Consider the following 282,153-nt stretch of genomic DNA (forward strand, 5'->3'; position numbering starts at 1 on the left):
TCTTGTCTGTGCCTGGCTAGGTGTAGCACCTCGCTTCTGTTCCTGGGGGTTCCAGCTACCCGCCTGCATGGTGTCACCTGTTTTGTCATTGTTCATCTGTACCTGTTCTGTTATGGTGTTTAATGTCATGTCCTGTTCCGATCTGTACCTGCCCTGTATTGTGTTCTGTTATGTTCCTGTTCTGTGTTCACCTAGCAGTGCGTAACTGCATCCGATCGCCTGGCAGTGCGTAACTGCATCCGATCGCCTGGCAGTGCGTAACTGCATCCGATCGCCTGGCAGTGCGTAAGGCCTCATGCACATGACCGTTGTTGTGTTCCGTGTCCGTTGTTCCATTTTCCGTGATTTTCTGCGGACCCATTGACTTTCAATGGGTCCGTTGAAAACTCGGATAATGCACCGTTTGTCATCCACGTCCGTGATCCGTGTTTCCAGTCCGTCAAAAAAATATGACCTGTCCTATTTTTTTCACGGGCAACGGTTCGCGGACCCATTCAAGTCAATGGGTCCGTGAAAAAACACGGAGGCACAAGAGATTGTTATCCGCGTCCGCGTCCGTTTTTTTCCTATCATTTGCAAGGCAAACTTGACTTAGATTTTTTTTTCTTTTTTCATGTCTGGTGATCCTCCAAAAATCAAGGAAAACACACGGAAACGGAAAACAGAACAGCTTTTTGCGGACCGCAAAAAAATACTGTCGTGTGCATGAGGCCTAACTGCTTCCGTTTGTTGTATGTCCTGCCTTCGGAAGAGGGCCCCCGGCATGTTACAGTCAGTCACATAACAAGATGAGAAAAAGCATTTAGCAAAGCAATGGTGGGTTAGCATGATTAACAACTGGAGGACGACCCAAGGACATCTTTAGAGGTTGTCCCATCCGGATATGCCCTTGGTAGATCCTAGCTTCAACTCTCATTGACATGTAAATGCAGCTTCTCTCATTTTTAGCAATCAGCTGTTAACACCAGGGGAATGTTTGTGGGGCTGATGAGTTTCCCAGGAGTGACTATAGCAGAAAAAACCCAAATATTTTCAAACTACTTATTTTATTGAAAATATAATTAGTCATTAAAATAACACAGACAATTTAAATCAACTCCGGCTACTTTCACACTAGTGTTTTTTGCGGATCGGTCATGGATCTGCAAAATGCTCCCATTATCATAATACAACCGCATGCATCCGTCATGAACACCATTGAAAGTCAATGGGGGACGGATCAGTTTTCTATTGTGTCTTGCTCCGCACCACATCGCAGACAGAAGAACGCTGCTTGCATGATGGATCTCAATAGCGCAATTGAAAACACTAATGTGAAAGTAGCCTTACTAAATTATATAGTCTTTAACAAAGTTCAGTGAAAGGCCACAATATATTTCAGGTGTGTGCTTCAGTGATGCCTTCTGTAGACTTCAACAAGACTTTGCTGTTTGCTTATAAGTGACTTTTCCATCTGACACTTGGTGACTCTTCTTGTACTGCAGTGAAATGAATATACAAATAATTCAATCTCCTATTGGAAATACAGATAGCTATAAAAACAGATGCAAAATCGCCTTGATTTATCATACCTTCACTCCAGAATTCTGGAGTCAAAAAGTTGAAAAAATAGGGCTTTTTTGACTTTTTGCACTCGCTTGCGCAAAATATGAATTTTTTTTTGCACTTGCGCAAAATTTTGCTAATTTTTACACCACTTCAGTTTTGTAACTTGGGTGGGAAAGTGGGTGTGATTAGCTATGTTAATTAGCTTTACTCCAGATTTATCATTGAGACTTTTTTTTTTTTTTTTAAAGTCACAAAGAAGTTGCACTCCAGGAGGAGGGGGAGGAAGAAAACTGGAGAAGCTTCTCTAGACAAAAGTGTTAGGTTTAAGGATAAGACAAATTTATCAAGTAACATGGGACATTTGATAAATGTGGCATAAAGTATTTCAACACAGACTCAAGCAAAACTGACTTCAAATTTTCCCCTCAAGATAAATTCCCCCCTATAACTTTTGAGATTCATTTTCCCAAGGAGACAACTTCAAACATAAAGGCTGAAATGGTCTAAAAAAAAAAAAAAGGGGTTGTCCCATTATAGCAACTTATCCTCTATCCACAGGATAGGGAATAAGTGTCTGAACAGCGGGGGTCCGACCCTGGAGTCCTGACAGTTATGAGGGGCAGTTTTACCCCTTTCAAATGGAGCAGCAGACATGCATGTGTGTCCACTGCCCAGTTCAGCTCTATGGGACTGCTGAACATAGCAGAGTTCAAGCGCTCCTCTATCTCCAGTAGTCCTATAGCGTTTAATGGAGCAGCAGCATGTGTATGTGTCTGCCCACTGTCTCGTGATTGGTAGGGGTCCGCTGGGGGCAGTATTCCCCAATTTTAATGAAGCTGCTGCTCCATTCAACTCTATGGGGCTGCCGTAGATAACAGAGGGCTTGAACTCTGCTACCTTCAGCAGTCCCATACAGCTAAATTGTGGTGGACACACATGCGTGTCTGCTGCTCCATTTGAATGGAGGAAAATAGCCCTCGTTCTCATAAACACAGGGTAGGAGATTAGCTGTTGTAAATGGACAACCACTTTAACCCCTTCATGCCCAATGACATGTAGGTCATCGGTCCGGTCTTTAAACATGGTGCCCGATCGCGTGCGCTGCGGGCACCATAGCCGCGGGTGGCCGCCTGCTTCTTCTAGCAGACACCCGCGGCTCATATCCGCAAACGGCAGTAATGCCGATCGCGGACATTTAACCACTCAGATGCCGTAGTCAGTCCTGACAACAGCATCTGAGTGTGCTGAAAACCAAAAGTGCGTGCTTTCGGTTATGCTCCGGCTCCCCCGTGTGGCGATCGGAGGAGCTGGAGCTTGTGTGCATTGTGTGCAGCAGCCCCCGTCTTTGTGAATGACAGGAGGCTGCTGCATATTATTTCCTATGGAGCCCTTGCCTGTAATTAGGCTCCATAGGAAAGTAGTAAAATCATCATAGATTCCAATGCAAGTGCATTGGGGTCTATGATAATAGGAATCAAATGTTTGATTGTTATAGTTCCCTATGGGAACCATAAAAAAAAGTGTAAAAAATAAATAAATATATTTTTAAAAAAACTAACATAAAAAAACCCCATAAAAATGCAAATCACCCCCCCTTTTCCAAAATAAAAATAAAAAAATTTAACAAAATACACATCATGGGTGTCGCAATGTGCGAAAATACCCATTATATAAAAATATATTCCCCATACGGCAAACAGCAAAACGGAAAAAAGCGTCCAAATGGGCGATTCATTTTTGTTTGCAATTTCACCCATTTGGATTTTTTTCCCCGCTTCCTACTACATCATATGCAATATTAAATGGTGTCCCGCAAAAAACAACCCCTCATATGGCTATGTGAACAGACAAATAAAAAAAAATAAAGTTATGGCTCTGGGAAGGCAGGGAGCGCAAAACGAAAACGCAAAAAAAAAAGAAAAACCACACAAAAACCTCCGGGGCTGAAAGGGTTAATATCCGAAAGTAGTCAAATCAAAGACCAGGCTTCAATACACTTAAAAAAATATTATAATAATAATGAAAACCTACTTATTTTTCCTTCCTTCTTCAGTTTGTGTAGATGATGGGTTAGGTTGAATTCTGCAGCCACATGTAACTGCTCCGGTGTATCCTGTAGGAATATGATCAATATGAAAACATAAAAATATACAAAATGTTATGTGAAAGAACATTTAGAGACATCCAGTCAGTACAGAGCCTGCATGCACGTCTCAGATAATATCATAATTGTTAAAAATACTTGGACAAATACTACTACTTATCTTTTACATATTTCTTTACAATCAACTGCCAATTGGCCCCCCCTAGTGGTTGTAATTAGATACCACACTTTCCTGTAAAATCACACTAAATCACACTACATCTGCCAAAAACCTGCGTGTTATACATTCTAGGTATGCCCGTTCACAGCCAGCGCTCCCTACAGGTTGCTGCAGCATATAGGGAAAGCCTGCTCAGGAGAGGCCCAAGGACAGAGGTACAGCACCTGACACGGAGCGCGGTGTCCTATTATACAGGGGGGATACATGCACCCAAAAAACAGCCCTCACACTTTTGAACAGATGAAATTGAGAGCATGAGAATCCACCACTCAAATCAAACTCCTCTGCACTGTGCTTGTGCAGTGAGAAGGAAGGGGGGGTCTCGAGACCCCTATTCTGGTGATTGGTGAGGGTTCCAGTGGTGGGGTCACTAGTGAACATACATTTATTACCTATCCTGTGGATGGGTCATAAATGATATTTTGTGGAATAACCTTTTACCCAAATGACTCCATTACTGTGTGAGAAAAGTAAGCCGAGAACCTACATAAACACCAAACCAGAATATTCATCGGCAGAACTATTATGCAGCCGAGAAGTTTCAGGATATAGCAGACAGGAGGTCATTTACCTTGTAAACTATTTTAACAAGCTCCATGGCGGTCAGAGATTTCCCAGAATTCTCTTGCAAAACTTGAAGAATTTGCTGTTCTCGAGCCTGTCTATGCAAAATATATTCCTGAATTTTGGCTCTTGCACCTTCAACAACAGGACCATGACCTGCAAGGTAAAAAGAGGATAAATATCTGAAATGTAATACCTTATCATAATAAGGGACGTAACAAAGGAGTAAAAACCATTGTCCAGAATGTGAGATACTGATAAATGTTTAACGAGAGGATTGTAGAATAGCGATGCATAAAATCAAAAGTAGAAGTTACAATACTTTATGGTCTCTGATAAATTCTGCTTCATCTTTGCAGAAAATGAGCAAGAAAGTGAGGGGAGAAAAATTAACACCTTAATAGGGTATCAGCACGTGACCCACGAATGGAATAAAAGTTTGGTAAATGGCTCAAATACAGCTTAAAAGGGTTGTGTCACGTCAGCATATGGCATTTACCATGTAGAGAAAGTTAATAATAGACACTTTCTAATGTATTGCGATTGTCCATATTGCCTCCTTCGCTGGCTTGATTCATTTTTATATGGCATTATACACTTCTCATTGCCATGGGTTACGGCTGCAGCACAAATACGAGGTGGACGAGGCGAGAGCTGCTGCACATGCGTACCTATGCCCTCTCCCACCGTACTGGTCCACAGCGCATGTTCCTACAGTGTGCAAGCACGTCCACCGCTGCTGGATAGCAGGGTGATCCTAACCCCTGGATACAAGCAGTGTATAATGTGATGGAAAAATGAATCCAGCCAGCAAAGGAAGCAATATGGATAATAACAGTACATTAGTAACTGCCTTGTATTAACTTTCTCTACATGATAAATGCCATTTTCTGAAGTGGGACAACCCCTTTAACTTTCTGCTTCATCTTTTGCATATACGAGGCAAGAATGGATGACAAAAATAAATAAAAACTTGGGTGAGATTTCACGTCTCACAGAAGAATTGATAAGGATGTCTGCTACTGTACTAGGTTACAAATGATATGGCTTTATCTACAAAAGTTTGACTTATAGCTACACAGTATGAATAAAAAGTAGCAACGCCAAAAATGTCAGCAGTGGAGAAAGAGGTTAGGTTTGTAGCGAAAACTATAAAAGAACACTATCCTGTGGAATTACTGATAAAAACGCAGAAGACACAGGGGATACATTCCTGGTGATCTGTTCCATTTGTGACTGGTGAACAATTTAGGCCTCTTTCACACTTGCGTTGTTGGGATCCGGCGTGCACTTCCGTTGCCGGAGGTGCCCGCTGGATCCGGAAAAACGCAAGTGTAGTACTGAAAGCATTTGAAGACGGAGCCGTCTTCAAAATGCTTTCAGTGTTACTATGGCACCCAGGACGCTATTATAGTCCTGGTTGCCATAGTAGGAGCGGGGAAGCGGTATACTTACAGTCCGTGCGGCTCCCGGGGCGCTCCAGAATGACGTCAGAGCGCCCCATGCGCATGGATGACGTGATCCATGTGATCACATGATCCATGCGCTTGGGGCGACCTGACGTCACTCTGGAGCGCCCCAGGAGCCGCACGGACGGTAAGTATGCTGCTCCCCCGCTCCCCACTACACTTTACCATGGCTGCCAGGACTTTAGCGTCCCGGCAGCCATGGTAACCACTCTGAAAAAGCTAAATGTCGGGTCCGGCAATGCGCCGAAACGACGTTTAGCTTAAGGCCGGATCCGGATCAATGCCTTTCAATGGGCATTAATCCTGGATCCGGCCTTGCGGCAAGTCTTCAGGATTTTTGGCCGGAGCAAAAAGCGCAGCATGCTGCGGTATTTTCTACGGCCAAAAAACGTTCCGGTCCGGAACTGAAGACATCCTGATGCATCCTGAACGGTTTTCTCTCCATTCAGAATGCATTGGGATAATCCTGATCAGGATTCTTCCGGCATAGAGCCCCGACGACGGAACTCTATGCCGGAAGAAAAGAACGCAGGTGTGAAAGAGCCCTAAGGAGAGTGGATTAGTTATCTTTTGGTCGTAGTGCAGACATATTAGAGGGAGGAGGATCCTGCTGCAGTCACTTGTCTTAAAAGTGGTTTTCCAACTAGTTACGGGATCGTACCTAAATAAAAAAAATAAATATATATATATATATATATATATATATTTATTCATCTGCCCTGTTTCGCTCCGTTCCCCAACCTGTAAACTTCTGGACGGGGTCACATGCGTCACTGCAGACAGTGATTAGCTGGAGGTCAGTCAGCGGCACATGTGACCCCATCTGGAGGTTTACAAGAACTGGAAGACTGTGGAATGGACCAGCGGAGTGAATAGAAGGCAAGTGAATATGATTTTTTTTCATTAGGCACAACAAATTCCTGGGGCTAGTTAAAAATACCCATAAGGCTAGAAAACCCCTTTAAAGGCTATGTACACCTTCTGGGGCAATTTTGTATGATTGCATTTTACTCATTTTGGGCTAAAATTCTTTTTTTTAATTGGTCTTTATTAGACATAGTCAGCCATTCTGTTACAAAGGGTTAACTGTTTGTCTAGCTGTGTGAATTGTACTTTCACTTTGTGCAGGTCAGCTAATAAACCTCATCTCTAAATTACTAATAGCTCAAAAACACTTATTTAAGGGTACTTTCACACTTGCGTTAAAGTTTTCCGGTATTGAGTTCTGTCACAGGGGCTCAATACCGGAAAAAAACGCTTCAGTTCTATCCTATTGCATTCTGAATGGAAAGCTGTCTGTTAAGTATGCATCAGGATGTCTTCAGTTCAGTCACTCTGAGGTATTTTCTCCGGCCAAAATTTCCGGAACACCGCATTCAGCATTAATTTCTATTGAAATGTATTAATGGCGGATCCGGTTTCCTGATCTGCGCATGTGCAGACCTTTAAAAATGTGAAAAAAAAAATACCAGATCCGTTTTTCCGGATGACACCGTAGAGACTGATCCGGTGTTTCAATGCATTTGTCAGACGGATCCGCATCCGGAAACAAATGCTATGCGTTTGCATACGGATATCCGGAATCCAACAACGCAAGTGTGAAAGTACCCTAAGCCACATTCTTATCAGTAAGATATGAGTTATCATGAGTGTTTAGCAGGATTAGAGATAAAGAGCCATCAGCTGAGCTGCCTGATGGAACAGAGTAAGGCTACTTTCACACTACCGTTCAGAGCGGGTCCGTCTGGTGTCTGCTCAGATGGATCCGCTCCTATAATGCAGACGTTTGTATCCGTTCAGAACGGATCCGTCTGCATTATAACTTAGAAAAAATTCTAAGTGTGAAAGTAGCCTGAACGGATCCGTCCAGACTTTACATTGAAAGTCAATGGGGGCGGATCCGTTTAAAGATTGAGCCATATTGTGTCATCTTCAAACGGATCCGTCCCCATTGACTTACATTGTAAGTCTGGACGGATCCGCTTGCCTCCGCACGGCCAGGCGGACACCCGAACGCTGCAAGCAGCGTTCAGGTGTCCGCTTGCTGAGCGGAGCGGAGGCTGAACGCTGCCAGACTGATGCATTCTGAGCGGATCCGCGTCCACTCAGAATGCATTAGGGCTGGACGGATGCATTCGGGGCCGCTTGTGAGAGCCTTCAAACGGAGCTCACGAGCGGACACCCGAACGCAGGTGTGAAAGTAGCCTAAAAACACACAGCTTGCTACTAGAAAAATCTCAAGGCTATGCAGAGAACAGGGCTCAACATTATTATTAATAAAGACCAATTGAAAAAAAAATAAAAAGATTTTTTTTTAGCTCACAATGAGGACAATGCAATAATAAAAAATTGCCCCCAAAAGGTGTACATAGCCTTTAAGGTGCCCATACACATTAGAGGAAAGTTGGTTAACCGATTTTAGCAGGAAAGGCCAACTATCTTGAGTATATGTGGTGTCCCAACTCTCCCCCTACAGCAGCTGCTATTGAGGGGGGGGGGGAGGGGGAAGGATTGGACATTTTTTTTTATTTCAACAGGCCTGATCCTTTGTTTCCACAAGACAAACTACTGCCAGAGGTGTCCGCTAGGAGCTTTTCTCTTCTTCCCCATGAGCAGCCATATATATGATGGAAATGGGAGGGAAATATTGACCGTCTGAATGAGCGTTCAGCTATTGGAGGTGTGTGGGCATGTTTGCAGCCAGACAAGATTGCGAGGAGGGGGAAATGGCTGATCTCCTGAGACATAAAGAGAAGTTAAAGATCAACTCTCCAGGAATAAAATACTAATATAGTGACCTGGGTAAATTTTGTCAGCCTTCACCTCCAGCAGCTTTTCTAAAGACTTCATGTAATCATACAACTCCTCAAACACAGCTGTTCCTTCTCCAAGTATGCAGTCCCCAGAGAAAATGGCATTTTCTTCCAATAAAACCAGAGCCATGTGATCGTCCGTGTGTCCAGGTGTGAACAGAACTCTGAATACAACACAGAAACTCAACAATTAGTGAATGGCATTCCTTCCTCTACCCATCCTGTGGATTATGGGACAACCATGGGACAATTGAATTAGGTTTAGGGATTTGCAGTTATGGATTAGGGTTCACATACAAGGACTGGAAATTATATACAATTCCCCAAATTTAGTTTACATGCAGCCTCACAATTGAGGCTGGGTTCACACTTGAGCGTTTTACAGCGCGTTCAAACGCGCTGTAAAACGCTCAACACATGAAAACCAATGCTTCCCTATGGGCCTGGTTCTCACTTGAGCGTTTTACAGCGCGTTTGAACGCGCTGAAAAACGCCCTACGCTCAAACAAGTTCTTGAGCTTCTTTGGGGCGTTTTGACGCGCGTTTGTGGCCATAGGACACTGCAGTCAATCACACAAACGCGCGTTTACTATTGCAAAAAACGCGCATAAAAACGCGCGACAAAAACGCGCGTTAAACGCGCATATCAAATACGCTCAGGTCTGAACCCAGCCTTAGGGTACGTTCACACAAAATAATACAAAAAAATCCTCACATGTATTTGCTGCAGAATCTGCAGCAAAAATCTGAGGCTGACCCTCGGATTACTGCTGCAGACTTTTAGTTTGCCAGGTTACAGATCTGCATTCAGTGGGGCTAGTCCGCATGCAGACATTTGCATTTTCCATCCTACATGGTTCAATAAACCACACATGGAAAACTCTGTGTCAAATAGACTTAGGTGCACATTTCCCATTGAAAACAATGAGAGGCAGCTTGAGTGGGAAAAAAAATGCCATGTGAACATATCCTAAGGCTAGTTTCAGACGAGCGTATTCAATCCGGTAAACATGCCCTGTCTGTGAGCAGTACTTCCTGGCCTTAACGCTGCTCCAGTGAAGTTGCAACATTAGGCCTCTTTCACACGACCGTATGGCTATTTCAGTGTTTTGCGGTCCGTTTTTCACTGATCCGTTGTTCCGTTTTTTTGTTTCCGTTGTTTTTCCGTATGGCATATACAGTAATTACATAGAAAAAATTGGGCTGGGCATAACTTTTCAATAGATGGTTCCGCAAAAACGGATACGGAAGACATACGGATGCATTTTCGTATGTGTTCCATTTTTTTTGTGAACCCATTGACTTGAATGGAGCCACGGAACGTGATTTGCGGGCAATAATAGGACATGCTCTATCTTTCAATGGAACGGAAAAACGGAAACGGAATGCATACGGAGTACATTCCGTTTTTTTTGCGGAACCATTGAAATGAATGGTTCCGTATACGGAGCCCAAAAACGGCCCGCAAAACGGGAAAAAAAAACGGTAGTGTGAAAGAGGCCTTATAATGATTTGGGATGTTGTGAATTCCAGTCTCACTGCCGATCAGCTGAACTGTAGTCATTGCATTATGTGATAACAGTTCAGTAGATCGGCAGTGAGACTGGGATCCACAACATCATAAATCATTATAATACTACAAGATCAATTCACAGGAGCAGCGTTCAGGCCGGGAAATACTGCGCACACACGGAGAGTGTTTCATGGAACTAACACTCTCCTCTGAAACTAGCCTTACAGTTTTTAAGAGTACTTTATTTTTTTGCATAAGGGGTCTTCTTGAGTGAGCGTTTCAGTCACTGATGAACTTAAAAATTTCCATGTAATTTTTGTTGAACATTTAATTCAAGTTGTCTAAAAGTTATGTGTATAAACTAGCATTTTTATACACTTTGATGGACATTTATTAAATGTTTTATGCCACAAGTGGCATAGAAAAAACCGTAAGTTATGGATTTTCACTTCTCTAGACACTTTTCAAAAGAGTAACAGTAAGTGGGACTTAGCAGGATTGGGACTTAGCAGGATTGAGGAGTATTTGAATTTCTGGCACACAGAATGCCTGAAGATGTGCCAAAATGTATAAAGAGTCTGTGCTTCTTAAAGGGGTAGGCCAGAATCAATTACTAGCTGCACATGTGCGAGAGACATCACATGCATGCAGCTAGTAAGAATGGTTATTAAACTATCGGCACTGTTGTCTAAAAGTTTAATATGAATAATTCATGTTTACATATAGGTTCACTCACCTGCTTGCCAACTCTGCGCCCAGAAAAATGGCCGCTGATAGAGGGTCCCGTTAACTTAGTAGTCTCCATCCCCTTAGGACACAGTCAGTATTTGATCAGAGATTTCCATTAGTGATTTTAAGTCAAATCCAGGAGTGGAGGCTACACAGAGGTAGATTACACAAAGATTTCCCCCTGTTCTGCATTTTTGACCCGCACCTAGTTTTGGCTCACAATCACTGATGGAAATTACTGACTGTGTGAAAGCAGCCTTAGGCCTTTTTCACACGGGCGCTTGCGGAAAATGGTGCGGGTGCGTTGCGGGAACATGCACGATTTTTCTGCGCGAGTGCAAAACATTGCAATGCGTTTTGCACGCGCGTGAGAAAAGTTGACATGTTTGGTACCCAAACCCGAACTTCTTCACAGAAGTTCGGGCTTGGGATCAGTGTTCTGTAGATTGTATTATTTTCACTTAGAACATGGTTATAAGGGAAAATAATAGCATTCTGTATACAGAATGCATAGTAAAATAGCGCTGGAGGGGTTAAAAATAAAAATACAAAAATTAAACTCACCTTAATCCACTTGCTCGCGCAGCCCGGCTTCTCTTCTGTCTTCTTTGCTGTGTGCAGGAAAAGGACCTGTGGTGACGTCACTCTGGTCATCACATGGTCCGTCACATGATCTTTTACCATGGTGATGGATCATGTGATGACCGGAGTGACGTGACCACAGGTCCTTTTCCTGCACACAGCAAAGAGGAAGACAGAAGAGATGCCGGGCTGCGCGATCAAGTGGATTAAGGCGAGTTAAATTATTTTTATTTATTTTTTTAACCCCTCCAGCGCTATTGTACTATGCATTCTGTATTCAGAATGCTATTATTTTCCCTTATAACCATGTTATAAGGGAAAATAATAATGATCGGGTCTCCATCCTGATCTCTTCTAGCAACCGTGCGTGAAAATCGCACCGCATCCGCACTTGCTTGCGGATGCTTGCGATTTTCACGCAGCCCCATTCATTTCTATGAGGCCTGTGTTACGTGAAAAACGCACAAAGAGGAGCATGCTGCGATTTTGACACAACGCACAAGTGATGCGTGAAAATCACCGCTCGTGTGAACAGCCCCATAGAATTGAATGGGTCAGGATTCAGTGCGGGTGCAATGCGTTCAACTCACGCATCGCATCCGCGCGGAATACTCGCCCGTGTGAAAGGGGCCTTAGGGCTCATGCACACGACCGTGGTTTTGGTCCTCATTCGATCCGCATTTTTTGCGGGTTGGATGTGGACATCCTTATATCCGTTCCCTGGCATCCACAAAAATATAGAACATGTCCCTTTCATGTTCGCATTATGGCCCGAACGTTCCATTTCGCAAAATGCGGAACGCACATGGCCAGTATTTGTGTTTTGCGGATCTGCAATTTGCGGACTGCCAAGGCAGCAATGGACATGTGCATGAGCCCTTACACTGGGGGCAGACGGTGAACTCGCGGAAGTGCAGTCCATCCCCAGTATAAATGAAAGGAGGCCGCTGATGGACGGAACCCTTCATCAGAGGCCATTTTCAGAAGGCAGCACCGACAAGCAGGGGAGTGAACCTGCATGTAACATAAGTGCCATCAGTGCCGACAGTTTAATAATGCTTATTACTAGCTGCATGTACAAGTATGTGCCGTATTCAGCATATCTGAAGCTAGTAATATTTAGTGGCCAAACCTATTCATGAATTGAGTTGGACTTTATACTACGAATGGCATTTGTAACGTTATGTTGTGTGCTCACTCTAAAATGTAGATTAAGGTAGCAAAGCAGCGTTTTCTGATATTCAGTATATATTTTTAACGCATTTGTGGGGGACTGCCAGTTTCTGAGAGCACCAAGTTCTTGTTAATATTAAAAACCCACAAACCCTAAAAATATATAGGACTTGTAGATGCACTCAGTATGAAAGGTGTATGTATTAGGGTGGGTCCTATAGAGTTTTAGTTAAAAAATAAATAAATGTGGCCTTTTTTTTACCATTATAAAAAAAAAGAAGAGTATCCTTTTTTTTAACCGGACTGTGCAGGATACAAGAACGTGGTTTGCTGCGTTTTTGTATCCTTTTTTTTTGTTACGTATACGTCAAACGGAGGCATTAAATGTGATGTGAACCCACCTTAAAGGAAATCGGTCATCAACTTTATGCAAACCTCACTAAGGGTGGCATGAAGTAGTTAAAGAAACTGATTTCAGCGGTGTGTGTTATTCGTGCTAAAAGTAAGGCTACTTTCACACTAGCGTCTTTTGCGGATCCGTCATGGATCTGCAAAAAACACTTCCGTTACAATAATACAACCGTATGCATCCGTCATGAACGGATCTGGTTGTATTATGTCTTATATAGCAATGACGGATCCGTCATGAACACCATTGAAAGTCAGTGGGGGACGGATCCTTTTTCTATTGTCAGAAAAAACGCTGCTTGCAGAGTTATTCTGTCTGCGATGTGGACGCAACCAAACGGAACGGAATGCACTTTGGTACATTCCGTTTCGTTCAGTTTTGCCCCCATTGACAATGAATGGGGACAAAACTGAAGTGTTTTCTTCTGCTACTGAGATCCTATGACCGATCTCAATAGCGGAATTGAAAACGCTAGTGTGAAAGTAACTCAGGTGATTGCCAAGACCCAACATCAGAATCATCGCAGGCTGAACCTGGAAAAGTGTCATGGATGCCCCAGAAGAGTCATTGTTTTTCATGAGTCCCTGCTCTCCCCGCCACCTGCCGATTATTGGCAGTCCCCTGCTAAGGAGAAAACTAAGGCCCCTTTCACACAAGCGAGTTTTCTGCGCGGGTGCAATGCATGGCGTGAACGCATAGCACTGAATCCTGACCCATTCATTTTAATGGGTCTGTGCATATGGCCTCATGCACACGACCGTTGTGTGCATCCGTGTCCGTTGTTCAGTTTTCCGAGATTTTCTGCGGACCCATTGACTTTCAATGGGTCCGTTGAAAACTCGGAAAATGCACCGTTGTTCATCCGCGTCCGTGATCCGTGTTTCCTGTCCGTCAAAAAAATATGACCTGTCCTATTTTTTTGACGGACAACGGTTCACGGACCCATTCAAGTCAATGGGTCCGTGAAAAAACACGGATGCACACAAGATTGTCATCCGCGTCCGTGATCCGTGGCTACTTTCACACAGACGGATCCGCAGATCCGTCTGCATAAAAGCTTTTTGATCCGACAGTATATTCTAACACAGAGGCGTTCCCATAGTGATGGGGACGCTTCAAGTTAGAATATACTACGAACTGTGTACATGACTGCCCCCTGCTGCCTGGCTGCACACTATCTCTTACAGGGGGCTGTGATCAGCACAATTAACCCCTCAGGTGCGGCACCTGAGGGGTTAATTGTGCGTATCATAGCCCCCTGTAAGAGATCAGGTGCTGCCAGGCAGGAGGGGGCAGACCCCCCTCCCTCCCCAGTTTTAAATTCATTGGTGGCCAGTGCGGCCCCCCTCCCTCCCCAGTATTTAATTCATTGGTGGCCAGTGCGGCCCCCTTCCCTCCCTCCCCAGTATTTAATTCATTGGTGGCCAGTGTGGCCCCCCCTCCCTCCCTCCCCTGTATTTAATTCATTGGTGGCCAGTGCGGCCCCCCTCCCTCCCCAGTATTTAATTCATTGGTGGCCAGTGCGGCCTCCCCTCCCCCCCTCCTAATTAAAATCCCCCCCCCCATCATTGGTGGCAGCGGAGAGGTCCGATCGGAGTCCCAGTTTAATCGCTGGGACTCCTATCGGTAACCATGGCAACCAGGACGCTACTGCAGTCCTGGCTGCCATGGTTACTTAGCAATTTTAGAAGCATTATACTTACCTGCGATGTCTGCGACCGGCCGAGGCGCTCCTCCTACTGGTAAGTGACAGGTCTGTGCTATAAGCAATGCGCCGCACAGACCTTTCACTTACCAGTAGGAGGAGCGCCCGGCCGGTCACAGACAGCGCAGGTAAGTATAATGCTTCTAAAATTGCTCAGTAACCATGGCAGCCAGGACTGCAGTAGCGTCCTGGTTGCCAAGGTTACCGATCGGAGTCCCAGCGATTAAACTGGGACTCCGATTGGAACTCTCCGCTGCCACCAATGATGATGGGGGGGGGTTAATTAGGAGGGGGGGGGGAGGCCGCACTGGCCACCAATGAGTTAAATACAGGGAAGGGAGGGAGGTGGGGCCGCACTGGCCACCAATGAGTTAAATACAGGGCAGGGAGGGAGTGGGGGCCTCACTGGCCACCAATGAGTTAAATACAGGAGAGGGAGGGAGGGGGGGCCGCACTGGCCACCAATGAGTTAAATACAGGGGAGGGAGGGGGGGCCGCACTAGACACCAAGGAGTTAAATACAGGGGAGGGAGGGGGGGTCTGCCCCCTCCTGCCTGGCAGCACCCGAACTCTTACAGGGGGCTATGATACGCACAATTAACCCCTCAGGTGCCGCACCTGAGGGGTTAATTGTGCGGATCACAGCCCCCTGTAAGAGTTCGGGTGCTGCCAGGCAGCAGGGGGCAGTCATGTACACAGTTCTTAGTATATTCTAACTTGAAGCGTCCCCATAACTATCAAGGAAGACCCACGGAAGAAAAAACGGACACGGATCACTGAACTACGGAACCCGTTTTTGCGGACCGCAAAAAAAAAAACGATCGTGTGCATGAGGCCTATGAGTTGTTTTTCATGCATAATTTCTGCGTTGCGTGAGAATTGCAGAATGTTCTATATTCAGTGTTTTTCACGCAGCCCTGGCCCCATAGGAGTGAATGGGGCTTCAGTGAAAAACGCATTGCATCTGGATGTAACCCGGATGCAATGTGTTTTTCACTAATGGTTGCTAGATTTTGTTTGTAAACCTTCAGTTTTTTACCACACGCGTAAAAAACTCATCAAAACGCATTGCACCTGCGCGGAAAAAACTGAACGCAATCGCACACAAAACTGACTGAACTTGCTTGCAAAATTGTGAAAGTTTCACTGAAGGCACCCTGAACGCATCTGGAGCCAATCCGTATAGTTCATGTGGAGGCCGAAGTAGAACACTGTTCATCATCAGCAGGTGGCAGGGAGAGCAGTAGCTCTTGAATAACCAGGACTCTTCTCAGGCTGTCGTGACTCTTTTCCCGTATCGTGCTGAAATGATTATGATGCTGGTTCTCGGCAACCACTTATTTTAAAGGGAACCTGTCATGCACTTTATGCTGACCTCACTGAGGGCCGCATAATATAGTGACAGTAATGCTGATGTCAGCGGTGTGTCACTCATGAGCCCAAAGTAAGTGGTTGCCGAGAACCAGCATCATAATCATTGCAGCCCAGGCCTGGAAAAGAGTCAAATCTACTTCAGAAGAGTCCTGGTTATCCATAATCTCCTGCACTCTCGCCCATCTGCTGATGATTGGCAGTTCTGTCCTAGAGAGAAAGGCCTCTTTCACACTACCGTTTTTTTTTCTGCTTTGCAGGCCGTTTTTACGGTCCGTATACGGAACCATTCATTTCAATGGTTCCGCAAAAAAAACCTGAATGTACTCCGTATGCATTCCGTTTCCGTATTTCAGTTTTTCCGTTCAAAGATAAAACATGTCCTATTATTGCCCGCAAATCACGTTTCGTGGCTCTATTCAAGTTAATGGGTTCGCAAAAAAAACAGAACACATACGGAAATGCATCCGTATGTCTTCCGTATCCATTCCATTTTTGTGGAACCATCTATTGAAAATGTTATGCCCAGCCCAATTTTTTCTATGTAATTACTGTATATGCCATACGGAAAAACGGAACGGAAAGACAACGGTAACAAAAAAACGGAACAACGGATCCGTGAAAAACGGACCGCAAAACACTGAAATAGCCTTACGGTAGTGTGAAAGAGGCCAAAGGGAGAAAACTAGGTAGAAGACTGTCAGTCATCAGCAGGTGGGGGGGGAGAGCGGGAATTCATGAATAACCAGGACTCTTCTCAGGTGGCCGGGACTCTTTTCCAGGCCCAGTCTGCAATGATTGTGATGTTGGTTCTCGGCAACCACTTACTTTTAACTTAAAAATGACAGACCGCTGAAATCAACTCGCCTGTCTCTACTTTATTCTGCCGTTAGTATGGGCGGCATAAAGGTGACGACAGGTTCCCTTTAAGCTCATGAGTAACACACCGCTGAAATCAGCAGGTCTGTCTCTACTTTATGCTGCTTTCAGTGAGGGAAGCATAAAGTTGATGACAGGTTCCCTTTAATCCCCATGTTTTGTAAGTTGTTATTTTATTATTTTTTTCTAAATTTCCAACCATTTTTTCCCATCTTTTTTGGCTCTTCTGTTCTGGTGATTTAATCAAGATATGTGCAAAGACAAAAGTGGAATGTATGAGATTGTCCTGATTACCAGAGGTGCACACCATCCTAAGGCCTCTGGCATCAATATAGTTAAATGCGCTGGACCTTGGACAACATTTTTTACCTATCCAAAGGATAGGTGATAAATGTATGATCACTGGGGGTCAGACTGTTGGGACCCCCACTGGTCACAAGAATAAAGATCCCCAAGTCCTCTGTGTGAATGGATCTGTGATATGTATGACCACCTCTCCATACATTGTATATAGGACTGGCGGAGATAGAAGAGCGCTGCACTCCGCTATCTCCATCAGTCCCATAGACAGTGAATGGAGCGGTGATCATGCAGAAGACCCGACAACATGGACAATACGGCATCCACAGCATCCTTGATTCTATGCTCTATTCGCTCTTCCCAACAGATCCGCTTTCTGAGGTTTGTATTTGCTTTGTCTGTGTACTTACCTTAGGGTTGCTCCCTCGGTCGTTATCAGATCTCCATCTTTCAGATATTTGTACTTTTGCTCTCCTGCCCCAATGACCTCCTCGTTACGTGGATGGCGGGGAAGCTTGCTGACAGAGCAGTCGGAACCTGTCGTAGGGTAAAAATAGTCACCCATGTAAAAGGGGTTTCCGGTTTTATGTAAAGAACACATATTCATTTTGTAGTAAGTTACATACTTTGTATATCAGCCCCTGACTATTTTCACATTTCTCTCCTTGCTTGCTGAAAACCGGTCATTTTCACACAACTTTAGGACTTGTTAAAAATGGGGGTCCAATACTCTAAACAAAAAATGGACCGGTATGTGCAGCACATATAGGAATAGGTTTCAGCTTCTGAATGCAAATAATGAATGTTGCCCCCCTCCCACTGACAACAAGCAGATATTAAATTAAAAGGGGTATTCTAGAACTATCAAATTGATTATCTATCCCCAGGACTAATGATTAACGGGGTATTCCTATCTGGTACATTGATGGCATATCGCTAGGATGTGTCAGATAGATCCGGGTCCTACCTCTGCAGAACAGGACCCCCAAAGTGAACAGAGAGTAGCTGCGCATGCATGGCCACTCTCTGTTCACTGCCACGGGAGTTCCAAAAATTGCAGAGCGCTGGCTTGGCTATTTACGGAAGCCCCATAGCAGTGAATGGAGGGGCTATTTTCGGAACTCCCATAGTGATTAATGGAGGGCCCACCACACATGCACAATGTGCTCTCCTTCACTTCGGGGGCCTCGTTCTCTAGACAGGAGTGGGTCCTAGAAGTGGAATCTGCACCTATCTGACACTGATGGCATATGCCATCAATGTCCCAGATGGGCCAACCCCTTAATGATCAGGTTAGTGAGGGTCCGACTCCCAGGACCCTCACTGATCAGCTGTTTGCGGAATTAGCACAGATCTGTACCTTGTGTGGCTGGGAAATGTACTGCTAACTCTGTCCCATTCAAGTGACTGGAACTGAGCCTGCATACATATTTACTGAAAATAAGAAATATTACTCTGAATCTCCCCAAAGCTGTGGTGGGACCCTGTGAGAATATGCTACACGTGTATTACTTCCATCAGTAATGAAAGCTCCTGGCCCTAACAGAATGCTATGATAGCCTACCATTCATGATATCTCTGCAGATATCGGTTATGCCCCCGGAATGGTCATGGTGCCAGTGAGTGACGATTATTTCTTGGATTGCGGTGCTGGATTCATGTAGGGCTTGCTTCAGATTGGCGATATATTCTGGTACTGCTGGCTCTCCCGTGTCGATCAGTATCCTCCTGGATAAATAACATTTATAACGCAAATTAACTGCAAAGAAATGTCCATTTCATAAAAACTGTATATAACTGTGCTGTTACCTATGTAACTCTACCGGTACACAAGGCGGATTATGTGTGTTTTTTTCATGCAGATTCTTATGCGGTATAACCGCATCGTAAAACAGGACCAGTCAAGTGCGTGAGATTTCACAAATCTCACGGACACTTTGCTTTTTTTGTGCGGTGCGGAATTTGACCTGCCATGTGGATTTTGAAATCTCCAGCATGTCAATTCTTTGTACTGTTTTTGGTGCGGATTTCGCTCTTTTCAATGCAAGGATGAGATCCGCGGCAAAACGGCATCAAATCCGTACCAAAAACCGCAAGTAACACATGTGATTTTTGGTGTGGAAACGTACAGAAATCCGGATGGAAATTAGTGGAAGATAGCCTGTACCCATGTACAGGTAGCCTAAGGGTGAATTCCCACACAGCAGATTTTTTGAGGAAATTTCTGATACTACTCCAGTCATCTAAAAAAAAGCTTGCAAGAAATCCATGGGTATGCTGCAAAAAGGAATGGATGGTCAGAAATTTCTGCAACAAATCTGCCACATGAGAATTCACCCTAGAAGCGCCTTCATCAAGTCAAATGGCAGCCAGTCCAGATGGAACCTCTAAGGCCTCTTTCAGACGGGCGTTGCGGGAAAATGTGCGGGTGCGTTACGGGAACACCCGCGATTTTTCAGCGCGAGTGCAAAACATTGTAATGCGTTTTGCACTCGCGTGAGAAAAATCGCGCATGTTTGGTACCCAAACTTCTTCACAGAAGTTCGGGCTTGGGATCGGTGTTCTGTAGATTGAATTATTTTCCCTTATAACATGGTTATAAGGGAAAATAATAGCATCCTGAATACAGAATGCATAGTAAAACATCGCTGGAGGGGTTAAAAATAAATAAAAATAATTTAACTCACCTTAGTCCACTTGATCGCGTAGCCCGGCATCTCCTTCTGTCTTCATCTGATCTCTGTGCAGCAACAGGACCTGTGGTGACGTCATTCCGGTCATCACATGATCCATCACCATGGTAAAAGATCATGTGATGGATCATGTGATGACTGAAGTGACGTCACCACAGGTCCTGTTGCTGCACAGAGATCAGATGAAGACAGAAGGAGATGCCGGGCTACGCGATCAAGTGGACTAAGGTGAGTTAAATTATTTATATTTTTTTTTAACCCCTCCAGCGCTGTTTTACTATGCATTCTGTATTCAGGGTGCTATTATTTTTCCTTATAACCATGTTATAAGGGAAAATAATAATGATCGGGTCTCCATCCCGATCGTCTCCTAGCAACCGTGCGTGAAAATCGCACCGCATCCGAACTTGCTTGCGATTTTCACGCAACCCTATTCACTTCTATGGGACCTGCGTTGTGTGAAAAACGCAGAATATAGAACATGCTGCGATTTTCACGCAACGCACAAGTGATGCGTGAAAATCACCGCTCATGTGAACAGCCCCATAGAAATGAATGGGTCGGTATTCAGTGCGGGTGCAATGCGTTCAACTCACGCATCGCATCCACGCGGAATACTCGCCCGTGTGAAAGGGGCCCAAGGGTACTTTCACACTAGCGTTAAAGTTTTCCGGTATTGAGTTCTGTCCTAGGGGCTCTATACCGGAAAAGAACTGATCAGTTATATCCCCATGCATTCTGAATGGAGAGAAATCCGTTCAGGATGCATCAGGATGTCTTCAGTTCAGTATTTTTGACTTTTCAGGATGGAGATAATACCGCAGCATGCTATGGTTTTATCTCCGTCCAAAATCCGTTCAGTATGCAACAGGATGTCTTCAGTTCAGTCACTTATACAGTATTTGGATGGGGAAAATACCTGCAGCATGCTGCGATATTTTCTCCGGTCGAAATTCCGGAACACTTACCTGAATGCCGATTCCGGCATTAATTTCTATTGAAATGTATTAATGCCGGATCTGGTATCAAGTGTACCGGTGAAATGGGTCCGGTTTCCAGGTCTGCGCATGCGCAGACCTTTAAAAATGTGGAAAATAATAAATACCGGATCTGTTTTTCCGGATGAAATATTGCAATGTATTTGTCAGACAGATCAGAATCCTGATTAGTCGGCAAATGACATGCGTTTGCATACAGTTTTCCTGATCAGGCCGGCAGTTCAGGCAACTGAACTGCCTGCCGGAATCACACAACCCAAGTGTGAAAGTACCCTAATCCTGGCTGATTAACCTCTTAAATGCTGCAGTCAGCAGTATTCAGAGCACACAGGTGGTTTACAAAGGGAGACGGCTCCCTCTTTAAAAGCAGTTGTCACTACAGATGAGCGAATTTCATATTTAGAAATTTGGTCACGCTTCGCTTGGTGGTAAAAGCAGAATTGCGTTATGGATTCCATTACCACGGACCATAATGCAATTCTATGACGGAAGGCCTTTAGAGGCATTTCGTTATTCATTCCGTCATAAAAGAAGTCTATGGGCTGCAAAACGGATCCGTCCTGTTTCCATTATGCAGGGGAGTCGTCTCCATCCTTAACGGAAACGGGGCGGATCCGTTATGCAGCCCATAGACTTCTATTATGACGGAATGAATAACGGAATGCCTCTAAAGGCCTTCCGTCATAGAATTGCATTATGGTCCGTGGTAACGGAATCCATAACGCAATTCTGCTTTTACCACCAAACGAAGCGTGAACGAATTTCATAAGTGGAAATTCGCTCATCTCTAATGATGACTTTAGACATAACACGTTACACAACCAAAGACTGTAGCGCAGGACTGCCAGCATCCCAACTAACTGGAGTGAGGTCGCGCTGCGGAACGCAATTTATTGCAATCAGTAGAAAATCCATCCTACTGTGCCATGTAGCTGTAACCTAAAAAGTAATCAAAAAGTTACCTGTACCCCAAAAGATGCCAAAGAAAATGTCAACTCATCGTCTAAAAATGAACTTGACACAGTTGCATCAATGGGGGGGGGGGGGGGGATGTTACAGAATGGGGTGACACAAAAACAAAAGTGTTTTTACTGTGCAAAAGTAGCAATACATGTAAAAAAAAATATATAAAAACTATAAAAAATGGTATCATCTTAATCCCACTGACTTTATGTTATTTAGCAATGCCAAACAAAACCCACAGAAGCAATGGCGGAATTGCTTCTTTTTTTTTCATCCAACCCGTGAAAAATATTTTATAAGGATTAGTTCACATCACTCACGGTTTTGTTTTCTGTTCTTCTGATCAGTCAAAAAAAACAAAAAAAAACAGATCCTTTATTTTCAGCATCCGTTGTGCTTATTTTGCATCCGCTCGTGATCTGTTATTTTTGACAGGATAAAAAATAAAGAATCTGGTTTTTCTTTTCCTGTTCTTCGAACAGAAAACAAGACAGAGAATAACATTTATACATTATATGTACTGGAAAACGATGGCATATATTAAAAGATAGAACATAACCGGTCTTGCAAAAAATAAAAAATATAAAAAAACTTTATGGCTCTCTGAATACAATGGGGAAAAAAAAGAAAGAAAAATCCTGCTTTGTCATCAAGGCCCAGAATGAGCCGTGTCCCTAAGGCGGTTAGTTCACGTTACCTGTGTACTCTGAGCTCTGCATAATCAGTCATGTGGAGGGGGAGACCTGGAGGGCTCAGCCTCTGTACAGAGACGGAGGTTGGGGATGACTCCGCTCTAGAATACTCATCCGCCACTGTGAGGTGTAAAATAAATGACAATGATTTACCTATTAGCGCGATGCGCCATTTATCACCAGCACACGGCGCAGGATAGCCCGGCTGTCCTCCCTGCACACCGGGGGCTACTTCATAAGGGTGCATTCTGCATAGACCCAACCAAACAAGGCTGATGGCCGCAGAGGGGGCCCCGCTTCACAGCCCCCACCCCGATAAAAATTATATTAGGCTTTTTTTTTATGTTACGGCAATAAAATAGGAATTAGTGTCCTTTTACTATATGGAATATGGTGCACAGCCCTAAACTGCAGCATCAAGAGGCCATGAGGACACATAATGGCGTCCCCAAACTCCTGCATAGCGATACCATTTTGGCCCTAGGTAACATGTAGGCAGCAGCACTGTAAGTCCCAGCATGCCCTGCCTGTCACACACAGCACTGTAAGTCCCAGCATGCCCTGCCTGTCACACACAGCACTGTAAGTCCCAGCATGCCCTGCCTGTCAGACACAGGACTGTAAGTCCCAGCATGCCCTGCCTGTCAGACACAGCACTGTAAGTCCCAGCATGCCCTGCCTGTCAGACACAGCACTGTAAGTCCCAGCATGCCCTGCCTGTCAGACACAGGACTGTAAGTCCCAGCATGCCCTGCCCCTCATGCAGCACTGTAAGTCCCAGCATGCCCTGCCTGTCATATAGCACTGCAGCTCTGTAAGTCCCAGCATGCCCTGCCTGTCACACACAGGACCGCAGCACTGTAAGTCCCAGCATGCCCTGCCTGTCATATAGCACTGCAGCACTGTAAGTCCCAGAATGTCCTGCCCATCATACAGCACTGTAAGTCCCAGCATGCCCTGCCTGTCACACACAGGACTGCAGCACTGTAAGTCCCAGCATGCCCTGCCTGTCACACACAGGACCGCAGCACTGTAAGTCCCAGCATGCCCTGCCTGTCATATAGCACTGCAGCACTGTAAGTCCCAGCATGCCCTGCCTGTCACACGGGACATAAGTTCTAAACAGAAATGCAGCTGCACAGGCAATCAGGTGTTGCCTTACTAAAGACCACCGCTAGAGGCGCTGTCAGCGCTGCGAAAGCCGATACCTACTGACCTCTGGCCGGTGCCCACCAGGTACGTGTTGGTGCCCTGTAATGTCATGGGCCCCGGGTTACAGCCCAGCACACGGATCACCCGGGACGATAGCTGTTCTACGCGGGGCAGGAATGACAGCGCCATCCTGGATTCCAATATGGTAGCTGCAAATTCCTTTTCTTGATAAGGACCTTCCGACGTCAGCACATCACATGACATGTGAAGTCACGTGGTAAATGATGCGGGAGTTGCTTGTTTTTGGTCCCGTGCTGTGTGGTGACACAGGAACAGACGTTTGGTTCTTACTTTTTAAAAGTTTTTTTTCTAGCAATAAGTTTATCTCAAAGTGTCCCCCTGCCCATCCCCCTAGCCATCAGCTGTAATCTGGGAGTATAGTGTTTAATTCCCCTGCAGCGCCTCCATAGGGGAAAGCAAGCATTACACAGTGCCTATTTAGCGCATCAACAGGGTGTTTATGTTTTGCAGGATATAAACGTGGGTGTCCCAGACTGGACGATTTTTGCTTTGTCACAGTCCAAGAGCCATAACTTTCTGTCATTGTAGCAGTGTGAAAGCTTGTGAAGACAGGCGGTAGTTTATGGTACTTTTTTTTGTACCGTATGGCTGCTAGTCTGCCTGCTCACCCTTACCAAGGTTTTGCTATCGCCACCGCCGCTGTCTGCCTGCTCACTTTACCAAGCTTCTGTCGCCACCACCGCTGTCTGCCTGCTCACCCTTACCAAGCTTCTGTTGTCGCCACCGCCGCTGTCTGCCTGCTCACCCTTACCAAGCTTCTGTTGTCGCCACCGCCGCTGTCTGCCTGCTCAACCTTACCAAGCTTCTGTTGTCGCCACCGCCGCTGTCTGCCTGCTCACCCTTACCAAGCTTCTGTCACCACCGCCGCTGTCTGCCTGCTCACCCTTACCAAGCTTCTGCTGTCTCCATCACCGCTGTCTGCCTGCTCACCCTTACCAAGCTTCTGCTATCGCCACCGCCACTGTCTGCCTGCTCACCCTTACCAAGCTTCTGTTGCCGCCACTGTCTACCTGCTCACCATTACCAAGCTTCTGTTGTCGCCACCGCCGCTGTCTGCCTGCTCACCCTTACCAAGCTTCTGTTGTCGCCACCGCCGCTGTCTGCCTGCTCACCCTTACCAAGCTTCTGTTGTCGCCACCGCCGCTGTCTGCCTGCTCAACCTTACCAAGCTTCTGTTGTCGCCACCGCCGCTGTCTGCCTGCTCACCCTTACCAAGCTTCTGTCACCACCGCCGCTGTCTGCCTGCTCACCCTTACCAAGCTTCTGCTGTCTCCATCACCGCTGTCTGCCTGCTCACCCTTACCAAGCTTCTGCTATCGCCACCGCCACTGTCTGCCTGCTCACCCTTACCAAGCTTCTGTTGCCGCCACTGTCTACCTGCTCACCATTACCAAGCTTCTACTGCCACCACAGCTGCTATCTGCCTGCTCACCCTTACCAAGCGTCTGCTGCTGCCGCCACCGCCGCTGTCTACCTGCTCACCCTTATCAAGCTTCTGCTGCTGCCACTGTCTGCCTGCTCATCCTTACCAAGTTTCTGTTAACGCCACCACCGCTGTCTGCCTGCTCACCCTTACCAAGCTTCTGCTGCCACCACTGCTGCTGTCTAGACAAGGGGCGTGCTGTAAAATGTGACAATATGTGCAAAAAGAAGCACCATGTAGCACAAATATTCGGTGTAATAGTCCAAAAAGCATCCAAAGATGTGACAGACATCATACAGCGTAAAGCCCTATCGCCACCGTGAATGGAGAGGTGACTTTATACATGGCTCACTCCAGTCACTTCTAGCTGAGTATGCATACTCAACTATTTTCAGTACTCTCATAGAAGTGAATGGAGAGAGCTGCACAGCAGTTGGACCTGCACCTATCAGGCATTTATGGCTGATTCTGCGGGTATGCCATAAGGTCTCGTTCACATCTCCATGTCCTACCAGGGGTCAGTAAGAAAAACAGACCAAACACGGATGCCCTCCGTGTTATGTGCATGTTTTTTCATGGACCCATAGACTATAATGGGCATCTGAGGTCCGCATCACGGAGCAAAGTAGTGCATGTCTCCCATGATTTTTTGCACGGGCCCATAATCATTAAAAATACTGATGTGTGAACAAACATTTTAAATGTAATGGGTACTTGTGCTGTCTGTGGAAAATGCGGACTGCGTATGTAAGTGAAAAGCGAAAATGTGTCTAATGTAATGTACACTTTGCTTTTTTCTTAGGTGCACATATTGACCTGCTGTGTGGATTTTGAAATCTGCAGCATGTCAATTTTTTATGGGGTTTTTTTGTGTGCACATTTCACCCTTTTCTATGCATTAACACCGCATCAAATCCGCACAAAAAAAGTGCACCAAAACCACAATAAATAGTGCAAATTTATGTGTGTTTTTTTGCATTCACGAGTGCTGGTGAACGCACATGAGATCCGCACAAATCTCTTTCCGGATTTCTGTGCATTTCTGCACAGAAATTTCTAATGGCAGTTTTTAATGCCGTTTTGCCGCCGATCTCAACCTTCATTGGAAAAAAGTGAAATTCGGAGCTAAAACCGCAAACATAATAGACATGCTGAGGATTTGGATATCCGCAATGCGGGTCAATATCCACACAGAAAAAATCTGCAAAGTGTACATGAGCTTTGTGTAATCTCATACACTTTACTGGTACTGTACTACGGAGCGGGTTTTCTGCACAGAAATATCGTACGCGAGTGGCCTAAATGTCCAGATGGGAACAACACTTTAACTTACTGAAATGTGAACAGCACAAACTTTATAAGAAAAAAATATCTCAGGTGCATTTTTTTTCCCGATTTCCACAAAATGAATTAAAGGGATTATCCAAAGACTTGCCTGTAAGGGACAATCTGGTCCACGTCAAGCCCTCATCTCTGCCACATCCAGGGGGGGGGGCTGGAAGCGGCAGGAGGTGGGATCCCGGACCTGGGGTACTTGTGACAGGCGAGTCTTTTGCTTTTTTTCTCTTTTTTTTGTTGCTTTTGCACCCTGCCCAGCTTCCTGACCATGAGTTTCTGGTCTCAAAGAACCTGTTTAATAAAAGGTAATCAATAAAATAAAAGTTTTGGCTCCAATTACACCACAGCAGTGACGCAGCTCTGTTAGGCCCCTTGCAGACGAGCATGTCCGGATGCGTTGCGTCTGTGATCATGGAAAATCGTGCGAGTAGGTACGCAATTGCAGTAAGTTTTGACTGCAATTGCGTTCCAATGTTCAGTTTTTATCGCGCGGGTGCAATACGTTTTGCACGCGCATGATGACTGTGGTACCCAGACCTGAACTCAGACTTCTTCACTGAAGTTCGGGTTTGGGTTAGGTGTTCTGTATATTTTATTATTTTCCCTTATAACATGGTTATAATGGAAAATAATAGCATTCTTTATACAGAATGTTTAGTAAAATGTAGATTGAGGGGTTAAAAAATATAAGAAATTAACTTACCTGTTCCTAATTGATCGCGCAGCGGACATCGTCTGCTTGCTTCTTCTTTCAGGACCTGCAAAAGGACCTTTGGTGACCTAATTGCGCTCACCACGTGGTGAGCCGATGACGTCATCGAAGGTCCTTTTCCAGCCAGGTCCTGCAAGAAGAAGAAGAAAGAAGACGAGCCTGGCTGCGCAATCAAGTGAGTTACATATTTATTTTATTTTTTTAACCCCACAGTGGACCTTTCACTAAGCATTCTGAATTAAAGAATGCTATTATTTTCCATTATAACCATGTTACAATGAAAATAATAAAGTAAATGGGGTCCCGGTTAACTCACCCATCGTCTCCTTAGCAACCATGCGTGAAAATCACATTGCATCCGCACTTGCTTGCGGATGCTTGCGATTTTCACGCATCCCCATTCATGGGGCCTGCGTTGCGAGAAAAACGCAGAATATAGAACATGCTGCGATTTTCACGCAATGCACAAGTGATGCGTGAAAATCACCGCTCATCTGAACAGCCCCATTGAAGTAAGCGGGTCCGGGTGCAATGCGTTCACCTCACTCATTGCACCTGCGCGGAATTTTTGCCCATGTGAAAGGGGCCTTAGTGAATGGCGCTTGTGAAGTATGCAGCATGGACATACTAACGTATGCTATCTACTCGTCACAGCGTGCACAATGAGATCCTCAGACATCTGAGATGTGGGTTTTCCCAGTTACGGTAATCTTAAAGGTGTAGCCTTTGACATACTTTGTTACCAGAGAAACCCTGAATGCATAATGAAACCTGGGCATGGCCACAGAGCACTTCCTTCATTGTGGTCGCTGCTTCCTCCTAAGTGTCAGACCTCTTCAGGCATTCATTACCTTCTCACCTACACTTCTCTGCAAAATAAGATTATCTGCGAGGTAAGAGCGACTCTAGATGCTTCATTTCAGATATATACTGTATGTGCTGGAACCTCACCAGTAACAATGAACTCCACTTATGTAATAGGAGGTCAGGAACCTCAGGCACAGGGATGGTGTCTGTAATGCAAGACACAGGTAAGGTGCCTTCACATGGCGGAAAAATCCCCAAGGAAATGTGCAGCGTTTTTAAGTAGTAGGAGAGAATTTGTTCTAGTAAAAATTCTGTTTTTGTATGAAAATCCATATTGTGCTGGGTTTTTATTCCTGTTATTATGGATTGCTGTGATAATAGAGGGGTCCTCTCCAAGATACACTAAATCCAAGAACCACACCCACCATAGGCACATCAAAGCGCAAAAGGGGAATTTGCAGTTATACCGTTTTTCTTTCAAACATTATGGGCTTTACTTGGTAGCTAGACACCTTTTGGCACCTCTTCTATCTTCCAGTCATGGCCGTCGAGACTGACACATTTTGGTTTTCACAAAGTTGCCTGCTTCAGTTTTTATGATGGAAATGGGCATTAAGGCCTCCTGCACACAAACTTATGTACTGCAATTTGCAGTCCCCAATGTACGGAGAACGTTTGTGCGGCCTCCGGGACGGATCCAGACCCATTCAACTTGAATGGGACCACGATCCACCCATTCCGCAAAAAGATAGAGCAAGTTCTATCTTTTTGCGGAATGGAACCCCACAGAAGCACTCCGTAGTGCTTCCATAGGGTTCCGTTCCGTGCTTCCGTTCCGCATGTGAATGGGTCCGCATCCGTGATGCGGAATGCACACGGAACGGTGTCCGTTTATTGCGGATCCGCATATGCGGTCTGCAATACGGCAACGGGACACCTACATTCGTGTGCAGGAGGCCTAACTCTAGATTGTTATAAAGAGTGAGCAGATAAATTGCAGTTAATTGCAAAGACATTCCTTGCCATGATAATTATTTAATCACACATACCCCTAACACAAAATGACCTGATATTTCAGTGATCTTCTCGTTGGCTTTTTTTTGCGGACCGTATACGGAACCATTAATTTCAATAGGTCCACAAAAAAAAACGGAAGGTACTCCGTGTGCATTCCGTTTCCGTATTCACGTTCCGCACAAAAATAGAATATGTCCTATTATTGTCCGCATGGTGCCATACTCGACAATTTAAACCTTACAATTATAATAAATACAACAGACTACTAATGTGGATAAAAATGGCCGCGGTCTTTATTAAACTGGGGGGGGGGGGGGGTAACCATAAATATAAAAATTCCATAAATTATTAAACCATTAAAATTTCCACCAATATTAACTCAAGTCCATTAGTTCACTACTCATCAAGAGTCCACCCAGTAAGGCTGAGCGACTAACCCCCCCACCCCCCTTATTAAAAGACCGTGACTAAAGCCATGGGAGGGCGGGACACGTTCTTCTTTCTTCTATCTTCAGCCGCTGACAGAGCTTCTAATGGTGAGTGACCTCTATAAATACTCGTGCTTCCCGCCGAAACTTTCCCTTGACCAATCCATTGTCCAGCTAAAAATAGTCCTTTGCCCAGCAACTGGCCCGCAACCCTTTCTGCCAATCACCTTTTACTTCAGTTGCCGGCTAACATTCCAGGTTTACCTGAGGAGAAATAAATGGCGGGAAAAGGAGAGAAAGAGGGGGGCGGGGGGGAAGAGACACATGGCCACCAAAAGGACACAACATATGTCTCAATGACACCATGAGGGGCAAATGCCGAATTACTGGCACTGCCCCTTTCATGGTGCCATACTCGACAATTTAAACCTTACAATTATAATAAATACAACAGACTACTAATGTGGATAAATACAAACTGAAAAGAATGGCGTGGCATTAACCAAGCAGGAAATGCTCAAACCCACATGCAGTTGTGCATATATATAGGGGAGCAAATCCTGCACTTGTGGCCCGTTGCTAATGATGATCCCCGGCAAAAATGCATACGGTGGAGGATTCCCGCAGTGAACCACAAGTACCACAATAGACATCCTACACAAGAAAGCAATTATGTGGATGTGGTAATCAATATAGAAATATAACAAAATAATAGCAAAGACAGGTGCACTCTGCGGTCTTACTAAACCCTTAAACTGATGTTAAAATTGAGAGATTAGCCAACATATCCTACGGTGTAGGACAGGTCTGAGCCCGAGCAACGCGCCAAGGTTTCTCAAGTAGCTCGGGGACCTAACACTCTCCTACCTGCGCCGTATGGGCACTACCAGGAGCCAGTGGGCAAATTACAGGAGCATGAGGCCGACTCACAAACAACTCACCAGTTACCCCCCCCATGTAGCCATGCTTGCAATGGGAGGAGGGAGGAGTCTGCGAGTCCCACTCAAGACTGGCTGACAAGGCCCAGGCCTCACAGGTGCACCTAAATGTGGCCTGTAGATGGAAAACAGGCACATTTAACCACCTCAGCCCCCAGTGCTTAAACACCCTGAAAGACCAGGCCACTTTTTACACTTCTGACCTACACTACTTTCACCGTTTATTGATCGGTCATGCAACTTACCACCCAAATGAATTTTACCTCCTTTTCTTCTCACTAATAGAGCTTTCATTTGGTGGTATTTCATTGCTGCTGACATTTTTACTTTTTTTGTTATTAATCGAAATTTAACGATTTTTTTGCAAAAAAATGACATTTTTCACTTTCAGTTGTAAAATTTTGCAAAAAAAACGAGATCCATATATAAATTTTGCTCTAAATTTATTGTTCTACATGTCTTTGATAAAAAAAAATGTTTGGGTAAAAAAAAAATGGTTTGGGTAAAAGTTATAGCGTTTACAAACTATGGTACAAAAATGTGAATTTCCGCTTTTTGAAGCAGCTCTGACTTTCTGAGCACCTGTCATGTTTCCTGAGGTTCTACAATGCCCAGACAGTACAAACACCCCACAAATGACCCCATTTCGGAAAGTACACACCCTAAGGTATTCGCTGATGGGCATAGTGAGTTCATAGAACTTTTTATTTTTTGTCACAAGTTAGCGGAAAATGATGATTTTTTTTTTTTTTTTCTTACAAAGTCTCATATTCCACTAACTTGTGACAAAAAATAAAAAGTTCTATGAACTCACTATGCCCATCACGAAATACCTTGGGGTCTCTTCTTTCCAAAATGGGGTCACTTGTGGGGTAGTTATACTGCCCTGGCATTCTAGGGGCCCAAATGTGTGGTAAGGAGTTTGAAATCAAATTCTGTAAAAAATGACGAGTGAAATCCGAAAGGTGCTCTTTGGAATATGGGCCCCTTTGCCCACCTAGGCTGCAAAAAAGTGTCACACATCTGGTATCTCTGTATTCAGGAGAAGTTGAGGAATGTGTTTTGGGGTGTCTTTTTACATATACCCATGCTGGGTGAGATAAATATCTTGGTCAAATGCCAACTTTGTATAAAAAAATGGGAAAAGTTGTCTTTTGCCAAGATATTTCTCTCACCCAGCATGGGTATATGTAAAATGACACCCCAAAACACATTCCCCAACTTCTCCCGAGTACGGAAATACCACATGTGTGGCACTTTTTTGCAGCCTAGGTGGGCAAAGGGGCCCACATTCCAAAGAGCACCTTTCGGATTTCACAGGTCATTTACCTACTTACCACACATTAGGGCCCCTGGAAAATGCCAGGGCAGTATAACTACCCCACAAGTGACCCCATTTTGGAAAGAAGACACCCCAAGGTATTCCGTGAGGGGCATGGCGAGTTCCTAGAATTTTTTATTTTTTGTCACAAGTTAGTGGAAAATGATGATTTTTTTTTAATTTATTTTTTTCTTACAAAGTCTCATATTCCACTAACTTGTGACAAAAAATAAAAACTTCCATGAACTCACTATGCCCATAAACGAACACCTTGGGGTGTCTTCTTTCCAAAATGGGGTCACTTGTGGGGTAGTTATACTGCCCTGGCATTCTAGGGGCCCAAATGTGTGGTAAGGAGTTTGAAATCAAATTCTGTAAAAAATGACCAGTGAAATCCGAAAGGTGCTCTTTGGAATATGGGCCCCTTTGCCCACCTAGGCTGCAAAAAAGTGTCACACATCTGGTATCTCCGTACTCAGGAGAAGTTGGGGAATGTGTTTTGGGGTGTCATTTTACATATACCCATGCTGGGTGAGAGAAATATCTTGGCAAAAGACAACTTTTCCCATTTTTTTATACAAAGTTGGCATTTGACCAAGATATTTATCTCACCCAGCATGGGTATATGTAAAAAGACACCCCAAAACACATTCCTCAACTTCTCCTGAATACAGAGATACCAGATGTGTGACACTTTTTTGCAGCCTAGGTGGGCAAAGGGGCCCATATTCCAAAGAGCACCTTTCGGATTTCACTGGTCATTTTTTACAGAATTTGATTTCAAACTCCTTACCACACATTTGGGCCCCTAGAATGCCAGGGCAGTATAACTACCCCACAAGTGACCCCATTTTGGAAAGAAGACACCCCAAGGTATTCGCTGATGGGCATAGTGAGTTCATGGAAGTTTTTATTTTTTGTCACAAGTTAGTGGAATATGAGACTTTGTAAGAAAAAAATAAATAAAAAAAAAATCATCATTTTCCACTAACTTGTGACAAAAAATAAAAAATTCTAGGAACTCGCCATGCCCCTCACGGAATACCTTGGGGTGTCTTCTTTCCAAAATGGGGTCACTTGTGGGGTTATACTGCCCTGGCATTTTCCAGGGGCCCTAATGTTTGGTAAGTAGGTAAATGACCTGTGAAATCCGAAAGGTGCTCTTTGTAAAGTGGGCCCCTTTGCCCACCTAGGCTGCAAAAAAGTGCCACACATGTGGTATCTCCGTACTCGGGAGAAGTTGGGGAATGTGTTTTGGGGTGTCATTTTACATATACCCATGCTGGGTGAGATAAATATCTTGGTCAAATGCCAACTTTGTATAAAAAAAATGGGAAAAGTTGTCTTTTGCCAAGATATTTCTCTCACCCAGCATGGGTATATGTAAAATGACACCCCAAAACACATTCCCCAACTTCTCCTGAGTACGGCGATACCAGATGTGTGACACTTTTTTGGAGCCTAAATGCGCAAAGGGGCCCACATTCCTTTTATGAGGGCATTTTTAGACATTTGGATCCCAGACTTCTTTTCACGCTTTAGGGCCCCTAGAATGCCAGGGCAGTATAAATACCCCACATGTGACCCCATTTTGGAAAGAAGACACCCCAAGGTATTCAATGAGGGGCATGGCGAGTTCATAGAAATTATTTTTTTTTGGCACAAGTTAGCGGAAATTGATTTTATTTATTTTTTTCTCACAAAGTCTCCCTTACCGCTAACTTGGGACAAAAATTTCAATCTTTCATGGACTCAATATGCCCCTCACGGAATACCTGGGGGTGTCTTCTTTCCGAAATGGGGTCACATGTGGGGTATTTATACTGCCCTGGCATTCTAGGGGCCCTAAAGCGTGAGAAGAAGTCTGGAATATAAATGTCTAAAAATTTTTACGCATTTGGATTCCGTGAGGGGTATGGTGAGTTCATGTGAGATTTAATTTTTTGACGCAAGTTAGTGGAATATGAGACTTTGTAAGAAAAAAAAAAAAAATTCCGCTAACTTGGGCCAAAAAATGTCTGAATGGAGCCTTACAGAGGGGTGATCAATGACAGGGGGGGTGATCAATGACAGGGGGGTAATCAGTGACAGGGGGGTAATCAGTGACAGGGGGGTGATCAGGGAGTCTATATGGGGTGATCACCACAGTCATTGATCATGCCCCTGTAAGGCTCCATTCAGACGTCCGTGTGCGTTTTGCGGATCCGATCCATCTATCAGTGGATCCGTAAAAATCATGCGGACGTCTGAATGGGGCTTTACAGGGGTGTGATCAATGACAGGGGGGGTAATCAATGACAGGGGGGTGATCAGGGAGTCTATATGGGGTGATCACCACAGTCATTGATCATGCCCCTGTAAGGCTCCATTCAGACGTCCGTGTGCGTTTTGCGGATCCGATCCATCTATCAGTGGATCCGTAAAAATCATGCGGACGTCTGAATAGAGCTTTACAGGGGGTTGATCAATGACAGGGGGGTGATCAGGGAGTCTATATGGGGTGATCACCACAGTCATTGATCATGCCCCTGTAAGGTTCCATTCAGACGTCCGTGTGCGTTTTGCGGATCCGATCCATCTATCAGTGGATCCGTAAAAATCATGCGGACGTCTGAATGGAGCTTTACAGGGGTGTGATCAATGACAGGGGGGTAATCAATGACAGGGGGGTGATCAGGGAGTCTATATGGGGTGATCACCACAGTCATTGATCATGCCCCTGTAAGGCTCCATTCAGACGTCCGTGTGCGTTTTGCGGATCCGATCCATCTATCAGTGGATCCGTAAAAATCATGCGGACGTCTAAATGGAGCTTTACAGGGGTGTGATCAATGACAGGGGGGTAATCAATGACAGGGGGGTGATCAGGGAGTCTATATGGGGTGATCAGGGAGTCTATATGGGGTGATCAGGGGTGATCAAGGGTGAATAAGGGGTTAATAAGTGACAGGGGGGGGGTGTAGTGTAGTGTGGTGCTTGGTGCAACATATTACTGAGCTACCTGTGTCCTCTGGTGGTCGATCCAAACAAAGGGGACCACCAGAGGACCAGGTAGCAGGTATATTAGACGCTGTTATCAAAACAGCGTCTAATATACCTGTTAGGGGTTAAAAAAATCACATCTCCAGCCTGCCAGCGAACGATCGCTGCTGGCAGGCTGGAGATCCACTTTCTTACCTTCCGTTCCTGTGAGCGCGCGCGCCTGTGTGCGCGCGTTCACAGGAAATCTCGGCCATCGCGAGAGGACGCGCCGGCGCGTCCACTCGGAATCAATCAACCACCTCCAGGACGCGTCTGTGCGTACAGCGGTCCGGAGGTGGTTAAATTGGAGTTTATACACCTCCAGACATCTCTATAAATATAAACTAAAAAGAAACCACCCAGTAAGGCTGAGCGACTAACCCCCCCCCCCCCCCCCCCCCCCTTATTAAAAGACCGCGACTAAAGCCATGGGAGGGCGGGACACGTTCTTCTTTCTTCTATCTTCAGCCGCTGACAGAGCTTCTAACGGTGAGTGACCTCTATAAATACTCGTGCTTCCCGCCGAAACTTTCCCTTGACCAATCCATTGTCCAGCTAAAAATAGTCCTTTGCCCAGCAACTGGACCGCAACCCTTTCTGCCAATCACCTTTTACTTCAGTTGCCGGCTAACATTTCAGGTTTACCTGAGGAGAAATAAATGGCGGGAAAAGGAGAGAAAGAGGGGGGCGGGGGGGAAGAAACATAGAAACATAGAATGTGTTGGCAGATAAGAACCATTTGGCCCATCTAGTCTGCCCAATATACTGAATACTATGAATAGCCCCTGGCCCTATCTTATATGAATGATGGCCTTATGCCTATCCCATGCATGCTTAAACTCCTTCACTGTATTTGCAGCTACCACTTCTGCAGTAAGGCTATTCCATGCATCCACTACTCTCTCAGTAAAGTAATACTTCCTGATATTACTTTTAAACCTTTGCCCCTCTAATTTAAAACTATGTCCTCTTGTAGCAGTTTTTCTTCTTTTAAATATTCTCTCCTCTTTTACCTTGTTGATTCCCTTTATGTATTTAAAAGTTTCTATCATATCCCCTCTGTCTCGTCTTTCTTCCAAGCTATACATGTTAAGGTCCTTTAATCTTTCCTGGTAAGTTTTATCCTGCAATCCATGTACTAGTTTAGTAGCTCTTCTCTGAACTCTCTCCAAAGTATCAATATCCTTCTGGAGATATGGTCTCCAGTACTGAGCACAATACTCCAAATGAGGTCTCACTAGTGCTCTGTAGAGCGGCATGAGCACCTCCCTCTTTCTACTGGTAATGCCTCTCCCTATACACCCAAGCATTCTGCTAGCATTTCCTGCTGCTCTATGACATTGTCTGCCTACCTTTAAGTCTTCTGAAATAATGACCCCTAAATCCCTTTCCTCCGATACTGAGGTTAGGACTGTATCACTGATTTTATATTCTGCTCCTGGATTTTTACACCCCAGGTGCATTATTTTGCACTTATCCACATTAAATTTTAGTTGCCAGATTTTTGACCATTCCTCTAGTTTTCCTAAATCCTTTTCCATTTGGTGTATCCCTCCAGGAACATCAACCCTGTTACAAATCTTTGTGTCATCAGCAAAAAGACACACCTTACCATCGAGGCCTTCTGCAATTTCGCTGATAAAGATATTAAACAATATGGGTCCCAGAACAGATCCCTGAGGTACCCCACTGGTAACAAGACCTTGGTCTGAATATACTCCATTCACTACAACCCTCTGTTGCCTGTCCCTCAGCCACACATGGCCACCAAAGAGACACATGGCCACCAAAAGGACACAACATATGTCTCAATAACACCATGAGGGGCAAATGCCGAATTACTGGCACTGCCTCTTTCATGGTGCCATACTCGACAATTTAAACCTTACAATTATAATAAATACAACAGACTACTAATGTGGATAAAAATGTCCGCGGTCTTTATTAAACCATTAAAATTCCCACCAATATTAACTCAAGTCCATTAGTGCAATACTCATCTCTGCTAAAAACTCTAATGTTTTCTTTTTTCCCAAATCATTACCTCCTGCGTGGAAAATAATGACCTGGGGAGGAAGCCGAGCATATAACTCACCTTTAATAATCTGAATTACTTGATTCCACTTCAACCCTCTAAATCCTAACAAATAAATATTAACTGATGGGATATCAAAAAACAATTGCTGACCATAGTTACGAGTTGAAGCCCTCTTCTCTGCCCAAAAAACAAAGGAATGCCCGAAAATCCAAACATTGATCTGTTCGGAACCTGAAAGAAAATTAAATTACAGTAAAACTAAATTAGGCCTGATATATGACTTATATCGGTCAGAATCCCATCTTCCAATTTTTTTAATTAAAGCATTATCCAAACCCATCCTAGACTCTTCAGTTGCTGCGCCAATCCGAAAGGAATGAGATGAATAATGCTCACCTTCAAGCCCTAACAATGACAAACATTTTCTAAAAACTGCATTAGGCCTCATGCACACGTCCGTTTTTTGGGTTCGCATCCGAGCCGCCGTTTGGGGACCCATTCACTTCAATGGGGCCTCAAAAGATGCGGACAGCACTCCGTGTGCTGTCCGCATCCGTTGCTCCGTTCCGCGGCCCCGCAAAAAAAAACCCAACATGTCCTATTCTTGTCCGCAAAACGGACAAGAATAGGCAGTTATATCAATGGCCTTCCGTTCCGCAAATTGCGGAAGGCACGCGGGCGGCTTCCGTTTTTTACGGATCCGCGGTTTGTGGACCGCAAAAAACGGCACGGTCGTGTGCATGTAGCCTTAAACTGAAACCATTGAGTGCTGGATCTACAGGATCGTTTATAACCAGTGAATGAATGTTTCTACCATACTCTAAAAGCAAATCATAGACTAATGATCAATTGTCCAATTACTTTTAGCCCCAAATACTCCATAGCGTGCATATTTGGCTACCTCATCAGGAATGTCATTTATCCCAATGAAATAATTCAGAAGGTCAACATGCAAAAATACGTAACTTTCAACCTTTTCGCTACCGGCAATAATGCCGATTGCAGTAATTAAAGCCTTTAGATTCCATAATCAAGTGATCTAAATGGTCACAAACCCGGACGCTCGCGCTTCCGGGGGTGTTACGGGCATCCTCCGTGGCCAGTGAGGATGCCGGTAATTGATTTGAAGGTGCTCAGCCTCGCAGGAGGCTGAGAGCATTCGAACTTCAACTCTTATTTTGGCCACCAGGTGGCAGGCCAACAAAAGAAAGGAGCAATAGACAGTAACAAATTCATTTTAAAAATACATGATTGTTCAAAATTTAAAATTAAACAATATATAGGGGGGCACATAAGATACCACAGTCAAAAATGAGGGGGCAGTAATAATTTTTATCACTTAATCATACTACTGAAAAAAATTAAATAAGTATATAAAAATAAGATTACAAAATATGAGAGTATTGCGGTATGCAGGGATACCTTTTTATTGTACTAACCTAATACTTAAAAGACCAGCTTTCAAGAGTTTTCCTTTCTTCCTCGGTATTGCTTCATACCTGAGAAAGAGAAACACTCTCGAAAACTTTTCTTTATAGTTTAAAGCAGTTTCAGCAAACACCAGGGCTGTGTAAATAATCCCATATGTTAAACATGTCACTAAAAAAGACCAATGAACAGACGCCCACAGGCTTATTCACAAAAGGGTTAAGAGTTTGGAGAAGGGAACAATCTAGGACAACATAACTGAATAGGAAAGTGAGCTGAATTGGAGAATTTTTTTCAAATCAGCTATGTTCGCCTATCCTTGTTCACTTCTCCTGACTTTTCCAAACTCTTCAACTGTTGTAATTCCTACACCGTTCACCTGATTTGGATGTAAATACCCTCAAATTAAAGCTGACAGTCTGCAGTTAAAGCACATCTTGTTTGTTTCATTTTAAATCCATTGTGGTGGTGTATAGAGGCAAAAATTTTAGAATTGTGTCAATGTCCCAATATTTATGGACCTGACTGTATAGTATTTTGCACATTACTTATTTTATTTTTTTACAATGTGCAGATAGTACTGTACTACTAACCCCTCCATCCACCCCTCCATACAGGGTAATACAGAGCCACACACCTCTTACATCCAGTGACATCTCTTTGATGTAAATGTTCTCTTTCCTCATCTTCTCCCTTCAGACCAGACCACCATTTTCAGCCATTTCTCGTCTCTGCAGTTTGACAAACAACATCTTAGTTTACTACTTTTCCATCATCCTCCTATCTTCTGGATAAATCATTCTGCTACCCCGAATACTGTGTCGCTGTGCTCCCCAATACTAAACTGCAGAAACAGATAAACCCCCTGATAATAGTAGTACTCCGCAGATAGTGCCCTTCAATAATTATTGGCACACAGTGCCCTAAAATAACTGCGCCCAGCAAATAGTGCCCCTGACACTAAGTGTAAACACAACGTCCCCTAAAACTTATTGTGGTAAGCCCCCACAGTAATAGTGCTCCCAAAAGTCGCACCAATAGGAATAATTCTCTGCTAGAGCACACATGGTAGTCATAGTGCTCCTACAGTCCCCCCAACATGTCCCCACTGTGCCCCAGAAGTAATAATGCTCCCATAGTGCCCATACTAGTAATCATATTCCCCATAGACCCCCAGTAGTAATAAAGCCCATCATAATGCCCCCCAGTAGTAATAATTCTCCTTATAATGTGCCAGTGCAAAAAATACCCCCTTGTAATGCCCCCAGTTGAGCTAATGTCCCCATAGTCCCCCCATAATGTGATAGTATAAAATACCCCTATATAGTGCCCCAGTAGATGCCCCCAGTGTCCCCCATAATTGGCAAGTATAAAATACCCCTTCTTAGTGCCCCCCATAGATAAGCCCAAAGTACTCCTCTCTCCCCTTCCCCATAGTACCCATCATAATGTGCCCCATATAGTGTTCCTCAGTAGAAGCCCCCATAGTGTTCCTCTCCCCTCTTCCCCCATATAAAATGCCCCTTCTTTGTGGCCTCAGTAGATGCCCCCATAGTGCCCCCAATAATGTGCCAGTAAGAAGTGCCCCCATAGTGCCACCCAATAATGTGCCAGTAAAAAGTGCCACCAATGTGCCAGTAAGTGCCCCCAATAAAGTGCCAGTAAGATGTGCCCCCATAGATGCCCCCCAATAATGTGCCAGTAACAAGTGCCCCCATAGATGCCCCCCAATCATGTGCCAGTAACAAGTTCCCCCATAGATGTACCCCAATCATGTGCTAGTAACAAGTGCCCCATAGATGCCTCCTAATCATGTGCCAGTAAATGGTGCCCCCACAGATGCCCCCCAATTATGTGCCAGTAGTAGCACCATATAAAAAAAATATAAACACTTATACTTACCTCCATCAGGCTGGCAGCGATGCGATGCAGGCCTGTGTCCTGCGCTGTACGGCTCAGGCAGCACGATGACGTCATCGCGCAGCCTGCATCGGCCTCTGATAGACTGCAGGCCTAGTGCCTGCAGCCTATCAGAGGAACAGGGAAGGGAGATGCCTTTCTCTCCCCTGCCCCATCGCAGCACTTCCATCTGTCCTGAGGACGGCGATACAGATGACTATGGAGATAAGCGCTCATCTCCCTGTGCCCTGCTGCCGCCCCCATGTCACCAGTGGCCAGCAGAGCTCAAGAGGCAGCTGCCTTGGGCCCCCCAGGAGCAACTGGGCCCGGGGCAGCTGCCCCTTTTGCCCCGCCCATCTGTTTTCTCTCCCCCTCAGCGAGATGCCGCGCCTACGCGCTGACTTCCTTGGCCGGGGCATGCACACTGCGATGCCCATTGCTGGTACGGCATCGCAGTAGCTTATGCGCATGCGCCGGCTAACGGATCATACAGATAAATTTACCTCTCTGTATGATCCGTTAGCCTGCGCATGCGCATAAGCTACTGCGATGTCGTGTCAGCAATGGGCATCGCAGTGCGCATGCCCCGGCCAAGGAAGTCAGCGCACAGGCGCGGGATCTCGCTGAGGGGGAGAGAAAACAGATGGGCGGGCAGAGGAAGAGGCTGGGCGGGGATAAGAGCCGAAGAGGCAGAGATGCCTGGGCACCAACGCGGTGGATGCCGCCCCTGGGCACTTGCGAGCCCTCATTTACATATGCATCAAAGTTCGTTTTTGGCAGTTTTACAAGTCCAGAAAAGCATATAAATGTACCGTTTTAAATCATCTGTGTTGCGGCTACAGCGCTATGGGAACTGTTAAAAAGGGGTAAATGTGCTGACAGACTCCCTTTAAAGACGGCCCTGGACAGATCGCCACTGTACTAACGGCGGCGGCCAGCGTTTTAAAGGGGAATCAGCGGGGGGCACGGGCAATTGCCCCCTGTAACGACGCCTATGATTTGTAGGCTCAAATACAAGCTTCAAAATCATTCCAAAAAAGTTTAAAATATATAAAAATAAATATAAAAGTTTAAATCTCCCCCTTTCCATATAATAAAAAAATAAATACCTAAATAACAAAAAATATAAACATCATGGGTATCACCACGACCAAAAACGCCCGTACTATTAAAATATAAAAATATTTTTCCAATACGGCGAATGGCATAACGGAAAAAAGGGTCAAAATGGCAAATTTGGCATTTTTCATTGCTTTTACCCAAAAAATGTAACAAAATGGTATCAATAAAAACTAACTATTGTCCTGCAAAACGTGAGCCCCCACACAGCTCAGTAGATATAACTATAAAAAAAAGTTATGGGGGTCAGAATATGATGATGTAAAAAAAACGTTTTTTTTTTTCAAAGTTTAAATTTATTTTTACACTATTTATACATATGGGGTAACGTTGTAATCATACTGACCCAGAGAATGAAGGGCATGGGTCAGTTTTGCCTCAAACAGAACGCCGGAGAACGCCGAACAAAAGCCATAAAACGGTGGAGGACAACTTGTCCCGCAAAAAATAAGCCCTCATACAGCTATGTGAACGGAAATATAAAAATGTTATTGGTCAAGGAAGATAGGGAAGAAAAATGAAAACGAAAAAATCTCTGGTATCCTACGGGTTAATTATGCTATCAAATGAAGCAAGACAATCAAAAAAACAGCAGTTGCCCCCTGAACCTTCTGTTGCTGAATGAGAGGAATAAACAGACACCAAAAATTTACAAAATTAAGACCAGAGGACACAGCAGAACCCACCAACCTGCAACATAGGAAAGAGTGCCCCAGGCATCTACATGAGTGTTGTTGGGTCAGCGTTGGGGGACTAGGCACCACACCTACCATTAATATTACCAGGGATACTTCCTCCATCTCCTGGCTCCCACAGCTTCATCGATGCAGAGCGATGAGTTCATTCTGTCCGGCATGTGGAAGGAGGCAGTGACAAGCATGGGACAGGTAAGCAGCTACTGCCATATGCAGCAGACTTACACTGCTCCTACCTGTGCTGGAGTGAGCATTAAAGGGGTTTTCCAGACTTCTGATTTTGCTATCAAATTGCTGTCCTATTCAAATGAATGGGAGCCAAGCTGCTGTAACCCAGCACGGCCACTGCATTTTGAACAGAACTGTGCTTCCGGCTCCATTCAGGGAACAGCTGATTGGATCAGATATTGACTGTACCTAAGAATAGGTCATCGCCATCATGAACCTTGAAAACCCCTTTAACTTACCAGTCCAGCTTTCTATAGCACGGCCCTCTGTCCCATATACGCTGATGAGCACTTTGGAGCAACACGGTAGGTCAGGATAATGGGCTTGGGTTACTATAGGTTTCCCAATAGGGGTTGACCCTGTAAGAGCCATTGTAGTCACAAGTTGGTGGACACCACCGTGTATCCTGGTCTTAACTTTATGTATTTTTGGTATCTTTTTATGCATCTCATTCAGAGGCCCTGTGCAAGAGTTCAGCTTGGGCCCCCCTTCCCTCAGTGCTTTGTGGCCAGGGGCAGGAAAGCACATGGCCTTCGTGTTGCCTGAGGCAAAAATTGAAACGTGCCCCCCATGCCAAATTCTTGACATAACCCCTTCTATAAAGCCTCGTTCACACGTCAGTGTTTCACGGACGTGTGCTGTACGTGTTCTCCACGGACAGCACACGTCCCCATTCATTTAAATCTTTGTATTCAGACATCAGTGTTTTAGCACGGTCCGTGGGTCAGTGTTTTGAGCACGGATGCATGCTCTATTTTGTCCGTGTTCACGGATCCATCACGTCCATTATAGTCTATGGGTCCGTGAAAACCACGGATGCAACACGGAGGCCATCCGTGTTGCATTGAGGCCATCCGTGTTGCATTGAGGCCATCCGTGTTGCATCCGTGTTTCACGGATCATTAGGAAGAGATGCCTTGAAAATTATTTTTCAGCTGTTCAGAAACAGACCCACGGACCCATCTGTCACGGGAGAAAACACGGATTGAACACGGTCCTTGTTACCACTGATCCAAAACTGACACGGACGTCTGCATGAGGCATAATACTGATGTCTTTTTATGTGGCACAAGGGTCTTTGAGCCCCCTCAGGCTCCTGGGCCCGGTAACGACTGCTTCCTCTGCCCCCCCTATAGCTACGCCCCTGGTTTACACCTTAGAGTACAACTATTATTTTACTGGAGATCTTGTTTCATTGACAGCATAATTAAAAGTAACACTGCATGTTCACCCAGTAGATTATGGTGATATTGCTGGTGAATTGACCCCTGTTAGCTCTGGCAGTGGTTGGATACACTATTTAATCCAACTCAAAGTAATTTGCAAATGAAAATCTAACAAAAAGTATTTGTGGTTGAGAACTGCCACAACTGGTGTATGTGCCCAAAGTAACCAATCTGAACTCAGTTTCGATTGATTCAGGGGCATTTAAGAAATTTAAGCTGAGTTCTGATTAGTTGTTATTAGGGATGAGCGAATCGACTTCGGAAGAAACATCCAAAGTCGATTCGCATAAAATTTGGTTCTAATACTGAACGGAGCAGGAGCTCCATACAGTATTAGAATGTATTGGCTCCGATGAGCCGGAGTTATTGCTTCGCAAAGTCTTGCAAGACTTCACCCAATAACTTCATAAATTAATTTGTACTGTAAAAAAACATTTCCCGAACTCGGGTTCGGTTTCAAGGTACCACTTGGAACCAAACCTGAGTTCGGGAAATGTTTTTTTTACAGTAAAAATTAATTTATAAAGTTATTGCGAAGTCTCGCGAGACTTCGCAAAGCAATAACTTCGACTCATCGGAGCCAATACATTCTAATACTGTACGGAGCTCCTGCTCCGTTCACTATTAGAACAAAATTTTCTGAGAATCGTCTTCGGATGTTTCATCCGAAGTCGATTAGCTCATCCATAGTTATTATGGGCAAAAAGATACATTTTTTGCTATACAGCTTTGATAAATGAAACCCATGAATGTGTGAGGTTTAGTTATTTCTTACTATAATAAGTTTTTTCTTATATTTCAGGAATGTCGATTTATCAACGGCTGCAAAAATTCAAGAACTGAGAATGATGAATTATCACCAGAACATTCTTTACCTACTTCTAGTATAAAAACATGAACTACTAATAAAATACAAATATATATTTTACCAAACATTAACTTTTTAAAATTATGAATAATGACTGTAAAATTTTATGACGTCTGTGATGTGAAGATTAGAAATCATTGATGTAGTACACAATCCCATCAGGACTCTGGAGGATGAGCTTCACAAAATGGAATTTTATTATGACTGTCTTTGGGATTTTCTCCTTCCTCTTTGACATTGGAGTAGATTTGTGGATTTCAGTCAAATACTTTCAGCAAGAGCTTTATCTTTTTGGACTGTTAACCTTATTTTTTGTTCTTTTGTCCACACTAATAGTACAAGCATTTAGTTACTCATGGTTTGAAGATGATTGTGCTGAGGACAGTCATGGAAGTATGAAACTTGTCATTATTATTCATCTTTTTCTGGCAGGAACCTTGCTCAGGTAAGTCCAGCCTCTGTAAAGGAGGAATGGTTTTACATTAGTGCCTATGCTCATTGTATAACAGCAGTATATATATATATATATATATATATATATACACATATACATATACACTCACCTAAAGAATTATTAGGAACACCATACTAATACGGTGTTGGACCCCCTTTTGCCTTCAGAACTGCCTTAATTCTACGTGGCATTGATTCAACAAGGTGCTCATAGCATTCTTTAGAAATGTTGGCCCATATTGATAGGATAGCATCTTGCAGTTGATGGAGATTTGAGGGATGCACATCCAGGGCACGAAGCTCCCGTTCCACCACATCCCAAAGATGCTCTATTGGGTTGAGATCTGGTGACTGTGGGGGCCATTTTAGTACAGTGAACTCATTGTCATGTTCAAGAAACCAATTTGAAATGATTCGAGCTTTGTGACATGGTGCATTATCCTGCTGGAAGTAGCCATCAGAGGATGGATACATGTTCTCATTCTGTTTACGCCAAATTCAGACTCTACCATTTGAATGTCTCAACAGAAATCGAGACTCATCAGACCAGGCAACATTTTTCCAGTCTTCAACAGTCCAATTTTGGTGAGCTCGTGCAAATTGTAGCCTCTTTTTCCTATTTGTAGTGGAGATGAGTGGTACCCGTGGGGTCTTCTGCCCATCCGCATCAAGGTTATGCGTGTTGTGGCTTCACAAATGCTTTGCTGCATACCTCGGTTGTAACGAGTGGTTATTTCAGTCAACGTTGCTCTTCTATCAGCTTGAATCAATCGGCCCATTCTCCTCTGACCTCTAGCATCCACAAGGCATTTTTGCCCACAGGACTGCCGCATACTGGATGTTTTTCCCTTTTCACACAATTCTTTGTAAACCCTAGAAATGGTTGTGCGTGAAAATCCCAGTAACTGAGCAGATTGTGAAATACTCAGACCGGCCCGTCTGGCACCAACAACCATGCCACGCTCAAAATTGCTTAAATCACCTTTCTTTCCCATTCTGACATTCAGTTTGGAGTTCAGGAGATTGTCTTGACCAGGACCACATCCCTAAATGCATTGAAGCAACTGCCATGTGATTGGTTGACTAGATAATTGCATTAATGAGAAACAGAACAGGTGTTCCTAATAATTCTTTAGGTGAATGTATATATATATATATATATAATATATATATATATATATAGTCAGGATCTTTGTGGCTGGGGTTGACGATGACAGATTTCACAGGTTCCAGCAGTTAAAAAGTACTCGCCCATCTAGGCGCTAACTAAACTAAGCGGGTTTTTTCACCTATCTCTCCATATGAACACAGGATTGGGCTTTGCACAGAAAACATACAGTACAGACCAAAAGTTTGGACACACCTTCTCATTCAAAGAGTTTTCTTTATTTTCATGACTATGAAGGCATCACAACTATGAATTAACACATGTGGAATTATATACATAACAAACAAGTGTGAAACAACTGAAAATATGTCATATTCTAGGTTCTTCAAAGTAGCCACCTTTTGCTTTGATTACTGCTTTGCACACTCTTGGCATTCTCTTGATGAGCTTCAAGAGGTAGTCACCTGAAATGGTCTTCCAACAGTCTTGAAGGAGTTCCCAGAGATGCTTAGCACTTGTTGGCCCTTTTGCCTTCACTCTGCAGTCCAGCTCACCCCAAACCATCTCGATTGGGTTCAGGTCCGGTGATTGTGGAGGCCAGGTCATCTGGCGCAGCACCCCATCACTCTCCTTCATGGTCAAATAGCCCTTACTTTCAAAGTTTTCCCAATTTTTCGGCTGACTGACTGACCTTCATTTCTTAAAGTAATGATGGCCACTCGTTTTTCTTTACTTAGCTGCTTTTTTCTTGCCATAATACAAATTCTAACAGTCTATTCAGTAAGACTATCAGCTGTATATCCACCTGACTTCTCCTCAACGCAACTGATGGTCCCAACCCCATTTATAAGGCAAGAAATCCCACTTATTAAACCTGACAGGGCACACCTGTGAAGTGAAAACCATTTCAGGGGACTACCTCTTGAAGCTCATCAAGAGAATGCCAAGAGTGTGCAAAGCAGTAATAAAAGCAAAAGGTGGCTACTTTGAAGAACCTAGAATATGACATATTTTCAGTTGTTTCACACTTGTTTGTTATAATATAATTTCACATGTGTTAATTCATAGTTTTGATGCCTTCAGTGTGAATCTACAATTTTCATAGTCAAGAAAATAAAGAAAACTCTTTGAATGAGAAGGTGTGTCCAAACTTTTGGTCTGTACTGTATGTAGCAGCTTCCAGACTCTGACACTGAATTCGCTTTTCAGCCCTGGATTTATTCTCAGCCCATAAAACACTGTAAAGAAACGTGCTTCAAAAAACTACACTTTGCTGAAACAACCCAGCTTTCCTGGATTCTTTTTACCTTACCCATCTGAGCATTCTAGGTGAGAGAGATACACCCATCCAGTAGTTTTCCAGACACTGTGTTACATATCCCTATTTTTCTCTGTTATACAGGCGCTTGCACCTCAATCACTAATGCTGCGGTACCGCCACCGCTGCTATTCACAAGTGACACGTATATTTTGTACTATGGTACTGCACGATGCACTCCCTGTCCACCTTCACTATCTGTCAGTGCCCTGAAAACACAATATACAATAGCTATACAACTCCAGATTGGTAATTCTGTTTCTGGGTTCTTGTTTATTCGACTGTATGTTCGTGCTTTTTCTCTCACTCTCACATCAACATGAAGGGGATTCGGGAGGCTAGACCCTATTACTTTCACTGAGCTTGCCCCGACCGGCGGCACAGCTCTAATTCAAAAGTTTGCTCGCTCGCGCTCACACGGAGTGCTGTGTGATGTCACAATTTGAGCTACGGATAGTTAGGAGGACCAAAGGTACTCCAACGCGTTTCGAATAAAACTTTATTCTTCCCTGCTGAAGAATAACGTTTTATTCGAAATGCGTTGGAGTAACTTTGGTCCTCCTAACTATCCGTAGCTCAAATTGTGACATCACACAGCGATCCGTGTCTGGAATTGTATAGCTATTGTATATTGTGTTTTCAGGGCACTGACAGATAGTAAGGGTGGACAGGGAGTGCATCGCGCAGTACCATAGTACAAAATATACGTGTTACATATCCCCAACCTTCTTTAGACTGGAGGTCTGGGCACTTTTAGCTATCTAACAGTGAACTCTGGACAATGCCTCGGCGTTCCCTGATAATTTTCCAGGCCTATATTCCACAGTAAAATTAAAATTCTGCAAAGACAGAAGCACTGGCTTTTGACACGGGGCAGACTTAAAGGAGTAGTTCCATTACATTAAGTTATCCTCTGTCACAAAAATGGGGGCCCCATACCTCCCTGCAGCCCTCTGAAATGAACGGAGAGGCCGGTCGGGCGTGCTTGCAGCCACTTCATTTCTATGGGAGTTCCGTAGATATCCCAGCAGTATATGTAAGCACAAGTAGAGAGCAGTACAGAAGGTGCACCAATCCATGTATGCACTATTACAGTAACCACTGATGTATTAACCCCCAATATGGTGCACTGATTCGGTGTTCACTTTGACTAATCAGAGCTGCTGGATTTTCCAGCCAATTGCATGTTCCATAGATTGCCTGCCTGACACTGTAAACTGAATGTGGTGCCACTGTGAGTCGGGAAATGCCTTGTAAAACTAAGATTTTGTCTTACCGGTAAATGGTTTTCCAGGAGTCCGACATGACAGCACCCACTGGAGGATGTCCTATTGGATCTCTGTAGGGACAGGAAGCGTAAGAGGTTAAAAGGCCCCTCCCCACCCATCCTACCAGTGTTTTTCCAAATTACTACACCAGATAGGATCCAAAAAATTTATTTGAACTTCCATGTTATCCTCACATTGGAAATTATATACGGATCCAAAGAAATAACAAAACAAGGGGGGGTATTAACGGGTGCTGTCATGTCGGACTCCTGAAAAACCATTTACCGGTAAGACAATCTTAGTTTCCAGGACGTCCCTCCATGACAGCACCCACTGGAGAACTACCAGCTTACTACTTAGGGGGGGACCACTGCCTGGAGGACCTTACGACCAAACCCTAGGTCCTGGTTGGCAAGAGAATCTAGTCTGTAATGTCTAACAAAGGTAGAAAAACTGGACCATGTAGCGGCCCTGCATATTTGTTCAATTGAGGCTTCCGCTTTTTCTGCCCATGAAGTCGCCACGGCCCTGGTGGAATGGGCTTTTATGGATAAAGGGCAAGACACCAAAAGAGAGAGAGGCTAGCACAAATAGTAATGGATATAAACTTTATTATAGTCTCAGTACGAGACAGAAAATCCAATAAAATACAAGTAGGGGACAGTACAATGGTGAATGGAGAACACACAGGAAAAAATAGGACACCACTAGGCAATCAACATATCAAGGCTGGTAAGATCATATAAGTACAGCATTAAAAAGTACATGGATAATGCATACTGAACTGTTTACTAAGGAGCCATAGAGTAAGTACCTGAGTGGTGAACCAGAGAGCCCCGACGCACGTTTCGCGTAAGCTTCTTCAGGGGGAGGAGTGTGTATACATCTATGTACTGTACTTGACTTCAATTCTGTCCTGATAGCCTTGGCTGGTTATATATACCAGACACCCAGTTTGGGTTACTTATATATTATGCTGTACTTATTTGATCTTACCAGCCTTGATATGTTGATTGCCTAGTGGTGTCCTATTTTTTCCTGTGTGTTCTCCATTCACCATTGTACTGTCCCCTACTTGTATTTTATTGGATTTTCTGTCTCGTACTGAGACTATAATAAAGTTTATATCCATTACTATTTGTGCTAGCCTCTCTCTCTTTTGGTGTTTTACTTTGCGTGCAGGCTTGGCACGGGTACTCACGTCCGTGAGTCATTTATTATTGGTGTATATGGATAAAGGGCAAGTTAGTCCCTTCAGCACATAAGACTGCCGAACCGTGTCTCTGATCCATCGAGCTAAAGTCTGTTTTGAGGCCCTGTTGCCTCTGTTCTTTCCTCCAAACAAAATAAAGAGGTTTGATGATCCAAGAAGCGGTTCTTTGTAAGTAGGCTAGAACCGATCTTCTTACATCCAAACAGTGAAATTTTTTATCCTGTACATGTTTGGGGGAGGCACAAAAGGAAGGAAGAATTATTTCTTGATTTTTATGGAATGGAGATTAAACTTTTGGTAAAAAGTATGGATCCAACTTTAATATAACCCGATCGTCCAAAATTTTTAGATATGGTTCCCTGATGGAAAGGGCCTGAATTTCTCCTATTCTGCGTGCTGTGGTTATCGCTAGAAGAAAAATTGTCTTAAGGCCTCATGCACACGAACGTTTTTTTTTCACGGTCCGCAAAAACAGGGTCCGTAGGTCCGTGATCCGTGACCGTTTTTTCGTCCGTGGGTCTTCCTTGATTTTTGGCGGATCCACGGACATGAAAAAAAAAAGTCATTTTGGTGTCCGCCTGGCCGTGCGGAGCCAAACGGATCCGTCCTGAATTACAATGCAAGTCAATGGGGACGGATCCGTTTGAGGTTGACACAATATGGTGCCATTTCAAACGGATCCGTCCCCATTGACTTTCAATGTAAAGTCCGGAGTCCCTTTTATACCATCAGATCGGAGTTTTCTCCAATCCGATGGTATATTTTAACTTGAAGCGTCCCCATCACCATGGGAACGCCTCTATGTTAGAATATACTGTCGGATATGAGTTAGATCGTGAAACCTCATTTCCGACAGTATATTCTAACACAGAGGCGTTCCCATGGTGATGGGGACGCTTCTAGTTAGAATATACTACAAACTGTGTACATGACTGCCCCCTGCTGCCTAGCAGCATCCGATCTCTTACAGGGGGCCGTGATCAGCACAATTAACCCCTCAGGTGCCGCACCTGAAGGGGTTAATTGTACTATCATATCCCCCTGTAAGAGATCAGGGCTGCCAGGCAGCAGGGGGCAGACCCCCCCCCTCCCCAGTTTGAATATCATTGGTGGCCAGTGCGGCCCCCCCCCCCCCCCCTTCCTCCCTCCATTGTAATAAATCGTTGGTGGCACAGTGTGCGCCCCCCCCCCTTCCTCCCTCTATTGTAATAATTCGTTGGTGGCACAGTGTGCCCCCCCCCGCCCCCCCCCTTCCTCCCTCTATTGTAATAATTCGTTGGTGGCACAGTGTGCGCCCCCCCCCCCTTCCTCCCTCTATTGTAATAAATCGTTGGTGGCAATTATTGGCCCCCCTCCCTCTATAGCATTAACAACATTGGTGGCCAGTGTGCGGCCTCCCATCTTGCGCCCCCCCCCCCCCCCCCCCCGATCATTGGTGGCAGCGGGTTACTAGCAATAGTACAAGATTCATACTTACCTGGGAGCTGTGATGTTCGTGTCCGGTCGGGAGCTCCTCCTACTGGTAAGTGACGGTTCATTTAGCAATGCGCCGCACAGACCTGTCACTGTCACTTACCAGTAGGTGGAGCTCCCGGCCGGACAAGAACATCGCAGCAGCAGGTAAGTATGACTCTTCAACTATTGTACTATTGCTAAGTAACCATGGCAACGAGGACTGTAGTAGCGTCCTGGTTGCCATGGTTACCGATCGGAGCCCCAGCGATTAAACTGGGACTCCGATCGGAACTCCGCTGCCACCAATGATGGGGGGGGGGGGGGGATGGGAGGCCGCACACTGGCCACCAACGTTGTTAATGCTATAGAGGGAGGGGGGGGGCAATGGGGGGCGCACACTGTGCCACCAACGATTTATTACAATAGAGGGAGGAAGGGGGGGGGCGCACACTGTGCCACCAACGAATTATTACAATGGAGGGAGGGAGGGGGGGGGGGGCGCACACTGTGCCACCAACGAATTATTACAATAGAGGGAGGGGGGGGGGCCGCACTGTGCCACCAATGATATTCAAACTGGGGAGGGGGGGGAGGGTCTGCCCCCTGCTGCCTGGCAGCCCTGATCTCTTACAGGGGGATATGATAGTACAATTAACCCTTTCAGGTGCCGCACCTGAAGGGGTTAATTGTGCTGATCACGGCCCCCTGTAAGAGATCGGGTGCTGCCAGGCAGCAGGGGGCAGTCTTGTACACAGTTTGTAGTGTATTCTAACTAGAAGCGTCCCCATCACCATGGGAACGCTTCTGTGTTAGAATATACTGTCGGTTCTGAGATTTCACGAAGTGAAAACTCAGCTTTGAAAAAGCTTTATGCAGACGGATCTTCGGATCCGTCTGTATAAAAACTAAACTACGGCCACGGATCACGGACACGGATGCCAATCTTGTGTGCATCCGTGTTCTTTCACGGACCCATTGACTTGAATGGGTCCGTGAACCGTTGGCCGTGAAAAAAATAGGACAGGTCATATTTTTTTCACGGCCAGGAAACACGGATCACGGATGCGGCTGCAAAACGGTGCATTTTCCGATTTTTCCACGGACCCATTGAAAGTCAATGGGTCCGCGAAAAAAAACGGAAAACGGCACAACGGCCACGGATGCACACAACGGTCGTGTGCATGAGGCCTAAGAGAAAGCATCTTATCTGATAACTGTTCAATTGGTTCAAAACGGGGGGTTACATAGACCCTCTAAAACTATATTTAGGTCCCATGGTGGTACTGTCTGCCTAATAGTGGGTCTCATTCTGGAAACAGATTTTATAAATCTCCTAACCCATCTGTGGTCTGCTAAGGAAGTCTCCAAAAAGCAACTCAAAGCTGAAATTTGGACCTTAAGGGTACTTGGTTTTAGGCCCAAATCGAACCCCACCTGTAAAAAATCCAGAATGCAGCCTATAGATGGGTCTGAGACCCCTGGATGTGAGTGTGACAGCCATGAAGTAAATCTTTTCCATATTTTTAAGTATATGGCCGAGGCTATGGGCTTCCGGCTTTGTTGTAAGGTTGATATTACCTTATCTGACAGACCCTTTCTTTTTAGGGTCTGCCTTTCAGGATCCAAGCTGTTAACCTCAGTTTCTCGAGGTTCGGATGTTCTAGGGGTCCCTGTAGGAGAAGGTCTCTCCTTCCCGGAACGGTTATTGGATCCCCTATAATCATTTCCTTCAACAGAGGAAACCAGGCTCTCTTCGGCCAGGCAGGAGCTATGAGAATTAGGGTCATTGTGCATGTTCTCAGCTTCTTTAGGACCGATGGAATCAGGGGAAATGAAGGAAAGGCGTACCCCAGTTCCATGTCCCAATCCTGGGACAAGGCTTCCACTCCTAGCGGGTTGTCTCTCGGATTTAGAGAGTAGAACCAGTTCAACTGGGTGTTCTCTCTTGACGCAAATACAGTTGCAAGAAAAAGTATGTGAACCCTTTGGAATGATATGGATTTCTGCACAAATTGGTCATAAAATGTGATCTGATCTTCATCTAAGTCACAACGATAGACAATCACAGCCTACTTAAAATAATAACACATAAAGAATTAAATGTTACCATGTTTTTATTGAACACACCATGTAAACATTCACAGTGCAGGTGGAAAAAGTATGTGAACCCCTAGACTAACGACATCTCCAAGAGCTAATTGGAGTGAGGTGTCAGCCAACTGGAGTTCAATCAATGAGATGAGATTGGAGGTGTTGGTTACAGCTGCCCTGCCCTATAAAAAACACACACCAGTTCTGGGTTTTCTTTTCACAAGAAGCATTGCCTGATGTAAATGATGCCTCGCACAAAAGAGCTCTCAGAAGACCTACGATTAAGAATTGTTGACTTGCATAAAGCTGGAAAGGGTTATAAAAGTATCTCCAAAAGCCTTGCTGTTCATCAGTCCACGGTAAGACAAATTGTCTATAAATGGAGAAAGTTCAGCACTGCTGCTACTCTACATAGGAGTGGCCGTCCTGCAAAGATGACTGCAAGAGCACAGTGCAGACTGCTAAATGAGGTGAAGAAGAATTCTAGAGTGTCAGCTAAAGACTTACAAAAGTCTCTGGCCTATGCTAACATCCCTGTTAGCGAATCTACGATACGTAAAACACTAACCAAGAATGGATTTCATGGGAGGATACCACAGAGGAAGCCACTGCTTTTCAAAAAAAAACATTACTGCACATTTTCTAGTTTGCACAAGAGCACAAGATGTTCCACAGCAGTACTGGCAAAATATTCTGGGGACAGATGAAACCAAAGTTGAGTTGTTTGGAAGAAACACACAACACTATGTGTGGAGAAAAAGAGGCACAGCACACCAACATCAAAACCTCATCCCAACTGTGTAGTATGGTGGTGGCGGCATCATGGTTTGGGGCTGCTTTGCTGCGTCAGGGCGTGGACGGATTGCTATCATCGAAGGAAAAATGAATTTCCAAGTTTATAAAGACATTTTGCAGGAGAACTTAAGGTCATCTGTCCACCAGCTGAAGCTCAACAGAAGATGAGTGTTGCAACAGTACAACAACCCAAAGCATAGAAGTAAATCAACAACAGAATGGCTTAAAGAGAATAAAATACGCCTTCTGGAGTGGCTCAGTCAGAGTCCTGACCTCAACCCAATCGAGATGCTGTGGCATGACCTCAAGAAAGAGATTCACACCAGACATCCCAAGAATATTGCTGAACTGAAACAGTTCTGTAAAGAGGAATGGTCAAGAATTACTCCTGACCGTTGTGCACGTCTGATCTGCAACTACAGGAAACGTTTGTTTGAAATTATTGCTGCCAAAGGAGGTTCAACCAGTAATTAAATCCAAGGGTCACATACTTTTTCCACCTGCACTGTGAATGTTTACATGGTGTGTTCAATAAAAACATGGTAACATTTAATTCTTTGTGTGTTATTAGTTGAAGCAGATTGTGATTGTCTATTGTTGTGACTTAGATGAAGATCAGATGACATTTTATGACCAATTTGTGCAGAAATCCATATAATTCCAAAGGGTTCACATACTTTTTCTTGCAACTGTAGGTCTATTTGTGGGCACCCCAATGGCGGCAGATCTGTAGAAAGACTTCCCTGTTTAGAGACCATTCGCCTGAGTTGAGACTGTGTCTGCTTAGGAAGTCTGCCGTGGAGTTTTCTACTCCTTTTAGGTGGACTGCTGATACTGAGAGGACTTTCTTCTCTTCCCACCAAAATATTTGGTTTGTCAATCCTTGTAGATGAGGGTTTCTGGTTCCACCTTGACGTTTTAGGTAACAGACCGTCGTCACATTGTCCGATAGGACCTTGATATGGTGGTTGGAGAGTATCTGCTCTGCCTTCTTCAGAGTCTCCCATACTGCCTTCAGTTCTCGGAAGTTGGAGGATCTGCGACTGTCCAGACTGGACCATCTTCCCTGAAAGTAATGATGTTTCAAATGAGCTCCCCAATCCCTCTGGCTTGCGTCCGTGGTGATGGCTATGGACGGTAAAAGATTCCAGGCGACTCCTTTCCTTAGGTTTTCTGGGTTGGTCCACCAGGATAGAGAATCTAAACTTTGCCTTGATAGAATTATTTTTGAGTTCAAGGATTGATGATCTCTGTCCCATGCTGCCAGGATTAAGTTCTGTAGGATCCTGGAATGGTACTGTGCCCAAGGTATGACTGAGATACAGGATGTCATTAGGCCTAGAACCTGCATAGCTTCTCTTAGTGTATGGACCCTTTTCTTTTGAAAGGTTTTTATCCTCTTCCTTTTTTTTTTTCCTGTTTTATCTGTGGAAGAAAGGAATGTTGTTTCTCTGAATCTAAGAGGACTCCCAGGAACTGTTTCCTGGTACTAGGTCCGATTTGGCGTAGTTTATTATCCAGCCCAAATCTTTGAAAAGGGCGAGGGTCTGTTGGACATTGCTCTCTAGACTCTGCTTTGTCTCTGCAATCAGAGGGAAATCGTCTAGGTACGGAATAATTTTTATCTGTTGCTGTCTTAGGTATGCCACCACTTCTGTGATTACCTTCTTGAAAATGCGAGGTGCCGAGTATATTCCAAAGGGTAGACACTGGAACTGGTAGTGAAGAATCGTTCCACCCTGGTTGATCGCAAACCTGAGATACTGTTGGTATTGTGGATGTATTGGGATGTGATAATAGGCATCCTTTAAGTCCATGGTACATAAGAGATTAGTGGGATTGATGATTTTATGGATTCCATCTTGAATTTGTGGTATACCAACGATCTGTTCAGGGATTTCAGGTTGATAATCGTCCTGAAGGTTCAGTCTGTTTTTTTTAATTAGGAATAGCCTTGAATAATGGCCCAAGCATTTCTGATCGTGTGGGACCTGTACTATTGCGTTTAGCTTTATCAGCTTCTGTAAATCCAGACTTAGTTGATTCTGTTGACCCGTTGATTTAAACTCTGTAATCAGGAAATTCTATTTTCACTCCTTCCCGGATGGTGTAGAGCGCATCATTCCTTGCTGCGAACCGTATTGATTTTGCAGAGGCATCTGCCATAAAGGAAGCCGCCATTTTCAATAAGGGTAAGGATTCCAAAATTTCTTCTCTGGATGTCTTCATCCTAAGATGATTTTCTAATTGATCCAGCCATAAACACATGGCTTGGGACACCGAGGTAGCTGCAATATTCGTATTTATGGTGACCGCAGATGATTCCCAGGCCTTTTTTAGAAGCCCATCCATTTTTCGATCCATTGGATCCTTCCATTGTGAGGAATCCTCAAATGGTATGGAAGTTTTCTTTACCACCTTGGCCACCTGAATGTCCACCTTCGGTATCTCGTCCCAAAGCTTTGTTTCTTCTGGGTTAAAGATCAGCCTGCTCTTAAATTCCCGTGGCACATAAAGCTTCTTGTCACCCTCTTCCCATTCATCTTTGATTAGATCTCTCAGGTTAGAATTGACGGGAAAGAGTTTTCTTCTTTCTAGCTCTTAAACCGCCGAACATCTCGTCCTGTACGGTGCGCGTCTGTTCTTCTTCTTCTACCGCCATAGTCTGTCTAACCGCTGTTAGAAGCAGATCCAAATTTTCTGCTGAAAATAGATATCTTCTTGGTTCATCCGCTAAAGAGGGGGGGCGGTCATCCTCCAACTCGTCCAAATAGTACGCTGGTTCCTCCTCGGAATCCGAGTCCAACTGTACTCTGGATCGTTTGGAAGGTGGGGAAGAGGGGGCCGGAAGGGAAGGGGGCTGACTCATTCCTGCCGTCTGTACTTCTTCCCTCACTATGGCTCTGAGCTCTGCCAGAAAGGAAGGTTGCTCCTCTTTTAGGATTTTCGCTAAACAATCCGTGCACAGAGGTTTCTTGTATGACTCCGCAAGTTTTTTAGTGCAGGTTCCGCACTTTTTAGTTTTTTTTTCTGGAGTCTCCATGTGGTTTGTGTCCAGCCTCCTTCTCCACCTTAAGGAAGACAAGGGGGAGAGGGAGATATAGAACAGGGCACGCAGGTGCTAATCCTAAGTATATGGACATTACTTACATTACCCTGGATGAGGGGGTCTGCAGTAGCATCCTGCTTTACAGATACCTGGGCCTCCATGATGTATCCTGCATGCAGCTAACATCACACTTTTTAAATGGACTTACCATCCTGGCCCTGCCCTCGTCGCCGCTCGGTTCCGCCTCCTCTTCCGGGGGACTCATTCAGAGAAGAGTCGACCCCTCAGTCGACCCCTCCAGCATGCGATGCGCGCTGCCATTAACTTCCGCCTTCTCCGCGTCACTTCCAGTCACATGGGAAGTCACGCGGTCCGCGTCATCAGAGGAGCGCCCGGAGCCGTCGCTGTGCCCAGAGCTCCATCGCAGGAGAAGCGGCGTCAGCGTCCCGATACCGCGGCTCTACATGGATAAGGTACTGGGACATGCTAGGGGACCCCTTCCCAGAGGGGTGCTAGCTTAGGCCGCATCTGAGGCTGCAGAGGAGAGGCATAAGCCGCCCGACCAGCCTCGGCCTTAGTGTTCCTCCCCACTTTCTATAGCAGGGATACTCCTCTCTGCTCCTATCTCCGTAGGGACAGGAAGAACACTGGTAGGAGGGGTGGGGAGGGGCCTTTTAACCTCTCACGCTTCCTGTCCCTACAGAGATCCAATAGGACATCCTCCAGTGGGTGCTGTCATGGAGGGACGTCCTGGAAAATGAAAATATTGGAGGAGATTTATCAAAACCAGTGTGACTAATACCACGCCTCGTGCCCGCTTGACGTCACCTACGTCGAGCTCACGAGATGCGGTATGGTCACAGGTTACCAAAGCGCGATGTTATGCCCGCCAGAGGAGCAGGTAAGGTCAGCTTGGTACAGTTCACACAGACACCTCCTGTCCACTCGGGCACAGAGAGGCGACAAGCTTAGAGAGCCTTCTCACTGCCGCAGTGAAAACAGCGCTGTCTCAGCCCGGGTAACTGCCACCAGCTTCTCGTTTGATATAAGCCCGGTCCGCTAACGGGCGGAAACCAACCCGGGGTAGCTTATAACTAGGCCAAAACACGGACGTAGGGATTTGTGATCGAGATACAAGATAGCACAAGATTAAATTATATATTTAATCGCCATAAGGGCACACTAGATATAACACAATATACACAGAGAATATATACAGTGGTCTGAGGTTACAGATACAGGTTATATGGGTACAACAGGGTTAAGCAGAGTAAAAGTCAGTTACCGGGTAAGATGAAAGTTCCTTTGGGTTGTGAGGTGTTCTTTGCTGCAGTAACATGAAGGGCCGTGATCTCAGCTAGTTTCTGAGTCCCCCTGAACACATTACACGATGTGACCCTTCTTCAGAGAAAGATCCGCCTGCTTGCTGGCACAAGCCTTTTAACCTGTAGCCGGCCCGTCCCCTTCCTGCCTTTGGGAGGGGTCCACCCCCCCTCTGCTGGAATGGCTGCAAATGACCCACAAAACACTTTAGTGTTTATAGCTCCAGTCCAGAAGGTCACACGGAGATGATTCTGGGATCAACGGATCCGCCTGGGTTTCCGGCTACAACTAGAGTCCAAACATGGTGCTGCTATTGGGTTTCTGTGGGGAGATATGGATATCTCCCTTCCCTCGCATGCCACCATCAAACAAAGCCTATAGGCATGTTTATTGTGGCCACCGGGACACAAATATGTGTCCGGTTTGCGTCTACGATGGCCGGGCGATTCATAATTCCTTATGAAATGTAGGTGCCAACATGTCTGGTAGGTATCATTGATCTTGGGCAAGAGCTGAGACCCCCTGCTGGGGGTTTTCCTGCAGATTTGGTTGCCTCCAAATTGGCTGGTTGAGGTGTGACATTATCCACCTGGGGCCTCCTTGAAGCCTGGACCCCTTGGGCTTTCTCCCTTGCTAGCTGACAATCAGATGGCTGGGGGGTGGGAACATATTTTGCATGTACACTGACTGTGTACAAGCCAAAAGGTGAATCAACTGACAATCAGGGCTGCCAGTAAATAATAATCCATATTCCTCACAACCGGTGTAAAGGAAAACTGACTTACCCATAGCAACCAATCTCCGAAAAATGAAATGGTATGGGCATCTAAACCAGATTTTCTTTACACTCGTTTTGATAAATCTCAGCTGTTGTAAAGGATCCAGGGGACCATTAAATCAAATCATGCCCTATTTTGTGTTAAAAGCATTATTTGTGTAATTTATAGAATTTGTCTTCCTCTTTATGTTTCTCTCATTCTAACCCAGAGTACTGATTTGTAAAATGTTTAGTTATTTACTGACACTACATCTCTTTAAATCCTGTATTCACATCTAGATACTGGTATGCTGTAAAATATGGATATCAGGCGACGTATGACCACAGAAAACAGAAACCTGAGGATACCAAGAAGAAAGCAGTGTGCGCTATGACGGACCTCAGCATGCTCAGGTGCTTTAAAACCTATTTGGAAAATACACCCCAGTTCATACTTCAGCTTTACATACTCATAGAGCATGGTGAGATCACCATAATCCAATGTAAGTGGACAATATGTCATTTACACTGTAACAAATCCTCTGATATAAATGTTTAGTTTCACCTTTGAGCATTTAAAAAAAATGCATATTTTCTTAAAGGATAAGGACTCTTTTGCACAGATTTTTTTCATTGTTCATTTGCTTCCTAAAGGCAAAATTAAAGGGGTTTCCCATGTGTTGAATTGGACTGAACTGCGCCTAGGCCATGTGACCAATGATCTTGACGTCGCTGGCCGAGGAAGAGGCCACAGTGCTCACCACAGCCTCTTTAAATAGCTGATTGGTGAGGGTGAAGGGAGTCTGACACTTTTTTGTGATTTAGCTCACGTGGTGCTTTAACAGTTCTAAGTGGTTTATTGGTTCGACTTCCAAAATTTATTTTACTCACTTATAATAATTTTTTGCAACTTTTTTTTATGTGACACCTAGGGCTTTGTGTTTTTAGAGATTCTTTTCCTTTCTTAAAGGGGTTATCCGAGTTATGGAAAAAAAAATAAACATTATAAAACTTATCAGGACTTACATATACAGTTGTGGCCAAAAGTTTTGAGAATTACACAAATATTAGTTTTTACAAAGTTTGCTGCTAAACTGCTTTTAGATCTTTGTTTCAGTTGTTTCTGTGATTTAGTGAAATATAATTACATGCACTTCATACGTTTCATAGGCTTTTATCGACAATTACATGACACTTATGCAAAGAGTCAGTATTTGCAGTGTTGGCCCTTCTTTTTCAGGACCTCTGCAATTCGACTGGGCATGCTCTCAATCAACTTCTGGGCCAATTCCTGACTGATAGCAACCCATTCTTTCATAATCACTTCTTGGAGTTTGTCAGAATTAGTGGGTTTTTGTTTGTCCGCCCGCCTCTTGAGGATTGACCACAAGTTCTCAATGGGATTAAGATCTGGGGAGTTTCCAGGCCATGGACCCAAAATGTAAACGTTTTGGTCCCCGAGCCACTTAGTTATCACTTTTGCCTTATGGCACGGTGCTCCATCGTGCTGGAAAATGCATTGTTCTTCACCAAACTGTTGTTGGATTTTTGGAAGAAGTTGCTGTTGGAGGGGGTTTTGGTACTATTCTTTATTCATGGCTGTGTTTTTGGGCAAAATTGTGAGTGAGCCCACTCCCTTGGATGAGAAGCAACCCCACACATGAATGGTCTCAGGATGCTTTACTGTTGGCATGACACAGGACTGATGGTAGCGCTCACCTTTTCTTCTTCGGACAAGCCTTTTTCCTGATGCCCCAAACAATCGGAAAGAGGCTTCATCGGAGAATATGACTTTGCCCCAGTCCTCAGCAGTCCATTCACCATATTTTCTGCAGAAGATCAATCTGTCCCTGATGTTTTTTTTGGAGAGAAGTGGCTTCTTTGCTGCCCTTCTTGACACCAGGCCATCTTCCAAAAGTCTTCGCCTCACTGTGCGTGCAGATGCGCTCACACCTGCCTGCTGCCATTCCTGAGCAAGCTCTGCACTGGTGGCACTCCGATCCCGCAGCTGAATCCTCTTTAGGAGACGATCCTGGCGCTTGCTGGACTTTCTTGGACGCCCTGAAGCCTTCTTAACAAGAATTGAACCTCTTCCCTTGAAGTTCTTGATGATCCTATAAATTGTTGATTGAGGTGCAATCTTAGTAGCCACAATATCCTTGCCTGTGAAGCCATTTTTATGCAACGCAATGATGGCTGCACGCGTTTCTTTGCAGGTCACCATGGTTAACAATGGAAGAACAATAATTTCAAGCATCACCCTCCTTTTAACAGGTCAAGTCTGCCATTTTAACCCAATCAGCCTGACATAATGATCTCCAGCCTTGTGCTCGTCAACATTCTCACCTGAGTTAACAAGACTATTACTGAAATGATCTCAGCAGGTCCTTTAATGACAGCAATGAAATGCAGTGGAAAGTTTTTTTTGGGATTAAGTTAATTTTCATGGCAAAAAAGGACTATGCAATTCATCTGATCACTCTTCATAACATTCTGGAGTATATGCAAATTGCTATTATAAAAACTTAAGCAGCAACTTTTCCAATATCCAATATTTATGTAATTCTCAAAACTTTTGGCCACGACTGTACATTAGTTAAGCTTGATTTCATGAAAAAAAAAAATCTGTGGATGACACTGCTATGGGATGGGGGGGGGGGGGGGGGGGGGGGGGGGGGGGGGGGGGGGGGGGGGGGGGGGGGGGATCTGTGGATGACACATACCGTATATAGCATCTTATGCTATATGTGTCATCCACAGATCCACCCCATGACAGTGTCATCCCCATTTCCCCCTCTATAACAGTGTCATCCACAGATCCCCCTCTCCGCCTCTCACAGGAGTGTACATTTGACATTTCTAAACTGTAATCCATATCCTGCAGTAACTTTAACTTTAAATCCGGATTCAGCGGCCGCTCATCTCTACTAGTACCTTAACCTTACACCACTCGGCTAGCTTCGGTAACAGGGCCAGGCTACAGCCTTCAGGTACTGCCTGTTAGTTGTTACCGAGCGAGCGCTGATTTCTGCAAGTCAGAGGATACGGATTACAGTTTAGAAGAAATGTACACTCCTGTGAGCGGTCCAGACCAGTGACGGATCCAGAGCCTGGTCTTGGGAGGGGCACTTCCAGATTATTTTCTGTCCGCCGCCACAGAACAAGGGTGCTTATAGAACAGACTTCACAGTGTAGCGGTATACTGTACATTGTGTGGCACAGTGTAGAGGTATACTGTATATTGTGTGGCACAGTGTAGCGTTATACTGTATATTGTTTGGCACAGTGTAGCGGTATACTGTACATTGTATGGCGCAGTGTAGCGTTATACTGTACATTGTGTGGCACAGTGTAGCGATATACTGTATATTGTGTGGCACAGTGTAGAGGTATATTGTGTGGCACAGTGTAGAGGTATACTGTATATTGTGTGGCACAGTGTAGCGATATACTGTACATTGTGTGGCACAGTGTATGCTATATGTGTAGAACATAAACATATTTCACATGAAAACTTACAATTACTTGGCTTGGCCCTTGGGGATCTCGGACGCCACTTCAACACTTTGACCGGGGGGCTCGGTGGAGCGGATGTTGTGTTTCATCCTAATGAGAATGATTTCATAGTAAGGATTTGAAGGGCAGAGGGATAGGAGAGCAGGGAGAGGCTGGTGCTGCTACTAGGGGGTCATACCATGGGGGAGTAATAAAGCCCACCATAATGCCCCCCCAGTAGAAATAATTCTCCTTATAATGTGACAGTGAAAAAAATACCCCCTTGTAATGCCCCTAGTTGAGCTAATGTCCCCCATAATGTGCCAGTATAAAATACCCCTATATAGTGCCCCCAGTAAATGCCCCCATAGTGCTCCTCTCCCCCCTTCCTCCTAGTGCCCCCCATAATGTACCAGTATAAAATGCCCCATATATCGTGCCCCAGTAGATGCTCTCAGTGTCCCCCATAATTTGCAAGTATAAAATACCCCTTCTTAGTGCCCCCCGTAGATGACTCCATAGTACTCCTCTCCCCCATAGTACCCACCATGTGTCCCAGTATAAAATGCTACTGTACAGAGCCCCCCATAAAAAATACCCCTTCTTTGTGGCCTCAGTAGATGCCCCTATAGTGCCCCCAATAACAAGTGCCCCCCATCACATGCCAGTAACAAGAGCCCCCATCACGTGCCAGTAACAAGAGCCCCCCATCATGTGCCAGTAATAATCCCCCTCCAATGTGCCAGTAATAAGCAGCCACCCCCCCCAATGTGCCAGTAATAAGCAGCCACCCCCCCCAATGTGCCAGTAATAAGCAGCCACCCACCCAATGTGCCAGCAATAAGCAGCCACCCACCCAATGTGCCAGTTTTAAGCAGCCACCCCCCCCAATGTGCCAGTAATAAGCAGCCCCCCCCAATGTGCCAGTAATAAGCAGCCACCCCCCCCAATGTGCCAGTAAAAAGCAGCCACCCCCCCCAATGTGCCAGTAATAAGCAGCCACCCCCCCAATGTGCCAGTAATAAGCAGCCACCCCCCCAATGTGCCAGTAATAAGCAGCCACCCCCCCAATGTGCCAGTAATAAGCAGCCACCCCCCCCCCAATGTGCCAGTAATAAGCAGCCACCCCCCCCAATGTGCCAGTAATAAGCAGCCACCCCCCCAATGTGCCAGTAATAAGCAGCCACCCCCCCCAATGTGCCAGTAATAAGCAGCCACCCCCCCAATGTGCCAGTAATGTGGCCTCAGTAGATGCCCCTATAGTGCCCCCAATAACAAGAGCCCCCCATCACGTGCCAGTAACAAGAGCCCCCCATCACGTGCCAGTAACAAGAGCCCCCCATCATGTGCCAGTAATAAGCCCCCATCACATGCCAGTAATAATACCCCTCCAATGTGCCAGTAATAAGCAGCCACCCCCCCCAATGTGCCAGTAATAAGCAGCCACCCCCCCAATGTGCCAGTAATAAGCAGCCACCCCCCCCAATGTGCCAGTAATAAGCAGCCACCCCCCCCAATGTGCCAGTAATAAGCAGCCACCCCCCCAATGTGCCAGTAATAAGCAGCCACCCCCCCCAATGTGCCAGTAATAAGCAGCCACCCCCCCCCCCAATGTGCCAGTAATAAGCAGCCACCCCCCCAATGTGCCAGTAATAAGCAGCCACCCCCCCCATGTGCCAGTAATAAGCAGCCACCCCCCCAATGTGCCAGTAATAAGCAGCCCCCCCCCCCCCATGTGCCAGTAATAAGCAGCCACCCCCCCAATGTGCCAGTAATAAGCAGCCACCCCCCCAATGTGCCAGTAATAAGCAGCCACCCCCCCCAATGTGCCAGTAATAAGCAGCCACCCCCCCCAATGTGCCAGTAATAAGCAGCCACCCCCCAATGTGCCAGTAATAAGCAGCCACCCCCCAATGTGCCAGTAATAAGCAGCCACGCCCCCCAATGTGCCAGTAATAAGCAGCCACGCCCCCCAATGTGCCAGTAATAAGCAGCCACCCCCCCCCAATGTGCCAGTAATAAGCAGCCACCCCCCCCCAATGTGCCAGTAATAAGCAGCCATCCCCCCAATGTGCCAGTAATAAGCAGCCACCCCCCAATGTGCCAGTAATAAGCAGCCACCCCCCCAATGTGGCAGTAATACTATTGTAAAAAAAAACTCATACTTACCTCCATGTCAGCGATGCGATGCAGGCCTTTTCCGGCCTGTGTCCCGCGCTGTATGGCTTAGGCGGCGCTTAGGAGGCTTAGGCAGCGCTCATCTCCCTGTACCCGGCTGCGGCGGATCACTTGTCTTGTGGGGGGCATTGTAGTTGGGGGGGCACAGCAAGATGTAGGGGGGGCCGTGGCCCCCTCTGGCTCCCCCCTGGTGACGCCACTGGTGTGAACAATCTGCCCTTCCCCGCCCCCTGCACTGCACATCCTAACTTTGCATAAAAAAAAACAGTCACATGATCATCTCCTAGTTCATACAGGCAGGAGCTCTGCATTACATACATTGCACACATGTATACATCACGCGCTGCACTACACACATCACACGCATGTATGTGGTGCAGTATGTAGTGAATGCAGACAAGCTATTATAGCCAACCAGCTCACCTACACTTCATTTGATAAATTCAGCTGTAAAACTCATTTAACAAACACAGCTCTCATACATCTGAGCTTTCTTACATCTGACAAACCCAGCTCTACTGCATATCAATCTCCTACATTGGAAGAACTAATTTTACTACAGGTGACAAATTTTGCTCCGCTACTCTGAAATAAAACTCCAGCATTGTCCCATTTGAGGGTCTCTGCCACACCTGACAAACCAAGCACTGCTACATGTGTAGAACTCAGCACTATGTGTAAAGAACTGAATACCACTACATTTGACTAACTCAGGTCTGCTACATCTCCACTACATCTCAGCTCTCCTACATTACATTTGACAAGCTCAGCTGACAAACTCATTTGACAAAGTCCACTCTACTACATCCCTGCACCACATGTAAAGATCCGAAAGCCACTACATTTGACAAACTTAGCACTGCTACATTTCATCTGTCCTACATATAACATAACACAGCTCTACTGCTTATCATTTTCCTACATTGGAACAACTCGGTGTACTACAGGTGACACATTTAGCTCTGCTAAACAAACCTCGGTCACATTTGAAGGCTTGTGCCTTTGATCTTTGTCAGCTTCAAGCATTGGCAAGGCTTAGTTGTATGTGGTTGTCCAGGGGGAGGGGGCTTTGAGGCCCTGAGTGGGTCAGGGCTCTGGTGTTTACACACGCTGTCTGCACTGATAGCAGGAGCCGGTGTTCTGTCAGAAAACCTTAAATCGTCAGATTCCCTTACCCCACGTGACTTCCGGGGGGTGCGCCTCTGCGCAAGTGCAGTACCACGGCACGGCGCCTCCGCGCAAGCGCAGTACCAGGGCATGGGTAATTTAAAATTACAGTGAGGGTTGATAAATGTACGCGCGCACGGACACCTCGCGTGTGCCCTCAAGGTTAAGGAGATCTGACGGTCTTTTGTCTTGGTAAATCTCCTTACCCTCACACTGCGCACGCGCGGATTGTAAAATCTCCTTACCCTTACTACACAGCGCACTTCAGATTCATTTCTGGCTGGCTTCAATCCACACATGCGCAGTGTAAGGGTAAGGAGATTTAATGAGACAAAAGACCATCAGATCTCCTTACCCCTGAGAGCGCGCTCGCTTCCATGAGTCATTGCTCATTGTAAATTTTACCTTACCCATGCCCTGGCACTGCGCTTGTGCGGAGGCGCACACCCCTGGAAGTCAAGTGGGGTAAGGGAATCTGACGATTTAAGGTTTTCTGACAGAACACAGGGCCCCTCCCTAAGGCAGGGAGAAGCCCGTACACGAGACGTCACCACCGGAGCCTTGTGGATGACGTCACTGGTCACGTGACCCGCATCGGCCCTGCAGAATCCAGGTATTATAGAAATAAAATGTAAATTACAAAAGTATTATTAGATAGGTTATAAGTCACATGAGCATATATTTATATAACTAGGACAACCCCTTTAAGTTTTGTTTGAGAAAACTGCAAATAATTTTGAAAAAGTTTTATTCTTAAACTATAGTTTTTTTAAATCTGCAAAATGACACCAAAATAAATTATTAAAAGGAGTTCCCTATATTTTGTTTGTTGTTTTGATACAGTTGTGTTCAAAATAATAGCAGTCAGACATCACTAACCCAATCAATCACTGTTTTTGGTAGAAATTATATTTCTACATGGCAAATAATTTACTAGCAGGTGTAGTACAGTAATAGAAACCCAACAGACCTAACAGTCATGACATGCATGCTGCTGATTCTCTGTAATTGAATCACTAATTGAAAGAGGCATGTTCAAAATAATAGCAGTGTGGAGTTCAATTAGTGAGGTCATTCATTCTTTGAAATACAGGTGGCAATTATTGCCCTTATTTAAGGAAGGAAGGCAGCAAATGTTGTACATGCTGGTTACAATGAATTTCTCTCTGAAATTCTGAGGAAAATGGGTCGTTTCAGACATTGTTCAGAACAACAGTGTACCTTGATTAAAAAGTTGATTGGAGAGAGGAAAACATATAAAGAAGTGCAGAAAATGATAGGCTGCTCAGCTAAATGATCGCAAATGTTTTAAAATGGCAACCAGACCAACAAGATTGACGTTATGGAGTGGTCAGCCCAATCCCTGGATCTTAATCCAATAGAAAACTTGTGGGGTGACATCAAAAATGCAGTTTCTGAGGCAAAACCAAGAAATAGAGAAGAACGGTGGAATGTAGTCCAATCATCCTGGGCTGGAATACCTGTTCACAGGGGCCAGAAGTTGTTTGACTCCATGTAACACAGATGTACAGCAGTTCTCAGAAACAGCGGTTATACAACTAAATATTAGTTAAGTGATTCAAAGGAAAGCAAAATATTCAAACATTTTTCAGTTTATATAGTGAATGTTTGAGTTTGTAAAGAAGAATACAAACACTGCTATTTTTTTGAACAGTCTAATCACTTTTCTTAAATTTTATTTTAGCGGAACACAAATTTGATATATTTTTCTTCATGTTTTGATTTGGAATAGAATGTGTAGTGTTCCCAATGCATTTGTGTGTATGGAAATAAAAGCTATTAGAAGGATTTTGAGCTTTATTAACTTTTTTAAACACACTGCTATCATTTTGAACACAACTGTATATAATATGTATAGTTTTGCATGAATGGGCTCGTTTTTAAATATATATATATTTTTGGTACATAATATGTCCCCCAAGAACTCATTAAAAGACCTCTGGGGGACATCGACATTTTTTTTTCATGGTATTTTCACTTTTCCATTGTAACTGGGGTATCCAAAAGAGGGAAGTGAATCACACAGGCTGTGTATCAGTGTAGAGAAAGATGAGAGGACCCAGATAGAATCTATAAAAAAACAAAAAAAAAAAACAAAAAAAAAAAATATAGGGGCTGTGGTAGGTAGTGATGGCCTTGCGGTTCGCCCGGTGGTCGGTTCACGGTGAACTTTGCTCGTTCGCGATTCGCCGAACATATGGAGATATTCACGCCCGCCATATTCTTTTACATTGTGAAAAACTTTAACCCATGACCCATCCATCAGGTGGTACAGGACAGCCAATTGAGACGTTTCAGCACATGGACATACAGTACCCCCTACCCTATAAATAAACCTGATCTGGCCACCATTTTACATTCAGTCTTGTCAGTGTAGGGAGAGGTTACTGTGTGGAGCAGGGACAGACTGTTAGGGACAAAAACTATCAAATAGGTCCACAAAAGTCCTTTTAAGGACTGGTATAGGTGTACTATTGATAGGTGTGCAGTACAGAGGGGTGTAATACACTTATAATATACTTTCTAACATAGAAAGCATATAATAGTGGATTTGTATTGTGCAGCAGTGGTGAGCGGTTCTGCAGCGATACTGCAGCTACACAGAGTGACAAACGCAATTAGAAAAAATAATTATAATTGGTGTGATATACCAGATGCCCCCCGCAAAAAACTGATAGAAGCGAGGTGTTCTATACCAATATACTTTCTATATAGTGCATTTGGGTACTGCAGCATTTGTTTGCTGTTTTGCTGCGTTCCCTCTGCTACACACAGTGACAAATGGTATTGGAAAAAATAATTATAACTGGTGTGCGCATGAGCGTACGCGAAAATTATATTGCCGATATTTCGCATTGAAAAAAATAATGAATGGAGATCGCACATTCAAATAATACATCTAGTATGTCACTGTCCATGTTGTAGGACAATTTGTGCACTTCTAGTAATTATTTCTTGGCTGCAAATATGAGCTGAAGGTTTTTGAGGTTCGTATGCCATTAAAATAAATGGGACACGCCGCAAACTTGCGGTTCGCAAACATTTGATCGCGTTCGCTAACCGTCCCGGCAGATGTTCGTCTATCACTAGTGGTAGGTGAATGCAGTACAAGAATGAAGCAGTACTAGTACATTAGAGCTAGAGAAGGCAGCAGCATCCTGGAAACACAGATCTCAAATCCAGCATGAAAAAAGTTTGAAACTAGATCCAGGTTGAAATGGTTATCTGGCTGATGTTTGGCCAGTGTAAAGGGAACTTTAGCTATTGTGGACCTGGCTTATCTATTTTGTGATCAACTATTAAACAATTGTCATGTTATACAAATGTATGGGCATCCACAGCTTACCGTGTAACAACCGTTGATAATTGCAGGTATCTGATGCCAGACCAACTGAACCAGCCTAAATGGATTGCACTATGAAGATAACCCATGGCCATATACCCAAAGAGCTAGAATGAAGAGCCACACTAATTTTTTGTCTATTACGACCTAATACTTAAAAGCCAGTAATTTTCCCTTTTATTTATTTTTTAGATATCTCCATTATGGTATCGCTTTTCAGCATTTCATGGTCTACAGTGGATTACCAGATGTCATTACGGAAATCTCTACCAGGAAAGAAGGGTATAAGTGTTGGATTTCCTCTGCTGTCCTACACGTTCTACAAGTTTTTCACTTTGACCTCCTGGATCATCAGCATAGTCTTTCTCATAACCTGCAATATTTATATGTTTGCTGGCCTTGTGACTTTGTTAGGTTTCGCTGGATTTTGCTGGGCTTGGAAGCAAGAGACAGATTTCTGCAGAACCAAGAAAGGAATGGAAGTACTATACAGGGTCATTATTGGAACAATTCTCATTTTTACTTTTTTCAATGTGAAAGGGTCTAATACAAGAGTCCCCATTTCAGTTTATTATTTTGTGCGGGTTTTGAGCACAATAGGGATTCTGTCCTTGTGTTTCTACCTCAGACCTTCCTTTGCACGTACTTTCATATTTGCACTTCTCAGTATTGCTACAGTTGTAACTTTGGGACTTGGTATTTTATCATTGATTCTGTATTATGCTTGTTTTCACCCCACCCTTCACTGCATGGGTCAATTTAAAGGCGATACAGTGGATGGGATCACCTCTAGAGAGCAGAGTAGATTTAGAAAATTCATAATGCCGTAGATCTATTGTCATTTGTTAACTTCTTGTATTCTAAAATCACAAGTAAAATAAAAGTTTCTGCTGTGCGGAATCCTAAAAATGTCATTTAACCCCTTAAGGACCAGACTGATTATTGCAAATCTGACATGTGTCACTTTACGTGGTGATAACTTCAGAACGCTTTTACTTATCCCGGCCATTCTGAGACTGTTTTCTCGTCACATATTGTACTTCATGACAGTGGTAAATTTGAATCAAAATATTTTATTTTTATTTATAAAAAAATACCAAATTTACCAAAAATTTGGAAAAATTCACAACTTTACAAATTTCAATTTCTTTGCTTTTAAAACAGATAGTGATACCTCATATAATAGTTATTACTTTACATTTACCATATGTCTACTTCATGTTTGGATCATTTTGTGAATGCCATTTTATTTTTTGGGGGCGTTACAAGGCATATAAGTTTAGAAGCAAATCTTGAAATTTTTCAGAACATTTCCAAAACCCACTTTTTAAGGACCAGTTCAGGTCTAAAGTCACTTTGTGAGGCTTACATAATAGAAACCACCCAAAATTGACCCCCTTTTAGAAACTACACCCCTTAAGGTATTCAAAACTGATTTTACAAACGTGGTTAAACCTTTAGGTGTTTCACAAGAATTAATTGAAAATGGATATGAAATTTCAGAATTTCACTTTTTTGGCAGATTTTCCATTTTAATCATTTTTTTCCGCTAACAAATCCAGGATTAACAGCTAAACTAAACTCAATATTTATTGCCCTGATCATGTAGTTTACAGAAACACCCCATATGTGGTCGTAAACTGCTGTATGGCCACATGGCAAGGCGCAGAAGGAAAGGAATGCCATATGGTTTTTGGAAGGCAGATTTTGATGGACTTTTTTTTTACACCATGTCCCATTTGAAGCCCCCCTGATATACCCCTAGAGTACAAACTCCCAAAAAAGTGACACAATTTTAGAAACTACACCCCTCAAGGTATTCAAAACTTATTTTACAAACTTTGTTAACCCTTTAGGTGTTCCACAAGAATTAATTAAAAATGGATATTAAATTTCAAAATTAAACTTTTTTTGGCAGATTTTTCATTTTAATATATTTTTTCCGCTAACAAAGCCAGGATTAACAGCCAAACTAAACTCAATATTTATTGCCCTGATCATGTAGTTTACAGAAACACCCCATATGTGGTCGTAAACTGCTGTACAAGCACACGGCAGGGCGCAGAAGGAAAGGAACGCCATATGGTTTTTGGAGGGCAGATTTCACTGGGATAATTTTAACTTGCCATGTCATATTTAAAGACCCCCTGATGCACCCCTAGTAGAAACTACAAAAAAAGTGACCTCATTTTGGAAACTACAGGATAAGGTGGCAGTTTTGTTGGTACTATTTTAGAGTACAGATGATTTTTGGTAGCTTTATATTTTACTTTTGTGAGGCAAGGTAACAAAAAATAGCTGTTTTGGCACTGTTTTTATTTACAACGTTCATCTGACAGGTTAGATCATGAGCTTTTTTTATAGATCAGGTTGTTACGGACACGACAATACCAAATATGACTTTTTTTGGTTGTTGTTTCCATATTCTGAAAGCCATAGTTTTTTTTATTTTTTGGTCGACTGTCGTATGTAGGGGCTCTTTTTTTTTTGTATGAGTTGACGGTTTGATTGGTACTTACGGACGTGGCGATACATAATATATGTACTTTTTTATTTACGTTTTATACACCAATATCATTTTTGAAAAAAAATAAAAATAAACTCATGTTTTAGTGTCACCATAGTCTGAGAGCCATATTTTTTTTTTTTTTTTGGGCAATTCTCTTAGGTAGGGTTCAATTTTTGGGATGAGATGATGATTTGATTGGTACAATTTTGGAGTGCATATGACTTTTTGATCGTTTGCTATTACACTTTTGGTGAGGTAAGGTGACAATTTTTTTTTTTTTTACGGTGTTCAGCTGAGGGGTTAGGTCATGTGGTATTTTTATAGAGCAGGTTGTTACAGATGCGGCGATACCTAATATGTATACTTTTTTTTTTTTTTTGACATTTAACACAATAAAAGCATTTTTGAAACAAAAAAAATCATGTTTAGTGTCTCCATAGTCTGAGAGCCATAGTTTTTATATTTTTTGGGAGATTGTCCTATGTAGGGGCTCATTTTTTGCGGGATGGGGTGACTGTTAGATTGGTACCTTTTTTTGGGGGGGGGGGCATATGCCTTTTTGATCGCTTTGTGTTGCACTTTTAGTGATATAAGGTGACAAAAAGGAGATTTTTGTGGAAAAATCTCTTTCTCGCTGAGTTCATTGGGGGAACACAGGACCGCGGGTATAGCTGCTTGCTGCCACTAGGAGGCGACACTAGGCTAGAAAGTGATAGCTCCTCCCCTGACAGCTATACCCTCTTCAGTCAGGAGAGAGCATATCAGTTTGTGCCCAAGCAGTAGGAGTAGCAGAAAAGAACTGATAACAGTCAGAACATAGTAGGTATGAATTAAAACTGAAACCCAACAAATAACCAATCACCGCTAAGCGCGGTAACAATAGAAAAATACAATGGGTGGGAGCTGTGTCCCCAATAAACTCAGCAAGAAAGAGATTTTACAGGCGAGTCCACAAAAATCTCCTTTTCTCGCTTGTATCATTGGGGGACACAGGACTGTGGGATGTCCCAAAGCAGTCCACGGGTAAGGAACAAACAATACTGGCCCATGGAAAAACTGCCCTCGTAGAATTTCGTGAACGTGTGTAAAGACGACCACGTTGCCGCCTTACACAACTGGACAGCTGATGCATGATGGAAGCGAGCCCAGGAAGCACCAACCGTTGAGTGGGCCGTGATTCCAGGGGGCAGAGCCCTGCCCCGGGAACGGTATGCCTCCATTATAGCCAAACGTATCCACCTGGCAATCGTCACCTTAGAAGCGGCGCATCCCTTACAAGGACCGTCAGGAAACACGAATAAAGAATCTGTGCGGCGGAAAGAGCTAGATAGATCCTCAGAGCACAAACTACATCCAGTTTGTGAAGAGAATGCTCCCTAGGATGCAAGGGAGCTGGGCAAAAGGAAGGGAGGGCAATGTCCTCGTTAACATGGAAGGCCGAGACTACCACCGCCCTAGCCTGATGAAGGACTAAAAAGGGTTCCCTACAGGAAAGGGCTGCCAACTCTGAGACACGCCTGATGGATGTGATCGCCACCAGGAATGCCACCTTCCAGGAAAGAAGACGCAGGGACACCGTCCGAAGCGGTTCAAACGGAGCAGATTGGAGTGAACCTAGAACGAGGTTCAGATCCCAGAAAGGCACGGGAGGCCGATAGGGAGGAACAATTTCAGCCACCCCTTGGAGGAAGGTTTTAACCGGGCCTTTCGAGGGCAGAGGGTGCTTAAGCTAAATAGACAGCGCCGACACCTGAGCCTTTAAGGAGCCAAGTGCTAGTCCCAATTCCAGACCAGATTGTTGGAAGGAGAGAATCGTGGAAGGAGAGAAGCATAGAGGAGGGAGATTACGTTTCTCACAAAAGTGATGCCCCTGGAATGAAGTAGGGCAAGTAGGGGAGCGAGGACCTTCGTGCAGACTCGCGGTGCTGTTGCCAGCCCAAAGGGAAAGGTGACAAATTTGAAGTGATGGGGCCCTAAGGCGAAGAGGAGAAAGCGCTGGTGCGCCTGGGCAATGGGGACTTGTAGGTACGCGTCCTGAATGTCTATGGAGGAAAGGGATTCTCCCTGGACCAATGAAGCAATGACGGAGCGAAGGGACTCGATCCGGAAGCGCTGAACTCAGAGGAACCGGTTTAACAATTTGAGGTCCAAGATAGGCCGAACGGAACCCTCCTTTTTCGAAACTACAAACAGGTTAGAATAAAACCCTGCAAACTGTTTCGTCCGAGGGACCGGGGAGATCACTCCTCAAGCTATCAGGAAATGAATTGCCCAGAACAAGGCGGAGGCCCTCTATGCTTCCTTGGGAACTTGGGACCGGAAGAAGCGCTCCAGGGGAGGGGAGGTAAATTCGATTTTGTAACCTGATGCGACTACCTCGAGTGCCCATGCGTCTGAGATGTGGGCCCGCCAAATCTCCCGTGAGGTTGGGAGTGCACCTTCATGCAGAGGCTTGTTTGGTGGCCGTGGAATGGGAGGATTGGATTTAGGCCGCCAGGCCGACTGAGACTTAAAGAACGGCCTTTTCGTCTGTTCCTGTGCGATAGCGGCAGGAGGCCCCCCCTTACCCCGGCAGCGTACCGGAGGTGCGGCGAAAGGAATGGCCCCGTGCAAACGAGGACCTAGCATGAGGGGCGCGCTTGGACTTGGTTTGGGGAAGGGATATACTCTTCCTGCCCGTGTCCTCTGAGATTTTCTCATCCAGCCGGGTACCAAACAAGCGGGACCCTGCAAAGGGCAAGCCTGAAAGGGAGCGTTTGGAAGAGGCATCTGCTGCCCATACCTTGAGCCAGAGCTCCCGCCGCAAGGTGATGGCGAGGGCTGAAGAGCAGGCTACCAAAGTACCCGCGTCCAAGGAGGGTTCACAGAGGTACTTTCCTGCCTGAGTAATCAGCAAAGCTTGAGACTGGAGCTCCGCCAGAGGGGGGTCCGACACCATACCGTGATGTAAACTAAGTGCCCATTCTGAGACCGCTTTAGCCACCCAGGCGAAGATGGGACGCAGGGCAGAGCCACTTGCGGCAAACAAGGACTTAGTCACCATCTCCATCCGACAGTCTACTCCAGTGGTGGGCAAACTTTTTTGTCAACTGAGCCAAATATCGCCAAAACCACGATTGAAATTTCTTTCGAGAGCCACATTTTTAAAACCTAAAATATTGCGCCAACAGTACCAGTGAGGACTATTAGGGCTCATGCACACGATCGTGTGCCCGCCGTTGCCATATTGCAGGCTGCATACGGCGGGTCAGCAATACACGGGCACTTGGACCCATTCACTTCAGCATGCGCTACTTTTTTGCGGTGCGGGCAGTCGGATCGCGAAACCCATTTAAGTGAATGGGTCCGCGATCCTCATGCAGCTGCCCCATGGTCTGTGTCCATGCATTGCGGACCACTATTTGCGGTCCGCAGCACAGGCACGGTGCCCTTACATTCATGGGCATGAGCCCAGAGTGTGTTTTTGAATACATTTATATGTACTTTCTTTTATTTGGATCTTGATTATTATTTCATTTTATCTTTATCATTTTTTACTTTTATTAAACTTGTCTGCAGATGTGGATGTAATGTGGATGACGCACTTATGGGGGATATCTGTGGATGACGCACTTATGGGGGATATCTGTGGATGACGCACTTATGGGGGATATCTGTGGATGACGCACTTATGGAGGATATCTGTGGATGACGCACTTATGGGGGATATCTGTGGATGACGCACTTATGGGGGATATCTGGGGATGACAGAATGGGAGTGGGGGATATATACTCATCTGCTGCTGTCTTCTTCACCCCATGTCCGGCAGAACCAGCAGGGTCACCCCTTCAGCCACTGGCACCTAAGTGGTAGGAAGCTGGAACTGAGGGCTTGGGGATATGGGTGACCCTTAGGCTGGGGGGAAGCAGGGGAGCGAGGCTGCCCTGGTCCACATTGATTTCTTAGGGTGAGGATGGCCAGTGAGGGAAACAGACACCGGCTACACATCCTAGGAAAACAGAGGGGCTAGGCAACTCTGTTTTCCGCCTAAGGAGAAGAGAGAAAAGAAAAATAAATAAATGAAAAGCCGCCCTGCAATATGCAGGGAGATCTGCCTCCTATGACACTAAGCTAAAAACTGATATGCTCTCTCCTGACTGGGGAGGGTATAGCTGGCAGGGGAGGAGCTATCACTTTCTAGCCTAGTGTCGCCTCCTAGTGGCAGCAAGCAGCTATACCCACGGTCCTGTGTCCCCCAATTATACGAGCGAGAAAATGGCTTTTTTTGACACCGTTTTTATATCTATCGGACGGGTGGATCATGTGATATATTTATAGAGCCGGTCGTTACGGACGCAGCGATACCCAATATGCATTTTTTTTTAATTAAAAACTTTATTTCTGTCCCACTCTGGGACTTTAACTTTTGGTGGTCTGATCCCCTCTGCAAAACATCACAATACATATGTATTGTAATGCATTGTCTGTTAGTGTATGATCTCCTGGGCACCCGTTGAAGGCAGGTCCCGGTGCCGTGCAAGGCATTGGGCAGCCTCTCCATGGCATCAGGCTGCCTTGTCACACATCGGGTCCCCGCCACAGCAGCGCGGGGACTCGATGCGCTCCTTCACCAAACACAAACCCCTTCTATGTCGCAGTCAGCGCAGACCACGGCATAGAAGGGGTTAATCTGCAGGCATCGGCTTTTACAGCCCATTCCAGGATGACATGGGTCTGACATCACAACCATTTGGGCAGGGATTCCGACAGAGGGGATCATGGGAGGCCTGGTTGTGATGTCAGAGGAAATACATCCTCTACAGAAGGCACAGTCACGTGACCACTCTAACAATCCCTGGAGTGAGACAGAAAAGGTTGCAATACTAAGTTGCAGGGCCTGGCACGGGAACCACACAGAAAGGGAAAAATTTATACCTGGATAACCCCTTTAAGGAGCACCAAAATAAAATCATTAGTAACAAAGACATCCTTTAGGCTAGTGCTTAAAAAGTGACTGGTTTCAGCAACCACAGTACTTCCCTATCGTGGGAATTTGCAATCTACTTCTCCAATATTGAGAAACATCAGCCATACTGCAAAAGTCACCATGGAGCTCAAACCTTAGTTATTAATATTAATGTCTATCATATTTATCAGCTTTTTTTTATTATAGCCAATTTCAATATTGGGTGACAACTAAAAGGGTTACATTCCAGGTTCCACAGTGGCTTAAAGGGGTGTCCGGTCTACAGACCGGATAGGTCTGACAATGCTGTCAGTATAATTCTGTAGGAGTAAGGTCATGCAGAGACACACAGCATTATAAATCATTATAATGCCCTGCGCTGCTGCAAAATGAGCAGTGTCTATAACAGGAAATCGCGCTCACACATGCAACGTGATTTTCGCACAGGACACACTCGTCTCAAAGAGCCCTTAGTGCCATGATTTCGGTTATAGTTTGGGAGGCAAATGGACACACAGGACCCTGGTTCTCATGACTGGCCCACCACTTATCACCTATCCGGTAGACATCCTGCTGATTTCAAAATACACACAGTTCAATTTACGGTACACATGAGATAGTTCTGCAAAGTATAGATTTTTGAAATTTGCATGCACATCTGGAGGTAATAAGCAACGTGTAAAGGTGGCCTAAAGGCCCCTTTACACAGCTCATTTGAACAGATGATTGTGTGGAAGCAGCGTTCCTTTCCTGCAATCGCCTGTTCGTCAGTAAAGGAGACTACTGAATTTACATGCAGCAATTGCCTCCACAGTATGGGGAGGAGTGATTGCTAATGCCATAGCTTGTCCCCATACATAATCATTGTCGGCAGCAAAGTGCTGTTTAGACACAATTTGCTGCCGGCAAACTGAGATTTAGGTGACCGCATGAAAGATTCGGAACGCCCAGGAGAGACGCTGATGTCTCCTCCCCATCGCTCCGATAGTAGTAATTAGCATATGGAGCAGGAGACTAACTGGGGCACAGCGGGAGAACGGAGCGGCGCCCAGGGATAATAGTAGGTGCAGGGAGATCCCTGGGCGCCGCTCTACATGTCCTGCTAACTTAACTAAGTCCGAACCCATAAAAAAGGTCGTCCCATCATTGTTGGCGCAGTGTGCCCGCCCCTCCTTCGCCCCTCTCTCCTCATTGGTGGCAGCGGCACAAAGGGAGGGAGAGACTGCTTCCTTCTCCCCTGTGCTGCTGAGGGAACATGAGCGTGCTGACAGCAGCACGCTCATGTTCCGTGATACTAGACTGTGCAGCAGCGCAGGCCAGTATCGAATTTTTTTTAATCCCGGTATCGTATAGATACCGGGACAAAAGTATTGATTGGGTATCGAAATTTTGATACCCGCAACAACCCTAGTTCCTACGAACTCTTGTTAGCGATGATCTGCCCGATGTTCCGGCAGTGCAGTGTAAAGGGGCCTTTAAAGTTCTGTGACGCATTATACCACGACTGATTAACAAGCATGAGCCCTCATCAAATTCTGTAACCAACAGCTTAGCATCTTTGCTTTGATATATTATGAGATTTGAAGAAATGTCAAAGAAGACAAACTGAGTTGATTGAAGGTAATAAAATATAATTTTATTAAGTTAGAAAACATACTCTCTTAGAACATTCTTAGATTTATAATAAAATAGTTTCAGTGCAAACAAACTACATGTATGTAACAGAAAAAAGTACTTTACAAGAAGCCAGCTTATGAGTCACAAGGTGTTGTTTCTTGGATTAGAAACCCGTACACTATCAGCTGAACACAACTGATGGACTTAGGCCACAGGCACACATTAGTGTTTGCGTTGTATTTGTCGCTCACGTTTCTTTTGTTTCATTATTTTACCCAAATAAAATCCATAAGATATAAAGCCCTCCTTTGTTGCATCTCACCAAACCCAATGTGTGACCACAGCCTTATACAGCTATCCATAAAACTTAGGTCTTCATCTTAAATAGGTATATTTCACTGTGATTCAAGTATCTAGTATCAGAATTTATGAGCATAACTCAATACTGCTCGCATATGGGGAGTTCCTCAAGTTTTGTTAAGCTATAACCCTTAAGCAGTGCCCATGCATCCACTAGGAGTAAAATAGCACAGCCTGTGATTATTAAATAAATATATTTAGAGGAAGTGAATGAAAGTTTCACAATACGGAACAACACAAAACACACGTTATTAAAGGGAACCTGTCACCTGGAAAACACATATTAAACCAACCACAGTACCTTAAAGTATCCCCCAGTGTGTTGCTAATCATGCTTTTCTTTCCTCATATTTGTTAAAATCGCAGTTTTAATGTCTGTTGGCTCTTTCTCCAAGTCAGGCTTGAAGTTAAGGGGGCAGCAGCCTCCTTGCTTCAAGGCACGATAACCCTGCCCCTTACCTCTCCTCTCTACAGTGTGATGGACATCTTGCTGTGATACCGTGCTCTTCTCGCGCATGCGCCGTGCGCTGCCTGTTACTGCGCGATCCCGGCTCCCTCACTCACCGCCTTCATTTTGCAGACTGCGCATGCGCCGTTAAGTTCCGTCGCGCTCGGCCATCACTTCTCGTCTTTACCGTGAGCGTGATTAGAACGCAAGCCAGTGATATGTGTTTTCCAGGTGACAGGTTCCCTTTAAGTTTCAGGAGCTTATGTGAAGGTTAGGGAACCTGTCACCATGAAAATGATATTCAATCAGCAGGCAGCATGTTATAGAGCAGGAGGAGCTGAGCAGATTGATATATAGTTTTGTGGGAAAAGATTCAGTGTAACATAACTTACTGATCTACAGTAAATCTGCTCTTTCTGGGTCTAGATATCCAGTGGGTGGTTCTAATCAGTTTATGACAGCCTTCCACATTTCAGTGTGTATACAGAGATAGCTGTCAATCTCTGATAAGTCCGCCCACTGGACTCCTAAAGCCCAGAATAATCAGATATTTCAATCAAAATACAAGGTTACTCAAAACTATATCTGCTCAGCTCCTCCTGCTCTATAACATGCTGCCTACAGACTGGGCTGAATGTTCATCGTGAAGGGTTCCCATTGACATAACTTTCTAAACATCAAAAGTGGTGCAATAGTTCTGCATCATTTATACCAGAGATGTCAATACAATAAGAACAACTTAATTTTGGAGGAGTTATGTGAAGTAATCTTGTTGCTATCTGCTCCCCCATTTTAAGGGATTCTTATAGGCTTGTTTTATGGCGGACCTGTTGGCACTCCAGTCCTGACGTGTCTGTTTTGGTAAATAATTGGATTTACTAAATTACTTTCTGGAACATCTTTTTTAATGATTAGGTCAATGTTCTCCAATCTGTGCACTATAATTTCCATCATGCCCTGATAGCCTGCAAAGATCAGGGCATGGGTGGGCATTATAGTTTTGAACAATTGGAGAGCTGCAGGTTGAAGGTGACAGCTCTATGTCGTTCCATTCCTCTATTATTCCTTCTAGATGTTTTTGAATAAGTGTTACCAAGTGAGGGTGTGCTCCTGCACAGTTTGACACTATTCAATCATTGCGGACAGCGGCACACTGTGCAGGGACACAACCCTTTGAGACTGGGAATTGTAACACCCAGTGGTCAATCTGTATTTAGGTATAGAGAAACAACACAACATATAGTTACAAGAACAGATGCTTCAGAATTGTTATTACATGGGGAATGGAAGCAGTTAATAAAACATGTCAGGAGAGGTCTTCTTCAAGCTGTAGATTAGAAGCAGCTGGAGAGTTGCACATACATCCATGCCTTATGGCGTTGAGCACATATACTATTATTGTAATGCTTAAGATGGTTGCGTGCTGCAGTTTTCTCTTCTACACTACATCACTGCCTGGTTGAAGGACGAATTAGAAACATTAAAAAATAAACAAACAATAAAAAAAGAAATCTAGAATAAAAAATGCCATGCTCTAAATTATATATGCTATATAGCAGCCGTAGATGAAACTAAGGACTTAAAATATTTCTGTTCTACAGTTTGTCCTATAAAACTGGCAACATAGAAATATCTGTCAGACTAGTATCGTAGTTCAAGTGTCTGTAGGTAACATTTATTATCAGCCACAAAATGTGAAAAGTGCTATAGTGATCAACATTCAATCTATTGGAAAGGCACATAAAGGGCTGTGCTGAAAGGTCAAATCTGAAACTGGAAAGTCTAATTCCAAAATGTTCTCTTATCCACCCACAATAAAGGGTGAAAAATAATGTTGAAAATGAAAAACAAGCTCTTCAAATCACTAATGGTTCTGTCCATTGACCATTACCCATGAGCAGTGGACAGGCCCTGCCAGTTGAAGGTTAAGGCATTTTCATTGGTATCATGGCTCATCTGTCCAGCCATGAACCTCCTAAGTGTCTCCGATGTGCCTGGACGCATCCATGGATCTGTTGCTACTGTGTCCACAGACTGAGGTCGGTCACCAGGTTTGGTAGGAAACTGTTTCAGAAGGTCCTCTGCATTTCCAAAACCATCTGGATTATTATCTTGAGGACATAAAAGTACATGATTAGCAACCAAAGAAACAATGCAGCCAAATCTTAAGAACAGGTTTTGGATCTAGAGACCCTTCTTCCACACAAGACAATATAAATCACAATGTTAGTTATGGACAGTGGACATCTGGACACTGCTGTACGTTCTTGGACCTTACCTATGCTGACCATGCTTCTCTGGAAGTTACTTAATCTTCTGAGACGCTCATCATTTCTGGTCTGCAGTTCATCTACATTGAAGCTAGCAGCAGAGTTCAATGAGTAACGGTCTGGTTGATTTAAGGGGATAGGAGGCACAGGAGGAACATCATTCTGTGGACACATATATAGTCGTTAAAAACTCATCAGATAACCTGGAGCCCTGAATCAGTAATTTATGGAGGATTTTAACTTTAGCATCCAACCAGGAGACAGCTACAGATGTGACAGCAGAGGGGAGAGGGCCTGCGCACCTGCTTATAGTCTGAGCCTGAAGCACTGCAGCACTTGCAGAAGTGGCACCCGCAGCAATGAAAAGGAGACTTTTGTATTACTTACCAGTAAAGTCTCTTTCTCGCTCTTCCTTGGGGGACACAGGAAACCATGGGTATAGCTCTGCTCCCTAGGAGGCGTGACACTAAGTGAAAGCTGTAAGCCCCTTCTCCATCAGCTATACCCTTCAGCCTGGAGAAGAGACTGCCAGTTGCGTGTCCAAGTAGTGAAAGATAACCACCAACCGGAAAAAGAACTGTCGAGCCCCAACGGGGGCAACCAAGCCGGAACCACAACTGTAACCCAAATGAAGGGCGGGTGCTGTGTCCCCCAAGGAAGAGCGAGAAAGAGACTTTACTGGTAAGTAATACAAAAGTCTCCTTTTCTCGCCCATATTCCTTGGGGGACACAGGAAACCATGGGACGTTCCAGAGCAGTCCCAGAAGGGAGGGACCAGAACAAACTCAACCAACACCAGAAGCATCAATCAACTACCGCCTGCAACACCAGACGGCCTAAAGCAGCGTCAGCCGACGCATGAGTATGCACCCTGTAGAACTTGGTGAAGGTGTGCAAGGAGGACCAAGTGGCCGCCTTGCAAATCTGCTCCGTAGAAGCCCGATTCCTCTGAGCCCAGGAAGCCCCGACCGCTCTAGTGGAGTGAGCGGTAACACCGAGGGGCGGAACCTTGCCCTTGGCGAGATAAGCCTCAGTAACAGCCATCTTGACAAAACGGGCGATAGCAACTTTGGATGCCGCCATCCCTCTGCGCGACCCCTCCGGGACCACAAAGAGCGAGTCAGTATGCCTGAAAGAGCTGGTTACTTCCAGGTAAATCTTGAGCGCCCTGACAACGTCCAGGCGATGAAGCTTCCTCTCCCGCGGGTGGGAAGGGGAAGGACACAAAGAGGGGAGAACGATGTCCTCGTTCAGATGAAAGGCGGAGACCACCTTAGGAAGGAAGGAAGGGACCGGACGAAGAACCACCTTGTCCTGGTGGAACACTAGGAAAGGTTCCAGACAGGAGAGTGCAGCCAATTCGGACACCCTCCGAAGAGAGGTGACGGCTACAAGGAAAATAACCTTGCAGGACAGAAGTCGCAAGGAAACCGTCCGCAGAGGCTCGAAAGGGGAAGCCTGGAGCGCTGAGAGAACCAGGTTCAGGTCCCAGGGCGGTACCGGAGGACGGTACGGGGGAACCGCGTGAGCCACGCCCTGAAGGAAGGTCTTGACAGGACCAAGGGGGGCCAGTGGGCGCTGAAACAAAATGGACAGCGCAGACACCTGACCCTTCAAAGAACTAAGGCCCAGCCCTTGGGCCAGTCCGCTCTGCAGGAAGGACAAAACGGTGGGGAGAGAAAAGCGGAGCGGAGGAATCCCCAGATCGGCACAGAACCCCAAAAAGGTCCTCCAGGTCCTATAATAGATCCTAGAAGAGGACGGCTTACGGGCGCGGATCATGGTGCGGACGACGTCCGCAGAAAAACCCCTACGTGTCAGGACGGTGGTCTCAACAACCACGCCGTCAAACGTAGGGACCCTAAACGCGGGTGGAAGATCGGTCCCTGAGAGAGAAGATCTTCCCTGGCGGGCAGCGGCCAGGGCGCGTCTGCCAGGAGCAGCATGAGGTCGGCATACCAAGACCGGCGGGGCCAGTCCGGAGCGACCAGAATCACCGAGACGCCTTCCGCCGCGATCTTCCGAAGGACCTTGGGCAGGAGAGGGATGGGAGGGAATATGTATGGGCGCGCGAAGCCTCGCCAAGGAAGAACGAGGGCGTCGGCTCCGCAAGCTCCCGGATCCCTGGCCCTGGACAGATAGGCGGGGACCTTGTGATTGAATTTTGAGGCCATGAGGTCCACGTCCGGTATGCCCCAACGAAGGCAAATGGCCTCGAATACCTCCGGGTGAAGAGACCACTCGCCGGGGTCGACGGTGGTGCGACTGAGGAAGTCCGCCGCCCAATTGTCCACCCCTGGAATAAAAATTGCAGATAGGGCCGGGACGTGGGCTTCCGCCCAACGGAGAATGCTGGTGACCTCCCGCATTGCTGCAGCGCTGCGAGTGCCCCCCTGGTGGTTTATGTACGCCACCGCCGTGGCGTTGTCCGATTGTACACGAACAGGATGACCCTTCAGCAGATGAGTCCAGTGTCGTAGAGACAGAAGGGCCGCTCTCAGTTCCAGGACATTGATCGAGAGTTTGGACTCCGATGGAGACCAAATGCCCTGGACGGATCGGGGAGGAAACACGCCTCCCCAGCCCAAGAGACTGGCATCGGTTGTAACCACCAACCAGTTGAGTGGCAGAAAGGACCTGCCCAGAAGAGGGGACTGTAACCACCAGCGGAGAGATGACCGCACCGGAGGCGATAGACGGAAGGGATGATCCAGAGACTCCGGCGATTTGTCCCAGGAGGAGATGATCGCCCGTTGGAGAGGGCGGGAGTGAAACTGCGCAAATGGGATCGCCTCGAAGCAGGCAACCATCTGCCCCAAGACCCGCATGCAGAAGCGGAAGGACGGTCGACGGTGGAGAAGGAGACCCCGAACCGCCCCACGGAGGATCAGACGTTTTTCCGAGGGAAGACGTACCTCCGCCGCTCCTGTGTCTAAAAGCATTCCCAGGAAGACTAGTTGTCTGGAGGGGGGAAGGGAGGACTTGGGGAAGTTGATGACCCAACCGAACCTCGCCAGAGTCTCTAGAGTGAGATCCACGCTGGCAACCGCTTGAGAAAGGGACGGAGCCTTGATGAGGATATCGTCCAAGTACGGTAGCAGAAAAACACCCCTGGAACGGAGTAAGGCCAAAACCGGGGCCAGGACCTTGGTGAACACCCGGGGGGCTGTTGCCAGCCCAAAGGGAAGGGCGACAAACTGGAAGTGGAGGTCCCCCACGGCGAATCGGAGGAAGCGATGGTGACACCGGGCTACCGGAACATGGAGGTAGGCATCCTGTATATCGATGGAAGACATGAAATCTCCCTGCTCCAGGGAAGCCACCGCGGAACGGAGGGACTCCATCCGAAACCGTCGAAGGAGGAGAAAACGGTTGAGCTTTTTGAGGTCCAAAATGGGCCGCACCGAACCTCCCTTCTTGGGAACTACAAAGAGGTTCGAGTAGAACCCTTGGAACCTTTCCTCTAGAGGAACGGGGGTAATCACCCCCCTGTCCAGTAAGGCTTGAACGGCCGCGGAGAACGCAGCCGCGCTTTTCGGGTCCCGCGGCGGGCGGGAGCGAACGAACCGATCTGGAGGGAAGGATGCAAATTCGATTTTGTATCCGGAGGACACAATTTCGAGGGCCCAGGCGTCGGAGACGTGAGCCATCCAGACGTCCCTGAAAAGGAGGAGCCGGCCCCCCACCCGGGTGGGTGGGGGCGCGCCTTCAGGCAGAGGACTGCTTTGCTGCGGGTGTGCGGGCAGCCTGCGGCTTGCGCCAGGAGGGCTGCGCCCGAAAAAACGGCTTCCTACGCTTGTCCTGGGGAGGAGCCGAAGCGGCAGCTGTGGTGGGAGCCCCAGAGGCCCTGCGGGAGGACCGAAAACGAGACGCACCAGGGCGTCCGCGGGGGGCGCCCCTGGCTTGGGGTTAAGGAAGATGGGTGCTTTTACCACCCGTGGCCTCCGAAATAAGTTCGTCTAGGCGGACCCCGAAAAGGCGGGAACCCGCAAACGGTAGCCCCGCCAAGGAACGTTTGGAGGCAGCGTCCGCTTTCCAAACCTTCAGCCAGAGCTCCCTCCTGACGGAAACTGCCAGGGCGGAGGAGCGTGCAATAAGGGCTCCCGCATCAAGGGAGGCCTCACAAACAAAATTCCCGGCCCGAATAATAAGCTGGGCCAAGGAACGTAGGTCCTGGATGGGGACGTCCGAGTCCAACTCCTGTTCCAGCTGCGCACCCCAAGCAGAGATTGCTTTCCCTGCCCAAGCAGAGGCAAAAACCGTCTGAGAGCAGAACCGGAGGCAGCAAAAATGCCCTTGGAAAGGGTCTCCATGCGACGGTCCTCCGCTGACTGAAGAGAGGACCCGTCGGGAACAGGGATGGCCGTGTTCTTTGACAGCCGGGCCACAGGGGGGTCCACCTTGGGTGGGGAAGACCATGTGGCCACGACATCGGCTGGAAAAGGATAGCAAATGTCCAGCTTCTTGGGGTTGACAAAACGGGCGTCCGGGCGAGCCCAAGCCTTAGACACCACAGAGGAGAAATCAGAGTGGATTGGAAAGACTTTTGAGGCCTGCCTGGGTCTGATAAAGGAGACGCTAGCTGCGTCAGAGCTAGGGGGATCATCCTGCACCTTAAAGGTGTCACGAATATCAGAGATGAGTTGACCCATCGCTGAGGCTAGCTTGGACGGCAGGGCCGAGTCCATTTCCAAATCTGAAACCGCCAATTCACCTTCAGAGAGCGAATCCTTTGGAGAGGAGAGGCTCGTCTGGGTGCGCACGCGTGGCGGGGAGAGTGAGGCCTCAGAGGAGGAGGCTCGCTCTACTCTAATACGCTTCTGAGAGTGCCTAGCTCGGGAGGGGTCACTAAGAGAGAGTGAACCTGCTGCAGCGGCAGAAGCAGTGGACCCGGAGGGCGCGACAGTCAGAGAGGCGTCCTGCGGGGTAGGTGGCCTGTCTATTAGGCGGCCCACGACATGAGTGAGGCTTTCCACGGCCTGGGACAGGGATCTAGCCCAGTCCGGCGGGTCAGAGGAAGCAGGGAGCGACACAGCGGGCGACTGAGGCTGCGGTGGAGCTCGGCATGCAGTACAGTGCGGATCAGACTGCCCCCGGGGAAAGGGTTCCCTACAAGCAGTACAGGCATGGTACCAAGGCTTGGCGGCTGCAGAAGGGTCTGACATGGTGGAAAAAAGATGTTGCACTTAAAGTGGGAGACCCCAAAGAAAAGTGGTGGCACGGAGGGGGTTAACAGTCCTACCAGACCCGGATGATGCAAGCGGCAGCGGTAAGGGGAACAGACTGAGGAGGCTGTGGAGGAGAGGCGGCAGCACGGAGATGAATGGCTTCAGGATCGCACGGCAGAGAGGATTCCACGCAGCACTGAGAAGTGGAGCCCGATGAAACCGGAAGTAGCGGAGCGCATGTAGGAAGCTCCGCCCCCCCTCTGCCGCGCTGAGAAGCAGAGCCGCGCGCGCGCGGCAAAATGATTTTAACCCCCAAGGATGATGAAGTGCCGGCCAAGATGAAATGGCGCCGTTCACGCCAAGTAAGCAGCCCCCCGCCGCGCCTGGATGTGGCAGACAGCTTGCTTTTGCCTGCAGCCGTCCCCTGAAGGCAGCGTCCCTGCCAAGGACTTGCCCAGATAAACTCCCCTGCCCGGTAACGGTCCCGATATGCCCGGGGGGGGGGGGGGGGGGGGGCGGTCGATGTAGCAGTGGCCATGTAGCAGTGGCCATGGGGGATGTAGCAGTGGCCATGGGGGATGTAGCAGCGGCCATGGGGGATGTAGCAGCGGTGGGAGGGAGGAAGGGGAGGCTGGAGCAGCCACTCTCACCATACGCTGTCTTCGCCCTCAGTCCATCCAGCGGGGGTCGCCCCTTCAGCTCCTGGCACCGCAGTGGCAGGAAGCCGGGGGAGGGACTTGGCGTGCGGGCGACCCTGAGCTGGCGGGACGCAGGGGAGCGAGGCTGCCCTGGTCCACCTTGTCTTCTGTGGGGGAGGCGGCAGTGCGGAATTACCGGCACTGGCGCAACTCAACCCCGGGAGAAACAGAGGGGTCTAATGCGCCTCTGTTGTCCCTGTAGGTAGAAAAAAATCGAATTAAAAACAACAAATAACGCAAAAATAAAAAATCATAGGAAAACAACCCTGCATAAGCAGGGGGTGTCTTGCCTCCTTGGACACTAAGCAAAAAACTGGCAGTCTCTTCTCCAGGCTGAAGGGTATAGCTGATGGAGGAGGGGCTTACAGCTTTCACTTAGTGTCACGCCTCCTAGGGAGCAGAGCTATACCCATGGTTTCCTGTGTCCCCCAAGGAATATGGGCGAGAAAGTAAATTTTTACATCACTACTTGGATTAAAAGCAGTGACAGACACATGTATCACCTCCTGTCCTCTGACCCAACCTGACAAAAGTGCTGACAGACTACCTTTAGAAATGGTATGAATTTACATTAAAGTAGCACTCCCACAATTTTTTTTATTCTCTAACCTGTTAGAAAGGTGCATGATGTAAACTGTAGGGAAGGTAATCTTCTCACCAGTGACTGTATTTGTGAGTTATAACCTCCCTTCTGATCCTCAGCTGTGTCATGTGACCAGCACTCTGATCTCCAACTGACACAGGACTGGAAGTCAGTTACTTCTTTATTCATTCCTATGAGACAGACATTGAGGCTCCTATAGGAATACACAGATAAACTAACTTCCTGTCCACACAAAGATGCTGTGTTATTTGGAAAGTCTGAATGCTGGTCACATGATGCAGCTGAGGATCAGAGGTATGTTATAACTCACAAATACAGTCATGGGTAAGAAGATTACCTTCACTGAAGTTTACATCATGTACCTTACTAACAGGTCAGAGAATAAAATAAAAAATGTGTGGGGGTGCTTCTTTAAGTACGTGAATTTATATGTTTTTTAAGGCTACTTTCACACCTGCGTTAGGTGTGGATCCGCCTGGTATCTGCACAGACGGATCTGCACCTATAATGCAAACGCTTGTATCCGTTCAGAACGGATCAGTTTGCATTATTCTTTTTTTTTTTAAAGTCTAAGTCAAAACGGATCCGTCCTGACTTACATTGAAAGTCAATGGGAGGCGGATCCGTTTTCAATTGCACCATATTGTGTCAGTGAAAACGGATCCATCCCCATTGACTTACATTGTAATTCTGAACGGATCCTTATCCATTCAGAATGCATTGGGACTGAACTGATCCGTTTTGAAACGGATCTCACAAATGGAATTCAAAACGCGTGTAAAAGTAGCCTTATTAGAAACTTTTCTAGTTAAGGTATTTAAAAGTTCATTTATTATATAACATTAATGTCCATTAGGTGAGAGTTCCATCTATCTCGAGAACGGGGGTTCCCAGCCACCGCTGCCATGAACGGACTATTGGCCCGTATCTGTTCATTCACTTCTATGGGGGCTCCAAAAATAGCCAAACTTGCTTACTCAGATTTTTCCAGACACCAACAGAAGAGACTGGAGAGAGTTGTGTATGTGCAGTCACCGCAAAAAGGGGGTCTAGACCCTTATGTCAAACACAATATGGTTTAGTTTAGCTGTGGTTGGGCTACAGATCAATTTCTCTCTACTTTATAAAACCTGACAGAACTGCTAATAAAGAAAAGAAGAACATTAGTGACCACAATGCTCCTTCTAGGGTACTGTCAGTCCCAGCTGAAGCTGTTCTTCAGGCATAGTCCTCACATGTCAGCTTCTAGGACCCCTGCAAAAATAATAGAATGGTGGATGGGGAGGGCCGGGTTTTTACTGCAGCCACATTTCAGTGTCCAGGATTTGACTTAGACTTTAAATAGACTGGTCATGTTAGTATCTTTTAGACCTTTTTGGTAAGATTAATGAAGTTATTTTTTGTTAACGCTTTGTTTACAAGTTATAAACACAAGTAACGTTAGCGTACATCATAGTCCCAGACCTTATTCTTGTGCCTCCTGCGCTCTCTGGCTGAAGGTAATTCTTCTGGATCAGGGAATCGATCAAAGAATGCGTTATATGGTTCTCCATTTTCACCTTAAAAAGAAAGATTACTCAATAGTAATACCAAATAATATACTTGTACATTGTAGAACTGCATGACTAAGAAAGGCTAAATGACATGCCCGATATCCCGGCACACCATCGTACTGCTGAAATTAAAAACAGCTAAAAATTCTAGAAAAAACTGTCTATGAATACTGGGTTAAAAACAGTGTAAAATTAGACTAGACAGTCTATAGATGTTACAAAGTTGTCAAAGTAGCTTGTTTTGGCTGATAAATTTGGTGCATCTTTAGAAGGGAAGATGTTAGACAAAGTGTGTCCCTAGGCCAAATTAAAGGGGGGATTTGGAGGCATGGACCTAAACACCTATTCAAAACACATTCATAATTTTATACTAAAATATTGTATTCATTGTTTTTTTCCCCCAGAGAAACCCTTTAAGGTGAATTGTCAGGTGCCTCCTTTCTCTTTTTCACATATTATATCGGTCAGACCCTAAACCAGAGAAAAAAATAAAATAAAATAAAATAAAATAAAATAAATCAGGCTCCCACTGCACTGTAAATCTGATGGCCGGCAATATATACATAAACTAAGTAAGTTTTAGACAAAAAGAAAAATGTCCTCATTTCCCTACTTCTGTTCTCGCCCCTTACTGACATGCAGCCGCAATGCTGTGGGGGTGTGTAACAACAATCTCTGAGGTTTTCCCCATGAATATTTGTGTGTCTTTTCCCTCCCCCTGCTCTGCAAAGGGAGTGAATAAAATTGCTACTCATGTTGTATGTGATGTTGTATGTGTGGGACTGCAAGTCCCAGCTGTAAAGTACAATGACATTGCTGATGCACACAGGATCTTCCCCCTACCTATTCTTGTGCAATGCTCTGCAGACACTTCCTCACAGCCAGCAGAAGAGTACAAGGAGAGAACTCCTCCAGTCTTTGTCAGGTGAGGAGGGAAGATCCTGTGCACAGCATTCGTCTCTTCAGTGCCTGGAGAAAAGGAAACCCTGCTGCTGCTCAGTGGTACGGTGTTCTGACACTGTCCAGAGGATTGGAGGCCCAGGGCTATTGCCCACTATTCCCCACCTAACACCAGCCCTGATCTTTAGACAAATTTACACCACCTATTAGTTGGGACACTTTGTGGCAGAATTTTGCACCAAAATTTTGGTGTATTTTTGGCAAACAGAGCCGCATCTTAAGCTACACCTCTTTCCCCTTAAGCCAGTTTTTTTTTGGGCACAAATTAATGCAAACTTATCTTAGTAAAGGTCTCGAAGTGTGTTAAAGAGAATCTATCACCAGGAAATTCACTGTTAAACCAAGCACAATGGGGGAGAGTAATCAAAACTGGTGTAATGGAATAGCAACCAATCAGATTCTACCTTTCATTTTTCAGAGCTCCTTTTGAAAACGACTTGCTATGGGCAACTAATCCGGTTTTTTTCTTTATGCCAGTTTTGATGAATCTCCACCAATGTCTTGTAGGGCTAGCTCAGCTGGATGCAATGATATTTTTCACTTACATATCCATTGCTTCATTCTTCAGATCAACAGATGAACGATGCATAGTCAATCATCATTCCTGGAGAGCAGATCATGCTAGCTAAATGGCACTTTTCTGCCCAAGAGCAATCATTTTGTATAGGGATGAGTGATAGCAGCAGCGATTGCTCGTCCTCATACTGTGGAGGTGATCTTTGCATGTAAATGCGGCACTACACCTTCACTTAAAGGGATTCTTCAGGAATTATTTAAAATAGCTGCCAGCAACCTGTGCTAGAACGTGAGAAGGACTGGTTGCCTTAAAGGGAACCCGTCACCTCCTAAAAACATCCCAAGCCGGCAGCAGTACCTGAGAGTAGCCAGCAGCGTGTTTGTAACAATCATGTTCTTCCTGCAGGTAGTTGAAGCAAAAGCTGCAAAAACGTTCTTTAATCCCCTGCCTGGCGCGCTTCTCTAGTCAGGCTTGAAGTCACGGAGGCAGCGGACTCCTTGCTTCAAGTCACGGTGAAGGAGAAAATGAAAAATATATAGTATAATGCCGCCTTATTATACCAGACACTACATTCCCAAATCTTATGTGTGTACACATTCCTAAGGTGGGGGGTAGCATTATTTGGGTGAGGGGCTATAGATTAGATGAAGCAAGCATGGGTAATGAATAACAGATGTTGGCCAAGAAGAACATGAAGCAAGCACGTATTGTCCATATATGGAGATGTCTTATCCTCATTGGATAGGTTAAACTCTGTCACGAATACCACACCTCGTGCCCGCTTGACGTCGCCTACGTCGAGCTCATGAGCCGCGGTATGGTCACGGGTTACCAAAAACCTGACTTTACGCCCTCCAGAGGAGCAGGTAAGGTCAGCTTGGTACAGTTTACACAGACACCTCCTGTCCACGCGGGCACAGAGAGGCGACAAGCTGAGAGAGCCTTCTCACTGCCACAGTGAAAACAGCGCTGTCTCAGCCCGGGTATCTGCCAACAGCTTCTCGTTTGATATAAGCCCGGTCCGCTAACGGGATTATATAGGGTGAGAAACCAACCTATGGTAGCTTATAACTAGGCCAAAACACGGACGTGGGTATTTGTGATCGAGATACAAGACAGCACAAGATTAAATTATACTAGATATGACACAATATACACAGAGAATATATACAGTGGTCTGAGATTACAGATACAGGTTATATGGGTACAACAGGGTTAAGCAGAGCAAAAGTCAGTTACCGAGTAAGATGAAAGTTCCTTTGGATTGTGAGGTGTTCTTTGCTGTAGTCACATGAAGGGCCGTGATCTCAGCTAGTTCCTGGGTCCCCCTAAACACATTACATGATGTGACCCTTCTTCAGAGAATGATCCCGCCCTCTGGCTTGCATGGGGTTATGACCTGTAGCTGGCCGCTCCCCTCCCCGCCTATGGGTAGGGTCCACCCCTCCTTCTCTGGTGCTGGGAGCAAATGACCCATAAAAAACCTTAGGGCTCATAGCCCCAGACCAGAATGTCGCAGGAAGATGGTTCCAGGCCCAATTGATCCTCCTGGGTTCCGGCTACAACTAGAGTCCAAACATGGTACCGGTATTTGGTTTCTCTGTGGTGAGATATGGATATCTCCTTTCCCTGGCATCCCCCCATCAAACAAAGACCATGGGCACGTACATCGTGGCCACCGGGACACAAATATGTATCCGGTTTGCGCCTGCAATGGCCGGGCGATTCACAATTCCTTATGAAATGTAGGTGCCAACATGTCTGGAAGGCATCATTTATCATGGCAAGGGCTGATACCTCCTGCTGGGGGTTTTCCTGCAGGATCCGGGGACATGGCTGACAGTAAATTTTAATCCATATTCCTCACACTCTCTCTACAACCCCATTAGACAAGTATGTAAAGTTTAGGATGGTTATGTGTATAAGATGAGTGTGGGCCTCTCCCGCTTTGAGCATTTTCCTTTGTGCGATTGAAGCGGTTAATGCTCCCGGCTAGCCGCAATAAACCTTATTCTTCCTGAAGAATGCGTTTTCTGAGTGGTTTTCCACAACAATGGTAACCACGCCACCTTCCCTGTGATTGACAGTCGGCAGTTCAGCAGCAGTGGGACCTGCACCTATAATACTAGCGATATGCCCCCCATTGTCTATGATGAGACACCCCCTTTAAGTACTTTTTCTCCAGAATGATGCAATAGATTGCTAAGCGATAGGTATCCTTACATTCAGCTGAGCAAGTCCTACAAAGCATTGTGCCTGGTTTATCAGTGAATTTTCTGGTGACGGACCACATAGTATTATTAGACTTCGCTCACACTGCAGATATTCATGCTGTATATTAATTTACCAGGACAGATATAGGTAAATAATTGTTCCAAACAAAAATGCACAAATGTGTGACATACACATAGGTGAAATACTTCTTATTACCTATGAAGGCACTCTCAGATTCCAGCAGTGAGGTCTTCAGTAGGTCCTTTGATAGATTGCTGAGCTGTGGTCAGAAAAAAGCATTATTTTTTAAAATGAACTAAATGCACTCAGCACTCGCCAGTTTTCCCAGTAAACCAGACAGTTACAACTATAAGAAACTTCAATTATCGGCTGACTTCATGGTGTTTAGGATTTTAATCACATAAAGCCTGTACAACGGTCAGAAGTCACTGGCATATTCAACATTTATGTAGAGCGCAGTTACTTACCATTCCTGGGCGGTGGAGGCTGCGTGCAGGGACTGGTCCAAACTCTATATTATAGTTTAGAATAGAGATATATTATTTTGGGCAGATAAGTGGTAGATGAGGTTTAACACTGACAAATGTAAAGTTATGCACATGGGAAGGAATAATGCAAGTCACCCGTACATACTAAATGATAAAACACTCGGTAACACTGACATGGAAAAGGATCTAGGAATTTTAATAAACAGCAAACTAAGCTGCAAAAACCAGTGTCCGGCAGCGGCTGCCAAGGCCAATAGGATAATGGGTTGCATCAGAAGGGGCATAGATGCCTGTGATAAGAACAGTCCTACCACTTTACAAATCGCTAGTCAGACCACACATGGAGTACTGTGTACAGTTCTGGGCTCCTGTAAACAAGGCAGACATAGCAGAGCTGGAGAGGGTCCAGAGGAGGGCAACTAAAGTAATAACTGGAATGGGGCAACTACAGTACCCTGAAAGATTATCAAAATTAGGGTTATTCACTTTAGAAAAAAGATGACTGAGGGGAGATCTAATTACTATGTATAAATATATCAGGGGTCAGTATAGAGATCTATCCCATCATCTATTTATCCCCAGGACTGTGACTTTGACGAGGGGACATCCTCTGGGTCTGGAGGAAAGAAGGTTTGTACACAAACATAGAAAAGGGTTCTTTACGGTAAGAGCAGTGAGACTATGGAACTCTCTGCCTGAGGAGGTGGTGATGGTGAGTACAATAAAGGAATTCAAGAGGGGCCGGGATGTATTTCTGGAGTGTAATAATATTACAGGCTTTAGCTACTAGAGAGGGGTCGTTGATCCAGGGAGATATTCTGATTGCCTGATTGGAGTCGGGAAGGAATTTTTATTCCCCTAAAGTGGGGAAAATTGGCTTCTACCTCACAGGGTTTTATTTTTGCCTTCCTCTGGATCAACTTGCAGGATGACAGGCCGAACTTGATGGACAAATGTCTTTTTTTGGCCTTATGTACTATGTTACTATGTAATATACTGATATATTATTAGATAGAAGCATTTCTGTTCATCACATTGGACCATGTCCGATCAGAGGAATATTCAACATCATTCGGGACAAGTAACAAAGCTAGAATACACTGGCATATACAGACTCTGTGATATCTCATCCTCGCACTATAGCGGTGCGTCATTATAAGGATTATACAATTATAAAGAATATAAATATCAAATGGCTTCAAGTGGCCACAAATCTTAAATAGCCAGTGTTTCCCTGAATGATATTCCTCCTGTCCCCCATAAACATGCATGAATGGCTTGGTTGAGTGAGCATGTGTTATCCAATGGAGACGAGAGACTATGCTGATATCAGACATATCTGAGTATCCAACATCTAATGTGTTTGAGGCACCTCAAACACATTAGATCAGGGATGCTCAACCCTCCAGCTGTTGTAAAACTACAACTCCCAGCATGCCCTAATAGCTATAGGCTGTCCAGGTATGCTGGGAGTTGTAGTTTTGCAAGAGCTGGAGGGCCGCAGATTGGGCATCCCTGCATTAGATGGTTGACCAGTCCCACCAAAATCTTCAGGTTCAGCTGACATTAATCTAATGAATTTATCTTAACATTAGTAAGGGGCGACTTTTTGACAGGATTTTTACTATAGGTGTCCAAATGTTTATGAGAAGGCCGGTGTTTTTGAACTCATACAGCTTCTCATATGAAACAACCCCCCTTACCATCTGGCATCACTGCTCTCCTCTTTATCTTGTTCAGGTTTTTCTGCTGCTCCCTCAGCAATGCCTGTTGCTGGATCTCTAGCGTCTGATCATCCTTTGGAGGGTCAGGAAACATGATCCTAACACCTTCGCGAGTGTCAGTATCTGGATGAAAAGAGCAATTCATTTTAGCATAAGCCAAATTCATCTTTGCTATGGCTTCAGAGAAATCTTGTCAAGCTTAAAGAAGTCTAAATTTATTATATGATCCCGCTTCCTGAGCTTAGGCTATGAGAACAATAGCTCTGAGGAGAGGCGTCACGCTTAAAGGGAACGTGTCTTCAGAAAATTACCTATTGTTTAAAGCAGGTTTTTATGTAAAACTTATTTTATTTTTTTGGTAATTTTTTTAATTTATTTCCCAGGGCTGTATCAATATATTAAAAAAATCATGCGTTTTTCACACTGGCCACTAGGTCTAAAATATATCAAGACTTCCTGTTCTTTGGCTATAGACATAATAGACAGCAGGGAGAGGAAGAGTTTCCTAGTCATGCTCGGGTCCTGTGCAGAGGACAGGAGGGAACTGATAAGCTGTGATATCACCTATTGTGAATGGTGGACCCTGTGTTATCTACAGTGCCTTGCAAAAGTATTCACCCCCCCTTGACTTTTTTCGTGTTTTGGTGCCTCACAACCTGGAAATACCATGGATTGTTGGACATGCCACAACTTTGAAGATGTTTGTTTATTTTTTTTATTGTGAAGCAAACAACAAATAGGACAAAATAACAGAAAAAGTCAGGCTGCAGGCAGCGTTTTGGTGTCCGCCTCCAGAGCGGAATGGAGACTGATCGGAGGCAAACTGATGCATTCTAAGCGAATCCTTTTCCATTCAGAATGCATTAGGGCAAAACTGATCCGTTTTGGACCGCTTGTGAGAGCCCTGAACGGATCTCACAAACGGAAAGCCAAAACGCGAGTGTGAAAGTAGCCTTAGACTATTGTGTTCTGATCCATCACATTCAATTCAGATTAACAAAACATTGAACTTAAGGCTGTAATGTAAAAGTCCAGGGGGGAGGTGTGTGTGTGTGTGAATACTTTTGCAAAGCACTGTATACAGAAGTGATACCGGTTAAAAGATAATGCTGATGATAATGTGATGGCTACTGAAAAGTTACCTGTACTGAACAGGAAGGTTAAACAGAATATTAAAGGGGTTCTCACTTCAGTAAGTGGCATTTATCATGTAGATAAATACAAGGCAGTTACTAATGTATTAGGATTGTACATATTGCCTTCTGTACTGGCTGGATTATTTTTTCCATCACAGTATACACTGCTCAATTCCATGGTTACAACTACCCTGCAATCCATCAGTGGTGGCCACGCTTGCACACTATAGGAAAAAGCTCCGGCCTCTTTGGTGGTCACGACCGTGGGAGCTCACATTGGCCAGTGCTTTTTCCTATAGTTTGAAAGCACGACTACTGCTGAGGGATTGCAGGGTGGTCGTAAATATGGAAACGAGCAGTCTATAATGTCATGGAAAAGTGAACCCAGCCAGCAAAGGAAGCAATATGGATACTAACAATGAATTGGTAAGTTGCTTGTATTAACTTTCTCTACATAATAAATGCTATTTCCTGTAGTGAGACAACCCCTTTAACCCCTTAAAGGGATTCGGTCACCAGGTTTCAACCCTGTCAGCTAAACATATGCTGATGTTCAGGGCCTCATCAGGATTCCTAATGTGGGCTTCTAAATGTGATCCGTAGCTTTATTTTGCTAAAAAACAGGTTTTACTAACCTGTCACTCAAAGAAATAAGGTGCCCAAGGGGATGTCAAGGGATGCAAGGTGCCGGCCGCACCCACCGCCGTTCGTGCCCAGCGTCGCCTTTCCAGACTTCTGCACCACCTCCTAATCCTCTGTGCCGCCTCTCGCTCTCCCTCCCTCCCTCCCCCCTCCTCCTCCTCCTCCTCCTCCTGCTGCTGCTGCTGCTGCTGCTGCTGCTGCTGCTGCTGTAAGATCTCGCGCGTGCGCACAGGGCTCTGAAAGGCTGGCGCCAGAGTGCAGGTCATACCTGGGTTGAGCGCACTTCGCTTTAAGAAGCGCATGCGCACTTCGCTTTAAGAAGCCAAATCGAGAAGTCTGCACGGGTGCATCAGGCAGAGCCCTGTGCGCACGCGCGAGATCTTACAGCAGGAGGTGGGAGGAGGGGGGAGGGAGGGAGAGCGAGAGGCGGCACAGAGGATTAGGAGGCGGTGGTAAAGCGGCGCTGGGCACGAACGGCGGTGGGTGCGGCCGGCACCTTGCATCCCTTGACATCCCCTTGGGCACCTTATTTCTTTGAGTGACAGGTTAGTAAAACCAGTTTTTTAGCAAAATAAGGCTACGGATCACATTTATGTAAGTTTTACACAATGATTTCTTTTTTGAAGCCCAAAAAAATCATGTTTTAGTGTTTCCATAGTCTGAGAGCCATAATTTTTTCAGTCTTTGGACGATTACCTTGGGTAGGGTATGATTTTTGCAGGATGAGTTTTATTGCTACTATTTTGGGGTGTGTGTGACTTTTTGATCGCTTGCTATTACACGTTTTGTGATGTAAGGTGACAAAAAATGGTTTATTTAGCACAGTTTTTATTTTACATTTTTTACGGTGTTCATCTGAGGGGTTAGCTCATGTGATATTTTTATAGAGCCGGTTGATACGAACGCGGCGATACAAAATATGTATACTTTTTTTTTTTATGTAAGTTTTACACAATAACAGCTTTTTTAAAACCCCAAAAATTATGTTTTAGTGTCTCCATATTCTGAGCCATAGTTTTTAGATTTTTTGGGCGATTGTCTCAGGTAGGGGCTAATTTTTTGCGGGATGAGGTGACGGTTAGATTGGTACTATTTTGGTGGGCAAACGCCTTTTTGATTGCTTGCTGTAGTACTTTTGTGATGTAAGGTGACAAAAAAAAATGGTTTCTTTAGCACAGTTTTTATTTTTTACGGTGTTCATCTGAGGGGTTAGGTCATGTGATATGTTTATAGAGCCGGTCGATACGGACGCGGCGATACCAAATATGTATACCCCCCTATTTTTTACCAATTTTTTTTTAACTTTATTTTGGGAAAATTACGTTTTTGTTTATTTTTACTTAAAACTTTAAATTTTTTGGGCGAAAAACTTTATTTTTTTAACTTTTTTTTTGTCCCACTTTGGGACTTGAACTTTTGGGGGTCTAATCCTTTAAAATGCATTCCAATACTTCTGTATTGGAATGCATTGGCTGTATGAGTAATACTGTGTGTATTACTCATACAGCTTCCAGCCTGTGAGATCCAGGGGGTGATCGCCGACCCGCTTATTTAGCCAAGGTGCCTGCTCAATGATTTGAGCAGGCACCGGGTTCCGATCACCGCCCGCCGGGCGGCGGTGATCGGAAATACACATGACGTACCGGTACATCATGGGTCCTTAAGGACTCGGGAAACATGCCGTATCGGTACGTCATAAGTCCTTAAGGGGTTAAGTCTAGTGGCCAGTGCAAAAACTGCACATTTTATAATATACACTTAAACTGTATGACTTGGATCAAACATTTTGGACATACTTCCACAAGCTTCTCACAATAATTGGTTGGAATTTGGGCCCATTCCTCCTGACAAAACTGGTGTAACTGAGCCATGTTTGTTGGTTGCCTTGCTCGCACCTGCTTTTCAGCTTTGCTCATAAATTTTCAATAGGATTGAGATCAGGGCTTTGTGATGGCCACTCCAAAAACGAGATTTTTGTATAACTTACCAGTAAAATCTCTTTCTCGCTCTTTCCTTGGGGGACACAGATAACCTTGGGTATAGCTCATCTCCATAGGAGGCGTGACACTAAGTGAAGACTGTTAAGCCCCTCCTCCACAGCTATACCCTCAGCCTGGAGAGAGAGACTGCCAGTTGCGTGTCCAAGTAGTGAGAAAAGGCAAAGTCCAAAAGTGGAACCAACAAGCCAACTACCCAACGGGTAAAACAAACTCGGAAACCGTGTAAAGAAAAAACAAGAATGGGTGGGTGCTGTGTCCCCCAAGGAAAGAGCGAGAAAGAGATTTTACTGGTAAGTTATACAAAAATCTCGTTTTCTCGCCCAGTTTCCTTGGGGGACACAGAAGACCTTGGGACGTTCAATAGCAGTCCAAGAGGGGAGGGACCACAGCACCAAGGCGAAGCACCCGAAGGCATCAAGAAACCACCGCCTGCAGACCAGGCGGCCCAAGGCAGCATACGCCGAAGCCCGAGTATGCACCCTGTGGAACTCGGTAAGGTGTGCAAGGAAGAAGTGACCGCCTTGCACAAATGAATGGCCGAAACCTAATGCCTCCGCCCCAGGAGGCACCGACCGCTCTGGTGAAATGAACGGTGACACCGAAAGCAGAACCCTGCCATTGGTGCGATAACCACAGCAAAAGCCACTCTGAGAAAGCGGAGGAAGCCACCCTGGAGGCCACCAACCTTTTGCACTGACCTCCTGGAAACACAAGAGACCGAACGCCGACCAGAGTCGGAGATCTCCAAGTAAACAACTGCAAGGCCCAACAACCTCCAAACGGTAAAGCGTCCGTTCCCGGGGATGGGAGGAAAAGGACGAAAGCCTCGTTGATAAGAAGGCAGATACCACCTTCAGAAGGAAGGAAGGGACAGAACGGAGAACAGCCCTGTCCTGGACAAGGACAGAAGGCACAGACACGAAGGGCCGCCAATCAGGCACCCGTCAGACATGATGGCAACAGAAACACAACTGTACAGGACAGAAGGAGTAGGGAGAACTTCTGCAACGGCTCCAAGGGAAAGATTGGAGCGCCGAGAGCTCAGTATGTAGTTCCCAGGGCGGAACCAGGAAAACGGTAAAGAGGAACCAAAGAGCCACTCTGTGGAAGAAGGTCATGACAAGGCCCAGGAGGGCCAGGAAACGCTGGAAGGGGAAGGACAGCGCAGACACTTGACACTTCAAGTAACAGAGTCCCAGTCCCAGGGTCAGACCGGACTAGAGAAAGACAAAACCAAGGGAGAGAAAGGCAGAGTGGGGGAATGCCCCGCTTCCCACAAAACCCCAGGTAAGAACCCTAAGTCCGACAACCAAACCTGGACGAAGCACAGTCGGGAGCGAACACTAGCGTGCTCGCAGGAATCACCCAGCAAGCGGGAGAAAACCCAATGTGATCAGGCGCAGACCAGTAACACGGCCGAAGGATCGGAAAAACACGGTCCTGTCGGCCCCCGAACAACATAGTCCCGTATCCAACCGGAGTGGGGGGGCAGAAGGACAGACGGAAGAAACCGGAAGGGTCTGCCCAGCATCCGACAGATGCCCAGACAAGACAGGCCAAGTCCAAGTCGATGTAGCCACCAAAGAAAGGAGTTCTACAGTCCCGGTGTGGGAGATCCAAGGACAATCTTGACCGAAGGGTAGTCCTCCCAAGTTACCGAGAAAGTAAGTCCCGCAGGACCATATGCCCAGAATGGAAAGGCAATCTGCACCCAGTGGGAGGACAAAACGCGGTAGCCCCGGCAAACAGCTAGTACTGCCAGCGAGAACGAGGGAGATGGTACGAGACCGCAAGTAACACCGGAACCATCCAATTGAACAACCATGCTCACCCCAGAGGGGGGGGGGGCAACGACGGAACAGCCTCTGAGGCCTGGCCGGGGCAGAAGCCATATTGGAGCGACAAACCCAGAGCAGAAGCCAAAAAAACCGAGCCGGCGAGGAAAAGCAGAGCCGAATCCCCGCTACTCTGTGAGACGACCTGCACACCGCCTCGCAGCAGGCGAATACCCTGGAGAAACCAAAAGTGGAGGTCCCCAGGACCTGGATAATCAAGCACCCAAGAAGAGTTGGGTGACCTACCCGAGAGGAGCAGTCTGAACCTGGTAGCAACAGACTGAAGCGCAAAGGGCGCCAATAGGAAGGACCCATACCACACTGCATCCGAGAGGAGGAAATGGTAGTAGGCGAGGGAACCGTAGTCCCGCCAGAGCCAACGTAGAAGTCGAGCGGCACTGCAGACAACACTCTCGACCCCGACCGGTTGCGTGGGGAAACAATGTCACGGGATGACGAATGGGTACGCATCAAGGAACCCCGAACACTCCCCAGGTGGAAAGACCAACGAACAAGGTGGGTGCCGACACAACGGGACCACACCAGAAAAAAGGGTACCACTCAGCTCAGTGCAATAGCGAGCCAGCAGAGCTCGTCTACGTATATACAAGATATACAGCTGTGAATACATTGAGCATTCATTGTTGCGTGTTGGACAACAACACCTTGGGCTCATAAGTGGACAGAATGATCTCCTCAGAGAAGAGTGCAAAGCTTGCGACAAGCAACCTCACCCCAAGAGAAAAAAGTATGTCGCAGGAAGAAGGGAGGCATACGTACTAGCAACCCTGCAGGCAGCGAGAAGGCCAACCCACCCACGGGAGGAGAAGGCATACACGGCCCAAACAACGCACAGAGCGCACAGCCACAGCGTCCCACAGTATCCACGGAAATGTAAAGTGCAACCTGAAAAGGAGTTATGCACAAGACCAGTACCAGCATGCGATGGAACGCAAGCAGTCCGCCCGGAAAAAGGGGGGAAGGTACCTGGCAAAATCTGCAGATGGCAAGAGTGCAAAGGCCCGCACCAAAAGGACCTGGTGAAAAGGGGGGCATGCACTGGATTATCCTAGCATTAAATGATTGTGCAATAATCTACCCAACACCGAATTTCGTGAGAGTGCAACTACTCCGCCCATGAAAGGGGAACGTCCAGTACAGCATACACAAGGACAGCCGTGAATCTCGAGAGCATACAAATTTCCGCCCATGGAATGAGAAGTGGTCATGCACAAGGCCAGCACCATTTCCAAAGGGAGTGCAAGCAGCGCACCCCTGTTAGAGCCATGCTCACGGCCCGCAACGTATTCGGTGAAAGTGCAGTGATCCTCCCAGAAGGGGGGGGGGGGGGTGCACATGGCCAGCATCGCATCCCAGGAGAGCGCGAGCATCCCGCCATGGATGGGGGTCATGCACCTGGCCGGCAACGTGCTGGCACAATAACACCCAGTCAGTGAAAGTGCATGGATGTCGCCTGAGGAGAGGAGGCATGGCCATGCCGGCAGCAATCCAGCGAGAGTGCGGAACACCGCCCACGGAAGGGGGCCATGCATATAGCCGGCAGTGGATCCGGTGAGAGTGCAAGCACCCAACCATGGAAGAGGGTCAGGCACGTGGCCAGCAACCTACCGCGAGAGAACAACCCCAGCCAGTAAGAGTGTATGTATGCCGCCTGAGAGAAGGAGGCATGCTCAAGGCCGGCAGCAAAACCAATGAGAGTGCAGCATTCCGCTTATGAAAGGGAGTCATGCACATGGCCGGCAGTGAATCCAGTAAGAGTGCAGTGTTCCGCTTATGGAAGGGGGACGTGCACATGGCCAGCACCGCATCTGGCGAGAGTGCGGAGTTCCTCTTATAGAAGGGTTTCATACACATGGCCGACAGCGAACAAGCGAGAGTGCAGCGTACCGCCTAAGAAGGGGGTTACACACATGGCCGGCAGGGAATCCAGTGAGAGTGCCGCGTTCCCCTAAGGAGGGGGGTCGTGCACATGGCCAGCACTGTATCCGGTGAGAGTGCAATTATTCCGCCCCAGAAGGGGGTCATGCACCTGTCCAGCATTAAATCCAGTGAGTGCAGCGTTCCCCTAAGGAAGGGGGGTGTCGTGCCATGGTCAGCACCGATCCGGTGAATGTAGTATTCCACCTATAGAAGGGAGTTATGCACATGGCCAGCCTGCGGCCAGAGAGCGCAGAATTCCACTTAGGAAGGGGTTCATGCCCATGGCCAGCACCATAACTGGAGAGGTGACGTCCTGCCATAGAACGGGCGGAAGAGGGGCGCCTACACTTGGCCAGCGCCGTATCCCGGGAGATGGCAAGGGTCCGCCTAAAAAGGAGACATGCAGCTGGCCAGCACTGCAGTCGGGGAGCGCGACATGCTGCCTACGGAAGGGGGGCATAGCGTGCAGCCAGCACTACTGTATCATGCTGCAGCATCCTGCGCAGCCATTCCCGCCATGGAAGCCCTTTTTTTTTTTTTTTTTTTTTTTTTTTTAAAAACACAACCACTCTTGAGACAAGAAAGGGGCCACCATACAGGGGCACAGCCTCGTACAGGCTTATTAGGAAGCCCACCAGAACATAGAGGGGGTCCTCTAGATGGGAGCCGGCCCTTGGAGATGGCCGGTACCCAACAGGTTAACAAAGATCCGGCCTGGGGGGCGGCGCTGCGATCCCCTGGGGGGCGGGGGACCTGCGGGCGGGAAGAATTCGCGCCGCGAGACGTTCCCGCCCCCTCCAACCGAGGCCGGAATTTTGCGGCCTAGTAGGTCACGAAGCCGGGGCCTAGATTTTTGCGGCGCCCGGCCGGCCAGGAGGCAATGACGGTCAGCCGGGACCTGGAGGGAGCCGGCTGACGCATGTACCAACGGCCGCGGGTGCCCACCCCGCGGGCCGGCAGAGACAGAGGACCGGATTGCGGTCGAGCAGGCCAAAGCCTGGGTCAAAGTTTGCGGCACCCGGCCGACCGGAAGCATCAGCAGTCGGCTGGGGCCTGTTGGAGCATCGCGTTCCACATGCAGGCCGCGAGGTCCTTGCGTCCGGCAGCGTCTGGAGCGGCCCCTTGGCCCTAGCACACCGGTAAGGAGGGAGACCCTGAAGTCCAGCACTGCACCCCCTGCCCTAATGGACAGGCACCCGTAGAGGAGAGCCAGGGGCAGCTAGCGCGGGCCCCCTGTACTGAATCTGCGACCGGTAAGGGGGAGGGTCGGCATAACCCCTGTGTTAGGGGCAGCTAGGAGCAGGTCTCTGGCCCTATATTCCTCCACAGCAATGCAATGCTCACCCCTGTGCAATCCCCTATGGAGGGGCATTGTATTGTCGCCCCGCGGTCACCAGTATGGTGGTGGTGTGGGGCTATATAATTATTGGGCAACAGCTAGATATGAGCGACAGCCCTGGAGCCAGAAACATGGCTGTTCACCTACGGCACCCCAGGGGCCAGCGTAGGTCCAGCCGGGACCAGCATGGGGGTCCAGCACGCAGGAGGCCAGGGAGGGGAACGTAGGGCTGGAGAAGCCTCTCTCTTACCACAGCCGTCTTCACCCTCGGTCCGTTCCAGCAGGGTCGCCCCTTCAGCTACTGGCACCGTAGTGGCAGGACGCTGGAAGAGGGACTTGGCGTGCGGGCGACCCTTGCGCTGGCGGGATGTAGGGGAGCTGGGCTGCCCTGATCCACCTTGCCTTCTGTGGGGGAGGCAGCAGTGCGGGTGACCGGCACTGGCGCAGCTCAACCCCGGGAGAAACAGAGAGGTCTAGTGCGTCTCTGTTGTCCCTGATGATCTGGAACAAAAAGAAAAGAAAAAAGTAAAAATCTAAAATTTAAACAAGGAGAAACCAGCCCTGCAGAGCAGGGAGTGTCTTGCCTCCTTGGACACTAAGCAAAAACTGGCAGTCTCTCTCTCCAGGCTGAGGGTATAGCTGTGGAGGAGGGGCTTAACAGTCTTCACTTAGTGTCACGCCTCCTATGGAGATGAGCTATACCCAAGGTCTTCTGTGTCCCCCAAGGAAACTGGGCGAGAAACATTGACTTTGTTATCCTTAAGCCACTTTGTAACCAGTTTGGCAGTATGACTCGGGTCATTGTCCATTTGAAAGACCCATTTCCGCCCAAGTTTTAACTTCCTGGCTGATGTCTTGAGATGTTGCTTCAGTATTTCCACATAATCTTCTTTCCTCATGATGCCATCTATTTTGTGAAGTGCACCAGTCCCTCCTGCAGTAAAACAACCCCACAACATGATGCTGCCACCCCCATCTTTCACAGTTGGGATGGTGTTCTTAGGCTTCCAAGCTTCTCCCTTTTCCTCCAAACGTAACTAAAAAGTTCAATTTTCATTTCGTCAGACCACAGGACATGTCTCCAAAAATGTAAGTCTTTGTTCCTGTGTGCATTTGCAAACATTAATCTGGCTTTTTTATGTTTCTTTTGGAGTAATGGCTTCTTCCTGGCAGAGTGACTTTTCAGCACATGTTGATACAGCGTTTCACTGTGGATATGGACACAATCTTACCAGCTTCCACCATCATCTTCACAAGGTCTTTTGCTTTTGTTCTTGGGTTGTTATTCACATGTCGGACCAAAGCACGCTCATCTCTGGGACACAGAACCCGTCCCCTTCCTGAGCGGTATGATGGCTGGACATTCCCATCTTGTTTGTATAATTGTACAGATGAACAAGGCACCTTCAGGTACCTTGAAATTGCACCCAAGGTTGGGCCAGACTTGTGCAAGTCCATAATTCTCTTCCTGATATCTTGGCTGATTTCTTTAGACTTTCCCATGATGCTACACAAAGAAGCAGTGTGTTTCAGGTGTGCATTTAAATACATCCACAGATGTGTCTCTAATTAACTCAGATGTTGCCACCAAACCTAACAGAAGCTTCCAAACACATGACATCATCATATGGGCAGTCCAGAATTGTTTAAAGGCATAGTAATCTTAGTGTATGTAAACTTTTGACATTGCAGAAAGTAACATAAATGCCTTAAAACATTCTCTCTCTCTCTCATTATTCTGGCATTTGGCAAATAATAATAATAATTATGGTAATCCTCATTGACCAAAAACAGGAAAGGCTCATTCTGATTTTATGTCAGATATTAAGAAAAACATGCATAGGTGTCTTTTTATATAGTGTACAGTATGTAAACTTCTGGTTTCAACTGTACTTCAAAACTGAAGAGCTGATTAGTAAGTCTGTCTATTGCTGGGCCGCTGCTGTGGACGTTATACATTAATATATACATCTAACAACCTCATCAAAAGAACAAAAAGAAAATGTGGATTGTAATTTAAATATTCTGCATTAGTCAAAGTGAGGGTAAATGGATGTGTGGATGTCTCCTGTCTTGACTAAGTACTTACCCCTGTACTTAAGGTCATTGAACTCTCTGATGTTCTGAATGTTCACACTATCCAGGCCCTTTAAAGATGGCCTCCTTACAGTTGCTTGAAGCTTCTGTCTGGCCAGGTCAAAGACATCCGCTGAACTCTTCTCCCTTCTTCTTCTGAAATATGAAGTGAATATATTGTGACACAAGTTTACATGTTCAAAAAAATGGTGAAAGCGCCAGCAAATTTATTTCTAGGTGCAGAAAGCCTCATGACAACACACAAAAGCTGGAATGTTGTACAAAACCATTATCAAAGGTAACCTTGGAGTTTAGGTTTAGTAGGATTAAGGAAGAGACCAAAAAGCAACTCCAAAATCCTTTTATTTCCACCACCATCCCATGTTTGCAGAAAGGGCAATACATACAATAAGGGAAGCCAAAACGCATATCCCTAGTTTTCAGTATTACTCCAGAGGTTCAATGAAGTGATCAACACCACCGCAGCCCTTAGACATCTGGCCTGGGACAGCATTCTGCTCTACATCCACCAGAAGCCTGCACAGAAGATGAACAATGGCCATGCTGTGGTACCACGCAAAAACTACCAGTAAGGTTTATAAGAAATTTCCACCCACCAGACAGTACTCTTTATTATTAGCACTGTACAACACGGCAAGGTATCCACAAAATGAATTCTAACATACACAAAAGTAACAGTTCTTAAAATATCAATTTGAACCCTGTGGTCTAGTGCTTTCCGGTTAAATGGTGACTGTGAGGTGAACATACAGAATACAGTACCCGCTCATGGGAGGTAATGAATCATTATCTCGCTCTGTATCTTGTAGTCGGCCCTCTAGACGTCTCTGCTCACTTCTCAGCTGCTTCCTCAATTCAGTCAGCTCACTGATCACGCTCTTCTTCTCATCTGGTGGGGGGAAAAAAGCAAACACAATGCAAATACTAAATAGCTTCACTCTACGAACAAACAAATCTAAAAAACTTAGGACAAGCTGGTTCCAAACTGGTTGGTAAGGCTGCTCCTCTTGTCGGAAACCAAATGAGGGAGAAAGCCCCTGTAATGTGAATCCCTGGGGCACTGACGGGCCTGCCCATTGTACCTGGATGACAGTTGCATTTCACATCAAGGTGACAAATGCTTAATCACCTTTGTGACACTTAGCTTCCACTAGAGTCTTTCTTAAGTCCTCTGGTGAAAACTGGAACACTGCTACCTTTCTCATGTTTGTGGCATATATATGGGTGCCTTCAGGCTCGCCATCATTTACATGGAACATACTGGCAGTTCTTATTCTGAACTGCACAGAGCCACAGTAGAGAATCACTACAAGCCAAACTGGTCCTAACAGGGCAAACAGAAAAATAAACCCATCACAGCAAGAGATGCTCCTAGAGATGCAACGAGCATAATAAAAACATATATATTTTTTATTTATTTATACTCTGCAACACAAAGTATATATTATCTCTAACTTCTGGATGGATCTCTTACTACAGATATTTAGCCACAATTTCCTCCTGGATGATTTGCTATACATACCATAAGCTCTCAGCTGATTTCTTCTAGCTGGGACCGGTGGAGAAACTGCCCTGGACTGTGGCTCACCCTATTTTATAAAATAGATAGAACAAGATATTAGTATTCTATAGTGTAAAATAACCATCTGGGAGATGGTGACATTTGCAGTATGATTAAGGAATAAGCAGGTGGATCTCCTCTAGAGATTAAAGGGGTTTTCCCATTTTACAAAATGGGTCATATTGCTAGGATATGCCCCCATTGTTTCTCGTAAACACAGGCGGCATTCGCAGCTCCCCTTCATTCATTTCTATAGGGGTGCCAAAAAGATGATAATTACTCTTACCGTTAATTGGATTTTCCGTATAGCCTCCACAACGGCACTTCAGCAGGAGGGTACCCCGCCCCCAGGGACAGGAAACGACGTAGAAAGCAGAAGTTTAAATGCCTCCTCCCCATTACCTTCTTCAGTAAGTAGCAAAGGAACCAGAATGATGCTGAAGAAGTAACCATTTATTTGTAGGGAGATATGAATCAAGTTATAATAGACAAAGAATACAAGCAAACAATGGGTGGGAAAAACCCAGTGCCGTTGTGGAGGCTATACGGAAAATCCAATTACCGGTAAGAGTAATTATCATCTTTTCCGTACGCCTCCCACAACGGCACTTCAGCAGGAGGAATAACAAAGGAATCCATTAGGGGGGGAACTGCCGCTGACAGGACTTTTCGTCCGAATAACAAATCCGAAATGGACTGAACGTCCAACCTATAGTGGTTGAAAAAGGTGGAAGGATTTGACCATGTAGCGGCTTGGCAGATCCGAGACAAGGAGGCAGATTCTGCCCAAGAGGTGGAAATTGCTCTGGTTGAATGGGCTTTTTAAACCCTCTAAAGGAGTAAGACCCTTAACTGTATAGGCCATTGCAATGGTCATTCTTATCCAGCGGGCTATAGTAATTTTTGATGCTGCCTGCCCCCTATTTTGGCCTGCATACTGGACCAGAAGACGGTCGGATTTTCGCAGTCCTTTTGTGACTTCCAGATAGCCAAGTATTCATCTGCGTACATCCAGATGGTGGAAACGTCTTTCTTTTAAAGATTTTGCCCCTGCGCAGAAGGTGGGTAAGGAAATCTCCTGTTGGCAGTGGAATTTTGAAAAACCTTTAGTAAGAAGGAGGGTTCATGTCTCAATATAATTCTGTCGTCAAGGATGGATAGGTATGGAGGTCTGCATGAAAGAGCGTGGATCTCCCCCACTCTCTTGGCTGAGGTGAAAGCTATGAGAAAAGCGGATTTAAAAGGACAGCAACCTTAGGGGGATTGACTCAAGAGGTTCAAAAGGGATGGTCCATAAAGACGGAAAGGACCAAATTAAGGTCCCAAGGCGGAACCGTAGATCTAATAACTGGGTGAAGTCTGCTGGCTCCCTTTATGAACCTCTTGACCACATCCAAATCCGCCAATCTCATATCCAAGAAGGCACTAAGGGCTGAAATCTGGACCTTAATTGTACTGATTGTAGGATTACCCTCATATCTGGGGGAAGAGTGGGATTCCAGGATTCCTTGGCAAATAAAAGGAAGGTTTTCCAAGTTCTCCAATAGATATTGGAAGTTACTTGCTTTCTGCTAGAGAGCAGGGTGGAGATAACCGCATCAGAGAAGCCCTTGGACTTCAAAATGGAGCGCTCAAATTCCATGCTGTCAATTTTAGTTGGCAGATTGCCGGATGCCAAGCTGGGCCCTGAATGGAGGAGGTCCGGAGACTGAGGAAGGGTCCAGAAGTCCCCCTTGGAGAGGTTCAGAAGGAGGGAGAACCAAGGCCTTTTGGGCCAGTATGGTGCCACTAGGATAACATGGGCTCGTTCCTCTATTATCTTTGCCAGAACCTTTGGTATGAGCTGGAAAGGAGGAAACGCATAGAACAGACCCAATGGCCATGGACCCGCTAAGGCATCCACTTTCACCGGATGGTCCTTCGCCGAGAGGGAATAAAAAAGGTCCACCTGTTTGTTCTTTTGGGAAGCAAAGAGATCTATTCTTGGGACTCCCCATTTGCTGCAGATGTTCTGGAACACCGCTTTTTTGAGGCTCCACTCCCCCCGCCAAATTCTCTTCCTGCTCAGGAAGTCCGCCAGTGTGTTCTCGTCCCCCTTTAGATGGACCGCGGTTATGGACTGGATGTTTGACTCTGCCCAAGAAAAGATCAGAGATGCTATCTGACAAAGGGAACTGCTTCTTGTGCCCCCTTGCTTGTTGAGATATACCACCGTGGTGGAGTTGTCGGAGAGGATTTTTACGTTTTGTCCTCGGATGACTGGAGCCAGGGCTATTAGGGCCATAAACACGGTCAGAAGCTCTTTGGCGTTTGAAGAAAGGGGAAGGGTCTCTGCATCCCAGGACCCCTGTAACAGCTGACCCTGACAATGGGCTCCCCAGCCTGCCCGCTTGCGTCTGTTGTTACCACTATCTGATTGGAGAGCCTCCAAGGGACCCCCTTGACTAAGTTTCTTTCGTTCAGCCACCACCGCAAGGAGAGTTTGACCCCTGGAGGTAAGGTAACGGCCTTTTCCAGGGAGAAGATGCTTTTGTTCCACTGTTTTAGCAGGAATTCCTGAAGTGGTCTCCCGTGAGCCTGGGCCCGTCTCACCGCAGGAATCGTCGATGTCATGAGTCCCAGAATTTTCACAATCTTTCGGAACGTGACCTTTCTCTGGCGTGAAAAGACAGAAATTTTTGACTTGATGTACCGTATCTTTTGTTCTGGAAGACAAGAGGTCATTTGGCTGGAATCCAGAAGAATACCTAGAAAGATCATCTTTCGGCTGGGTGATAGATTTGATTTTTCTAGATTTAGTTTCCAACCTAGGGATCTTAAGGTCTCCAGGACAAACTTCACCTGTAACTGCAACAGAGTCTGGGAGGCTGCTGTAATGAGAAAATTGTCCAAATAGGGTATGCGTTTCTGATGGATCGGAACATGGTAATATGCGTCCGCCAGGTCGAGAGTTACCATGGAGCAGTCCTGTGTTAAAAGATTCACTGTAGATCTTACCGTCTCCATTTTGAACTTTTTGTATTTTATATACTTGTTGAGGAGCTTTAGATTGATTATTGCTCTGAAGAAGCCATTGGGTTTTTTTACGAGAAAAATTGGGGAGTAGAATCCCCTTCCTTCCTGGTCTCCTGGAACTGGAACCACCGCTCTTTTTTCTAACAAAAGGGAAATCTGAGACTCTAGGAGACCGTGATCTGACTCCATTTTTTTTGATTAATACAAATCTGTCTGGAGGGGAGTGCAAAATTCCAGCTGGAATCCCTGACGGATTACGTCTAGGACCCAGGCTGAGTTTGAGATCTGTTCCCAGGAAGGGACAAACTCTTTCAATCTCCCCCCCCCACCGGGCTCATGGCGTCAATGGGAGGACTGTTTTGTAGACTTATCCGGACTAAAGAGGAAATTCCTACCTCTCTGCCAAGAACTAGAGGGATCCTTTTTTCTACGGTCCTGTCTACCCTTTTTCTGGGGGCGAAAAGAACGACGCTGTTGGAAACAACTAGAATCTGGCGGAAACCCCTTTCTTCTATCAGAGGCCTTTTCCAGAATGTCGACTAAGACCGAACCGAATAGACGATATCCTTCGCAAGGGATACTGCAGAGTTTATTTTTTGAAGCGGTATCGTCAGATCAAGAGCGTAACCAGACTGACCTCCTTGCGGTATTTGAAAGAGCCGCTGACCTAGCGGATAACTTTACAAGATCGGCAGAAGAGTCTGCCAGGAAGTTAGAGGTCTGTTTCAAAACCGGCAAGGAGACCAGGATATCCTCTCTGGGGGTGTCAGAGACCAGGTGCTCCTCCAGCTGAGAGAGCCAGAGAGACAGAGATCTAGCCGTATAGGTGGCAGCTATGCTAGGCCTCAACATAGCGGTATTGGATTCCCAAGCTTTTTTAAGTACGGATTCACACTTTTTATCCATAGCATCTTTTAATAAGCCGACATCTTCAAAAGGCAAGGCTGCTTTTTTAGAAATTCGTGCAATAGGGGCGTCAACCTTTGGAGTTTTATCCCAAAGAGCAGAATCTTCCTCGCTAAAGGGATATTTCCTTTTAAAGTTTTTTGAAGTACCGGCCCTGTTTTCTGGGTCCTTCCACTCGTCCCGTATAAGCTTTCGGATTCTGTCATGGATGGGGAACACTCTCCTCTTCCTATCACCCAGCCCTTTGAAGATCTGATCCTGAACCGACTGTCTAGATTCCTCAATATTCAGAGTTAATCTTATCGCTTTCAGGAGACCGTCCGTGTCTTCTACTGAGCATAACGGACCGCTGACCTCCTCTTCAGAGGAGGATCCAGAGTCAGACGAATCATTAAAATCCTCGTCCTCCATATCCCATTCTATCTGGGTCTCCGTGACCATTTTAGAAGTGGAAGGTTTCTGGGAAAAGGACGCCATTTTTGCTTCCACTGCTGAACTCACTTCTTCTCTTATAATGGATCGTAAATTTTCAACTAGAGAAGGGGAATCTTCAGCCATTATTTTGTCTGTACATTTTTGGCAGATAGGTTTTTTGCTATGTGCTGCCAGATGCTTTTTGCAAATAGCAAATTTTTTCTTCTGTGCAGATTCCCCACTCCTTCCGGTTTCTCTATTCTGTGAGTACAAAAAGAGAGCAGGGGCTCTTCTTTAGTGTAGGGGGAAGGAGTGGGGTAACAGTCACCAGGATTAACAAGAAAAACAAAATCCCACAGGTGATAGTATAAATAAAACTACTCCAGAGGAGGAGGCTTACCGGACTGGGGGCCTTAGGGGCATCAGAAGGCTTCTCCTGCTGAAGAGACATGATGAGGAATCCACTCTGCTCTGCTGGAGACACTCTGCTGCGTTTTCAGCTTCCCGTCGCCAAATTTGAATAATTTCCTGGTCACATGACCTGCCGTCGCGTCACGTGGCCCGGCCGAGGTCACGTGACCGGATCTCGCGAGATCTCGGCCCAGAGATCCCGCGCGCCTTCTGGCCCTGCAACTTGCTTCTCCTGAGCCCGTGCACCATCCGGGGGCTGCCTGAAGTCAAGACTTACGGCACAAGCATGCGGTGGGAGCCATATCTCGCCCCCAGCGTCCGCCGCTCTGCCACAGCCCTCCTGACAAAGCAGGGAATACTCACCGCAGGCTGGGCGCATGGAACTTTGGCAGGAGGGAGCCTGCCCGCTTTCCATTCATCCCAAGGGACAGGAAACGACTGGAGAAGGTAATGTGGAGGAGGCATTTAAACTTCTGCTTTCTACGTCGTTCCCTTTCCTTGGGGGCGGGGTACCCTCCTGCTGAAGTGCCGTTGTGGGAGGCGTACGGAAAATAGGCCATTTTACGTCGGCCTTATAGAACTAAATTGAAGCGGTTCCTGCACAAGCACTTTTGAGCTCCAATTCATTTCTATGGGGATTCTGAAAATAGCCGAGCGCACCACTCGGCTACTTTCAACAGGCCAATGGGAACGCTTGGTGATGGACGGACCCGGCACTGCCAGCCACCACTTTGCTGGCTTTGTTTTTGGATGTGTTTATGAAATAGGTGTTGGTCCCAAAGTTGGGACCTGCACCTATCAGACAATGGGGGCATATCCTAGTGATATGCCACCCTTGTCTGAGATGGGAATACCCCTTTAAGCTTTGATCCACAAATCTGTTTATTTTCTACAGTAATTACTGGAATAGCTGTAGTTTTTGTAACTGAACATTTGATATGAAGAAAACATACACGTGACTGGATAGACACTTCACTCTCTGCAGTTGGTGGCCGCTGTGTACGAGACGAGAGCTTGTGCTGTAAAGTTGGGATCACTGGTGAAGGCTGCCTTGGAGGCTGTAAAAGAAAATCCAGTAGAATTATACAAGTGGAAAATCACTGCTGGTCACCCTACCAAAGAGGTCTGACAGCACTGTGTGCTATTAAAGAGGCTTCCCTACTAACTTCCCTGGGACTTCTGGAGATAGACAGGCACTATACAGTTCTACACAAGTGGAATGAGTGGTGGCCACGCACGCACATCACAGCTTCATTCTTTTAGGAGACTGTCTTTAACAAAAGATGAGGAACTGAACGGAAATGTACCATGTGTTTGATTTTAGCTTAACATAAGCCTTTAAAAGACATACACAGTATGTATTACAATTTTTAAAGGTGGTAGGTATTTTTAAAAACTTTCCTAATGGCAGCCATATCAGATGCACATACAGTTTTCCTTCATTGTCTGCATCAACAGTGTAGCGTGGTCTGTTTCCTTTAGGCAGCCGCAATGAAAGAGCGTTAAAAGGGTTGTGCAGTGTCACGATATTGATGACCTACCCTAATACTCCCCCTCCAGACCTTCCCCCTCCCTCCCAGAGTCCTGCTATGGTTTAAAAAAAACAAAAAACAGCTTAAGTTGGAAAACTTAAGTATTTTGCTAGTTTATGTGCCGTTATACTTTAACCTGCTGCCCTCCAGCAGTTGCAAAACTACAACTCCCAGCATGCCCTAATAGCTGTAAGGCTGTCCAGGCATGCTGGGAGTTTTACTTTTGCAACAGCTGGAGGGTCGCAGGTGGAGCATCCCTGCTTTAGTACTATAGTGCCATATTGTTGCTTTTACTGTTTTATATCATCTTAGGATGTGGACATAATCAGCAGAGCACTGAATGGGGATCCAGTATAAATAATAAGAATTCTAACTCCTTGCACCTTGTAACATGTTACTTTTCAGATGAAATCTATAGCATAATCAGCCAGAGACATAAAGGCGAAGATACAAGGGTTTTATGTTCCCACTCACCCTCTCTTGCTCTTCAGCTACATTAGCTGCTCTCTCCTGCTCATATAATCGTTTCAGTCCTTCTTCATGTTTTGCTTCCTCTTCTTTCCTTTTTCTTTCAGCTTCTTTCCGCCTTTCATCAGCCAGACGAACCAGTTCTTCATTTTTTTGCCGTTGCTAAAAAATAATAAAACTAACTTACAATATCAGAGAATTTACATGAATAATTACAAGGGGTTGTCCCAAAATGGCAACTAATCTCCTATCCACAATGACAGGTAGCAAGTGTCTGATTGGTGAGGGACCCACACCAATAATAAGAACGGGGGGGGTGTCTGGTGTCCCCTGATTGGAGGGACAGTCGAGCATGCACACTACCACTCTATACAACTCCGTGGGGAGTGATTTGTTACTGGTAACTCCTTGAACTTTGCTCAATATCCCATTACCTCTTCCTCCTTCATTTTCTTTCTATTTTGTTCTTCTTCAAATTCTCGTTGAATCTTGGCCCTCTGTTCAGCTAGGCGTTTTTCTTCTCTTTCTTCTTCAAGACGAATATGTTCGCGTTCCTCCTCTTCTTTTCGTCTCTTCTCTTCAATCTGTATCAGACAGAAGTTTCTTATTTCCGATTATGCATCTATCATCAAGGTCACGTCACTAGTATTTACTGAGGTTTGCACGACTATTGTTTCAGTTGGCAGTATGATTTGCTAATTTATCAAAACTGTATATTTATTATCATTTCATTAACCATTTTTCACAGTGTATGTCTTAACACCAGATCTTTGAGGGGAGAGGGGAAGTGTATACATTTTCTGACTTTATTGCAAAAATTGTCACAATCAGAGCTGATCTCATTCTTGTACCAGCAACTCAAATCTCTTAGCAAATTCCCAATAATCATATAACAATCATGTAATGAATGAAAAAGGAGGCAGAAGCATCCTGTACTCTATGCACATGTGAATGCAGTGTAGAGAATTATCAGGAGAATTACTCACTACAAGCACTATGGCCACCTCTCCACATTTTCTTAGCATGTGCCCAATGTGTCCTTCCTTTAATTCAGTCCTAAGTATGCTACGCAATAGCTCAGAAAAAAAAATCAAGTTCACCATAACTGACAATGGTTACTGTTTGGCTGTGCATTAACTGTGCTAGGAGAACATATACAGTAACTAGTCACCTGTTGGCGTAAGAAGTTCTTGTAAGATTCTTGTTGCTGCACCTGCTGATCAGTTGGTGGCTCCGAAAATACATTTCCTCTTGCAAATTGGGAATTATTTGCAAATGAGAATCCTGACAATGAAAAGCAAGTGAAAGTCTCGAGGATATCTATAGAATCATGAATCAATGGAAAAAAAAAAAAGTAACAGTTGCTATATCTACTTAGAAATTGCCTGTAACTTTGTAAGGCTAGTTTTACACTAGCGGCAGGGGACTTTGGCAGGCTCTTCCAGCGGGTGAACAGCCTGTCGGATCAGTCCTGTCGCTAGTTCACGCGTGCCCCCAGACTGCCAGCTGCCTCTCGGTGTGCGCTGCCGTGCTGCTGCCGGAACTCCACCCCCATTATAGTCAAAGGGGACGGAGCGGTAGTCCGGGGGCATACGTGAACTAGCAGCAGGACGGATCTGACAGGCTGTTCACCCGATGGAACAGCATGCCGGAGCCCCCTGCCGCTAGTGTGAAAGTACCCTAAAAGTAGTGTCATTAAGTGGGTTTTCCAGGGTTTTTATATTGATGGCCTATCCATTAATATCAGATCAGCAGGGGTCTGACAATTTGCACCCCCACCGATCAGCTGTTCAGGTGCAGCTCCGATGCTGACAATACACAGCTCCATCTACTATGTAGTAGTAGATGGAGTGAAGGACAAGTGAAGTGCTGTGAATGTGAAGGACATTTACATATAACCTGGTTCCACAACATATACCATGCTGATCTGTGTTACGCTTTGGTTGTGACTAGTTTATTTTACAAGACAATACATCCTACATAAACTTGAGGGCTTATATCTTTAATATACTAGTGATGCACTGGCAACTGCAATGCTACTTCATCCATGGAATGGCCTCTTTGTTGTCATGTGCCCAGCAATGCTGCAAAACTTGTCTCTTTTTAATAAAATGTAAATTTATGCCCCTGCCTTAGATGGAAAACAGCATTGATCTACCTGGTATCTTGCCAGTAGATGATGTATTATCAGCCAGACTGGTGTCCATTGCAACAACTGCCCGTTTATCTTGATAGGCATTAACTTCAGGATTTTGGTAAGCATCTTCATTGTGCTTATGCATTTGCTTAAGGTCCGCTGAAATAATAATGAAGATTATTTTTATTCACATGGATATATATGTATATATTGCTTACATAAAAATGAGGTAGGCATACAGTTCGCCTATACTTGTGAGTAAGCAAAAATGTGTTCATAGGAGATTAAAGGGGTTGTCCGGTGAGCCCGGGGATGTCACCAGCAGCATGAAATGCTCCGATGCTCATGTCAGAGGGGCTGAGTGGGGGAAGAAAGTGATATGTCCACATTCAGCTCTGAACCCGGATAACCCCTTTAATCATTTCCTAGTAGGGAATACTAAAAGGGGTTGCATAAACCAGACACAACTAAAAGGTCTCTGCTTATTAGTCATCTGACGATTCTAATTATCAAGAATGGATCATAAAGTATCAGTTAGACCACAAGTTAGCAATAAGCTCATTACAAACCATAAGTTCCACACTAACCAATACATCTTAAGTTGCCCATCTTCAATGGCTGTTGGCTGAACGTTTGTTTGGCTGACAGCTATTCCTCTTCACTCCTCCCATACACATGCATGCTAGGCCAAGGGGAGTTAAGGTGGATTAACAGAAAGAGGGACGAGCTGCAGATTGTTGGGAAGGAATCATTCCTTCTGACAGTCGGCTGCTCGTTAAGTGGAGGTAAAGTGCTACATTTACAAGCTGCGATTACCTCCAGAGCTATTGCGTTTGCTCATCCTCATACAGCTGCATTGTTTTAGACAGCATGATCCGCTGCCCAGAAACTATACTTCAGGTGCATGCGTTTCGCTCGTTCATCGGGTAATCTGCTGCACCTTTAGAGGGGCAGATTGTCAGGAACGAGCGTTCGCAGGAACAGTCGTTCCGGATAATCTGCCCGATTAACTTTACCTTTACTCACTGCCAGACACTTCTCTGGTGGAGGCATATCTTCCCTGAGAACAAAAGGATCAGGCATTGGAATTCAAGAGGCGATCCTTTTTACCCTTCGACATCATTGGTCAGGGGAGAGTCAGGAGACCCCCAGGCCAGTCCTGTCAAAATTGGTGGTTTCAGGTGACTTTAGTATGGAGGCCTTTAACTCCCAACTTCTACTGCACCTGTCCTAAAGTCTAATATCAAATTCACAAAGCTGTAAAAAATATTGCCAATCGCCTTCATCACATGCTAAATATCAAATATTACATTTCCTTAAAATACTTTGCCTTAAAGTATAACTGTCATTCTATTTTCATTTGTGTAATGTATAGGGGCAGTGATGCTGACCATTTTTGTAATTTACTTTAATTACTGAAATCATACATTTCTAATCGAAAAATAGCTCTAAAGTGGCCCATTTTGAGCCTTCGAAACGCTCCTCTGTCTTCTGTTTACATAACACAGTCAGTGCTGAGCAAGTCTCCACTGTTATGTAAACAGAAGACAGAGGAGCGTTGTTGCCAAGGCTCAAAATTGGCCACTTTAGAGCTATTTTTCGATTAGAAATGAATGATTTCAGTAATTTAAGTATATGACAAAAATGGTTAACATCACTGCCCCTACACATTACACAAATAAAAATAGAATGGCAGTTACACTGTAATGGTTCAAGTCTACTACTACATCCACTGAGCACCTCCAAAGCTTGCATGCCCTAAAATAAGACAGAAAGAGTCTGGAGACTGCCAAACGTCTAACCATCCATCCAGTGGTGATCAGGCATCCTCTTTGTTTTTTTTTTAGCAAGCATGACAAATGCCTTAGTGCATCTAATTATCCAGTGTGCCCTTTCTGAAGCTCAGGAGGGGTACTTACTAATTAGATTTCCCTTTTGATCCTTCAGTGGAGCTCCTCCACCGCCTTTACCCCATGGGTTGTAGTTTTTTATATCTGCTTCCAGTTTAGCTTCATAACGTTCTGTCTCGTCTTTCTCTTTTCTGCGTCTTTCATTTTTCTCCCTTATCTGTAAATAAAGCAATGTATCCATCATACTAGGCTTATAACAGTGTTAGGATTTGCAGGGAAAACCCTTGGAAATAGTTCAAAGCCATTAAACTTTATTAAATAACAAACCTGATGCTCCAGCTCCTCCTGATATGAAAGAACAGCTTCTCGGGTCTGTCGTGGCCTTTCTTCTGGAAATGTTCCTAAACTGGCCCCCCTTCCAGCACCTGATCTCTGTTTATTGTCACTGTGGAACATCAAGGCATTGTTAACTGTGCACTTTCACCATATCGAAATAAACCATGACTTGATTTGTAAAAGAAAGTTCCAAACATCCATGTCCTGAGCTCCAGTGAGCGCTGAGCACTCTTCCTAGGCCAGTGATTCATCAGTCACATAGCCTATGTGAAGCTCAGTCCCATTAAAGTGAATGGGCCTGCGCTGCAACACCAAGAACAGCCTCTATTAAATGAATGGCGTCTTGTACGCTGTGAGGAGACTGCAGCGCTCACCAGAGAGCTACGCCTCTACAAACAGCAGAAGGGTGGGAGTCCCAGGAGTCAGACCTCTCACCAATCATATGTTGATGACTATTCCTGAGGATAGGTCACCAATATAGAAGACCAGGAAAAAATCCTTTAAATCAGCCATAAAAATATTTAAAAAAAAGGGGTGCAAGCAGCACTTAGGGAAAAAGTTGTATTGTCAAAAATTGTGGTGGTGCAAGCGGTTATGGGTACCAGTCTGTAGTACTCCCTTTGTGCACAATATAGAAGAAGACAGCAGCATTTTCAAAGTCTTCAGAAAAGCTGTAATTCATTCTCAAAAATGTGTGTTGTTTCGACCTTACATGAGTGCTGCGGTCTTCTTCTATACAGTTGCCAGAAAAAGTATGTGAACCCTTTGGAATGATATGGATTTCTGCACAAATTGGTCATAAAATGTGATCTGATCTTCATCTAAGTCACAAAAATAGACAATGACAGTCTGCTTAAACTAATAACACACAAAGAATTAAATGTTACCATGTTTTTATTGAACACACCATGTAAATATTCACAGTGCAGGTGGAAAAAGTATGTGAACCCTTGGATTTAATAACTGGTTAAACCTCCTTTGGCAGCAATAACTTCAACCAAACGTTTCCTGTAGTTGCAGATCAGACGTGCACAACGCTCAGGAGTAATTCTTGACCATTCCGCTTTACAGAACTGTTTCAGTTCAGCAATATTCTTGGGATGTCTGGTGTGAATCGCTTTCTTGAGGTCATGCCACAGCATCTCAATCGGGTTGAGGTCAGGACTTTGACTGGGCCACTCCAGAAGGTGTATTTTCTTCTGTTTAAGCCATTCTGTTGTTGATTTACTTCTATGCTTTGGGTCGTTGTCCTGTTGCAACACTCATCTTCTGTTGAGCTTCAGCTGGTGGACAGATGGCCTTAAGTTCTCCTGCAAAATGTCTTGATAAACTTGGGAATTCATTTTTCCTTCGATGATAGCAATCCGTCCAGGCCCTGATGCAGCAAAGCAGCCCCAAACCATGATGCCCCCACCATACAGTTGAGATGAGGTTTTGATGTTGGTGTTCTGTGCCTCTTTTTCTCCATACATAGTGTTGTGTGTTTCTTCCAAACAACTCAACTTTGGTTTCATCTGTCCACAGAATATTTTGCCAGTACTGCTATGGAACATACAGGTGCTCTTGTGCAAACTGTAAACGTGCAGCAATGTTTTTTTTTGGACAGCAGTGGCTTCCTCTGTGGTATCCTCCCATGAAATCCATTCTTGTTTAGTGTTTTACATATCGAAGATTCGCTAACAGGGATGTTAGCATATGCCAGAGACTTGTGTAAGTCTTTAGCTGACACTCTAGGATTCTTCTTCAACTCATTGAGCAGTCTGCGCTGTGCTCTTGCAGTCATCTTTAAAGGGCTTCTGTCACCCCCCCTAAACTAATTTTTCATTTTTTGGCTACTTAAAATCCTTATACTGCGATCAATATATAATGCTCTTACTCTTTTTCGTTCAGTAGTTTCTTAAAAAAACTGGACTTTTATAATATGTAAATTACCTCTCTACCAGCAAGTAGGGTGGCCACTTGCTGGTAGCAGCCGCATCCTCCTTTCATAAAGACGCCCCCTCCATGTTGATTGACAGGGCCAGCGAGCGCTCTCGTCCTCTGGCTGGCCCTGTCTGCGTTCTAAATCTCGCGCCTGCGCCGTACCGGTCTTCAGTCGGCGCAGGCGCACTGAGAGGAGGACACTCGCTCGGCCGCTACTTCCTCAATGCGCCTGCGCCGATGACGTCACATCTACACCCGGCGCAGGCGCACTGAGGAAGTAGCGGCCGAGCGAGCGTCCTCCTATCAGTGCACCTGCGCCGACTGAAGGCGAAGGCGCGAGATTTAAAACGCAGACAGGGCCAGCCAGAGGACGAGAGCAAACGCTGGCCCTGTCAATCAACATGAGGAGGGGGCGTCTTTTTAAAAGGAGGATGCGGCTGCTACCAGCAAGTAGCCGCCCTACTTGCTGGTAGAGAGGTAATTTACATATTATAAAAGTCTGTTTTTTGAAGAAACTACTGAACGAAAAAGAGCAAGAGCACTATATATTGATAAATCGCAGTATAAGGATTTTAAGTAGCCCAAAAATAAAAAATTAGTTTAGGGGGGGTGACAGAAGCCCTTTAAAGGATGGCCACTTCTAGGGAGAGTAGCAGCAGTGCTGAACTTTCTCCATTTATAGACAATTTATCTTACCGTGGACTGATGAACAGCAAGGCTTTTGGAGATACTTTTATAACCCTTTCCAGCTTTCTGCAAGTCAATAATTCTTAATCGTAGGTCTTCTGAGAGCTCTTTTGTGCGAGGCATCATTCACATCGGGCAATGCTTCTTGTGAAAAGCAAACCCAGAACTGGTGTGTGTTTTTTATAGGGCAGGGCAGCTGTAACCAACACCTCCAATCTCATCTCATTGATTGGACTCCAGTTGGATGACACCTCACTCCAATTAGCTCTTGGAGATGTCATTAGTCTAGGGGTTCACATACTTTTTCCACCTGCACTGTGAATGTTTACATGGTGTGCTCAATAAAAAACATGTTATTTTACATATGAACCCTACACATGTAGAGGCTTAAATATGTATATTTACATTTAGTCATTGACAACTAGTTGCCTCATCTTGCCATGTGTTTTTCTTATTGATAAAACTTAGCTTTTATTAAGTGAAATTAAATTACTATTCCTATCTAACCACAAAAGGTTAAAAACTAACAGGTGATCCCCTATTCCAGTGCTGTATTACATGTATCATCTCATAGGCCGGTAGCTGCGCGCTAGCTCCAGATTTCCCATAGCAATTATATCATTTCTTTTCATGTGTTGCACTTAGTTAGGTACACCTTTTGATTAAAATCGCCTCATGCACTGTCCCCGACATGACGCCAGGTAGCTGGCAAAACTTCAGGGGATCGGGCAGTGTGCAATGTATCGGCGTGGCGAGATCTATTTATCACCTCCTATGTTTGACATCATGGCTTGTGGCCAATCATATTTCCTCTTAGATTTATTCTGTAAGGTAGGTGCAACCTTATTGGACCCCTTTCTGCTTGTCTCCTCCTTCTATAGTGACGTGCGTTATTTTATTGGTGATGTTCGGTCTGCTGTGTCTCGCGATACTTACCTTCATTCCGCGCATGTCTCTACACTTACATTCTTTTGATATTGACGATCGCTTCTGCGCTTGTGTTCGGACTTAGGAAATAATGCTCTCTCTGCTTCTGTGCATGTTCCGGTACCTATTAATTCACTTTTAGCAGGTACCTAGTCCGCGCATGCGCTAGTACTTAGACTTATATATTTTTGATGTTGAGGGTCACTTATGCACTTGTATTCAGACTTAGGAGTTAATGTTTTTTTCTCTCTATTTCTGTGCATGTCCCGGTACCTGTTAGTTTACATTTTGCAGGTACCTAGTCAGCGCATGCGCTAGCACTTAGACTCATATACTTTTCTACTAGTCCTAAGACCTTTCTGTATCCGTCTGCGATCATTTTATTATCCTTATGGTTAACTATTGTTTACCTACCTTATATTATTTATCTATTATTTTTTCTTTGTTATTATACTTATTTAGATTGGCTTTAAATATTTTATTTTGCCAGTTAACTCCTTGATATATTCATTTATGATATTATTTAATTTTACAGCTATAAACTCTATTTTCTATTTTCCTAGGTTTTATCTTGCTGTTCTCCTCTCTCTTCTAAGGTAAGTACCTGTTCGTTTACCACTGCTATTGGAGTTAGTCTCGACATTTTTTTGTGTTGTATATTCTTTAGGTCAGATTTCTATTATGGTATTAATGTTTCTTTTACTTATATTCATATTGCTACGTTCACAGGAACGATGCAAAGGTAAAACCTTCATTTAGGCCTTGGGGGGATAGACTTTTTAATCAATAGATCCATTTTGTCTCTTCTTGCTGTAACTTTCTATCTAAGTTCCCTTGTCTAGGACCAGGCCTTATTTTTGTGATTCCCCAAATTTTGAGGCTATCACTTTTCCCACCATGTACCGGCGGTACATGGTGGGAAAAGTGATAGCCTCAAAATTTGGGGAATCACAAAAATAAGGCCTGGTCCTAGACAAGGGAACTTAGATAGAAAGTTACAGCAAGAAGAGACAAAATGGATCTATCGATTAAAAAGTCTATCCCCCCAAGGCCTAAATGAAGGTTTTACCTTTGCATCGTTCCTGTGAACGTAGCAATATGAATATAAGTAAAAGAAACATTAATACCATAATAGAAATCTGACCTAAAGAATATACAACACAAAAAAATGTCGAGACTAACTCCAATAGCAGTGGTAAACGAACAGGTACTTACCTTAGAAGAGAGAGGAGAACAGCAAGATAAAACCTAGGAAAATAGAAAATAGAGTTTATAGCTGTAAAATTAAATAATATCATAAATGAATATATCAAGGAGTTAACTGGCAAAATAAAATATTTAAAGCCAATCTAAATAAGTATAATAACAAAGAAAAAATAATAGATAAATAATATAAGGTAGGTAAACAATAGTTAACCATAAGGATAATAAAATGATCGCAGACGGATACAGAAAGGTCTTAGGACTAGTAGAAAAGTATATGAGTCTAAGTGCTAGCGCATGCGCTGACTAGGTACCTGCAAAATGTAAACTAACAGGTACCGGGACATGCACAGAAATAGAGAGAAAAAAACATTAACTCCTAAGTCTGAATACAAGTGCATAAGTGACCCTCAACATCAAAAATATATGAGTCTAAGTACTAGCGCATGCGCGGACTAGGTACATGCTAAAAGTGAATTAATAGGTACCGGAACATGCACAGAAGCAGAGAGAGCATTATTTCCTAAGTCCGAACACAAGCGCAGAAGCGATCGTCAATATCAAAAGAATGTAAGTGTAGAGACATGCGCGGGATGAAGGTAAGTATCGCGAGACACAGCAGACCGAACATCACCAATGAAATAGCGCACGTCACTATAGAAGGAGGAGACAAGCAGAAAGGGGTCCAATAAGGTTGCACCTACCTTACAGAATAAATCTAAGAGGAAATATGATTGGCCACAAGCCATGATGTCAAACATAGGAGGTGATAAATAGATCTCGCCATGCCGATACATTGCACACTGTCCGATCCCCTGAAGACGCCAGGTAGCTGGCGAAACATGTCGGGGGGCAGTGCATGAGGCGATTTTAATCACAAGGTGTACCTAACTAAGTGAAACACATGAAAAGAAATGATATAATTGCTATGGGAAATCTGGAGCTAGCGCGCAGCTACCGGCCTATGAGATGATACATGTAATATAGCACTGGAATAGGGGATCACCTGTTAGTTTTTAACCTTTTGTGGTTAGATAGGAATAGTAATTTAATTTCACTTAATAAAAGCTAAGTTTTATCAATAAGAAAAACACATGGCAAGATGAGGCAACTAGTAGTCAATGACTAAATGTAAATATACAACAAAAACATGGTAACATTTAATTCTTTGTGTGTTATTAGTTTAAGCAGACTGTGATAGTCTATTGTTGTGACTTAGATGAAGATCAGATCACATTTTATGACCAATTTGTGCAGAAATCCATATCATTCCAAAGGGTTCACATACTTTTTCTTGCAACTGCATATTGCTTTAAATCAGCCAATCACTGGGTTAGGGTGTTTGTCTGTCACACTGAATCTTTGCCCTGGTTACCAAATGCCTAGCTCCAGCTCTGGATAAAGAAAAGGTTTTTATTATATTTACTTACACGGTGTGACCCTCTGGATAAGTCTGCATGACATTTGTCGCAGGGATGCCAATTCCTGGGGCGGCCTGCATAGCCATCACACCTGGGGGATCTGTGAGAAGAGGGATACATTCATAATTCCAATCCATTTCTAACCCAACAACATATCTCTTCAGGAACACTGACCAAACATAGAATGCAGGTGAGCTTTTACATGCTCTGATGCGGTTTACTTCCATTTTAGGGCCTGTTCACATCTCATTTTGACCATTTGTTAAGTCTATGCCAGTGGTGGTGAATCTATGAATCTATGGCACAGGTGCCAGAGGCGGCACTCTGAGCCCTCTCTGTGGGCAGCTGCACCCTGGAAAAAGTCTATGCTTTACCAATATGCCTTAGGCCTCATGCACACGACCGTTGTGTGCATCCGCGGCCGTTGTTCCGTTTCAATGGGTCCGTGGAAAAATCGGAAAATGCACCGTTTGGCTTCCGCGTCCGTGATCCGTTTTTCCAGTCCGTGAAAAAAATATGACCGGTCCTATTTTTTTCACGGACAACGGTTCACGGACCCATTCAAGTCAATGGGTCAGTGAAAAATCACGGATGCACACAAGAAAGTCATCCGCGTCCGTGATCCGTGTCCGTTTTTCCTATCATTTTCAATGGAAACTTGACTTAGTTTTTTTTTTCACTTTTCATGTCCGTGGATCCTCCAAAAATCAAGGAAGACCCATGGAAGAAAAAACGGTCACGGATCACGGAACAACGGATATCCGTTTTGCGGACCGCAAAAAAAAATGGTCGTGTGCATGAGGCCTTAGACTTTTCCTACCATTCATCAGTGCAAGATGCACTATGAACAGCACAGGCAGCGCACTGAATGTAGGCAGGCTATTATATCATGGAGGGGTCTGAAATTCACATTGTAGGTGCATTCCCACTCAGACAGAATTAAAAAAACTAAATTCAGGAAATCACATTGTATGTTTTTAAAGAATGTATTTTTCTTGCACTGCTGAACATAAATATTTGAACACCTATACTTGTCAGTGAAAATCAGGACGTGGCCCCATTGAAGTCTATGGGTCCACAAACATGCTGAACTGTCCGCCAAAAACACGGATCTGCATTTTGTGGACAGCAAAAAACATACAGCCGCCTGAACGAGCCCTTACTGTGCCTCCACAGAGATACGGTATAATGGCAAGCTGTCCTCCTGTTCTGTGTTTTTGACCCGCACCTGGTTTTGGCTCACAATAACTAGGCCTACTTGCAGCAGTATACTATGCCCTGAAAGGTTTACTGACAGTAATGACTTCTACTGTTGGCTGTCACTGAGAAAACTCGTATGCTTTCAAGGCAAAACATTTATACTACATTATACGCCATTACACTTCACTGCTGGATTTCATTGATATTGTGAGACTTATGAGACAAGTGAAGTTGAGTGGTCACTCGGACCTAAGCGTGACTTTTGCAGTCTCTCCGACTAGTAATTCTAAAATTATGTCTTTATTATTCACTCTTTTAAAAAACATATACTTCTTGGGCACTAACTTAAAATTCCTCAGGGAAATCAGGGTTCGGGATCTGTCTCCTGTTTTTTGTATGATGTATACTCTGATTGGACTTCTCAGGGCGGAATAACAGACCACCCCTCGAGCCTCCAGGCTCTGCAAATTCACTTATCTAACACTATCTAGATACAATTTCCCACTATGGGGTCCCTACCTCTAAATCCCTGAACTAAAATCTATTCCTGCATCCCTACATGTTTCGCCGTGTACTCGGCGTCTTCAGGGGATGACATTCCGCCCTGAGAAGTCCAATCAGAGTATACATCATACAAAAAACAGGAGACAGATCCCGAACCCTAATTTCCCCAGAGGAATTTTAAGTTAGTTCCCAAGAAGTATATGTTTTTTAAAAGAGTGAATAAAGATATAATTTTAGAATTACTAGTCAGAGAGGCTGCAAAAGTCAAGCTTAGGTCCAAGTGACCACTCAACTTCACAGTATAGTATATATAGCGTTGCAACCTCCTGAGGGATTCTTTGCTTGTTGAAGGACACCTGGGCCTATACGTCATCCTCGTATCATACTGTACATTATGAAAAATTACAATTACAACAATATTCCACCTTACTGTAATTCAACATGATGATCTTGGAGCTAATGACATACACACAGACCTAGCAGCAAGTTTAGGTATAATTAATTGGACAATGACTAAGTCACTGAAGCCGACACAAGACTATAGTGTTTGTCATCAAATAGTCTAGTGAACAGAATGTGCAGATTACATGAAACTAGAAATACGGAGGTAGAAAATTAAATATTCTATAAATTGAAAAGATCTTACTTTGAATGTAAAATATAGCCAACATTACAAGCTTTCCCTATTAGACAAAACAATTATCTCTTACAATAAGCAAGGTTTGGGTCCAGCGGGTTCCGAGCGCCATAGTAGTAATAAGCATCATCATAAGGTGTCCGGTAGTTATCTACTAGAATCGGGGGCTGAGGAGGAGGTACCGCTGCAATCCTGTAAAACACAGAAAACATATGAAACAAAAGTTTACATCACTTTATATTAAAAATAACATACTGTAATATGTGCAGGGTTTACCACGTTCAGTATTGTATTGTGCAGGGTTTACCATTTAGACATTTTTATAATACACCTCACCCCTGGATTTCACTGCACTATTAAGGCTTTGCAGCACGGGCTACCACAAAATGGAGAAGGAGCTGTCTCCTGTTTTTTTATTTATTTATTACTGAATTATTAATTATTATTCTATCAGGAAAATGAAGACACAGTCTGTGGCTGACAGACAGCTGTTATCTTTTGCCATTTCATACGTATCATGCTGTGAGTGATCAGTGGTATAAAACCTATGAGTAGTCCTCTCAAAGAAGTGTCCATGTATTTGATGCCCCAGATACTTATTTGACAGTGTACTATTTAAAAACCTTAGGTTTGCATTCAGAGGTGACTTATTATTGTCACTCTCCAATCCCATTGGGGCTATGCCCAGACTTGTAGATATCTTTACAAAGGATGGCTCCCTTTCTATTTTCAAGATTAATTACTCTAAGTCCAATATCCTTAATGTTTCCCTCCCTCCACCTCAGGTGGCTATTTTAAGCTCCTCTTCTCCATTGCACTCTTACATAATTGGGCATAAAATTACCTTTAAATTTTTTCAGTCTTTATATTTTACAGTTTTCAAACCAGCACCTGGATATGAATACTTTTGTAATTGCATTTAATTAAAATTTTTGCATAGAAACTGAGTTATTCAATAAAATGTATCTGTATAGCGCCACCTGCAGTTTTTTTTTCTTATTTCTTTGACCTGCTCACTGAGATGGCCGCACATGCGCAGTTTTATTTTTCAACTGCCCCCTGAGCTGTGATGGGGAGAGCTGAGACACGCCCCCTGAGCTGTGATGGGGAGAGCTGAGACACGCCCCCTGAGCTGTGATGGGGAGAGCTGAGACACGCCCCCTGAGCTGTGATGGGGAGAGCTGAGACACGCCCCCTGAGCTGTGATGGGGAGAGCTGAGACACGCCCCCTGAGCTGTGATGGGGAGAGCTGAGACATGCCCCCTGAGCTGTGATGGGGAGAGCTGAGACATGCCCCCTGAGCTGTGATAGGGAGAGCTGAGACACGCCCCCTGAGCTGTGATGGGGAGAGCTGAGACACGCCCCCTGAGCTGTGATGGGGAGAGCTGAGACATGCCCCCTGAGCTGTGATGGGGAGAGCTGAGACATGCCCCTGAGCTGTGATGGGGAGAGCTGAGACATGCCCCCTGAGCTGTGATAGGGAGAGCTGAGACACGCCCCCTGAGCTGTGATAGGGAGAGCTGAGACACGCCCCCTGAGCTGTAGCAGAAAAGACTCCCTGTCAGCTTGATCTAAATCTAGCAGAACAATGAATGGGGGGCTCTCTGGATCCATGTGAGGTACAGGGCTGGTTCTAGCTTTGTTAGAAAGAGATTATCAAGTACTATATGATGTCTGATAACACTTAAAGGGGTTGTCTCACTTCAGTAAGTTGCATTTATCATGTAGAGAAAGTCAATACAAGGCACTAACTAATGTATTTTTATTATCCACATTGCTTCCTTTGCTGGCCTGATTCATTTTTTTATCAGATTATACACTGCTCGTTTCCATGGTTGATGCAATCCATCAGTGGTGGTCATTCTTGCACACTATAGGAAAAAGAATCAGCCTCTTTGGTGGCCGGGACCATGGGAGCGCACACAGGCTAGTGCTTTTTACTATATTGTGCAAGTACTACCACCACCACTGATGGATTGTAGGGTGGTCTGTAACCACGGAAACGAGCAGTCTATAATGTGATGGAAAAATGAATCCAGCCAGCGGCTTATATTAACCTTCTCAACATGATAAATGCAACTTGCTGAAGTGAGACAACCCCTTTAAATTTAATTTCCAACCACTTATACAAAAAAAAAAGTTTCAGACTGTCTTCCATGTATTCTCATTTATTATTGGTTTTCCCTGTAACACCACCTTTTTAACATCTTGGGAGGTAGAATTGGGGATATCCATATCTTCTGAAGATAAGACTTTTATATTAACACATTCTCATAGGTTTTCACCCTGCGTCAAAATCCGGGGAAATCATTAACACGTTATTGTCGAGATGGTACAAAACCCTAGACCGCTTGTGTCATCAGGGCCTATCTGCTACACGACTTTGCTGGAGTAGACACACGTCATCATATATGGAGGCAGTGCCCGCTGGTTAGCTCCTTTTGGACAATGATTTTAGGACACATGCAAGCTGTTGGTCCCCGAGATTTCTCTCTTACGGCTGGTTTCTCCTTGCTCAGCCTACTTACAAGTTTTGTCCATCTAAACCAGGGCTGGCCAACCTGCGGCTCTCCAGCTGTTGTAAAACTACAATTCCCACCATGCCCTGCTGTGGGCTGATAGCTGTAAGTAGTCAAGGCATGCTGGGGATTGTAGTTTTGCAACAGCTGGAGTGCCGCAGGTTGGCCATTCCTGATCTAAACATTTTCTTTCGACTCCCCTCGTGGCTGCAGCTAAATGTTTAATACCATTACTTTGGTTGCAACAACATCTGGTGTCAGATGGATTGAGAAGGCAAATCAGCTTTGTTGGATGGAGGAGATGAATACTTGGCAAAACCATAGACCATTCTTTTTTGAAATTCTGGAAACCATAGTTGCAAATGACAGACAGTTGTAGGAAACTGACGTTTGTGTTTTTTACCATATGTGATCTTTGACTACTTGGTTACTAGAAATAATCTGTTGCTCAGACGGACAATGCTAGAGCGGTGTTTTTTAGACCCCTCCCCTGCACCTTTCTTCCTCTCTCATTATCAATAGTGCAGCAGTACATGTTCTATGTTCTGTTACTGTATATTGTATTATGTTGCCTCCGACCCCGTTTGGTCCTTGCTATATTCTGTAACATTGAAATGTTGCAATTCATGCTCTTTAAAGGGGTATCACATACAATGGGGGCATATCGCTAGCATATGCCCCCACTGTCTGATAGGTGTGGGTCCTACCTCTGGGACCCACACCTACAAGGAGAACGGAGCAGGGAGAGCTGTGGCTGGAGGACCCCGGGTTTCCTGGGGTCCGTCCACCACCAAGTGCTGCTCCCATACAAGAGAATGCGCGACCCCTGCTCCCATTCATTTCAATGGGGCAGATAGAAATAGCCGAGCCAGCTCTCGGCTATTTTTGGCGACCCCATTGAAATTAATGAAGGGCAGGTGCGCATGCGCTGTGCGCCCTCCATTAATTTCCCCGCTCCGCTATCGTTGTAGGTGCGGGTCCCAGAGGTGGGACCTGCACCTTTCAGACAATGGGGGCGTATCCTAGTAATATGCCCCCATTGTATGCGATGGCAAAACCAGTTTAATAAAAACTGATTTGCATATGAACTAAACTAATATGGTGGCATATTTGTTAGACTAGGTTCACATTAGGGATCGACCGATATTGATTTTTTAGGGCCGATACCGATAATTTGTCAACTTTCAGGCCGATAGCCGATAATTTATACCGATATTCTGGGTATTTTTATTTTTGAGGAAAAAAATGTTTTTCCTACACAAATCTGCTGAAAATTAATCTTTATTGTTAACGTGTATTATTATTTATTTTTTTTTTTGAAAATCTTTTTCATTTATACTTAATATTTTTGTGTTTTTTTTTTTACTAACTTTTAGCCCCCTTAGGGACTAGAACCCTTGTCCTATTCACCCTGATAGATCTCTATCAGGGTGAATAGGAGATCACACTGTCCCTGCTGCTCTGTGCTCTGTGCACACAGCAGCAGGGAGCTGAACATGGCAGCCAGGGCTTCAATAGCGTCCTGGCTGCCATGGTAACCGATCGGAGCCCCAGACTTACACTGCTGGGGCTCCGATCGGAGGAGCAGGGGAGAGGGGATCCTGTGGCCACTGCCACCAATGATTAATACTGGGGGGGGGGGGGGGGGGGGGGGGGGGGGGGGCGCACTGCGCCACCAATGTTTTTACTATTGGGATGGGGCCGGGGGCGCACTGCGCCACCAATGATTAATACTAGGGGGCTTGGGGGGGGGCGCACTGTGCCACCAATGAAGATAAGTCTCTCATTCATATACAGGAGGCGGGAGCTGGCTGCAGAATCACATAGTCGGCTCCCGACCCCTATGAACAATAGCTGCGATCCGCGGCACCTAAGGGGTTAACTACCGCGGACCGCAGCTGCCGTTCATAGAGGTCGGGAGCCGGCTATGTGATTCTGCAGCCAGCTCCCGCCTCCTGTATATGAATTAATGAAAGACTCATCTTCATTGGTGGCGCAGCGGCCACAGCCCCTCCCCTCCTCTCCTGCTATTGGCGGCAGCGGCATCACAGGGGGAGGAGACACTGCTTCCTTCTCCCCTGTGCTGCGGAGGGAACACAGAACGCGCTGAGAGCAGCGCGTTCTGTGTTCCCAATACGTTATCGGAATATCGGCAAAATAGATGCCGATACCGATAACGGTCAAAATCCTCAATATCGGCCGATAATATCGGTAAAACCGATAATCGGTCGATCCCTAGTTCACATGTACAGCATGATTTCCCTTTTTTAATTCCAGTCTAGGAATAGAAAAAAACACCAGATCCATATGATTGATATCAACTTTGCCCACTGTCTACAATGGGGTCAGTCAGGTTTCCAGTATCGTCTCCATCATTCTGCTGGACAAAATAGCACAGCAAGTTGCAGTATTTTTTAGATGGTCCGAAGAATGGCTGAAAAGGAATGCTTGTCCCCGATTGTTGGCCTGTGTAAAATGCCTGCTATTGCTCATTTGTTGATCAGATCTTTTATGCCAGCATCACCCTGTGTAAATAGGGGATATTATGCCGACAATGTACTGTATGGGAGACAAATGATCGTAGAAACGATCATTTGTCACCTGTGTGAAGTTGGCACCCCATGTTCTTAAATTTCAAAAAGAAATACAACATTCGTTTGTGCTGGTTTGTGCCGCAAAAATAAATGTTTGCGCCGCTTTGGTTTCCGAGATATTGCGCGCTTGATTTGCTGAAACCCCGCCCACTTTCCACCCCATGTTTTTAACCCTGACCCTAGACTCCCCAGGTGTGCTGCAGCTTGCCCCCCCCCCCCCCCAACTTTTTTTGGGGCGCAAGCATTTTATTTTTATTTAGACACTCTAAGCATCCGGCCACTGTTAGGGCATCGCACACCCCACCGCTGATCAACTTCGGACGGTTGATCAGAGAGTTTGAATAAAAAAATAAAAAAAAAAGTTTCACATTTTTTTTCCTTTTTTTTATTTAGTTATTAATTTTTTTTTTGTTCTGTTAGGTTTAGGGTAAGTTCGCGAACACCATTGCCCCCACACACACGCACACCAAATAAAGTTCATCACGCACACACACTCCCCTATGGCCCGCCGGATGTTCTCGTCTGAGGAGGCATACGCCCAGCTTGCCTCCGAGTCCGAGAGCCCCAGTGAGGACGAGGATGACCCCACTTTCCTTTTGTCATCCGCGTCGTCCTCATCTAACGATGATTATGAGCCCCCAAGGCGGCGGAGCAAGGGGACCGCCATGCTAGGGACCCTGTGGCCCACACTAGTACGAGCAGCTCTGAGCCCCCTGCCGGTGAACTTGTCTGGTATACCCCAGAGCGTTTTGAGCCCGTGATTCCTGATTTTGTAGGCCAACCAGGAATCCAGATTTCCACAGTGGGTTTCACTGAATGACTACTTTAGTCTTTTTTTCAGTGACCACTTTGTAAATCTGATGGTGGAGCAAACAAACCTGTACCCCCAAAAGTTCATTGCTCAACACCCGGGATCCTTTTTGGCTAGGCCCGGTGGCTGGACCCCGGTCATTGCAGCCGAGATGAGGACGTTTTGGGGCCTTGTGCTGCACATGGGCCTAGTCAAGAAACCTAGTGTCAGGCATTACTGGAGTGGGGACATCCTCTACCAGACCCCACTCTACTGTATATCCATGACACGCTCCCGGTTTGAGGCCATCTGGAAATGCCTGCATTATGCAGATAACGCAGCATGTCCCCCCCCCCCCAAGGTGATCCTGCCTATGACCGCCTGTACAAAATCAGGCCGGTCATCAATCACTTTGGGGTCAAATTTGTGCAGGCCTATGTACCTGGAAGGGAGGTCGCGGTTGACGAGTCTCATTGCTTTCAAGGGAGACTCATTTTCCGTCAGTATGTTCCCTCTAAGCGGGGGATGTATGGCGTGAGGCTGTACAAACTTTGTGAGAGTACCTCAGGGTACAGTTTTGTGTGTACGAGGGGCGAGATTCCTGTATTCAACCCCCAGAATGTCCCCCCACTCTGGGTGTTAGCGGGAAACTTGTGTGGGACCTTATGCACCCACTGCTAGATAAGCGTTACCACCTGTACGTGGATAACTTTTATACTAGTATCCCCTTGTTCCAGTCCCTCGCCGCCAGATCCACATCCGCTTGTGGGACCGTGCGGAAAAATCAACCCGGCCTCCCTGTCCACCTCCTCCAGGTACCTATCCCCAGGGGTGCAACCCGTGTCCTTACCAGTGGAAACCTGTTGCTGGTCAGATATAAGGACAAGAGGGATGTCCTTGTACTGTACACAATTCACGGTAACGGCATCACCCCTGTCCCTGTGCGAGGTACCGCGGCAACGGTCCTCAAGCCCGATTGCATCGTCGACTACAATCGGTATATGGGAGGAGTTGATCTCCCTGATCAAGTCCTCAAGCCATACAATGCCATGTGCAAAACCTGGGCATGGTACAAAAAAGTTGAGGTCTGATTGGTGCAGGTTGCCTTGTACAACTCTTTTGTGCTGTTCCGGAGCGCTGGCAACACAGGGACATTCCTTCAGTTCTATGAGGCAGTCCTCAAGGCCCTGATCTTTTCTGACCGGGAAAGAGCAGGCCGCAGTACCTCGGGAACTGTAGGCGCCCGGATCGTCCCTGGCCAAGACTTTCCAGATGTGGTCCCCCATACTGGAAAGAAGGGACGGACCCAAAAAAGGTGCAAAGTGTGTCACAGGAGGGGGATACGGAAGGACACCACTACTTAGTGTGACACGTGCCCCGATCATCCGGGCCTCTGCATTATTGGTTGCTTCAGGGAGTACCACACTTCCATGGAGTACTAAATTCCCCAATTCAGCCACTGACAATCGGATAAAAAAAACTATGGTTCTCAGACTTGAGACACTAAAACTAAAAACTAAATATTTCTAAAATATTTTGTAAAAATAAAATAAAATTAAAAAAGTAGACATATTAGGTATCGCCGCGTCCGTAAGAATCTGCTCTATAAAAATAACTCATGACCTAACCCCTCAGATCAACACGGTCAAAAAATAAAATAAAAACGGTGCAAAAAAAAGTTTTTTTTGTCACCTTACATCACAAAAATTGTAATAGCAAGCGATCAAAAACTCATATGCCCCCCAAAATAGTGCCAATAAAACCGTCCTCTCATCCCGCAAAAAATGAGCCCCTACCTAAGATAATCAGCTAAGAACAAAAAAAATAATGACTCTGACTATGGAGATACTAAAATGTTATTTTTTTGTTTATAAAAAGATAATATAGTGTAAAACATAAATAAATAAAAAGTAGACATATTAGGTATCGCCGCATCCGTAAGAATCTGCTCTATATAAATATACCCCATGAACTAACCCCTCAGATGAACACTGTCAAAAAATAAAATAAAAACGGTGCCAAAACAGCAATTTTTGGGCAAAATTTCAATTTTTATCCTCCAGCCAAACAAAATGCTATATTTATTGCCCCTATTCTGTAGTTTGCAGAAACACCCCATGTGTGGCCGTAAACTAGTGTACGGGCACACAGTAGGGCGTAGAGGGAAAGGTGCGCAGTGTGGTTTTTGGAAGGCAGATTTTGCTGGACTGGTTTATTTACACCATGTCCCATTTGAAGCCCCCCTGATGCACCCCTAGAGTAGAAACTTCATAAAAGTGATACCATTTTGGAAACTACGGGATAAGGTGGCAGTTTTGTTGGGACTATTTTTAGGGTACATATGATTTTTGGTTGCTCTATATTACATTTTTGTGAGGCAAGGTTACCAAAAATAGAAATTCTGAAATTTCATCTCCATTTGCCATAAACTGTTGAGGAACACCTAAAGGGTTAATAAAGTTTGTATAATCAGTTTTGAATACCATGAGGGGTGTAGTTTCTTAGATGTGGTCGCTTTTATGGAGTTTCTACTCTAGTGGTGCATCAGGGGGGCTTCAAATGGGACATGGTGCCAAAAAAAAAAAAAGGCCACCAAAATTTGCCTTCCAGATACTTTCATTCTGCGCCCTGCCGTTTGGTCATACAGCAGTTTACGACCACATATGGGGTGTTTCTGTAAACTGCAGAATCAGGGTAATAAATATTAAGTTTTGTTTGGCTGTTAACCCTTGCTTTGTTACTGGAAAAAAAACTGATTAAAATGGACCGTGTTCATCTGAGGGGTTAGTTCATGGGGTATTTTTATAGAGCAGATTCTTATGGACGTGGCGATACCTAAAATGTATTTTTATTTATGTTTTACATTATATTATCTTTTTATAAATAAAATTAAAAAAAATTTAGTATCTCCATAGTCTAAGAGTCTTTTTTTTTTTTAATTCTTAGCCAATTATCTTAGGTAGGGGCTCATTTTTTGCGGGATGAGAGGACGGTTTTATTGGCACTATTTTGGGGGGCATATGACTTTTTGATCGCTTGCTATTACAATTTTTGTGATGTTAGGTGACAAAAAAAACTTTTTTTTGCACCGTTTTTATTTTATTTTTTGACTGTGTTCATCTGAGGGGTTAGGTCATGGGGTATTTTTATATAGCAGATGCTTACGGATGCAGCGATACCTAATATGTCTACTTTTTTTAAATTTATTTTAGTTTTACTAAATATTTTTGGGAAAAAATATTTTTTGGTTTTAGTGTCTCAAGTCTGAGAACCATAGTTTTTTATCCGATTGTCAGTGGCTAAATTGGGGAAGGGGAACATAAATTTAGTACTCCATGGAAGTGTGGTACTCCCTGAAGCAACCAATAATGCAGAGGCCCGGATGATCGGGTCACGTGTCACACTGAGTAGTGGTGTCCTTCCGTATCCCCTTCCTGTGACACACTCTGCACCTTTTTTGGGTCTGTTCTTTCTTTCCAGTATGGGGGACCACACCTGGAAAGTGTTGGCCAGGGACGATCCGGGCGCCTCCAGTTCCCGAGGTACTCCGGCCTTCTCTTTCCCGGTCAGAAAAGATCAGGGCCTTGAGGACTGCCTCATAGAACTGAAGGAATGTCCCTGTGTTGCCAGCGCTCTGGGACAGCACAAAAGAGTTGTACAAAGCAACCTGCACCAAGCAAACTGCAACTATTTTGTACCATGCCCGGGTTTTGCAGATGGCATTGTATGGCTTGAGGACTTGATCAGGGAGATCAACTCCTCCCATATACCGATTGTAGTCGACGATGCAATCGGGCTTGAGGACCGTTGCCGCGGTACCTCGCACAGGGACAGGGGTGATGCCGCTACCGTGAATTGTGGACAGTACAAGGACATCCCTCTGGTCCTTATATCTGACCAGCAACAGGCTTCCACTGGTAAGGGCACGGGTCGCACCCCTGGGGATAGGTACCTGGAGGGGGTGGGTTTTGATTTTTTCGCACGGTCCCACAAGCGGACGTGGATCTGGCGGGGAGAGGGACCGGAACAAGGGGATACGAGTATAAAAGTTATCCACGTACAGGTGGTAACGCTTATCTAGCAGTGGGTGCATAAAGTCCCACACAAGTTTCCCGCTAACACCCAGAGTGGGGGGACATTCTGGGGGTTGAATACGGGAATCTCGCCCCTCGTACACACAAAACTTGTAAGTGTACCCTGAGGTACTCTCACAAAGTTTGTACAGCTTCACGCCATACCTCCCCCGCTTAGAGGGAACATACTGGTGGAAAATGAGTCTCCCCTTGAAAGCAATGAGAGACTTATCAACCGCGACCTCCCTTCCAGGTACATAGGCCTGCACAAATTTGGCCCCAAAGTGATCGATGACCGGCCTGATTTTGTACAGGCGGTCATAGGCAGGATCACCTTCGGGGGGGGGGGGGGGGGGGGCCATGCTGCATTATCTGCATAATGCAGGCATTTCCGGATGGCCTCAAACCGGGAGCGTGTCATGGATATACAGTAGAGTGGGGTCTGGTAGAGGACGTCCCCACTCCAGTAATGCCTGACACTAGGTTTCTTGACTTGGCCCATGTGCAGCACAAGGCCCCAAAACGTCCTCATCTCGGCTGCAATGACCGGGGTCCAGCCACCGGGCCTAGCCAAAAAGGATCCCGGGTGTTGAGCAATGAACTGTTGGGCGCACAGGTTTGTTTGCTCCATCATCAGATTCACAAAGTGGTCACTGAAAAAAAAGACTCAAGTAGTCGTATTCAGTGAAGCCCACTGTGGGAATCTTGATTCCTGGTTGGCCTACAAAATCAGGAATCACGGGCTCAAAACGCTCTGGGGTACACCATGCAAGTTCACCGATAGGGGGCTCAGGTGGACTTATCTGGTGGGCCGGAAAACTAGTACGAGCCCCAGAGCTGCTCGTACTAATATGGGCCACAGGATCCCTAGCATGGCGGTCCCCTTGCTCCGCCGCCTTGGGGGCTCATCATCATCGCTAGATGATGAGGACGCGGATGACAAAAGGAAAGTGGGGTCATCCTCGACCTCACTGGGGCTCTCGGATTCTGAGGTAAGCTGGGCGTATGCCTCCTCAGCCGAGAACATCCGGCCGGCCATAGGAGAGTGTGTGTGTGCGTGTGTGCGTGTGTGTGTGCATGCGTGTAAATCTTTATTTGGTGTGCATGCGTGTAAATCTTTATTTGGTGTGCGTGTGTGTGGGGGCACGGGTGTTCGCGAACTTACCCTAAACCTAACAGACAAAAATAAAAAAAATAAAACAAAATAAAAAAAAAAGGCCAAAAAATGTGAACATTTTGGGTGGGGTGGTGCGATGTGCTAACAGTGGCTGGACGCTAAGAGTGCTGGCCACAGTCAGCGTACGCTGAAAAAAAAAATATATATATGCTTGCGCCCCAAAAAAAGTTGGGGGGAGGGGGGCAAGCTGCAGCACACCTGGGTGGTCGAGGGTCAGGGTTAAAAACATGGGGTGGAAAGTGGGCGAAGTTTCAGCAAATCAAGCGCGCAATATCTCGGAAACCAAAGCGGCGCAAACGCTAATTTTTGCAGCACAAACGCAGAACAAACGAATGGTGTATTTATTTTTGAAATTTAAGAACATGGGGTGGAAAGTGGGCAGGGTTTCATCAAATCACCCATGCAATATCTCGGAAACCAAAGCGGCGCAAACGTTCCTTTTTGCAGCACAAACGAATGGTGTATTTCTTTTTTTTAAATTATGAACATGGGGTGGAAAGTGGGCGGGGTTTCAGCAAATCAAGCGTGCAATATCTCAGGAACCGAACAGGCACAAACGTTCATTTTTGCCGCACAAACCAGCACAAACGAATGGTGTATTTCTTTTTGAAATTTAAAAACAGGGGGTGGAAAGTGGGCGGGGCTTCATAAAAATCTAACGCGCAATATCTCAGGTACTGAACCGGCACAAACGTTAATTTTTGCGGCACACACCAGCACAAATGAATGGTGTATTTCTTTTTGAAATTTAAGAACATGGGGTGCCAACTTCACACAGGTTCATTTGTCTCCGATAGGCAATTGTTTTTACACAGCTCAATGCAAATTCTATCAACTTGTATATAGCTGACTGACACTCATTTGGTACTGAAATTGCTCCGTGCAAGACTCCGTTTTGTGACTTTTTTTTTAAATGCCTGTGCGACAATATTTTGTCACATGGATGGTTTTATGAGGTCCTCGCCATCAGGGGGCATCATGGACAATCACAATACATTAGTAAGAGCCTTGTATTAACTTTATTTACATGATAAATGCCATTTGCTGAAGTGAGACATCCCCTTTAACAAATTAGGCCAATTATAATGAGCAATATGCCTTCAGCAATACATACACAAAGGAAGAACTTAAAGGGGTTATCCGGTCCCTGAAATGCCCCCCCATATGCCCGGGCCCCTCAAATACTATATACTTACCTTGCTCCCTGGCACCCGCGTCGCTCCTGGTCACCGCACAGCCACCACTGCTTCTCCCTGTGCAGACCAGGAGCAACGCGGGTGCCGGGGAGCAAGATAAGTATATTGACTTTGAGGGGCCCGGGCATATGGGGGCATTTCAGGGGTCGGTTAACCCCTTTAATAAAGATATACACATTGGTCTGATATATCTACCTGGGAGCGACTATTTCTCCAAGAGTGTTGGATATTCCTCGGTGATATTCCTCGTTGGCTGGATGATAAGCTATAGGAAAGCCATTACCAGTGACAGCAGGCTCAGGTACAGGAGTCTGAAAGGCTACTCTAGGTCTTTCTGGTGGAGACCTTTCATCAATAAGTGGTTTATTTTCAATCACTGTTCTGCTTGTCTTCTGTGGGTCAACCAGTATTCCAGGACGATAGGGGACATTTCGATCTGACATTTCCTGCTGGCGATATATTGCCCCAAATTGTCGTAACCGGTCAGGCTTTTCAAAGAAATGCAAAGATGTTTCAGCGTTGGTTTTTACGTTAGTTTTAATTTCAGAGTTTTTATTACTGTTAAAAGTTAAATCCTTAAAAAAAGAGGAAGAAACATAGCTGTGTTTTTCACTTTTTTAGGTAAATAAGCTCTTACCCAGGCATAAAAATGCTAACTCTCTAGAGCCATCTATGAGCTTATTTACATACATTCATTTAAAAAAAGAAATTATCTATGCTGGCTATGGCACATCTGCAAACACTGGTTAGTTTAGTTTACTAGTGGGTTGTAAAATATCCATGAAGCATCTGAGCCAACAGGTTAACGTTCTCTTACACCACAAGAAAGATGCCAACCACACTCAGAATGGCAAGGAGCAAGTTCCAATTCAGTGGCCTAAAGGCTATGGACACCTTTTTATTATTGCATTGTACTCCTTTTGAGCTAAAAATAATTTTTTCAATTGGTCTTTATTAAAAATGGTGAGCCTTTTTCTCTGTACAGCCTTTAGATTCTCTAGTAGCAAGCTGTCTGTTTTCACTCTGTTAAATCAGGCAGCTCAGCAGATGGCTCTTTATCTCGGATTTCTGACCTCCTCCTAAACACTTATTATAGCTCACTTCTTATCTTACTCATAAGAATGTGGGTTAAATAAGTGTTTATGACCCTTTAGAAATTTAGAGATAAGGGTTATTAGATGACCAGCACAATGTGAAAGTACGATTCTCACAGCTAGACAGTTAACCCTTTGTGACAGAACGGCTAAATATATATATTTTTTTAAACATTAAATGCTTATTGTATTTTGTTATTTTTATCCAAATAAGTGACAAAGGTACATTACAGAAATTACAGAATTTCAAAGGTAGTCACATCAAGGACTGTAATAGGAACAAAATATAAAGAGACAATTCTCGAGATCTCTAATGACAGGTGCACAACCGCAGTCTATACATTTAGTTTGAGTCTAAGTGTGGCAGCAGAAACAACGCTAACCAGGGTTTCCAGAACCTCATGAAAGAGCTAAAGTTATTTTTACGGTAAGCAATTAGCTTTTCATATACACAATGGGTTGAAATAACGTCAATCTATAGATGGGATTAGGGTAGATTTCCAATTTCTAGCTATCAGAAGTTTAGCAGACAGTAGTATATGACATATCAATTTTCGGTGAGGGTAACGGCTAAATATTTTTATAAAGACCAATTGAAAACAGGATTTAGCCCAAAATGAGTAAAATGTAATCGTAAAGAAATTGCCCTGAAGGTGTACATAGCCTTTAAGCGAGAGCTCAGGAGTATAAAAAATATATATGGTGCCAGATATTTAGAGGAGGCCTTGCAGGAATAACTCTGATGCTGCAATGAGAGGCATGGACTGCCATGGGACTGTGCTACTGGATCTATCCTGGAGTATGCCTAGGTGCTCAAGAGACTGGGAGGTAAACCAGACTGTTAAAACCACTATATGTCTATGTTTTTATGTACTGTAGGTTTTACAGAAAAACAGAGAACAAGAAATTGCTAGTGTGTCCCCTAAAAATCGGAGCTCGAGTTATTTTTTAATATTCTATTCTTGGCCAGTTTTGAATGGAATATGATCTGCATCTATCTACTGAAATGCTTGACTAAAGCTGTGAAAAAGGAGACTTTTGTATTACTTACCAGTAAAGTCTCTTTCTCGCTCTTCCTTGGGGGACACAGGAAACCATGGGTATAGCTCTGCTCCCTAGGAGGCGTGACACTAAGCGAAAGCTGTAAGCCCCTCCTCCATCAGCTATACCCTTCAGCCTGGAGAAGAGACTGCCAGTTGCGTGTCCAAGTAGTGAAAGATAACCACCAACCGGAAAAAGAACTGTCGGGCCCCAACGGGGGCAACCAAGCCGGAACCACAACTGTAACCCAATGAAGGGCGGGTGCTGTGTCCCCCAAGGAAGAGCGAGAAAGAGACTTTACTGGTAAGTAATACAAAAGTCTCCTTTTCTCGCCCATATTCCTTGGGGGACACAGGAAACCATGGGACGTTCCAGAGCAGTCCCAGAAGGGAGGGACCAGAACAAACTCAACCAACGCCAGAGGCATCAATCAACTGCCGCCTGCAACACCAGACGGCCTAAAGCAGCGTCAGCCGACGCATGAGTATGCACCCTGTAGAACTTGGTGAAGGTGTGCAAGGAGGACCAAGTGGCCGCCTTGCAAATCTGCTCCGAAGAAGCCCGATTTCTCTGAGCCCAGGAAGCCCCGACCGCTCTAGTGGAGTGAGCGGTAACACCAAGGGGAGGAACCCTGCCCTTGGCGAGATAAGCCTCAGTAACAGCCATCTTGACAAAACGAGCGATAGCAACTTTGGATGCCGCCATCCCTCTGCGCGACCCTTCCGGGACCACAAAGAGCGAGTCAGTATGCCTGAAAGAGCTGGTTACTTCCAGGTAAATCTTGAGCGCCCTGACAACGTCCAGGCGATGAAGCTTCCTCTCCCGCGGATGGGAAGGGGAAGGACACAAAGAGGGGAGAACGATGTCCTCGTTCAGATGAAAGGCGGAGACCACCTTAGGAAGGAAGGAAGGGACCGGACGAAGAACCACCTTGTCCTGGTGGAACACTAGGAAAGGTTCCAGACAGGAGAGTGCAGCCAATTCGGACACCCTCCGAAGAGAGGTGATGGCTACAAGGAAAATAACCTTGCAGGACAGAAGTCGCAAGGAAACCGTCCGCAGAGGCTCGAAAGGAGAAGCCTGGAGCGCTGAGAGAACCAGGTTCAGGTCCCAGGGCGGTACCGGAGGGCGATACGGAGGAACCGCGTGAGCCACGCCCTGAAGGAAGGTCTTGACAGGACCAAGGGGGGCCAGTGGGCGCTGAAACAAAATGGACAGCGCAGATACCTGACCCTTCAAAGAACTAAGGCCTAGACCTTGGGCCAGTCCGCTCTGCAGGAAGGACAAAACGGTGGGGAGAGAAAAGCGGAGCGGAGGAATCCCCAGATCGGTACAGAACCCCAAAAAAGTCCTCCAGGTCCTATAATAGATCCTAGAAGAGGACGGCTTACGGGCGCGGATCATGGTGCGGACGACATCCGCAGAAAAACCCCTACGTGTCAGGACGGTGGTCTCAACAACCACGCCGTCAAACGTAGGGACCCTAAACGCGGGTGGAAGATCGGTCCCTGAGAGAGAAGATCTTCCCTGGCGGGCAGTGGCCAGGGCGCGTCTGCCAGGAGCAGCATGAGGTCGGCATACCAAGACCGGCGGGGCCAGTCCGGAGCGACCAGAATCACCGAGACGCCTTCCGCCGCGATCTTCCGAAGGACCTTGGGCAGGAGAGGGATGGGAGGGAATATGTATGGGCGCGCGAAGCCTCGCCAAGGAAGAACGAGGGCGTCGGCTCCGCAAGCTCCCGGATCCCTGGCCCTGGACAGATAGGCGGGGACCTTGTGATTGAATTTTGAGGCCATGAGGTCCACGTCCGGAATGCCCCAACGAAGGCAAATGGCCTCGAATACCTCCGGGTGAAGAGACCACTCGCCGGGGTCGACGGTGGTGCGACTGAGGAAGTCCGCCGCCCAATTGTCCACCCCTGGAATAAAAATTGCAGATAGGGCCGGGACGTGGGCTTCCGCCCAACGGAGAATGCTGGTGACCTCCCGCATCGCTGCAGCGCTGCGAGTGCCCCCCTGGTGGTTTATGTACGCCACGGCCGTGGCGTTGTCTGATTGTACACGAACTGGATGACCCTTCAGCAGATGAGTCCAGTGTCGTAGAGACAGAAGGGCCGCTCTCAGTTCCAGGACATTGATCGAGAGTTTGGACTCCGATGGAGACCAAATGCCCTGGACGGATCGGGGAGGAAACACGCCTCCCCAGCCCGAGAGACTGGCATCGGTTGTAACCACCAACCAGTTGAGTGGCAGAAAGGACCTGCCCAGAAGAGGGGACTGTAACCACCAGCGGAGAGATGACCGCACCGGAGGCGACAGATGGAAGGGATGATCCAGAGACTGCGGCGATTTGTCCCAGGAGGAGAGGATCGCCCGTTGGAGAGGGCGGGAGTGAAACTGCGCAAATGGGATCGCCTCGAAGCAGGCAACCATCTGCCCCAATACCCGCATGCAGAAGCGGAAGGACGGTCGACGGTGGAGAAGGAGACCCCGAACCGCCCCACGGAGGATCAGACGTTTTTCCGAGGGAAGACGTACCTCCGCCGTTCCCGTGTCTAAAAGCATTCCCAGGAAGACGAGTTGTCTGGAGGGGGGAAGGGAGGACTTGGGGAAGTTGATGACCCAACCAAACCTCGCCAGAGTCTCTAGAGTGAGATCCACGCTGGCAACCGCTTGAGAAAGGGACGGAGCCTTGATGAGGATATCGTCCAAGTACGGTAGCAGAAAAACACCCCTGGAACGGAGTAAGGCTAAAACCGGGGCCAGGACCTTGGTGAACACCCGGGGGGCTGTTGCCAGTCCAAAGGGAAGGGCGACAAATTGGAAGTGGAGGTCCCCCACGGCGAATCGAAGGAAGCGATGGTGACACTGGGCTACCGGAACATGGAGGTAGGCATCCTGTATATCGATGGAAGACATGAAATCTCCCTGCTCCAGGGAAGCCACCGCGGAGCGGAGGGACTCCATCCGAAACCGTCGAAGGAGGAGAAAACGGTTGAGCTTTTTGAGGTCCAAAATGGGCCGCACCGAACCTCCCTTCTTGGGAACTACAAAGAGGTTCGAGTAGAACCCTTGGAATCTTTCCTCTAGAGGAACGGGGGTAATCACCCCCCTGTCCAGTAAAGCTTGAACGGCCGCGGAGAACGCGGCCGCGTCTTTCGGGTCTCGCGTGGGGCGGGAGCGAAAGAACCGATCCGGAGGGAAGGATGCAAATTCGATTTTGTATCCGGAGGACACAATTTCGAGGGCCCAGGCGTCGGAGACGTGAGCCATCCAGACGTCCTTGAAAAGGAGGAGCCGGCCCCCCACCCGGGTGGGTGGGGGCGCGCCTTCAGGCAGAGGACTGTTTTGCTGCGGGTGTGCGGGCAGCCTGCGGCTTGCGCCAGGAGGGCTGCGCCCGAAAAAACGGCTTCCTACGCTTGTCCTGGGGAGGAGCCGAAGCGGCAGCTGTGGTGGGAGCCCCAGAGGCCCTGCGGGAGGACCGAAAACGAGACGCACCAGGGCGTCCGCGGGGGGCGCCCCTGGCTTGGGGTTGAGGAAGATGGGTGCTTTTACCACCCGTGGCCTCTGAAATAAGTTCGTCTAAGCGGACCCCGAAAAGGCGGGAACCCGCAAACGGTAGCCCCGCCAAGGAACGTTTGGAGGCAGCGTCCGCTTTCCAGACCTTCAGCCAGAGCTCCCTCCTGACGGCAACTGCCAGGGCGGAGGAGCGCGCAATAAGGGCTCCCGCATCAAGGGAGGCCTCACAGACAAAATTCCCGGCCCGAATAATAAGCTGGGCCAAGGAACGTAGGTCCTGGATGGGGATGTCCGAGTCCAACTCCTGTTCCAGCTGCGTACCCCAAGCAGAGATTGCTTTCCCTGCCCAAGCAGAGGCAAAAACCGGCCTGAGGGCAGAACCGGAGGCAGCAAAAATGCCCTTGGACAGGGTCTCCATGCGACGGTCCTCCGCTGACTGAAGAGAGGACCCGTCGGGAACAGGGATGGCCGTGTTCTTTGACAGCCGGGCCACAGGGGGGTCTACCTTGGGTGGGGAAGACCAGGTGGCCACGACATCGGCTGGAAAAGGATAGCAAATGTCCAGCTTCTTTGGGTTGACAAAACGGGCGTCCGGGCGAGCCCAAGCCTTAGACACCACGGAGGAGAAATCAGAGTGGATTGGAAAGACTTTTGAGGCCTGCCTGGGTCTGATAAAGGAGACGCTAGCTGCGTCCGAGCTAGGGGGGTCATCCTGCACCTTAAAGGTGTCACGTATATCAGAGATGAGTTGAGCCATCGCTGAGGCTAGCTTGGACGGCAGGGCCGAGTCCATTTCCAAATCTGAAGCCGCCAATTCACCTTCAGAGAGCGAATCCTTTGGAGAGGAGAGGCTCGTCTGGGTGCGCACGCGTGGCGGGGAGAGGGAGGCATCCGAGGAGGAGGCTCGCTCTACTCTAATACGCTTCTGAGAGTGCCTAGCTCGGGAGGGGTCACTAGGAGAGGATGAACCCGCTGCAGCGGCAGAAGCAGTGGACCCGGAGGGCGCGACAGTCAGAGTGGCGTCCTGCGGGGTAGGTGGCCTATCTATTAGGCGGCCCACGACATGAGTGAGGCTTTCCACGGCCTGGGACAGGGATCTAGCCCAGTCAGGCGGGTCAGAGGAAGCAGGGAGCGACACAGCGGGCGACTGAGGCTGCGGTGGGGCTCGGCATGCAGTACAGTGCGGATCGGACTGCCCCCGGGGAAAGGGTTCCCTACAAGCGGTACAGGCATGGTACCATGGCTTGGCGGCTGCAGAAGGGTCTGACATGGTGGAAAGATGTTGCACTTTAAGGCAACAGTACTGTGGCACGGAGGGGGTTAAACAGTCCTACCAGACCCGATGATACAAGCGGCAGCTGTAAGGGGAACAGACTGAGGAGGCTGTGGAGGAGAGGCAGCAGCACGGAGCTGAAAGGCTTCAGGATCGCACGGCAGAGAGATGAACCCGGAAGTAGCGGAGCGCAGCAGCACGGAGCTGAATGTGTAAGGAAGCTCCGCCCCCCCTCTGCCGCGCTGAAGCCGAAGCAGAGCCGCGCGCGCGCGGCAAAATGATTTTAACCCCCAAGGATGTTGAAGTGCCGGCCATGACATGGCGCCGTTCATGCCAGGAGAACGGCTCCCACCGCGCCTAGATGTAGCAGACTGCTTGCAAGTCTGCAGCCGTCCCCTGTAAGGCAGCGTTCTAGGACTTGCCCAGATAGACTGCCCTCCAACTATGCCCGGTAACGTCCCGATATGCGGGGGGGGGGGGGGGGGGGGGGGGGGCGGGGGGGGGGTTTGCAGTGGTCATGTAACAGTGGCCATGTTGGTAGCAGCGGTGGGAGGGAGGAAGGGGAGGCTGGAGCAGCCACTCTCACCATACGCTGTCTTCGCCCTCAGTCCATCCAGCGGGGTCGCCCCTTCAGCTCCTGGCACAGCGGTGGCAGGAAGCCGGGGGAGGGACTTGGCGTGCGGGCGACCCTGAGCTGGCGGGACGCAGGGGAGCGAGGCTGCCCTGGTCCACCTTGTCTTCTGTGGGGGAGGCGGCAGTGCGGAATTACCGGCACTGGCGCAACTCAACCCCGGGAGAAACAGAGGGGTCAATGCGCCTCTGTTGTCCCTGTAGGTAGAAAAAAACCGAGTTAAAAACAACAAATACGTAAAAAATAAAAATCATAGATAACAACCCTGCATAAGCAGGGGGTGTCTTGCCTCCTTGGACACTAAGCAAAAACTGGCAGTCTCTTCTCCAGGCTGAAGGGTATAGCTGATGGAGGAGGGGCTTACAGCTTTCGCTTAGTGTCACGCCTCCTAGGGAGCAGAGCTATACCCATGGTTTCCTGTGTCCCCCAAGGAATATGGGCGAGAAACACAGATAAACTACTAAATCCCATGATAATCTAACGTGTAGAGTAAAAGTTTTGGATTTCAAACTATTTGTTCCTCTCCCTCTTTCTACTGAAATATCATGCACAATTGGCTAAGACAAATGCTTATGGAGGAATCTGAGAAGAAAGCTGCTGGCCGACAGCTATGTCATGTGTATCACAATCTAACGGTTCATTTCAAGGATACTAATTTGGCTAAAGCAACTTTATATTATACCCAACAATTAAAAAAACACACAGCTTACCCATTTCAAGTCACGGCAGGGCTCTTAATGGCTGCTATAGCTAACAGGCCTACAGTGCTCCAAACATGTAAGCAGACAAATTGCAGTTTTTTTTAGTGCTAGGTATAATAGAAAGGTTGCTAAGCTGAATACATCCTGCTACCAGTAGCAGCTTTTCAAACAAATTCCAAATGCATGCAAATGTTAAAAAGTGCTGAGGTCTATGATCCACACTACAACCATGCAAGCAAAAATATAAGGAAATAAGCCATTAATCATTGTACAGTATCCTTACAGAAGAGAGAAACAAATAGTATTTTAACAAGAATCAGCTCAATTTACCTCCTCTTCATTTAGCTAGAAAAAGCATGTAAGAATAATTAGCAAAATAATACACTTAAGACAAAGCACAGCATAGACATACCGTTTATTACTAAACTGAGCTGGTTTAACAAAAAATAGTGAACATAAAAGTACTTACCTACCTCAAAATAAGTTAAGTAGATGCTAAATAGGAGGTTGGAACTTGACAATGCTATCATGTGATCACACATATAATACACTGCAATACTCTTGTATTGTAGTGTATTGTTATTGCCTGCCAGAATTTTACAGCCAAGCAATTAGGCCCTGCCAGTAACATTACTGAGGCAGCCGAACAGCAGAATGCATTTCTGAAGTACAAAACTAGAAGACTGCGGTTACTCACCTGTTTCTCTGGATCTATGGCTCCAGTAGCAGCAACTTTTAGTTCCAGTTCTTTCTCTCTGAAAAATTATATATCCCCCATCATTTAAATGCAAGAAGTTTAAGATTAAACACGATTAAAAACGAGAAGTGGGAATACTGTGGCTCCCTCATATTAAGCTGTATTACCTATAAATTTATTAAAATTATTTTATTTTTGCCAGAAGGGTTAACTGAAAATAAGCTACTCACAGGGTGTCCCATTGTTGGGACCCCCAGCGATAAGCTGTAATCTGCGGGGGGAACTTGGAAACAAGTGTTTAGATAACCCGCAGCACCATCACGGGTCAAATAAAAAATTACATGGTTCCAACTTCCCACTGAAATTAATGGTCTGTCCACATTATGAACATATCGGGTTCTCCAGAATCAGAGATGCTCCTTTTAAAGAGGACCTGTTACCATGAAATGCAGTGCAATCTGCAGGCAGCGTTTTATAGAGCAGGAGGAGCTCAGCAGATTCAAATATAGTTTTGTGAGAAATGGTTCAGTAAAACTTATAATTTATTAATTTAAATCTGCTATTTCTGACTTCATTGTTCACAGGGAAGGTGTTATCAGTGACTGACAGCTATCTCTGTATACAGTCACTGAAAATACCCCCCATGTGAACAATGAAGTCAGAAATAGCAGAGATTTAAATGAATGAATTAAAAAAGTTTTACTGAATCTTGTCCCACAAAATTCTGTATGAATCTTCTCCTGCTCCGTATCCTGCTGTCGGCAGACTGTACTGCATTTTGTGGCATCAGGTTCTCTCAGAGTCAGAATTCAGTTTATAGGGTAATTGAATAAACTTTCTAAACGAAACAGCCCAAAAATGTAAGTGATGTTTTATACACGGTCAGCTTTCTAGATGCTTTAGTAAAAACTTCCACTTCTCTTTAAAGGGAACCTGTCACCTCTACTATGCTGAGCGTTTCTAAATGTTCATTGTGTTACCCTAAACATAAATTACACTTTTAATTTCATTTGCAGACGAATTCAATAAGTATTATGCATTTTTGTACTTCCCGCCTTTTATGCAAATTAAAATGAGAGTCATATCTTACTTGTGTGACCAGAGAAGAGTCATATTTTCAATCTCTGACTCATCTCAGGTTAATTTGCATATGTATCAAACCGTTTTTTTTACACAATAAAAGCACACAGAGCTATGGGGCCTGGGTATTGTGGATGTGCTAGCGGCCATCTAGCAACCCATGTCCTCAGCTCTATACCCAAAATCCAGGTGACAGGTTCCCTTTAAAAAACAGAAACACTTATGGAGCATTGTTTCTTAGAATTCTGCACTATGCATTTCATTTGTAAATCCTTCTAAATGTATGAAACAAAATCCTCTGGTCAATTGGGTCTATCCCTACACACTCTGACATTGCCAGTACTGCACTGACAGTACAATGTCAGCCTGTGTAGGGACACAACCTACTGACATTGAGTGCTGCCACACCCATTTATTCATACAGCACAATACAAGTATTCACCAGTAAATCAGCTGAGAGGACTCCTTACATTCCTGAGTTGGAATACAGCAACAAAACACACATTTACCGTCTTTTGTTTCTCTGCTGCTCAGCCATCTGTTCCATTAGTTCTTGCCTGTAATGCTCTTTCCTTCTCTTCTGAGCCTCATCTTTATCTGATCCACCTATGATACAAAAAAAAAAAAAACTTCTAAAAATCACACCTACACTCAGCAATCATTCCCACTGTATGGGGGCAAACCATCACTACTGTAATCACTTGTCCTGATACAGATTCATTGTTTCTGGGTAGCATATTGCTGTTTACACAACCATCTGCTGCCCAAACACCATCATTTTCGATGCACCAAGTAATGCTGTGTTGCAAGGTTACCTTTTAAAGTGGGGATTTCGCTTAATAGTTCTTTCCCTTATTACCTTTTAATGTAGTGGTTTAGGGATATTATGTGTTTAATGTAGTGAGCAGATATAGGCCCTATAGTTCTACAGTTCCAGAACTGGTAACTAGAACTATGTCGCATTCATAATGGCTGAGGTTGCTGTACATGCGTACTGCACACTGGAGACCTTTTAGGAGGGGCCAGTCACTGAGCTAGAAAGCATAAACTTCTATGCATGTAACAAAAAGCTCAGCTCCATAGATGGCATTGATCAGGAAAGATGATGTCTTGTGACCACCTCTCTCTTGGTATTACCATGGGGTGTCAGCCATGTCCCAGATTAGGAACTGGTTGACAAGGGCTCCCCTTTGTTCCAGGCTAAGTGATTGTTACTACTTTACATTTGTATGTGAACTGTGTGTGTATATGTATATTTATATTATGTGTGCTTAGTAAAGTTTTTATTCAATTAATCCTTGTTACGCCTATCTTATTCCTGTATCTTAGAATTCACAGTAAAACAAATGCTTTCACACAATGAACAAGTATTTGCTCAGTCATTGAGTGATCAGCAGCACATTTACACTGGCTAATTAGTGGGAACAGGAATTCGTACGAATATTTATTCCCAATAATCGTCCCGTCACGTCCCAAAGCTGACCCTGCAGCCTCTGAGCCAAGCAGAGAGAGGAAAAGTGGCATGGTACTTTCCGGGCACTACCACCACCCATCAGACACTGGTGGTATATCCTAGCAATATGCCCCAGGGCTGGTTTAACAAAAGCACTATACAGGCGCTTGTAACACAGACCCAAATCCCGGCCAGGGATGAAGGCAGGTTGGAGACTAATGATTCCTAACAGCTGGGACTTGCAGTTGAAAAAATATTGCCAAAGAAACATAACCTTAAAAGGTTTGTTTATACCAATCCATGTATAAGATTATTGCACATTTTGATCCAAAAAGACAAAAAATGGTTCAGTGTACAGCTCTTATGTGATTGTATTAAGACTCCATACAACCACCAAGTTGAAGATAGCAGAAATACATTTTTATGGGGCCTCTCATGCAAAATGTTTGTCTATTTGAAGCGTTGACTGTAGGGGAGAATCTCTCTAAAATTCAGCATCATGCATACCACTATATGAGGTCACACAGCAGGGAGCTGCGGGGACTCCCACACCCTCTTATACACAGTTCTGCCTTCTTCTTTGCAAATACAGTATATAGACTCCTTAATGACCAGTGTGCATGAGATTAAAGGGAACCTGTCACCGGTTTTTAACCATAAGAATCATCAGCATCCTGACATAGTTCTCCCCCACCCTAATCATCCTATTTTTTTTTTAAACACCTCCAAGTACTTCTTTTACAGTCCATTTTCGCTTTTTTCAAGTTATGTAAATTCAATGCTTACCTCATCACTTCCCATTCCTAACCCCACCTCCCGTTATAAGAGTGACAGAATCTAAAGATCCTACCCTCCTCCCGAACTCACATCCCAAATCCAGCCTATGTGCAGAACCAGTCACTTCACTCACTGATGAAAAAAATCTAGAATATTCACGATTACAAAGCTATAGCACTATATGCAAAATTTTCACGAATTCTCGAAGTGCCGATATTCGCGATAAAAAAATCGCGATCAACACTACTCATCTCACACTGATCATATAATGTATACTGTGCAGCTGCAAGACTTGGAAGAGAAGGGGTGGAGATGAGCAATCGTAGAGGGTGTGTCTTATTCGTTTGTGGGTATGGCTGCACTCCAAGAGTCAGAGAGCGCTGGACTCCTCTCTGAAGCATGGAGGAGACAGGACTCCTCTAAAGGTGCATTTACATATATGGCACGAATATTTATTTTAGGTTTTTCTCTGAACTGATAGTTCGCTCAAAATTGATTTTAATATCATTATTAATGTATTAAAATGTATTTATAGAAAAGTGAGTGGATAAATAGGCTTAGAAAGTGATGACAGGTTTCCTTTCCTTTAATATAATGCATGTGATACTGCCATTCTGTTTCCTGCATACAATTGTGAATTCAATTTGCCATACCAAGTAGAAGGCCCATTGAGAAGTTTTCGTCTTTAATGTTGGCAGACTTTGAGCGTTCATTCTGCTGAACTGGGTTTTCAGTTTTTGTCCTGGAAGAAGAAAAGTATGGAATCAAACATTACAGTTGAAGACCTAAACCAGGCAGACTAGTTTTAAATGTTCATAAGTAACTGCAAGCAGCCTCTTCTAATACTTCCCATTGTTCTTAAGATACAAATATAGAATTAATGCAAATACAGTTTTTAAAAGAATCACCGATTCTAACTGCAGTCAGGTTCAGAAGATCTTGTTTTATCAAATCTAAGGCTTATATTAGACGAGTATATCACCCAGGCAGTTGTCGGGAAGGAATTGTTCTTTCTTTCCGGCAATCCCCTGCTCCTCAGTGGAGGAGACCGCTGCTATTACATGAAGCAATCTCCTCCTCAGTATGTCACCATCACTTGTCCCCATACTGAATCATTATTTGCCAGAGGCAGACTGATTACACACCACGATCTGCCACCGGCAAATGATTATTTTTAAACTGCTGAAAGATTTTACCCGAAGAAAGATCGGGTAATCCATGGCAGTATTACATAGTACATCGCTAACGAAGATTTATACAATTATCTGCACATCTACTATAAGCTTATAGGGTAACTCATGTTTTCATTTAAAAAAATCAATTTTAGCATATGTTACTGCTGCAGCAGCATTATGCATAAAGCAATATTTAGTTTCTTCACATACCACTGTTTTCCTTGAGTTTTTCCCTTAGTTACGGCTGTTTAAACATTTACAATATGATGGCTCCTCTGCCAGTTCTCTGAGGCCAAAACTGCTTTCCCTCACTTCCCATACACACTTGCTGTAGCCAGCAGCTCCCTGCCAGCCAATCAGATTGGATTACTGAAAGACACGCCTCGTCACTCTGAAGCCTAATGCAGGCATGCAGTGTGGAAGACCGCCCCCTCTGTCTTCTGTTTATACTAAAAGGAAGACAGACAAGCCCTAGCAACGGTCTTTTAACCCCTTCCCGACCAGCGCCGGAATAGTACGGCGCTGGCCGGGTCTTTAAAGATGGTGCCCGCTCCTGAACGCTGCAGGCGCCATAAAATTAAATAAAAAATAAATACACATCATGTGTGTCGCAATGTGCAAAAACGCCCATAGTATAAAAATATATTCCCCATACGGCAAACAGCAAAACGGGAAAAAGCGCACAAATGGCTGATTCGCCGTTTTTTGGTAGCTTCATTTTCTACATAAAATTAAATAAAAAGTGATCAAAAAGTCATACACACCCCAAAATAGTATCAATGAAAAGTCGCCCCACAAACAATGAGCCCCCATACAGCTCCGTACACATAATAAAAAGTTATAGGTGTCAAAATATGGCGACAAAAAAATAAAACAGATTTTTCCCCACTTTTTAATTTTTTATCACTATTAAAACACAAGAAAAACTATACATATAAGGTATCGCCGGATTCGTCTTGACCTGTAGAATAAAAGTAATCGGTCAGTACATCGACCATCGAATGTGATAAATAAAAAATGTGCAAAACTGTGGTGGAATTGCATTTTTTTGCAATTTCACCCTATTTGGATTTTTTTTTCCGCTTCCAACTACATCATATGCAATATTAAATGGTGGCGTTGGAAAGTACAACTTGTCCCTCAAAAAAACAAGCCCTCATATGGCTATGTGAACAGACAAATAAAAAAAAAGTTATGGCTCTGGGAAGTCAGGGAGCGCAAAACAAAAACAAAAAAATAAAAAACAAAAAAAAACCTCCAAGGGTGAAAGGGTTAAGGGAGCAGTGGAAAGGGACAGAGGACATTCATGAAAGCTATTATAAGGTAATTACAGACCTTCTGAAAATCGTTGACAGACTAACTCAGGTATACATGCCTGGCTCTAATAAACTAGCAAATAAAAAAATATATGACAGTTATCCTTGAAGACTGAATCCCAGCAAAGAGAAAATAATGAAATGTGAGAGACCTGATCCTTGCCTATGGAAGTGACTTTACCTGTTCCTCATAACTGAAGTAACAGGCCTTCGATTTGGTTGCTCTTGGAAATCATCTTCATAATTCACAGGATATTCTTGATCTTTCCTATCTTTATAAGGCCTGTATTTTGCAGAGAAAAAAAACATAAGTATTGCATTTCCTATCCCTTTCATAGAGTCTAGGAGGAAGGGCAAGCCGCGCTCTCTCCTACAGCATACAGGTAAGAGCAGCATGAACTGTGGCGGTCTACACTTCTGGTTAGCAGCAGTATCCTCCTATCAAATATGAAGAACAACAATCCTGCATGTTTAACACCACGCCATTTTTTCTGTTGGTTTGTATACAGAGATGCTTGGAGGTGTATAAACTCAAATTTAAATGTGCCTGTTTTCCATCCACAGGCTACATTTAGGTGCACCTGCAAGGCCTGGGCCTTACCAGCCAGTCTTGAGTGGGACTCGCAGACTCCTCCCTCCTCCCACTGCAAGCATGGCTACATGCTGGCGGTAACTGGTGAGTTGGCTATGAGTCGGACCTTACGCTCCTGTGATTCGCCCACTGGCTCCTGGTATTGCCCATACGGCTCAGGTAGGCGACTGTTAGGTCCGAGCTACTTGAGAAACCTTGGCGCGGTGCTCGGGCTCAGACATGTCCTCCACAGTAGGACAAGTTGGCTAATCTCTCAATTTTATCATCAGTTTGAGGGTTTAGTAAGACCGCAGAGTGCACCTGCATTTGCAAATGTTATTATATTGTTAGATAACTAGTGGCATACAAGCCTCATCAATGTATCAGAGATGGGCGTCCTAAACCCATGACAAGCAGTATAAAGGGGCTGTGGTTCAACAGAGACTGCTATGAGTCTTGATCCAGGTAGCTGCACCTCTGCAGCTCAGTCCAGTTCACTTAAAGTGATTGTATAATGAGGGCATACGAACATCCTAAAGGGGGGGGGGGGGGGGGGGGGTTCCTCACTTGGGACCCACCTTCTATCAGCCAGAATGAATGGAGAGCTACTATTTAAGAGAAGATCATGCTCATACATGTAATACATGGGCCGGCATTCATCAGAATGGCTGACGTATTATACTACCTTTCCCCTGCAGGGGACATATTAGGCTAGTCTTTTCCCCAGCTAAATCACTAGTTTGTCATGGGCGCTTGGAACCAAAAAAAAAAAAAGTGTTACATTGATCGCTGTGGTGGATTAAGACAGAGGGTTTCCTACCTGTGATCACTCCTTTCCATCTGAAAATAGGAGGCTCGATCTGGTCGGTATTCATCGCTCTCCTGAACGTCACCATGCTGATGTAATACCCTGTAAATGAGTTCTGTTATTTATGGTCTTATTATGGCAATTATGGTGCATTTAGTTGAAGTTGTGAGCACAAAAAGCCAGAAATGTCAATATCAATTTGCTGTTTCACTGCAAATTTCAGCAAATATCACTAAGGCTACTTTCACGTTCGCGTTTGGTGCGGATCCTTCATGGATCTGCATAGACTGATCCACACCGATCCTGCAACCGCATGCATCCATTCAGAACGGATCCGTTTGTATTATCTTTAATATAGCCAAAAAGAATCAGTCTTGAACACCATTGAAAGTCAATGGGGGACGGATCAGTTTTCTATTGTGTCAGTGAAAACGGATCCGTCCCCATTGACTTACATTGTGTGTCAGGACGGATCCGTTTGCCTTCCAGAGCGGAATGGAGGCAAACTGATGCATCCTGAACGGATCCTTATCCATTCAGAATGCATTAGGGCAAAACTGATCTGTTTTGGACCGCATGTGAGAGCCCTTAAAACGGATCTCACAAACGGAAACCAAAACGCCAGTATTTGTCAATTCTTAATAATTGTGCCGCTTGTAGTCAGTGAGCGGGAAACGTCACTATTTATTTCCAGCAGTTGACAATCCAACCAGGCCTTGTAATAATCACACTGGTGCTTGGTGGCTCACTGATCCTCGTTATGAATTGTACATTACATTCGGAAAGTCTTCAGATCCTTTCACTTTTTTTTTTACATTTTGTTATGTTGTGGCCCTGTGCTAAAAATAAAAAATCAAGTTTCCCAAATCAATCTATACAATGCCAAATTAAAAAAACAGAATTTTATAAAATTATGGAAATGTATTAAAAATTAAAAACTAAACTTTCTTATGGACCAGTATTTAGGGCCTTTGCTATATGACTTGAAATTTAGCTCTGGGGGCCTTCCATTTCTTTTGATTATCTCGAGATGTTTCTACACCCTGGAGTCCACTGTGGTAAATTCAGTTGATTGGACATCATTTGGAAAGACACACCCTGTCTATATATTACAGCTGAACATTCCTGTCGGAGGAACTCAATGGTCATGCTGACTGAGCTCCAAAGATCCTGTGCACAGAAGGGAGGAACTTCCAGAAGGTCAACCATAACTGCAGCACTCCCAACAATCTGGGCCTTATGGCCGAGTGGCCATAGACGCTTTAAGACGTTGAAGGAGAAAATGAAATATATATAGTATAATGCAGCCTGATTATACCAGACAATACATTCCCAAATCTTATGTGTGTGTATACATTCATAAGGTGGGGCACTCACTTGGGGCTAAAGACTAGACAGGATGAAGCAAGCATTGGTAATGAATAACAGATGTTGGCCAAAAAGAACATGAAGCAAGCACACATTGTCCATGCATGGAGATGTCCAATGGGGTTGTAGAGTTTAACCTATCTAATGAGGATAAGACAAGTATGTGAAGTTTAGGATGGTTATGTGTATAAGATGAGTGTGGGCCTCTCCCCCTTTCAGCATTTTCCTTTGTGCGATTGAAGCTGTTAATGCTCCCGGCTAGCCGCAATAAACCTTATTGTTCCTGAAGAATGCGTTTTCTGAGTGGTATTCCACAACATTTCTTGGTGACCCCGACGTGATCCCAGATACTCGAACCCTACGTGCTGGCAGTGTGACCATCAGGAAAATCTCAGCAGTGCAGGCCTGCGCAAATTACAGGTAAGCAGACACCTTGCTTTGCTAAAGTCTGTGCACACAGTTTTCTCGCTCATATCATTGGGGGACACAGGACCGTGGGTATAGCTTGCTGCTGCCACTAGGAGGCGACACTAGGCTGAAAGCTGTTAGCTCCTCCCCTGCAGGCTATACCCCCTCCAGCCTGGAGAGAGCATATCAGTTTTTAGCTTAGTGTCGTAGGAGGCAGACCTCCCTGCTTTGCAGGGTGGTGTTTTTATTTTTTCTTTTGATTTTATTATTTTTATCTTTAATTCACAGACTACTGGAAGGGGGCACAGGGTCGCCTGCGTCCCTGTATCCCCGGGAGGCTGGCCGGTGTATCCAAGTCACCGCCTTGCCTCCCCCAAGAAGGCAAAGTGGACCAGGGCAGCCTCGCTCCCCTGCTTCCCCCCAGCAAGAGGGCCACCCTCTCTTCAGCCCTTCTCTGCCCGGACCCCTGTCGCATGGTGCCAGCGGTCATAGGGTGGCCCTGCTGGTGTTGCATCATAGGGTGAAGAACACAGATGAAGACAGGTAAGTAATCTGCTTCATCCCCCTAGCTGCAGGAGAACCTCCTCCATCTTTCACCCCCCCCCTCCCCCCGTCAGCCCGATCTCCGGCCTCACTGCTCTCGCCGCACGCACCGCTCTGCGGCATATCGGGTCTATTTATTAGAGGCGGCGGCATAGCACACATTACCTTTTAGCCGCAGCGGTTCCAGTACCGCTGCGGTCAGGGCCGGACATGGGGAACATAGGCATTCTGACCTCACTTCAGCATTAGGCTGCCGTTCCCGGGCTGGAAGGGGGCGTGGCTTGCCGTTCCCGGGTTGGAAGGGGGCGTGGCTTTCCGTTCCCGGGCTGGAAGGGGCGTGGCTTCCCGGTCCAGTTTGGAAGGGGCGTGGCTTATTCTCCCGCCCTGATTCAGCTTCCTGATTCTTCCTCTGCGCTGCGTGGGTAGGACACAGGACCTGGGACCTCCATACTGGTAGGCAATAGATACCCCCATCCAGCAGGAGATTTGACCATGCCACTGACCCCCACCAGGCACCCTGTAGGACCACTTACTATGCCTGCTCCTTATGTTCAGAGAAATTCCCTCGTGGTCAGTCACTATCTATCACTGTGCTCTGCATGTCAGAAACCTGCACAGAGCCATCCCCCTAGGGCACAACAGCCCACAGAAGCCCTGGAGCGGCCCGTCCAGGGGGAACCAGACTGGGCAAGGTCCCTGTCATGGGCAGTGGAAGACCTCTCAAAAATCTCCCATTCCACCCTTTCATTGCTGGGTCGTTTGGTAGAGAAATCACCACCGGCGCAACCCGCACAGTCGCATAGCGCACAAACCAGAGGCAGACTTCCTAGTAAGCGCCCCAGAGCAGGCACCCGTTCCTCCTCTGACGCTTCAGCATCCCCCCTGCTCCTGGATCCCATTCGCAGGCGTCCTCCCTTTTAGGCGACGCACTGTCAGAAGGAGAGCTTGGGGATTCGGATGCAGATATGGATCCGGAGCACTCTTTTCAGATTGCATCCATGGTGGATAGCCTGATATCGGCAATAAGGGACACCTTCCAGGTTCAGGAGGACCTTCCCTCCACTAGCCAACAAGGGGTGTCATTTCTGCGTACGAAGCAGAACCCCAAATCGTTCCCATTACACGATTTTTCTATCGTTGTCACGAAGGCTTGGGACCAGCCAGGTTTGCGTTTCATTATTCCGAAACGCCTAGACCTACTCTACCCTTTTCCACGCGAGTCCGTGGACAAATGGTCCTCCCCACCGAAGGTGGACCCACCGGTTGCTCGCTTGGCAAAATTCACTACCATCCCGGTGGCAGATGGCTCGTCCCTCCAGGATCCAGTGGATCGCCGCATAGAGTCACTCTCTAAGTCGATCTTTACGGCGAGCGGTTGGGCATTGCGGCCGATTTTCGACTCTGCCTGGGTAGCCAAAGCAGTTTCGGAGCGGTCCCTCCGTTTGAACCAGGACATAGCGTCCGACCTCCCTCCCGCTGAACTTCAATCGTCAGCGCTCCAAATTTCTGAGGCAGGGAAATATCTCTGTGAAGCGGCTCTGGATGCTGGGACTATGATCGCCCGTTCCTCAGCTCTCGCCACTTCCATCCGCCGGGAGTTGTGGCTCAAGGCCTGGAAAGCAGATTCCTCATCTAAGCGCTCCCTGTTGAGGCTTCCGTTCTCGGGGTCTCGGCTATTTGGGTCCAAATTATTTCGGAGGCTACGGGTGGAAAAAGCACCCATCTGCCCCAACCCAGGGCAAAGCGGCCTTTTCAGTCCAGAACTTCATCTTCTCGCTTTCAGTCCTTTCGCCGCTTTTCGGGCACCCGTTCAGCACCCGCCTCAGCGGCGGGGCCGCCCAATCAGGATCGGCGGAAAGGACCGTCCTTTAAGCCCCAGCAGGCCTGGCGTCCGCGGCCTCAGCAGCCTCGCACAGCCCCAGGTAAGCAGCCTTCAGCATTAAGGTTTGTCCCCACCCTCACAGGTGGGGGGGCGTCTTCTCCCGTTTCAGGAGATTTGGCACGCCCATATTCCGGACGCATGGGCGCTCGAGGTTGTCTCCTCGGGCTACAAAATAGAGTTCAGGTCTCTTCCCCCCCAACCGCTTCTTCCTCTCCCAGCCCTCCAGGGATCCCATCCGGGCCGCGGCTCTTTTGCACGCCGTCCAGTCACTTCTCTCACGGGGAGTGATTTCCCCTGTTCCCTTGGAGGAGCGGTTTACGGGTTTTTATTCCAACCTGTTTGTGGTCCCCAAAAAGGAGGGCGATGTGCGGCCAGTGCTGGACCTAAAACTGTTGAACCGTTATCTGCGGGTTCAAAGGTTCAGGATGGAGTCCCTCCGTTCCGTGGTTGCTTCACTGGTGAAAGGGGAGCACATGGTGTCCTTAGACATCCAGGATGCATATCTCCACATCGCCACAGCCCACCAACGGTTCCTTCGATTTGCCATCCAGGCAGCTCATTACCAGTTCGTCGCTCTGCCGTTCGGTCTGGCGACGGCTCCGCGAGTATTTACAAAAGTTCTTGCCCCTCTTCTGGGGATTCTGCGGTCCAGAGGCATTACTCTTCTCCCGTATCTGGACGACATCTTAATCAAGGCACCTACAGCGGCTAAATGCGAAGAGAGTCTTCAGATTACGATGAGCACCCTCACTCGCTTCGGGTGGATAATCAACCTGAGGAAGTCATGCCTGTCTCCCACCACTCAGATCAGATTCTTGGGCATGACACTGGACTCCGAGGCTGCCGTGGTGCGTCTACCACTGGACAAGAGATCGGACATTCAGAGGACGGTGCGTCTGCTCATTCAGCGCCGCAGGGTGTCTATTCGCAGCTACATGCGAGTACTGGGCCTGATGGTGGCCTCCTTCGAGGCGATTCCATTCGCCCAGTTCCACACCAGGGATTTTCAGAGGCTCATTTTGTCCTCCTGGGACAATTCCCGGGATTCTCTGGACCTCAGGATCTCTCTGTCCCACCCAGTGCGCGCGGCTCTTGGCTGGTGGATGGTACCGGACCACCTGTCCTCGGGGAAGTCCTTCCTTCCAGTGTCATGGACTGTGGTCACGACCGACGCCAGCCTCAGCGGCTGGGGAGGGGTCTTCGGTAGCCGGACAGCCCAAGGCTTTTGGTCTCCGTCGGAGTCCAAACTACCTATCAATATACTGGAGCTCCGGGCCATCTACCTCTCCCTCTGCCATTGGACCCCCTACTTGCAGGGCCGTCCGGTCAGGATACAGTCGGACAATGCTACAGCGGTTGCCTATATCAACCACCAAGGGGGGACTCGCAGCGGGACGGTGATGAACGAGGCCGCAAGGATTCTGCAGTGGGCGGAAGCCCATGTTCCGGTGATCTCGGCTATATTCATCCCGGGTGTGGACAATTGGACAGCGGACTTCCTCAGCCGAACGACGGTGGACTCGGGGGAGTGGTCTCTCCATCCGGAGGTGTTCGAGGACCTTTGTCTCCGGTGGGGACGCCCAGAAGTGGATCTGATGGCGTCCAGGCTAAATCACAAACTCCCGTGCTTTCTGTCTCGCGCAAGAGATCCGATGGCGTACGACGTGGACGCCCTCGTGGCTCCGTGGGACAACTTTACGTTTCTGTACGTGTTCCCTCCGTTACCGCTCCTACCTCGGATCCTACGCAGAATCAGGATGGAGGGCATTCAGACTCTTCTGATCGCCCCAGACTGGCCTCGTCGAGCTTGGTACTCAGAGCTCATTCTTCTTCTGGGAGACGTGCCGTGGCCCCTTCCACTCAGGCCCGACCTGCTCTCACAGGGCCCAGTCTTCCACCAGGGTTTAAATACGCTACGTTTAACGGCGTGGCTATTGAAACCTTCCTGTTGAAGCAAAGAGGTTTCTCCGATGCGGTTGTTCGCACGATGATTAGGGCTAGGAAGCCCTCCTCCGCCAAGATCTATTATCGGACGTGGAAATCTTTCCTCAAATTCTGTGAGGACAGGGATCTTCCTCCCAGGCAGTTTTCCCTCCCTACGGTGCTGGCTTTCCTTCAGGCGGGTTTAGAGCTGGGACTAGCTCTGAGTTCGCTGAAAGGTCAGGTTTCTGCTCTTTCCATTTTTATCCAGCGTACACTGGCGGTGTTAGGTCCGGTAAAGACTTTCATACAGGGAGTGGCTCACACCGCAGTCCCTTATCGGCCACCATTGCATTCCTGGGACCTGAATCTGGTGCTGGTAGCGCTCCAGTCCGAGCCATTTGAACCTCTGCGATCAGTCTCCCTTCGCAGGCTTTCATGGAAGGTTGCGTTTCTGGTTGCAATTACCTCCATCCGGCGGGTGTCGGAACTGGCGGCTCTCTCGTCCAAAGAGACCTTCTTGTTGTTTCATCAAGACAAGGTAGTACTCCGGACAGTGCCGTCCTTCCTGCCGAAGGTGGTGTTGGCGTTTCATGTTAATGAGGACATTGTTCTGCCCTCTTTTTGCCCTGAGCCTTTTCATCCTAGGGAGGTGGCTCTCCACCGTCTGGATGTGGTACGGGCCTTGCGGATCTACCTGGCAGTGGTGGCCCCTTTTAGACGTACGGACTCCCTGTTCGTAATCTCGGAAGGTCCTCGTAAAGGTTTGGCAGCCTCGAAGGTGACGATTGCTCGGTGGATTAGATCGGCCATTGCAGAGGCCTACTGCTCTAAGGGCAAGGTTCCTCCTCCCGGTATCACGGCTCACTCTACCAGGGCGGTCGGGGCTTCCTGGGCTTCATCACCCTTCGGCGTCTCAATTGTGTAAGGCAGCGACTTGGTCCTCTTTACACACCTTCACGAAATTTTACTGAGTGCAATTTTTCGCCTCGGCGGATGCTGCTCTTGGCCGCAGAGTTTTGCAGGCCGCAGTGTAGTATCTTACCGGAGGGAGTTGGTTTTGTTCTGGGCCAGTGGTTGTTTCCCGCCCCGGGGACTGCTTTAGGACGTCCCACGGTCCTGTGTCCCCCAATGATATGAGCGAGAAAACGAGATTTTTGTGAACTCACCTGTAAAATCTCTTTCTCGCTTTATTCATTGGGGGACACAGCACCCACCCATTTTTTCTTTTATTATGAGGCCAGTGGGTCCGAGTTGCCAGTTGGGGCTGGTGTCCGGTTTGGTTTTTTTGTTGGGCAGTGGTCCTTACTGGTTGTGTTTTGTTTCGGTACTGTTTCTCCTACTGCTGAAGCACAAACTGATATGCTCTCTCCAGGCTGGAGGGGGTATAGCCTGCAGGGGAGGAGCTAACAGCTTTCAGCCTAGTGTCGCCTCCTAGTGGCAGCAGCAAGCTATACCCACGGTCCTGTGTCCCCCAATGAATAAAGCGAGAAAGAGATTTTACAGGTGAGTTCACAAAAATCTCGTTTTTTCCAGTGGCCACCATAGTCCAGTAAGTAGGGGGGTTAGTTCGGGTGAAGAAAAAATGTATTTTTTTTGCCATTCTGAGGAAGAGTAACGTTTATTAATAGAATATTTAATATTTATGAGTAAAGGGTAAAAGTCAGGTTCGCGTCACTGCTGTCCAAATCTAAAATTGGATTAGAAATATCTACTGTAAGTAGTCCCACTACCTGCAGAGGGATATAGGAATCCTCCAGCAATTGTAAAGTATTCTAAGATCAGAGCCAAGGTTGAAATTGGAAGTAAAAACATAGAAAAGAAAGATGGCTCTTCTTCAGAAGAAGAGGGGGATTTGTCAGGTTTGGCGGAGTTAGGAGATAATATATGGATTAAGGTTTCTGGTTTAGTTTATCTTGAAGAAACCCCGACAACCGTAAAGCAATTGACTAAACTACTTAAAAACAGTCTGCGTGAGGGGAGAAAGCCAAATAAATCAGGTCTCCCTGGATCAAAGCCCTCTCCATGTTTTACCTCCAATTGTTAAATGTAATATTGGGTGAACATGGTTCTTTAATTATAAAAACAACTGTTTTATGAGTTTTATTTTGCAGCTGTATTTAACGGACGTCAGGAACGCTTTGAGGCTTCTTACTAATTACTTTTACTTTCTCCCAAATGTTTGTTTAGGTGAATGTTTTATTTGTAGCAATAATGAAGACCCTGACAGAATGTCTGGATAGAAAATTGGTTTGGAGCTCCAATGAATATTTTTATGTTGAAAGGTGTTATGTCAAAAGGGGCCCTTTCTCTGTTTTATGTTGGTATTGTGTTATATGTTATATATGTTATGTGTTGGGACATCTGATTAGGACCAGTGCACTGTTATGCACCAAAGCAGAACTGACTTAGGAAACATGGTACATTTCACCAGACCCCAAGGGGTGTGGACAAGTGATGTGAAGGGGAGGAGGAAAGGTAGGATATTGTAATGAGTGGACTTCCATTACATCCTATCTACTGATACATGATCCTATAGGTAGAAAGAACCTACTTATTAACAACTGCAGAACAAGATGTTCAAACAATCAATTGTATCTAAACCAAACACTGAGATTTCTCCAACGCAGCAAGAGTTCTTCTTTACATTTAATGATGGCACGTGCAGTGACGAAACACTTCAACAAACTCACTGTAAGCGTATGTTTACTGTAAGTCTCTCTCCAGGTAGTAAACTTCCCTCCTCAGCAGCATTTTAAAGGGAAAACAATCAGGTGGAAGGATGGGTTACCAGTGTATTTGCATCAACAGAATATAAGGGGAATACAACTTTTCCAATTAATAATCCAGACTGAGTTTCTTGTAGTTGGTTTCAGATTATTCAAAGATGGATCATCTTGGACAGGATATGCTGCCTCTACCCAAACTGATGTTGTCAAGTAAGAACCACTCTCTCCAGGAATGTCAGTGCAGGAGACGGAGCTGAAGGCACTCGCTGAGGGTTGTAAGATGGCTCAGGGTAAGACTGCTAACATTAATATAGATTATATAGATTGTAGGTATGCCTTTGTCATCATCCATTATTATAGTGTAATCTGGAGGAGCAGAGATTTTGTTGGATCCATGGGTAAGCTCATCAATAATGAATGTTGAATGTGTGAAAGGTGTTTGATGCCCTGATGCTACCTGAGGAGCTAAAGGCTAAACTATTACCTGAAGCCTACTGTAAGTGGGGGTCTATATGATACAGGCTGGTTTAGGGCCAGTAGACATCCAAAATGTGATCCGATACAGGCTACAGAGGCTGAAGGGAAAAATGGAAGCAAGAAGTAGAAGTGATGAGTGAGAATGAACTCTGGAGGGTTGTAAACTCTACCTTCAGAGGGCATTCTACCCAATGAGGATGGATTTAGAGCACGGGCAAATGAAGAGAGGGAATATGTGATTGGGTTCAGTGGTGGATGGCTCCTGGGTTCAACACTGCTGGCATCAGGTTAGTTCGAGGTTAAATGAGGTTTTCTATAATAATAATGGGAGAACTATGGGACTTCCAGGGAGGAATATGCCCAGGTCATCTTACCCATTTCAGAGACTGCGTATTGACTACATTCAGTTACCAGAGGTAGAACAGTGTGAATATGTCCTTGTCTGTATTGATCTCTTTCCAGGATATTCAAAACCCTGGCCTGTAGCAAAGGCAACAGCTACGAAGATACTGGCTGAGGTAGTATATAGATATGGGGTTCCAGAGAGGATGGAGGGTAATAAGGTAATTAATTTCATAGAAGAACATTGGGTATGGTGGAGAGATCGAATAATGACATGTAATTGAAAGATCAAGGCAAAGGGAAATAATGTCACTCCATAGTTCTGAATTCAGGAAGGATCGTGACTCAGAAGAATATCTTCTGGTCACCATATGAGATATTCTTGGGCTATATTATCTAGGAGAGGACTATACAGTATTATCTCCAACATGCCCAGACACTGTATTTTTTATTTTACTACCTATTGTTATGGTATGTGACTTCTTACCCATGAGGATCAGATACACCAAAGTGGGGAATTGGGCTATACTTTGTACAAGATACAGGCTGTACTCGTAATCAGGAGACAGGTTGTGGTCTTGGACAAGTTTCTGGAGATCTTTAATACAGTCTAGAATTTATAGTTGTTTTAGAGAGGAGCAGTAGAGACAAGCTGCTAGTGTGACATCTGTATGGGAGTCCTACAAAACCAACTGATTGCTGTAGATAACTAAGTGTGTGATTCCCTTCCAGATGTGAATTCAGTGGCTTTACCTTTCCACAAACCCTGTGAGCATTGATGATTGGGCATGTGTTAAGAGACATAAGGAAAACTTTCAATTACTGATTTTATCACTTCAAAATGAGTGAAGCGTTTGAAGGAGAAACCACCTGGAGACGCACCGACCAATACGAATACATCTGTAACTAAAGGGAAACACAAGGAGAGTCTTCAGTCTCTGCATTGTGCTGCTTATTGGACTTATGAGGTTTAAAGGACATTTAGGACAATACATTTATTATTCGTCATATGGCTACTGTAAAATGATCAATTTGATTGTTTGATATGTACAAATTGTTCAAATGATTCCAGTGTTATGTTTTCTATTCCTGTTACTGAGGAGGAGCTGATGACACCATATTGCTGGAATTTTATACTGTACAATGTGAATAAGTGGGTGTTAGGCTTATTAGTGTTACTGATTTATAAGGATGTCTATTTGACATATATTTTCAGGTTTAGCTGCATATAGATTAGGAATATTACGGTAGTAGGTTTCGTAGCAGTATTGGGGTTGTGCAGGCCAGACTCTTTGGAACTTCACTTCCAACTTCAGCTTGGTAAACAATACTGATCCTTGTAAAAAAGTATGGAGAGATTTTGTAACCTCGTTAACATGGAGTGAAGATCCAGAAGAGAAAGGTCTCAGTCACAGAAAAGAGGGAATTTAATGTATGTTATTCTAATGATGGGAATGGGCAAAGGTTGGGAACAAACACACGATGTAAGTTGGTCAAATATGAGAGATATTTGAGTCAAGGGACTGCTGTACTGATGGATGTATATTGGCAATGTTGTAGTCTGGCGTGTACCAGACTCCCTGGAGACTGGTCAGGTGTGTGCTCAATGGTTAAATTAATCCACCACTTGTTGGTTATCCCTAAGCATGCGTGGGTTCCAGGTGAGCGTGTGCGAATCAAGAGAAATACATATTTTGCTCCAGAGGAGGTTCCAGATGATTTTAAAATCTTTTCAAAAGCTGAAATGTTTTTTGCAAGTTGGTTGACTCCTGGAGAAAAAAGCAGCAGCAAATGCAAAATGGATCCAGAAAAAAACATGTACAAGCCATTAAAGTTTATAAATATTACAGATGAGGCCTTGAATGCCATTAAGGAGGAGGTCTGAGATTGACAGCGGTACAAAACCGATATGCTCTCAACATGATTCTCGCTTCTCAAGGAGGAGTTTCTGCAGTTACTGGAGACACTTGCTGTACTTTCATCCCAGCGAATGATGATGAGCAAAATGGAACTCTTGTTAGGGCCATCGAGCACCTCCATTCCTTGAATAAGCAAATGATTGATGAAGCTGGAGTTACAGGTAACTGGTTCTCAGGGTGGTCTTTGAATCTTCCGTCTGGGTTCTTGCCATTACCGAAGACCGTCATGCTTGCATGTGCTCCAGTACTGTTATTGTGTCTTGTAGGCCTATTGTTGTTTTTGTGTTGTAAAAGACTGTTCTTGAAAGCCATGTAAAAGTTGTTTGGATGGCACTCCTTAACAATGATCCGGTGCTCAGCGGTAGCAACAGTCAGTATATAGAAATATGAAACCGCGGCACTCGAGTTAGGTAATTAGTTATTTATTTATCCATCCAAAAAATAAGACTTAAGGCCAACGTTTCGGTCTCATCCCGAGACCTTGTTCACAGCCTGGAAGAAAGAAACGTCTGGTGTGGAGGATCGAGGATCCTCCACACCAGACGTTTCTTTCTTCCAGGCCGTGAACAAGGTCTCGGGAAGAGACCGAAACGTTGGCCTTAAGTCTTATTTTTTGGATGGATAAATAAATAACTAATTACCTAACTCGAGTGCCGCGGTTTCATATTTCTATGTTCTTGAAAGCCACCATGATGCTCACCGACGCACCTGTTGCTACAGAGGAAGTCAAGGATCCGGAGTATGAACTTTGTTCATTGGCTGAGGAGAACATCATATATTGAATTGCAGAAAGCCAGAGACATTGTGTGTGTAGTATAAATGTCAGTATCCTTGTGTGTGTGTGTGTTTTGGGAAAACCAACAAGGGGGAATGAAGGAGAAAATGAAAAATATATAGTATAATGCCGCCTGATTATACCAAACATTATATTCCCAAATCTTATGTGTGTGTATACATTCATAAGGTGGGGGCACTCACTTGGGTGAGGGGCTGTAGATTAGACAGGATGAAGCAAGCATTGGCAATGAATAACAGATGTTGGCCAAGAAGAACATGAAGCAAGCACACATTGTCCATGCATGGAGATGTCCAATGGGGTTGTAGAGAGAGTTTAACCTACCCAATGAGGATAAGACAAGTATGTGAAGTTTAGGATGGTTATGTGTATAAGATGAGTGTGGGCCTCTCCCCTTTGAGAATTTTCCTTTGTGCGATTGAAGCTGTTAATGCTCCCGGCTAGCCGCAATTAACCTTAATCTTCCTAAAGAATGCGTTTTCTGAGTGGTATTCCACAACAACGTCATTGCACGTTTGTCTGAATCTCAATGTTTATTTCAGTCAGCAAATTCTCTACTCAGCCATGAACAAGGTGCAATATATGGGTCCGAAACACTAATTTTGGCCATTTTTCATTTAAATTTTGGAGCACCTTTAATAAAGTAGGGGTCATTTATTAAGACCAGCGTTTTAGATGCCGGTCTTAATACCCCTTTGCGCAAGTGGCGGCTGAGCCCATTTTATGTAGAGGCATCGGCGTGTCCACCGCCTGTCTAAATGTAAGCCAGCTTCCTTGCTGTCTTACATTTAAACCATTTTCTAGGCCTAAATCAGGCGTAGAAAATGATAAATGAAACAGACTTGCCGGCCCAGTCCCTTTTTTGGATCTAGCGTGAGCGGGGAAAAGTCGCAGATTGTGGCGCAATCTGCGCCAGATATACGCCAAAAATGGCATATACCTGTTAGTAATAGACCCCCACTGTTTACATCTAAGAGAGTGCCATGGTGTTTTGATTTATTATGGATTACTCTTACCACTGAGCACCGATCAATCTGGGGTGCCGAGCAGATTATGCATATTCTTAATGAAAACCTGATACAGAGTGCTCTGCACCTCAGACTGGACCAAAAGCTCACCTTCCATCAAGACAATGACCCTAAGCACACAGCCAAGACAAGAGCGGCATAGGGACAACTCTATCAATGTCCTTGAGTGGCCCAGCCAGAGCCATGAAATGATCCCAATCAAACATGTCTGGAGAGACCTGAAAATGGCAGTCCCCATCCATCCTGACAGAGCAACACAGGATCCACAGAGAAGAAATGCAGAATATCCCTAAATTCAGATGTGCAAACCTTGTAGTGTCATACCCATGAAGACTGGAGGCTGCCAAAAGTGCTTCAACTAAGTCCTGAGTAAATGGTCTGAATACTTATGTCAATGCAAGATTGAGAGTATGCAGAGGATCTCAAAACCGGACCAAAACGGTTCCGTTTGATGTTAACACATTCGGATGTATCCATTTTGTTAAGGTGCGGTTGTGCTACATCAAAACGTAACAAACCAGATCCGGCACTAAAATAATTGTAAGTCAATGGTGACAGTACCAGTTTTTTCAGATCCAAAAAAAAAAAACAATCCGGCATCACTGACTTGATTGATTTTGCTGCCTGATCTGGTTTGCTCCGTTTTACAGACTGGACACAGGACTGCAGCTTGCAGCGGTTGAGTCTTCAGTCAAAAAACACTACAAAACCGAATGGAATGCATCCTGATCAGTTTTGTCCCCACGGACAATGAATGGGGAGAAAACTGAACCGTTTTGGCCCGGTTTTCAGATCCTCTGCTGGATCTCAAAACCGGAATGCCACAACGCAAGTGTAAAATAGCCCTTATACGTCAGGAAATGGTCGAGCCGTTGAAAGGGTCAGAGACAATGGGGGAGATTTATCAAACTGGTGTAAAGTAGAACTGACTTAGTTGCCCATAGCAACCAATCGGATTCCACCTTTCATTTTCCAAAGGAGCTGTGAAAAATCAAAAGTGGAATCTGATTTGTTGCTATGGGCAACTAAAATCTTTTTTACAGAAAAAAGATAATAATGCACTTAATAAAATAGATGCAAGCATTATATATGGACAAAGTCCTCACTCTGATGTAACAAAATCTGAGACACTTAGCCAATATATTTTGATCAAAAAACATCTGTGCCCTCCTACCAAGCGCCAAGGTGGTCTCAGTCAGGCGGGTCCTACGCTAAACCTACCTAAGCCGTTGAGCTTCTATGTTCAGGAGCGCAGACTCCGCACATATGGTGTGCTGCTCCTAGTCACCTCCATGTGCATCAAGCAACCGATGGGAGGAGGAGCCAGCACACCTATATGTACCACCTAATCAAGGCGCTCTATTGGATAGGAAGGGCAAAAGTGCAGAGGAATGCTACTCCCAAGATAAAATAGGAGCGCATTCACACTTTAAGGTGCCACTCCCTCAAGCATATACTACATAAACTGAAAAACCACAGAAATCAAAATTTTGGGCTAAGCGCCTCAGATTTTATTACATCAGTGAGGGCTTGGTCCATATATAATGTTTGCATTATTATCTTTTTTATGTAATTTTTTTTTCACAAATATGGCCAGGGACATCCGCACATTTATCTATCATATCGTGCAGGATGTTTTTATCTTCGTTTTTTCTGTGATTTTTCTATGAGCACCTAAGCCTGTTCTAATTTACACCGGTTTGATAAATCTCCCCCAATGTGCACAGACCTTTAGGAAAAGTTGGATTACATTGATTTATAGGTCACCAGGTTTGCCTTACTTTGCAACCCTATTGTACATTACAACGACACCCCTTTAACATGAGCATAGGACATATTTCACCTTCATCTACTCAAACACTTTGGTAATGCACTTAGCATCAGGTCAAATACCTTTCAGGACGTGGGTTATTTCTTATGGGTCTTCTGTCTTGTACTTCTCTGTCATATTTTAATCTACTGGAATAATTGTCATCAACCTCGCCATTTAAATTAAGTCTGAGGGGTCTTCTTTCTGCGTCCCGATCTCTTGAAATGTATCGGGGATGATCCATCATGTCGTCACCAACATTTGGCCTTCTGATAAAAGGATCCTCAGTTTCAGTTTGATTGTCTCTTCTCCCAGTCCTCTCAGCTTCAGACCGTCGGTCTTTGAGGAGCCGCTCATAAACTTCCATAGAACTGTAAGCATCCTTCTTGGGAAGGGCTTGGTCTCGACTGTATATTGGCACCGATGGGTACTGTTGCGGTTTTATTCTGTTCTGAGTTTTATTACTCTGTAACATGTAAGGGAAAATATTTCAATTTTATTTTCACGGCCAGAGAAAAACAGAGCTATGGCTGCTCTTTACATAATAAACTGACCGGACAGAAGCCCTTTAATGCTGTATGTCAGTAAAATATGAGTGGGAGGTTTTATTGATTTTTCATAGCAATTTTACTGATTACCAGGGATCCGATCACCACTGTCATTTACACATCATGATTTATGTCAGATGTACATTGCCAAACAGAAGAACACATAATACAAAAAAAAAAAAAAGTCATACAGCTGGCACCAGTTTGGGAAACATGTTTTTTAAATGGGGGCCATGTAAAGTTTTTTTTCAGACACATCCAAATCTAGTAAAGTCCAAATAGAAAATAGCCAGGTCACCCGGCAAAACTGATTGTATGCACATCAGGGATCCCCCACTTGTTCCAACATAGAAATAAATATCTCTCCTGTTACAGTGTGGACGCTTCCGCTTAGATTTGTACTGCACTTCAAACTATTCAATTATTTCAGCCTTACATATGCAGTAGAATATGTGTGTATATGGTAATTCACATTGATGCGATTTTGCTGCTCTAATTGGGGCATATACTGACATGTTTCAGCTGTTTTTAATTGGGTGCTTATGTAAGATTAGGTGAAGGGTGTAAGGGTACGGCCACACAATGTTTTTTGGACGAGGTGTTGAGGCAGATCTGCCTGCAGGATTTTCAGCCAAAGCCAGAAGTGGATCAACCAGGAAAGAGAAGTATAAGGCTAGCTTCACACTAGCGCTTTAAGATCCGGCAGAGAACAGCCTGCTGGATTTCTCTGCATTCAGACATTGCCGGAATCTACTGCATCACCGTCCACCACCATTCACTTTAATGGGGACCTGCGGACACACGGTTGCAGTTGTGGCCGGATCGCCGCCGGTCCCCATTATAGTCAATGGGGCTGGCAGGTGTCAGGTAGCGTCCGACAGTCCAGATGCAGACATCTCTGATGTCTAATACCAGTGTGAAACTAATTTGAATCTTTCCTTTATACTTCTGATTCCTTTTGAATCCACTTCTGATTTTTGGCAAAAATTCCTGCAGGCAGATCTGCCTCAACGCCTCGTCCCTAACTCCCATGCTGTAAGTCTACTCATGTGATTAATAAAACAAAGAATTTTATTTAATGCATGCCGGATCGATTTCCATCTGCATCCAAATATATAGTATGGAAATGTATACTCATACAAAAGTTTGAAGTTTGCCACCAAATGAGCAGTCAGTAAATATTATACTTCTCCTATGTGTAACAAAATGTGCCTAAGAACATAACACCATCATAACAAGCGTGAGCTGCTGTGCATCCCATAAAAATGCATGGCAAGGTTCTATGGAATCTACAAATTAAAGTGATTATTTTATTTTTTTATTTCTGGACTACCTTAGCATATTCTTCATATTCTTCTTCCTCTAGAGCTGCTTTCTGCAGCCTCTCATCATGCTCCTCTTCCTTCATCCTGAGGAACTGATTGTACTCTTGGTTCCTCTCAAGGCGTAGTCTTCCCTTAAATTTAAAAACATCATATACATGAGATCTTCTTACAAGAAACTATAGACAAGATCATAAACTGTGAAAAACTTGTGTGACAAACAGAAGGAATCAAAAATATAATGAACACATCTAGATATCCAACCTACAGTTGCAATAAAAAGTATGAGAACCCTTTGGAATGATATGGATTTCTGCACAAATTGGTCATAAAATGTGATCTGATCTTCATCTAAGTCACAACAATAGACAATCACAGTCTCCTTAAACTAATAACACACAAAGAATTAAATGTTACCATGCTTTTATTGAACACACCATGAAAACATTCACAGTGCAGGTGGAAAAAGTACAGTCCTGATCAAAAGTTTAAGACCACTTGAAAAATTGCAAAAATTCATATTTAGCATGGCTGGATCTTAACCATGTTCCAAGTAGAGCTTCAACATGCAACAAGAAGAAATGGGAGTGAGACAAAACATTTTTTGAGCATTCAATTTATTGTAAACAAGGAATAAACTGAAACAGGCTGTTTTTCAGCTAATCAATAGTTTAGGACCACACCTCCAAAAAAAAAAAAAAAATAAACCCCCCCAAAACAGAAATCCAATTTCCAAACATGAACTCAGTAATGAGTAGCTCTGCCGTTATTGTTTATCACTTCCAAAATTTGTTTCGGCATGCTTGATGCAAGCATTTCCATGAGGTGAGGGGGAACATTTCTCCAAGTGGTCAAGACGGCCGCACGAAGGCCATCTACTGTCTGGAACTGTTGTCCATTTTTGTTAACTTGCCTTGCCATCCATCCCCAAAGGTTCTCAATTGGATTTAGATCAGGGGAACACGCAGGATGGGCCAAAAAAGTGATGTTCTCCTGGAAGAAGTCCCTTGTCCTGCATTGGGCATTGTGTACTGTAGCGTTGTCCTGTTGAAAAACCCAGTCATTACCACACAGACGAGGGCCCTCAGTCATGAGGAATGCTCTCTGCAACATCTGGACATAGCCAGCGGCCGTTTGACGCCCCTGCACTTCCTGAAGCTCCATTGTTCCACTGAAAGAAAAAAGCACCCCAGACCATTATGGCGCCCCCTCCACTGTGGCGCGTAGAAAACATCTCAGGTGGGATCTGCTTGTCATGCCAGTAACGTTGGAAACCATCAAGGTTACATTTTTTCTCATCAGAGAATAAAACGTTCTTCCACCTTTGAATGTCCCATGTTTGGTGCTCTCTTGCAAAGTCCAAACAAGCAGTTCTGTGGCGTTCAAGGAGACGAGGTCTTTGAAGACGTTTTTTGTTTTTGAAGCCCTTCAGCCTCAGATGCCGTCTGATGGTTATGGGGCTGCAGTCAGCACTAGTAAGGGCCTTAATTTGGGTCGAGGATTGTCCAGTGTCTTGACGGACAGCCAATTGGATCCTCCAGCTCAGTGCTGATGAAATTTTTTTGGGTCTTCCACTTGACTTTTTTGTTCCATAACCCTCAGGATCATTTAAGAATTTAAGAAATTCCAAATGACTGTCTTACTGCGTCCCGCCTCAGCAGCGATGGCGCGCTGTGAGAGACCCCGCTTATGCAGTTCAACAACCCGACCACGTTCAAAAAGGGAGGAGAGTTTTTTTGCCTTTGCCATCACAACGTGTGACTACCTGACAGAAAATGACAACGAATCCACATCTTTGCACAGATTTGGCCTTTTAAAAGGCATGTGGTCCTAAACTTTTGATCAGCTGAAAAACAGCCTGTTTCAGTTTATTCGTAGTTTTCATTAAATTGAATGCTCAAAAAATGTTTTGTCTCACTCCCATTGCTTCTTGTTGCATGTTGAAGCTCTACTTGAAACCTTGTTAAGATCCAGCCATGCTAAATATGATTTTTTGCCACTTTTCAAGGGGTCTCAAACTTTTGATCAGGACTGTATGTGAACCCCTAGACTAATGACATCTCCTAAAGCTAATTGGAGTGAGGTGTCAGCCAACTGGAGTCCAATCAATGAGATGAGATTGGAGGTGTTGGTTACAGCTGCCCTGCCCTATAAAAAACACACACCAGTTCTGTGTTTGCTTTTCACAAGAAGCATTGCCTGATGTGAATGATGCCTCGCACAAAAGAGCTCTCAGAAGACCTACGATTAAGAATTGTTGACTTGCATATAGCTGGAAAGGGTTATAAAAGTATCTCCAAAAGCCTTGCTGTTCATCAGTCCACGGTAAGACAAATTGTCTATAAATGGAGAAAGTTCAGCACTGCTGCTACTCTCTCTAGGAGTGGCTGTCCTGTAAAGATGACTGCAAGAGCACAGTGCAGACTGCTCAATGAGGTGAAGAAGAATCCTAGAGTGTCAGCTAAAGACTTACAAAAGTCTCTGGCATATGCTAACATCCCTGTTAGCAAATCTACGATATGTAAAACACTAAACAAGAATGGATTTCATGGGAGGATACCACAGAGGAAGCCACTGCTCTCCAAAAAAAACATTGCTGCACGTTTACAGTTTGCACAAGAGCACCTGGATGTTCCACAGCAGTACTGGCAAAATATTCTGTGGACAGATAAAACCAAAGTTGAGTTGTTTGGAAGAAAAACACAACACTATGTGTGGAGAAAGAGGCACAGCACACCAACATCAAAGCCTCATCCCAACTGTGAAGTATGGTGGTGGGGGCATCATGATTTGGGGCTGCTTTGCTGCGTCAGGGCCTGGACGGATTGCTATCATTGGAGGAAAAATGAATTCCCAAGTTTATCAAGACATTTGGCAGGAGAACTTAAGGCCATCTGTCCACCAGCTGAAACTCACCAGAAGATGGGTGTTGCAACAGGACAACGACCCAAAGCATAGAAGTAAATCAACAACAGAATGGCTTAAACAGTAGAAAATGCACCTTCTGGAGTGGCCCAGTCAGAGTCCTGACCTCAACCCGATTGAGATGCTGTGGCATGACCTCAAGAAAGCGATTCACACCAGACATCCCAAGAATATTGCTGAACTGAAACAGTTCTGCAAAGAGGAATGGTCAAGAATTACTCCTGACCGTTGTGCACGTCTGACCTGCAACTACAGGAAATGTTTGGTTGAAGTTATTGCTGCCAAAGGAGGTTTAACCAGTTATTAAATCCAAGGGTTCACATACTTTTTCCACCTGCACTGTGAATGTTTACATGGTGTGTTCAATAAAAACATGGTAACATTTAATTCTGTGTGTTATTAGTTTAAGCAGACTGTGATTGTCTATTGTTGTGACTTAGATGAAGATCAGATCACATTTTATGACCAATTTGTGAAGAAATCCATATCATTCCAAAGGGTTCACATACTTTTTCTTGCAACTGTATGTTCACAAAAGGTCACTTTGTATGCTCAGAACTTTACCATGAGCTAAAAATGTAATTCACAATTTTATTTAATTATGTTTCTAAAGTAAAGTACAAGGATAAGGTCAAATAGTATGGCCTTAAGCAACCTCCACCCACAGCTGTCAATGGGTGGGCACAGCCTGTTTATGTGGGTGGCCATGCCCTGCCGCGTGCAGCTGGTCAGACCATGGCCAGGCAATTTGTGCTTACTCCAAAGTAGACGACTTACCTTGGCTGACAGACGCTCACCAATGGGGAGAGACAATCCAAAAGTGATTGGGTTTACTTCACCGGTACTTCTCAGGTGTTTCTAAATGATAAGAGAATATAAGAATCTACAAACTATTCAGTATTCCTTTAAACAAAAAGTGGAGCAACAGAACTGTTAAGTGGAACACCACTGTTAAAAGGGGTTGTCCAGTCTTACATTAAAAAAAAGATTGATTATCTCATCCGATTCAGAAACTGCAAACTCGGTAACCTACTGAATGCAGTTTAGCAAGAAGTAGGGTAAAGGTAGAAATGAGTATACAGTATTTTTCACCCTATAAGACGCACCCCCCAAAGTACATCTTTTGGGGTGAATACTAATGAATGCTTCCATTATGCAGCAATATTGGGGAGTGGTGAATGCAGCACTCCCTGTGCAGGCTCTGTACTCAGCACTTCCTGGTCTTAGACTGCAGGTGCCGTATGCTGTGCTACGTAGGCGCACTCTGTGACCTCACATTGCGCAACTTCGGGTCACAGCACGGCAGGAAGAGCACTGGGTCTTAGGAGCGGCAGCAGCATACGGAACAGAAGAGGCGAGTTGATTTATATTTTGCCTGATCTGAGGTCTGATGGGGGTCTTATTAACATGGGGGGTCTGATCTGAGGTCTAATTAACACTGGGGGTCCAAATGGGGCTCTGAGCTGAGGTCTGATGAAAATTACTTTCCGTCTTAGGGGCGAAAAATAACTGCAGGATCAGGCGTCATATTGCCGTTTGCAGCCTGTTACAATAAATAGGTTTTTATACTTGTTTTTATAGTAGACATTATGTCTTTTGCTTTATTGGACACCAGAAGGACTGTAATTTGTCTTGTGTTGTCATGACAACCTTCCCCAGGGTGGATTAAAAGTCAGCGCGTTAGTACGCGCTCAAGTCAGTGGCCTGAAGAAGCGCAATTCTGCATGAAAACGGCCGTCGCCGCTATGTGTGGATCATCTGCATTTCGCCCCTGTCATTTCTGCCGATATTGTTAAATCATATCCCGGATGAATAAAGGATCGTTTTTGTAAATTACTGCATGGGTGAGTGCCGCCTTCTTACTTTCTCTATTTTTTAACTTGCTGACATATCTTTGGATTGGCGTTGCACCACAAGATTGCAGTGAAGACGTGGAGGTGTGCGGTGTATTGTGATAGAGTGTACAGCAGTGCTGCCTACTACGTGTGTTGACTGTATTTGTGAGTTATAACCTCCCTTCTGATCTTCAGAGGTGTCACGTGACTAGCACTCTGCTCTACAACTGACACATGACAGGAAGTGCTGGTCACATGACAAAGCTGAGGATCAGAAGGGAGTTTATAACTCACAAATACAGTCACTGGTAAGATTACATGCACTACAGTTTACATCAGGTCAGAGAATAAACATTATTGTGGGAGTGCTTCTTTAATTAACTCGCATTGCAGGCGTGAACTTGATGTGTCCCCTTAGGCTGCGTTTCCATGTTACAGCTGTGGGGCAGTAGCGTTCTGTGCGGCTAAGCGCCAAGTTGCAAGATCGTAACTTGCCAAGGATTCAGAGCAAGTGCAGGTGAGGCACATAAATTGTATTTGCCATGAAATTGCAGCAGTTTCGTCACTGTCTCAGCCAGACAGTACAGTACTACCCTGTGGTCGCAACATGGAAGCCCAGCCCAATAATAGATATTTTAATAGTTTTGACGACACGCCTGTTGTGTCACTGTACATAAACTGCTAGCACACTGAGCATGATCGGTCAATGCTCTCATTAAAGGGGTTGTCCCAGAAGAACATATTAGGACACATGGACGTCATGAAAAGGGGTCTCACACTTCAGAACACGCATGTATTTATAAATCAAGCACAAATTTATTTTGAGCAGGAGAAATATGCTAGACCCGAGACCTTACACTGCTGCCAACCACATGCTAGTTCAAAGACAACCATATCAGAAGGAAGTTATCTGATCAAAGAAATCTATTGAAAGGCTGTAGTAAATATATTTTAGCTTACACCGATTACAAATAAATAAAAAAAATGTTTTCATTAAATCATTATTAAATAAAAAAACAAAAATAATGAAATAGAACAAGCCCCAGACGTCACTGTGATGCCAACAGAAAGTGAATAAATTAAATTAATATACATAGACGTACATACAGTAAATAAGCAGGCAAGGGCTAATGCAATTATGCAATAACCGTAACATTCAGGAGCTAGCGGGTAGCAAAGCGCCAACAAAAAGCGAGCAAAAGGTTTGAAGAAAAAATAAAATCAAAATGACACTGTGTGATCCTGGCCTTGAGAGGATTTAGATTCAGCTGCTAAAAACAAACAAGGTATATGTACCAAGCTAATAAATCATATGATTTACAGATGAAGTTAGTAAGGAAACACACATTATGAGGATTATTCGTACACAAAATGTATTATGACGCAGCAAATGACACACTAGCATGAAGCCAAACACCAGCCTCCTACCTTTCGTTTGGCCTCAGCATTTCCCTAGAAGTCAGGAAAACACAGCACACTATTACATGGAAATGATCACAAGGAAGACTCTTCACTTTGACCAAACAGGGAGGCCGAGAAGATTCTTCTAGATTGTCCAATGGCTAAATATTTGAAAGGCCTATTTTACGTTGCAGTTTTCTAGTAAGTACTTTACATCAGCATTTTGTAAAATTCCAAAAACAGAGAAAAAAAAAAGCACAGATTGCAGATTGTAAATCTGTTCACGTGGTGCGGTGCTGCATCGCGGCTGTTGTTGCTGTGGTGCTGCGTGGTGGGGTGCTGTTGGACCGCAGGGTCGCAGCGGTGGTGCAGCACCAGTTTAGAGTAAGTACCCAATTGTAGAGGCAACCTTGGCATGGTGAGTGTGCCTATGCTTTTTGATCAAATGTATACTAATGCCTTGTGTACACTATGTAGATTAGGGCTTTGCATACTATTATTCACGCTGAGAAGTGATATGAATTGTGCTGAGAAGCAATAATAGATCAATGCATAGTATGGGGATGTGTGATGCATGCTTTTTTCTCTTTTTTTGGAATTTTGTAAGCCAAAATCAGGAGCAGGAAAATTCATAATGGAAAGATCTGCACTTTTTCTTTGTAGGTTGCACTCCTGGTTTTGACCAGAATACTGCTATGCTAAAGGGACCTTATGAACATTTACTACAGACCGTCTCGGCTTACCATTCAGTATGATTTAATTCAATATAAGTGTTAATACATGTGAAATGAACAGACGCTTGTGCTCTACAAGGCGACTCAAAACGATGGACCTGATATCAAAGCAGTATTTCACGATGGCAACATGTTACAATTACCCAAAAAGTTAAAGATTAATGGGGCTGTCCGAATTTTGTAAAAACTCGAGTAACTACCAAAAAAAACCTAATAAACGGATATTCACCACTTTTCTCCTCTGCTTCTTCTTAGGCTGCGCTCCGCTCCTCATTGCTGCTCTTTGTTTTTCTGGCTGCAGTGTTTATGTTCTCTGCACACAGGTCATCGCTGCAGCCAATCACTGGCCTCAGCAGACACGTCCAGTGTAAAGGCTACAGACTGCAGCGATGACCTCAGCATGGAACATAACTTATGCCACCAAGAAGATGCGATCAGCAGCAGGAAGACTGGAGCGTAGGTCTCAAAATAAAAAAACAGGGAAAAAATAGCCGAGTACCCATTCATTTGTTATTTTAGACCATTTAAAGGGGCTGGCTGAGGTTTTTATAGAACTCTGACACATCCCCTTTAATGAGTTATAAAATTCTGTGTTAAAACATTTTTATCTGAAGTTTCTGGCCACCCTGTGCTTCGCCTCCCCGCCACACACACACAAACTATTTCCTGAAATTGTCGGTGCCAACAACGAACGCTCTTTGGCATTGGCAGATGAAAGCCAAACCACCATTGAAACACATGCCTCACTGCAATAGCAGACTCAGTCTTGATGAACTGCAGAACGTATAATGTCTTGTGTTTTGGGTTGATATTTTACCAATGACTGTTCATGGTTGCACGCAGGGTCAGATTGCCATAGACCTTACAGGGAAATTTCACGATGGGCTTTCTGCCGCTAGCAGGTTATCTAATGAGTTCTCAGCGGTAATTAAAGCTGTGAGAATCAGGTACTCATGTACCCGGCCAGTGACCACAGACGCCCTCCTGAATTTTACAGCTGTGGCCTGCATCTCACCGCTACTGATGGCCACCAGAGAAAGAACAGCTTTTGGGGCAATAACACGTGGCCAATTATTTTTATTATTTTTTTCTAGGGCCACTTTAGGTTCCCATTCCGCCCATGGCTGCACGTGATCCATTTACATGCCAGGAATGGAGAAAAGGTGTGAATTAGCGCTTACTCTGATACGTAAATATATATAACAGGACTGAACTTCTTGAACACGTCTTCTAGATTGCATGACCGTGCTTACCTGATGGAGGTATTTTCGATAATCTTGACGTAATTCTTCCTTTAGTTTGTGCTTTTTTCTTTCATAATCTTCTCCAAGAGGTAAACTCAACCCATAGCTAGTATCTGAAAGGTTTGGAATGATTTCAGGGTAAAGTTAAAAACAACTGAAATAACTACAAGTAACACACAAACTACATAAAAAGTAAGGCTAAGAACTCCACTACCCTTGAAAATTAAATAATACTGACATGTAAAGTGGAGCTCCAGTTTGAATATGTGTACTCCACATCGTTGTCCTTAAGATCCATCAGCAGGATAGGAATCAGGTTTATAGCAGCCTGCATTCTGTGGAGACATTCTTCTCACAGGACTAGTGGCTACCATTTATTAACAAGAAGCTGAGAAGCGGGCTACAGGAAGCGGCTGTCTATGTGACGGCTCTAATGATCTGTGTGACGGGGTGGTGCAGGTGTCGGGGAGAGAGGCAAGTATAACCTGTGAGAGGGGCCTGGGCATTTAGGGGGACATTATATGTCTCGGATAACTCCTTTAGTGATAAGGGATAGTGCATGAACGAAATGCCTTAAAAATTGTATCTGCTAGTTAAAGAGGACCTTTCACCAGAATAAAGCATCTAAACTAACTATACAGACGTGTAGAGCGGCGCCCAGGGATCCCCCTGCACTTACTGTTATACCTGGGCGCCGCGCCGTTCGCCCGGTATAGCCTCCGGTATCTTCATAGTTAGGCTCCACCCAGGGGAACCTGCCGGCGTCTCATTCTCCTATGCTGTAGCGCTGGCCAATCGCAGCGCTCAGCTCATAGCCAGGTGGAGAACATATAGATTTTTTTGAAAAAGTTATTTTTTTTTTTAAATGTACTAAAAAAAAAAAGGTGGTAAGGTGTACAGTGCGGGAAGGCGTGTACCTCACCTGGGTGGGATAACTGAAATCCAGAATGCAGTAGTCTCAGCAGTGCGTAGTTTGCTGAGACAATGTTGTTTAAGGTGTGGATTTTGGTTGGATTGGCAGATAGGTCTGGTAGTGGGATCTGCCAATCCACACACTTATAGTACGGGTGTTCCCTTTGCCCTGAGGGGATCGCAGGTGAAGCCTGGTCTGATCAGGCTGGCATAAAGCACCTCCCAGTGTCAGTCAGGGGAGAGTGTTATCTTGGAAATGAGACCTGCAGAGGTTCAGAGTGGTCTCAGCTGGGTAGGATGAGGGACCACAAGGCTAGGCGACAGCCTGAAGTTTGGGGGACGCAGTGACGCCTGCGGAACAAGGGTCACAGGGTCAGAGTCAGGAGGACTTCTGGACCACATTCCCCAACGGTACTCGTATTGATACAGCCTGGGGGCTGGTGGACCGTTTGGCGGAGAAAGCAGAGTCTGATGTCAGGTATGAACAGTATCCTGTAGGTGAGTCAGGGATTCCGTTTATGTATTAGGTAGTGCCTAGACGGGCAGGTGTTTATTTTGCATCGTTTATGTTTTACAGTTGGTGGAAGATGCGGGCAACATCCATGCTGAAAGGATACAACAGAAAGTAAAAGGCAAACTGGTTGCTAGGGGCAACGACATCACAGAAAAGAGCAGGTGCTGCTAAAAAAAAAAAAAAATGCTCGTGCTAATCTGGACTCTTTTTTCCCTTTGTCGCAAAGTTGTGCGGTGAAGCCCAGTGAGCTGGGTGGAAATGGCTGTGGTCTGGTGGAGCCCGTGGGAGAAATCCTGCGAGTTAGTGATCGGGGGAATCCCGCCAACAAGTGTCTCAGTTCCTGCCCAAAGTTTTGGACTTTCTAACAAGGGGGCCAGAGACAAATACTACTGTATCACTGACCTTTCTGACGGACTATGGCTCGGTACAGTGGGAGGGGAGCTCTTGAAATGCGAGACCCTGAGGGTAGAATTCATACTGGGCAAGGACTTTCCGTTATTTTGGCAGATATGGAGCAGCGAGAGTGCTTCAAGTTCTGCAGTTAGAGTTCCGGAGACAAAGATGTGTGTCGTTGCCAAGGGCAACCAACGGGCGCAACCTGAGGTGGAGAGCGGTTCAACTCTCAGGAGTTCCAATATTTCCTGTCAATGTGTACAGAGTCCTAGAGTGTGCGGCTGGAGTGACCGTCCGGGAAAGGTCTGGACTCAAGGCCATGGCGTCTCCAGTAGCAACCGTTGCATCACGGAGTCTGCAGGTGATCGTGGTACCAGGAGCCAAGGGCAGGTATCCAAAATCTGGGAGAAGGATGATTATCTCAGTAGAGATGTCCCTGGAATATCCTCGTCTCCCGTGACATCAGTGGGTAAGAGCATTCCTGTTATTGATTGTGTGGCAGACCCAGTGACAGTGAGCAGGTGCTACCTGCTGAGCCGGTACGTGGTAAGACACCAAGACGAGAGACTGCTACAAAAATATGTGACAGTGTGATAAAAGCAGTGTCTGAACAGGCGGGTAAGCCGGTTGAGGTTGCTCCCTCACAGGAGTCTGCAGGGGAGAAGGTTACTGTGTTGCCTAAATTGCCCGTGACAAAAGCTAGTTTTGGGATGGCAAAACTCAGAGATACTATGCTAGCTAGGGGTAAGAGGAAGCGTGATGGTGAAACCTGAGAGTGATAAAACGATAAGTGTGCTGGACAGTCATGCGAATATTAAGAACTATCCGGTGGTTCTCACTGAGTGCGAGACTACGGTGAGAACTGGGATTTATGGACTTGCTGGTATAAATACGCTCATGCATGAGGGAATGTTGGGCCGTGATTTCCCTTTGTTCTGCAAGTTGTGGGGAAGAGGAAGCACTTCTGCAGGCCGTGACGAAACTCCTGCTTAACTGGTACCTAACCCTTTAACCGCTTCAGGACACTGATGTCCTGGTACTTAAGGACACAGGGTGTACGGGTACGTCCTGTGTATTTCCGATCACCGCCGCCCGGCGGGCGGTGATCGGAACCCGGTGCCTGCTCAAATCATTGAGCAGGCACCTTGACTAAATGCGTGTCGGCGAACGCTGGGGTGAGAGAAATATCTTGGCAACAGACAACTTCTCCCATTTTTTTATACAAAGTTGGCATTTGACCGAGATATTTATCTCACCCAGCATGGGTATATGTAAAATGACACCCCAAAACACATTGCCCAACTTCTCCTGAGTACGGCAATACCAGATGTGTGACACTTTTTTGCAGCCTAGGTGGGCAAAGGGGCCCACATTCCAAAGAGCACCTTTCGGATTTCACCGGACATTTTTTACAGATTTTGATTTCAAACTACTTCTCACGCATTCGGGCCCCTAAAATGCCAGGGCAGTATAACCACCCCACAAGTGACCCCATTTTGGAAAGAAGACACCCCCAGGTATTTCGTGATGGGCATGGTGAGTTCATGGAAGTTTTTATTTTTTGTCACAAGTTAGTGGAATATGAGACTTTGTAAGAAAATAAAATAAAATTCCGCTAACTTGGGCCAAAACAAATGTCTGAATGGAGCCTTACAGGGGGGTGATCAATGACAGGGGGGTGATCAATGACAGGGGGGGGTGATCAATGACAGGGGGGGGTGATCAATGACAGGGGGGGTGATCAGGGAGTCTATATGGGGTGATCACCCCCCTGTCATTGATCACCCCCCTATAAGGCTCCATTCAGATGTCCATATGTGTTTTGCGGATCCGATCCATGTATCCGTGGATCCGTAAAAAACATACGGACATCTGAATGCAGCCTTACAGGGGGGTGATCAATGACAGGGGGGTGATCAGGGAGTCTATATGGGGTGATCACCCCCCTGTCATTGATCACCCCCCTGTAAGGCTCCATTCAGACGTCCGTATGTGTTTTGCGGATCCGATCCATGTATCCGTAAAAAACATACGGACATCTGAATGCAGCCTTACAGGGGGGTGATCAATGACAGGGGGGTGATCAGGGAGTCTATATGGGGTGATCACCCCCCTGTCATTGATCACCCCCCTGTAAGGCTCCATTCAGACGTCCGTATGTGTTTTGCGGATCCGATCCATGTATCAGTGGATCCGTAAAAATCATACGGACGTCTGAATGGAGCCTTACAGGGGGGTGATCAATGACAGGGGGGTGATCAGGGAGTCTATATGGGGTGATCAGGGGTTAATAAGTGACAGAGGGGGGGGGGGGGGGTGTAGTGTAGTGGTGTTTGGTGCTACATATTGCTGAGCTACCTGTGTCCTCTAGTGGTCGATCCAAACAAAAGGGACCACCAGAGGACCAGGTAGCAGGTATATTAGACGCTGTTATCAAAACAGCGTCTAATATACCTGTTAGGGGTTAAAAAAAAAAAAAACGCATCTCGTCTCACGCACGTTCACAGGAAATCTCACGTCTCGCGAGATGACGCATATATGTCCTGCGTTAGGCGGTCCGGAGGCGGTTTAGTGAAGTGACCATTAAAAAGAATGGTGCAGATGAGGTGCAAAGGGATTGTCCCAAGCTATCTGAAATGCATAATGACCATAGGGGTTTATGTGAAATGTGTAATGATGGTGACAACCCTTTACCTTTGCAGGTTGTGTTTGGGGAAAAAGTGCCTCCAGCTGGTAAAAATGTAAAGGATGTAGAAATGCTGATAAATGTTGAGCACACCGCTGGTGAACCCACTGTAGAAAAGGTACAGGTAAAGGTGGCAGTGCTAGAGGGTGTACCACACGTATCAGAGGAGGATGTGCAGTCTCCACAGTGGTTACTAAGGAAGTATCCAATGTGGGGGTTATTTCATGTGTGTCCCTAGAGGTCAGGATTAATAATGACATGAGTGGTATAGGTGAGGTATGTGCTGTGACTGATAGCAACTCAGACAGTGAGGCTGCCATGTCAAGGTCCTGTGAAATTAAGGTGGTTACTAGTAGCGACCCGATATCAGTTGTACCTGACGAGATGAGAGTTAAGTGGGGAGAAGTCAGCATAGTGTCCAAGACCCATACTCAGGCAGTGGAAAGTGACCTGACATATCAGTACAGCTGCAAACATGAGGATGCTTGCTCTCTCTCCACACGGTCCCTAGATACACTAGAGAAAGGACTAGCTGTCCTCACAGAGCAACTGAAGAAGGCTTCAGAGGAGTCGAAGGAGGAGACCCAGAAAGAGATGAGTGAACTGAAGGGTCTACTGCCTGATATCCAGGAGACTCCAGAAAAACACAACGAACTACAGTAGACATTGACAAAGGGCTTGAAGAGTCCCTGAGTAGAACTCCCACAGGGTTGCCAAAAGAGAACGTGAGTACTCCTATGTCTGCCGATGCTCAGGAGAAGGAGAATAAGGCTCTCTCTCTAGCAGGAGCCCTTGAGGATGCGCCTAAGGAGTGAGGTAAATTTGAGAGGCTGAAGAAGCACCTTAGAGCAGAAATAGAGGATATCACAAGCTCAAAGGATGACCTCGTGAAGAACGTCCACGAGTTAGAGAAGAACAAACCAGGACCTGTTGAGAATAGGTCTGGAAACAATGACGTTGCGGTGCCAGCAGAGGCAGAGAAGATGAAAGAGGTTTCTGCTGACCGTGGGGCTGATAGGGGTGCAGAAGCCAAAAGACTCATGGTAGAGTGTAGCCAGGGTCTGCTCAGGAAAGACGTCCCCTCCGCCTACAAGGCCTTCCAAGTAGCCAGCAGCTTTCTGGGGAAGAAATATGAGGAGATGGACGACCAGTATGCAGAACCTGTCTACTACTATGGGCTCGCTCTCCTCAATCCAACACGAAGGGAGAACAATCTCCTGGGTGAGCCTCTGGAGAAAATGCCAGAAGAAGAAGAAGAGTCTGTTAAAGACCCCGGGGTCCCTGGTGCCTCCTACCTTGGTGAGAAAGAGGAGGAGGAGTTAAGAGGGCAAGTATATGATGCCATGTCCAAGAAAAAGACAAAGGCCGAAGAAGCTAAGGCCCGGTGTGTTGGAGGAGATGAAGTCCTCAGATGCTGCAGAGGCCAAAGTTAGGCGGAAGAAGCGGCTGCCAAAGTGGAAAAATCCACTGAAGAAGCAGAAGACTCTGAATCTGCCCCCCAACCTGAGGAAACCCCTGCTGAAAAGGAGAAAAAAGTGAACCAGATGAATGTAAAAGGGACGAGCCGTGAGAAGCATGCTCTGCTGAAGCAGCTATGCAAAACAATGGGAGAGAGAGGTCAAAGAGTAGAAAGAAAGGGTCTGCCCGTTACATGGAAACTGGAGTCCTTTAGAGACTGTTAGGCAGAACATCAGCTTTGGTGAAAAACCAAGTTCTGCTGGCCTGGGTATGGAAGAATAAAGGGAAAGGTGTGATACGGATGCCCTGTCCCTAGCATCCGGGTACTGCAAGTGTTTACCCCCACAGGTGTGAACAGAGAGGGGGGGGGGGGGGGGGATATGTGGTAAGGTGTACAGTGCGGGAAGGCGTGTATATCCCACTCAGGTACCTCACCTGGGTGGGATAACTAAAATCCAGAATGCAGTAGTCTCAGCAGTGCGTAGTTTGCTGAGACAATGTTGTTTAAGGTGTGTTCTGGGCTGGATTTTGGTTGGATTGGCGGATAGGTCTGGTAGTGGGATCTGCCAATCCACACCCTTCCAGTACGGGTGTTCCCTTTGCCCTGAGGGGATCGCAGGTGAAGCCTGCTCTGACCAGGCTGGCACGAAGCACCTCCCAGTGTGTCAGTCAGGGGAGAGTGGTATCTTGGAACAGAGACCTGCAGAGGTTCTGAGTGGTCTCAGCTGGGTAGGATGAGGGGCCACGAGGCTAGGCGACAGCCTGAAGTTTGGGGGACGCAGTGACGCCTGCGGAACAAGGGTCACAAGGTCATAGTCGGGAGGACTGCTGGACCACAATCCCCAACGGTACTCATATTGGTACAGCCTGGGGGCTTGTGGACTATTTGGCGGAGAAAGCCAGGCCTGATGTCAGGTATGAACTGTATCCTATAGGTGAGTCAGGGATTCCGTTTATGTATTAGGTAGTGCCCAGACGGGCAGGCGTTTATTTTGTATCGTTTGCTTTGCTGGTTCAAAAATAAAGCACGAGTTTGGACCTGAAAACCGGTTGTCTGTGAAGATATCTGTGACCGTGACCCCTGAAAGAAAGCGATCCCTTACAATACATTTGGTATTGCTGTAATCATATTACTATATTGTGCAAGCACAACCACCACTGATGGATTGCAGGGTGGTCTGCAACCATGGAAACGAGCAGTGTATAATGTGATGGAAAAATGAATCCAGCCAGCAAAGAAGGGAATATGGACAGTCACAACACATTAGTGGCTTGTTTTAACTTTCTCTACATGATAAATGCTACTTACTAAAATGAGACAGCCCCTTTAAGGGGTTAAATATAGATATTGACATGGAAAATTAAAAATTATATAAAAAAATATTAAAAAATATGTTAAATATAAAAATGTGATTTAAACAATAGGTCATTTTCTGATGACACATTCCCTTTTTACAGTGCCCTGGGTCAGCCGTAATCAGACAGGTGAGTACACACACTTTCTCATCATACCTCCTACTTGCTTCTGTACGGCTTCTTTTTGAGATTGCCTGTTAGGTGGGATATTTTCCTTGGCATATGTCCTTGGTTGTTCAGCTACATGGGTATTCTCAAACCGTTTGCTCTGAAAAACCACATTGATTTATAGTTTGTTATTTGCTGTGAATCCAGGCGGCTGCACAGGTCATTTATAAAGCAAAAACAGCAACAGTCAACCATGTAGTAGTCAACTAGATGTCCTAGTCTAATGGTGGGTTCACACGTCCCAACAGTTAGGGAGATTATTGGAAATTAATGTTCCTGTGAACGCTCATTCCTGACAATCTGCCCGTCTGATCACCCAATAAACAAGTGAAATACTTGTTCATCGGGTGAAACTGCAGTTCGTGCGGGCAAGTAAATTATCATTTCTGGGCAGCAGATCGAGTGGTCTAAACAGTGATCTGCTGCCCATAAACAATGCAGCTGTATGATGAGCAACTGCAATAGTGACCGATCGTCCTCATACTGTGGAGGAGATCGCTGAAAGTAAATACAGCGCTTCACCCCCACTGAACAAGCAGACGACTGTCAGGAAGGAACGCTTCCTTCCCGATAATTGGCTGCTCCTCTGCGTGTGTAAATCCACTTTAACTAAGCTTTTCAGATTAGTATCACTTGTTTTGCAGTAAGATAATATAAAGTAGTACAATAAAAGTCTGGTAAGAGGGCATCATCTGGATTACCAAAGAGCCAGAATGTCATTAATACCAGTTATTTGACATGAATCAAGCAGAACTAAAACAGACTTGTCCTCTACGGTGGGCGAGCAATCAGAATCAGTAATGGATTCCACGGTAGCCGGATGGACAGCATAAAGTTCAATTCAATTAATAATTAGGCCAACAGCTTGCACATAGTAATATGCATGCTGTAGCCCAATTAGTTAATCAGGTTGAGATCCTGAGGCTCACACAGTTAGTACACAATGCAGCTGCATCCTAATCTCAATGCCCGCACGGTAGAGGTGATTGCCTCCACTCCGCACCGCTCTGTATCTTGAGGATTGCAGACCCATTCAAGTGAATGGGTCCTCATCTGTGATACGGAGTGCACATGGCTGGTGCTCATATATTGCGGACAGCAATACAGGCACGGGGCACACACGCTTGTGTGAATGAGTCCTTAAACTTGAACATAAATTTTCTATCTATCTTGTCCAGCATAGTACACACACGATCAAACCACAGATGCACAACCACAGGAACACATATGGCCAGTCGGAGCTTCCTCAGCGATAGCAGCAGTTCTGCAAGGGTCTCCGGACCTGCAGTGATCAAGCGATGGCTGATCCAGCTTCAGGGGTTGTAGTGAGGAGACCACCACTTTTGTAGTAGCAACTTCCAATGGAAAGGATTTTTTACTATCTTAACAGAAATATTTCCTTCTTGTATCCACCAAACAAAATAAAAGGCTATAAAGCGGATCTACCCTTATTTCCATGTACGGAGGATCCTTTTCCAGTTCAGCCTTGTCCCGTGCTAGTTTGGCCCTTTGCTCTTCAAGAAAATGATCTAGTTCTTCCCCCATTTTAAATAGGATTCCTGTGAAAATGACAATGCATGTTGAGAAATAACATTATCATAAGAAACACACACAATACTGAAACAAGCGTGAGGACATCATAGAAACCTGAGGCGGAGATTACCATTTCTTAAAAATGTAGTCATAACCTCAAGGTTGCATTCAGCGCTATTTAAAACAGAATTTATTATCTTCACCCATGTCACTCAGGCCTAAAGCCTCATTCACACGTCCATGCTCAAATCCGTGAGCAGGTGGTCAATGATGCATCAGTGAAGGATCCGTGTGTCCGTTTTTTGCTGTCCGTGTTTCACTGACACTATACAGCTGAAAAATTATTTTCAAAGCATCTCTTCCTAATGATCCATGAAACACAGATGCAGCACGGATGGCATCCATGTTGCATCCGTGTTTTTCATGGAACCATAGACTATAATGGATCCGTGAACAAAGACAAAATAGAGCATGTATCCGTGCTAAAAACACTGACCCACGGACTGTGCTAAAACACTGATGTCTGAATACACACATTAAAGTGAATGGGGACGTGTGCTGTCCGTGGAGAACACGTACAGCACATGTCTATGGAACACCGACCTGTGAATGAGGCTTTAGGCTGAGTTCACATCAACGTTTGCTTTCTGTTTTTTTGATCCATCAGATGAACAGAAAATTAAAAAAACACGGATGTTATCTTGAGCATCAGTCTGCACAAAAAATAACTGAACCGTCTGTTTTGGAGCATCAGTTACGATCAGTTTGTACCACTTCCATCAGAGATCAGTTATTTTTGAAAGGAGAAAAAGTCCAGCATGCAGAACCTTTTACCCCATCAAAAATAACGGATCTCTGATGGAAGTGACACAAACTGATCAGAACTGATGCTCAAAAAACATGTTTTTTTCCCCCTATTCTGACAGATCAGAAGAATGGAAAACTAACCCAGCCTTTTGGACCCCTTTCACACGGTCAGTATTTGTAAGCCAAAATCACGTGTGGTTTCTACAGAGAAAAGGTATAAGGCCTCTTTCACACGGGCGTGTGCGCCCCGTGGTCGTGCTGCGGGCCGCAATGCACGAGCACAGTCTGTGGGGCAGCCGATCGCGGACCCATTCACTTGAATGGGTCCGCGATCCGGCCGTTCCGCAAAAAGATAGGACATGTTCTATCTTTTTGCGAACGGAAGTACGGGACGAAACCCCACAGAAGCACTCCGTAGTGCTTCCGTAGGATTCCGCATCCGTGATGCGGAATGCCCACGGAACGGCACCCGTGTATTGCGGATCCGCAATACGGCAACAGGGCGCACACGCCTGTGTGAAAGAGGCCTAATAGAAATATTCTGCCTCTTCTGTGTTTTGCACCCACTCCTGGTTTTGGCTTTCAAATACTGACCATGAGGAAGAGGCCTTTGTCTTCAAAACACTTTCAGTGGCATGGTACAAGCCTGGACGTTCATATAGTAATAAATACAAAGCAAAGATAAAATAGTGATGTGACAAACAGAAACCTAACAATACTGTGTGCCATGCTCAGCACAAACATTCAGAAGGCTGGCGCGGTGATCGCCCTGCGGAGGTTGCTAGGATAAGGAGAAGCCGTCCACGCAGATGGTTCATGGCTCTTAAGACTCCAAGGCAACAGGAACACAACAAAAGGAAGACACGGTGCAGAAACACCGACAACCAGATGGAGCATCTAATTCCCACAAAACTGCCTCTCCTGTCCAATATCTACAAGAACGGGCTTTAATACTAGACTTACTATTTATTAGGGATGGCCATATATAGCAAAAAGTATACAATAAATAATAGAAAAGAAAAAATAAACCATCATGAAATATGGGAAGTTCATAAAACGCTTACAGGCATCGCAGACAAATGCTATCACACTGGCCATACGTGAGGCTCATGATCTAATGTGTACAATGGGGGCAACCCGAGGCACAAGGATTTATCAGCAAATGTTTGGGTATACGGTACGTGCAAATATCACAGCAAGTGAAAACATGGAATCTGAAATAAAGCGAGGTTCACCTCTGGCCTGTCATTGGTGGGGTGTCCATGGCCTAGGGGCCCCACCATATGGCGCTCAGGCATATCCCTTTATCTTTTAGCCCTTCAAATCTCCCAGACGGCCCACTGTAATCAAATGGAGAAACTGCAGGAGCTGCTGATCACTCCAAGCATTGCTGAAGAGCCCCAGTCAGGAGATTCCCAAATAGTTGGGTGTCCCATACCTGTCATAGGACGGATGCACTCCAAACAGTGGGCAGATATTAATTATGAAGTAAACGTCTGTAAAGCCCACAAAACTAAACTTCAGTATACTCCGTTTTTTATGCCGTGCTGAATAAATTAGTTTGCTGTGCCGTTCTATACAGAGGCAACATGAGATATACTGTATTTTTTGCTCTATAAGACGCACCTCTAGGTTTTAGAGGAGGAAAATAAGAAAAAAAATATTTTTCATTAGACCTCAGATCAGACCTCAGCTAACAGCCCCAATCAGACCCTCAATGTTAATAAGACCCCAACAAGACCTCAGCTCAGACTCACAATCAGACCTTCCATAATGGAAGCACTCATTAGTATTTACCCCATAAGACGCAGGGGCATTTTCCCCCACTTTTTTTTTGGGGGGGGGGGGGGGGGATGCGTCTTATGGGGGCAAAAAATACGGTATTTGTTTTTTTAACATGGGAGACTATGGCTGACAGATGGCAGTGGCTTCTATCGGGGGTAGATGTGAAAAAATCCTCCAGCCATAACCCTTGATTGACACTGCAAAATGGCTGTTTGGCTGCGCCCGGAGCTCTGCTGCAGTCTGAAAAAGAACTGTCAATCTGGAGAATGTATATTTTCTTCATCCCGGCAAAGAGATCTACTGAAACAGCCCCAGAGCGATGGGACAACCCCCTTCAAGGCTATGCCCACACATGCCTGGAAATACAGAGGAAAAGCCTGCTGCTGCGTTTTCTGCCGCCGTTGCACGGCAGAAAAAAAAAAACGCAACAAAAGCCAAATGTATTAAATGTGTGTTTTGCCGCACAAACAGCTTCACCCTGTCCATTGCAAAAGGGTGAAATCTGTGGGGGGGATCTGCAGCATAAATTGACACGCTGAAGATTTGAAATACGCATCGCAGGTCAATTTATACTGCGGTTTTCCATACAACGGGGAGAGGAAAATCTGCACGTAAATCCGCACCAACTGATGAGGATTGACCGCACAGATTTCCCTGCGAACACCTAAGCATTTCAGTGCAGATTGTCCGCACAGAAAACCTGAACATGTGCATTAGGGGTCCTATTGCATAACTGCAGGCAGAGATCCTAAAAACCATGAGGAAAAGATAAAGAAAGCGCGCTGGACTATGAGAACCTTCCATAACTACTGACATTAGAAGTTTAGGTAAAACACGTTTCAGAAGCCCCCAGAAGGTAAAGAGTCCGCTCTACACATCACTAGTTAGGTCCATTCACACGTCCGTAGAATGGGTTCAGATTTGTGCCACAACGTTGCGGAACGAATCCAAACCCATTCATTCTCTATGGGGCCAGAAGAGATGTGGACAGCACACAGTGTGCTGTCCGCATCCGCATTTCTGGAGCGCGGCACCGATCTTCCGGTCCGCGGCTCCCAACAAAAAATAGAACAATTGCGGACAATAGGCAGTTCTATGGGCGTGCCGACCGGGTGTATTGCGGATCCGCAATACACTACGGACGTGTGAATGGACCCTTATACCGGATAAGGTTAACTCAATCTAGTGGGAGACCCACTTGACACAATAGGCCACATTTATATGGCCCTGGGCTGCAATACCAAGTACAGATGCTATCTAATGGACGCTGCTGTGCTTGGGAGGCTGTAACACTCGGACATCCTTTTTAAAAGGGTTTCCTGGATTTTTATATTGATGGCTTATGCGCACCTCCGCAGATCTAGCTCCGGGCCTTAAGTGCACAGCACCACCGGCACTCCAGCGGTTGTGAAACTACAACTCCCAGCATGCATACTTGCTCTGCTCTTATAGAAATGTATAGAGCATGCTGGGAATTGTAGTTTCACAACAGCTGGAGGTACGAAGGTTGCTGATCCCTGCTTTACACCATGGACGGAGCAGTGTAGCAGAGCAGCTGATGTCCATATACTGATCATGGAGTAATACTGAAAGATACTCCACAGTTACTGCATCGGGGCGCCTTCACACATGACAAAATGTGTTGCAGAAAATGTCTATGACTAAAGCCTCTTTCAGAAGGGGCGAGATTTCCGCACGGGTGCAATGCGTGAGGAGAACGCATTGCATCCGCACTGAATCCGAACCCATTCATTTCTATGGGGATGTGCAGATGAGCGGTGATTTTCACGCATCACTTGTGCGTTGCGTGAAAATCGCAGCAAGCTCTATATTGTGAGTTTTTCACCCAACGCAGGCCCCATAGAAATCAATGGGGCTGCGTGAAAATCACAAGCAAGTGCGGATGCGGTGCGATTTTCACGCACGGTTGATAGGAGACAATCGGGATGGGGACCTGATAATTATATTATTTTCCCTTATAACATGGTTATAAGGGAAAATAATAGCATTCTTAATATAGAATGCTAAGTAAAATAGGGCTGGAGGGGTTAAAAAAATAAAAATAAAAAATTTAACTCACCTTAATCCACTTGTTCGCGCAACCCGGCATCTCATCTGCCTTCATCTGCGAGGAAAAGGACCTGTGGTGACGTCACTGCGCTCATCACATGGTCCGTCACATGATCCATCACCATGTGAAAGAGGCCTTAGGGTCATGCACATAAATGTGTGCTGGCCGAGCACGTGCTGCAGACCACAAATTGTGGTCCACAATGCACAGGCGCCGCCGTATGCGGACACAGTACCCATTCATGTTTTTGTGGTCCGCGATCCGCATCCGGAGGCACAGACAGCAGTGCTTCCATGGGGTTCCATGCCTCCGTTCCGCACCGCACCTACCAGATTACTTGAGAGATATGGATTGTGTCTGGATCTGTTCTAGGACAAACTGTTGTTTTTGCAGATTTAGGGCTTGCTCACACGACCGTGCCGTGTTTGGGGATGCTGCCCGTGTGCCTTCCGTAATTTGCGGAACGGACGGCCCTTTATAGAAATGCCTATTCTCGTCCGCAAAACGGACAAGAATAGGACATGACTCCTAATTTTTGCGGGGCCACGGAACAGAGCGCTGTCTGCATCTTTTGCGGCCACATTGAAGTGAATGGGTCCGCACCAGAGCCGCAAAAAATGCAGCTCGGATGCGGAACCAAACCAGGGTCGTGTGAATGAGCCCTTAATCTGTTTTGTCTGCGATTGTGTTGAGTTTTTTCTGCAGGGATTCCATCAGTTTTGACGCATTTTTTTACCCGTGCGTAAATAAAAACTGAAGAATAACCCTCAATATTTCCTAGCACCCATCAATGAAAACGCACTGTATCCAGATTCCTTCCATTTTTCACTGAAGCCCTATTCACTTCTATGGGGCCAGAGCTATGTGAAAAACGCACAATATAGAACAAGCTGCGATTTCTCCTGAACGCAAAGACGTTATGAGAAAAACAACACAGACCCATTGAAATGAATGGGCCAGGATTCAGTCCGGACGATGTGCGTTCGCTAGTGTGAAAGAGGCCTTAGGCCCCTTTCACACGGGCGTTGCGGGAAAATGTGCGGGTGCGTTACGGGAACACCCGCGATTTTTCCGCGCGAGTGCAAAACATTGTAATGCGTTTTGGACTCGCGTGAGAAAAATCGCACGTGTTTGGTACCCAAACCCGAACTTCTTCACAGAAGTTCGGGCTTGGGATCGGTGTTCTGTAGATTGTATTATTTTCCCTTATAACATGGTTATAAGGGAAAATAATAGCATTCTGAACACAGAATGCATAGTAAAACATCGCTGGAGGGGTTAAAAAAAAAATAATAATTAACTCACCTTAGTCCACTTGCTCGCGTAGCCCGGCATCTCCTTCTGTCTTCATCTTAGCTGAACAGGACCTGTGGTGACGTCATTCCGGTGATCACATGATCCATTACATGATCTTTTACCATGGTGATGGATCATGTGATGACCGGAGTGACGTCACCACAGGTCCTTTTCCTGCAATCAGCAAAGAAGGAGACAGAAGAGATGCCGGCTGCGCGATCAAGTGGACTAAGGCGAGTTTAATTTTTATTTATTATTTTTTTTAACCCCTCCAGCGCTATTTTACTATGCATTCTGTATTCAGAATGCTATTATTTTCCTTTATAACCATGTTATAAGGGAAAATAATAATGATCGGGTCTCCTTCCCGATCGTCTCCTAGCAACCGTGAGTGAAAATCACACCGCATCCGCACTTGCTTGAGATTTTCACGCAACCCTATTCATTTCTATGGGGCCTGCGTTACGTGAAAAACACACAAAGAGGAGCATACTGCGATTTTCACGCAACGCACAAGTGATGCGTGAAAATCACCGCTCATGTGAACAGCCCCGTAGAAATGAATGGGTCCGGATTCAGTGTAGGTGCAATGCGTTCACCTCCCGCATCGCATCCGCGCGGAATACTCGCCCATGTGAAAGGGGCCTTAGTGTTTCAATATCCCCCTGATTTTCCAAATTTCTGCCTGCAGGCAGTGAATGGAAACACACTGCCTTTCGTTCGGAAAGCATAGCATCATGCTGGTCCGCTCACTCACTGGGATCCTCTGGACGTGGCCAGGTCAGCTTTCAAGCCTATGTCCTGTTTCCGATATCCTTAAATGGGTTATCTGAGAGAATTATAAATCTTAGCTATGCCTCTAAATCCTGTAAAATAAAAATATATATACATAAAAAAAGCCTGCAGCAGCTGATTATTGGCCTTAGCGGTACAGAGGACAGAGATTGGCTGCAGCGGTCACGTGCTGTATATCTGCACTTCACCGATGCAGCCTGTAAACAAGCAGCAGCGCAGAGATCGGCGCCGGATAAATATGTATTTATACAGTATTTGGGGAGGGGGTGGTTTGAGATTTTTAATTATTTTGGACAACCCCAACAGCAGGTGTTTGGATGCTGTGAATGCTAAAAAAAAAAAACTGCTGTGGTACAAGTGTCTGACACCATCCTTTGACTATGAATCATTACAGTTGTCCATTCACTGACAGCAAGCAGAGATCTTGACTCTAAAATATATTACAACAAAAAACCCTAGAACTAGAGCCCCCTACACATGAGGTCACATCTCATCCATGGCCCCAGCACACTGTATACACAGCACCTCACGGACCCCCGGCCATAGAACCGGCTGCTGGGCCCCATGGGCATTGGGCCCCGTTATCCGGGTCCAGCAGGGATGAAGTGACCGCCGGCGAGTGCAGGTCTATGACGGGCTCCATACAAGTTCAGCTACACTCACTCAGCTGCTTCCACGTCCTCCATTACACCGTAATGCCCACAGGACTGCTAGGTGACAGTTCACACAACCGCGCATTCACACACGACACGTCCAGTCACAGCATCATTACCGAGCGCTCCGGCCGCTCCTCTCCGCCGCCTGTGTATGCTCTGCCGTTAGCTGTCCGTCTCTGTGGAGACAGGCCCCGCCCACCGCGCTCAGCTGAGTTTGGGCTAAAAGCAGTGTTCTAGCGCCCCTAGTGCACGGGAGGATTCAAGCCCCAGTCCAGTAATAAAGGGGTTCGAATCCTTCCCGGGTCAGATCTTCTTCATTCCTGCTCCTTTCATAGCGTTATGTTATTTTATGGTTGTTGTTAATATCATATTGTAAGGATATAAAACCTCATTACACATGTGCTAGGATTAACTCCAGACCTACAGTAACGTCGTTTACAGTTTTATATAAAAAATGTTGCATTATAGTATAGAAGTTTTACACTGTAATATAGCGGAGGGACATTACTTATACTGATGCGGAGAGGTGGCACTGTGGGATTTAGGAAAGGGTTATTGCACACAGTGATGTCACAGTACATGGATAGAAAACAATATAATGGTATAGGGAAAGTTTATTGCACACAGTGATGTCACCACAATACACGGATAATGAACACTACATAGACCTGGGAAAGGGTTATTGCACACAGTGATGTCACCACAATACACGGATAATGGACACTATATAGACCTGGGAAAGGGTTATTGCACACAGTGATGTCACAGTACAGGCCGGATAATGAACACTACATAGACCTGGGAAAGGGTTATTGCACACAGTGATGTCACAGTACAGGCCGGATAATGAACACTACATAGACCTGGGAAAGGGTTATTGCACACAGTGATGTCACCACAATACACGGATAATGGACACTATGAAGACCTGGGAAAGGGTTATTGCACACAGTGATGTCACAGTACAGGCCGGATAATGAACACTACATAGACCTGGGAAAGGGTTATTGCACACAGTGATGTCACCACAATACACGGATAATGGACACTATATAGACCTGGGAAAGGGTTATTGCACACAGTGATGTCACAGTACAGGCCGGATAATGAACACTACATAGACCTGGGAAAGGGTTACTGCACACAGTGATGTCACCACAATACACGGATAATGGACACTATGAAGACCGGGGAAGGTGTATTGCACACAGTGATGTCACAGCACCTGGATAATGAACACTATATAGACCTGGGAAAGGGTTATTGCACACAGTGATGTCACAGGCACCTGGATAATGAACACTATGAAGACCGAGGAAGGTGTATTGCACACAGTGATGTCACAGTACATGGATAGAAAACAATATAATGGTATAGGGAAGGTTTATTGCACACAGTGATGTCACAGTACATGGATAGAAAACAATATAATGGTATAGGGAAGGTTTATTGCACACAGTGATGTCACAGTACATGGATAATGAACACTATGAAGACCAGGGAAGGTGTATTGCACACAGTGATGTCACAGTACAAGAATAGAAAACAATCTAAAGGTATAGGAAAGGTTGATGGCACACTGTGATGTCACAATACATGGATATTGGATGCTATGAAGACCAGGGAAAGGTGTATTGCACACAGTGATGTCACACAGCATGGATAATGAACTCTGTAAAGACATATGAAAGGATTGTTGCAAACAGTGATGCCACAACACAGGGTTAATTTACTCTACGAAAACTTAAAGGGGTTATCCAATTGTAAAAATGCCCCCCACAAGGCCGAGGCCCCTCCTATAGATCATTCTTACCCTGCTCCCCGGCACCCGTGTCCCTCCGGATCCCTGCACGGCCGCCGCTGCATCTCCCTGTTGTGCGGATCAAAACATCCGGCGACGGGGGGTGCAGCCAATAGCAGGCTGTGACAGTGACCAGCCTCCCTAGCGTCACTGATGACGTCACCGCACCCAGCCAGCAGTGACGTCACCTCCCCCTGCACGAGTGGATTTTTTATTTTTGTGCCACACTTTGCAGAACATATTAAAAATGGGGTTAGAAGGTCAAAACTCCTTTTAATGGGGGAGGTCTCCACTCCTGCACAATCATACGGGCCGTATAGTAGGACCGCCCAATGGACTAGTGAATAAAACTCATGTTCTATGGAATCTTTTCCCATAAAATTGTACATCAGTCTGCTCAGCTCCTCCTGCTCTATTAGATGTTACCTGCATTACCAATATGACAGGTTCCCTTTAAATGGCTGAATTGTTCACTTTTTACCATTATTAACCACTTCAGCCCCCAGTGCTTAAACACCCTGAAAGACCAGGCCACTTTTTACACTTCTGACCTACACTACTTTCACCGTTTATTGCTCGGTCATGCAACTTACCACCCAAATGAATTTTACCTCCTTTTCTTCTCACTAATAGAGCTTTCATTTGGTGGTATTTCATTGCTGCTGACATTTTTACTTTTTTTGTTATTAATCGAAATTTAACGATTTTTTTGCAAAAAAATGACATTTTTCACTTTCAGTTGTAAAATTTTGCAAAAAAAAACGACATCCATATAGAAATTTTGCTCTAAATTTATAGTTCTACATGTCTTTGATAAAAAAAAATGTTTGGGTAAAAAAAAAATGGTTTGGGTAAAAGTTATAGCGTTTACAAACTATGGTACAAAAATGTGAATTTCCGCTTTTTGAAGCAGCTCTGACTTTCTGAGCACCTGTCATGTTTCCTGAGGTTCTACAATGCCCAGACAGTACAAACACCCCACAAATGACCCCATTTCTGAAAGTACACACCCTAAGGTATTCGCTGATGGGCATAGTGAGTTCATAGAACTTTTTATTTTTTGTCACAAGTTAGCGGAAAATTATGATTTTTTTTTTTTTTTTTCTTACAAAGTCTCATATTCCACTAACTTGTGACAAAAAATAAAAAGTTCTATGAACTCACTATGCCCATCAGCGAATACCTTGGGGTCTCTTCTTTCCAAAATGGGGTCACTTGTGGGGTAGTTATACTGCCCTGGCATTCTAGGGGCCGAAATGTGTGGTAAGGAGTTTGAAATCAAATTCTGTAAAAAATGACCTGTGAAATCCGAAAGGTGCTCTTTGGAATATGGGCCCCTTTGCCCACCTAGGCTGCAAAAAAGTGTCACACATCTGGTATCTCCGTACTCAGGAGAAGGTGGGGAATGTGTTTTGGGGTGTCATTTTATATATACCCATGCTGGGTGAGAGAAATATCTTGGCAAAAGACAACTTTTCCCATTTTTTTATACAAAGTTGTCATTTGACCAAGATATTTATCTCACCCAGCATGGGTATATGTAAAAAGACACCCCAAAACACATTCCTCAACTTCTCCTGAGTACGGGGATACCAGATGTGTGACACTTTTTTGCAGCCTAGGTGGGCAAAGGGGCCCATATTCCAAAGAGCACCTTTCGGATTTCACTCCTCATTTTTTCCTGAATTTGATTTCAAACTCCTTACCACACATTTGGGCCCCTAGAATACCAGGGCAGTATAACTACCCCACAAGTGACCCCATTTTGGAAAGAAGACACCCCAAGGTATTCCGTGAGGGGCATGGCGAGTTCCTAGAATTTTTTATTTTTTGTCACAAGTTAGTGGAAAATGATGATTTTTTTTTTGATTTTTTTTTTCATACAAAGTCTCATATTCCACAAACTTGTGACAAAAAATAAAAACTTCCATGAACTCACTATGCCCATCAGCGAATACCTTGGGGTCTCTTCTTTCCAAAATGGGGTCACTTGTGGGGTAGTTATACTGCCCTGGCATTCTAGGGGCCCAAATGTGTGGTAAGTAGGTAAATGACCTGTGAAATCCGAAAGGTGCTCTTTGGAATGTGGGCCCCTTTGCCCACCTAGGCTGCAAAAAAGTGTCACACATCTGGTATCTCTGTATTCAGGAGAAGTTGAGGAATGTGTTTTGGGGTGTCTTTTTACATATACCCATGCTGGGTGAGATAAATATCTTGGTCAAATGCCAACTTTGTATAAAAAAATGGGAAAAGTTGTCTTTTGCCAAGATATTTCTCTCACCCAGCATGGGTATATGTAAAATGACACCCCAAAACACATTCCCCAACTTCTCCCGATTACGGAGATACCAGATGTGTGACACTTTTTTGCAGCCTAGGTGGGCAAAGGGGCCCATATTCAAAAGAGCACCTTTCGGATTTCACAGGTCATTTTTTACAGAATTTGATTTCAAACTCCTTACCACACATTTGGGCCCCTAGAATGCCAGGGCAGTATAACTACCCCACAAGTGACCCCATTTTGGAAAGAAGAGACCCCAAGGTATTCGCTGATGGGCATAGTGAGTTCATGGAACTTTTTATTTTTTGTCACAAGTTAGTGGAATATGAGACTTTGTATGAAAAAAAAAATAAAAAAAAAAATAAGCATTTTCCACTAACTTGTGACAAAAAATAAAAAATTCTAGGAACTCGCCATGCCCCTCACGGAATACCTTGGGGTGTCTTCTTTCCAAAATGGGGTCACTTGTGGGGTAGTTATACTGCCCTGGCATTTTCCAGGGGCCCTAAGGTGTGGTAAGTAGGTAAATGACCTGTGAAATCCTAAAGGTGCTCTTTGGAATATGGGCCCCTTTGCCCACCTAGGCTGCAAAAAAGTGTCACACATGTGGTATCGCCGTATTCAGGAGAAGTTGGGGAATGTGTTTTGGGGTGTCATTTTACATATACCCATGCTGGGTGAGAGAAATATCTTGGCAAAAGACAACTTTTCCCATTTTTTTATACAAAGTTGGCATTTGACCAAGATATTTCTCTCACCCAGCATGGGTATATGTAAAATGACACCCCAAAACACATTCCCCAACTTCTCCTGAGTACGGCGATACCAGATGTGTGACACTTTTTTGCAGCCTAGATGCGCAAAGGTGCCCAAATTCCTTTTAGGAGGGCATTTTTAGACATTTGGATACCAGACTTCTTCTCACGCTTTGGGGCCCCTAGAATGCCAGGGCAGTATAAATACCCCACATGTGACCCCATTTTGGAAAGAAGACACCCCAAGGTATTCAATGAGGGGCATGGCGAGTTCATAGAATTTTTTTTTTTTTGGCACAAGTTAGCGGAAATTGATATTTTTAATTTTTTTCTCACAAAGTCTCCCGTTCCGCTAACTTGGGACAAAAATTTCAATCTTTCATGGACTCAATATGCCCCTCACGGAATACCTGGGGGTGTCTTCTTTCCGAAATGGGGTCACATGTGGGGTATTTATACTGCCCTGGCATTCTAGGGGCCCTAAAGCGTGAGAAGAAGTCTGGAATATAAATGTCTTTTACGCATTTGGATTCCGTGAGGGGTATGGTGAGTTCATGTGAGATTTTATTTTTTGACACAAGTTAGTGGAATATGAGACTTTGTAAGAAAAAAAAAAAAAAATTCTGCTAACTTGGGCCAAAAAAATATCTGAATGGAGCCTTACAGAGGGGTGATCAATGACAGGGGGGTGATCAATGACAGGGGGGTTGATCAATGACAGGGGGGTTGATCAATGACAGGGGGGGTGATCAGGGAGTCTATATGGGGTGATCACCACAGTCATTGATCACGCCCCTGTAAGGCTTCATTCAGACGTCCGGATGCGTTTTGCGGATCCGATCCATCTATCAGTGGATCCGTAAAAATCATGCGGACGCCTGAATGGAGCTTTACAGGGGGGTAATCAATGACAGGGGGGTAATCAATGACAGGGGGGTAATCAGGGAGTCTATATGGGGTGATCACCACAGTCATTGATCACGCCCCTGTAAGGCTTCATTCAGACGTCCGGATGCGTTTTGCGGATCCGATCCATCTATCAGTGCATCCGTAAAAATCATGCGGACATCTGAATGGAGCTTTACAGGGGGGTAATCAATGACAGGGGGGTGATCAGGGAGTCTATATGGGGTGATCACCACAGTCATTGATCACTCCCCTGTAAGGCTTCATTCAGACGTCCGGATGCGTTTTGCGGATCCGATCCATCTATCAGTGCATCCGTAAAAATCATGCGGACATCTGAATGGAGCTTTACAGGGGGGTGATCAGGGAGTCTATACGGGGTGATCACCACAGTCATTGATCATGCCCCTGTAAGGCTTCATTCAGACGTCCGGATGCGTTTTGCGGATCGGATCCATCTATCAGTGCATCCGTAAAAATCATGCGGACATCTGAATGGAGCTTTACAGGGGGGTGATCAGGGAGTCTATATGGGGTGATCACCACAGTCATTGATCATGCCCCTGTAAGGCTTCATTCAGACGTCCGGATGCGTTTTGCGGATCGGATCCATCTATCAGTGCATCTGTAAAAATCATGCGGACATCTGAATGGAGCTTTACAGGGGGGTGATCAGGGAGTCTATATGGGGTGATCACCACAGTCATTGATCATGCCCCTGTAAGGCTTCATTCAGACGTCCGGATGCGTTTTGCGGATCGGATCCATCTATCAGTGCATCCGTAAAAATCATGCGGACATCTGAATGGAGCTTTACAGGGGGGTGATCAGGGAGTCTATATGGGGTGATCACCACAGTCATTGATCATGCCCCTGTAAGGCTTCATTCAGACGTCCGGATGCGTTTTGCGGATCGGATCCATCTATCAGTGCATCCGTAAAAATCATGCGGACGTCTGAATGGAGCTTTACAGGGGGTTGATCAATGACAGGGGTGTAATCAATGACAGGGGGGGTGATCAGGGAGTCTATATGGGGTGATCACCACAGTCATTGATCACGCCCCTGTAAGGCTTCATTCAGACGTCCGGATGCGTTTTGCGGATCCGATCCATCTATCAGTGGATCCGTAAAAATCATGCGGACATCTGAATGGAGCTTTACAGGGGGGTAATCAATGACAGGGGGGTGATCAATGACAGGGGGGTGATCAGGGAGTCTATATGGGGTGATCAGGGGTGATCAGGGGCTAATAAGGGGTTAATAAGTGACGGGGGGGGGGGGGGTGTAGTGTAGTGTAGTGGTGCTTGGTGGGACTTTACTGAGCTACCTGTGTCCTCTGGTGGTCGATCCAAACAAATGGGACCACCAGAGGACCAGGTAGCAGGTATATTAGACGCTGTTATCAAAACAGCGTCTAATATACCTGTTAGGGGTTAAAAAAAACACATCTCCAGCCTGCCAGCGAACGATCGCCGCTGGCAGGCTGGAGATCAACTCTCTTACCTTCCGTTCCTGTGAGCGCGCGCGCCTGTGTGCGCGCGTTCACAGGAAATCTCGGCCATCGCGAGATGACGCATATATGCGTGACTCTGCGCAGGGCTGCCACCTCCGGAACGCGATCCTGCGTTAGGCGGTCCGGAGGTGGTTAAAGGGGTTGTTCAACATCCCGCACCGCCACCGATCAGCTATTCGGGTGTCGTTCCATTGCCAGAAGTTGGCATGGGAGCGACACAGCTCCATACCTCCCAAGTGTCCCTCTTTTGGAAGGACAGTCCCTCTTTTTGACCCAAGTCCCCCTAGTCCCTCTTTGCACCATAAATGTCCCTCTTTTTGATCTGAGGTATAGTTTTGCATTATTACATTTACAATATTGATCCAGAATGTGTTTCCCAGGTTCCTATCTATATATTAAAGCCCCCTTGCATATTATTTCCTTATTTGATGTAATTTTGATTTTAGAAATCTCTATATTTAGATCATTTTTGTGCTATTGTGTAAAAAAAAAAGCTATTAAAGTATATAACTATGCAGGAAAAGCGCAGCTTTCACATAATAAACCATAAGTGTCCCTCTTTGACCGTCCAGAAAGTTGGGAGGTATGCAGCTCCTCCGTCCACCTTGTAGTGGAGAGAGTTTGTTACTACAGCGCTGCGCCTATTGAAGTCAGTGGAAGCAGCACTGCAGTAACCATCTCTGTCCACTACACAGTTGATGGCGCTTCTGGTGACCGAGCTACACCTGAACAGCTGATCGGCAGAGGTGTCGGACCCCTCCTGAGGATAGGCCATTACTTAGTAAAAGCTGGACAACCCCTTTAATTATATACAGCAGATTGATGCCATTCATACCTGAGACGGATCAACTGTAATTAAAGGGGTTCTGAAGTTTGTTTAAACTGATGATCTATCCTCTGGATAGATCATCAGCTTCTCATTGGCGGGGGTCCGACACCCGGGACCCCCGCCGATCAGCTGTTTGAGAAGGCAGCGGCGCTCCAGCAGCGCCGCGGCCTTCTCACTGTTTACCGCTAGCCCAGTGACATCACGACTAGCATCAACTGGCCGGGGCGCGGCTAAGCTCCATTCAAGTGAACAGAGCTTAGCCGCACCCAGGCCACTTCATACGAGTCGTGAACAGGAGATTCCTTGCTCATATGTTTCCAGTCCTGAGAAGCCACCTGTGGTTCATGCTAGGTAGCAATGGGGGCAGGTTCAGAGGAGGCAAATCTGGGAGACAGATTTTCCGCTCACTTACCTTGGTTTATGGACAAATTTAAAATTTATTCACCATGCGCAACACCATGCCAATAGCAAAGACAGTAACTGGCGTGTTACATGATGGTTAGCTGGTGATGCTACATCCTATGTGTGCATGCTTCTTAGGCTACTTTCACACTGGCGGCAGAGACGCAGAGTGATTCGTCGCCGGAACTGCCTGCCGGATCAGGCAATCTGCATGCAAACAGACAGTATTTGTAGACGGATCCGGATCCGTCTCACAAATGCATTGCAAGAACGGATCCGTCTCTCTGTTTGTCATACGGACAAACAGATCTGTTTCTATTTTTTTTTTTAACATTTTTACCGGAAGGACGGATCCGGCATTGTGGTATTTTTAATGCCGGATCCAACATTAATACATTTCGATTCCGGCAACTGATCCAGTATTTCCTCCGTCCAAAACGCCGTTCAGTGACTGAACTGAAGACATCCTGAACGGATTTCTCTCCATTCAGAATACATGGGGATAAAACTGATCAGTTATTTTCTGGTATTGAGCCCCTAGGACGGAACTCAGTGCCGGAAAAGAAAAACGCTAGTGTGAAAGTACCTAATGGATGGGTGATGGGACCAGCTCTGTGCCCCAAGCAGTAATGCTCTGCATCCGTGTACACTGGGTAGTAATTACACTGAACTCTCAGTAGGTGGCGCTCCCCTCTGCGAGCTATTTCCATAGTTCTCATGGATCATTGGATCATACCATTAGAAAAAAAGGGGTAGGTAGTAACAGTAGTAAACACGGTTTTAAATTCGTCACAAGATTAACTACAAGGTCTAGCTGTAACATTTTTTTCATTCGCCGCGCAGTAAGGTTTCGGTTTCGAAAGCCGAATTGACAGAAACAAGACGTTTGAGCTCCATTGGAAGATACCAAGTGGGTAGATTGGGACCTGAGTTGCGCGCTAGTAGCCAGTGTTGTGTTCGGCTCCGGTAAGATGGCGGCCGGCAGCAGTGTGGCCCAGAAGACTTGGGAGCTCTCCAATAACATGCAGGAGGTGCAAAGCATCGATGAGATCTACAAATATGACAAGAAGCAGCAGCAGGAGATCTTGGCTGCCAAACCCTGGACGAAGGAGTGAGTGCTGAGCCCAGCATGGGGCCGGGGATGGGCTGTGTGTGGTGGGAGACATAGTGGCCGGACGGGCAGAGATTCTAGGTGGCTGACTTGTCATCCAGAGTGTGACCTTCTCTATGGCCTGTGGCGTTGCCTTTAGCAACCAGCCACCTTCCAGCACATAAGGAAAATCTCAATCATGACATGACTGGTTGCTATTTGCAAAGGTAACCCCTGTAACCCCATGGGCATGGTTAACATGTGCGCCGAGAGCTTTCCCGCTACACGTCACGCCATAATGGCGCTTTTTCTGTTTTGTTCTGCTGATATTTTTGCAAAACTGACAACAGGAAGTGCAGCCATATTGGTTGTCGCTTTTGAATTGCCTTCTCAGCTAATAAAAGTAGCGTTTTCCAGACCCCTATAAATATAACTAGTGTTGAGCGAACTTGTGTTTTAAGTTCGGCCTCTAAAGTTCGGGATATCGAAGAATCGCGTTCGGGATTCTAAATTCCGTTATGGTCCGTGGTAGCGGAATCCATTACACGATTCTTCGATAACCCGAACTTTAGAGGCCGAACTTAAAACACAAGTTCGCTCAACACTAAATATAACGTAACTGAATATAGATGAAAATGTAAAAAAAGGCTTGTACTCGCCTTCCCGTTCCTGCGTTCCCACCTATCTTTATTCCACAGCAGCGATGATGTGTGGACTGTGATCGCCAGCCACAATGGTGATGTATCTCCCCACTGATGTCACCGCTGAAGCTGTGTCCTTCTGCAGCACAGTTAAAGGGGCAGTGCTTTGATATTGGTGACCTATCCACAGGAGCGCGGTGCAGTGTAATTACAACTGTTCGTCCCATTCAAGCGACCCGGACAAGTGGTTGTAGTTCCCCTACATCGCTGGTACAGCACTCGCAACCCCTTGAAAAAGCTGATCAGCGGGGTATCTGGTTCCCACTATTATAGATGACGGATCTGGAGGATAGGTCAATATCACACTGCACAGTCCCTTTAAAAAACATCAGTAGGGAACCATGGAAACTCCACTGCAGGATTTGAAAATAAAGTCCTGAGTTTTCTTAAAGGGTTTTAATAATGATGATCTATCTTCAGGATAGGTCATCATTATCACATTGGTCGGGGTCCAAGTCCTGGCACCCCCACCGATCAGCAGAACTCGGCCCCCGGCAGCTTTCCAAGCTCAGCACCGTACATAGTATGGCGGCTGTGTGTGGGATCACAGCTCAGCCCTTTTCACTTCAATGTGGCTGAGCTGTGCCTAGGCCACGTGACCGATGTACGTGACGTCACATGGCCTAGAAGAGTATCACCCGGGCAGGAAAAATGTTCGCTCCCGAAAATGTGTTAATCCACCTTTAGTCATGAAAGAAGCAAGAACACCCACCCAAACAGCTTTACGCCTCACCACTCTACCTCAGTCATTTAAAGGGGGTTAAAGCTACTGACAGACTCTCTTTATGGGGGGTTCACAATGGGGCGCACAATCTAAGTTCCCTATCAGTAGGTCTTTGGCGTGTGGGAAGAAACTGGAGTACCCGGAGGAAACCCACACAAACACGGGGAGAACATACACACTCCATGCAGATGTTGTCCTTGGTCGGATTTGAACCGAGGACTCCTAGAAGTGTGACTAAAATATGCCCCTCCAAAAAACACTTGTTAAAAAAGCTGAAAAAAACCCCAGATGTAATGTGGCAGCATCCTTAGGCCCCTTGCAGACAAGCCTGCAGCGTGGCTCCCGTCCTGACCTCCCAGCACTGCCGGGGTCACATAGTATCATAAACCAATATAATGCAAATTGACTTGTTGTGCACATTTTAAAATCTGCAGCATTTCAGTTGTTTGTGTGATTCCACAATTTCTGTGGAGTGGTTTTCCCCATAGACTTCAATAGGGCTGTTAACATAAACAGAAAATCTGCACCAAAAGCCCCATAAAAAATAATAAGTGTGGTTTTAGGGCATATCTCTTGAAGATTTTGTGCACACAAATCCAGCCTTAGGCCACTTTCAGGCGAGCGTATTGAAATCCGTCAGTATTCTGCCTCAGGATCCTGATGATATACCATCAGGATTTACATGCGTATTTCTTCCTTCATTATTTATGCACTCCCATAGACCGTAATGTACGTATTTGAAAAGAGATCCACCCAAAACTCGGACATGGTGCAGATTTCAAATACTGACGGAAATTAATCACCCGTGTGAATAGCTCCATTCATTAACATTAGCAGCGGATTCCATTCCATTAAATCCGGACTATATAGGCATTGCAAATCTGCTCGTCTGAAAGCGGCCTTGACTCCTTTTACAACAGAATTTTGGCACGATCGTGTCCTTTCTGCCTCCCATACATCTCCATGCGGCCAGCGCTTTAAGTTGCTGCTCCTCAATCCTCAGCGCTGCCTCCCTCTGAGATGTGCGATCATGTGAACATCCCTTAAAGGGGTTATCCCATCTTAGACAATGGGGGCATAGCGCTAGGATATGCCCCCATTGTCTGATAGGTGCGGGTCCCACCTCTGGGACCCGCACCTACAAGGAGAACGGAGCCGGGGAGAGTTGTGGCTGGAGGACCCCGGTCCATCCACCACCAGGCGGAGCTCCACGCCTCTCCCATTGAAGTGAATGGGAGCGCACCGCGCATGCGCGGCCACCGCTCCCATTCATTTCTATGGGGCCGACGGAAATAGCCGAGCCAGTGCTCGGCTATTTTTCGGCGGCTCCATAGAAATGAATGGAGGGCGGCTGCGCATGCGCGGTGCACCCTCCTCAATTTTTTCCGCTCCGTTCTCCTTGTAGGTGCGGGTCCCACCTACAAGGAGAACGATATGCCCCCATTGTCTAAGATGGCATAACCCTTTAAGGGTGAAATCACACATCAGTAATTTGTGAGTCAGCCCCAATTATCTGAATGGGCATTGAAGAAATCGATGTACATTATGCCAAATCAACCCTATTCACCTGCACGGCACGAATTGACAGAATGACCAGGACACTATCTAAGTTTTTTTGGGGGTTTTCAATACATTTACCATACTTGCCAGTTCTATAGCTGCTTCCTGAAGAAAATCCATGTCTACTGCGTAGATCATATGATATAATGTCTTGTGTCCGGTTTTCATCAGTATAACCTGTTTTTTTGTATCGCAGTCATCATTACTTCAAATACTGCAAAGTCTCTGCCTTGGCCCTGCTGAAGATGGTCATGCATGCCAGATCTGGAGGCAACCTGGAGGTGATGGGTCTGATGCTGGGAAAGGTGGATGGAGAAACCATGATTATCATGGATAGCTTTGCTTTACCAGTGGAAGGAACAGAAACCCGAGTAAACGCACAGGCTGCTGCCTATGAATACATGGCTGCATATATAGAGAATGCAAAGCAGGTAATGTTATTGCCTGAGTAATAATGCTCAATACTTATGCTCAAGGGGGTTGTCTGAAAAAGCCCCTTACCTATTCACTGAGGGTCCCCTCGGCTTCCTTTCCCTTGGTGTGATTCTCCGTTCTACCTCACGCCGCAGGACTGGGTGGCACACTTACGGTCCACCGGGGACCAGAAGCAGCAGGGATGTAACCCACAGAGTGGCAGTGAAATGTTAATTTGATTATTTTTATTTTCTCTTTCGCCTATGACGGCACCCCTAGAGAGACCGCCTCCTCCTCTGGACAGGAACCAGAACGCCTTTTTGAAAGAGGGATCCTCCCCTCCACCTCCAGTTCTGTTTCCTGTCCTAAGAGTCATGAAGGAATCGGATCGCCGATACACTATTAGAGCTGCGGGGGCCCTGGCTATTTATCCAAGTGAGGAGGGTTACACCGAACGGTGTAAGTCTCCAGAGCTCTATTAGGGTGAATATGACAAGGGTTCTAGCCCTTAAGGAGGCTAATGGTTATTAAATAAAAAGTAAAAAAAAAAAAAAAGTTTAAACACCCCCCTAAATATAGAAAACAATATATTGCGATATATATCGCATATCGCACATGCTTAAAATTATATTGCAATATAGATTTTAGGCCATATCGCCCACCCCTAGTGGCAATGGCATGGGGCTGATGGCGCTGGCTGGGGGACATGGATGATGATGGCCATGTAATTTGTATACATACAGAAGAAAATATATATTGTGATATATCATTATATCGCACATGCTTCAAATTATATTGCAATATAGATTTTAGGCCATATCGCCCAGTCCTACTGGAGGGCGCAACGCGCGTGTGCAGCGCCCTCCACTCATTACTATGGGAGCGCCGAAAATTTTCGGAAGTCCCATTGAAATACATTTTGAAGTGCAAGCGCAGCCACAGGTCCGTTCACTTCTACTGGGCTTATGGAAATTGCTGAGCCAGTGCAAATAGACCGTTTGAGTCAAGGCAGTAGCAGTCTGGCCTGCCCATCTCTCCTCCACTCTTTATGGAAGTTTCTGAGCTCGTGTCCGTTAGATAGGATCTCAGGTGCATTGAGTATGATGTCCAGAGCTGCGAGGTACTTTGGGTAGTTGGGAGCCATCAACCACTGGGGCGACCAGCTGATTGCTTGGGGTCCCACTCTTGTCAGGCCCAGAAAACAGCTGATTTTGCTGGGGAAGCTGAGGCCAGACAGGCATTTTCCGATTAGCAATTGCTTGAGTCTTCTCCATGGGAGAACCCCTTTAAGGCTGGAGCCATACATGGCGGAACTGCTGTAACAGTGTGTTCATTATGTTACAGATATCAGTTTTTGCAGTGCATAGGATGAAATCTATGGCCCAATGCTCATGATGATCCATGTGTAACACATGCAGATTTGCTACAGGATATTGGCAAAAGCTCCTCAGAAACTATCTGCGATATCTGGACTTGGCCACTAGAGGGCAGCAGACATCTTGCTGATTGCCTTCTCTTTCTCAGGTTGGAAGACTTGAAAATGCAATTGGATGGTACCACAGTCACCCTGGCTATGGCTGCTGGCTCTCAGGAATAGATGTCAGCACTCAGATGCTCAATCAGCAATTCCAGGAACCCTTTGTTGCTGTTGTGGTGAGTATTGTCCTATGCATGATAATAAAATCACATGGGAAGTATTTCTGAGAAGAAGTAAAGGTAATCCTAGACTACGTTTTAGGCTGGGTTCAGATCACATTTTTGTCATATGTTTAGCATACACAAAAAACATGTACATTAACGGATGCCTCAGACAGATGCCATACTGTGGCATCCATCACCATAGAGTTCCATTGTAAACAAAAAACATTGCGGCCTGTGCAGGATGGGAAAGCGTAGTGTACCAGGTTTTTCCATCCTGCAAAGTCCAGCAAAAACAAAGTATACATTTTTATTTTTTTACAATGGAGGCATCTGTCTGAGGTTTCCGTTAACGTATACGTTTTTTGTGTACGTTAAATGTATGACAAAAACGTGATGTGAACCCAGCCTTATACTCCTGATTTTATCGGCTCCTGTATAGTGCTAGAACAACCCTGGTGACAGCAGTTGTACAAAGTGATCCTTTCATGATAAATCTGTTACCGTCACACATTCTTCCGTAGATCGATCCAACTAGGACAATATCTGCTGGCAAAGTGAATCTCGGGGCTTTCAGAACTTACCCAAAGGTAATATATTCAACAGCCATTGTACATGTAGCATGTGTTTGCCTGCCTTGGTAGATGTGTATAGGATACTTTATCCAGTACATCCAGATAGCACGTAGACTATATATTCATCTATATGTGTATATGTGATCATTATAATATTGCTTTGTTTCTGATCACTAGGGGTACAAGCCTCCAGATGAAGGTCCATCAGAATATCAGACCATCCCCTTGAATAAAATAGAAGATTTTGGCGTGCATTGTAAACAGTAAGCGCTTTATGTTTAATGTGTCAGCAGCTGATGGTCATTATTGGGACACGTTTTCATGTGGCAGATTTCTTGCTGAAATGTCTGAAGCTGTCCCATTCACATGAATCGGGCTTGCAGAAATCCATGTTCTTGCAGCCTAAACAGCCCCATTCAGATAAATGGAACTGATTTTCATTTGCAGAAATGTTTGCAACAAGTCTGCCGCCTTTGTTAAAGGGGTTATCCAGCATTACATCCGACCTCACAGAGTGCCTGACCTGCGGTGGTCACTTACCTAGTCCCCGCTGCTGGGTTTGGTTTCTGACGCTCCCCCGCTGGCTCTTCGTCTCCCTAGTGCACTGATATCAACGTCTTGTTGACAGAGGGGGCATGAGACCACTGCAGTCAATCGCTGGACACAGCGGCGACCTGCTTCTCTTGCATCGCAACAAATGGTCGCGTGAAGTACGGGGGGCAGGTCAGTGGTCACGTGCCACATTAACACACACATGTGCATGTTATGTGCTGATTTAATTACGGACTCTTGTTAAAATCTCCACTTCACTGCCACAGTAAATGCTGTGGCTTTTCCTCATGCAGTTCCGCTGCATAATTACATATGCATTATTACAATGAACTAAAGGAGAAATGTTCTTAATGTTTTGCCTTGCCTTCTTTTAGGTATTATGCTTTGGAGGTCGCATATTTCAAGTCTTCTCTTGACCGCAAGCTGCTGGAACTTCTGTGGAATAAGTACTGGGTGAATACACTAAGCTCTTCCAGTCTGTTAACGGTAAGTACCTCCAAATGCTTGACTAATTTCACAGAACATGAAGTATTCAGTATTATCTTTGTGCACTCCAGCAACACATCCCATGTTATTATCCACAAAATATAAATCCTAAATAAAAAGCAACTGAAGTGGTTGGACTAGTGTCGCATAATGATATCTCACTCTGGTAACCCAACTTTGAAGCATTTGTTCATTGACATTTGATTCTGCTGCAGCAGTGCAACCCAGTGCAAGGGTCAGTAGAGCCAGCACAGCGCTTCCCTCACTGTCTCCCGCGCCTCCCGTATGCTGATTACTACTTCCATAATGGAAGCAGTGATTAGAATTCGGACTATAAGACGCACTGCCACTTTTACCTCACTTTTGGGGGGTGGGGGGAGGTGTGACTTATAGTCAGAAAAATATGGTAGTCTTTGTGCTTCAGGATGTTTTTCTATTTGAATTTGAATGGATCTGCAGCGCATTTGTGTGTCGCATGGATCTGCAGCACGTTTGTGTGTCGCATGGATCTGCAGCACGTTTGTGTGTCGCATGGATCTGCAGCACGTTTGTGTGTCGCATGGATCTGCAGCACGTTTGTGTGTCGCATGGATCTGCAGCGCATTTGTGTGTCGCATGGATCTGCAGCACGTTTGTGTGTCGCATGGATCTGCAGCTCGTTTGTGTGTCGCATGGATCTGCGTGTCGCATGGATCTGCAGCACGTTGGTTGCTGTATGTATGTGTCTCACATGCCAGTCTGAGACCTGTTGGATGCAGTTCAGAGAGACACGAATTACTTTACATTCCAGTAAAGATTTGTGTGTATGGGCCACAGACTCTAAGGGCCGGTAAACACTGGTAATCCCTTTGTGCCGCATGTAGCTCTTAGGCTCCTGCACTGCCGTACTTTTGTATTCTGAGACCGAAATCAAACAAAATGAGAGATTTTCCAAAAAGCAAACGACATGCTAAAGCCTGAAGGAGGGTCATAGCATTTAGTGCAGTGTTTGCTGAAGCTGTTCTGGTCACTGCAAGATGTGTGGGCAGGCGGAGTGACTGGATTACATATATCATAGGTGAAATGGATACTCCGCAAACAGAGCGTGTTTGGTAATGCTTTCTGCCTCGTCTAATTAATGTCTGGGTAAACAACGTGTTAATGCTACTAGTATTCTGCAGGCTCTGAAACCATTTATCTCCATGCACTACTTTTAGGGCAAATAAACTTGAATCTATTTCACTAAGGTATAGATAACGTATTTTCATTCCATGTCCGTTTCCTTTTTTTTTGCGGACCGTATACGGAACCATTCATTTAAAAAACAGAAAGGTACTTTGTGTGCATTCCATTTCCGTATGTCCGTATTTTAGTTCCGCAAAAAAATAAAACATGTCCTATTATTGTCCGCATTACGGACAAGGATAAAACTGTTCTATTAGGGGCCAGTTGTTCCGTTCCGCAAAATACGGAATGCACACGGATGTCATGTGTATTTTTTGCGGATCCATTTTTTTGCGGAGCGCAAAATACATACGGTCGTGTGCATGAGGCCTTACTCTATGATTATAGATGTAATAATGGCTTTATTGAGTACTTGCTCGTTATGCGGTAGAGTCAAATTCCAGATGCTTGTTTTGCATGGATACTTGATTTATAGAATTTTTCCAGAATTTCAGAATGAAATCCCTTTTATTTTATTCTGTAATAGTTCTAAAAATCCTTAAAGGCAACAAGGTGCCCTTGTGCCCTCCACGCTGTGTACCCTGTACAGCAATAAAGAAGCACTCCGGATTTTTTTTGGTTGGGGGCCCTGTTAGTAACATTGCTAGCTGGATTTACAAGAGGCAACTATCAGGAATAAACATTAGTACAAACGCTTGTTCGTCGTGTGAAATCATCGTTTATGTGGACACCTCAATCCTCATTTCTGGGCAGCAAATTGTGCTGTGTGAACTGTGATCTGCCCTCCAGAAACAATGAATCTGTATGAGGACGAGCAATGGCAGTAGTCGTCTATCGTCCCCATACACTGGAGGTGATTGATGCATGTAAATGCAGCTGTTTACATCCACTGACGAGTAGGTAATTATCAGGAAGGATCGGTTCCTTCCTAATAATTGCCTGCTCAGTTGGCAAGTGTAAATGTGCTTTAAAGGGAATCTGTCACCACCAATACATGTTTGGTGCCCTCTAGCTTACATACACCCTATTCCAGACCCTTCTTTCGATGCATGTGCAGCGCAGTTGATGAAGACACTGCCCATAGTAGGGCTAAGATAGCGCAGGCACAAATACAGCGGTTTGGTGCGCCTGCCTGAGCTTTCTAGCAGTTGCTGGATGACGTCGGGGGAGAAGACGAAGACTGGAGGAGCAGGGCTCTGATTCAGATGGGGAGCGCCTGGGCTTAGTTGTGAGCCCCTTGGGCTCTTTTATGCTTATTTACATGCTAATTTAAGATGCTTTTCAGGGGCAATAAAGCTCTAAAAAGGAACACAAAAGTCTGGGATAAGGGCGTATGTAAGCTAGAGGGCGCCAGGAACAGTTTAAAACGTATATTGGTGATTACCTTTTAAAAGGGTTATCTGAGACTAACAAATGCCGGACCCCTCACACTGGGCTGATTCAGCGTCTATGTCAGCAGGAAGTCAGATTCCCTCTGCAGGTCTGTGAGAGCCTCGATGTAAACCTCATAGACCTGTGTAGAGAATGCATTAGAGAGGATGCAGTGAACAGTCTCCGTCTCAGTCATTTAATGCAAATATAAAGAGACCGGTAAGTGCTTTCACTGTGCTGCCATAAAGGTCCCTTTACACTGCTCAATACAGCAGGCGATTGTTGGAAGGGAACTGGCAATCGCGGCCAAGAATAGGACAGGTTATATTTTTTTTGCGGACCACTGAACGGAGCAACGGATGCGGACAGCACACAGAGTGCTGTCCGCATCTTTTGCGTCCCCAATGAAGTGAATGGGTCCGCATCCGAGCCGCCAAAACTGCGGCTCGGATGTGGACCAAAACAACGGTTGTGTGCATGAGGCCTAACCCTTACAGATGTTACAAACGGGGGCCCCAAGAAAAAAAAATCCAGATTACTGATGTGGTCCATCCATGCTGCATAAACGGTCACAGTTTTCAAGCAGTTCTGTTTGTATCGGTAATTCAGTTCATAATCTTTTGGTTAGAATTCCTCTCCTTGCGTTAGGTCTATGCATCTTTGCAGTTAAAGAAAAAAATGTTTTAATATTACCAGACAGGATGGACATGGGGATGAGAAGGGCTGGAGAAATGTTTTGTGGTCACAGCAGTGTTTTTGTGTTGGTCAAGAGAATTGCATTACGAGCATCTTAGTGGACAGTTGCTACTGATTAGATCATAATCATCTCCTATTTTGATAGGCATAAAAAAAAAATGGTTTTGTTTTATTCTTTGTATTTTTTTTCACCTGTAGAATGCTGACTACACAACGGGACAGGTATTTGACTTGTCTGAGAAACTAGAGCAATCTGAGGCTCAGCTCGGCCGTGGAAGCTTCATGTTAGGATTAGAAACTCACGATAGAAAGTCTGAAGACAAACTAGCTAAAGCTACAAGAGACAGGTAATCTATCAAAATACGTGTGTGCAAATCGCCACTTGTGAGGCTGGAGCTACACGGTGACGAACCATGCCATTTCAGAAAACTCGTGTTTGTGTCACTTGACTATTTACAGCTGTGATCTGACTATAGATATAGACAGCCAGATCTCAGAAAACTTGAAGTCGCGCATGGCTTTCATTGTAATTAGTGAGACTGGAGACTGATCTCCGTACAGTATTAATCCGAATATTATGAACGAACAGACTTCGGATGTAACATCCGAAACTCGCTTCGCTCATCTCTAATTGTAATCCTTGATGGCAAAGTCACTTGTGAAGAAAAATCCACATTGCGGGATTTTTTGTGACTCACTTGTTGCATCATGACTCCATTGACAGTCATTAGATGCGATATCGCAGTCTCCATGTTGCGCATGAGCCGTAGGGTCCTTTCACATGGGCCGATTTCAGAACAGAACGAATGCCAATTTACAATATAAAAAATTGCTTTTTGCTTGTTCAAATGGCCCTTTTACACTGACCAAACTGTATGGAAGGGCAAATGGTCATTAGTACGACTGTTCTGTCCCCATACAGTTTGCTTACTGTCGGCAGCACATTCCCTGATCACAGCGATTTATTGGCCCGCATAAAAGATGCAGTCAGCCGACAAGGTAGCTGAAAAGGTCGTTCTGCCAATCACAATGACTGTAGCGTGTACAGCATCTGAAAGACAACTCCATTAGAAGGAATAAATTATAACCGATGTGGAAGATCTGTGGATGTAATTGGCCGCCTATTCAGACCAATGTATAATCTCAGATCCGACAGTATATTCTAACACAGAGGCGTTCCCATAGTGATGGGGATGCTTCAAGTTAGAATATACTAAAAGAACTGTGTACATGACTGCCCCCTGCTGCCTGGCAGCACCCGATCTCTTACAGGGGGCTGTGATCCGCACAATTAACCCCTCAGGTGCCGCACCTGAGGGGTTAATTGTGCGTATCATAGCCCCCTGTAAGAGATCAGGTGCTGCCAGGCAGAAGGGGGCAGACCCCCCTCCCTCCCCTGTATTTAACTCATTGGTGGCCAGTGCGGCCCCCCCTCCCTCCCTCCCCTGTATTTAATTAATTGGTGGTCTGTGTGGCGCATTGCTTATAGCACAGACCTGTCACTTACCAGTAGGAGGAGCGCCCGGCCGGTCACAGACATCGCAGGTAAGTATAATGCTTCTAAAATTTCTAAGTAACCATGGCAGCCAGGACTGCAGTAGCGTCTTGGCTGCCATGGTAACCGATCGGATTAAACTGGGACTCCGATCGGAACTCTCCGCTGCCACCAATGATGGGGGGTCGGTCATTTTAATAAGGGGTGAGAGGGGAGGCCGCACTGGCCACCAATGAATTAAATACAGGGGAGGGGGGGCCGCACTGGCCACCAATGAGTAAAATACAGGGGAGGGAGGGGGGCCGCACTGGCCACCAATGAATTTAAAACTGTGGAGGGGGGGGGGTCTGCTGAGGGGTTAATTGTGCGGATCACCTGAGGGGTTAATTGTGCGGATCACAGCCCCCTGTAAGAGATCGGGTGCTGCCAGGCAGCAGGGGGGAACGCCTCTGTGTTAGAATATACTGTCGGATCTGAGTTTCACGATCTAGCTCAAATCCGATGGTATATTCTAACATAGAGGCGTTCCCATGGTGATGGGGACGCTTCAAGTTAAAATATACCATCGGATTGGAGAAAACTCCGATCTGATGGTATATTAATAGGGACTCCTGACTTTACATTGAAAGTCAATGGGGGAAGGATCGGTTTGCAATTTCACCATATTGTGTCAACGTCAAACGGATCCGTCCCTATTGACTTGCATTGTAAAGTCTGGACGGATCCGTTTGGCTCCGCACGGCCAGGCAGACACCAAAACGCTGCAAGCTGCGTTCAGGTGTCCGCCTGCTGAGCGGAACGGAGGCCAAACGGTGCCAAACTGATGCATTCTGAGCGGATCCGCATCCACTCAGAATGCATTAGGGCTGGACGGATCCGTTTGGGCCGCTTGTGAGAGCCTTCAAACGGAACTCACAAGCGGAACCCCGAACGCAAGTGTGAAAGTAGCCTAACCTCCATTTCTCTGCGGTTAGCGCTTATAGCTGCACTGAAATGCGTTGTCAGGAATGCTGTGCATACGCACAGGAATCCTTTCCATTATGTTAGTGTAGCACTGTAGTCCACACAGTGTATTTCAGACAGTGCAACTTAAGAGCAGGGGAATGGGAGGCAGTAGGAAAATTGAAAAAATGTTCTTCAGGACTCCTTATCTGCAGTAATACTCATGTACTGCAGATAACAGAACAGATTCCCTTTAAGATAACTCGATAGAAATCTGTGTATATAACCCACCTTTACGTGTCCTGTCATTTTAGCTGATGCCAGGCCAATAACAAGCAGTGATTGACGATATACAAGTTGATTGCTACTCTTTTAAAGGGTCAGTGCAAAAGGAATGGGGGACAAATGGTTATTATGATTGTCTCCCATCCAATTGGCAGCACATCTCCTTTTTACACAGGGCAATGTGCTGCCGAGTAATGAGGATTTTAGGTGCATCATGAAAACAAGCGTACAAACGTTCTGATAGGTGCGGGTCCCAGAGGTAGGACCCGTACCTATCTCCTAAACCCAGCCGGAAAAGTGAAGGAGTGTGCAGCTGCCCTCCATTCATTTCTATGGGGCCACGGAAAATAGCCGAGCTCTGGCTCAGCTATTTCTGTCGGCCCCATAGAAGTGAATAGACGCGGTGGCCGCTCAAGCGTGGTGCGCTCCCATTCATTTCTATAGGCATAACAAAAATAGTTGAGCGCGCTGCTCGGCTATTTTCGGCGGGCCATTCAGAACGTTTAGTGGTGGTCGGACGTTCGTTTTACAGATAGGTGTGAGTCCCACCTTTGGACTCTGTCCTGATCAGACAGTGGGGGCATATACTAGTAATATGCTCCCATTGTCTGAGATGGGAATACCCCTTTAATCTTTGCCCATGTAAAAGAGCCCTAATCTGACCAAACAGATGACATGGCTGTCGGTAAAATGCTTGTTTGCCTGACAGCTATTTTCCCCTCAGTCTAATGTGAACATGCATGCCCAGCCTGGGCAAGCAATCCAACATGCCCGCTGCTTGTTCCCCATGATCTTTAGGTGATTTCCAGTTTTTATCTAAATTGTATAGCCAGCTTTTTTTTAGCTTGTTGCATCTTTTAATCACTAATTTGCTTGTTTTTCTCTTTATTTCAGCTGCAAAACAACAATTGAAGCAATCCATGGCTTGATGTCACAAGTGATAAAAGATAAATTGTTTAATCAAATTAACACTTTCTAAGGTCATTCTCTGCTGTTTCTTGTCTTTTTTGTGCCTGTAAGTTGCTTCTTTTATGCAGAAGCTGTAACCCCTCACCAGGTAACACTTACTGTACCTCCCTAGTTTTAGCAACAGAAAGCATAGTGTAATATAACTTCACCAGTACTGAGCATTTTCAGCAGAGTTGCTTTCTGTGCAAAATAAAGTCTTTGTTCAAACCGTGGAAAATTGTTTTCTTCAGAAGGGGTTGCAGCTAAGGACTGCTGTACATGTGCTGAGGATCAGGACAATAATTGGGAATGAACGTTCGTGCGGATGCTCGATCCTGATAATTGTCCTTTTGAAAAGACGACGACGATCACTTGATGAACAAACTTGTTTACCAGATGATTGCATGTTTCACGTGGCACATCGTTTGTTGGCTGCACACTGCCCTGCGTAAATGGGGATAGAAACATAGAATGTGTCGGCAGATAAGAACCATTTGGCCCATCTAGTCTGCCCAATATACTGAATACTATGAATTGCCCTTGGCCCTATCTTATATGAAGGATGGCCTTATGCCTATCCCATGCATGCTTAAACTCCTTCACTGTATTTGCAGCTACCACTTCTGCAGGAAGGCTATTCCATGCATCCACTACTCTCTCAGTAAAGTAATACTTCCTTATATTACTTTTAAACCTTTGCCCCTCTAATTTAAAACTATGTCCTCTTGTAGCAGTTTTTCTTCTTTTAAATATTCTCTCCTCTTTTACCTTGTTGATTCCCTTTTATGTATTTAAAAGTTTCTATCATATCCCCTCTGTCTCGTCTTTCTTCCAAGCTATACATATTAAGGTCCTTTAACCTTTCCTGGTAGTAAGTTTTATCCTGCAATCCATGTACCAGTTTAGTAGCTCTTCTCTGAACTCTCTCCAAAGTATCAATATCCTTCTGGGATGTGCTGCCAACAAAGGGTGAGCCTGCATGTGAATGCAGCTGAATGAGTGGGCACTCATCAGGAACGCACTGTTCGCTCCCAATCATTACCCTGGGCATCAGCCCACGCAAGTGTGCCCTGACTGTTGATTGGTCACCTGGCGCTTCACACTTTCTAAAACACTGCTGTGTTGTGCCTGGAACGTAAAGCTGGTCATACACTTTAGATATGTTAGATGAACACTCAGTTGACCAACAGTTTTCTGCCCCAATATACCCATACACATGTTCTACCACACACTGCTGACTGCAGCTTATCTTGGTGAGAATAAACGGATCGGGCATGTTGAAGTTCAAATTCCCAACCCTTGTCTCCCCTGACATCTGCCTTCCGGGGAGAGTCGGGAGGGCCCCATTCACATTAGATGGTCAGCTGATCCTGCAGAAATCATCAGATTCAGCCAACATTAAAGGCTATGTACACCTTTTGGGGGCAATTTTTTTTTATTATTGCATTGTACACATTTTGAGCTAAAAAAAATGTTTTTATTTAGTCTAAAAATATGGTGTCCTTTTTTCTGTACAGAGCTGACATGCTCTAGTCGCACCCATTGGATTTTCTGTTTTTTCCATCAGACCAGGAGCAAATAATGGACTCCTTATTTCTGCTCTCTGACCTTGTAAACACTGGTCAAAGCTCAATTCTTATCTTACTGATAGGAATGTGGCTTAAATGAGTGTTTATGACCTCTCAGTAGTTTAGAGATAAGGGTTATTAGATGACAAAGTGAAAGTACCAGTCACACAGCCAGAAAAACAGCTACATTATGTGTCAGGACGGATCCGTTTGGCTCAGTTTCATCAGATGGACACCAAAACGATGCAAGCAGCATTTTGGTGTCCGTCTCCTAAGCAGATTGGAGACTGAACGGAGCCAAACTGATGCATTCTGAGAAGGATTCTTTTCCATTCAGAATGCATTAGGGCAAAACTGATCCGTTTTGGACCACTTGTGAGAGCCCTGAACAGATCCCACAAACGGAAAGCCAAAACGCCAGTGTGAAAGTAGCCTTACTCTTTGTGACAGAACAGCTCAATATTTTTAATAAAGGCCAATTGAAAAAAAATTTTTAGCCAAAAATGAGTAACATGCGATCCTAAAACAAAATTGCCTCCCAAGGTGTACATGGGCTTTAATGTGCATGGCCAGCTTTATAGTGGATTTCTGTAATGTGCTTAGAAGAAGGCATAACTAGCGCCTTTTTATAGAATACTGTAGTCATTGGGACATTAAACGTGAAAAATAATTCTGACTTATTATAGGGTCACTGAGTTTTGATATGTCAGAGAAATATAAAAAGTTTTGATTGGTGCGGGTTCTGAGTGCTGAGAACCCCACGGATAACTAGAACAATTAGAGAGAAGCAAGTGCATAGCGCGCTCTCTCCTCACTGTGGGAGACCAGCTCAATACAAGTCTCCTTGTTCTAGCGAGCGGTGGGGGTCTCAGCACTTAGACCCCCACCAATCAAAACTTTTGATAGGTCTCTACAATATATCAGAAGTTTTAACAAAACTTTAAATAATAATAACACACAGAGCTCCTCTCTGAATTAGTCAGCGCAGTTGGATCTTGCTCTCTTGTAAACATTCTTGGCTTAAAGTCGATGCCAGAGTAGACCATCATATTGACTGATGTATACCAGAATGGGACTGCTCTTACCCAGTGGTTGTCTGGTCTGGCTCATAGATCATATAGAAAGGGGCTGTCTGCGTGATGTGGCCTGTAGGGGGAGCTTACTACGTGCAGAATCATCACTGTGTTTAATAGTTGCTGTCTAAAACTTGTATGCAGGGGATTTGGGTGAAAAAAGTTTCAACACCATTAAAAATATATGATGACAAAAATATATAATCACCACGTTGGACCTTATAATGGTTATAGTTAGAGGTACACTTTTGATTTGTTTCACATTACCTCCCTACTTGCTACATCTACTGTTTAAGCTAAATAAACCATGTACCATCCTTTATATCCTGAATTGTTAACAGAAGCAAACTCAGAAATGTGCTCTGGATGTGCAGAACAAACATTGTTGGCTGTGTAAGTTGTCAATCTGCACTAGGACAACATAGAAGAATACAGAAAGGTGCAGCTTTCATCAGTGACGCTCCACAGATTTTCAATAGATTCTCCTCCAAGTGCAGGAAAATGATTGACAGTACCATCATTCGATTTGTTACCCGCAATGTGACAAAAATCTTGCAAAGAAATTACATTTTAATGTTATAAGAGTAAATATAGTTGTGATTTTTTTATTTATTTTTTTGTGTGTGTGTTAGAAAAAACGGTCCAGATAATTTTAAAGTGTAAGTAAACCTCTAAGCATTTTTTAAACTGTTAGAAATGTGCTAAAAAAAAATTGGGGTAATATATTTTATTTTAGGATTTTATGGTTTTACTAATAAAAGCCTTTCTGTAGCGATCACTTTTCACTGCAGTGCATGCAGAATCGGTACACTGTAGCTGTGTATGGATTCTGATTTCTACACTATGTCTGGCACATTGCAATGTGCTCTGTGGGCATCGGCAGAAGCAGCCTTGTGTGCTATCTATGCAGACCCGCCTATCCTCGTTCCACACTGATGTGCTATGCCAGGTTTTAGCAGTTCGAGGACAGGCAGGTGCACTGCATAGCACATCACTGCTCCTGCTTTGTGCCTACTCTTCTAAAGCCTGGTAAAGCACATTGGTGCAAGGTGTCCTGCACCAATGTGCTATGTATAGGTTTCAGCAGAGCAGACAAAATAAAGCAAATATATTCCAGAAATAATTTTTAGGCCATGGTTATAAGGGAAAATAATAGCATTCTTAATACAGAATGCTTAGTAAAATAGTGATGGAGGGGTTAAAAAAAATAAAAAATGAATTAAACTCACCTTATTCCACTTGTTCGCGCAGCCCAGCTTCTCTTCTGTCTTTTTCTTTGAGGAAAAGGACCTGTGGTGACGTCCCTGCGCTCATCACATGGTCCGTAATATGATCCATCACCACTTCTGTGAAAAAGTCCGGGTTCGGGTCTGGGTACCAAACATGCCAATTATTCTCACGCGCATGCAAAACACATTAAAATGTTTTGCACTTGCGCAGAAAAATCACGCATTTTCCCACGACGCACCCACTTCCTATCTGGCCCTCACACGCGACGCCCGTGTGAAAGAGGCCTTACAGCGTTCACCTTATGGCTTAAATACGTTTATATGCTAATAGTATGGGCAGTTTGGGGCATGGGGGTGCTGATTATGTTTATTTTTTTATTATTATGGGGCAAGGGGGTGATTTGAATTTTTTTATTTAAAACTTTTTTTCTTACTTTTTAAAAAACTTATATTAACCCCTTAAGGACTCAGCCCTATTTCACCTTAAGGACTTGGCCATTTTTTGCAAATCTGACCAGTGTCACTTTAAGTGCTGATAACTTTAAAACGCTTTGACTTAGGCCTCTTTCACACTTGCGTTGTCCGGATCCGGCGTGTACTCCACTTGCCGGAATTACACGCCGGATCCGGAAAAACGCAAGTGTACTGAAAGCATTTGAAGACGGAACCGTCTTCCAAATGCGTTCAGTGTTACTATGGCATCCAGGACGCTATTAAAGTCCTGGCTGCCATAGTAGGAGCGGGGGAGCGGTATACTTACAGTCCGTGCGGCTCCCCGGGCGCTCCAGAATGACGTCAGAGCGCCCCATGCGCATGGATGACGTGATCCATGTGATCACATGATCCATGCGCTTGGGGCGCCCTGACGTCACTCTGAAGCGCCCGGGGAGCCGCACGGACGGTAAGTACACTGCTCCCCCCGCTCCCCACTACACTTACCATGGCTGTCAGGACTTTAGCGTCCCGGCAGCCATGGTAACCACTCTGAAAAAGCTAAATGTCGGCTCCGGCAATGCGCCGAAACGACGTTTAGCTTAAGGCCGGATCCGGATCAATGCCTTTCAATGGGCATTAATTCCGGATCCGGCCTTGCGGCAAGTGTTCCGGATTTTTGGCCGGAGCAAAAAGCGCAGCATGCTGCGGTATTTTCTCCGGCCAAAAAACGTTCCGTTCCGGAACTGAAGACATCCTGATGCATCCTGAACGGATTTCTCTCCATTCAGAATGCATTAGGATAATCCTGATCAGGATTCTTCCGGCATAGAGCCCCGACGACGGAACTCTATGCCGGAAGACAAGAACGCAGGTGTGAAAGAGCCCTTACCCAGGCCGTTCTGAGATTTTGTTTTCGTCACATATTGTACTTCATGACACTGCTAAAATTGGGTCAAAAAAGTTAATTTTTTGGCATAAAAAAATAAAATTTTTACCAAAAATTTAGAAAAAATAGCAAGTTTCAAAGTTTCAGTTTCTCTACTTCTGTAATACATAGTAATACCCCCAAAAATTGTGATGCCTTTATATTCCCTATATGTCTACTTCATGTTTGTAGCATTTTGGCAATGATATTTTATTTTTTGGGGATGTTACAAGGCTTAGAAGTTTAGAAGCAAATTTTGAAATTTTTCAGAAATCTTCAAAATCCCACTTTTTATGGACCAGTTCAGGTTTGAAGTCATATTGTAAGGCTTAGATAATAGAAACCTCCCAAAAATGACCCCATTCTAGAAACTACACCCCTCAAGGTATTCAAAACTGTTTTTTCAAACTGTATTAACCCTTTAGGTTTTCCACAAGAGTTAATGGCAGATTGAGAACCAATTTTGAAATTTCTATTTTTTGGAAAATTTTCCAATATAATCAATTTTTTACAGGAGTAAAACAAGGGTTAACTGCCAAACAAAACTCAAAATGGGTTGCCCTGATTCTGTAGTTTGCAGAAACACCCCATATGTGGTCGTAAACTACTGTTTGGCCGAACGGTAGCACATAGAAGGAGGGGAACACCATATGGGTTTTGGAAGGCAGATTTGGCAGGACTGGTTTTGTTTATACCATGTCTCATTTGAAGCCCCCTGTTGCACCCCTAGAATAGAAATTTCAAAAAAGTGACTCCATCTAAGAAAGTACACCCCTCAAGGTATTCAAAACTGGGTTTACAAACTTTGTTAACCCTTTAGGTGTTCCACAAGAGTTAATGGCAGATGGAGAAACAATTTTGAAATTTCTATTTTTTTTAAAATTTTTCAATATAATCAATTTTTTCCAGAAGTAAAACAAGGGTTAACTGCCAAACAACACTCAAAATGGGTTGCCCTGATTCTGTAGTTTGCAAAAACACCCCATATGTGGTCGTAAACTACTATTTGGCTAAACGGCAGGACATAGAAGAAGGGGAACACCATATGGTTTTTGGAAGGCAGATTTTGCTGGACTGGTTTATTTACACCATGTACCCTTTCAAGCCCCCTGATGCACCCCTAGAGTAGAAACTCCATAAAAGTGACCCCATCTAGGAAACTACGGGATAAGGTGGTTGTTGTTTTGGGACTATTTTAGGGATAAATATGATTTTTGGTTGCTCTATATTACTCTTTTTTGAGGCAATGTAACAAAAAAAAAAATCTAAAATTGTTTCTACATTCGCTATTTCGTTTTGTGGAACACCTAAAGGGTTAACATAGTTTGTAAAGTAACTTTTGAATACCTTGAGGGGTGTAGTTTTTTAGATGGGGTCACTTTTTTGGAGTTTCTAGTCTAGGCTACATCAGGGGGGGGGCTTCTAATGGGACATGGTGTCAAAAAAAAAACTGTCCATCAAAATCTGCCTTCCAGAAACCATATGGAGTTCCCTTCGTTCTATGCCCTGCCGTGCGGCTATATAGCCATTTACGACCACATATGGGGTGTTTCTGCAAACTACAGAATCAGGGCCACAAATATTGAGTTTTGTTTGGCTGTTAACCCTTGCTTTATTACCGGCAAAAAGGATTCGAATGGAAATTTTGCCCAAAAATGGGTGTTTTGGCACCGTTTTTATTTTATATTTTTAACACCGTTCATCCGAGGCGTTTGGTCAAAAGTTATTTTTATAGCGACTACTTTTACGCACGCGACGATCCCCAATATGTATGGCTCTCAGACTTTGAAGACACTAAGCAGGCATCCTAAAAACTGCGGCCCTCCAGATGTTGTAAAACTACAATTCCCACCATGCCCTGCTGATGGCTGTAGGTTGTCTGGGCATGCTGGGAGTTTACAACATCTGGAGGGCCGCAGTTTGAGGATGCCTGCTCTAAAACTAATATTTTTTTGGGGGAAAAAAATTGTTTCCGTGTCTCCAAAGTCTGAGAGCCATAGTTTTTTATGTTCTCTAGTGGACTGTTGGGGATTATAAAAATGTTGTACTCCATGGAAGTGTGATACTCCCTGAAGCAATCGATAACGCAGAGCTCGGATGATCGGGGCACGTGTCACACTGAGTGGTGGTGTCCTTCCGTATCCCCCTCTTGTGACACACTCTGCATCTTTTTTGGGTTCGTCCCTTCTTTCCAGTATGGGGGACCACACCTGGAAAGTGTTGGCCAGGGACGATCCGGGCGCCTCCAGTTCCCGAGGTACTCCGGCCTGCTCTTTCCCGGTCCGAAAAGATCAGGTCTTTGAGGACTGCCTCATAGAACTGGAGGAATGTCCCTGTGCTGCCAGCGCTTCGGGATAGTACAAAAGAGTTGTACATGGCAACCTGTACCAAGTAGACCGTAACTTTTTTGTACCATGCCCATCAGAGAGATCAACTCCTCCCATATACCGATTGTAGTCGACGATACAATCGGGCTTGAGGACCGTTGCCGCGGTACCTCGCACAGGGACAGGGGTGGTGCTGTTACCGTGGATTGTGGACAGCATAAGGACATCCCTCTTGTCCTTATATCTGACCAGCAACAGGTTTCCACTGGTAAGTGCACGGGTCTCACCCCTGGGGATAGGTACCTGGAGGGGGTAGGCAGGGAGGCCGCGTTGATTTTTCCGCACGGTCCCACAAGCGAACGTGGATCTAGCGGCAAGGGACCTGAACAAGGGAATGCTGGTAAAAAAGTTGTCCACGTACAAGTGGTAACCGTTATCCAGCAGTGGGTACATGAGGTCCCACACGAGTTTCCCGCTAACACCCAGAGTGGGGGGACATTCTGGGGGTTGAATACGGGAATCTCGCCCCTCGTACACACGAAATTTGTAAGTGTACCCTGAGGTACTCTCACTAATTTTGTATAGCTTCACGCCATACTTCGCCCGCTTTGTGGGAATATATTGGCGGAAACTGAGTCTCCCCTTGAACGCAACGAGAGACTCATCAACCGCGACCTCCCTTCCAGGTACGTAGGCCTGTTCAAATTTGGCCCCAAAGTGATCGATGACCGGCCGTATCTTATACAGCCGGTCATAGGCAGGATCACCTTGGGGTGGACATGCTGCATTATCGGAATAATGCAGACATTTCCGGATGGCCTCAAACCGGGTACGTGTCATGGCCATACTGTACAGTGGGGTCTGGTATAGGACGTCCCCACTCCAGTATTGCCTGAGACTGGGTTTTTGGACTAGACCCATATGTAGCACGAGGCCCCAAAATGTCCATCTCGGCTGCACTGACCGGCGTCCAGCCACCGGGTCTAGCCAAAAATGAGCCTGGGTTTTGAGCGACGAACTGTTGGGCGTACAGCTTCGTCTGCTCCACCATCAGATTCACCAGTGGGTTACTGAAAAAAAAACTAAAATAGTCAATTTCAGTAAACCCCACTGTGGGAATCTGGATTCCAGGATTGCCAGCAAAATCCGGAATCTCAGGCTCAAAGTCCACTGGGGGACACCAGCTAAGTTCATCGGCAGGGGGCTCCGGTGGACTTATTTGGTGGGCCGGGAAACCAGTACGAACCCCAGGGCGGCTCGTACTAGGGTGGGCCACAGGATCCCTAGCATGTGGGGCCCCTGGCTCCGCCTGGCGGCGTCTCCCCCGCCCTGGTGGCTCATCGTCATCCGATGATGATGAGGAGGATGCGGATGATAAAAGGAACGTGGGGTCATCCTCATCCTCACTGGGGCTCTCGGAGTCGGAGGCAATCTGGGCGTATGCCTCCTCGGCCGAGAACACCCGGCGGGCAATGGGTGTGCGTGTGTGGCAAACTTTATTATATGTGCGTGTGTGTGGGGGCAACGGGTGTTCGCGTAGGAAAAAAGGAAAAAAAAGGGGCAAGTGCTAGAAGAAAAAAAAAAAAAAAGTTCAAAGTTGCTGATCAGCGGTACTGATAGATGGATCAAAGAAAGTTTAGTGTAAAAGTTTTTTTTTTTTTTCCTAACTAACTTTTCCCTTCCTAACGGTGCCTCTCCCTCACTGACCCTAACCTACCTGGGTGGCGATGGGTGCAGGAGGGTGATGGATATCGATTAGGGGGACGCAGGAGCTGGTGCTGAACGGAGGGAAGAGAGGAGCGCAGGAAGTTTGAATCTCGCGCCTCTCTCCCCTGCACCAATCAGCACCCTGGACAGCAGTGTTCAGCACCAGGGCCAGCACCGCCTCTCCAAATCTTCGGACTAGGATTGGTGGTGTGTAATCACGCCACCGATCGCAGTCTTTTTCCAGTTCATCGGGTCACAGGACACCCGAAAGGACCGGCATCCCGTTCCGATTAACCCCCGCGGCGCCGGAATCGCAAATTAAAGCCATGACGTACCGGTACGTCATGGGTCCTTAAGGATTCGGGACCCATGCCGTACCGGTACGTCCTAAGTCCTTAAGGGGTTAAATCTCCTTAGGGGACTTGAATGTGCGATCGTTGTATCACTTTTCCCATAGACTACAATTAATTACCACTGCAGCTTGTGAGACATTCAATATGTTCCTATGGAGTCCTGTCTATGGCTGTGGTAGCCAGAGGGACTGAGGCTTCCACAGGGAATAAACGGCTCCCCCGGTCTCTGTGTGGGGGAGCCATTTGGGCCTCATGAGTGCAGCTCTCTGGGGAAAGCCACTTCAGATGCCATATTCACAGTTGACCACGGCTTCTAAGGGGTTAAATGTCTGTGATTGGCGTTATCACTGATCACGGACTAGCTACGGGTTTAAAATAGCAATAACCCGGCAACTATGGCACCTGCCCCACTCTGGAGCAAGCTCCATTTTTGAAGAACACACTTCTGCAGTACATGTATGGCAGATGTCCTCTAGGGATAAAAAAAAAAAACTTATAGGTTTAGGTACACTTTGAAGAGGACCTGTCACTAGTTGAACAAATTAAGACCTCATGCACATACAGTACGCCAGTCCTTCAGGGTGAGGTCACGGGTTAATAGGCAGAACGAGGGTTGCTCTTAGTACTCACAGTACCTGGGCAGGCGTACAGCAGTGATAGAGAGGCTGGCACATAGATCCTCTGGGACACTCTCTGAATATAGGGACCAGGCCGGGTGGTAGGTGAGGTTCCCTGGGTGTTAGAAGTTTAGTGTGCCGGTGGCAAAATCCCTTACAGTTCGTGACGCCAGTGCCGGTAACGGTGGCACACCGTTTTGTTGGAGGAATAATTGAGGTACACACGTTTATGGTGAACTAGAACTCCCCTTTACTGAACAGTTCAACTATATACAGGCTTCAGACAGTTCCATATGAAGTAGATTTGGTAACAGGCAGGCTTTACATTAATGGCAGGTAGAATCCTAGCAAGATTACTCAGAGGGAATCAACTTGCAGATCAGGCTGTACTTTCTGCAGAATCCTGTCTGACTTTCTCCAAGGCCCAGATGCCTAATAGCTGGCTTTATCCTTGGGTAGGGAAACCTTCCTCTGGTATGAATCCACTTGCTGCAAATAAACTTCTGCCCTTCAGCTTTCTACTTGGCTGTATACAATTAGCACTGCTCTGTACTTTGCTTAATGCAGGATAACTTCAGGAGGAAACTTCTTCTCCTAGACTAACTTCTGAGCTTTGCTTACTCAGGACTTCAGGTAGGCTAGACTGAGCTACTTAGCCTCCTGGACTGGACTGAACTAACTACAGTCATGTGAAAAAATTAGGACACCCTTTGAAAGCATGTGGTTTTTTGTAACATTTTTAATAAATGGTTATTTCATCTCCGTTTCAACAATACAGAGAGATTAAAGTAATCCAACTAAACAAAGAAAACTGAAGAAAAGTCTTTTCAAGATCTTCTGTAAATGTCATTCTACAAAAATGCCTATTCTAACTGAGGAAAAAGATAGGACACCCTCACATGTATTCCCTCTTAAATTGGCTCAGATCTCACACAGGTATATCACACCAGGTGCACATAATTAGTAGATCGTTACTCTGCATGTTGAATGAGGCTTGCCCTATTTAAACCTCAGACATTTAGTTTGGTGTGCTCCTGACTGTTGAAGTGAGAGTGAGCACCATGGTGAGAGCAAAAGAGCTGTCAGAGGACTTCAGAAAAAAGATTGTAGCAGCCTATGAGTCTGGGAAGGGATTTAAAAAGATCTCAAAAGATTTTGAAATCAGCCATTCCACTGTCCGGAAGATAGTCTACAAGTGGAGGGCTTTCAAAACAACTGCCAACATGCCCAGGACTGGTCGCCCCAGCAAGTTCACCCCAAGAGCAGACCGCAAGATGCTAAAAGAGGTATCCAAAAACCCTAAAGTGTCATCTCGAGAACTACAGCAGGCTCTGGCTACTGTTGATGTAGAAGTACATGCCTCTACAATCAGAAAGAGACTGTACAAGTTTAACTTGCATGGGAGGTGTGCAAGGAGGAAACCTTTGCTTTCCAAGAGAAACATCGAGGCCAGACTGACATTTGCCAGCGATAAAGTTGACAAAGACCAGGACTTCTGGAATACTGTTCTTTGGACAGATGAGTCCAAAATTGAATTATTTGGACACAACAGCAGAGGACATGTTTGGCGTAAACCAAACACAGCATTCCAAGAAAAGAACCTCATACCAACTGTGAAGCATGGAGGTGGAAGTGTCATGGTTTGGGGCTGCTTTGCTGCAGCAGGACCTGGTCAGCTCACCATCATAGAATCCACGATGAATTCTACTGTGTATCAGAAGGTGCTTTAAGAACATGTGAGACCATCAGTTAGAAAATTAAAGCTGAAGCGGAACTGGACCATGCAACATGACAATGACCCAAAACATACTAGTAAATCAACCAAAGATTGGCTGAAAAAGAAGAAATGGAGAGTCCTGGAATGGCCAAGTCAAAGTCCAGATTTGAATCCCATTGAGATGCTGTGGGGTGACTTGAAAAGGGCTGTACGTGCAAGAAACCCCTCAAACATCTCACAGCTGAAAAAGTTCTGCATTGAGGAGTGGGGTAAAATTTCCTCAGACCGATGTCGAAGACTGGTAGATGGCTACAAGAACCGTCTCACTGCAGTTATTTCAGCCAAAGGAGGTAACACTCGCTATTAGGGGCAAGGGTGTCCTATCTTTTTCCTCAGTTAGAATAGGCATTTTTGTAGAATGACATTTACAGAAGATCTTGAAAAGACTTTTCTTCAGTTTTCTTTGTTTAGTCGGATTACTTTAATCTCTCTGTATTGTTGAAACGGAGATGAAATAACCATTTATTAAAAATGTTACAAAAAACCACATGCTTTCAAAGGGTGTCCTAATTTTTTCACAAGACTGTATTTCCTGTTTGGGCCTAACTATATATACTAGGGGGTTCCCTAGCTCCCTCTACAGCTTGGCAGGAGATACTACACCCCTAGCAGGCCTGGTACACAGGAAATAACATGAAAATATGCATTACAATGCAATACAAAACACAATAGCAATTTCCCACAGGAGGTGGGGGCAAAATGTCCCTTAGTAGTGCCCACCCTTACGTAGTGGGACACTACATACACGACCGTATGTATTTTGCGGCCCACAAAAGAAAGATCTGCAAAAAATACGGATTATATCCGTGTGCATTCCGTATTTTGCGGAACGGAACAGCTGGCCCCTAATAGAACAGTCCAATCCTTGTCCGTTATGCGGACAATAATAGGACGTTCTATTTTTTGGGCGGAACGGACATTTTTTTTGGCGGACCCATTGAAATGAAATAATAAAAATACGTTCATGTTCATGAGGCCTTAGCCAGTGCACATTCCACCAGCCCCTTGAGCATTGATGTTTTTGTTTGGTGGGGATCTGACCCCCTGTTCCTGAGATAGGGTCTCCGAAATTCAGGTAGTTATAATACCTGGACTTCCTGTGGTTCTACTTAGATCACCACAGGATCTCACCTATCAAGTATTTATTGTATAAGCTGGAGATATGCGTAATGCACATCAGGTGAGATAACCCACTTTACCTTTAGTTGAACCACAGGTCTGGATGTTGTAGCTCTAAGGGCTGCTTCACATGAGTGAGTTCATTGCGGGAATCACGCTCAGTGTGTGAGCGTAATCCTCTATTCTGGACTTGCAGGAGCGCAGGGCATTATCAGGATTTAAAATGCTATGTGAGTCTGCTTGACCTTATTTCTACATAATCATACTGACTGCTTTATGTCACTATGATCCTGTAGAAGTAAGGTCAAGCAAAGACACATAGCATTATAAATCATGATAATGCCCTGCGCTCCTGCAAGTCCAGAATGGAGGACCATGCTCACACACTGAGCGTGATTCCCGCAATGGACTCACTTGTGTAAAACAGCCCTAAGGGTAAGTCCACACAGGTCAGATTTGCTGTACATACAGGTGAAACTTGAAAAATTTGAATATTTATTTATTTCAGGAATGCAACTTAATAGGTGAAACAAATATATGAGATAGACTCATTACATGCAAAGTGAGATCTTTCAAGCCTTTATTTGTTATAATTTGGATGATTATGGCTTATAGTTTATGAAACCCCCAAAGTCACAATCTCAGGTACCCTTTGCTCAGGGTATATGGATTAATTAGCTGACCAGAGTGTGACACTTTGAGCCTAGAATATTGAACTGAAATAAAAGAACTTTTGCACGATATTCAAATTTTTTCGAGTTTCACCGGTAAATTCTGCAGCAAATCCAGGAACAGTCCATAGGGAAAAATGCAAGATAAATCCACATGCAGTCATGTAGATTTGCTGCGGATATGGCCTCTTGCACACGACAGTATGCCCTTCGAGACATGCGGGCCATATGTCTCGGAGCGGCATTGATCGTGCGCACGGGAGCACACCGCATCATAGATTACAATGATGCTGTGCACGTCGGGCCGCCCGCGGTGCTATTGTCCCGCACTCGTATAATCTTATGAGTGCGGGACAATAGTCCCGTGGGCGACCTGACGTTCACAGCATCATTGTAATCTATGATGCTGTGCGCACGATAAATGCCGCTCTGGGATATATGGACCGTATGTCTCGTAAGGCATACGGACGTGTGCAAGAGGGGTTTTAAAGGGGATCTGTCACCGTGATTCTGGACTATTATCTGCAGCAGTACTTGAGTAGTACTGCACATAAGTCCAGATCACCATTTTTATATTCCTGTTGTCCCCTGTTCCCCGGCTGTATGTGCACAGCAGACCCAACAATGTATTTCAGTGCAGCTTTAAATGCTGTACTAATACTCATGTATTGATCCAAGATTGTGGTGACAGATTACCTTTAACAATCTGCAAATGCGCAGCATATAGGCTAGGGCTACATGGCGACACTGGTCGCAGCCAGGATTACAGAGTAGTGGTCGTCCCATAGAAATGAATAGGATCGTAGTGAAAGTTGCAAAAAATCCAACACTGCTGGAATTTTTGTGACTTGTGTGCGTAATTTCTTTTGTTTTCCAAATATTTTTATTGGGTTTCCAAATAAAGTAGACAACAATGAAGGTAATTTGTTCAGTAGCATAGCCAAGTAGATGTGAAGTAGAACATCTGACTCAATATGTAAATGAAAATACAGTTCCATAGTAATACAAGTTGCAATGTTGTTACAAATTGTCAAACAAGCAAATGGGTAAGGGAAACAAGTCGGCTTGGAAAACATAAAAGAAAAAGATAACGTTGAATGAAGTGAGGGGGAGAGAAAGGGGAAAAAAAAGTGGGGGTGAAAGGTGGATAGGAAGGCAGAGTGTGGACCGTCTTATAAAGACCACCTGGTAGAAAAGTGAAGGTGGGGTGTTCAATTAGGAGGAAGGGAGAAGATCCCTCCCTAAAGAGGACCTTTCACCTCTCCTGACATGCCTGCTTTAATATCTTCATGCATTGTCCATGTACTAACAATTCTGGAGCATCTATTCTTATGGCTCTATGTTGTTCCGTTCCTCTATTATTTCTACTAGAAGTTATGAATGAATTGCTTGCAGTCTGCAGTAAGGGTACAGAGGGGTGGTAACTAGTTGGGGGGGTGTACCGTTACGCACTCACTCTATCCAATCAGTGCTGCCATTTTCAGACTGTGCAAGTTACCCCCCAACTGGTTACCACCCGTTTATGCCCTTACTGCAGACTGCTAGCAATTAATTCATAACTTATAGTAGAAAAAATAAATGAACAGCACAACATAGAGCCATAAGAATAGATGCTCCAGAATTGTTAGTACATGGATAATGCATGAAGCTATTACAGCCGGCATGTCAGGAGAGGTGAAAGGTCCTCTTTTATTTTTGGTCAGTGATTTCCATCAGTGGTTGTGAGCCAAAACCAGGAGTGGAGCCTCCACAGACATAAGGTATAATAGAAAGAGCTGCACCTGTTCTGTGTTTAGACCCACACCTGGTTTTGGCTCACAATCACTGATAGAAATCACTGAGCGAACACTGACGTGTAACTAAGGCATTTTCTGCTATCGAAAAACAAACGAGTGATTGATTGGTGGTACCCCTGCTATTGTTCTGGTCAGGTACCATGTTTTGGAAACGGGTACATTCATTATTGTGTTTTGGTTCAGGGAGGTAGAATCTCAGTAAAGGATTCCTGGCCACGACCATTGTTGCCCTAGCCTTACATCCTGTGTGGGCAACCCTAAGGCCCCCTTCACACGGGCGTCGCGGGTGAGGGCCAGATGCGTTCAGTGTGCATTGCGGGAAACCCGCGCGAGTAGGCACCCAATTGTAGTCAGTTTTGTCTGCGATTGCGTTCCGATGTTCAGTTTTTTTCACACGAGTGCAATGCGTTTTACACACGCGTGAGAAAAAACTGAATGTGGTACCCAGACCCGAACCCAGACTTCTTCACTGAAGTTTGGGTTTGGTGTTCTGTAGATTTTATTATTTTCCATTATAACATGGTTATAAGGGAAAATAATAGCATTCTTTAATACAGAATGCTAAGTATAATGTCAATTGAGGGTTAAAAAATAATAAAAACATAACTCACCTCATCCACTTGATCGCGCAGCCGGCATCGTCTTCTTGCTTCTTCTTTCAGGACCTGCTGAATGAAGATAGAAGATTTCTATCTTCATTCAGAAGGACCTGCGCGGACGTCACCACGTGGTGAGCGCGATAACGTCATCAAAGGTCCTTTTGCAGGTCCTGAAAGAAGACGATGCCGGCTGCGCGATCAAGTGGATGAGGTGAATTATGTTTTTATAAATTTTTTAACCCCTCAAGGCACATTTTACTAAGCATTCTGTATTAAAAATGCTATTATTGTCCATTATAACCATGTTATAAAGGGAAAATAATACAGTGAATAGACTTTAATGGGGTCCGGGGTTGCTCATCCCTATCATCTCCTAGTAACCATGCGTAAAAATCGCACTGCATCCGCACTTGTTTGCGGATGCTTGCGATTTTCACACAGCCCCATTTATTTCTATGGGGCCTGCGTTACGTGAAAAACGCAGAATATAGAACATGCTGCGATTTTCACGAAAACGCACAAGTGATGCGTGAAAAACATTGCTCATGTACACAGCCACATTGAAGTGAATGGGTCCGGATTCAGTGCAGGTGCAATGCATTCACCTCACGCATTGCACCCACGCGGAATTCTCGCCCCCGTGTGAAAGGGGCCTTTCAAGCCCAGAGTTTTTTGTATTTTTTTGCGTTTTCGTTTTGCGCTCCCTGCTTCCCACAGCCATAACTTTTTTATTTGTCTGTTCACATAGCCATATCAGGGCTTGTTTTTTGCGGGACAAGTTTTACGACGTTCGATGTGCGATAAAACTGACCGGTTAATTTTATTCTACAAGTCAGTACGAATCCGGCGATACCTTATATGTATAGTTTTTCTTGCGTTTTGATAGTGATAAAAAAATTAAAAAGTGGGAAAAAATCTATTTTATTTTTTTGTCGCCATATTTTGACCCCTATAACTTTTTTGTAATTATGTTTACGTAGCTGTATGGTGGCCCATTTTTTGCAGGGCGATCTGAACTTTTCATTGATATCATTCTGGGTGTGAATGACTTTTTTATCACTTTTTATTTAAAGGGTTTCTGTCACCCCACTAAATTCATTTTTCATTTTTTGGCTACTTAAAATCCTTATACTGCGATTTATCAATATATAATGCTCTTACTCTTTTTCGTTCAGTAGTTTCTTCAAAAAACTGACTTTTATAGTATGTAAATTACCTCTCTACCAGCAGTAGGGCGGCTACTTGCTGGTAGCAACCGCATCCTCCTTTCTTAAAGACGCCCCCTCCTCATGTAGATTGACAGGGCCAGCGAGCGCTCTCGTCCTCTGGCTGGCCCTGTCTGCGTTTTAAATCTCGCGCCTTCGCCGTACCGGTCTTCAGTCGGCGCGGACGCACTGAGAGAAGGACGATCGCTCGGCCGCCCCTTCCTCAGTGCGCCTGCGCCGGGTGTAGATGTGACGTCATCGGCGCAGGCGCATTGAGGAAGGAGCGGCCGAGCGAGCGTCCTCCTCTCAGTGCGCCTGCGCCGACTGAAGACCGGTACGGCGCAGGCGAGACATTTAGAACGCAGACAGGGCCAGCCAGAGGACGAGAGCACTCGCTGGCCCTGTCAATCAACATGAGGAGGGGTGTCAAGAAAGGAGGATGCGGCTGCTACCAGCAAGTAGCCGCCCTACTTGCTGGTAGAGAGGTAATTTACATATTATAAAAGTCCGTTTTTTGAAGAGTAAGAGCATTATATATTGATAAATCGCAGTATAAGGATTTTAAGTAGCCAAAAAATGAATTTAGTGGGATGACAGAAGCCCTTTAATTTTTGTAGAAAATGAAGCGACCAAAAACGTTTTGCTGTTTGCCGTATGAGAAATATATTTTTATACTATGGGCATTTTCGCAAATTGCGACACTCATGATGTGTATTTTTTTTATTTTTTAGTTCTTTTATTTTTATTTTGGGATAAGGGGGGTGATTTGAATTTTTATGTTTTTTTTATTTATTTATTTATTTTACACTTTTTTATAGTTCCCATAGGGAACTTTAACAATCAGTCATCTGATTGCTATTATCATAGATTCCAATGCACTTGCATTGGAATCTATCATGATTTTACTAGTTTCCTATGGAGCCCTATTACAGGCAAGGGCTCCATAGGAAATACTATGCAGCAGCCTCCTGTCATTCATAAAGACGGGGGCTGCTGCATACACGTTCCGGATCCTACGATAGCCACTCGGGGGAGCCGGAGCACCACCGAAAGTGCGCACTTTCCGTTTCAGCACGCTCAGATGCCGTGGTCAGGATTGACAACGACATCTGAGGGGTTAAATGTCCGAGATCAGCATTACTGCCGGTTCTGGACATGAGCTACGGGTGTCTGCTGAAAGAAGCAGCTGGCCACCCGCGGCTATGGCGCCCGCAGCAGGCAGGAGCGGGTGCCATCTTTAAACACCCGCCCATGTATGGCGCTGGGTGTGAAGGGGTTAAAGTAGGGGCGTACATAGAAATCACTGGGCCCCGTAGCAAGAATCTGAAGTGGGCCACCTAACCCCGCCCACTACCCACCTCTGGCCCATCCCACCTCCTGTCCTGGCTCCTCCCCTGTCACGCCCCCATTTGCCAATAAAGAAATGTATACATGAATGCCGTGCAAAATTTTTTTGCACGCTTCCCACTACATTGTATGCCATATTAAAGTACAATTTCTCTCGCAAAAAATAAGCAGTCATACATCTATGTGAACGGAAAAATATAAAAGTTATGGCTCATGGAAGATATGGAAGAAAAAAGAAAATGCAAAAACATTAAAGGGGCTAAATTCTAACCCCTATTATGCCCAGGCACCGCATACAGATAATACTTATGCCCAGTGGGGGGTGCAGCCGATAGCAGGCCGCGTCGGAAATGAGCGTCACTTGCGATGCTAGGGAGGCTCGTTCCCATCGTGGCCTGCTATTGACTGCCCCCCATGTCTCTAGATGTTTTTATTTGTGTGACGGGAGTGAGGCAGTGGCGGCTGTGCGGGCATCAGGAGCAATGCGGGTGCTGGGGAATGAGGTAAGGTGCCCGAGCATTTTGGGGGGGTGACTGATGTGCTGGGGGGGGGGGGGGGGGGTAGGAGCAAAGCACACTGTCCTCCTGAGTCCTCTATGATCTGTCCTGAATTACAATGCAAGTCAATGGGGACGGATCCGTTTGACGTTGACACAATATGGTGCAATTGCAAACGGATCCGTCCCCCATTGACTTTCAATGTAAAGTCAGGAGTCCCTTTTATACCATCAGATCAGAGTTTTCTCCAATCCGATGGTATATTTTAACTTGAAGCGTCCCCATCACCATGGGAACGCCTCTATGTTAGAATATACTGTCGGATATGAGTTAGATCGTGAAACTCAAATCCGACAGTATATTCTAACACAGAGGCGTTCCCATGGTGATGGGGACGCTTCAGGTTAGAATATACTGAGAACTGTGTACATGACTGCCCCCCTGCTGCCTGGCAGGTGCTGCCAGGCAGCAGGGGGCAGACCACCCCCCTGTTTTTAACTCATTGGTGGCCAGTGCGGCCGCCCCCCCTCCCCCCCCCTGTAGTTAACTCTTTGTTGTCCAGTGCGGCCGGCCCCCCTCCCCTGTAGTTAACTCATTGGTGGCCAGTTGGCCCCCCCTCCCTCCCCTGTAGTTAACACTTTGTTGTCCAGTGCGGCCGCCCCCCCCTCCCCCCCTGTAGTTAACTCGTTGGTGGCCAGTGGGCCCTCCCCCTCCTAATTAAAATCTCCATCCCTATCATTGGTGGCAGCGGAGAGTACCGATCGGAGTCCCAGTTTAATCGCTGGGGCTCCGAGCGGTAACCATGGCAACCAGGACGCTACTGCAGTCCCGGTTGCCATGGTTACTTAGCAATTTGTAGAAGCATCATACTTACCTGCGAGCTGCGATGTCTGCGTCCGGCCGGGAGCTCCTCTTACTGGTAAGTGACAGGTCTGTGCGGCGCATTGCTTAATGATCTGTCACTTACCAGTAGGAGGAGCTCCCGGCCGGACACAGACATCGCAGCTCGCAGGTAAGTATAATGCTTCTACAAATTGCTAAGTAACCATGGCAACCGGGACTGCAGTAGCGTCCTGGTTGCAATGGTTAACGATCGGAGCCCCAGCGATTAAACTGGGACTCCGATCGGTACTCTCCGCTGCCACCAATGATAGGGGGGGGGAGATTTTAATTAGGAGGGGGAGGGCCCACTGGCCACCAACTACAGGGGGGGCCGGCCGCACTGGGCAACAAAGAGTTAACTACAGGGGAGGGAGGGGGGCCCACTGGCCACCAATGTGTTAACTACAGGGGGGGGCTGCCCCCTGCTGCCTGGCAGCACCTTCCAGGCAGCAGGGGGCAGTCATGTACACAGTTCTTTTAGTATATTCTAACCTGAAGCGTCCCAATCACCATGGGAACGCCTCTGTGTTAGAATATACTGTCGGATCTGAGTTTTCACGAAGTGAAAACTCAGCTCTGAAAATGCTTTTATGCAGACGGATCCGTCTTTATGAAAGTAACCTACGGCCACGGATCACGGACACGGATGCCAATCTTGTGTGCATCCGTGTTCTTTCACGGACCCATTGACTTGAATGGGTCCGTGAACCGTTGGCCGTGAAAAAAATAGGACAGGTCATATTTTTTTCACGGCCAGGAAACACGGATCACGGATGCGGCTGCAAAACGGTGCATTTTCCGATTTTTCCACGGACCCATTGAAAGTCAATGGGTCCGTGAAAAAAAACGGAAAACGGCACAACGGCCACGGGTGCACACAACGGTCGTGTGCAGGAGGCCTAAGTCTGCTGCTGTCCTCTTACTGTGGCACACTGTGTTCACTGTTCAGATCGGTCAGGAGCGGTCCTTAAGTCTAGGCGGGGGGGGGCGGCTGCAGTGCACTCACTGGCTGATGACTTCTATCTTGAGGCACATGGCGGGCAGCACGTGAGCAGAGAGGATACCCTGGGTGCGCACCTCTGTGTGTGCTTTGAGCCTCCTCCTGCTGCCTGCCGCAGTGCCGAGGGAGCCGGAGGAAGAACAGGAAGTGGATGGGCCACGGGCCGCGTCTATTAACTATGAATAACTGTCTGTGCAGTGCAGAGTAGACTGCGGGGGCGGGGCGTTCCATGCGCTCCGGGCCCCCCCTGTGCCGCAGGCCCTATATCAACGGTGTGGTCTGCCTATATTGGCAGTACGCCACTGGCTTAAAGGGTATCTGTCAGCAGATTTGTACCTATGAAACTTCCGGACCTGTTACATGTGCACTTGGCAGCTGAAGTCATCTGTGTTGATCCCATGTTTATATGTGCCCGCATTGCTGAGAAAAAGTATGTTTTAATATATGCAAATGAGCCTCTAGGAGCAATGGGGGCATTGCCGTTACACCTAGAGGCTCTACTCTCTCTGCACTTTGATTGACAGGGCCAGGCAGTGTAAACGTGATCACAATTTGCTCTGACTTCTCCTAAAGTGCAGAGGGGGCGGCAGTTGCAGAGAAAGCGGATCCTCTAGGTCAGGGATGCTCAAACTGCGGCCCACCAGCTGTTGCAAAACTACAACTCCCAGCATGCCCTAATAGCTGTAGGCTGTCAAGGCATGCTGGGAGTTGTAGTTTTGCAACAGCTAGAAGGCCACAGGTCGGGCATCCCTGCTCTAGGTGTAACAGCAACGCCCCCGTTGCTCCTAGAGGCTCATTTGCAAATCTTACAACATCATTTTTCTCAGCAATGCGGGCACATATGAACATGGGACCAACACAGATGTCTTCAGCTGCCAACCGCACATGTAACAGGTCAGACTGTCATAGGTACAAATCTGCTGACAGATGCCCTTTAAGTGCTCCCATATTGTGGCCCCTTGGGAGGTTCAGTCATAACAGGTCTTAACGTAAAGATGCCAGGTCTAGAGATCATCAAACATGTTGTATGACATTGTTTCAAAGGGTGCTGGAGGTAAGTGGGATAAATTAGTGGGCATAACTCTTTGTGGAGGCTACTTGTCAGTCAGCGTGTTGAAGAACATTAGAGACGTTCCACCCCTGCCCGAAAAATGGCTCCTAGCAGGAAGCAATAGACTGCACTCAACTGGAGGTGAGAGAATTTAGGTCCCTGTGAAATATACTTCCAGTATATCTGTCATACACATATTCTGCATAATGAATGAAATAATGTTAACATGTGTAATCTAAAAAATGTTGAAGTCATTACAGTATATGATTTATAACACGCCAAGAGATTTCCAGTCCCAGAAGAATGCGTTTATGTAGAAACATTCCTCTAACATCTCAGTCTGGGGTATTGTTGTTTTGAGAAAGCAGCCATTCCGGTGCAGCGTGACCGCGTGATACATATTCCTACCGTATGCTCCATAGAGTGCACATAAACACAGCCTAACACAAGCCGAGCAAGACTTTAACCCGTAAACTCGTCTTTATTGACAGATTGTCACTTGAGTGATACATTACAGAAGTGAGAATTATGCACATGTGCGGGAATCCATAGATAGGCCTCTGCTCTGCTTTGTATCTGTACACGGTGATGTAAGCAGAAAGCGATAGAGCCAGCGAATGGTGACTCCGATGAGGCACCGCTGCCAAGGGAAGGACGAGTTGAAGGCTGAGAAAGGTTATGGTTAGTGTCAGAATGCAACCCCTACTCCACCAGTACAATTGTTTTACTTTTACAAAATCCCACAATCTAACTTTATCTAAGAGTAGAATAATGCATGTGTTTCAATATAAACTTTGATCATAAAAAAAAAAGACTATGCATTCGTATATTTTTTCTACATAGAATCCAGACTACAATTTCTAATAAGGGTCTTTTCACACGTCCGCAGAATGGGTCCGCATCCATTCCGCAAATTGCCAAATGGGTGCAGACCCATTCATTCTCTATGGGGCAGGAATGGATGTGGACAGGACACAGTGTGCTGTCCGCATCTGCATTTCCGGAGCGCACCCCCGATCTTCCGGTCCGCGGCTCCGGAAAAAAATTTAACATGTCCTATTCTTGTCCGCAATTGCGGACAAGAATAGGCAGTTCTACGGGGATGCCAGCCGGGTGTATTGCGGATCCGCAATACACTATGGATGTGTGAATTGACCCTAATAATGATACTTTCATTATAGTGTTGCCAATGCAGCTTACATTACAGTCTTAAGTTCAATGTTTTGTTAATCTAAATGTTATGTGATGGATCAGAACATAATAGTCTAAGTTGGTGAAGTGAAAAGAGAAAAATATATAAATAAAACTATTGTTTAGAAATAGAAAACAGAAAATTGGCATGTGCGTATGTAGTCACCTCGTTTGTTAGAAAGCCCATTAAAAGCCTTGGTGCAGCTAATTACCTTCAGAAGTCACATAATTAGTGAAATGATGTCCACCTGTGTGCAATCTAAGTGTCACATGATCTTTCATTACTTATACACACCTTTTCTGAAAGGCCCCAGAGGCTGCAACACTTAAGCAAGAGGCATCACTAACCAAACACTGTCATGAAGACCATGGAACTCTCCAAACAAGTAAGGGACAATGTTGTTGAGAAGTACAAGACGGGGTTTGGTTATAAAAAAATATCCAAATCTTTGAGGATACCCAGGAGCACCATCAAATCTATCATAACCAAATGGAAAGAACATGGCACAACAGCAAACCTGCCAAGAGCCAGCCGCCCACCAAAACTCACAGACCGGGCAAGGAGGACATTAATCAGAGAGGCAGCACAGAGACCTAAGGTAACCCTGGAGGAGCTGCAGAGTTCCACAGCAGAGACTGGAGTATCTGTACATAGGACAACAATAAGCTGTACGCTCCATAGAGTTGGGCTTTATGTCAGATTGGCCAGAAGAAAGCCATTACTTTCAGCTAAAAACAATAAGGCACATTGTGAGTTTGTGAAAAGGCATGTAGGAGACTCCCAAAATGTATGGAGGAAGGTGTTCTGGTCTGATGAGACTAAAATTGAACTTTTTGGCCATCAAAGAAAACGCTATGTCTGGCGCAAACCCAACACATCACATCACTCAAAGAACACCATCCCCACAGTGAAACATGGTGGTGACAGCATCATGCTGTGGGGATGGGACTGGGAAACTGGTCAGAGTTGAGGGAAAGATGGATGGTGCTAAATACAGGGATATTCTTGAGCAAAACCTGTACCACTCTGTGCGTGATTTGAGGCTAGGATGGAGGTTCACCTTCCAGCAGGACAATGACCCCAAACACACTGCTAAAGCAACACTTGCGTGGTTTAAGGGGAAACATGTAAATGTATTGGAATGGCCTAGTCAAAGCCCAGATCGCAATCCAATAGAAAATCTGTGGTCAGACTTAAAGATTGCTGTTCACAAGCGCAAACCATCCAACTTAAAGGAGCTGGAGCAGTTTTGCAAGGAGGAATGGGCAAAAATCCCAGTGGTAAGATGTGGCAAGATTTATCCAAAGCGACTTGGAGCTGATTGCCGCAAAAGGTGGCTCTACAAAGTTTTGACTTTAGGGGGTGAATAGTTATGCACATTTACTTTTTCTGTTATTTTGTCCTATTTGTTGTTTACTTCACAATAAAAATAAAATAAAAAACATGCTCAAAGTTGCGGGCATGTTCTGTAAATTAAAGGGAACCTGTCACTGGGATTTTGGGTATAGAGCTGAGGACATGGACTGCTAGATGGCCGCTAGCACATCCGCAATACCCAGTCCCCATAGCTCTGTGTGCTTTTATTGTGTCAAAAAACCGATTTGATACATATGCAAATTAACCTGAGATGAGTCCTGTATGTGAGATGAGTCAGGGACAGGACTCATGTCAGGTTAATTTGCATATGTATCAAATCGGGTTTTTGACACAATAAAAGCACACAGAGCTATGGGGACTGGGTATTGTGGATGTGCTAGCGGCCATCTAGCAGTCCATGTCCTCAGCTCTATACCCAAAATCCCAGTGACAGGTTCCCTTTAAATGATGCAAATCCTCAAACAATCTATGTTAATTCCAGGTTGAAAAAAGTCAAGGGGGGTTGATACTTTTGCAAGGCACTGTATATAAAAGTTTTTGGGGATTTTTCACATAAATAAACCTAGTTTTACACACTAAACTCATTTCTGTACATTTCTTTACAGGCTTACAGGGAAGTAACCATGATTCATAGGGCCCCATAGCAAAATAAGGTGGGGCCCCACCACCTAGTGTAAAAAAAATTAAAACAGCAGCATAAGAAGCAATAATTCAAGATATGTATAAAAGCACCATATATCAGAAAACCCACATTATAGCAAAAAGTCACCATATTGTTATTCCCCACAAAAAGGTACAATGTTCTTGCACCTGATTGGGCCCCATAGCAAGTACCATGGCAATAGTTATTCCCATTCCTGAACCCTAAATCACGTCAGTGATTGTGAGTCAAAACTAGGTTTGGAGCCTCCACCGGCATAAGGTGTTAGGCCTCTTGCACACGGCCATTGTGCTTCCGTGGCCGTATTGCAGGCCGCATACGGCGGTTCCGCAATACACGGGGCATCGGCCGTGTGCATTCCGCATCACGATGCGGACCCATTCACTTGAATGGGTTCACAAATCCGGATGTGCGGAACGGAAGCAGTGCTTCCGTGGGGTTCCGATCCGTGCTTCTGTTCCGCCAAAAAATACTTGTTCTATCTTTTTGCGGAACGGACAGATCACGGACCCATTCAAGTTGAATGGGTCTGGATCCGTCCCGGCCGCCGCACGGACGTTGCCTGTGCATTGGGGACCGCAAATTACGGTCCCCAATGCACGGAACGGAACCACAACGGCCGTGTGCAAGACACCTGAGAGAAAGATCTGCGCCTGTTCTGTGTTTAGAGCTGCACCTGGTTTGGGCTGAAAATCACTGATAGAAATCACTGACGTGTGAATGAGGCATAAAGGAAAAATAAAGGGAATCTGCCTATATTGGTGTAAGAAAAAAACCGAGAGAACTAAAGCTCATAGACGTCCAATTATAAAATATAGTATACTTTATTGGTTACAAAATCAATAGTTAATAAATACCATTAAAAAGGGAAAATAAGGAGCAAAAACACCATCCCGGCAATACAGATTCTGAATATATAGGTGTCAAAATGACATGCACAATGATTTGATACAGGGGCGTAGCTAAAGGCTCATGGGCCCTGGTGCAGGATTTCAGCTTGGGCCCCCCTTCCCTCAGTGCTTTGTGACCAGGGAGGCAAAAATTAAAAAATTTAAACGGCACCCCCCAACCCCCCTCATGCCAAATTCTTGACCTAACCCCTTCCCTGCAGCCAGAGGTATAAGTTGACCAGCATGCACTTTCCATAATACCAGTGTCTTCTTATGTGGCACAAGGGTCTTTGGGCCCCCTCAGGCTCCTGGGCCCGGTAGCGACTGCTACCTCTGCACCCCCTATAGCTACGCCCCTGATTTGATATATTGGTGTAAGCCTGGTTTTACTCAGTGTTAGGGCTCATGCACACGACCGTTGTTTTGCGGTCCGATTTTCACGGATCCGTTGTTCAGTATCTGAGTTTTTTTTTTTATGATTTAAGTCCGTTATTCCACAAAACATATCCGTATGGTTTCCGTATGCGATCCGTTTTTTGCGAATCAGAAACGGAAACAGTAACTTATTAATCACTAAACACATGAGCAGTATGGGCTGGGCATAGCATTTCTACAGTATGGATCCGCGAAATACGGATGACATACGGATGTGTTCCGTGTGCGTTCCATATTTTTTGCGGACCCATTTACTTGAATAGGGCCTCGAACCATGATTTGCAGACAATAATATGACATGCACTACTTTTTTGCCGAACGGAAATATAGAAATACGGAAACGGAATGCACACGGAGTATCTTCCGTTGTTTTTGCGGACCCATTGAAGTGAATGGTTCCGCATATGGTCCGCAAAAAAAAGGAACGGAAGCGGAAAGAAAATACGTTCCTGTGCATGAGTCCTTAATAGGGCCACAATCCCTCAGGAGACCGTCCGCCACCTCATCAGGAGCATGCACAGGCGTTGTAGGGAGGTCATACAGGCACAGGGAGGCCACACACACTACTGAGCCTCATTTTGACTTGTTTTAAGGACATTACATCAAAGTTGGATCAGCCTGTAGTGTGTTTTTCCACTTTAATTTTGAGTGTGACTCCAAATCCAGACCTCCATGGGTTGAAAAATTTGATTTCCATTTTTTTATTTTTGTGTGATTTTGTTGTCAGCACATTCAACTATGTAAAGAACAAAGTATTTCAGAAGAATATTTAATTCATTCAGATCTAGGATGTGTTATTTTTGTGTTCCCTTTATTTTTTTTAAAGTGTGTATATATATATATATATATATATATTATATATACAGTACAGACCAAAAGTTTGGACACACCTTCTCATTCGAAGAGTTTTCTTTATTTTCATGACTATGAAAATTGTAGATTCACACTGAAGGCATCAAAACTACTGAAAATATGTCATATTCTAGGTTCTTCAAAGTAGCCCCCTTTTGCTTTGATTACTGCTTTGCACACTCTTGGCATTCTCTTGATGAGCTTCAAGAGGTAGTCCCCTGAAATGGTTTTCACTTCACAAGTGTGCCCTGTCAGGTTTAATAAGTGGGATTACTTGCCTTATAAATGGGGTTGGGACCATCAGTTGCATTGAGGAGAAGTCAGGTGGATACACAGCTGATAGTCCTACTGAATAGACTGTTAGAATTTGTATTATGGCAAGAAAAAAACAGCTAAGTAAAGAAAAACGAGTGGCCATCATTACTTTAAGAAATGAAGGTCAGTCAGTCCGCCGAAAAATTGGGAAAACTTTGAAAGTAAGGGCTATTTGACCATGAAGGAGAGTGATGGGGTGCTGCGCCAGATGACCTGGCCTCCACAGTCACCGGACCTGAACCCAATCGAGATGGTTTGGGGTGAGCTGAACCGCAGAGTGAAGGCAAAAGGGCCAACAAGTGCTAAGCATCTCTGGGAACTCCTTCAAGACTGTTGGAAGACCATTTCAGGGGACTACCTCTTGAAGCTCATCAAGAGAATGCCAAGAGTGTGCAAAGCAGTAATCAAAGCAAAAGGTGGCTACTTTGAAGAACCTAGAATATGACATATTTTCAATTGTTTCACACTTGTTTGTTATGTATATAATTCCACATGTGTTAATTCATAGTTTTGATGCCTTCATAGTCATGAAAATAAAGAAAACTCTTTGAATGAGAAGGTGTGTCCAAACTTTTGGTCTGTACTGTATATATAAATATGAAAAACAGCGGAAGCAACGTCCAAAGAAATACCAAAAAATAAAAAACAGGCAGCACTCCAGAAGTGAAAAAGTTAAAAAAAACTTTATTCACCCATGTGGAAGGAAAGCTTTCCTTCCACATGGGTGAATATAGTTTTTTTACTTTTTCACTTCTGGAGTGCTGCCCGGTTTTTATTTTTTTTTCATTTGTTAATGTTCTAAAGGGAAGAAATAGTGTAAACCCCCAGACCGCAGAAGTACTCAATTAGTAATGTTTTGTCCTCTGGGACTTTTCTCAAACATATGGGGCAATTTTGGTCACACCGATGACATAACTGAGACTTCCAATAGCCATCAATCGCAGAAATCTTCTGAGCACAGACTGCAGTTCTCACCACTGATCTAACAACTACTCCATATCCAATGCATAGTGAATAACTTTTTCTAACCAGAATGCCCCTTTAACCCTTTCCGGACCTCCGCCATACAAGTACGGAGGAAGTCTAGTCTTTAAAAATGGCCCTGTTGGCGAGCACATTGTGAGCCATAGCTTCTGGGTTTCTGCTGTTTCATACAGCAGAAACCCGGGGCTAATTTCTGCAATTGGCAATAATGCCGATCACAGGCATTACGCGGAATGTGAGGGCAAAACGCGGAAGCACCTCGTTTCTGGGCCTGGAATGGTTGCCCCACTGGGTGATTGGGGAAGCTGTTTGTTTATTGTGAAAGGCCGGAGCCTTCTGGAGGCTTCAATGCCTTTCCCAGGTATATTCCAATGTAGGCTTGCAGGTGGCAGTGCTACATTGGAATATACAGAATTTTCTATTTATCAATGCATTCCATTGCTAAATAGAAAAGGTAATTTGACGATTGCATGTTGTTAAGCCCTTTGGGGCCCCAAAAATAAACAAACAAAAAAAAGAAGTAAAAAAAAAGTTTTTTTAAATATACAAAAAAAAAAAACATTTCAAAACATTTCCCTTTCCCAGAATAAATATAAACAACAAAAAATAAAAATAAACATCATAGGCATCACCACATCCGAAAACGCCCGGACTATTAAAATATAAAAATATTTATCCCATATAGCGAACGCCGTAAAGAAAAAAATCAAAATGGGCGATTCACTTCACCTCAATAAAAAGTGATCAAAAATTCATGCACATGGTATCAATAAAAACTACAGATCATCCCTCAAAAAAAGCACCCTCACACAGCTCCATAGACATAACTATAAAAAAGTTATGGGGGTCAGACTATGGCAATGAAAAGAAAAAAAAAGTTTTTTTTCCAGCATTAAAGGGATTCTGTCACCAGGATTAACAATATGTAGATATTTATATGTGCCCATTAGTCTTCATGCAGTGTTTATAATGATCCCTCTGTTTATGACCTGTGTGCCTTATATTTTTACAAAAAGCGATCTTATTCATATGTAAATCACCTCTGTCTGGAGCCCAAGGAGTTTTCCCACGATCTCCTGGATCCCAGCACCTTCCATCGATCCGGAGCCCAGCACCGCCTACTACTTTATATTCACTGCACTATCCTGACGTCATGTTATCTCTGCGCCGTAGTCTCGCACAGGCGCAGTGGACACTGTAGTCTGCGCCCGTGCGGACTACTGGCACCGGCTTCAACTTGTCCACTGCGCATGCGCCGACTCCCTGCGCACCCCGATCAGACCGGAAAAGACTCTCTCTCTGCGCAAGTTAGTCCTAGGCGGAGGAATCTTCTGGCAGCAATGGCTCCTTTGACAATTTTGACCGACTTGCGCAGAGAAAGAAAGTATTTTCCGGTCCCATCGGGGTGCGCAGGAAGCCAGCGCATGCGCAGTGGACAAGTTGAAGCCGGTGCCAGTAGTCCGCACGGGCGCAGACTACAGTGTCCACAGCGCCTGTGCAAGGCTACGGCGCAGAGATCACATGACGTCAGGATAGTGCAGTGAATATAAAGTAGTAGGCGGTGCTGGGCTCCGGATCGATGGGCGGTGCTGGGATCCAGGAGATCGTTGGACAACCCCTTGGGCTCCTGACAGAGGTGATTTACATATGAATAAGATCGCTTTTTATAAGAATATAAGGCACACAGGTCATAAACAGAGGGATCATTGTAAACACTGCATAAAGGCTAATGGGCACATATAAATATCTACATATTGTTAATCCTGGTGACAGAATCCCTTTAAAACACAAGAAAAACTATATAAATGTGGTTTTATTGAAATCTTACTGATCCAGTGAATGCAGGACATGGGTCAGTTTTACCACAAAGGGAACGCAGTAAAAATAAAACCAATAGGACTGCCGGAATTGTGTTGTTGTTTTTTACAATTCCTCACCATTTGGAGCTTTCCACTACATTACATGTAATAGTAAATGGTGCAATTAGAAAGTGCAACTTGTCCCGCAAAACAAGAAGCCCTAATATGACTATAGTCTCATTCATTGTGTAGGCAGTCTGGGCATGCTGGGAGTTGTAGTTTTGCAATAGCTGGAGAGCCGCAGGTTGTCCATTCCTGGTGTAGTGGACGGAGCTGGTTACTGTAGTGGGAGCAGCATTGCAGTAACCAGATGTATGTCTTAATCCAGAAAAACCCCTTTAATGTAATCCAGCTGAAGTTTTTTTTTAATGTATTTTGTTCAATAAATTGACCTTATTAAAGATTATTGACATAGGTCAGACATTAGATGTGTTGATTGTTGGTCATACATATTGCTACCACACATGAGATCTCATAACATTCGGTAATATCATGTAGGGTTAAGCAAATTAAGCCAAGCAAGAAGATGACATTGTCCCTTATATTAAGAACAATCCCTCATGTGTGTAAACATGTTTTAGATTCTTACACAAGCCATCTATCATGTCCTTGGAGAAATGTGCTGTTTACCTTAGATCACTTCACCTTAGGGCTTGTATATCACTACACAGGCATTAATGTATTAAGTAGGAAATGGGGCTATGTGTCTAAACCAAAGGACGCACACTTACTAATAATTACATCCATCTGAGCCATTGTATTCATTTACACCACTGAGGCATAATGCATGTATTTCATTTATACCAATGACCAGGGAGAAAAGCAGCGAAGCATTGAAGGAGAAACAAATGTGACCATGGCAATGAATGAGAGCAGCTCAGAATTCATTATAGTATTGTAGTATTGTAAGTGTTCATAATAAAAGCAGTAATGTGCACACATGGCTCTCACCTGATCAACAAGACCATGCATGCTCAACTTGCGGCCCTCCAGCTGTTGCAAAACTACAATTCCCAGCATGCCCGAACAGCTTACAGTTATCAGCCCACAGCAGGGCATGGTGGGAGTTGTAGTTTTACAACAGCTGGAGGGCCGCAGGTTGAGCATCCCTGAACAAGACCAATAAGCCAGCACTATTGTCATCTGCTTTCGGCCGGGGCCCTGCTGTCATTCAGTCACATCATCAGACCTATAAAAAAAATAATTATTGACATGTATTTATCCTTTTTTTCTGAGGGTTTGCTACTTGTTTAGGATATTTTTAAACATGGTCAGATGTAGCTCAGTTGCGTTTATTATCTCTGCACTGTGACATCTCTGTGGTTATTATCCCTGCACTGTGACATCACTGTGTTTATTATCCCTGAACTGTGACATCACTGTATTTATTATCCCTGCACTGTGACATCACTGTGGTTATCCCTGCACTGTGACATCACTATGTTTATTATCCCTGAACTGTGACATCACTATGTTTATTATCTCTGCACTGTGACATCAATTTGTGCATTATTATCCCTGCACTGTGACATCACTGTGGTTATTATCCCTGCATTGGGACATCACTGTGATTATTATTCCTGTTCTGTGACATCACTGTGATTATTATTCCTGCACTGTGACATCACTGTGATTATTATCCCTGTACTGTGACATCACTGTGGTTATTATCCCTGCACTGTGACATCACTGTGGTTATTATCCCTGCACTGTAACATCACTGTGATTATTATTCCTGCACTGTGACATTACTGTGGTTATTATCCCTGCACTGTAACATCACTGTGATTATTATTCCTGCACTGTGACATCACTGTGATTATTATTCCTGCACTGTGACATCACTGTGATTATTATTCCTGCACTGTGACATCACTGTGTTTATTATCCCTGCACTGTGACATTACTGTGGTTATTATCCCTGCCCTATGATATCACTGTGGTTATTATCCCTGCACTGTGACATCACTGTGTTTATTATCCCTGCACTGTGACATCACTGTGGTTATTATTCCTGCACTGTGACATCAATGTGGTTATTATCTCTCCCCTGTGACATCACTGTAGTTAGTATCCCTGCACTGTGACAACACTGTGATTGTTATTCCTTCCACTGTGACATCACTGTGATTATTATTCCTTCAACTATGACATCACTCTGGTTATTATCCCTGTACTGTGACATCACTATGTTTATTATTCCTGCACTGTGACATCACTGTGATTATTATTCCTTTCACTGTGACATCAGTGTGGTTATTATCCCTGCACTGTGACATCACTGTGGTTATTATCCCTGCACTGTGACATCACTGTGGTTATTATCCCTGAAATGTGACATCACTGTGTTTATTATCCCTGAAATGTGACATCACTGTGTTTATTATCCCTGCCCTGTGACACCACTGGGGTTATTATCCCTGCATTGTGATATAACTGTGGTTATTATCCCTGCACTGTGACTGTTCTGCCCAGCAAGGTTAGGGAAAATGATTCCAGTTCATTTTGCCAGAGTCTTGGTATTTCTCAAGTGTTTAATGTGGTTATAGCACCATCTAGCGTTGTTAAGTTATATTACACTTTGTTTTTCCTGTTACAAAGTATGCTGAATTGTGGGTTGTGCAAAGCATCCTGGGTAAGAGAAGCCTCCAGACACCAGGACACTGTCACGCCCTGCCCTGTGGGTGTTCTGAGGAGATCTGTCAGAGTTGCTGCACGTGACTCGATCTGACAGTTTGTTTTGTTGTGGGTTTGAGCAGAATCCCACCTCCTCCCAGGTGTTGGTCTTTAGGTAATTGGTGAGGCTATTTATTCCTCTCTCTCCCTATAGCCTTTGCAGGTTATAGTTCTGCCTTGTGTGAGCTCTGGAAGTTTGGTGGATCGTCTGCTCCAACACATCTCTAGATAAGTCCTTTTCCCTTGCTCCTTCTGTGTCTGTTTTGACTAGGCCTCTAGGGTGACGCTAGGTCCTTAGGTTGTTGAAGGAGCTGGATGCCTCTTTCCCTCTTCCCCACATCTGAGGGTTTGCTTCAGTATGTTACAGTCTTAGGTATGTGGGCATGTGCATATCTACCATCGAGATATGCACATGGGCATAGCAGCTTAGGGAAAGTGTTTTAGGGATTGCTAGGAGGTCACCCCTTTGTTCCCTAGCATTTGGGGCCTTGTCAATTGTTTTGTTTGCTTTGCCTTGTTCTGTTTCCTTCCCTTATCTTGCCTACCGTGACATTATAACCCGCCATACCGTCATTTTTTTTTCCATTGCTGTTTGCAAAATGGAAACTATTCATGCTTTGGTTGATCGCATGCAGGGATTGTCTTTGGAGGTAGCTGATCTCCGCAATTCGGTTGCACGGTGTCAGAGTACTTTGACGTCTGCGCCGCTGGGGAAAACCAGGTCTGCCTGGAACCTAAGGTCGCTCTCCCTGATAGGTTTTCCGGGGGAAGTGATAACAGGGAGTCCTGTAAATTGTATTTTCGTCTGCGTCCGATTTCATCTGGAGACGAAAACCAAAGAGTAGGGATTATTATTTCTCTGCTAAAAGGTGACGCTCAGTCTTGGGCTTTTTCTCTGCCGACCGGTTCACAGTCCCTCCGGTAGGTGGATGAATTTTTCGGAGCCCTGGGCCTGATTTATGATGACCCAGACCAGGTCTCTATGGCTGAATCTAAGTTGCGCAGCTTGTGCCAGGGAGAACGTACTGCTGAGTCGTATTGTGCTGAATTTAGAAGATGGGCGACTGACTCGGAGTGGAATGATCCTGCACTCCGTAGTCAATTCTGTCAGGGGCTATCTGAGAGATTAAAAGATGCCCTTGCATTTCATGAAAAACCAGATTCTTTGGAGGCGGCCATGTCTTTGGCCGTATGGATTGATAGACGTCTTAGGGAGAGGTGTAAGGTTCCCCTCGGGCAGAGGGGGGCTGTCTGGTGGAGAATCAGTCCCTCCTGTCCCTCGGGGTCCTATGACACTTGAATTAGGGGCTGGAGAGGAGCCTATGCAATTGGGTCAGGTTACTTCTTGCTCTGTTAATAGGAATTTTAGGAAGCTGAATGGACTGTGTTACTTCTGTGGTAAAGAAGGTCATTTCGTTAATGTGTGCCCTTTTATTAAACCTCGAAGAGGTAATAAAAAATAAAAACTCCCTTACTCTTGGTAGTGTGAATGGGGAGTCAGAGCAGGCATATTCGTATCCTACCTGCAGTACCCGATTCCTCCTGCCTGCCATGGTAGCGCTAGACTCTGGAAATTTTGAGTTAAAGGTATTTGTTGACAATGGTGCAGGAGTTAATCTTATTGATTTTCAATTTCTTCAGTCATGGTTTTAAAACTAGCGCATTAAGCAAAGAGATACCAGTGTTTGCTATAGATTCTGCCCCCCTCTCGCAAAGATGTCTAACTCATATTGTTCAGGATATTCATTTGATGGTGGGTGATTCTCATGTTGAGTTAATTTCTTGTTTTGTTATAAAAGGTTTGCCTGCTCCGATGGTTCTGGGTTTACAGTGGTTGATAAAACATAACCCTACCATTTACTGGCAAACAAGAGAAATCAGTAATTGGAGTGAATTTTGTGTGAACAACTGTCTTAGTGCCTCTTTTTCGGACGTATTCTCGGAGGGTGGAGCTCAGAAGTTGCCCCCTCACTGAGAGTATGATTGTCTGGTCAATCTTATCCCCACTAAGAAGACAGGTTGGCATTAGCAGGAGCTGCTCAAACCCACATGCAGTTGTGCATATATATAGGGGAGCAGATCCTGCACTTGTGGCCCGTTGCTAATGGCAATCCCCAGCAAAATGCATACGGTGGAGGATGCCCGCGGCGAACCACAAGTACCACAATAGACATCCTACACAAGGTAACAAGTGCGGATGTTGTAATCAATATAACAAAACAATAACAAATACAGGTGCACTCTGCAATCTACCTAAACCCTCAAACTGATTTTAAAATTGAGAGATTAGTCAACATGTCCTACGGTGTAGCACATGTCTAAGCCCGGACAGCACGCCAAGGTTTCTCAAGTAGCCCGGGACCTAACACTCTCCTACCTGAGCCGTATGGGCGATACCAGGAGCCAGTGGGCAAATTACAGGAGCATAAGGCCGACTCACAAACAGCTCACCAGTTACCTCCAGCATGTGACCATGCTTGCAATGGGAGGAGGGAGGAGTCTGCGAGTCCCACTCAAGACTGGTTGATATAGCCCAGGCTTCACAGGTGCACCTAAATGTGACCTGTAGATGGAAAACAGGCACATTTGAATTGGAGTTTATACACCTCCAGGAATCTCTATATATACAAACTAAGAAGACAGGTTGGCATCAGCAGGAGCTGCTCAAACCCACATGCAGTTGTGCATATATATAGGGGAGCAGATCCTGCACTTGTGGCCCGTTGCTAATGGCAATCCCCAGCAAAATGCATACGGTGGAGGATGCCCGCGGCGAACCACGAGTACCACAATAGACATCCTACACAAGGTAACAAGTGCGGATGTTGTAATCAATATAACAATATAACAAAACAACACCACGCCAAGGTTTCTCAAGTAGCCCGGAGCAAAATTGCCAAAATCTCGGTTATATAATCTTTCTCAACCCGAAAGAGTAGCTATGCGGGAGTATATTGCCGAGAGTTTGGCAAAGGGACATATTAGACCATCTAAGTCTTCTATGGCTGCTGGCTTCTTTTTCGTAAAGAAGAAGGACGGGATCCCTTAGACCATGCCTAGATTTCCGGGAACTGAATCTCATTACTGTCCGTGATCCTTATCCTCTTCCCTTGATTCCGTATCTATTTGATCAGATTGTTGATGCCAAGGTGTTTTCTAAATTAGATTTAAGAGGAGTTTATAATCTGATCAGAATAAGGGAAGGAGATGAATGGAAAACAGCCTGTGCCTCTTAAATTACAGGTGGGGGTACTACACTCGGAGTTAATCTCCTTCTATGTGCTGCCAGTCTCTGTGAATCCGATTATTCTTGGGCTACCCTGGCTGCACCTTCATTCGCCAATTGTGGACTTGCACTCCAGAGAGATCCTGCGATGGGGATCATCTTGTCACTCCACCTGCTTAGCGGAGGTCCGGCCTGCTTCCTTACCTACGATTAGGGTTGAGCGAACCCGAACTGTAAAGTTCAGGTTCGTACCGAACTTTAGGATTTTTGGAGCCCGAACCCGAACTTGTCAGTAAAAGCTTGGGTTCGAGTTCAGTGTTCAGCGATTTAATGGCGCTTTTTGAAAGGCTGCAGTCAGGCCAATCAACAAGCGTTTAACTCTTGTGCCCTTAGAAGCCATCACAGCCATGCCTACTAATGGCATGGCTGTGATTGGCCAGTGCAGCATATGACCCAGCCTCTATATAAGCTGGAGTCACGTAGCGCTGCACGTCACTCTGCTCTTACTAGTGTAGGGATAGGATGCTGCTGCTGTGAGGGAGAGAATAGGAAAGAATCTTTCTGTTATCAGAACTTGTTAACTCTGCGATCTACAGCGATTTTGTTTTGTGGGTGCAGTGCAACATTTTTTTACCCTGCCCTGAGCCCAGTGACACTGAAAAATAACTTTTATCCGTCTGTTAGTTAGGTGGGCGTCGGCGGCCATTTTGTGCAAGTTCAGTGCACCAGCACAGCATATGTGCCAGGGACAATAATTTAACCCTGTTCTTTTAGTACAGTGGGCAACATATACCCATTTATTAAGTGCACCTGCACTGCATATGTGCCAGGGGAAGGCAAAATAATATAGGGAATCGTTCTGTGAGTTCAGGTACCCAGGGGGTGACATATTCAAATTTTTTTCTGAAAAGTACAACCCAAGTAAATCCATCTGTTAGATTCTGTGGGGACAAATTATATTTTTTTTTGCTAAAAAGTACATTTGCACCCTGCACTGCATTTGTGACAGTCCAATACAAGCGTTAAATACCGCTGTTATATTCTGGTTTTAAAAAAATGCAAGACATATATGCAAGACATACATTTGGGGCCTTTGCTGCATACTACACCCCTCAAGGTATTCAAAACTGATTTTTACAAACTTTGTTTACCCTTTAGGTGTTCCACAAGAATTAATGGAAAATAGAGATACAATTTCAAAATTTCACTTTTTTGGCAGATTTTCCATTTTAATAATTTTTTTCCAGTTACAAAGCAAGGGTTAACAGCCAAACAAAACTCAATATTTATGGCCCTGATTCTGTAGTTTACAAAAACACCCCATATGTGGTCGTAAACTGCTGTACGGGCACACGGCAGGGCGCAGAAGGAAAGGAATGCCATACTGTTTTTGGAAGGCAGTTTTACTGGACTGTTTTTTTTTTACACTATGTCCAATTTGAAGCCCCCTGATGCACCCCTAGTGTAGAAACTCCAAAAAAGTGGCCCCATTTTAGAAACTACGGGATAGGGTGGCAGTATTGTTGGTACTAGTTTAGGGTACATATGATTTTTGGTTGCTCTACATTACACTTTTTGTGAGTCAAGATAACAAGAAATAGCTGTTTTGGCACCGTTTTTATTTTTTGTTCTTTACAAAATTCATCTGACAGGTTAGATCATGTGGTATTTTTATAAAGCAGGTTGTCACGGACGCGGCGATACCTAATATGTATACTATTTTTTTATTTATGTAAGTTTTACACAATTATTTCTTTTTTGAAACAAAAAAAATAATGTTTTAGTGTCTCCATAGTCTGAGAGCCATAGTTTTTTCAGTTTTTGGCGATTATCTTGGCTAGGGTATGATTTTTGCAGGATGAGATGACGGTTTGATTGGCACTATTTTGGGGTGTGTATGACTTTTTGATTACTTGCTATTACACTTTTTGTGATGTAAGGTGACAAAAAATGGCTTTTTTTTACACCGTTTTGATTTAGTTTTTTTTACAGTATTCACCTGAGGGGTTAGGTCATGTGATATTTTTATAGAGCAGGTTATTATGGACGCGGTGATACCTAATATATATACTTCTTTTATTTATGTAAGTTTTACACAATAATATCATTTAAAAAAAAAAAAAAATCATGTTTTAGTGTCTCAATAGTCTGAGAGCCATAGTTTTTTCAGTTTTTGAGCGATTATCTTAGGTAGGGTCTCATTTCTCGGGATGAGATGACGGTTTGATTGGCACTATTTTGGGGTGCATATGACTTTTTGATTTCTTGCTGTTGTACTTTTAGTGATGTAAGGTGACAAAAAAATTGTTTATTTAGCACAGTTTTTATTTTTTAATTTTTAGGGTGTTCATCTGAGGGGTTAGGTCATGTGATATGTTTATAGAGACGGTCGATATGGATGCGGCGATACCTAATATGTCTACTTTATTTTTTTCATATTTTTTACCTTTTTTTTAACTTTATTTGGGGGAAATGACGTTTTAGTTTTTTTTACTTGAAACTTTTTATTTTCACTTTATTTTTTGTGCCACTTTGGGACTTCAACTTTTGGGGGTCTGATTCCCTTTACAATGCATTCCAATACTTCTGTATTGGAATGCATTTGCTGTATGAGTAATACAGTGTGAATTACTCATACAGCTTCATGCCTGTGAGATATAGGGGGCTGGATCTCACAGGCTCTTCACCGGAAGGCAGCGCTGATGCCTAAGGAAAGCATTGCGCTGCCTTCCATGCCATCGGGTCCCCATTACAGCAGCACAGGGACCTGATGGCACCGCCGATCCCCGCCGGAACGACCCTTAAACGCTGCAAACCGCAGGTCTGAATTGACCTGTGGTTTGTGGCGATAGCCGATAGACCCCCCCGCGCATTGTCCCAGGGTGCCTGCTGATTGATTTTAGCAGGCACCCAGTTCCTATCACCGCCTGCCGCGCGGCGGTGATTGGAACTACACATGATGTACCGGTACGTCATGTGTCCTTAACCACCTCCGGACCGCTGTACGCACAGACGCGTCCTGGAGGTGGTTGATTCATTCCTCCTGGACGCGACGGCGCGTCCTCTCGCGAGACGCGAGATTTCCTGTGAACGCGCACACACAGGCGCGCGCGCTCACAGGAACGGAAGGTAAGAGAGTTGATCTCCAGCCTGCCAGCGGCGATTGTTCGCTGGCAGGCTGGAGATGTGTTTTTTTTAACCCCTAACAGGTATATTAGACACTGTTTTGATAACAGCGTCTAATATACCTGCTACCTGGTCCTCTGGTGGTCCCCTTTGTTTGGATCGACCACCAGAGGACACAGGTAGCTCAGTAAAGTAGCACCACTACACTACACTACACCCCCCCCGTCACTTATTAACCCCTTATTAGCCCCTGATCACCCCTGATCACCCCATATAGACTCCCTGATCACCCCCCTGTCATTGATTACCCCCTTGTCATTGATCACCCCCCTGTCATTGATCACCCCCCTGTAAAGCTCCATTCAGACGTCCGCATGATTTTTACGGATCCACTGATAGATGGATCGGATCTGCAAAACGCATCCGGACGTCTGAATGAAGCCTTACAGGGGCGTGATCAATGACTGTGGTGATCACCCCATATAGACTCCCTGATCACCCCCCTGTCATTGATTACCCCCCTGTAAAGCTCCATTCAGACGTCCGCATGATTTTTACGGATCCACTGATAGATGGATCGGATCTGCAAAACGCATCCGGACGTCTGAATGAAGCCTTACAGGGGCATGATCAATGACTGTGGTGATCACCCCATATAGACTCCCTGATCACCCCCCTGTAAAGCTCCATTCAGATGTCCGCATGATTTTTACGGATGCACTGATAGATGGATCGGATCCGCAAAACGCATCCGGACGTCTGAATGAAGCCTTACAGGGGCATGATCAATGACTGTGGTGATCACCCCATATAGACTCCCTGATCACCCCCCTGTCATTGATTACACCCCTGTCATTGATCACCCCCCTGTAAAGCTCCATTCAGATGTCCGCATGATTTTTACGGATGCACTGATAGATGGATCGGATCCGCAAAACGCATCCGGACGTCTGAATGAAGCCTTACAGGGGCATGATCAATGACTGTGGTGATCACCCCATATAGACTCCCTGATCACCCCCCTGTCATTGATTACACCCCTGTCATTGATCACCCCCCTGTAAAGCTCCATTCAGATGTCCGCATGATTTTTACGGATGCACTGATAGATGGATCGGATCCGCAAAACGCATACGGACGTCTGAATGAAGCCTTACAGGGGCGTGATCAATCACTGTGGTTATCACCCCATATAGACTCCCTGATCACCCCCCTGTCATTGATTACCCCCCTGTAAAGCTCCATTCAGACGTCCGCATGATTTTTACGGATCCACTGATAGATGGATCGGATCCGCAAAACGCATCCGGACGTCTGAATGAAGCCTTACAGGGGCATGATCAATGACTGTGGTGATCACCCCATATAGACTCCCTGATCACCCCCCTGTCATTGATTACCCCCCTGTAAAGCTCCATTCAGATGTCCGCATGATTTTTACGGATGCACTGATAGATGGATCGGATCCGCAAAACGCATCCGGACGTCTGAATGAAGCCTTACAGGGGCATGATCAATGACTGTGGTTATCACCCCATATAGACTCCCTGATCACCCCCCTGTCATTGATCACCCCCCCTGTCATTGATCACCCCTCTGTTAGGCTCCATTCAGACATTTTTTTGGCCCAAGTTAGCGGAATTATTTTTTTTTTTTCTTACAAAGTCTCATATTCCACTAACTTGTGTCAAAAAATAAAATCTCACATGAACTCACCATGCCCCTCACGGAATCCAAATGCGTAAAATTTTTTAGACATTTATATTCCAGACTTCTTCTCACGCTTTAGGGCCCCTAGAATGCCAGGGCAGTATAAATACCCCACATGTGACCCCATTTCGGAAAGAAGACACCCCCAGGTATTCCGTGAGGGGCATATTGAGTCCATGAAAGAATGAAATTTTTGTCCCAAGTTAGCGGAACGGGAGACTTTGTGAGAAAAAAATTAAAAATATCAATTTCCGCTAACTTGTGCCAAAAAAAAATAACTTCTATGAACTCGCCATGCCCCTCATTGAATACCTTGGGGTGTCTTCTTTCCAAAATGGGGTCACATGTGGGGTATTTATACTGCCCTGGCATTCTAGGGGCCCCAAAGCGTGAGAAGAAGTCTGGTATCCAAATGTCTAAAAATGCCCTCCTAAAAGGAATTTGGGCACCTTTGCGCATCTAGGCTGCAAAAAAGTGTCACACATCTTGTATCGCCGTACTCAGGAGAAGTTGGGGAATGTGTTTTGGGGTGTCATTTTACATATACCCATGCTGGGTGAGAAAAATATCTTGGTCAAATGCCAACTTTGTATAAAAAAATGGGAAAAGTTGTCTTTTGTCAAGATATTTCTCTCACCCAGCAAGGGTATATGTAAAATGACACCCCAAAACACATTCCCCAACTTCTCCTGAATACGGCGATACCACATGTGTGACACTTTTTTGCAGCCTAGGTGGGCAAAGGGGCCCATATTCCAAAGAGCACCTTTAGGATTTCACAGGTCATTTACCTACTTACCACACATTAGGGCCCCTGGAAAATGCCAGGGCAGTATAACTACCCCACAAGTGACCCCATTTTGGAAAGAAGACACCCCAAGGTATTCCGTGAGGGGCATGGCGAGTTCCTAGAATTTTTTATTTTTTGTCACAAGTTGGAAAATGCTGATTTTTTTTTTTTTTTTTCCATACAAAGTCTCATATTCCACTAACTTGTGACAAAAAATAAAAACTTCCATAAACTCACTATGCCCATCAGCGAATACCTTGGGGTCTCTTCTTTCCAAAATGGGGTCACTTGTGGGGTAGTTATACTGCCCTGGCATTCTAGGGGCCCAAATGTGTGGTAAGGAGTTTGAAATCAAATTCTATAAAAAATGACCTGTGAAATCCGAAAGGTGCTCTTTGGAATATGGGCCCCTTTGCCCACCTAGGCTGCAAAAAAGTGTCACACATCTGGTATCTCCGTACTCAGGAGAAGTTGGGGAATGTGTTTTGGGGTGTCATTTTACATATACCCATGCTGGGTGAGAGAAATATCTTGGCAAAAGACAACTTTTCCCATTTTTTTATACAAAGTTGGCATTTGACCAAGATATTTCTCTCACCCAGCATGGGTATATATAAAATGACACCCCAAAACACATTCCCCACCTTCTCCTGAGTACGGAGATACCAGATGTGTGACACTTTATTGCAGCCTAGGTGGGCAAAGGGGCCCATATTCCAAAGAGCACCTTTCGGATTTCACAGGTCATTTTTTACAGAATTTGATTTCAAACTCCTTTCCACACATTTGGGCCCCTAGAATGCCAGGGCAGTATAACCACCCCACAAGTGACCCCATTTTGGAAAGAAGAGACCCCAAGGTATTTCGTGATGGGCATAGTGAGTTCATAGAAGTTTTTATTTTTTGTCACAAGTTAGTGGAATATGAGACTTTGTAAGAAAAGAAAAAAAAAAAAATCATCATTTTCCACTAACTTGTGACAAAAAATAAAAAGTTCTATGAACTCACTATGCCCATCAGCGAATACCTTAGGGTGTGTACTTTCCGAAATGGGGTCATTTGTGGGGTGTTTGTACTGTCTGGCCATTGTAGAACCTCAGGAAACATGACAGGTGCTCAGAAAGTCAGAGCTGCTTTAAAAAGCGGAAATTCACATTTTTGTACCATAGTTTGTAAACGCTATAACTTTTACCCAAACCATTTTTTTTTTACCCAAACATTTTCTTTTTATCAAAGACATGTAGAACAATAAATTTAGAGCAAAATTTATATATGGATGTCGTTTTTTTTGCAAAATTTTACAACTGAAAGTGAAAAATGTCATTTTTTTTGCAAAAAAATCGTTAAATTTCGATTAATAACAAAAAAAGTAAAAATGTCAGAAGCAATGAAATACCACCAAATGAAAGCTCTATTAGTGAGAAGAAAAGGAGGTAAAATTCATTTGGGTGGTAAGTTGCATGACCGAGCAATAAACCGTGAAAGTAGTGTAGGTCAGAAGTGTAAAAAGTGGCCTGGTCTTTCAGGGTGTTTAAGCACTGGGGGCTGAGGTGGTTAAGTACCAGGACATCATGATGTACCGGTACGTCATATTTCCCTAAGAGGTTAAAAAAACACCCATTTTGTGCAAGACACTACATTTGCGGCCTTTGCTGCATTTCTGAGAGTCCAATACAAGCGTTAAATACCACTGTAATATTCTGGTTTTCAAAAATCACCCATTTTGTGCAAGACACTACATTTGCGGCCTTTGCTGCATTTCTGAGAGTCCAATACGAGCGTTAAATACTGCAGTTATATTGTTGGTTGACAAATTAAAAAAATTTGTGACAGTGAAGTAATTGTATAAAATTCACCTGTCACACTGACGTGTGACCTCAAGAAATTTTTCCTCTTTATGACACCGGCGCTGCCTTACTGTCAGTGAACCTAATTGTTGACTATTGGCAGTTACATAGTCGCCTGACATAAACCATCTGTTAGTATGGTTGGTGAACGCACAGAATGAGGAGAGCGTCAAATAAGGGATGTGGCCCCGGTCGTGGTGCTGCTGGTGTTGGTGGAGCTCCTGTTGCAGGGAGAGGACGTGGTAGATCTGTGCCAGCTACACGCACAAGTGAAACACCTTCCTCAGGTGCGAGTAGACGACAGAACCTTCAGCGTTATTTGGTCGGGCCTAATGCGGCTCTACAAATGATGAGGCCAGAACAATTACAGGCGATAGTAGATTGGGTGGCTGACAGTGCCTCCAGTTCCTTTACATTGTCTCCCACCCAGTCTCCTGCTGAAAGATCAGAGTTGGCACCTACAGCCCATGGCCATCTGTCTTTCAACTCACCCCCTTGCAAATCAGGCAAGCAGTCTGAGCCCCAAGTCATGCAGCAGTCTCTTCTGCTTTTTGATGACTCTGCTGGCAGGGTTTCCATAGGCCATCAACCTAGCCTTGCACCAGAAGTGGAAGAGATTGAGTGCACTGATGCCCAACCACTTGTTTCAGGATGAGGACATGGAAATACCACCGCAGCACGTCTCTGATGATGACAAAACACAGGTGCCAACTGCTGCGGCTATCTGCAATCTGCAGACCGACATGGAGGGTAGGGGTAAAGAGTGGGTGGAAGATGATGTGGAGGATGATGAGGTACTAGACCCCACATGGAATCAAGGTCATGCGAGTGACCTGTCTGGTTCGGAGGAAGAGGCGGTGGTCGCACAGAGGCACCAGCACAGCAAAAGAGGGAACAGGGTGCAAAAGCGTCTTGCGTTACATTCTTGGGTGACATTTTCACCATTTTTGCCGTGAATAAACCCCTGCTCTGCATAGTTGACAGGGACCGAAATTTTTAAAAATCGTCTGTTCCATTGGTGGGTGACATTAACCCATTTTTGCCAATGAAAAACCCCTGCTCTGCATAGGTGACAGGAACTTAAATTTCTAAAATCCATCTTTAATTGACGCGCGCCCCCTCCTTTCATTCGATCCTTCCACTTTAATAACTTGTCCCACATTTCCGCTCGATCACATTTTAGCCATTGACCTCCCTTGGATATGGTATCCCTTTCTCACGCTACCTCTCCGGCATGGAACCCTGATTCCCCGCTACCCGTGATCAACGTGGTAGGCGCAGAAAAGAACATCGAAGGTTGATAGAGAAGATATCCAATTGGATCGTGGACGTGCGATCAGGCAGAAGTTATCTAGAGTCAACAGAGCGTCAGCAGGGCCTCTCCTGTCTAGCTTTTCCAAATCCAAAATACCCCCAGTAATTTTTTATTAATCATTCCAATAACAGAACATCTTAAGAGTCCTGTATTGTTATTTATCGTCACTACCTCCCCAAGTCGGGAGTGGGTAATTGTCCCACGCCCCCTCCTTTACTTGGAAGCTTCTGCTTCAATAATTTGTCCCACATTTCCGCTCGATCACATTTAATTTCATCCATTGACCTCCCTTGGATGTGGAATCCCTTTGTCAGGCTCCCTCTCCGGCCTGGAACCCTGATTCCCCACTACCCGTGATCACCATGGTAGGCGCATAAAAGAACATCGAAAGTTGATAGAGAAGATATCCAATTGGATCAAGACCGTCACGGGGACGTGTGACATGGTTGAGCAGTATGTGTGCACACGCCTACACGTACTGACTGATTGGTCTGCCCCCTTCAACTTCTGGGTCTCCAAATTGGGCACATGGCCTGATCTTGCCCTTTACGCCTTGGAGGTGCTGGCCTGCCCTGCAGCCAGTGTATTGTCTGAACGTTTGTTTAGCACGGCAGGAGGGGGTTATCACAGACAAGCGCAGCCACCTGTCCACAGCCAATGTGGACAATCTCATGTTCATTAAAATGAACCAGGCAGGGATTCCGCAGGACTTGTCCGTATCTTGTGCAGAATAGACATGTATACCGGCCTCACCCAGCCATTGTTGTACTCCAGCGCACTTTCTCTTTGTTTCATTTTTTATATTTCCCAATGTTTTGGGGTCTACCCAAATTTGAACAAAAAAAATAAAATAATAAAATAAAAAACAAAAACAAAAACCAGTGTTGGCTACCTCCTCCTCCTCCACTGCCGCTTCCACCACCACTGCCACATCCACCGCCTCTTCAACCTCCTACTCCATATGGACCTCCTCCTCCTAGATCAAGATTATTATTTTTTATTTTTACGTATTTTATGTTATTTTAAGTCATTTCCCTATCCACATTTGTTTGCAGAGCACTTGCTATGCTCTTAACCACATTTTGCTGCCATTTGCAGCCCTCTAGCCCTTTCCATGACTTTTTTAGAGCCATTTTAGTCCTCCAAAGTTTGGATTCCCATTGACTTCAATGGGGTTTCGGGTTCGGGGTCAAGTTCGGGTCCCGATCTCAAACATTTTTGTGAAGTTCGGCCGAACCTGTCGAACCCGAACATCCAGGTGTCCGCTCAACTCTACCTACAATACCTGTAGATCTGCCCGGACTACCACAGCAATATGCCAATTTCACGGACGTCTTTAGTAAAAAAGACGCCGAGACTCTGCCTCCACATCGTCCATATGACTGTCCAATCGATCTTCTGCCTGGTGCTATTCCTCCTCGTGGTGGAGTCTACCCCTTCTCTCTTCCAGAGACACAGGCGATGTCAGACTACATCAAGGAGAATCTTGAGAGAGGGTTTATCCGGAAGTCCACTTTGCCAGCCGGGGCCGGGTTCTTCTTCGTGCAGAAGAAAGATGGTTCCTTATGGCCTTGTATCGATTATCGAGGTCTGAATAAGATTACGGTTAAAAATCGATATCCTTTTCCGCTGATCTCTGAGCTATTTGACAAGATCCAGGGAGCTAAAGTCTTCTCCAAATTTGACCTGCGTGGTACATATAATCTTATCCGCATTCGAAAAGGTGATGAGTGGAAGACCGCTTTCAACACTCGTGATGGACACTACAAGCATCTTGTCATGCCCTTCGGTCTATGCAATGCTCCTTCAGTATTCCAAGAGCTAGTTAATGATGTCTTCCGGGATCTGCTCTATACCTGCGTAATCGTGTATCTGAATGATATACTGGTTTTCTCTCCAGATTTGATCACTCACCGGAGGCATGTACGGCTAGTCTTACAGCGCCTGAGGGAAAATAGGCTCTATGCCAAACTCGAGAAATGTACCTTTGAGAAAACTACAGTACAGTTTCTCGGATACATCATCTCAGATGCTGGATTACATGCGGTAAAGAACTGGCCTCGCCCACTGGGTCTTAGTGCTATACAGCACTTCCTGGGATTCACCAACTTCTATCGCCAGTTTATTCCGAACTTTTCATCCCTAACGTCTCCGATCTCTGATCTTACTAAGAAAGGGGTGAATGCCAAAGACTGGCCTCCTGAGGCAGAGGCCTCTTTTGTCTAATTAAAGAGCTCCTTTGCATCTGCACCTATCTGCATCCCGATGTCTCCCGCCAATTCTTTTTAGAAGTGGATGCCTCGTCCATAGGAGCTGGTGCGTTTATATTACAAAAGAATTCCAAGGGCAAGATGTTCACTTGTGGATTCTTCTCCAAGCTCTTCTCTCCCGCTGAAAAGAATTACTGTATAGGAGACAGGGAGCATCTGGCCATAAAACTCGCCTTGGGGGAGTGGCGTTATCTATTTGAGGGAGCCCAGCGTCCGGTAATAATTTTCACTGACCATAAGAATCTTATGTACCTACAGACAGCTCAGCGTCTGAACCCTCACCAAGCTAGGTGGGCACTCTTCTTCTCTCATTTTGATTTTGAGTTACACTTCCGCCCGCCTGAGAAGAACATCAAGGAGGATGCTCTGTCCCAATCTTTTGACTTTTCTGACCAGCAGGAGGAGAGGAGCCTCAATACATGATAGATCCTGCTCTCTTAATCACGGTGGCTGCTGTCCTGGTAAGAGACATTCCTCCCGGGAGAACATTTGTACCATCTGCCAAGTTAGCGAGACCAATTTAGAGTCAGTTTGGGTTACGTTGCAGCTTGATAATCATAAGGTAACTCGTGTAGGTATGATATATAGACCACCTAGCCAAGTCAAAGAATTAGATGATCTACTAGTTGAGGAAATAGCTAAAATGACATTGAAAGGGGAAGTTATCATTATGGGAGACTTTAATCTTCCTGATGTAAACTGGAAAACAAAAATAGCTAGTTCTGCCAGGAGTACAGATATTCTAAATTCCCTACTGGGATTATCTCTACAGCAAGTAGTGGAGGAGCCAACACGGAAGGAGGCCATTTTATATTTAGTATTTACAAATGGGAATTTGGTATCTGATATTACTGTAGGGGAAATCTTGGGATCTAGTGATCACCAGTCAGTGTAGTTTACTATAAGTACAGAGTCACACCACACAAAAAGAAAAAAGAAAAACTGACTTTTCTAAAATTAGATTAGAGGCATACGAGTCCCTATCAGATTGGAAAAGTTTCAATGGAATCCAGGAGAAATGGGACTACTTAAAAGTGGCAGTATTGAAGGCAACAGATAATTGCATTAGGCTTGTCAGTAAAAGCAAAAAAAGGAAGAGACCACTGTGGTACTCAGCAGAAGTGGCCAAAATCATTAAAAACAAAAAGATAGCATTTATTAATTATAAAAAAAACTAAACGAGGATGACAGGCAAATTTTTAAGATTAGGCAGAGAGAGGCCAAGCAAGTTATAAGAGCTTCTAAAGCACAGACAGAAGAGAAATTAGCTCAGTCAGTGAAAAAAGGCGATAAGACATTCTTCAGATACATAAATGAAAAAGGAAACTAAAACAAGGAATTACCAAATTAAAAACAAAAGAAGGAAGGTATATGGAAGAAGATAAAGAACTAACTGACTGCCTCCATGAATACTTCTGTTCAGTTTTTTACAAAGGAAAATGAAGGAAAAGGACCTCAGTTAGGAAGGAAGACTTATAAATCTTTTGATGCATGTTTCTTTACAGAGGAAGAGGTTCTAAGTCAGCTGTCTAAAATTAATACAAATAAATCACAGGGGCCTGATGGGATACACCCAAAGCTATTAAAAGAGCTTAGCGATGAACTATCAAAACCATTAACAGATTTATTTAACCAATCACTGGTAACAGGAGTCGTCCCAGAAGATTGAAAATTAGCAAATGTTATGCCCATTCACAAGAAAGGTAGTAGGGAGAAATCGGGCAACTATAGGCCAGTAAGCCTGACATCAATAGTGGGGAAATTAATGGAAACCATACTTAAGGAGAGGATTGTGGAACATCTAAAATCCCATAGATTGAAAGATGAAAAACAGCATGGGTTTACTTCAGGGAGATCATGTCAAACTAATCGTATTGATTTTTTTGATTGGGTGACTAAAATAATAGATGGCGGAGGTGCAGTAGACATAGCTTATTTAGAGTTTAGTAAGGCTTTTGATACTGTCCCACATAGAAGGCTTATCAATAAATTACAGTCTTTGTGCTTGGACTCCAATATTGTTGAATGGATTAGGCAGTGGCTGAGGGACAGACAACAGAGGGTTGTAGTCAATGGAGTATATTCAGACCATGGCCTTGTTACCAGTGGAGTGCCTCAGGGATCTGTTCTGGGACCTATTTTGTTTAATATCTTTATCAGCAAAATTGTAGAAGGCCTCGATGGTAAGGTGTGTCTTTTTGCTGATGACACAAAGATTTGTAACATGGTTGATGTTCCTGGAGGGATACACCAAATTTTATTGATTTAGGAAAACTAGAGGAATGGTCAAAAATCTGGCAACTAAAATTTAAAGGGGTTCTGCACTTGGTTTTAACTGATGATCTATCCTCTGGATAGATCATCAACATCTGACCGGCGGGGGTCCGACACCCGGGACCCCCGCCGATCAGCTGTTTGAGAAGGCAGCGGCGCTCCAGCAGTGTCGTGGCCTTCTCACTGTTTACCTCTGGCCGAAAGACATCACGACTAGTATCAACTAGCATGGGCGGGGTTAAGCTCCATTCAAGTGATCAGAGCTTAGCCCTGCCCACGCTAGTTGATACTAGTCGTGACGTCTTTGCTGCCTGTTGCTACCCCTACCTGTTCCTGATGTTCCATGGCAACACATTGCCATGGAATTTATTACTGATCTGCCTTCTTCGGCTGAATGTACCATGATTTGGGTGGTTGTGGACCGCTTCTCCAAGATGGTGCACTTCATTCCATTGACTGGATTGCCCTTGGCTGCGGAACTTGCTAAGCTGTTCGTAAAACATATATTTCGTCTACATGGTTTACCTGGGCATATTGTTTCCGATCGGGGAGTCCAGTTTACTTCCAAGCTCTGGAGAGCCCTCTCTCGTCTACTAGAAGTTGACCTAGACTTCTCTTCCGGGTCAATCAGATTTGGAGAACTAACTTTGACACTTCGTCTCTGCGCAGCACGACGACTGGGTATCTCTGCTACCTTGGGCAGAGTTCTCCTATAATAACCACGCCAGTGAATCTACTGGATAATCCCCATTCTTTGTCGTCTATGGTCAACATCCTCGTACTCCTCTTCCTGTTCCTGCATCCTCTGGGGTACCAGCTGCAGATTCTTTCTTCACAGCTGCATCGACAAAGCAGTTTCCCGTATGAAGACAAATGTGGACAAGAAAAGAAGGAAACCACCTCAGTTTTCGTCTGGGGAAAAGGTATGGCTTTCCTCCAAGAACATCTGCTTAACCCCTTAAGGACTCAGCCCTATTTCACCTTAAGGACTTGGCCATTTTTTGCAAATCTGACCACTGTCACTTTAAGTGCTCATAACTTTAAAACGCATTGACTTATCCAGGCCATTCTGAGATTATTTTTTCGTCACATATTGTACTTCATGACACTGCTAAAATTGGGTCAAAAAAGTTAATTTTTTTGCATAAAAAAAATACCATATTTACCAAAGATTTAGAAAGATTAGCGAATTTCGAAGTTTCAGTTTCTCTACTTCTGTAATACATAGTAATACCCCCAAAAATTGTGATGACTTTACATTCCCCATATGTCTACTTCATGTTTGTAGCATTTTGGGAATGATATTTTATTTTTTGGGGATGTTACAAGGCTTAGAAGTTTAGAAGCAAATCTTGAAATTTTTCAGAAATTTACAAAAACCCAATTTATAGGGACCACTACAGGTCTGAAGTCACTTTGCGAGGCTTACATAATAGAAACCGCCCAAAAATGACCCCATTCTATAAACTACACCCCTCAAGGTATTCAAAACTGATTTTACAAACTTCATTAACCCTTTAGGTGTTGCACAAGAGTTATTGGCAAATGGGGATGAAATTTGAGAATTTCTTTTTTTTGCCTAATTTTCCATTTTAACCCATTTTTTCCACTAACAAAGCAAGGGTTAACAGCCAAACAAGACGGTATCTTTATTGCCCTGACTCTGCCGTTTACAGAAACACCCCATATGTGGCCGTAAACTACTGTACGGGCACACAGTAGGGCGTAGAGGGAAAGGTGTGCTGAATGGTTTTTGGAAGCCAGATTTTGCTGGACTGGTTTTTTGATACCATGTCCCATTTGAAGCCCCCCTGATGCACCCCTAGAGTAGAAACTCCATAAAAGTGACCCCATCTAAGAAACTACACCCCTCAAGGTATTCAAAACTGATTTTACAAACTTTGTTAACCCTTTAGGTGTTGCACAAGATTTAATGGAAAATAGAGATACAATTTCAAAATTTCACTTTTTTGGCAGATTTTCCATTTTAATATTTTTTTTCCAGTTACAAAGCAAGGGTTAACAGCCAAACAAAACTCATTATTTATGGCCCTGATTCTGTAGTTTTCAGAAACACCCCATATGTGTCCGTAAACTACTGTACGGGCACACAGTAGGGCGTAGAGGGAAAGGTGCGCCGTATGGTTTTTGGAAGCCAGATTTTGCTGGACTGGTTTTTTGACACCATGTCCCATTTGAAGCCCCCCTGATACACCCCTAGAGTAGAAACTCCATAAAAGTGACCCCATCTAAGAAACTACACCCCTCAAGGTATTCAAAACAGATTTTACAAACTTTGTTAACCCTTTAGGTGTTGCACAAGATTTAATGGAAAATAGAGATACAATTTCAAAATTTCACTTTTTTGGCAGATTTTCCATTTTAATATTTTTTTTCAAGTTACAAAGCAAGGGTTAACAGCCAAACAAAACTCATTATTTATGGCCCTGATTCTGTAGTTTACAGAAACACCCCATATGTGGTCGTAAACCGCTGTACGGGCACACGGCAGGGCGCAGAAGGAAAGGAATGCCATACGGTTTTTGGAAGGCAGCTTTTGCTGGACTGTTTTTTTGACACCATGTCCCATTTGAAGCCCCCCTGATGCACCCCTAGAGTAGAAAATCCAAAAAAGTGACCCCATTTTAGAAACTACGGGATAGGGTGGCAGTTTTGTTGGTACTAGTTTAGGGTACATATGATTTTTGGTTGCTCTATATTACACTTTTTGTGCGGCAAGGTAACAAGAAATAGATTTTTTGGCACGTTTTCTTTTTTGTTATTTACAACATTCATCTGACAGGTTAGATCATGTGGTAATTTTATAGAGCAGGTTGTCACGGATGCGGCGATACCTAATATGTATACAATTTTTTTATTTATGTAAGTTTTACACAATGATTTCATTTTTAAAACAAAAAAAATGTTTTAGTGTCTCCATAGTCTAAGAGCCATAGTTTTTCAGTTTTTGGGCGATTATCTTAAGTAGGGTCTCATTTTTTGCGGGATGAGATGACGGTTTGAGTGGCACTATTTTGGGGTGCATATGACTTTTTGATCACTTGCTATTACACTTTTTGTGACGTAAGATGACAAAAAATTGCTTTTTTTACACCGTTTTTATTTATATTTTTTTACGGTGGTCACCTGAGGGGTTAGGTCATGTGATATTTTTATAGAGCCGGTCGATACGGACGCGGCAATACCTAATATGTATACTTTTTTTTAATTTATTTAAGTTTTACACAATGATTTCATTTTTGAAACAAAAAAAATCATGTTTTAGTGTTTCCATAGTCTAAGAGCCATAGTTTTTTCAGTTTTTGGGCGATTATCTTGGGTAGGGTATGATTTTTGCGGGATGAGATTACGGTTTGATTGGTACTATTTTGGCGTACATGCGACTATTTTGATCACTTTTATTACCTTTTTTGGGAAGTAAGGTGGGCAAAATTTCAATTTCCTAATAGTTTTTATTTTTTTATTTTTATGGCGTTCACCGTGCAGGGAAAGTAACATGACCGTTTTATAGATCAGGTCGTTACGGACGCGGCGATACCAAACATGTGTAGGGAATTTTATTTTTTTCATTTTTAATCAGTCATAAATGTGTTTTTTGATTTTTACTTTTTTTTCACTTTTTTTCACTTTTTTTTTGACCCAGACCCACTTGGTTCTTGAAGATCCAGTGGGTCTGATGTCTGTGTAATACAGTACAGTACAATATATATTGTACTGTACTTTACTTACACTTTGTCTGAACAGATCTCTGCCTTTAGCACAGATCTGTTCAGCACCATGGACAGCAGGATGCCTGAGAGGCGTCCTGTTGCCATGGGAACCTTCCCCGTCTGCTCAGTACTGCTCAGAACTTCACAGACGGGGAAGGGTAAGGAGGGGATCTGTCGGGGGGGCTCTCTCCCTCTCCATCGGGGGGCTGCAAAGGCACAGCAGCCCCCCGAAGGGAGAGGGAGGGAGCTCCCTCTTACTGTTAACTTTTTCCATACAGCGGTCCGTACGGACCGCTGTATGGAAAGGGTTAAACGGCTGACATCGCATCATCGATGTCAGCCGTTTATACCAGGGTGCCAGCAATGTGCTGGTACCCTGGTATACCCACTGAACACCAACGATTATTCAAGGGGAGGCGGGCGGGGGATCGCGATCCCGCCTGCCGCACCGCCCGCCTCCCGCACCGCCCACAACTCCCCCCCCCTGCACCACCCGCCGGCAAAAAATCATGCAGGGGTGCAGGGGGGGGTGTAAAATATATATTTTAGGGACACTAAAGCTTCTGATCCCCGCGGTCAGGGCCCGCGGGGATCAGAAACTGCAGAATGCGCAGCAAACCGCAGGTCTGAATTGACCTGCGGTTTTCTGCGATCGCCGATGCGGGGGGGTCAAATGACCCCCCCTGCATGGTTACGGGATGCCGGCTGAATGATTTCAGCCAAAATCCCGTTCCGATTAACCCCTGGGGCGCCGGAATACCGATTTCAAGTTATGACGTACCGGTACGTCATGGGTCCTTAAGGACTCGGGACCCATGCCGTACCGATACGTCCTAAGTCCTTAAGGGGTTAAGAGTCCCCAGTTTTAAGTTTGCTCTTAGATTCCTTGGACCCTTTGAAGTGTTGAGGAGGAGCAACGAGGTGACATACAAGTTACGTCTGCCTCCCTTACGTCTGCCTCCCTCTCTGCACATTCCCAATGCCTTTCACGATTCCATATTGAAACCAGTAGTCCTTAACCGCATTTCTACAACTCAATCTACTCCCACTCCGGCATCTGAGAATGCTGATGAGGTCATTGAAATCAAGGGCATTCTAGACATCATGAAGCGGGGTAAGAAGACCTATTATCTGGTAGACTGGAAAGGTTTTGGTTCCGAGGAAAGATTCTGGGAACCTCAGGAGAACATTCATGCTCCAGATCTAATTAAAAGCTTTTTGTCTCGGCGCAGAGGGCATAAAGGGTCGGGGGGGTCGGATACTGCAACAGCGACCTCTGTGCGGCGCTGTTCCCCCACTCAGCACCGTGGTCCCGGGCGCCATGCTCATCTGTGATTTTTACTTCCAGCCTCTGTTGCAGCTCTGGACTCTGCCTGTGCGGTTGGTATTACCTATGTGGATTCCGCTCCACAACTTCCATTTAACCTGGACACTGCTTGTACTCAGCTGCTGATATGGCAGTACGCATCACTCCCTAGGTGGTGCTGAGTCATGTCATGTGATCTCATTAACCTACCCTGGCTCTCCTACAGGTATTTAAGTGGCTAAGCCCTTTACCCAGACGCCTCAGAGTCAAGGTCCTAATCTTGTGCTAAAGAGCTTGCTTACCACTCGTGTTCCTGACTTCATACTTTGTTCCTGAACTTTGTTTATCGTCTGATCCCTGCCTGCTTGCATCGCCTCTCCCGTTGCCGACCTTGTTCCTGTGCCACCTGCCCTGACCCATTTCTTGTTCTGAATACGTCTCTGCCTCTTTCTCCGGTTCCTGTCTTTTTGCTCCTGGTAATGACCTTGCCTGTCTGACAACGTCTGTACTGTCGGTACCTTCGCAGGTACCTCCTGGTCTGCCTGGACCAGCTGCCACTGACTGGTTTACGCTCTGGAGTAGCCCCTGGCAATTACCGACGGTCAAGCCTATCCTCACAATCTGAGGCTCTAGTGAAATCCGGGTAGTTGCTTATTTACTCCCCTCCAGAGTATTTCTTTTTTTTTTTTTTTTGTGGGAAAAAATAAAATAAAAATTGAAAATTGACAAAATTATATTGTCTATGAACTTTTTTTTATTTATTTTTTATTTAAACTCTTTTATTTCGATTTCATAGAAACATACACATCTACACACGAAACACATCAACTTTAACAATAAAGAAACTCCAAATTGACCATTAAAGTTACAAAACTACAGAAGAAAAAGTATTTTTTTTCTTTTCCCTTTTTTTCCCCCTATTTAAGTACCCACCCACCATCCCAGAGGGAGAGAGAGTGGGGACAAAAAAAAAAAAAAAAATTCTCTAAGGGCTCTTTCACACCTGCGTTATTGTCTTCCGGCATAGAGTTCCGTCGTCGGGGCTCTATGCCGGAAGAATCCTGATCAGGATTATCCTAATGCATTCTGAATGGAGAGTAATCCGTTCAGGATGCATCAGGATGTCTTCAGTTCCGGTACGGAACGTTTGTTGGCCGGAGAAAATACCGCAGCATGCTGCGCTTTTTGCTCCGGCCAAAAATCCGGAACACTTGCCGCAAGGCCGGATCCGGAATTAATGCCCATTGGAAGGCATTGATCCGGATCCGGCCTTAAGCTAAACGTCGTTTCGGCGCATTGCCGGAGCCGACATTTAGCTTTTTCAGAGTGGTTACCATGGCTGCCGGGACGCTAAAGTCCTGACAGCCATGGTAAGTGTAGTGGGGAGCGGGGGAGCAGTGTACTTACCGTCCGTGCGGCTCCCCGGGCGCTCCAGAGTGACGTCAGGGCGCCCCAAGCGCATGGATCACGTGATCCATGTGATCGCGTCATCCATGCGCATGGGGCGCTCTGACGTCATTCTGGAGCGCCCCGGGAGCCGCACGGACTGTAAGTATACTGCTCCCCCGCTCCCCGCTCCTACTATGGCAACCAGGACCTTAATAGCGTCCTGGGTGCCATAGTAACACTGAAAGCATTTGGAAGACGGTTCCGTCTTCAAATGCTTTCAGTACACTTGCGTTTTTCCGGATCCGGCAGGCACCTCCGGCAACGGAAGTGCATGCCGGATCCCAACAACGCAAGTGTGAAAGAGGCCTAACATGCACCCAGCCCTATAGTAACCAGTTTTTCCATACTTCGTCAAGATTTTGTAATTTTCTACCGTGGCCTTCCATCACCCGCTCTTCCTTGATCAAATTATCGATTGCTTTTCTCCACTGAGCCGCTGTCGGGGGATCTTCTTTTACCCATTTCCTAAGTATGAGGAGTCTAGCTTGAAATAGTACTTTACCAAGGACCAATCTTATCTTTTTATTTAGCTTCAAGTGTTCGATTGCCCCTAATATGCAGATTACTGGATCTTCAGATATTTGAACCTTCAGAATTGAAAATACAGTCTCTGCTATTTCTGTCCAGTATCTGAACAGTCTGGGGCATCTCCAGAAACAGTGTATTAAGTCTGCTCTATCTCCCCTACATTTTAGACACTTATCTGAGGTACTCACACCCATTCTATTCAACATCAACGGGGATCTATGTAATCTATGAACTATAAAAAACTGTGAGATCTCATGTGAGCCCCTATCCGAAACCCTAGCATAACCTCTAAGGGCGTCTTCCCATTTCTCTTCCGTAAAAGATTCTAATTCACTCTCCCATTTTTTCCCGGCAAGCATTGTGATTTGTTTACTCTTTGCCTCCAGAGTATTTCTAGTCAGTGGCACAGTGGGTTCACATCCGCTGATCCGTGACAATGAGTGTTATGAGTCAATAGAAGCTATAGAAAATGCTTTATATAAGAGAATTCATAATCTTCCCAGAATAGTGAGTAGGGGTTACCAGAAGCTTAGGGAACACAATGACTAGAGGTACAGATTGCTCAGGCAGAAGGAGATCTGCCGGGGCTAGCATTCCTGGACACCACCAGAGGTGTAAATCCAATTGTGGGAAAAAACTCCCTTATAATCTACAACAGAAGTGGATCACGCATGGTTCCCATTATAAACAGTTTCCTAATGTACCATTCCCCCCCCTTCGTCATGTTTGTAGACTTTGTTACTCAACAGGTGAGGATTAGAAATGGTCCCAGTTTTGACTTTACATTGTCATGTCCCACTACCCCTGGTGTCAAACCTCAGAAAACACCAGTGGCAGTCCACAAAACTAACGTTGCCTCCACAGGTTCTCCTTACAGGCAGTTTAAGTCTTCTCAAGAAGAGAACAAACTCAAAGATCTTACCAAAGTATGCCCCCTGCACAAGAAATCACATTCTCTACTAAAATGCAGAGCCTTCAGGGAGAAGTCTTTAGAGGACTGCAAAGAATTCCTCAAAGAAAACAACATCTGCTTCAGGTGCTGTGCTACATCGTACTTCGCCAGGAACTGTAAGGTCAGTGTGATATGCACAGAATGCGGTAGCACAGAACATAACACTGCTTTACACCCTGGACCACCCTCTCAGGTATCACCCAAAGCAGAGGAGCATGACTGGAAGCAGACACTGACATAGACACCACAGTAGTCACTTCTTACTGTACAGAGATCTGTAAAGGAGTCGCAGGAGGAAAGTCCTGCTCAAAAATCTGCCTTGTCAGAGTTTATCCAGTCGGCCACCGAGATAAGGCGATCAAGGTATATGCAGTCTTAGATGATCAAAGCAACAGGCCTTTAGCTAAATCCACCTTCTTCGACTCCTTCAACATCACAGGGTCCGGTTCTTCCTACTCCATGTGCTGGTACCGTTAAGACGGCAGAGAGGACGGCAACTGGGTACAAGGTAGAGTCCATAGATGGAAAGACCTGCTTGTCCCTGCCAGCCATACTGAAGTGCAATCACATTTCTGACAACCGGTCTAAGGTACCTACACCAGAGGTAGCAGCATACCACCCCCACCTGAGGCGTATAGTTCACCTGATACCGGAACTGGACCCAAAAGCCCTGATAGTCTTACTTCTTGGAAGAGACATACTACGAGTTCATAAGGCTAGAGGACAGATTAACGGTCCCCAAAATGCTCCATACACCCAGAGACTTGACTTAGGATGGGTCATCATAGGATGGCCAACATACAACAGATGTTCCACTGCTTCCTTGTCAAGGTAGAACATAAAAACTATTTGAGGTTCTTCTGGTACCGCAACAACGATCCCAATGAAGACATTGTATAGTACCGAATGAGAGTGTACATCTTCGGAAACAGTCCTTCCCCTGCAGTCGCTATCTACGGTCTCAGGCATTCAGCCCGAGAGGGTCAAGCAAAGTATGGGTCAGATGTCAGATCCTCTGTGGAAAAAGATTTCTACGTGGACAACTGCATGAAATCCACACCTACGAACGAGACTGCAATCACTCTCCTGAAAAGGGTCAGAGAAATGCTCGCTCTATCTAATTTGAGGTTGCACAAAATCGCCTCTAACAGCCATGAGTTAATGGAGGCCTTCTCACCCCAAGACCATTCAAGTGATCTAAACTAGGACTTGGATCTTAGCACCATCCCCCCCTTCCTATGCAGCGGAGCCTTGGTTTGCTCTGGGATTTAAAGGCAGACACATTCACCTTCCAAATCAGCAAGGAAGAAATGTCCTTCACATGTAGAGGAGTTCTGTCCACCATAAACAGCTTATATGATCTTCTGGGATTCATAGCGCCTGCTACTATCCAAGGCAAAGTTATGTTAATAGACTTCACCACAGAGACGTCTGATTGAGATGACCAGCTTCCCGTGGAAAAAAAGGACCTGTGGACAGGTTGGAAGAAGTCTCGAAGCTTTGACCAGGCTTCACGTGGCACGACCCTATGCTCCCGAACCATCAACTGAGGTCAAGAAGCAAAGACTGTATATCTACTGCGATGCTTCAGTCAAGGCGATTGCAGCCATAGCATACCTAAAGACCATTGACGTCAAAGAACAATGCCATAAAGAATTTGTCATGAGCCGGACCAAACTGGCGCCACTCCGCGAACACACGATTCCCAGACTCCCAGACTGGAGGTCTGCGCTGCTGTGCTTGCAGTGGAGTTAGCTGAGCTTATAACAACAGGAATGAACCTGGAAATCGGGGAAGTTGACTTTTACACGGACAGCAAGGTAGTCCTAGGATATAGCTGCAATGAAACCAGACGCTTTTACGTCTATGTCAGCAATCGGGTGCTAAGGATCAGGAGATCCACTTGTCCTAAACAGTGGCACTATGTGCCTACACAGCATAATCCTGCGGATGACTAGATCTGTCACAGCGAGCCACCTTAAGGACACAACATGGTTTATGGGTCCTGCATTCCTGTATCGTTCAACGTCTTGCAGTACCAGAGCTGACACGTTTAAAGTGGTAGACCCAGATGCCGATGAAGAAATCCGACCTGAAGTATCTGTTCTACGTACGGTGACTTCGGAACACCAACTCATATAGCTCAGTCTTACAAGTTGAACTTATCTAAGAGCCAGAAGCCCTGCAAAGGTTGGCATCACTGCAAACATGCCTTTACCGCTCCTAATCTGGAAAGGTCAAAGAACATAATAATTTGCATTATACAACATGACTGTTATGCTAAAGAAATAGACTACCTCAGCAAAGGCCAAACAGTCTCCAAAGATAGCGCTTTGAAGAAGCTTGATCCCATCATTGACCAATATCAGTTGCTAAGAAAGAAGGATTTTGTAGTGGCATCTGTTGACGCCAGACGGGGAGTGTTCTGCCCAGCAGGGTTAGGGAAAATGATTCCAGTTCATTCTGCCAGAGTCTTGGTATTTCTCATGTGTTTAATGTGCCTATAGCACCATCTAGCAGTGTTCAGTTGTATTGCACATTGTTTTTCCTGTTAGGCTACTTTCACACTAGCCTTTTTTGCGGATCCGTCATGGATCTGCAAAAAAAATGCTTCCGTTACAATAATACAACCGCATGCATCCGTCATGAACGGATCTGGCTGTATTATGTATTCTATAGCCATGACAGATCCGTCTTGAACACCACTGAAAGTCAATGGGGGACGGATCCGTTTTCTATTGTGCCAGATTGTGTCAGAGAAAACAGATCCGTCCCCATCTCTCACTCACGCGCATCGCGCAGAGAGTACAACCTGTTGACTAATAAACAAGTTGTTAGACTACAAAGAACAGTCCTCTTATTTGGAAGACAGGAATGGTTTATGCTGAATGTCAGACTGCACACTGTGTGAACGTGTATGAAGACAGAACAGTGACATCCCTATGGTTATTATCCCTGTACTGTGACATCACTGTGGTTATTATCCCTGTACTGTGACATCACTGTGGTTATTATCCCTGCACTGTGACATCACTGTGGTTATTATCCGTGCACTGTGACATCACTGTGTTTATTATTCCTGCACTGTGACATCACTGTGGTTATTATCCCTGCACTGTGACATATACTGTGGTTATTATACCTGTACTGTGACATCACTGTGGTTATTATCCCTGCACTGTGACATCACAGTGGTTATTATCCCTGCTCTGTGACA

The 282,153-nt window shown here is 45.3% G+C and overlaps 4 protein-coding genes across 7 annotated transcripts; 2 read left to right on the forward strand and 2 right to left on the reverse strand.

Annotated features, from left to right (window-relative positions):
* Positions 1-1,280: 1,280 nt before the first annotated feature.
* Positions 1,281-24,116, reverse strand: LACTB2 (lactamase beta 2). Its single transcript, XM_040432810.1, has 7 exons — positions 23,942-24,116; positions 18,944-19,107; positions 17,790-17,916; positions 8,704-8,882; positions 4,444-4,592; positions 3,580-3,661; positions 1,281-1,478 (listed from the first exon to the last, which is right to left on the reverse strand). The coding sequence occupies exons 1-7, from the start codon at positions 24,064-24,066 to the stop codon at positions 1,435-1,437; spliced, it is 870 nt and encodes a 289-aa protein (XP_040288744.1). The 5' UTR covers positions 24,067-24,116; the 3' UTR covers positions 1,281-1,434.
* A 4,124-nt stretch (positions 24,117-28,240) lies between these two features.
* On the forward strand, positions 28,241-70,374 carry XKR9 (XK related 9). The gene is made up of 4 exons (XM_040432809.1): positions 28,241-28,324; positions 44,399-44,909; positions 59,595-59,797; positions 69,691-70,374. Exons 2-4 carry the CDS (start codon positions 44,638-44,640, stop codon positions 70,326-70,328), a joined length of 1,113 nt encoding a protein of 370 aa, XP_040288743.1. The 5' UTR covers positions 28,241-28,324; positions 44,399-44,637; the 3' UTR covers positions 70,329-70,374.
* Positions 70,375-78,573: 8,199 nt separating this feature from the next.
* Positions 78,574-198,051, reverse strand: CSPP1 (centrosome and spindle pole associated protein 1). Of its 4 annotated transcripts, none has more exons than XM_040432804.1 (32): positions 197,979-198,051; positions 190,366-190,478; positions 188,908-189,019; positions 181,442-181,545; positions 179,482-179,505; positions 176,996-177,076; positions 173,305-173,427; positions 171,507-171,889; positions 156,214-156,303; positions 155,004-155,105; positions 152,985-153,073; positions 150,611-150,707; positions 149,022-149,079; positions 140,262-140,554; positions 127,791-127,909; positions 125,386-125,476; positions 119,207-119,324; positions 118,949-119,096; positions 117,051-117,188; positions 116,064-116,176; positions 115,327-115,476; positions 114,899-115,054; positions 113,846-113,950; positions 108,108-108,174; positions 107,348-107,474; positions 106,578-106,720; positions 95,575-95,718; positions 93,851-93,894; positions 93,579-93,642; positions 89,583-89,677; positions 81,657-81,810; positions 78,574-81,489 (listed from the first exon to the last, which is right to left on the reverse strand). In XM_040432804.1, the coding sequence occupies exons 2-32, from the start codon at positions 190,462-190,464 to the stop codon at positions 81,266-81,268; spliced, it is 3,855 nt and encodes a 1,284-aa protein (XP_040288738.1). In that variant the 5' UTR covers positions 190,465-190,478; positions 197,979-198,051; the 3' UTR covers positions 78,574-81,265. The 4 variants fall into 4 exon arrangements, with proteins under 4 accessions (XP_040288738.1, XP_040288737.1, XP_040288739.1 ...); XM_040432803.1 differs by having other exon boundaries at positions 89,568-89,677; XM_040432805.1 differs by lacking the exon at positions 179,482-179,505 and having other exon boundaries at positions 89,568-89,677.
* A 9,219-nt stretch (positions 198,052-207,270) lies between these two features.
* Positions 207,271-221,226, forward strand: COPS5 (COP9 signalosome subunit 5). Its single transcript, XM_040433242.1, has 8 exons — positions 207,271-207,463; positions 210,624-210,858; positions 212,366-212,494; positions 213,004-213,069; positions 213,232-213,317; positions 213,981-214,092; positions 217,522-217,670; positions 220,940-221,226. The coding sequence occupies exons 1-8, from the start codon at positions 207,324-207,326 to the stop codon at positions 221,022-221,024; spliced, it is 1,002 nt and encodes a 333-aa protein (XP_040289176.1). The 5' UTR covers positions 207,271-207,323; the 3' UTR covers positions 221,025-221,226.
* The last annotated feature ends 60,927 nt before the right edge of the window (positions 221,227-282,153 follow it).

Source organism: Bufo bufo, chromosome 5, assembly GCF_905171765.1.
Source record: "Bufo bufo chromosome 5, aBufBuf1.1, whole genome shotgun sequence".
Taxonomy (NCBI): domain Eukaryota; kingdom Metazoa; phylum Chordata; class Amphibia; order Anura; family Bufonidae; genus Bufo; species Bufo bufo.

Bases quoted from the DNA above. Each gene is read 5' to 3' on its own strand.
- LACTB2 (XM_040432810.1), bottom strand. From the start codon at position 24,066: ATGGCGCTGTCATTCCTGCCCCGCGTAGAACAGCTATCGTCCCGGGTG. The intron at 19,108-23,941 runs GTCAGTAGGTAT...TTATTTATCCAG, and splicing joins CTGGTGGGCACCGGCCAGAG to GAGGATACTGATCGACACGG. The intron at 3,662-4,443 runs GTAAATGACCTC...ATATTCCTACAG, and splicing joins TTGTTAAAATAGTTTACAAG to GATACACCGGAGCAGTTACA.
- COPS5 (XM_040433242.1), top strand. From the start codon at position 207,324: ATGGCGGCCGGCAGCAGTGTGGCCCAGAAGACTTGGGAGCTCTCCAAT. The intron at 213,070-213,231 runs GTAATATATTCA...TCTGATCACTAG, and splicing joins CTTTCAGAACTTACCCAAAG to GGGTACAAGCCTCCAGATGA. The intron at 217,671-220,939 runs GTAATCTATCAA...TCTTTATTTCAG, and splicing joins GCTAAAGCTACAAGAGACAG to CTGCAAAACAACAATTGAAG.
- XKR9 (XM_040432809.1), top strand. From the start codon at position 44,638: ATGAGCTTCACAAAATGGAATTTTATTATGACTGTCTTTGGGATTTTC. The intron at 44,910-59,594 runs GTAAGTCCAGCC...ATTCACATCTAG, and splicing joins CTGGCAGGAACCTTGCTCAG to ATACTGGTATGCTGTAAAAT. The intron at 59,798-69,690 runs GTAAGTGGACAA...TTTATTTTTTAG, and splicing joins TGAGATCACCATAATCCAAT to ATATCTCCATTATGGTATCG.
- CSPP1 (XM_040432803.1), bottom strand. From the start codon at position 190,464: ATGGGGGAAGAACTAGATCATTTTCTTGAAGAGCAAAGGGCCAAACTA. The intron at 177,077-179,481 runs GTAGGAGGCTGG...CTTATCATTTAG, and splicing joins ATGCTGAGGCCAAACGAAAG to AAACACCTGAGAAGTACCGG. The intron at 81,490-81,656 runs GTAAGGTCCAAG...TATGTCCTCAAG, and splicing joins GAGAAGCATGGTCAGCATAG to ATAATAATCCAGATGGTTTT.